Source organism: Panthera leo, chromosome B1, assembly GCF_018350215.1.
Source record: "Panthera leo isolate Ple1 chromosome B1, P.leo_Ple1_pat1.1, whole genome shotgun sequence".
Taxonomy (NCBI): Eukaryota; Metazoa; Chordata; class Mammalia; order Carnivora; family Felidae; genus Panthera; species Panthera leo.
The window spans coordinates 14,937,648-15,181,440 of record NC_056682.1 but is presented as its reverse complement, the minus strand read 5'-3'; the positions used below and the strand labels follow the sequence as shown (position 1 = coordinate 15,181,440).

The following is a 243,793-nucleotide window of genomic DNA, read 5'->3' as shown; positions in this document are numbered from 1 at the left end:
CAGTACTCTAGAGAGTGAGACTGGGCGTCCACCACAGTAGCTATGAGTCTGGGACTCTGTCCGAAGGCTGATAGTGGTTCCCGCTCGGTGACTGCTAACAGGAGTAAAGAGAGGGTCCCTGATCCTCACCTTGAAACAGCAGGTTGTGCCAAAGCATGAGCTGAGGACTCAGACTAATAGTTTCTAGATATTCCACTCATATTCTTGCTTAGTTATCTGCCTTTTGTAGAGGGAGTATGTTCCTGGAGACCTTTTGCATTTAAAAAGTGGACAAAGACTACTTTTCTGGTAGGAACAAATAGAATATTGTTGTATGCACTTTCTTTAATACCACCTTTGACTCCTTTTCACCTTTAACGGTCATACTTTCCAGAATGCTCTCTGTCTCTCTCTCTCTGATTCAAAACACATATATATTACAAAATGATTACCACAGTAAGGTTAGTTAACACCTCTATCACCTTACATAATTACCCTTGTGTGTGTGTGTGATGATAACATTGAAGATGTACATTCTCAACAGCTTTCAAATATACAAGTAATTATAGTCACCGTATTCGTACATTAGATCCTGGAACTTACTCATCTCTTCTCATAACTGGAAATCTGTACCCTCGGACCAACATCTCACCGTTTCCCCGACCCGCCAGCCCCCAGCAACCATCACTCTACTGTTTCTATGATTTTGGGTTTTTTTAGATTCCACATACAAGTGAGAATGTACAGTTGTTTGTCTTTCTCTGTCTGACTTATTTTGCTTAGCATGATGTCCTCAAGGTCCATCCATGTTGGACGGTTGCAAATGGCAAGATTTCCTTCTTTCTCATGGCTGAATAATATTCTATTGTATATGTATATATTATGTGTACATACCATGTCTTCTTTATCCTTTCATCCATCGATGGACACTTCCATATCTCGGCTATTGTAAATAATACTGCAGTGAGCGTGAGGGTACAGCTGTCTCTTTGAGACAGTGATTTTATCTCCTCCCCCACATCCTCACCCACACTTGTTATTTTTCATCTTTTCGATGCTAGCCACTCTAACAGGTGTGAGGTGATATCTCCCTGTGGTTTTGATTTGCATGCCCCTGATGATTAGTGATCATTGAGCATCTTTTAATGTGCCTGTTAGCCATCTGTTTGTCCTCTTTGGAAAAATGTCTATTCAGATCCTTAGCTGGAAAGGACCTTAAAGTTTTTGTCCCTTTTCAGAGGAGAAAACTAAAGCATGGAAAGGCCAGCTCCCCCAGAATCACACAATTGCTTCATGCCAGAATCCAGGCCACGGAATCATGTCTTCCTTCTGAAAGCCTCGGTCTCTTTTCTTCCATATCACCTGTCTCTCTCCATGGAGGTGAGGCACCAGAGTACTGACAGATCTGGGCAGCATACTCCTGAGAACTCATGCATGTCACTAGCAACTACACAAAGCTTTCAACACAAAGGTGGTTCTAAATTCTAGAGGAGATTTTTCATTTTTCTGTATTGTCTGTGTTGTGGACGATGACCATACAGCCTTGTCAATCTTTGAAAAACAAGTACCAAGCAGTTCTGTTAAGTATTAGGTGTTGATAGACACCTTCAGTAATCTCATCCAGATAACAGACATGTAAGACTTTGGACCATAAGACTTTGGGCAGTTAATATTAACCACACTTTCTCATCTATTGCCTTTTTACCTTTTATTTCCAACCTTTTCCAGACCAGAACGTAGAAGACTAGGAGGAGTCCTACTGTAGGCAATGCTGGGATTTCCTTAGTTTGAATTCCATCCCATGTGTTTGTTTCTTTCTTCCTATGTGGGTATGTTTATTTAAGATACTTATTTCCAATAAATTATTGACCTAGAACTTTAGAGAAACTGTCTAAACATTATCGTAAAGCAATAAGATCATCGTAAAACAATATAGGGCACATCAGCAGTGTCCCCGCCCAGATACCTCACAGCACTGTCCGTGGAGCCTTGGGAACCTCCGGGGATCTGTGAACACTCAGGGAGCCATATTTTGGGTTGTGTCTCTTAATGGCGGCCCAGGAATGCGGATGCCCCATTTATATTTATCTTGACAATTTGGAGTCCTTAACCTTTCCCCAAGTGAGCCCCGGGGCCACCCCAAGGCAAATCACATGGGCTGACACTACTACATCCCCCCCCCCCCCCCCCCCCCCCCCCCCCCGCCGCAGTCCACAACCCTGGAACTGCTCAGGAACTGACAGCGCATCTAACTGTGTCTGCTGCTTCCTTGGACCCTTGGACCCTTGGACCCTTGGACCCTTGGACCCTTGGACCCTTGGACAGGAGGAAAGTCTCTTTAATGTGTGTCATCACTGCCTGCACAGACCATCAGCTCATCAGTACCTTTCCCCTTTCTTTTCTCTCTCCTTCCTTTTTTCCCCCCTCTCTTCTGTCTTTCCTGCCTGCCCACCTTCCCTCCCTCCTCCATCTCCTTTCTCTCTTTATTTCCCTTCCCTTCCCTTCCCTTCCCTTCCCTTCCCTTCCCTTCCCTACCCTTCCCTACCCTTCCCTACCCTTCCCTTCCCTTCCCTTCTTCTTTGTTCTGTTTAGAATAACAGTAATAACCCACAGCTCAAAGAAATAAGAATAACATTATGTTTTCAAACTAACAAACATTAAGAAAAATCTCCCCTGGTGTTCTTATTTTTTTTAATTGTAAAAATCACTGCTTTTGTTGGAAAAATGAAGTCGGAGCTTTGTCTAAGTCAGCTGAAGCGGGAATGGTAATTGGGCCGATGTGTTTCCTCTTTTGCTGCGCAGTTTAGAAATGATCTCGTGACTCTACACGCAGTAGTACAGGAGAAGAGAAGGCACAGGCCGAGGGCAGGGGTGGGGGAGGCGTTTTAGAACTGACCGAGATCCGAGATCCGGGTGGCTGGTGGCTGGCTACCGTAGGTCCCTGTAAAGCTTTGCCCTGGGCCTTGCAGCGGAATCTGAGCAGTGTTGTAATGCTAATAAGAGCTAGCATTTGTTAAGCTCTTGCTATGGGCTACACACATTTAATAAGCCTTTCCACTTAATTTTCTGCCGAGTGAAAGACCCACCCTGGGGAACCCCTGCAATCTGGATGGAGGCCTAGCCCACCTGTGCCTTGCAGCCCTTCCCTGACCTCCTGGCCAGCCTCCGAGTCCCTCCTCTGCCCAGTCCTCCTTGTCATGAAGCCCACGTGGTTATATCTGCTTCTCCATCTCGGACTCTGGTCCTCCTGCTCTCTGTCTCATGGCTGCTGTCTTGGGGCAGGGCTACCTCGGACCCATGTGATAGTAGCGACACCCTGTTGTTCAACTCTGGAACTTTTTCTCTAGTTCCACAGCTCTGCTGAGCGCCACCTCCTCCTGCATATGGGTTTGAACACCAACAACTTGAAGAATACAACAATAAGCACTTTTTTATAGATGCATAGGAAAAAGGTGGCTGAGACATTGACAAGTAATTTGTTTCTAAATGCTTGCGTGACAGAGGCACTGCTGAAAAGTTCACAGATATGCCCACCTAATTTTATCATCTCTTGTTTATATACCGAATTAGGAGGTTCGTGTTCCTAAATTGTAAGCGAAAAGGGCAGTAGGAGAGTTTAAGTGGGGCAGAGACGTGGGATAGCAGCAAATTAAAAGATTGTTCTTCTCCTTGGTTCCACCCTTTGGTTAGCCCAACTGCAAAGTTAGTGTTGACTTCTGTCATCTTCTAAAATTCTACCTATCTGTGGGTGCTTGTATTTCTGGAACACTCACCCAAAATAATAATGTTGCCTTCTCTTCCCCGGTGTTTATTCTGGGTTGTTTGGAGACCCAAAGGAGTTAGTCTCTGGTCTTTCTAGTAAAGGGTGAGCATAGATGTTTTTTAAAGGGGGTGCTGTACCTTTAAATTCTGAAAGTGAACTTGGCTCAGGAAGGCCAGCAGTCAAGGTCCAGCCCCTAGAAGAGAGAATAGCTACAGATTCTCCATCCTCAGTCTTTGCAAGGGGACGGCTGTGCCAGCCGAGCGGGCAGGCTCCTGGCAGCATGGCAGCGAAGCTCGGGGCCCTCCTGCTGGTCCTCGCGCTCAGCCTGGTGCGGCCAGCCTCGGCTGGCCGGAAGCTCCTGGTGTTTCTGCTGGATGGTTTTCGCTCGGACTACATCAGTGATGAGGCCCTGGAGTCTTTGCCCGGTTTCAAAGAGATTGTGAGCAGGGGAGTGAAAGTGGATTACTTGACCCCAGACTTTCCCAGTCTCTCTTACCCCAATTACTACACCCTAATGACTGGTGAGTACTGTGTCCTCTTCTGGCTGGTGGAGCTCGGGGGGTGGGGGGGGGGGGCAGGGAGCTGGAGTCCAACAGGGAACGGTTAGCTCCTGGCATTAATGTCTTATTTAAATGTTCAGGTTTCCCTGGTCTTTTGGGACACCAAAGTTCTTGGCTGAGACTTTTTTTTTTTGTTTCCACAGTAGTGTGGTTCTCCAAAAGTTATCCCAAGGACCTGTTTTGGATTCTCCATGTGGAGAACAGAGAACCACATGAATAGAGGATGTTAAAAGTAGTTGTTTGTTTTACAAACAAAAATTCTGGTTAACTCCGTACTTTCTAAGTTCAGGCTAAAAAGTCAACAGGTCCTTGTGTGTTTGTACCAAATTCCTTCTGTCCCTTTGCTCTGCAGTCATCTGTCATCCTGGAGGTATTTTAGCTTGTTTGTCATTGTGCTAGACTCTGAAAACTATACGTGGCGTTCCAGGATTACTGGGAGAGAATTTTTAGGTTGTACATTGAAGTATTACTTAGCAATGCCGCTGGCCCCTCTTTTGTCTTCTTGGACCAGGTAAAATGACGTGGGGAAGAAAAAAAATGTTACTTAGTTGAGATTCCCACCTTTAACTTTTAGTATGTGTTAAAACAAAACAAAAGAAAACAACCCTAGTCAACCCAGAGTGCGCTTGGGTTTGGGAAAGCTGGTTTTTGCCTAATTGGTCTTCATCTGGGACAGCCAGAACGCCCAATGTGATTCCACAAACTTGATCCTCTATGAGTGCAGTGGAACATACTTTCTGTTCACACAGTTGGATTCCCAGCCTCCAGTTTGTTTTTTAGCTAATCTTTGTAAGGGCCAGCGAGAGGCTCTCAGAAAGAATTTAGCAAACTGTCCAGGGAGGCTGTTAAGAATGCACTGTGATTGCTGCTTATGCAGGATTTAGCTATATGCTCTGAGCACAGGGAGAACTCTATAAATCATGTTCATGGGAAGGGGATGAGAACTCTTGTATCTCACTATGGATCTCCATGCAGCGGCAAACCCAAAGGAGTCTGGAAGACAAACTGATATCTCTGACTTCATGCGCGGGTCCTGGATGCATGTGTATATAAAAATGCCATAAAATTAAGGTGGGAAGATACTTTGGAGAGTTAGAAATGAAAGCATGGGGAGAAAAAAAAACCCAGATGACACACAAGCAAGGAATTTATTTGCTTATTTTTAATCCCCCCCCTGCCCCGCCCCCGCCACAAACAACCAGCAAGTGTAAGATAAAAAGGATGAACAGAAGTCCTCTCGTCCTTGCTTGGCATGTGTCTCCCCTCGCAGGGAGTAGGTCCGCAGGCTGCTGGGTCACACATAGATGTTATTGTGTGCCACAGCCCGACCTCAGTTCTGTGCAGGGAGGCTCCCGCATGCAGGCCACCCCCACTCCCGTTGTCCTTCAGAGACTTGCTGGGAGGCCCAATTCATAAACTGCCACGTGCAGTTTTCTCAATCTGAGTGGAAAATGAACAAAATCCATTTGAGAAAGCCAGCCTCCAGTGAGTAAAAGGGGACCGTTACAGCCTCCCCAGAGAAACCAAGCCAAGGACATGGCCTTTTGTTTGTCAGACCCACAGTCCTGATATTGGCACGGGGAATAATGGTCGCGGGGCCTCAGTCACGCAGAGGCGAACCTTCTTTTCAAGCTCGGGGTGTTTCCACTTGTCCAGTCATGACAGAAGAGCCCTTCCCGTGGTGGGATGGGCAGTGCCCATTGGCGTTTGGCAAAATTCTCACCTTCAGTCTCCCCCGAGGAAGCCACAAGGGCTCCATACACATTACGCTTACAAAGTTTTAGATGTTGAATGCATTATTTCATTTGAAAGCCTACTCGATGCTTACACTGGCTTTCCCACTTTTATAGAAGTGATATCGTACACAGAACGTGTCTAGCAAGGCCCATGTTCACATGCACATGTCTCTGGGTTTGATTTGTCTTGTACCTACCGGGTGAACGTGAATGCCTTAGAGAAGGCACCTCTGGGAGGTGCCAGGCCATGAAGCTGGTATCATCTCCAGCGCCCTGGAAGCGACTCGTGGCTACATTTAGATTACTCCTCCCAATATCATGCTTATTGTCCCACCTGATGTTGAAAAATTCCTCTCTTTTCATTTAAGGAAGGATATATCCATTGGGAGTTATACTTAAACATATGGTTTGAGCATTTGAGCATTTTATGAATCAACAAAAGAAGTATGCTGGATCCTTTTGGTACTAAAAGATATGCTGTTATAAGGTTCATCAGCATTCATAAGAGAGACTATGATCTCACTTCATTACATAAATTACTGCCCATAAGACATAAAGCCCTTGGTGTTCTTATTTTTGCATAATGAGGAATATTAGGGTATTGGCCTTGGAGCTGGAAAAAGTTGGATGGAGTCCTCTTGGGGCAACTTCAGGCAACCCACTGCACTGCCCTGAGCCTGTTTCCTCGGCTTCCAGGTCCGAGTCAGGTCAGGATCTCAGGGACTGCCAGATGCAGACATGCATAGGGAATTAGCCAAAGTTAAGACTGGCACCTCTTGGGAGGTCTGACTGTAAGAAATTAAGCAAATGACTAAAACTCTGTAGAGAGGAGAATTTTTTGTGAAGCCACACGGATGGTGATGGGGCATGAACAGTCATGGGATTTGTAAGCAATCTGGGAAATCATCTAGCCCAGTCACTGACACGAAGCTGCCATGGCTGATTTTTTTCTCCTTCAAAATATATCTGCATCAGGACAAATGTGAACAACATTCAATAGTATCAGGAAGACCCATCAAGCCATTGATTGCAGGAGATACACAGAATCTTAAAACAGGGCCTTTCATCCAGGGAGCCTGCAGTCAGGTTGAGGAGAGACACATCAGGTACCTACTAATATTCCAAGATGCATGCAAAGGGCTTAACTGTTTCCCTCCAGAATTTATGTGTTGAAGTCCAATCCCTGGTAGCTCAGAATGTAAAGTATGTAAAGATATGGTCTTTGAAGAGGCGATTAAGTCGAAATGAGGCTGTTAGAGTGGGGCCCTATCCCATCTGACTGATGCCCTCTGAAAAGAGGAAGAGAAACCAGGAATAAATGTACACAGAGAAAAGGCCATGTGAGGACACAATGAGAAGGCTGCCATCCGCAAGCCAAGGAGAGAGGCCTCACCAGAAACCAAACCTGCTGACACCTTGATCTTGGATTTCCAGCCTCTAGAACTGTTGTTTGGCTGCCCAGTCTGTGATGTTTTGTTATGCAGCCCTAGCAGACGAATACACAAAGGACCAGTGGGTGCTTTTCCTACTATGCGACAGAAGGCCAGAGGGGAGGAGAATTTTCTTTCAGTTGGAGTAGGATGTGAAGCATTTTGAAAGAGGTGGGCTCTGAGCTGGAATAAACAGCCACAAGCACGGCACACATATCATTATATCTTACTCTATGCGTAAGCTCTCTTTCCAAAGAGCTGTGTCTGAATCAACTTAATCTTGGTTAAGACACAACCACAGTGTAACTATTCTGCTTTCTGTTTTAATCTCTCTTACTGTGGATCTTTTTGGAAAGCTCTTCTCTGTGAGGCAAATCCACATTGAAGTGAAGTTTAACATAAAATCCATGGAAGAAAAGCAGTGATTTGGTCAATCCAGACCATGGGTAAGAGAAAATGCTGGGTAGTCTTAAGGCAGCATAACTTAGCATCATTTTGTCAAGGCCAATGGCAACATTTGTTTGTAATTCTTGAACACTCCTGATTAAGCACTTGGGGAAAGTAGTCCAGAAATGCTCTGAGTAGCAGGGAAACTGGTCTAGAATTTAATCTTCACTGAACATAATCTACCAAGAGACAAACATATGCTGAAATTAATTTGCTCTGCAATCTGTTATTATCAGTTCAGCATTTAAAAACTAGTAAATAAAGTACAGGGAGGTTGGGCACTTCACTCCAGACACCAAAGATTGTCAGTAGCGGGACCGAGATCAGAGAACAGGCATCAGGGACCAAGATTCTCACACAGCAATTAGCAGGGCCCTGACCCCAGTCCTGGAGTTCCCAGGAAGTTGTGCATAGGACCTGGGACCCAGGGACTGAAGTCTCCTCAAGAGCAGTCCAGGAGGCAATAAGAGCCTCAGTAAATGTGCTTTATTGATCTACTGGGACCAAAGCCAAACCAAGGATGTTAACCATTAGCATTGATATTTGTGTCAACATATTTCCTATTGCACTCCTAGAAATTACACAGAAGCAAATTCTCCCCAGATATCAAGGATCCAACATTCTGGAGGAGGAGATGGCAGGTTAAAGCATGCTTTTCCCTGCCTTTGCGAAAATAGCTGATTTAAATCAAAACCGGCCGTCATTTGGACCAACGGAAATTAACGCAGAAAGTACTTGAGAAATCATGTTTTGAGAAAAGCCCACCTCCTCAGTCTTCTGGAGAATTCAGGTTTTACTTGTTGGGCTGCCTGCAGACCCCTGCACACCCACAGCATAAGCAGCGTGGACACGGCCTCCAGGGCTCCCTCTCCTCCCCTTCTCTGAAGATCGGCATCTGCTCAGGGACAGTCACCCCAGCATGTTAGCTTCCCCAGACTGAGATGCTCCTGGAATGCATGATGTCTGGTATGCCCTCGACTTCTCCTCTCATTCTCTCCTGCTCAAAACCCAATCCCACTATTGTTTTCACCAAGGGCCTCCTTGTGGTCAAGGGTCAATCCTCAGGCTTTGATTTCTGGCCCAGGAACAGTGCTTAGCTGGACCATGCTCCTCCTCTGGACGGCTTTCTTGGGTTCCTCTTGTTTTACCCACGGCTCCTTATCCCCTCCGTTGTCCCCTTGGTCCCCTCTGTTGTTCCTCCACCTCTTCCCCACCTCCCTTTCTGCCTCAGCCCGAGTAGGCTGTACTTTCAGAAAGTTGGATGGCAAAGCCTGTCCTCCTCTACCTCCATCCCTGGAGTCTGCACCCTCTGCTGCCCAGAGCTCCCCAACAGCCCCTGCTCCCTCCAACCTCTCTGCCCTACCTTCTGCCTGTCTCCACAGACGACCAGAGTAGTCCTTCTACAGCATGTATCCGATCGTGTCTCTCCTCCATTCAGACTCTCCAGGAGACTCTGCTTCCACACTAAGTAAAATCTGAAGTTCTCTGAGAACCCATGTGGCCACCCCGACCCTTTCCAGCCTCGTTCCTGACTCTCTTCTCCACCTGTTCTGGGTACATGGCCACCTCAGGACACTTCAACTTGCCATTTCTTCTGGCTGGAATGCTTTTAACCAGAAAGACCCAAGGTTTGCTCCACTGGTTTTTTTCAGATTTCTTTCCTGAAGTCACTGTAGTGGATCTGCCTTTCTTGCCCTCTAACTGAAGAGCCCACATGATGCCGTCATTCTCTCCTTAATTTTCCATCTCTGCACCATGGTTTATTTATCCTGGCTTCTTCAAATAAAATTTATTATTGTGAAGCAGCATTATAATAATGGTTAAGGGGCACCTGGGTGGCTCAGTTGGTTAAGCGTCAGACCTTGGCTCAGGTCACGATCTCACGGTTCATTAGTTCGAGCTCCGCCTGGTGTCTGTGCTGACAGCTCAGAACCTGGAGCCTGCTTTGGATTCTGTGTCTTCCTCTCTCTCTGCCCCTCCCCCTCCCGTGCTCTTTTTCTCTCTCAAAAATAAACATTTAAAAATTATTTAAAAAATGATTAAAACATTCAGAGTTTCAGGGAACTTGTTGATTATTCTTTTGGTTCCAGATACTCCTAAACCAATAAGGAGGAGAAAATACTGAAATTATGCTTTGCTTTAGGAAAGTAATTAACAGCCATTTAGGTGAACTGATTACTATTTGTTTCTAATAGTCTTAGGTATCTCAAAATATGTCTATCCATTCTGTTTTGAATTTTGACTGTAAGGTTGGGGCAGCAAGAGGGTTGAAAGGAGAGTCAGCCATGAAGAGGGGGCTGTGCCGAAGTAGGGAATCCAAGGCCTGGGGTGTTGAGAGGAGATTTAACCAGAACACTAGCCATCAGGAAAGCCCAAGGGAGAATCTAATTCTCGCCAAGATTGCTGAAGCCAAGAAAGCAGAGGCAACAGTGAAGCCTGAACAAGGCAAACGGTTCAGAACCACTAGAACATCTGTAAGAGGACTGGGAAGACCAAATGTCATGTGGTCCTGGCTGTCAGACCCTGGGACGGGTCTGGCAGGGCCATCCTTATGTTCTGAGCCCCCCATCCCAGATTGCTTAAGGAGCCAGGCTGTGAACACAGGCATCATGAGTCTCCTTAGATATCTGAAAACAGGAGATAGCACTGTGGGCTGAATTCCACAAATGTGTGTGTTGAAATCCTTACCCCCAATGCCTCATTTGGAGACGAGTGTCTTTAAAAAAGTAATTAAGTTAAAATGAGGTCATTCGGGTGGGCTCTAACCACTATGACTGATGTCCTTGCAAGAAGAGATCAGGACACAGGCAGGCACAGAGGGAAGGCTATGTGAAGACACAGGGAGAAGACGGCCATCTAAAAGACAAGGAGAGGGGCGCCTGCATGGCTCAGTCGGTTAAGTGTCCGACTCCTGATCTCAGCTCGGATCATGATCTCACGGTTTGTGGGTTCGAGCCCTGCATTGGTCTCTGCACTAATGACGCAGAGCCTGCTTGGGATTCTGTCTGTTCTTCTCTCTGCCCCGCCCTAGCTTGTGCGCTCCCTCTTCTCCCCCCGCCCCTGCCCCCCCCAAAATAAATGAATAAACTTAAAAAAAAAAAAGCAGAAGAGAGAAGCCCTTAGGAGAGACCAACTCTGACAATGCCTTGATTTCAGATTTCTGGCCTCCAGAATTGTGAAAAATAAATTTCCGTTTTCTAAGCTACCTAGCATGTGGTGCTGTGTGATGACAGCTCTTGGAAATAAATACAGATGGGATGGTGACACCAGGCTGCTGACCAGAAGAATGAAGTTATCCTTAGACAGACTTTTTCTATCCCCCACGTGCAGAGAGTTTCCGGTGGGTTCTGCCCCAAAATCGAGGTGGCCATGGTGTGCTGGTGTCCAAGGGCTGCTGTATGGGTTACAACAAACAGGGTGGCTTAAAGCAACAGTTTATTCCTTCACAACCCCGGAGGCTGGTAATCTGAAAGGAAGGTGTTGGCGAGCCTGCGCTCTCCCTAAGGGCTTTAGGGGACAGTCTCTTCCGTGCTTTTCTCTGAGCTTCTGGTGTTTCTAGCAATCCTTGGTGCTCCCTGGCTTGCATATGCATTGATGTGTCACTCTAGTCTCTGCTTCAGTCATCACATATTGCTCTCCCTGTGTGCCTCTACGTGTGCCTCTTCTCTTCTTCCAAGGACACCGGTTATATTGGATGGGGGCCCACCCTCAGGACCTCATCTTAACTTGAGTACATCTGTTTCCAGATAAGGTCACACTCGCAGGTACCAAGGGATAGGATGTTTTGGGGGAACACAGTTCAACCCGTAAATGCATCATGGGGTGGAAAGAGCTGTCAGTTTGCTGCAGAAGACCTAGTTTCCTCTAGTCTGTCCCCTTTTAACTTTCAGAATTGGAACAGGTTCTTCTGTGTTTTAATATTATCTATCGGTAGAATGAAGAAAGTAAAACTAAGCCAGTAGGCTTGTTGGAGGACAGAAGGAGACACCTAGTGTAAAGCCACCATTACAAAAACTGTACCTATTACACACTTTAGAACTAAGATTAAGCTAAATTATGTTGTAGTAACAAGCTGTATCAGAGGCTTACAACTAAGGTTTATCTCTCACTCATGAACATGGAGTTTAAGGATTAACTCTGCCCCACTTTCCTCTTCATTTTGAGACTCAGACAGAAAAAGCAACTTCTAGATGAGATGTGCTGTTCGTGTGGCTAAGGGAAAACGGCAGAATGACGTGGTGGTGCTTAAGACCTCTGCTCAAGGTGGCACATGTCACATCCCTCATCCCGTTGGCCAAAGCAAATTATATTGCCAGTAGGTCAAGGGTGCATAATCCTCTGACAGTGGGGGCGGGAATTATCTCGAACACTGATGCAGTGTATTCCACACACTGAATGGATACTAGTTGGATTTTATAAGAAGCTTGTGGGTCTTACTGAAAAGGAAGGGCATAGAAATAAGTGTCTGCAACTCAGGGGAGGGAAGTATTATTGGCAGTTACAATGGACTTGAACATTTCCAGGGAGAAGGTGGATCTAGAACTAAACATTGAGAGATGAGTGGAAAGATTTTTAGTAGGAGGTGAATCTTGAGCCAGATCTGAAGGAAGAAAAGAAGAAATCTATGAAGACTGTGAGATGTGAGGGCCATAGGCACAAGCAAATCAGAGAAGCACAACCAGGCAGGTGAAGAGGGGCTGAACCCATTCACCACTTGGTTGTGGGTGGAAGGACTAGACAGAGATGATTTGTTAAAAAAAAAAAAAAAAACAAACAAACACATGCAGTTGATGGAAAATAATTGGAAGAACCAGTAAACTCCTCCTTTCTTCCTTTTCCACTTCAAATGTTCAAGCATCTCTTCTTCGTGATGGGCTGTTAAGTGAGGAGTTGAATTTGAAGAGCATCCTGGTGGCAAGACTTGCTGGCTGGGCGATGAGAAGGCATGGGGGAACTAAAAGGAAGGGAGCCTGAATCAGCTCCACAGGCAGGAGGTATTCGGAGTCTGGGTCTCCTGTGTGCAGACATCGGGGAAAGTTTGGAGGGCTGTCTATTTGGGGAAGTAAATTTTCACCAGAATAGAGTAGGATTGGAGTAGGATATTCACTTGGAGTTGGCCCTTCAGGGGATCAGAGAAAGTGTCTTAAAGGAGAGTTCCAGAAACGTGAAGAATAACCATGGGGGTAAAAGGGAGAAATTGCTCCTGTGGATCCCAGTGGACCCACAGTAAATGGACTTCGTATCTCTCTGCCTTCCCCAAGGCTGGGGAGGATATCTCTGACAGATGCACAGTTAAATCTGTCTTCCCAGCTGCATGAGCTTTGTCTACATCTCATCACTTGCTTCCCGGGGACACTTAACCACATCTTCCCACGTTTCAACTTAAAGCTATGGTATGAGGGTGCTTGGGTGGCTCAGTCGGTTGAGGTCTGACTCGTGATTTCAGCTCAGGTCGTGATCTCACTGTTTGTGGGATTGAGCCCCATGTTGGGCTCTGTGCTGACAGTGCAGAGCCTGCTTGCAATTCTCTCTCTCCCTCTCTCTGTGTCCCCCTCCCTCTCAAAAGAAATAAATTAACTTAAAAACAACCTACAGTCTGTATAAGGTGTCCTGATTACGCCGCCTGAAGACGCAGGCTGGCTAGGTAAAGTAGAGGGCAACAGAAGTGTGCAGAGGACTATTCGGCTCATGCTCACAGAAAAAAGTGTGTTCCAGGAATTCATAAAAATAATCTCTCCTGGCACGTCATTATTTAAGCTCCCATCAGCAGAGCTCTCTGCACCAAAGTGCCACTTTTCAAAAAGTATGTTTCTCTTGGCTTCCATGGTGATGAGAGGGAGTTCTTGTTATATGGCATTCAGCTGCTGGAACGTCACCCCCTGAAAGAAGGGAATGGTTAGGGTAGTGGGTAAAGCTTAAAAATGTGGTGAAAGCTTTTGATTATAATAACAGCAAACCCTTTTCCAGAAGGTTCACCCACACTGAGCCACTGCGGTCTTCAAACCATGGCTGGCCTCCCCCTCCCCTCCCCCGACCCCAGTGTTGATTGATAGGACCATATGCCTCCTGCCAAGGCTTCTGGGAGTCTGGCTGAACCATGCTGCTCTCAATACCTGCTTCATCATGAATGATATGCCAAAAATGGGTTAGAGGACATTTAAAATTATTTCGGAGGGAGCCTGAGTCAGCATGTTAACATTTATTTCAAAGACACTTTAAACATACTCAAGTTTCAGAGTCCCCTTCCATGAATAGGGCCGTTGTGTCCACCATTTCCCAGGCGAGGACCTGGGGCAAGTCTGGGGCTCCTCTGGATCCCGTGTGTAGCATTTGGCTCTTGTTGGATATTGTGCTTCATCATAACCGACTCCTACCTTCAGCCATTTCCACAGCAGGAAAAAAGGGTCTGGCAGACAGGTCACGGAACCATGTGGCCCAGGACTCATTTGGACAAAGGGCTGCTCGGGCTGAGATCACAAACAGACTTTTGGTCGGGGATACTACAGATATTTTACTCTTGATGAAGTCACTTCCCCGGGGGGCCTGGCTTTAAGGGCGAGAGCTTCTGTGGCTGCCAGCTGTATAGCAGGGAGATGAGTGGGGTCACCGTGAGACTGCATGTAAGTGTCTGCAGCAAGGTGTCCCAACCTGGGTGCTGTGGGCCATGAATGTGTTGTGGCTATGCCAGGAGACCAGGTTCCCTGCCCAGTCACCGGGTACAAGCAGCCTTGTGTATTCCTCCCACGTTGCCCAGCGAAAATGCCTGATGTGAAGCAGGTTGGATGGAGAGCACTGGGAGACCAGACAGAGCTCAGAAGGGAGTCAGGGTGGCATATTTCTTCTCCTGAGTGTGCCATGGCCCGCCGGGATGTTGGATAAGTCGTATCACCTTCCTAGTCCTGAGTTCCCACAGCTTTAAGACGACAGACCTGGGGAGAGAGGAGCCCTGGGGTCAGCTGGGCACTTAATGAGCACTGGGTATGTGCTGGGAATGTTCTAAGTGCTGTGTTCTAGGTGCTGGCAATAGTCATGAGGCTCAGAGGAGATTCTCAGGGGCCACGGTGGGGTGGAGGGAAAGGGTGACCTGAGGGGGGTCTCGATGGCATTCTGCATTCTTCCCCTGTTATGGTCACAGTGAGTCCACTTTGACCTCTTTTCACATTTGAGAAAAGTAGTCTGCAGTTCATTCACCCCTTGAGCTGCTGATGGCCCCTCACAAGGACCCTGACCTGATGGAGGTGGGAGGCAGCAGACGGAGGTCCCCACATCTATGGGTGTAGTGGGTAAGCCACCCACGGAGTTTGCCTGAGGGGTCCCTCGGCCTTGGCTCTTCTTCCGTATTCCGCACACAAGTCTAATATGTTAGCCCACTGGCTCTGCAGCATGTCTAGTCTTCCCTGAGAAATTATATGTCTGTATAAGGATTGGCTTTCTCAGGTGGGCTTGGGAAAACATTCTGCCTTAATGGTTGAGGGCAGAAACCTTAAACAAACCATGGGTGTTTGGGAGAAAACCTCAAATATGGGGCTTCTAGTCATTCAGTAGCAGACCATAGGCCCAGCCTAGAAAATGCTTCCCATGCCCTCCAGCCCCTGCCCCTGTAGGGGGTAAAGGTAATGGGAACCTACTCAAGGGTAGCATGTCTGGTCCACCCTCATTGGCCATGCGAATTCCATTTCTAGACTTTGGTATGTTCTCATTTGTAATGGGGGTGGGCCCTCTCTAGGGTATACCCCTGGCCTGCAAAACAACCCACCAAGAGTCCACCAAAGAGGGAAGATGTGAGGCTAGGCCACGTCAGGCCACGAGGGCACTTCAGAGAGGTCACCAGGGTCTACACTCCTGAAAAAGGCCCCTAAGTCACTCACCCTGAGATGTTACCAGAGGCCAGGCCATGTACTGTGTGTGAGTGGTCAGTTATTTTATTTTTAAAGTTTATTTATGTATTTTGGCGGGGGGGAGGGGAGAGAGAGAGAGAGGGAGAGAAAGAGAATGAGAGAATTCTAAGCAGGCTCTGTAGTGAGGCTCTGATGCGGGGCTCAAACTCACAAAGTGTAAGATCACCACCTGAGCCAAAGTTGGACGCTTAACCCACTGAGCCACCTATGTGCCCCCAAGGGGTCAGTTTTTTTTAAAAAAACTCTTCACACATGTCCTCCCAGTCTCTGGTCACAGGCACTCCAAGGTGTAAAGGCAACCTCTCTCCCACCCTCTATCCAGCCAGGCTCCACCAGGAGGCAGGAGACAACAAGAAGCCTCTGATGGGAGACAGCACCATTCACTGTCATTAGGGCCCAGCCAAGGACTTTTGCCAGTTAGGGGAAAAACAGGTCTTTAAAGACACATAAGAAAATAGAACCATGGTTCCCTATTAGAGATAGATGAGAGAGAGAGACAAAGATGGGAGAGAGATGTCTTGTTGCCTTTTTGAACAATATGATTTCTCTATTAAAAATATTAAATTAAAAATATATCCATATCCAGTGGAGCTTTCTCATCTCTGGTTGAGTAATCAGACATTTTAATTTAACACTAAGCTCCCTGTTTGACTCCAGTCTGCTATAGTAAAGAACCATAGGTTGGGTAGCTTACAAGCAACAGGAATTTATTTCATGGCGTTCTGGGGGCTGGAAGTCTATGATCAGCATGGCAGCCTGGTCTGATTCTGGAGAAGGTACTCTTTGGGTTGCAAATGACCATTTTCTCATCGTACCCTCACATGGCAGAAAGAAAGAAGGTGAGAGAGTTAGCTGGAGTCTGTTTAATAAGGGCTCTAATCCCATTCATGAGGGCTCCGTCCTCATGACCTAAATCACCTCCCAAAGTCCCAGCCTCCTAATGACATCACAGTGGACATCAGACTGCAGTGTAGGAATTTCTCAGGGAGACTAGCATTTGGCCCATTGCACTGCCCTTGTGATTTAGAGAAATGTATTCACATTAAGAGAGTTTTTAAAAAGATGTCTTGCAGCCTAGTGGGCATAAAGCAGTGTTGTGTGGTTTGGTCTGGTTTTCCCAGTCTGTATTGCAGGCTTACAACCACCAGCCGGGGCTCAGGGGACCCATAGTCAAGGCCACTGTCGTCATCCTTGTTTGAACACTGTTGCTGCATGGGAACTGCCATGCATCTCTGAGAACCAGGACTGAGGGCAGTCTGTCAGGCCCCACCTGTGTCTGAAGTCTTTCCATTCCCCAGGTGGGTCCCTCGAGCTGCCCCTGTAGACAAAGCCAGTCCACCTGCCTCTGGGCCCAGTGCTTGCTCAGAAGAGACACCCGATTCATGTTTGTTGGACCTCGCTGGTTCGGCCGGTACCTGGACTTCTGTCTGACCCCACTGCAGAAGCCTTATGTTATCTATCTTTTTGGTAGACCCTAGAGTTTCGTTGCTGAACCTCACATACTAAGGTTCCACTGTCGTCTAACAAACCACCGGCACATTCCTAGGCCTGCCTTGATCTCGCTGGATTCTGGACTCCTTCTGGCCGCTCTCCATAGGCTTCTCCATTCCCTCCTTTGCCTTCACACTGGATGTGCTTCTCCTCCCCGGGGCCCGGAGCAACACCACTGCCACTGTCAGCCTGTCGTCCCGCACTCCCCAGCACCTGGGGCGCCTTTTCGCTGGGCTCTGTGGGTGCATCTGATTCCGCGTTCCCGTTACTCCCAGTCTAGCCCCCTCCCCTGCAGCTTGGCCAGCTGGCCTCGTCCCAGACCAGGACACCCCTCCCTGTACATTCACAGTCCATTTTAGCATGCATTTGTCAGTGTAAAATATAGCATGAAAACTATGTGGAATGAGCTGGGGAATATGTAACAAAACCCACTGTATCCCAATCCAAAATTTCCTCCAGAGGCATTCAGCATTACAAAATGTAAAAAGCAGAAGCAGCCGTAGAAATGCTAGTGCATTTATCGCCTCACTGCGCAGAACAGGAGACTGAGGCCTAAGCCTCAGACCCAGCTAGAAGAAGAACCTCACCAAGCACAGGTGTCCGAGGCCAGCCTCCCTCAAATTCCCAGGGACAGAAGCCCAGGCGTCCTTTGCACCCCTTCCTGCCAGCTGTCAGTCCCGTTGACCTCCCTGCCTGCATTCCCAGCTTTGCTCTGGGCCTGCCACTCACTCACCACGGGGCTTCCCTGCCTGGGGGACTTTCCCTTTTCTTCCCTCCTTGTTCACATCTCCCAGGAGGTTTCGGCGGAAATGGAAGGAGATTCAGAGAAGATTCGAATCTGTGTAGATTTCATCAAGGATCTGATCAAGGAGGAGGTGGAACCGCCTGGAAGATGGGAGGTGGTGGTGTTCGGACTCCTCCCCACCATCCTCCCTACTTCCCGGTGCCACGGATGATCGTGGAAGTCTGGCTCCTATTCTTTAAGCTCCTTAAATAATCTCACCAAGTTCTCATGGAACAGATAAGAGAATCACGTTCCAAAGAAATCACTTAGACTGCATCAGCATGTATTGCAACATCTAGCTACAAGCTAAAATAATCAGATAAAAACAAAAATGACTCTATTTACCCAATCCCGACTGCCTGTTTGTTCTTTTGCGATGAGTCGCCAGCTGTGTGGGTGTCTTGAAAATTCACCTCAGGGGTTTCCCTCAGTGGACATCGGACTAGTTCCTACCCTTCAAACACAGGGGATGGTCAGGGGCCTGTTGGCCAGTTGTGAAACCCCTGTTGGAATGGAATTCTGGAGAATGATCTCTTCACCTCTCCCTTGTCACCTCCCTGTTTTTATTGGAGGCCTCCCTGGGAACTGCTAGTCCTTCCCTTTGCTTATACTGCTTATTACTTCTGGAAGGGCTCTTTCATCCTCCCTGGAACCCCCAGGCCTCTGCTCCAGCCCACGTGCCAGCTTCCTTCTCATCTTTCTCTCTCCCGAGCCAAAAGATGTCTCTCTTCTTTTTTATTATTATTATTTTTTAATTGTTTAAGTTATTTATTTATTTATTTATTTATTTATCTATCTATTTATTTATTTATTTATTTTGAGAGAGAGAGAGAGAGAGAATGAGCGGGGAGGGGCAGAGAGAGAGAGGGACAGAGGATCCGAAGCAGTCTCCATACTGACAGCAGAGAGCCTGATGTGGGGCTCGAACTCATGAACGGCGAGGTCATGCCCTGAGCCGAAGCCAAATACTTAACTGACTGAACCACCCAAGCGCCCCAAGATGTCTCCCTTCTTAAAGGCCTTGACCCAGAGATAGTAACCATTCAGAGCTGAATGATGCCTTGAGAACTTATTTTCATTCATATGCTACTCCTCTACCACTTACTATCTGAACCACAGAATTTGCTAACTGCAACAGCTTTATATGAATATAATCTATGCAAGAATATATCGAACATTTACGATTTTAAATAAGCCACGGTTCTAAATTTCTTTAAAAAAATTTGTTTTAAATGTTTATTCATTTTTGAGAGAGAGAGAGAGAGAGCACGTGCGCACAAGTGGGGGAGGGGCAGAGAGAGAAGGAGACACAGAATCTGAAGCAGTATCCAGGCTCTGAGTTGTCAGCACAGAGCCCGACGCGGGGCTCAAACTCACGAACTATGAGACCATGACCTGGCCGAAGTTGGACGCTGAACTAACCGAGTCAGCCAGGCACCGTAGTAAGCTGCTGTTCTAAAGATGGCCGGGACACGGCCTCTGTCTTGGATGAGCATCCAGTTAACTGGAGCAACCAAATATATGTTGAAATAAGTATAATCACAGGACAGAATAGAACAGGCACAGGGGATACAGAGGCCATTTCTGGAAGTGTGTAGTGAAGAGGAAAGGCTCGCTGGGGTGCTGATATTTAAGTAAAGCCTGAAGGTTTTGGACAGGTTGAAACCTGGAGGAAGGGCCTTGAAGATGGACATTATCACACAAGTCAAGGGACAGACGTGGAAATGAGGGGGAGCATGTGGAGAGCAGGACGGGGCTTTGGGATGGTTACTCTGACATTACTGAGCAGTATGAGTCTGGGGGAGGCCATCCAGGTCTGGGGTGAGAATGAGGGGGCCTGGGAGTAAGGTCCGCAGTGCCGGAAGGAACCTGGGTTCGAGGATTTGAGAGGCTCTGTGGAGAGAGAATGGGCAAGACTGGTTGCATGTGGAGGACCAGAGAGAAAAAAAGTCTCAGTATCAGACAAGAATTCAAGCTAGTCTTATGGTAACAATGAATTCATCTGTGTATAAGGTGCATCCAAGTTCACAATCATGAATGTACAAGAAATAGTGCATTTCTTTATTTTCTTTAAAAAAAATCTAAATCTATGGGTGAATCTGAATACATAATAAGTCAAGTAAGCCATAAACAAAACGACAAATGGGATGTGATTCCACTTACATGAGGTGCCTAGGTAGTCAAATTCATGAGGCAGGAAGTAGAATGGTGGTTGCAAGGGGCTGGGAAGGATGGGAAGTTAGTGTTTAATGGGAAAGAGTTTTGGTTTGGGATGAGAAAAAGTTCTGGAGGTGGATGGTGGGGATGGTCGCACAAAAGTGAATGTACTTAATGCTGAGCTATACATTTAAAAATGATTAAAATGGTGAACTTTATATTATGTGTATTTAACCACAATTAAAAGAAAAAAAACTAATTCTGACTCTGACTCCCGTCCCACTGAGCTCAGTGGATTTTCAGTCTCAGTCACTACTGGGTGGTGGGTTGTGAGATGACTTTTCTTCCTCGTCTAGGGTTATGGGCCATGGTCCTGGGCCATATGTGGTCCTAAGGCATTGGGACAGCAGCTCTTGTCATTGGTCTACCCTGGTTCCCACCACTTGCCCACATGTCAATCCATGTGGCTCCAGAGACCAGGCTCTGCTGCTTTGAGCTAGAAAACCTTGTGCCTTGACTCTAGCCTCCCCTGTTGTGCGTCTCTTGGATGTCAGTGGTCTCCATGGAGTTCTGCCACCAAGCAGTACATCATTTTCTGTTCTCACTGGACCAGCAAATCCTTCTTATCTCTCCCTGGTCTGCAGGAAACATTTCCACCAGGACTAGTTTCATGGGTATGTGACCTATAAAGTCACACTGGGCCCCATGCTTATAGGGACCTTGTGCTTGCTTTCATGCTCTACTGTCACCATGTTGAAATTCTTAACAATTTATGGACACAGGATCCCACATTGTCATGTTGTACTAGGTCCTGCAAATTAGGTAGCCCATCCTGTCTTCCTTGCTTCCCTGAAAGGCATGTATACCTTCCTTCCTCCTCTCCCCTTCAGAGACATGTACACAGTGTGTTCAAAGGAACTCAGTTTGAGATGATAAAAAGCCCCAGAGGAAGGAGTGTGTCCAGCAAGCAGTATCAGCTATTGTTCCAGAAACACAGACCAACTCCAAGGACAAAAGGGGCCGGATGCCTGCTTGAAACACAATGGAGGGGAATATATAGGAGGAGAACAGGCTAGTTAATATTTCAGTAAATATCTCAGTGCAGTATCTAAGTCAGTTGTTTATATTCTCATACGTTGGGCACTTGCAAGATCATCTATCTGGGTGGCGATTTCTTTACTAGTCATGATGGTTTAGAGATAAAGATTTCAGAGTTGTCCTCAGAGAGGTGGGGAATTATGCAAGCATACCAGGCCCCTTGGGAAGATTATGGCAAGAGAAGGAAAAGAGGTCAATTTGAAACCCTTGAGGGACCTTACTTACATTTGGGGAGCATGATGTAGACAAAGAAACACCAAAGAAAACAAGGAAGAAGTACAGACCATTCTAGCAAAGACTCAAAATGAAAATCAGGAGTCAAAGAGGGTCAAAGTAATCAAGGAAAAACTAATTTTTTCAATAGGAGGCAGTCAGTACCATCAAGCAGAAGAATTAAGAAACAAAAGTCATTGTCTTGGGATGCCTTGTACATGGCAGTAGGGTTTGGAGACCACTGGGGAGATGGAGAGGAGGGACAGTGCTTTGTAGGTGAATTCTGCACGGAGGATTTGGGGGCTGACATTTGCCTGTGTCGCTGGGAATGTGGAAGATCTAACTCAGTCTGCATATGCTGACTTACGGATCTGTCTATCTATCTAGATGTGATCTCAGTTGATCTTTTAAAATTATTACTGATGGTTTTGCTGAGGTATACTTTACATACCATAAAATCCATGCATTTATAGCGTACAGTTGAATGATTTTGGTATCTTTACAGGGATGCGCAACTATCACCACCATATAATCTTCGAGTGTTTCCATCACCCCCCAAAAAAACCTCGTACCCTGTGGTTGCTCCTCACTGCCACCTCCAGCAACCACATTAGGCAACCACTGATCTACCTTCTTTCTCTAAAGATTTGCTTTGATCTGGACATTCTATATAAATGGAACCATAGGGTGTGTGTGTGTGTGTGTGTGTGTGTGTGTGTGTGTGTGTGTGTGGCTTCTTTCACTAAGCATAATAATGATTTTGAGGTTCATCCGTGTTGTATCAGCACATCATTCCTTTTTACTGGCAAGAAGTATTCTGTTATACAGATAGACCACATTTTGTTTATCCATTCACCAGCTGATGAGCATTTGGGTTGTTTCCACTTGTTGGCTGTTGTGAGTAATGGCGCTGTAGACATTCACGTACAAAGTCTTTGTGTAGACATATGTTGTCATTTCTTCTGAGCAGGTACTTAGGGGTAGGATTGCTGAGTCATATTGTAATTCTATGTGTGACTTTTGGAGAAACGGCCAAACTGTTTTCCAAAGCGGCTGCCTCATTTTCCATTCCCACCAGCAGTGTATGAGGGTTCCCATTTCTCTACATCCTCAGTAACACTTGTCACTGTCTTTTTTCATCGAGGCCATTCTAGTGGGTGTCAAGTGGTATCTCACTGTGGTTTTGATTTGCATTTCCATAATGACTAATTAGTGGCTATTTGATAACTTCTTGGGAAGAATGTCTGTTCAAATTCCATTAGCCATTTTTAAAAACTGGGTTATCTATTATTAGTTGTAGGAGTTCTTTATACATTTTGGCTGTATGTGTCTTAGAGGATATACGATTTGCAAATATTTTTCTCTTAGGAGTTGGACTGTTTTTCCACTTTCTTCTTTTAATGTTTATTTACTTACTTTGAGAGAGAGAGAGAGAGAGAAAGAGCGAGCGAGCGAGCATGCTTGGAAGGGGCGGAGAAAGAAGGAGAGAGAATCACAAGCAGGTTCTGCATTGTAAGCCCAGAGCCCAACGTGGGGCTCGATCCCACCAACCGTAAGATCATCACCTGATCTGAAATCAAGAGTCAGGTGCTTAACTGACTGAGCCATCCAGGTGCCCCTTTTCACTTTCTTAATGGAGTGGCTGCAAGTGTAAGAGCATTTAATGAAGTCCTATTCATTGATTTTTTTTAATCACTTGTATTGTGTCATATGTAAGAAGTAATTGCTTAAGCCAACATCATGAAGATTACTCCTGTGTTTTGTTCTGTTTTAAAAAAATTTTTTTCAAGTTTATTAGTTTTAAGAGAGAGAGAGAGAGTGAATGGGACAGGGACAGAGAGGGAGGGGAACAGGAGTTCTGAAGCCGGCTCTGTGTTGACAGCAGAGAGCCCAACATGGGGCTTGAACTCACAAACCATGAGATCATGACCTGAGCCGAAGGCAGAAACTTAACTGACTGAGACACCCAGGCACCCAACCTGTGTTTTCTTGTAAGAATTTTGTACTTTTAGCCCTTACATTTAGGTTTGTGATCCATCTTGAGTTAATTTTTATGTATAGTGTGAGGTAGTCAGCTCTCTGTTGAGGAGTATTCCTTTCCCACTGAATTTTCCTGACACTTTTGTTGAAAAGCAACTGACCATAAGTGTTAGAGTTTATTCCTGGGCTCTCTGTTTTATTCCATATGTCCTTCCTTAAACCAGGACCATACTGTCATGATTACTTAGCTTCGTAGTAAGTTTTGAAATCGGGATGTGTTTTTCTCCTCCACTTTGTGTTTGTTTTTGAAGATCGTTTGGGCTATTTTCAGTCACTTGTATTTCCAAATGAATTTGGGGATGAGCTTAACAACTTCTGAAAAAAGAAAAAAAAAAAAAGAAAAGAAAAATAAATCCAGCTAGTACTTTGTTAGGGATTGTTTTGACTTCTAGAACAATTTAGGAAGCGTATCTACCTGAGCAATACATCTTCCAATTCGTAAACATGGGAGGTCTGTCCAGTTATTCGGGTTCCAAACTCTTTCAGTACTATTTTAGAGTTTTCAGTGTCTAAGTCTTGTACTTCTTTTGTTAGCTATTTCTAAGCCCTTTATTCTTTTTGATATTGTTGTGAATAGAGTTATTTTCTTAATTTCATTTTTGTGGTGTATGAAAACATGGTTGGTTTGGGGGTGTTGATCTTGCATTAATTTGTTTCATGCAACTCTGCTGAATTTGTTTATTAGTTCTAATAGTATTTGGAGATTCCATTGTATTCTATGCATACAAGAATATACAATACCATGTTTATTGCAAACAAAGACAGTTACTCTTTCTTCCTAATCTTGACGCCTTGGATTGATCTTTATAATCACCTTGCACATTTTTGCCCAGGAGAGAACTTCAGGGTAGAGAGGGTAAGCAGCTTGTCTGAAGTCACCTAGCCAAGGAAGTGAGTAATCAGGACCAGAACAGAGGACTTCTGCCCTCCATCCGTCACTCAGCATTTTCACCACTCCGCTTCTGGTTGGTAGAGAAGACAATGGATGGCCTCTATCTCTACAGCACTCCCATTGTCTTCCAGATTCAGTCAAGCAGGGAGCAGAATGTACATTTCCCAGATGTCTGCAGTATTTGTGTGTCTGTATACCCTGTAGCACTCAGTGCTAGGTGCTTTCCAATACTAAGTCAGTCAATCCTCATAAAACCCTGTACGGTAGGCATAGTTACCCCCATTTTACAGATGAGGAAACCAAGACTGTGAGGTAGTAAAACACTTGCCCAAGATCACAAAGCCCATAAAGAGTAGAACCATTAGTACAAAGTCCTGTGCTCTCCCGTGACATCCTGCTACCTCTCCTTTCCTGCTCTCAAAGAAGTGGCTCTTAGGGCAGCTCCGTCCTGTGTGGCCATTTAAGTGTCCGTCCCTCAGACGGGGATCTCGTAGTTGTGTTATGCGCATGGCGTATGCCTGCACACACAGACACCCATAGCGCATGAGTCACTGCCCTTCCAGGCTTCCTCCAGACTAAGCAACCTCATGGGCAACTATGTTTTTAAATCCTCCTTTGTGAGTCTCAATGGACAATGTGAACAATAAACGCTTCTGGGGTTGAGTATAAAAGAGAGGATTCAGCCTCAGACACTTAGCTACTTATCTCAAATGGCCGAGGCCGAACAGTTGTGAGGGATGGTTTAAACAGACCTCTTTTGATAAGACACATCTGGCATCCTGACCCAGACCACCAAGATGTATCTCTGGACTATTGCTTCTAATCACACTTGGTTCTGGGGGCCCGGGAGGCCGTGGCAGCTCCTCAGCGGGGAGGGAGGCCGTGTTGCCCCACATCCCGCTCACGCTCTCCGACACTCGGTAGGAACTCAGTAAATGCCCCTTTGTATCTGTTTTAAAGTTACTTGGAATCCGCTTTATCTTAAACACTGGGCCAGTTTCTCTCTTCCCCATCCCACCCCCGCTCCCAACAGAAAGGGAGGCCCTGTGGCCAGGCTGTCAAGAGGGGCGTTTTCAGTCTCACAGCAGATGAAATACCCCAACAGAAGTGGCAAAGATCACCTCGGACAGGGCTCTACGGTTCCCTTTGCCCTCTTCTCCCCTTGGCCAGTTCACACCCAACCCAGGACAGGCCCTAGAAATACAAAGCAGAAATGCGTATCATGAAGTATCTTGCAAACTCAAATATTTTCAGAGGCGAGCAGACACCCAACTTAAAACTCTTATGGTTTGCCTTTTCAGTGAATTCCAAGTGGGTGAGTAAGGCAGTGCTGTGGTGATTTAAAACGACTGCTTTTGTATTCCCCAGAGGTCTCAGGTTTGGGAGTTTAAGCCATTTATAACAGAGAATCTGGAAAAGTTCTCAGAAACAGCAGTTCCCTCAGGCGACACGGTGTGAGGTAGAAGGTATCGTGCTTTAGCCCCGCGTCGACTTCCAGGTGGTTTTGTGGTCAGCAGGAGAATAAGAATTTGTTAATAACATGAAATAAAAAGGCAATGCTTGTGCCAAAATAGGATTGCCTTGTATTTTGCTTAGCCATATTTAATATTTTTTCAGTTCATTGCCAGATCCAACCACTTCTCCCCTCACATGAGTCCCTTCCTGTCCGCATTAATAGCCCGGTGCTGGGCGTTGGCCTAGTCACTTCTCTGTCTCTTGGAGAGATCTGTGTGGAGGGAGCCATGGGCGGGAAGCAAGGTCCTAGTCCGGGCCATGGCACTATCTTGACTTTGTGGCCTCAAAGCCTTTGTGGGTTCAAGTTTTTGTTTTGTTTTGTTTCTAAAGAGAGAGAGAGAGAGAGAGAGAGAGAGAGAGAGGGAAGGAGAGACTTGAGGGCTCTAAGGAAGTGAATCTCAATGCCCCAGCAAGGTGCTCTTTCTTATCTGTTGTCGGGATCACTTCCGGTGGGCTTCTCCCTAAACTTTCCAACCCTGGCTCCTGCCAAAGGAAAGGTGGTGCTCTTTGACCTTGTGTTCTCTCTTCACTGCCGTCGCTACTGAACCAATCCAGAACTGCAGCTTTGGTTAGTATTTGAAGCCATGTGTCCCTACATTTACTTTCCAAGGCATGAATTTCGTTTTTACACACACCATTCACCCTGTTAAGATTCGGCGTTACGATTTTAAGAAAAGGGAAAATGGCCTGGCTTGAGGTAGGATTTGGGGGATTAGAAACCCAGGCCAGAAATTTCTAGTTAAAATCACATCCTTCACTAGCAATTTCCCAGAGGAATGAAGTTTAATTCTTTTTGGGGAAACATCTAATGGACTCTATCCCCTTCTGATTTCACTGGAATAATCCCAAAGTCGAGTCATGGCGGTGAAAAGAGGGCAGCCAAGGGAAGAAATCCCCCGTGTGACCGCGAGGAACTACTCATTCTCTCAGCCCCCACGTACTTCCCCAGCGCAGTGTGCAGGCTGGCTCGGCACGCAGTGCTGCTGGGTTCCAAGCCTCAGCCCCCGAGACAGCCTGAAAGGCTGAGTGGCCACCCTGGTGGGTCACAGATGGAAAATCCAGGAAATTGAGTTTTGAAAGAATGGCAAATACATTTGTCTGCTGGATCACCTTATCTGTCCTTTTGATTCCTATCAATCTTTCTAGATTGATTTGGTTTCAAGTCCAAGTGATAATAAGGCCAGAGGTTGACTTCTGCATGGCGATCAGTACCTCTTCTATCACAGAAGGGAAAACATGAAATGCTAAAATGGCTTTATCAGTGGGCCCAGGGGATTAAGAGTGAATCTTGTGTTTGCGGTTTGATGGTTTTATTTTATTTTTATTTTTTTATAAATTTTTTTTTTTTTAACGTTTATTTATTTTTGAGACAGAGAGAAACAGAGCATGAACGGGGGAGGGTCAGAGAGAGGGAGACACAGAATCGGAAACAGGCTCCAGGCTCTGAGCCACCAGCCCAGAGCCCGACGCGGGGCTCGAACTCACGGACCGCGAGATCGTGACCTGAGCCGAAGTCGGACGCTTAACCGACTGAGCCACCCAGGCGCCCCTGATGGTTTTATTTTAAAACGTCTCCACCATTTAATTGGCAGTGTATTCTGAATCTTTTCTCATCATAATCGCTACTCCTCGGTGCCACATTGTTCATAAGTTTTCAGAGCTCTGGAGCTACGTGGCCTCAGTTTTCACATGTGGCTTCTTTTGAACTCTTTTGCATCTTCCATGAGACGTCTGTCTGGGGTCCATTGTAGAGGATGCCTAGCGACCAGCAGCAAACACAGAGTGGCAAGACCAAGCTGAAGCTTGTATGGAAGGTTCTCGTCACGTACCTACTAACGACACCAGTAGAGCATGGGTTCCCACCTCTTTAGATAATATCGGGAAGAGCGAAAATGGCTGTGAATAAATGACCTTTTTCACTTGGGGCAAAAACCTCAGACAGTGTTTGATTTTGTTGAATAGAATTGGGTTGGTATTTTAAGAAAATGTTTGCTTTGTAAATCTCGGAATTTAGCTCACAGAAGCCAAGCTCAGTTAACGTTTTCATAAGGAGACACCACTGGGAAAGGCTTCAGGCACAAGGTAAACCAGTGCTTGACTTCTAGAATTAAAATATAAACTCCCGGATAAAAACAAAGACCGCTGGGCTTGTTCAACCCACGGGCCATGTTACATTCTTTCCTGGGATAGTCTCCTATAAAAGCATGTTCCTTTAAATTTTTTTTTTTTTTTTACATTTATTTATTTTTGAGAGACAGAGAGAGACAGAGCACAAGCGGAGGAGGGGCAGAGAGAGAGGGAGGCGCAGAATCCGAAGCAGGCTCCAGGCTCCAAGCTGTCAGCATAGAGCCTGACGTGGGGCTCGAACCCACAAACCGTGAGATCGTGACCCAAGCTGAAGTCAGCCGCTTAACCGACTGAGCCACCCAGGCACCCCTAAAAGCATGTTCCTTTAAAGTTAGCCTAAAGGAATTTATGACAAGATACCTCTGCTTTGCAAATGATCTATTAGGCTCTAGTATGCAGTCATCAATCTTTTATTTTTATTAAAGAATGTATGCTCCACGACATCAGGGACTTTGTCTTGTTCAGCGCTGTATCCCCACCTCCTGGAAAGTGCCCAACTCATTCATTCATTAATAAATATTCTCAGAGCACTTGCTACATAGACATAAGAGGTGTTCATCATGCCCTTATCGTTCATTCAGAAAATATCCAGTGCCTTCCATGAGCCCGGAGATACACTCTTCTGAGCACTGGGGACACCCATGAACAAAGCAGGGTGAAGTTTCCACCCTCATGAAACATCTGTCCCTGTGAAGTGCCACAAATAAACCAACAACTAGGTTATAAATAATGCCAGGTGGCAGCGAATCCTCTGGAAAAAGTTAAAGAAGGTTAAGGGCACTGAGAATGATGACGGTGCCATTTTTTACACAGAGTGGTCTGGAAATGCCTGCCTGATAAGACGGAATTTGAGCAGAGACCTACAGAAAGTAAGAGCGCTGGCCACGTAGATATCTGAGGGCAAAGCATTGCAGGCAGAGTGAGTAGCAAGGACAGAAGCTCTGAGGCAGGCACACCCTGGGGATATTGGAGGCAAGTGACGGGGAGAGTGCCAGATGAGGTCTGAAAAGTAACAAATGGTGCGGCAGCCTGCTCAGATTGCCAGATTTTATAGTTAACCCCCAGGCCACCACTGTGTTGGTGCCACAGGTCCACTTCTCACAGGCCAATCCTGACCAGTGACTGAGCAAGGCAGGGGTCAGAGGGCAGGCCCATTCTGCTGCTGCTGACTTTGGCTGAAGGCCCCCTCATCAGCCTGGCTCAAATTTCTTAGAATTGTGAGGGCCGTTCTACCCAACCCTTTCCTTGTCCATCTCCGTTCACAAATGTCAGTCCTTCCCAAATAAAGGAGTTTCCTGCCTACTCCCATGTCTTCCCGTATGTCTGTCACAGATGCCTCCCCCGGTATGTTTTATGTGTGTCTAACCTTGGCTCACTGTCCTTCTCAAAGGATCTGAACTGATCTGAGGCCATGTCAGGTCCCTGTGGGTCATGGTGCCTGCACACTTTGGATCTTATCCCGAGGACAGGGAATACCTGTGGATGGTTTTGAGTAGAGGAACTTTAATTTTAGAAATAATGGAGATTAGGAATCCACTAGGGTCAGAGTAGAAGCAGGGACACTGTTCGGAGGCCTCCACTCAGACCAGGGTTGGGCAAGTAGATGAATGTGGATGTCTGCTCTTCCTAAGTTCACCCAAGACCTTCTAATAGCAAGATCCAGCGACATCTTTCAGCATCTCTGTGGTCTTTTACTTTTTGACCTTGCCCACTTTTTAGAGATTGTCTCTGTTGGCTTCTGAGTTTCCTCTCTCCTCTCAATCTCACCTTCTAGTAACTTCCACTGACCTCTTTTTTGTCAGTTCCTTCACACCGGGGCTCCTCAGAGTATTACTTGTTCCTCTTGTCCTCTCTTCTCATCTCGGTGGTCCGATCCCTCACGCACGTTTGTTGTTCACTCCCATTTGTCACTCCCCCTGCCCCAGACACCCACTAATCTACTTTATGACTTTTTAACTTTGCTTTTTATGGATGTTTCGCATAAATGGAGTCATTCAATATATGGTCTCTTGGGTCCTGCTGCTTTTACTGAGCTGAATAATTTCGAAGTTCATTCACATTGTAGCATGTTTCATGGTTTATTCCTGTTTTTTGTATTGCTGAATAGAATTCCATCCTATGGATAGTTCTCAGATTTTTATAATAAAAAATCTTAAAGCCGAAGAAATACAGAGAGTATTATGGAGTTGGGGAGTATTCATGTGCCTTCATTTGGTTCTCTGTTCACGTTTAGAACGTTTGCTTCATTCTCACTTGAGAAATACCAGTTTCTGTTTTGTTTTGTTTTGTTTTTGAACCAGTTGGAAGTAAATTGCCAACATCGTGACACTTCACCCCTAAATAATTCAGCGTGTATAGAATCTTCTCCTATGTAACCGTGATTATTTTCACATTTTCTCAATTGCCCCCAAAATATCCTTTATGACTTTTTTGAAATAAAAATTCTAATCAAGATTCAAACAGTACCTTTTGTTGCCATGATTTTTGCTCTCTATAAGACTATTATCCTTGCCTTTTCATCTTGTTTTGCTTGAATTCTCATAATGTTAACGTTCTTGAGAAGCCCAGCCAGTTATCTTATAAGCTGGCTGCATTTTGAATTTGTCTTATTTTTTTTCATGGTTAGATTCAAGTTAAACCTTTTTTGGGGAAGAATACTATTTTTTTTTTTTAAATCCCAAATCAGGGCAAGGTATCATGTAAGTTGGGAGAGGGCAATGTGTTTAAAAGGGTCTGAAGGTGTTGGTATTATTCTAGAAGAAGGTCACAAGTTTTCTCCCTGTGCTGCCCAACACACATGCTGGACCATGTGGCTGTTTGTAGCATTGGTTGGGTTGTTCCCAAAGGCTTCAACCTTGAGGTCCACGGGATACTTTGTCACTTAGTTTTGCTATAGATGCTATTTGCTTTTATGGGGGGATTGGGTGACATTCAGAATCTATGCAATCAGGATACTTTTGAGAATGAAAAAGGAGCTAAGAATCATTATTTTGGAACCATGGGCATAAACCATGATGATCTGGGGTAAAACTCTACCAGTGACCAATAATTCTACTCCCAGGTATATACTTTGAAGAGAGGGGTGTTCTGCATTCTCACTATGGTTTGTTTTGATATGAATTTTGGTATTAAAATTTAACCTGCTTTTTTTTATATGCTGTGATTACCTGAATAAATATTCATGTATTTCATCAGTTGGAAAATTATCAGCCATTATCTCTTATAATATTGATCTTTCTCCAGCCTCTCTATTCTTCCTTCTGGGTCTCTTATTAGATGTAAATTAGAACCTCTCATTCTGTTCTTATCTCTTAGTCCTTGTATTGGTTTCCTAAGGTGGCCATTAAAATATTACCACAAACTAGGTGGCTTTAGCCAACAGAAATTTATTCTCTCACAGCTCTGGAGGCCAGCGTCTAAATCAAGATGTAAGCAGGGTTGGTTCCTTCTAGATGCTTCTGTGGGAAAGTCTGCCTGTGATTCGCTCCTAGCTTCTCATGCTGCCGGAATCCCTGGGCTTGTAGATTCATCACTGATCCCTGCCATCATCTTCACTTGGACTTCTCATTTGCATGTGTCTGTGTCTTCTTCTCTTTTTAAAAAAATTTTTTTTTATGTCTGTTCACTTTTGACAGAGAGACAGAGCAGGAGTGGGGGAGGGACAGAGAGAGAGGGAGACACAGAATCCCAAGCAGGCTCGAGGCTCCCAGCTGTCAGCATAGAGCCTGATGCGGGGCTCCAACCCACAGACCGTGAGATCATGGCCTGAGCCGAAGTCAGATGCTCAACCGACTGAGCCAAATAGGCGCCCCTCTCCTCTTCTTATGAAGACCTGTGGGTTACCTAGGACGATCTTCTCTCAAGATCCTTAACTTAATTACACGTGTAAAGATCCTTTTCCCAAAAAAGGTCACATCCGCAGGTTCTGGGCAGACATATCTTTTGAGGAGCCACCATTCAAACCCTCTACAGCCTTTCTGTCATATTTTAATCTCTCTTCCTTATATGCTGACTTCTGGGTCATTCAGTTATATCTTCCAATTCACTGTCTTTTCAGCTGTGTTTATTCTGCTAGTAGCTGATCACTAAAATTTTAACTTAAATGGTTCTATTTTTAATGTCCCCAATTCCTGCCTGGTTACTTTTGATAGTCTTTTGTTCCTTGACAGTTTTGATTTTCTTACATTAAACATGTCACACATCTCATTTTATATGCTAGATATGGTAATCCCAAACTTTGAAGCTCCTGGTGCTAGATTTGAGTTTACTGTTTTTGCGGACTCTCACAAACTGATTAGTTAGTTAAGGTCAGACTAACTGCTGCCCACTTAAACTCCAAAACCTCAGTGGTTTAACATTCTAGATCCTTTTGTTCTTACTTACATCATGTCAAGTTGGTGGACTGAGGTGGGACTTTGTTCTACACAGTCATTAAGGGACCCTGACTGAGGAAGGCTATGCCACATTTGACATGTGACCTCCAAAATCACCCTGGGCATGAACATCCCACTAATGGATAGGGAGAGACTGCAGAGAATCACAGGGGTAGTGTCTGTGGACCAGGCCTAGAAGTTTTTACCACTTCTGCCTTCTTCCTGTTGGCCAAAGTGCATTCGTGGCTCCATCTAAACGTAAGGGTGGCTGGAAACTGTCATTGTTGGCTGGGCATTTGCTTCCCAGCAAGAGATACTGGTTGACTGGGGCGCCTAGGTGGCTCAGTCGGTTAAGCGTCCGACTTCAGCTCAGGTCACGATCTCGCGGTCCGTGAGTTCGAGCCCCGCGTCAGGCTCTGGGCTGATGGCTCGGAGCCTGGAGCCTGCTTCCGATTCTGTGTCTCCCTCTCTCTCTGCCCCTCCCCCGTTCATGCTCTGTCTCTCTTTGTCTCAAAAATAAATAAATGTTAAAAAAAAAAAATTAAAAAAAAAAAAAAAAGATACTGGTTGAGAACTACCTTCCTGTGCCACATGATTTATTTCTCTGTGTTTGGTCTTTTTTTTTTTTTTTTAAGCTCATATTTGATTGAACTTAGTCTGTAGGAAATCTGAGGACTTAAATTGGAACTTTCCTTGAGAGAAGATGTTCAGTTGCTTCTTCAGGAAAGGAGACATACTACTGATCTGGGACCATCTGTGAGCTTAGCAAAATTTTAAACACTGTGTGTGTGTGTGTGTGTGTGTGTGTGTGTGTGTGTTTGGTATATCTTATCTAGCATCTGGTAATATTGTATACTGTAGTTCTATTGTAGAGGGAGAGCCCTTCAGAGTATCTAACCTGCCCAACTTCCTATAGGTTTTTCCTCATATGCCTGTCAACAGTGGAAAGTATCTGTGCTCATAATACTCATGTTTAATGTCCTTCATTGGCTGTGCGATAGCTGGCAATCTAAAATTAAAAGCTATTCACTTATTTCTACATACTCAATATCTGCCTAATAAAATTGTCTATTCTGGTTACATTCCATTAGTCTGACAATCTAGTCAGTCTAGCGCTAGGAGGAAGCATACCTCTCTCCGTGTGATAATATATATGAGCTTAACACACACATTGTACACACAAATATCACATCATGTTTCTCTAACACCTTTCTTTCATAGAGCTGTCAAATATCTTCGTATTTATTAACTCGTGCATCCTTAGGATTTCTTAACTTGCTGTTCTCATATGGTTCTCATTGGTGCAAAGGGGTGAGATTCTTTTAGTCCCATTTTAGAGAGGAGAAAGCTGAGCCTCAGGATATAGCTGAAGACTGAGTCTCTCAGGGCCAGATTCTATCCTCTTGCCCACATTTCCCCCACAGGTGACCATCAGGACCTGGGCGGCAAAAATGGTGTGCAGACAGTATGTTTTGAGGTTTTCATAGTCTCTATGTTAATTCTCATCACGAAATTTTCTTAACTGAGTCACTTTGAAAAAGGTTCAGTAAACTCTAACAGGTTTTTCTTTAGGCCCCAGCAGCCGGAGAGTACCCAAGGTAACAACATTCATCACTCACAGATCACACGTCCGTACAGTTGGTACGTAGAGCTCTGATCCTTAGCAGAGTCCTTCCCCTCCTGCCATTCCAGGCACAAGGAGATGTGCTCCCTGTGGCCCATGGAAAGGCAGCATGGACACCGCTCAGGAGCCATAACCCAAGTGAGATGGCCTCTGTGCATGCTTAGATCCGTCCCTAGTCACCTTGAGTGGGCCACTTTACTTCTCTGGGTTTCCATCTGTTCACCTAGATAAAAAGAAGATGATGATCCATCTACTTCACAGGGTTGGGGTGAGGATTAAAAACATAATACTGGGAATGCACGTTGTATCCTATTTGACATAGACTCCGTTTTTGGTGCCTGTTAGCTGGGATGGTGAGGATGACAGTTGGCACAGCCTTGCTCGGTTGGCCCCGGGGGCTGGCTCTGGAGTCAGACTCCTAGAGTTGGATTCGAGCTCTGCCATTTAACAACCACCCAACCTTGGGGTATTGACTCAACCTTTCCTCGTCTGTTCTTGGAGCTTCCCATTTCAGAGCTGGCTTTGATTTTCCCAGTGGTGTGAGAAAATGCCCTCCTCTGCAGCGGTAGCCCCAGATGAAGGGCTTTTCTGCCATTTGCCTTTGGCATCAACTCAGTAGTGGTGTTGAAGGGAAGAGAGCAGGGCTATCATGAAACTAATAGCCGCCTTTAATTCGGTGACTGTTATGCAATTCATTTACATGTATCTCTGTCATCCCCTGTGAGAGGAAAAAGGTAACATGTGATTTATAGTCCTCCACTGATTTTGAGGGGGGTGTAGATCCTGGTTTACTCAAGCGGAGACAGGTGTGGGTTTGCAGGTTTGGAAACTGGGACTCGTAAAGAGCTGAAGGCCTCTGCCCAATGTTAAAGAGAGAATAAGAGGCCTGGGGAGCAAGGGGACGTATCTGGGTGGGAGGGAGTCAGGAACCCAAACTGAGCAGTATGGTGTCAGGGATGGGAGAGAGACGGGTCCTGGGAGGTGCCAGGTGAGAAGAGAGACTGAGAAGAGAGATTAGAGTGGTACATCTGTATCTCCTGGGGGTTTTGCATAAGTGCTGTGCACAGTGTATTGTTAGGAAATCTTCAGTAAAGGGCACATTGTTTCTTAATGCTTCTGTGGGAGTGGATTATTTCCAGTGAGTGCACAGAAGTGCAAAGTTAGCGGGGTGGGGTGCATGGACTACATTACCTTCATTTCAAAGATGAAGAAACTGGGAGGCCCCCAAGGTGACCAGCCTGGATGATTGGTGGAACTAGACTGCCGCGTGGGGCTCCGTGGACTTCAGGGCCTGTGCGGTCACATGCTAAGTGTCACCACCTTTTCCCCTTCATGCCCCCTGGGAAATTCCCATGGTACCTGAGGACAGGAGCAGTAAACTCAAGGGCATGTACTCCATTACAAAATAATATTTTTAAATACTCTTGGGTGCAAATTAAATCTAGATTGGTTCCCATCCTGGCAGGGGAACTTACACAACTTACTTAACTGTCTGAGCCACAGTTCTCCCATCTGTAAACTATCTGCTCTATAAGGCTAATGTGCAGCTGCGATGAGATAATTCTGGAACTCTCTGAGCACTGTGCTTGGCACACAGTAAAAGCTTCTGTTCTCATATGGTTCTCATTGGTTGTTACTAGGTATGTTGCAGGCATATAATATCTTGTATATTTCATTAGGTTGGCATAGGATTAAAGCATTAAGATCTCATATTATTTTGCAATCGATAGGCTGATCGACTGATACCTTTTTTTTTTTAAGTATTTAAGGCCTCTTCTAAGAGCTTCCTCTTTCACCATCCAGTAGAGGGGTTCTTTATATCTTGCCCTTTCCTCCTAATTTGTCCTAATTTCGAACTCAATTGTAATTGCACTAGAGTCTGAGTCTCTGTCATCTCCTTTCTTCAGAGTTAAAAGAATTATAAACTGCAGTGTCCCTCAGACTTGACCAACCAATTGTGTCCCTGGGCGGATCTCCAATACTGGGATCGTGTCCTACTGTTCTAGTATTCACAGCACCTAACATTGTGTCTTGAAAACAAATACTCCAGAAATGGGTATTTAAACCAGGATGTCTCTAAGACATTCTGTGTATTCCCTCTTTGTGAACCTAGATGGACCTTAGCGATAGCTTTGACCAACAGAGCACGACAGAAATGGTGCTGTGTGACTTCTGGGTCCAGGTCATAAAGATACCAGCTATTTCCACTTTGCTGTTTCGGGTTTCTCACTCTTGGAACCAGCAGCCACACTTTTGAAGAAGCCAAGCAGCGATGTGGAAGGGCCACACATGGCGTGGCAGCTGACAGGCCCAGCTCAGGTCACAGCCGACATCAATTGCCTTCAAGTATTTCCAGCCCCCAGGTGTCAGTCACCCCCAACCTTTGAACTGCCGCTGCTCATGCCGCATAGAGCAGAGGATTTTCCTTTAGAAACCCTACCCAGACTGCAGATTTGTGAGCTGAATAAATCATTGTTGTTTTTAATCACTTAAGGTTTGAGGTCATTTGTTACACAGCAATTGATAACTGATACATCCACCCACTTGATCAGAAGGGATATGCAGGCCAAACAGAAATTCCAAAAATAACCTGTTTCCAAAAAATTGTTTCACTTAGGAAGGGAAGGATTTTGCAACCTTTTTAAAAGGAATGGGTGTAGGTGATAATCATCAGTGATTGTTGCTAAAATCAGTAGATGAAGGTTGGTGGGAAACTTGATAGTAAATGGATTAGGCTGACACCATCCAAACCCACAGATCCAGCTTATTGAAGAGTTAGATAACCAGACACTATGAGTACACAATGTGAAGTAAGAGCAAATGCCAGTCCCATCTATGTCTTGCCTTAAAAAAACCTGAACCTGAATCTAATCAGACCTCTAGATTGAAATACTAGTTTTCAAGAAATACAGGAGATAAAGGAACATGTTAATAACACCACAAGGATGTGATAGGCAAGATCTGTAATATGTGACATTTTTGGGACAAAACACCCTGTTTTCTCAATTAAAAAAAAAAGAATAAATAATAAATAAAATAGAGGAGAACTCTTGTAGGTTAAAGGAGACTAAAAGCCAAAACCAAAAAATGATACGTGGTTTTGTGTGGACCCCGATTCAAAGAAATCAACTGCACAGGCATTTTTTGAAATAATTGGGGAAAATTGAACATGGGCTGGGTTACAGATGATATTGAAGAATTATCATTTATTTTACTGGGTGTGAAACAATAATGTCATTTTTTAAAAAGTTCTTAACATAGGGGTGCCTGGGTGACCCAGACTTTTGAGTGTCCGGCTCTTGATTTTGGCTCAGGTCATGATCCCAGGGTCATGGGATTGCCCCACATCAGGCTCTGTGCTGACAGTGCAGAGCCTGCTTAGGATCCTCTCTGTCCTTCTCTCTCTGCCCCTCCATTGCTTCTCTGTCTCTCTCTCTCAAAATAAATTAATTAACATTAAAAAAATTTCTTCAGTATAAGAAATAGGATACAAGTATTTGAGTTAAGATACGATGTCTGGGATTTCCTTTAAAAATATTCCAGTGGGAGAGGGAAACATAAAACCAAGGCAGAATGTTCTTTGTTGTTGTTCATCCTACTGTTTTTGTACATTTGAAAATTTCCATAGAAGAGAGCTTTTAAATTTTATCTAAGGTCTTCAGAAGAGATAAACTTATATTTGGCCCATGAACACTTTTTATTTTTTAAATATAATTTATTGTCAAATTAGTTAACATACAGTGTGCTCTTGGTTTTGGGGTTAGATTCCCATGATTCATTGCTTACATACAACACCCAGTGCTCATCCCAACAAGTGCCCTCCTCAGTGCCCATCACCCATTTTCCCCTCCCTCAGGCCCCCCCTGCCATCAACCCTCAGTTTGTTCTCTGTATTTAAGAGTCTTTTATGGGTTTGCCTCCCTGTCTGAAACTGTTTTCCCCTTCCCTTCCCCCATGTTCTTCTATTAAGTTTCTCAAATTCCACATATGCGTGAGTGAGCACTTTTTTAGAAAAATTTTTAATGTTATTTATTTTTGAGAGAGAGAGAGCGAGCAGGGGAGGGTCAGAGAGAGAGGGAGACACAGAATCTGAGGCGGGCTCCAGGCTCTGAGCTGTCAGCACAGAGCCCAATGCAGGGCTCGAACTCACAAACCACGAGATCATGACCTGTGCCGAAGTCAGACGCTCAACCGACTGAGCCACCCAGGTGCTCCGAGTGAGCACTTTAAAATTTTTTTTTTTTTTAACGTTTATTTATTTTTGAGACAGAGAGAGACAGAGCATGAACGGGGGAGGGGCAGAGAGAGAGGGAGACACAGAATCGGAGGCAGGCTCCAGGCTCTGAGCCATCAGCCCAGAGCCCGACGCGGGGCTCAAACTCACGGACTCACGGACCGCGAGATCTTGACCTGAGCTGAAGTCGGACGCTTAACCGACTGAGCCACCCAGGTGCCCCCCGAGTGAGCACTTTTAACGCAAACTCGACTGTGAGATTGGCCGTGGGTAAGCGGGCTTGGGGGAAGGGGCTAAGCAGCCCTGCTGGGGCCTGGTGCTCAGAGCCCGGCACCACCCAGGTCCAGGGTCTCACTCTAAAGCATCCTGAGGTGGGGCCCTCAATGGCCAGGGCCGGGGCCAGGCGCTGTGGGTTCAGAGTGAGGAGGGCCAAGTGGCCAGAAATGCACACAGAGCCTGTGTGACGACTTCAGGGAGACGATACCTGGAAATGGAAAAGGACCCAGGTGGTGGCAGTCCAAGTCTGCTGCTGTAGACACAGAGAAGGCTCTGGTGGCTCCCCCTGCCCAAAGGCACATGGCAGTGGGGCCGGGAGCAGAGCTAAGGACGAAACCCTGCCAGGATTGATGTCCGCCTCCGCTGCTCCCCTCCCGTGGCCCAAACTTGCCTCTATTGCAGCCTGAGTTTCTCCTCCCAAGGAACACGTCTTTACACTGGGAACACTTCTTCCCGGCCTGGCCACCAAAAGGAATGGGTTCTCCTGCATGGGAGTGCAAGGGCAGGTGTCTGATCTGCCCAGCTTGGACCTTGGAGCACCTGTCGCTGCAGTCAGGAGTGGGGTGCTCTAGCCCAGCTTGGGATAGGCGGCCACTCACTGTAGTCGCACATGTCTGGCCATATAAGCTCCTGCGAGGACCGCGTGTTGTGGGGAGGCGTTTCCCAAGGGCCAGGGGTAGCTGCTCCTGGCAGGACAAAGGGGTGCTGGAGAAGTTAAATGCCCACTGCAGTGACTGTTGCAAATTGGGGTTAAAAACTCCTGACCTGAATTCACCCAAAGAGAAAGGAAGAGGAGGGTGATAAAGGGTAGGATAATAAAATACAGAGTAGAAGCAAAATTCTAAAAAGCAAAGCAAAGCAAAACAAGGAGGATGGGAGGCAGGGTGGGTGAGGACATGGAAGCACAACATGAGAACTAAAATGAGTAATGTTCAGACAGCGCGAACTCTCCCGGTTCTGCAGGTTCGATTTTGCTGTGCCGGCAACTGAAAGGGCTCCCCTGGGTGCATGGCCCCCGCGCCTCTGGCCTCGCTTCCTGCCTTGGCCCAGATTCTTAACATGTTCAGCATCTTCACAAGCAGCTTTAAGAATTCTGGGGTGCCTTCACATCGTGACCTGCAAAACCAAAATGAGAGGCTGGCGCAGGCACGAGGCTCTTAGCATCACCCTGGTGTAGCTGTGGGTGGTGGAGTGTTTCATAACCGCCAGCAGAGGGCAGTGTTGGGCCAGGCATTCCCCCGCCCCCCGCCCCGCACAGGGAAGGTGTTATCTCAGCCGTCATGAGCCCCATGGTTAGTTTCTGAATGTGAGATTCACCCCTTCCAAACTTTGCAGAGCAAGGCATCTATATGGCAGTGCCTCTTTTCTATTTCTTCTGCCTCAGACCGTGATGTGTATAAGACGAAGTAAGACTCTTCTCTGCCCAGACTCTTCTCCCTAGAAGCCATTGATAACTGCATGCTGTTTGATAGCATTGCCCTTTATTTTTGTTTACTTTTTTAAATGTTTACTTATTTTTGAGACACAGAGAGACAGAGTATGAGCAGGGGAGGAGCAGAGGGAGAGTCAGACACAGAATTGGAAGCAGGCTCCAGGTTCTGAGCTGTCAGCACAGAGACTAGGCAGGGCTTGAACTCACGAACTGCCAGATCAGGACCTGAGCGGAAGTCAGACGCTTAACCGACTGAGCCACCCAGGCGCCCCTAGATAGCATTGCCCTTTAAAGGGGGATTTAGGTGGTGTCGTGCATCTACCAAATGCCTACTATGTGCCTACTGGGTGCTAATGTTCTACCTACCCAAATTATTTAACCCTACTAGAAAGTGTGATTATCTGCATTTTTCAGATGAGGAAATGAAGGCTCATTAAAGTTAAGTGACTTGTGGGAGCTCCCCTGGCAGGGGTAAGATCCCAGCTTTGATCTGCTGGGTTCCAGAACGCTTTCCCCTAGGCCACATGCTTCCCATAGGTCCTCAGTTCCTGCCAGTTCTCATCCTGAATGAGCTTCTGTTTTTAACTCACAAAGCTCCTCTGTTCCAGGGGTATCTACTCCTTGACCTGGGACACTATCAGTACATCAAAAAGATACTGCTCACACTTAGCCGAGGGATGAACCGCTCATGTGAGTTACTCTTTCATCAGTAAGGCAAACTCTTTCAACACATTTTATGTATGCTAGGAGCACCTGAGGAAAGTTATATACACAAATCATTAGGTGAGGCATCCAAAGCCTCCCATTTACATGCTGACTGCTAGTGCTCATTGATCAGAGCAGATAAACTATGGCTACAGCGATGATCTAAACTGTTTTTCCTCCCGTGACTTGGGAAGTCGGTCTCACTTCTCTATGGCCATACCTGGCCCAGGGTAGTGAACTTGGACAGACCAACATCATACCTCACACAGTCCAGCAATGACAAACAAAGCTAACCATGTTGACAAAAATGAGTTTTCTTCCAGCTGCTTTCTACCAAAAAAAAAAAAAAAAAAAAAAAAAAAAAGGCAATGGCGGGGTGGGACGGGTTTATTTTTATAGATGGGTTGGTCCACACAAGATTGAGCCATTGACACTGCTGGTTACCTCACACCCCTGAACAGCTGAATTTGATATTCTTTACCAGTTTCTGGAATTAATGGTCGATCCAATAATATTTTGATATCTGGTCCTTGGCATCAGAGGTCACCCATTGGTCATCCCGGATTCTACACCAGTTGAAAAGCTGGATTGGAGGATGTGGGCTAGATCCAAGAACTAAATGTACCTTTGTTGTTGTTTTGTTTTGTTTTGGTTTTGTTTTTGTCTTTACTGAGTTGAACTCTCCTTCCTTACCCCCCACCCCCGCCCCATTCACCCCCGCCCCAACTGAAGAGCTGGAGAAACCTGATGCCCTGGCAAGAACTCCTGTCCCGGGTAAGAGGAGGGAATGCAAACAGGGGCCTCACGCTGCCTGTAGGCAGACAGTGTGAGAGGGGACTCGAGCCTGTCTTATGCCAGAGTAACCACCCCATTAGATGCAACCGATCTAATGTCACCGGGTGGGGAGACACGGAGGGCTTTATCACTAGAGAGAGGGTGGCTTCAGGATAGAGGCATTGGCTGAATTTCACTCACACATGGAAGAGTACGAGCCAGGAATGAGAAGTTTCTCCCTCCAAACACCTGCCATCTTTAGAAGTCCCTGCAAGTACTCACTAAAATGGGAATGTACCTCAAAAGAGGTTCCGTCTTAATGCGGTAATTAATTCAGGCTTATTTCCAGCTTCGCACGGAGGTGAGGATAGATTTAATTGTTTGGAAATTTCTTTGAGCTTTGATAAAAAAATAGGTTTCCAAAAATTAAAAAAAAAAATGTTTAAAATAAAGGCTCCAAAACGTACATTTTTGTCCTTACACAGGAAAAAAAAATTTCTTTTCCTGTATTCTAGTTGTTAAATAATTGCACCAAGCTAGTATGTGCCAGAAAAACAAAACTGCGTTGTTGTTTTTTTTTTGAGTCCAGTGACCTCAAAACTATGAGTGTGAATGTCTCTAATAAAAACTATCTCTCCTTTTTAACGTTTGGGGTTATTTTTGTTGCAATCCCTACATTTCACACCATAATCAAATCAAAGCCTGTTATCTTGGTCTTGCAATATCTGTGACTCAGACTCTAATCATGACTGTGTCTAGCACATATATCAGTAGATACATTTAAAAAATGTGCAAATGTTGAGCTCTTCTTTTAACTTGATCTTGCATATTTCATTTGAAGCCCCTTCTTTAACATACCAAATTCTGTCTTAGAACAAGTTAAGAAAATAAGATGTATTTCCCAACGGAAGTTATCCTTAAAACAAGTTTCAACTTGTAAGGTGCTTTGAGGAATACATTGTTAATTCTTTCAAGTTTCTTGGGTATCAGGTAGTTTTTTGAAAGTTCACCCATCTAAATAGGGTCTAAACTATTCTCTAGAGCCTCCAAATGCGTAAGGAGAGGTGCTAGGAGGTGCCTAATCATGGAAAAGTCTGCATCATAACATTCTCAGGCTGCCTGGTTCTGAGTCAGGTATATAGTTACTTCTTGGAGCCACATCAATTTGAGGTGATGTATATACATTCAGTCTTTAAAATGTACCCATTAACTTGAGACCCCCAGATTTCAGACCTTTGGGAGCCTCTCTTTTCACAGCTGGACTTTTTCCAGAGGGGGAGGGAATGCATGATCCCTCTCTGCTTTGTGAGTATCTGTTGTCGGGCAGCATTCCCTTCTTTAGAGATATTTATGATAATGTTTATGCATGATAGTCGATTATAAAAGACAGCAGCGTCTGGCCTTCTGGAGATCCGTGCACCTCCATGTGGCTACCTTGGTGAGACTCTCAGAAGCCGGCCTGGATTATGAGGCAATTTCTGTTAAAACAACCAAGTCCTGGTAGGCTGGTAAGCAACCTCGTGGCTGGAGGGGAGCGGCTGCTGGGAAGCATGAGGGCACTGAATCAGCGGGGCCTGGCTTTGAACTGGGGCTCTGCCCTCTCACCAGCTGTGTTCCTACTTTGAGCCTTAGTTCTCCACCTGCGAATGAGGATAATAGTAGCCATCCCTTAGAGCTATGTGGGAGACCAAGATGAAAACATAAAGCACCTCATTCCAGATACACAGGAGGTGGCCCAGAACTGGCAACTAGTCTCATTACTAAGCTGATCAGTCTTATTGCTGCATTTATTACCTGTCAAATGTTCAGACCTTTGGCCTTCAGGTGCTGAGCGCTCCTGAGTCTAACTTGGCCTCTAGCCCACCCATGCATTGCCCCCATTAAAGTGTTTCCTGAATAGGCTGACCCCTGCAGCCTTATACCTGGACCGACTGGGGCCCCTGAAGCCATCCTGTGTTTGAGGGTGGAAGCTTCCCAGATTGCATAGTAGCAAGCACAGCAGCAGCAGAAGCACCCTTCTCATGGACTTATTAAGTGCTGCGGATCCTACCGAGTGCTAGTTCATACGCTGGTGAACTAGCGTTAGTAGATTGTACTGATTAAGGGCGAGGACTCTGGGTCCAGGCTTCCTGAGTTGAATCTTGGCTCCACTACACTTGCTGGTGAGAGACTTCAGGAAAATTACCTCCCTGGGCCTCAGTGAATTCACCTATCAAGTGGGGTAACAATAGTACTTATCGCCTAAGTTACTGCCAGGATTAAAGGCTGTATAAGTTTCCTAGAGTGCTATAACAAAGCACCACACTCTGGGTGCCTTAGAGGAGCGTGAATTGGAAATTGGCAGGGCCACACTCGCTCTAAAAGCTCCAAGGGAAGATTCTTCCTTGCCTCTTCTAGCTTCTGGTAGCTCTTGGTGCTCCTTGGCTTGTAGACAGCCATCTTCTCCCCGTGTGTTCACAGCATCTTCTGTCTGTGTGTGTCTGAGTCCAAACTTCCCCTTAGGCCAACCCAATGACTTCATTAAAAAAAATTTTTTTAGGGGCGCCTGGGTGGCTCAGTCGGTTGAGCATCCGACTTCAGCTCAGGTCACGATCTCGCGGTCCGTGAGTTCGAGCCCCGCGTCAGGCTCTGGGCTGATGGCTCAGAGCCTGGAGCCTGCTTCCGATTCTGTGTCTCCCTCTCTCTCTGCCCCTCCCCTGTTAATGCTCTGTCTCTCTCTGTCTCAAAACATAAATAAATGTTAAAAAAAATTAAAAAAAATTTTTTTTAGTGTTTATTTTTGAGAGAGAGAGAGACAGAGAGAGGGGAGGGGTAGAGAGAGAGAGAGGGAGACACAGAATCGGAAGCAGGCTCCAGGCTCTGAGCTGTCAGCACAGGTGCCCCTGACTTCATTTTAATTAGATGATTCTCTATAAAGACCCTATTTCCAAATAAGGTCACATTTTGAGGTATTAGGGGTCAGAACTTGAGCATATCTTTTGTGGGAGGACACAGTTCAACCCATAACATATGAACTTAGAACAATACTTGGAACATAGCAAGCATTGTATATGTGTTGACAGTTTTTATCTTTAATACCACAATCCAGCCAGGGAAGTACTGTTTTTCCCATTTTAGAGATGGAAGAATGAGGCTCTAGGAAGTTACGGATTAGCCTCAACTTCCACAGCTAGAAAGGGGGAAGACCCCTTAACCCAGACTCTGGTCTGTGTGAGTGACCACACGCTTGTCATCTTTCTGCTGTACCCATCATTTCCCAGAGGCGGACAGACTTCCCACAGCCGGGTTCAGTGTGCCTCTCATACACGGTTGTGACACAGACTTCCAGTGGGTGGCCCCAGAGGACTGCCCGCAACTCTGGACTCAGCCTCACGAGTGCTGCCTCTGGGTGAAAATGTGTATGTTTTAAAACAATCATTTCCCAGATCTGTATTAGTATTTCTCAGATCTGTATTAGTATTTTGTAATCTGTATTTATATCTCCACGTTTCAACTAAATTGATGTGCCTAAAATGTAACTTCATTTTTCATTTTTCAATGAGCTGTGTTTTTTAAAAACATTTTTAACATTTATTTATTTATTTTCGAGAGAGTGAGAGAGAGACAAAGCACAAGCAGGGGAGGGGCAGAGAGAGGAGGGAGACACAGAACCCGAAGCTGACTCCAGGCTCTGAGCTGTCAGAACAGAGCCCGATGTGCGGCTCGAACCCATGAACCATGAGATCATGGCCTGAGCTGAAGTCGAACACTCAACCAGCTGAGCCATTCAGGTGCCCCGAGCTCGGTTTTTTTTAATGTTTATTTATTTTTGAGAGAGAGAGAGAGAGCAGCAGCAGCAGAGGGGTAGAGAGAAGGGGGAACAGAGGATCCAAAGCGGGCTCTGTGCTGTCTGTGCTGACAGCAGAAAGCCTGATGCAGGGCTCGAACTCACGAACCATGAGGTCATGACCTGAGCCAGAGTCAGACACTTACCCTAAGACTGAGCCACCCAGGCGCCCCTCAGTGAGCTGTTTGAACATTGATTAGACATGGCCACACTCGTCTAATGAAAACACACATGGACCCCAGAAAAGTACAATGAATGACTTTAGAAATTCAAGATTAATATCACTTTATAAAGATGATTATACATCAGAATTAAGAAAGCTTTTGTATAATAGAGAAATTCCTCTTTTGGTTCTTCATTGGCTGTGGAACCTGTGTGTTTTGTAAAGTAATAGGCTATATGGTTGTTTTCTGCATTGTATTTATAGACATAAGCAAATGGTTAAAAAAAACACAAAAAAACCAAGAGGTCCCCCTCCTGAAATCAGCATAAATGTATGTTCCAGAATACAAATATGACCACTAACTCTATTGTAGTCATGAAGAGTGAAGAGCAAAGAACATTCTATTGACAGACAGGTAATCAGAGTTCAAGTTGCTTTTGTTCCCTTTGCGCCTACACCCATGCACCACTTATTAGCACTGTGACCTTGAGCAAAATATTCACCCCTTACACACCTAATGCATACATAACACAGAGAGTTATTCCTTTCCTCTGAATTTGCAGGTAGAGGATTAGATCAAGAGGCCACCTGTGACCATATGGTCCCTTTTCTAAGCTATACGTGGGACCATAAGCACTCACAAGGCCCTGTGGTGATAACATCAGACTCAGGTGGTCCCTAATATTTAGTTAAGGGCCTACTCGAGTGGTCAATGTGATTTTCTTTTCTTTATTTTTCATTTTATTTTAAGATTTATTCTTATTTTTTAAAATTTAAATTCAAGTTAGTTAACATACTGTGTAGTCTTGGCTTCAGGAGTAGAACCCAGTGATTCATCTCTTAACATGTAACATCCAGTGCTCATCCTGAAAAGTGCCCTCCCTAATGCCATCGCCCATTTAGCCCCCCCGCCATCCAACACTTCTCCAGCAACCCTCAATTTATTTTCTGTATGTAAGAGTCGCTTATGGTTTGTCTCCCTTTCTGTTTTTTATCTTATATTTCCTTCCCTTCCCCTATGTTCACCTGTCAGTCAGAGAAAGATAACAATGTGATTTTTTACCAAAAAAAAAAATCTGTCTCATGGTTTCCCTTGGCTGCTGTGCTGGGTCTTCTCTGTTTGTGTTTTTGTCTGACTCTACCTCCTCTAGTGCTCCTGGGACCCCAGGAGGCTGAACTTCTGGATGGCCTCAGCTGGACAGAGGGAGGAGATTGAAGTCACGAGAGTGGTCCTGATGCCCCTGCTCAGTGCTGGCCTCACTCCTCTCCTCCTTGCTCAAGCCTGGGTGGGGGTGGGGGTGGGGGTGCTGGCTCCCCGCTACAGTAATCTTGGGTTGCTTCACCGTCTCCGGTTGGTTCTCCCGAACCCTGGCCACCCCTTTGTAAATAGTCCCTCTTCGGGGGCCTGTACCATCTGTTCATTGTGCCGGGACCTTGACTGAGTCAAGCCATGACTACCTTGAGTTGTACCAGCACATCGTGTGATTAAGAGCATCTCGCCCTGTGAGGAAAGTGAACACAGAGTGATAGAAAGTGAAATTCTGCATCTGACCTAAGAAGTATCCCCTCTCATCTCTGCATCATTTTGTGCTTGCCATCACCTCGGTGTGCATGAAAAGTCCTCCCTAGCTTTCAAATCCCAGCTCCTCTAGAAGCTTGCCCTGGCTCCTCCAGGCCGACTTGGCCTGCCCTCATCCCTCCATTCCTGCTGGGCTCCACGGGCACCTCCTTTCGCGCTTCTCAGGCTTCACTGTTACTGCGAAACAGCAACAAAGAAAGGACGCCTCAGCGTGACGGTTGAGGGTTGCCAGGTAAAATATAGCATACAGGGGCGCCTGGGTGGCGCAGCCGGTTAAGCGACCGACTTCAGCCAGGTCACGATCTCACGATCTCGCGGTCCGTGAGTTCGAGCCCCGCGTCAGGCTCTGGGCTGATGGCTCGGAGCCTGGAGCTTGTTTCCGATTCTGTGTCTCCCTCTCTCTCTGCCCCTCCCCCGTTCATGCTCTGTCTCTCTCTGTCCCAAAAATAAATAAAAAACGTTGAAAAAAAAAAAATTTAAAAATATAGCATACATACGCAGTTACATTTGAATTTGAGGTAAACAACAAATAATGCTTTAGCACAAGTCTGTTCCACGGAGTTTTGGGGACGTACTTACAGTAAAAAAAAAAATCATTGTTGTGTGAAATTCAAATTTAACCGGGAGCCTTCCGTCTTTGTCTTTTTTTTCTTTTTTTCCCCTAAAATAAACCTGGCAACTCTAACTACAATGGCCTTCTAAAGTGGGTGTCTCCTGTTTAAAGAAACTTTTCTTTTTTCTTTTCTTTTCTTTTCTTTTCTTTTCTTTTCTTTTCTTTTCTTTTCTTTTCTTTTCTTTTCTTTTCTTTCTTTTCCTTCCTTCCTTCCAGCGTTCTATGAGGTAATGAGCCTGCAAATTTGGGAGTTGAGCAGGAGCTCTGGAGGGCTGAATTGCTTTTGAGAAAACTGAAGTCTGGAGAGAAATGTGGCCGGTAGGTGCTGTGGAGCAGAGGGTGGAGAAGAGGCGAATCAATGAGGTGGACAAGGCTGGGACCTTTATAGTGAGGGGACCGAGGAGGAAGCCTGGGTGGGGGAGCTGAGCGGGCTTAGGAGAACTTTGTGTCTGATGCTCAATTTGAAGTTCTGCACATTGTTCTCCAGCCCCCACCCCCACTCCCCTGAATCCCCAGTAAAGTTCACCCCCTTGTGAATATTTTGTGTGTGGGGTTTCTTTGTAGAAATGTAACACAATGCACTAAAAGGCTGAGCTCCATTTCTGGGGTGTTACGTGTTATGGAAGCAGGCGTCTCGAGGTCGAGGTGCCTGCCGTTATGTGGGGCTCCTGGGAATTTGCAAGAATCTTGGTGGAAATAGGGTTGGAACAAACCATGTGGAGAGCTCAAGAGAAAGGAGGTTCCAGCTGATCTCTAGATTACATTTGATTCTCTACCCTAATAATAACAACATAAGTTCATGTTAACAGCGCTTACTGTGCTCTGTGTGTGTGTGTGTGTGTGTATATATGTATGTGTGTGTACATATGTCCATGTATACACAAACACACCCCTCGCTTTGTTCAGTTTGAGTAAACACAAAACTCCAGTTTCCACAGTTTAGTTAAATAATACCAGCCTCCCAGAAAGAGGATTCTAACTTGAGTTGCCCCCTATATTAACTAAAATAAATATGGCAACCTTAACTGTAGCTCTCGTAACATAAAGTGTAATTCACTCTTGGCTCCTCGGTCCACAAATCACTACGTAAATAACAAATGTGCACCATGATCAGTGACCAATCGTATCACCTCTTTCAAAGTCTGTTGGTAATTGGTTGTTGGACATGTTGCTTAGTTCGTGCACAGACAGCAAAACATATCACTATTTTGCCTCCTCGCCTGCCGGTATAATTATAAACCCACATAATTTGACTTTAAATTAAATGCGACAGGTCACCCTGGTTCTCTTCCACCCTTGAATGAAGATGTGAACATTTCCTTTTGACTACAAAAACATTTTCAATAATCCAGCAAATCGATCAAGGAGCCATTTCAACTTTTAAAAACCTATTTTCTTAGACAAAGCTTTTGACCAGCCTATTGATGCTACAGTGGGAGATCATGAAGTTTCTTTAGCTAAGCTTTGGAAGAAATATGACCTAAAACATGCAGCTGAAAGCATCCAAGCACGATGGAAGCAAGTAACGTGAGTGCAACGTGGCAGGAATGTCCTGAATTGTGCAAATGACTCTGCAGGATCTGAATCAAAAGTCGTTGGAGTCCTAGAGGAAATAGTTGATCGCGGGGATATTGACACCAGCATCACTGGGACCTGTCGCTGTGCAGCCAGAGGAACTTACTGAAGGTGAACTTACTGCCATAAATGAAGAAAGCAGTTGTAATGAAGAGGTTGAAGCTGTCCTGACGTGACACCAGCAAAAATTTTCCCATTAAAAGAATTCTCAGAGATATTTCATAACATGGAAACTCAAAGGATAAAATGTTTGAAGCCGATCCAAACTGAAAGGGTAGGACAGGGGCGCATGGGTGGCTCAGTCGGGTAAGCGTCTGACTCTTGATTTTGGCTCAGGTCATGATCACAGTTTATGAGTTCGAGCCCTACATCGGACTCTGCGCTGGCAGTGTAGAACCTGCTTGGGATTCTTTCTCTCCCTCTCTCTCTGCTCCACACTCTCTCAAAACAAATAAATAAACTTAAAAAAAAAGGGTAGGACAATTTGCTAAGGCAAGGAAAATATGCTCACTTGTATTGTGTTATATCTTGGGAAGAAGCAGCCAAACAGTGTTCAAAACATTCTGATAAGTTTTTTGTATTTACAAAGACATAAGACTCTTTGGCTGTCGATATTTCTAATGTTTTAAATTGCAATGTGCTAGGAAGTATTAATTTTACCATTTTCTTCATTTCCCTATCGTTATTACTTACAGTAATAGTTTTTAATATTTTAAAAAAATTGTAACATTTAAATACATTAAATTTAAAAATTTTTAAATATTTTAAAAATAAATATTTAAATATTTTTAAAAAATTTAAAGGCCATGGAACAATTATAATTTTTCCCACTGATTATTAGGATAGTTTTGCATGGTTTAAGCTTGCATAGTCATTTTTAAGAATTTTAATTCCAGTTAATTAACATGCAGTGTTCTATTAGTCTCGGGTGTACGATATAGTGACTCAACAATTCTATACATTATTCAGTGCCCATCATGCTAAGTGTTTTTTTAATCCCCTTCACCTATTTCATCCCCACCCCTGTAACCATATGTTTATTAAGAGTGGTTTTTTGTTTGTGTCTTTTTTTCTTTGTTCATTTGCTTGTTTCTTAAATTCCACATATGAGTGAAATCATATGGCTTTTGTCTTTCTCTGATTGACTTATTTTGGTTAGCATTATTATACCCTCCACATCTGTCCATGTTGTTGCAAATGGCAAGATTTCATTCTTTTTATGGCTGAGTAATATTCCATTGTATACATATCCCACTTCTTCTTTATCTATTCATCAATTGATAGACATTTGGGCTGCTTCCATAGTTTGGCCTTTGTAAATAATGCTGCAATAAACATAGGGGTGCAAGTATTTCTTTGAATTAGTGTTTTCATATTCTTTGGGTAAATACCCAGTAGTGGAGTTACTGGATCATATAGTAATTCTATTTTTAATATTTTGAGGAACCTCTATACTGTTTTCCACAGTGGCTGCATCCGTTTGCATTCCCATCAACAATGCACAAGTGTTCCTTTTTCTCCACATCCTCACCAGCAATTGTTGTTTCTTGTCTTTGATTTTAGCCTTTCTGACAGATGTGAGGTGATATCTCATTGTGGTTTTGGTTTGCATTTCCTTGGCAACGAGTGATGTTAAACATCTTTTCATGTGTGTGTTGGCCATCTGTCTTTTTCTTTGGAGAAATGTCTATTCATGTCTTCTGCTCATTTTTAATTGGATTATTTGTGTTTTTGGTATTGAGTTGTAGAAGCTCTTTATATATTTTGAATATTAACCCTTTATTGGATATGTCATTTGCAAATATCTTCTCCCATTCAGTACATTGTCTTTTAGATTGTTGATTGTTTCCTTCACTGTGCAGAAGCTTTTAATTTTGATGTAGTCCCAATAGTTTAATTTTGCTTTTGTTTCCTTTGCCTCAGGAGACATATCTAGAAAAATGTTGCTATGGGTGATGTCAAAGAAATTACTGCCTGTGTTCTCTTCTAGGATTTTTATGGTTTCAGGTCTCACATTTAGGTCCATAATCTATTTTGATTTTATTTTATGTGTGGTGTAAGAAAGTGCTCCAGTTTCATTCTTTTGCATGTAGCTGTACGGTTTTCCCACGCCATTTGTGGAAGACATTGTCTTTCTCCCATTGCATATTCTTTCCTCCTTTGTTGAAGATTAATTGATCATATAATTAGGGGTATATTTCTAGGCTCTTTATTCTGTTCCTTTGAACTGTGCGTCTGTTTTTGTGTCCGTACCGTACTGTTTTGATTATTCAGCTTTGTCGTACATCTTGAAATCTGGGAATGTGATACCTCCAGTTTTGGTTTTCTTTTTCAAGATTGCCTTGGCTGTTCAGAGTTTTTCTGTAGTTCCATACAAATTTTAGGATTGTTTGTGCTAGTTCTGTAAAAAATGCTGTTGGTATTTTGATAGGGATTGCATTAAATGTTTAGATTGCTTTGGGTAGTATGGACATTTTAACAATATCTGCTCTTCCAATCCATGAGCATGGGATATCTTTCCATTTGTTTGTGTTGTCTTCCATTTCTTTCATCACTGTTTTATAGTTCTCAGACCTCCTTGGTTAAGTTTATTCCTGGGTATTTTACTCTTTTTTGTGCAATTATAAATGGGATTATTTTCTTAATTTCTCTTTCTGCTACTTCATTATTAGTATATAGAAATACAATGGATTCCTGTATATTAATTTTGTGTCCTGCAACCTTACTGAATTCATTTATCAGTTCTCATAGCATTTTGGTGGAGTCTTTAGGGTCTTCTATATATAGTATCCTGTCATCTGCAAATAGTAGAAGTTTTACTTTTTCCTTACCAGTTTGGATGCTTTTTATTTATTTTTGTTGCCTGATGGCTGTGGCTAGGATTTCCAGTATTATGTTGAATAAAAGTGGGGAGAGTGGACAGCCTTGTCTTGTTCCTGACCTTAGGGGAAAAACTCTCAGTGTTTTACCATTGAGTGTGATGTTAGCTGTGGCTCTTTCATATGTGGCCTTTATTATGTTGAGGTATGTTCCCTCTAAACCTACTTTGATGAGGCTTTTTATCATGTTTGGATGTTGTACTTTGTCAAATGCTTTTTCTGCATCTATTGAAATGCTCATAAGGTTCTTATCCTTTCTTTTATTAATGTTATGTATCACATGGACTGATTTGCAAATATTGAACCACCCTTGTATCCTCGGAATAAATCCCACTTGATAGTGGTGAATAATTTTTTTAATAAATTGTTGAGTTCGGTTTACTAATATTTTGTTGAGGATTTTGCATCTATGTTCATCAGAGATATTGGTCTGTAGTTCTCTTTTTTTGTAGTATCTTTATCTAGTTTGGGTATTGAAGAATGAATATAGAATGATTATGGAAGTGTTTCTTCCATTTCTATTTTTTGGAATAGTTTGAGAATAATAGGTATTAACTCTTCTTAAATATTTGGTAGAATTAATCTGTGAAGCTAGCTGGTCCAGGACTTTTGTTTGTTGGGAGTTTTTTGATTACTGATTGCTGGTAATTTGTTCAAATTTTCTGTTTCTTCCTGATTCAGTTTTGGGAGGTTATATGTTTCAAGAAATTTATCCCTTTCTTTTAGGTTGTCCAATTTGTTGATTTATAGTTTTTATAATATTCTTTTATAATCCTTTGTATTTCTGTGGTGTGGGTTATTCCTCCTCTTTCATTTCTGATTTTGTTTATTTGATTCCCCCCTCCCTTTTTTGATGAGTCTTGCTTAAGGCTTATCAATTTTGTTGGTCTTTTTAAAGAACCAGCTCCTGGTTTCATTAATCTCTTCTACTGATTATTTTATTTTCTATTTCATCTATTTCTGCTCTAATCATTATTGTTTTCTTCCTTCTACTGGTTTTGGGTTTTGTTTGGTCTTCTTTTTCTAGCTCCTTTAGATATAAATTAGGTTGTTTATTTGAGATTTTTCTTACTTCTTAAGGTAGACCTGTATTGCTATAAACTTCCCTCTTAGAACAGCTTTTGCTGCATTCCAAAGATTTTGGATCATTGTGTTTTCATTTCCATTTGTCTTTTTTTTATTTTTTTATTTTCTTTTTGATTTCTTGGTTGACCCATTCATTTGTTTAGTAGAATGTTATTTAACCTCCCTGCATTTGTGTTCTTTCCAGAGTTTTTCTTGTGGTTGATTTCTAGTTTCATAGCATCGTGATTCAATCTTTCTGAATTTGTTGAAACTTGTTTTGTGGCCTAATCTGTGATCTGTTCTGGAGAATGTTCTATGTGCACTGGAAAAAAAAAATATGTAGGGGCACCTGGGTGGCTCAGTTGGTTAAACGTCCAACTTCAGCTCAGGTCATGATCTCACAGTTCGTGAGTTCAAGCCCCACATTGGGCTCTGCACTGACAGCTCAGAGCCTGGAGCCTGCTTCGGATTCTGTGTCTCCCTCTCTCTCTGCTCCTCCCCTGCTTGCACTCTGTCACTGTCTCAAAACTGAATAAACATTAAAAAAATTTTTTTAAATGTGTATTCTTCTGTTTTAGGATGAAATGTTCTGAATATATTTGTTAGATCCATCTGATCCAATGTGTCATTCAAAGCCACTGTTTCCTTGTTGATTTTCTATTTGGATGGTCCATCCATTGATGTAAGTGGGGTGTTGAAGTCCACTATTATTATTGTATTACTGTCAATTACTTTCTTTATGTTTATTATTAGCACTTTATATATTTGGGTCCTGCATTGTTGGGTGCATAAATATTTATAATTGTTATATGTTTTTGTTGGATTTTTTCCCTTCATGATTATATAGTGTCCTTCTTTGTTTCTTGTTGCAGTTTTTGTTTTAAAGTCCATTTTGACCAATATAAGCATTGCTACCTCAGCTCTTTTCACTTCCATTTCCTTGATAAATGCTTTTCCATCCCTTAACATTCAATCTGCATATGCCTTCAGGTCTTAAATGGATCTCTTGTAGGCAGAAAATAGATGGGTCTTGCATTTTTATCCATTTTGTCACCCCATGTCTTTTGATTGGAGCACTTAGTACATTTACATTCAAAGTAATATTGATAGGTATGTACTTTATTGCCATTTTGTTACTTGTCTTATGGTTGTTTCCATAGTTCTTCTCTGTTCCTTTCTTCTCTTGCTCTCTTCTCTCACAGTTTGTTGACTTTCTTTAGTGATATGCTTGAATTCATTTCTCTTTGTTTTTGTGCATGGTCATTTTTATGGTCCTGCACTACCTTGCAAAGGGAGAATTACATATCTATATGTATCTATCACCATAATTATTATCATGCCCATTAGATAAGAAAATTGATAAGAAAATTGATGCCTCAGAGAGTCAAAGCTACTTGTCCAAAGTCATACAGATAGTAAATAGTAGAGTTTGAATTTACACCTATGCAATCTGCCTCCAAGACTTACCCCCTTAACCATTATGCCACACTGTTGCCCCCACCAAGCTATGAGCCCTTCAAATACAGAGGCCATAATTTGTGATCTTTAAATGCCTGGCATGTAAACATTTGATGTGGCGTGAATGAAAAAAAATGAAATAAGAAACTATAAAAGGAATTAACATTTACTGTTTGAAAATAATGAGAAAACATTAAGACTGCTTGAAGATGAAGTCGTAGCAACAACCTTATAGATGTCCTTCAGTTATAGATAAAATGGACAGATCCACAGCTATCTCATTTGATGTGAAGGCCAGCCATTTCTGGGATGTCTGGGAACATATAACAGGTGCAGAGGATTATTCGGGTATTTGCCAAGAAACTTCTGGTGATGGTCATTATGTCAGAACACACTTGACTGAGACTTTGAGGAATAAAAAATGAAGGTTTCCTATCCTGCTCCTTTCATACAACAGTTCTAGGTGTGGAAACTGTTCCACGAGTATCCTCTGAGACAGGCAGGCAGTAGCCCCCATGTTTGCCACTGGCCTGAGTAGCCACTAGCTGCTCCCAGTTAAATGCAGCAGCTCTTAAACTGAGGTGACATCTATGGATGGGCTTCAAGAGTTCACAAGTCCTTCAGGTAGCAGGTTGATTGCCACATTTTGTGTTAATAAGTTTATAAACTTTTGGGTCTTAGGGATAAAGGAGGAGAAAAGAGAAAAACATTCAACTGTATTTGGAAATTTTTCTACCAGGAGCTGCCCTCATTTTCACAGTGAGTAATACACCTTCTGGAACAAATTTTAGAGCCCTACTTAGCTGTCACTTGGGATGAGCAGAAGTAGACCTTCTTTACACCATACCCAAAAACCACCTGAGATTTGAGATTTGTGGTTTGTGTCCATGTCAGGAAAGTTTCTGTTGAAGTCTTGAGGAAAGGGTCCAAATAATGAAACTATAGCAAAGCTCTGTTTGGAAAGCCCAAACCAGAGGAAAACCAAGGAGAGTTGCAGATGTATAAAAATAGATGTGGGTCAGACAGAAATATGGAGATGAGAGCTGTGGGCTGCAGAAGCCAGTACATTGTGTTTTGTTCTGTTCTGTTTTTATAGCCACCACATTTGCCCAGGCAATAAAAACAAAAGAGCGAGAGAGAGACAGGGTAGGTAAGGAAACCAGCTTGAGTAAGAGCGGACTCATACTGTTACAAGCACAGACTGCCAGCCTTAATATATTCATGGGAAGAAAATCAGCTCATCTGGGAGAGAAGATTCAGAGCAGACATGAGATGGGAACATACAGCCTCCTGCTGACTTCCCAGAACAAAGGGATGCCCCTGGGGACTAGCACAGCATCTATGATTGAGCCTTTGAAGAATACACCTTCTCGTTTTAACTCAAGGCCCTAAATCCACCCAAAGAATAAAACCTACTTTCTAAACAGAGGTCCGAGGATAACCTCCTTGTTGAAAGATCTCCACTGTTAACAGAAACCCATTAACTCACGTAGGGAGAACTGCTGGTCCCCGGATCTTCCTTAGGTGCCCTTCACTCATAGGAAGTGAGCAAACACCTCTGTTCCAGCACATCACTCCCAGCCTTTGGAAAAATGTTGACTTCCATGGGTCCAAGTTTCCTTTAGAATGGATGAACCACTCTGGGCCAGCCTAGACCAACCAGTGTGCTAGATGGGAGCAGGAACCAAAGGCATCCTTGGGGTCCTTGTCTTAAAGATGCCTCCCTAAAGAATGCTTTAATTATAAAGTTATTGGAGCTCCCTTGAATGAGTGGGCACCACTGATTCGACTGGTGTGTAAAAGGAGTACCAAGGCTAATGCTACATCCCACATAATGGGGAGGAGAGAATATCCAACATGAAAAAAGCTAAAGGACTCAGATAACCACAGGAAACAAGATATCATCATTTGAAAATTTAAAATATGCCAGAACTGTGTTACCTGCACACATAGATTCTGTCTCTCCTCAGTGAGGCGCTATACATGTTTCCAAAGAAACGTGTGTAAGAGGTAGAGAATTTAATGTAACAGACATTCTCTAGAAGAATGTTCTCTCTCTGTCTCTCCATCTCTGTGTCTCTCCTGCACAGACACCTTCCACCATCCAGTCACATGGCAGCTCTATAATTCACAGAAGGCTCCTTATAAATTTTTACCGGAAAGCAAAAGAAGGCAAGAGAGTTTCCACCCTTTATGGTCTAGACGGTTGAATGAGAGTGTTAAAAAAAAAGAAAAATATTTTACCAAATGATATTGTGGCATTTCTGAGATATACGATAGAGGTTATAAGTACTTTTAAACATTATTTTTTTGTTGCTTCATCCTTCTCTGCAAGTAACACCTAGTGGAAACTGAATCACATGAGGCCCCTGCTTAGATTCGGGTTTCAGGCATTTCTTCTAAAATAGTCAAAACAGTTCCAAACAAAAGCAGAGATTCCTACACCCCTCCCACTTGGTACCTGTCCCCATTATTCCCATACCTGATATCCCTAGCTTTCGCAGCCCTTTCCTGTGATTCATCTAGAAACTTCTCTTGGTTTACTGACTTCAGTAACACTTTCGACACCCCTTTCCAATTTTGCACCCTTGCTCAGTGTCTGTGACACCAGCTCCAGATGAGATACCCCTGCCCTTAGGAGGGCATTAGAGGACATCTACAGGGGAAGACCAGAAAGGACACATTTCCCAATGAATATTGTCACGATTATCTTGCCTTGTGAAAAGGATAAGTGGGCATTAGTAGGATAATAAAAAATATTTTAGGTACAGGATGCAAGTTTTGGGTAAAGAAAGCAGGTAAGAAATTATACTCGTGAGAGGGTTTCTCTTGATATTATTAAACTTTGATACACTAAAAACAAAAAAAGTAACGTGGTTAAACCGATCATGCTCCTACTTTTAATGAGTTAGAACATACTAGGAATTATCCTCAGCAAAAGAGTGGGTGAGAATCCTTACGAGTCTTAAGTTGGCAGCTTGGTCCCCTTCTTAGTCCGGGCCCAAGGAAGCCTGTCTCTTTTATGCAAAAGGACCTCTGTTGAGTATTACATACAAGGCATTGGAGGATGGGGACCACATGAATTTATTTTGAATGTCTAAGCTTATCACAATGCAGAGCCCATAGGAACCCTGACTAAATGTTAGTTGAAGGAATAACTAACCATTGGAGAAATTGCTTAACCACTGGAGAAATCTTAACCATTGGAGAAGTTGCTCAAAGTTTTTTACTTTATTTTTTAATTTTATCAGTCCACATGTGAAAGTTTTGGTCAGGGTCAAAAATCTAACTCTGTAGCCTTGGGTAAAAACCATTTTGTCTGGATCTCTGGGCTTTAAATTCAAAGCATGATTTGTAGAAGGCCTGGGTTTCTGTGATGAAATAAAAGGTTTTCCTTTATAATATTTTGGGTCTCCAAATTTTCAAAATTGTATTTTATGGTTGCTCCTTGCTTTCATTCAAAAACAAAGTGTGTGTGTGTGTGTGTGTGTGTGTGTGTGTGTGTGTGTGTATGTATGTGTGTGTGTGTGTGTGTGTTGGGGTGGGGTGGGGTGGGGTAGGGGTGCTCGGGAAGAAAGAACAACAGCAAACAAACAAAAAAATCCACTTGGATTAAGCGTAGTTAGTGAGCTCGGTGAAGCATATTTCATCGTGATGCCAAATGACGCTCACTGAAATTGCAGCAGTTTCTGATGCACTTGCCAATGTTTGTGTTATTTTTACTTTAAAGATGTAGCAGATTGCTCCAAAATAAATAATTTAAGCCTAACGTTTCAAAAGAGTCCAAGCGCTTGCGTCTTTCACTTCTGGCTTCTCTTCTGGGACTAAGCTGTGCCCAACAGAAGCAATCCTCATTTCTATATAACACTCCATTTGGAGGGTTGTTTTCTTGCTTTGTTTTCCAAAGTTGAATCTATTTTTCACCATTCTGTTCCAAATGTCGTAGATCCTATCAGTGCTCTGTGCTGAAGCGATAACTCCTCTTATCCAGGGAAACAAGGGAATAAACCCCCCAGCATCTAGATCCGTGACTGTGTGGGAGCAGAGCTTCGGAGGGGTGCTCTGGGGTGAAAAGCTAATCCAAGCCCTATGGGAATCTACAATTTTCATACTGATTCATATTTAGATTTCAAGCTGTGAACAATGGGTCAATTTGTGCACACAATGTCCTCAGTGTAATTTAAAATAGCTTGGCAAGTTAACTTCACAAAAAATGAACCCATCCTCAATTATTAGACTACTCATTGGATTGTCCTTGTGGTACAGTCTAAGAGAGAAGAAATATCTATGATGAAAAAATCAAAAGAAAATCTTCATGCTGTTCTGTACTTAACTAAATGTGCATGAATGGCTTTTATAAACAGAAAAGAGAAAATGGCTTTTATAAAAAGACCAGAACAATAAACTGACAGCCTTGTGTTCTCATTTACATAGGCCGCCATTGTGAGGTCCATCAGATGATTGGAAACTACATGTGGGACCCCAACACCAACAAGTCATTTGACATTGGTGTCAACAGAGACAGCCTGATGCCTCTCTGGTGGAATGGATCAGAACCTCTGTGGGTCACTCTGACCAAGGCCAAAAGGAAGGTCTACATGTACTACTGGCCAGGTGAGTGTGTTGGCCTCCAGGCCCCTCTAGCCTTCCAAATCTCAAACACCATGGAGTCTCTGAAGACAAACGACGTAATTGTCATGTTCTAAGACCAAGCCAAGGTTTGGAAAGTGGGAACACTACAAGAAATATGTTTTATGGGCATGGTTTTTAAACTTTTGTTTTGAGCTGTCTAGCATTGGACCAGACACCACGCCATTTCCTGATTTCCTTGGTTCAGCAGTACTGCTGCAGTATATCCTGCTTTTTCATGTGCAAAATTGTGGATATACAAAAGAGATAAATTAGGTGTTGCTTCTCTGCTTTACAAAAGAATCTGGCATACTGTTTCTATGGATTTTGAGCTCCCCTACAATGCTGAAAACAGGACTCAAAGCTCTTCCAACTTTTGGGTACTATAGTAAATGAAGTCTCTCTGCATTTATATTCCTCCTGTACATAGTAGATCAATGAGAAACTAAATTACTTTACTTACTGCAGTGAGGTTAAGTCATTGTGCAAACTACCCTGACTCCTGTGAGAAGTCTTCAGAATACTCTTGTCTTGGCAGTCAAAACCCTTTCACTACGGATGAGGGGATTCAGTGATAATAAAATAATCAACTTACAGGTGTCTTCCCATTGGTGGGATTCGTTCTTTAGGTGAGTGGGCAAATTGACCTTCCTATGTATGTGGCTGTAGATGCTTTTTTTTCCCGAATTCTTAATGATGTTACACTGCTGATTGCCATCATGGAAGAAGATATCAGGGGAGGCCTGGAAGAAATAAAGGGATTAATGGGGAGAGACAGCTAGGGGAGCTCACTGGCAGCAGCCTGATAAAATTGTGAGAGCACGGTGGGTTGTGGGAGACCATGGCAGGTGGAGGTGGGGGAGGACGGAGAGAAGGATGAGTAAGCCGAGGCTGAACCGCAGATGGCCCACATTGAGGGCGTGGGCCTTCAGCAGGAGTTTGGAGAACGCTGGTTGGAGGTGGTCACGTGGAGAGCTGCTCAGGGCACTCAAGACTGTGCCAACTCTTAGAGGAGCATAGCACACAGACAGATGGAGACTGTGGAAAGTAGACCCACAGCCGAGCTGGGGTAAGCGCCCGGAAAGCTGCCACAGAGCAGAGACTAGCATCCGTAGGTGAGCCCGTGAAGGCCAGAGCAGACCGCATGAATCCAAACTGGGCATGAGAACCAGTATACACAGGATGGCTCTGCTGGCAGATGGAATTTCAGGGGAGTACTGGAGTTTCTTCAGAAGACACCTGGGATTCTGCCCATAGCGGCTACTCAGCTGACACGAGAAGAAGCTTTCAAGCAAGGGAAGGGTTTACGAGGACTTTATTACCTTAAATGGAGACCCAGCTTTTCTCAGAGTTGGACATGAGATGAAGGAAAGAAGTCAGTGCCTCAGCCAAGCTAATCAGAGTTGCTAGAGGATCCAAGCTCACGGGTCAGTCCAATGTGATGAGGTCTCAAGCCAGAAGACGCACTTTGAGGTCATTCTTGGAAATAATTATCAACAAATAAAAGGGCCCACATGCATAGGCCTAGGAGAGGGAACAGACTGGGCATGCGGCCTTAGGGGCCACCTTCCACAATCTAAGGACAAGCAAGATACATGTCGTGCCACTGCCGGAAGGGCCATCTTCCATGGTACCTGGTTAATTTAACTTCCTATGTCTTGGAACTTGAGCTTTTCATATGCTCTGAAGAGCACATCCCGCATAATCTCTCCCCAGCCCCTCCACACGGTGGCCTTTCAGGTAGCCGTGTCTGGCAATGCACACGAATTGGGGACATGTCCTAAAGGGAGACAGAACCTCTCTCTGCAGCCTTGAAGAGCATTATTCTCATCCTGGGGAATCTGGCCCCTTCATGCTAATAAACAACTTGAAGTTGTATATCCCTGAATATAAAAAAAAAAAAAAAAAAAAAAATCTCAAAGCTAACTTGCACGTAAAACGTCGTGTTGCTCCTTCAAAACAGCTCCTTAAGGGCAAGAAAGGGCCAATCACTTCCTTTGATTCATGGTTCAACAGCTAATATGATGTGACAAATATGCCTTAAGATCAGTTTATAGTGTTAACTATTAGGAGGAAAGAAGCTAAAAAGAAAGGCTCCTAGAATTTTCTCAGCAACCCAAATGAAGATTAGCCAAAGATATAGCCGTGTCGAAGCCTTGACAGAAATTGGATGTACAGTCTCTTGTTTTTCAGACACTGTCCGGTCCTTCTAAGCCAGAAACCCAAATAAAGGCTCTCTGAGAGCTAGGTGTTTCTGAAGGGCTCTTTCTCGCACCCTCCATTCTTCCCGGCCGACCGCCGAGGGATTAATGGTCGCTGCCATCATTTCTCCCTCCACCTTGGTCCTCTCCAGCCCCTCCACAGCTAATAGCCCCATGAGTGTTCATTTGTCTCTGCGAGATTAAGTGAAGTGCAATGGCGTTTCTTCTGAACGTGACTTGATTTTATTTTTCTTCTCAAATCCTCCTCTTCCTTCTCCACTTCCCACAGGACATCGTACAGACCTCTGGATGAGGCCTGGAAAATCTTCATGCCTCCAGTGAGCTGTGTTATGACACTTTGAGTCTCGCCATGAAGTCAATATTTAGAAGAGCAATTTAGAAATGGCAGCAGTTCAAGCTTTCCTGTCAGGTAGATAAAGCAGCAGACGGAAAAATTCATCAGTGGTGAAGAGTCCGAAATAGCCCACCTCAAGTCTCAAAGGAATTTAATATTGTAAACAGACCCTTTATTGCCCCACCCAGTGATGCCATTGAGTTGTGCAGGGAGAAGTGCACCATGGGAAATGATCCCGGGCCCTAAATCAAACATCTCTTTGGGAAGCCCAAAGAGATCATCCAGGAACTGCATAGCTGGGGCCTAGTAATGTTCTGGAAAGGACAGGAGCTGAGCATGTGTCGTTCACTAACTGTATCCCCTACTCCATCCCTCTAGTTTGAGATCAAAGAAATTTTACTGGGGGAAAAGGAAGAGGCTCCAATAGTCACTTCATATTAAGGGGAACCCAAAGCAGAGAAGGATTGAGGAGGAGGAGAAATGAGGTGAAAATGGCAGGATAAGTAAGATACCGTATGGAAACTGAGTTTGAGCTCCTTGGACAGTCAGTGCTGCCATACGTAGTGGCAGTGGTTTTGAAGTTTGTTCTTATGGCTCTCATGAAATACAAAAAAGGAACAAAAATTAGCAACTTTTTAGGAGTCCATGGCTAAAACTCTTTGGAGTGTTTGAAGACTCTAAGCTCTACGTCATTTATCATGCGTTTTGCAGTGTTAACTCCCTACGGCCAAGCACTCATGGGGACTTGAGAGCAATCATTCATATGGCCCTGGGCAGTGTTGGGTGTAGGTCTGGGCTCTTCCTGTCCTGTACAGGTGTTCAGATAAACAGAGTACCTTCTGTGTGGGGAAGGACACATTTCCACCTGGCCTTCCCTTCCCTACTTGCCAAAGGTGGGCTGCGTGGGGGCTTTATGGGTGGGTATCTGACTCAGCTCCTGTTGACTTTCAGTTGTTACAAGCAAGGTGATTTCATCTGCAGGGGTAAAGAGACCCGTATCGACTATGGATGGAGGATTGGGGATTATTCACAGCATCTTTCCCTTTCCTGTTGGGCTGAACTTAGATACGTACATGGCACAGGGAAAATTAGGGGCCCAGCATCAATTCTACAAATGTGTGAGTTAACATTATATATGGCTCAGTTCTTTGACTCTATGAACAGGACTCCAAATTACTGGATAAAAACTGAATTTTTTTTTCAGAAAATACTTGACATTTAAATGCAAGGGATTCAGAGTCTCACTAAATTTTCCAATAATATCACCAATTTGGCATTACACTTTAAGATGTATGTAAGTTTGGAACCCAGAGAGGCCTTAGTATGTAGTTTGCTGATTCCTACACTTGTAAATCAAGACCACATTAGGAAAATGACCAAAACTATGGATCCCCTTTGCAGAAAAACACACCCGTGCATACCACACTGATAATTTTGTGCTCATGCAACCCAAGTGACAATGATGAGGACTGGTAAGTGGTCTTTGACATAGCAACACGTGCACATCTAATCTATATCTAATTGATTTGATTTTTTTCATGTGATAGAAACATATGTTAAACATTACCACAGTACCAAGTGAAATCTGGGGCCCTGTAATTAATCTTGTCTGGCCAGGGCGGGCTTGGGTCACAATCCCGTAAGGCTCTTCGGGTTGAATTCACCTTGAGTCATTTCCTTTGTCTGTCGTAACTTTGGTAAGGTCTGCATCACTGATGTTTCTGTCTGTGTCAGCAAGAAAAAGATTACGAATTCTCATTTCAAGTCGGAGGTTGTCTTAAGAAGTGATCTTCAAAAGCATCCTGCAGGGTTCCTAGGCATCAACCACTTCTGCTGCAGAGAAACTGAAGAGGTGGTGTCTCTCTGGACCGCTGCCCGCAGGAGCAATTCCTCCAGTTCTCATAGCTGTCCAGCCACATCCAGTCTCCTTCTGCAGGCTGGCGTCTCAGCCAAAAGGGCTCGTAGTTTCTCAGCAGCATCCATTATGGTAATTAGAGAGCCTGAAAGAGACATCCAGGGATGAACTTCTATTCATCACAAGTCGTGGCAAATCTGCTTCTTCATAAAACATCTTAAAAGGGTGTGACTCCAGGCCCTGGAATCAGCTCTTAGGAGACAACTATGAGGAAAACCAGATACAGGCTGTCCTTACTCCATCCTCCCCTCCCTCCAAGAACTCACCGTCCCGTGGAGGAGACAGATGATAATCTTATACTTGGCCAAGTAAATGCGTATAAAAACCCACTTGTTAAAAGCGTAATAGTGAAGAGTGTATTGCACTGTGACATCACCTAATAAGAGAGGGTGACACCTTGGGTAAGTTGGGGGATCGATGGGAAGGAGCATGCAGGCTGCGGGAGCAGCAGTGTGAAGGTCTAGAAGGGACGGGAGAAGCGTGGCAGGCCCAAGAAATGGACAGGGAGGATGGGTGTGCCGTGGGTGAGGTGGAGAGAAGGCTAGGCCAGGCCAGGTTCTATGGGCCAGGCTGGAGAATTTATTCCCACCCTGAGAGGAATAAGAAGGCACTGGAAGGCTTTAAGGAGGAAGGCAGCAGTGTCATCCTTGCATTCTGGCAAGACCACTCTGCCTGCTACGTGGAGAATGGAATGTGGCACCCAGAGTGGATGGAATAGTCTGGAAGCTATTGTGTGGACCTCGGAAGGAGGTGAGAATACCTTGGACTAGCGTTACAGAGGTGGTGAGAAATGGGATGCCTGGGGACACATTTAGGAATTAAAATCACCAGGACCCAGTGATGAATTGGACTCGGGATTGAGCAGTGACAGGCATGACCCCTGCTTCTGGCTAACAGAACTGTAGGGATGGCAAGTCTTCACTTCAACGGGGGAAACTGAAAGAGCAGTGATTTGGGGGCAGAGGCCTTGGGTTGACGCTGAGACATGTGCAGTGGGCACATCTAGAGCTCAGGGAAGAGAAGCTGGAGGCACAGAGGTGTGGTTCGGGGCGGAGGCATCAGGGGTCATTGACGCTGTGGGCCTTCTGGAAGCTTACCCAGGGAGAGAGCAGGGTGAGGAGAGGAGAGGGTCCCAGACACAGCCTTGAGGAAGTTAATGATAAAATGGAGGTGGGCCTGAAAAATAAACAAAGGAGTAGCTTGAGAAGCAAGAGAAAAAACAGGAGTTGTGAAATGTCTAATAAAGAACAGTGAGGGGGCCCGGTCAGGCATCGGACTTTGGCTCAGGTCATGATCTCGTGGTTCGTGAGTTCGAGTTCCTCATTGGCCTCGCTGCTGTCAGCACAGAGCCCACTTCGGATCCTCTGTCCCCCTCTGTCTGCCCCTTCCCCCTTGCACACTCTCTCTCAAAAAGAAATCTTAAAAAAAAAAAAAGAAAGAAAAAGAAGGTGATATTACTTTTAAAAGGTGCCTAATAAGGGACTTGATCTCATCTGAGAAGGCAGGGAAAGGTGTCACTGAGCGAGTGACTCCAGCTGAAATCTGTTGGCACATGGAATACAATGGCTTCGAGATGGGAATGGCCATCGTCGGTGCTCACTTTGGAGGCATGATAAGTGGCCTGCAAAGAGAGCATCCAGGTTTATTATCGGGGATGTCCCTGGCAAGCTCTGAACTCTGAAGAGTTTAATCTCCTTTAATATTTTCTGATTTAGACTAATAATAATTATTAATAATGCAAGGTGTTCTTTAATTTCAGGAAGTCGGTAGTTACCATACACCAGGGATGTTGGGATTATAATAGACGTAGGGTATTGAATGATCACGTAGGCCAGATCTCTAGGAGCATTTGAGGCAGAGGAAAGGATTGCATGCTGTGGTTCAAAGGCAAAGCAAGCAAGGGCATGTCTTCCTTGCAGATCTGCAGAGCAGAACAAGGTTGCAGCTGATTGACTAAGGTGGGCGTGAAGAGATAGAAAACCAGCACTGGCCAGATCTTTAAGTACCTTATATGCTATGTAAGGCAATTTGAGTCTAAGGGACTATTAATAAGTTAGGATCAATGGCAGACAGATAAGCCCCCAAGTGTCAGTGGCTTAACCCAGTAGTTTACTCTTTGCCCACAGAAAGTCCACAATGAGTGTTCCTGATCAGCCATTGACTCACCAAATAACCATGCAGACACTGCCGGGGACTGAAATATGACACCCCCCCCCCATTTTGTATCTTGGATACAATCCCCAGTGTGATGGTATTTGGGGGTGGGACCTTGGGGAGGCAATTAGGTTTAGCTGAAGTCATGAGGATAGGGCTTCCGTGCTGGGGTTTGTGCCCTTACAGGAAGAAGAAGAGACCAGGGCCTCTCTCAGCCACACAGTAAGAAGGTGACCATGTACAAACCAGGAGGAGGTGCCTCACCAGACACCAAATCTCCTAACACCTCGATCTTGAATTTCCCATCTCCAGGAACTATGAGAAAACGTTTGTTGGCTAAACCACCCAGTCAATGGTATTTTGTTACATCAGCCCAAATGCACTAAAGCAGAAAGGAAGAGGGAAGATGAAAAAGACGATCAGGAAGAAAAGAAACATGAGAGACAGACATTACCCCAACATTTGTTAGACCAAGTGAGGAGGCAAACAGGCCAGAAGGCAAGCCTTCGGATTAACTGCAAATCAGAACAAGGGCGAGGGATTTTCAGGGCTCCCGTTGCTGCCGTCATTGGGACTTGTGAAGTGCGGGCGCTCATCCTCAGAGCACTTACCCTCCTTCTCCCGGGGGCTCAGGGCTGCCCGCCATACTCCACCTGGCCTGGCCTCCCAAGCGACACACCAGCCTCAAGGCTCCCTAAGCCTTCTCTGACTCACCCTGTGTCCCACCTGTCAGTGTCCCTGCTGCCAGCTGATCCCATCCAGAGATTTCAACGAAGGCTAATGATGGGGCATCTCAGGGCAGACAGCGTTTTATTCTAACATCCCCCGGTGCCTTGCTAATTTGAAGCAATGACTAATATGGGAATTGTAGCCTACAGGCTAGGAGCCAGTGAGGAAGAAAGTTTTGTTCTGTGGGATCAGAATTGCTGACCTCTCTCCGGGCTGATTTTGGCATTCTGCCAGCTCCAGAGCTTGTTCAGGGTCAAGGTTAATTCCCACTGAGAGCTCCTTCTGGCCCAGAGCTGATGCTGGCACATCAGGAGGCTCAGAAGCTCTGCAGGGCCTCACCACCTCCGTTTGCTTTCTGTATTAGTCTGGGCGCCGAACTCCCATCTCAGGCTGTCTGGGCAGGCTTGGCCTCCCTGGGGGTGGGGGGGTGGGGTGGGGAGAGCCTTCTTCCTGCCACGGTCTCATTAGAGAACTTGAGGGGAAAAGCTGCCTCCCCTCCCATTCAGGGCAATGTCTGGGTCCAGGTTCTTTCCACATTTAGTTCTTTCCACGCTCACCCGAAATACCAGCACCAGTGACCCTCTCTGCTCCCTGTTTGCATCCTCCTTTCCTGCACGTTAAGAGGCAAATTTATTGTTTTTAAGTTTATTTATGTATATTGAGAACGAGAGCAAGCGTGTACAAGTAGAAGAGGGGCAGAGGAAGAGAGAGAATCCCAAGGAGGCTCCGTGCTCAGTTTAGAGCCCACAAAGAGCTGGATCCCATGGCTCTGGGATCATGACCTGAGCCAAAATCAAGAGTTGGATGCTTAACTGAGTGAGCCATCCAGTTCCCCAGAGGTAAATTTATTTTGTAAGTTTCTGTCCTTGTTTCTCCCTCCTTAGGAGAGATTCTTCCCTCTGGATACAGGTAAGAATCACATGAGGCTATTATAAAACACCAGTGCCCGGGCTGCCCTCTCACGGGTTCCAGCATAACTGGTTTGGGGTGAGGGCCCTGCATCAGTGTTCTTGCGAGTTACCCCCCACCCCATTGGTTCTGCTGTGCAGCTGGGTGAGAACTGCAGCCCAAACATACTTGGCCACTTGCCTGGTGCCTGTGACCCAATGTGTCATCTCTGGCCCCTGTCACAGCCCTGAGGCTAGTTAAACTGTTGTGGGAATGCTCTTTCTCTGCCCCGGTCACTGCTGGGGAACCCCCAGGGCCACTCTCCTCCGGCACGTTTGAAACCAAGGCACCTTAGCCTTCTCTGATGCCGACAAGGAAAAGAAACATGTGGGCCGGACACCTAAAGTGAAGTCGGCACGTCACACACATACTTTTATTTAACTGTCGGAACAATCGTGAGAAGTTACTCCTCTTATGCCCACTGTACAATGGAGGAGAGCTGGCTCAGTCGGTTGAGTGTCTGACTTCAGCTCAGGTCATGGTCTCGTAGTTCACGGGTTCTCATCGGGCTGTGTGCTGACAGCTCAGAGCCTGGAGCCTGCTTCGGATTCTGTCTCCTTCTCTCTGCCCCTGCCCCGCTTTCTCTCTCTTTCTTTCTCTCTCTCTCTCTCTTTCTCTCTCAAAAATAAGTAAGCATTAAAAAAATTAAAAATAAAATAAATAAAAAGGGATCTTCAGTTTGGACCCATTTTAATTCACCTGGAGGAAGCCCTCAGATCTAGGTCATTCTTAGCCCAAAATCAAGCTGCAAGGTCACATCAAGAATTCAAACATACATTTGCAGCAAACACCATGGAGTGAAACACAAGCCCTATTTTGAATCACTAAGAGAATTCTGGGACAGGTTGTCAGGTCAGTAAGGAACAGGAGGGGAGTGTTTTCAGGAAAGGGGTAGATAGAGGGGGCTGACCACTGGGTCATCAGAGAAAGGGCGGACAGAGCCCGACTGTTTGGTGCTTCAGGGCTGGAGGCAGAAACCAGGGACAGGGTTAGCCATACACAGGACCACGTGCAGAGAAAGAGGCTAACACTGGGCCGTGTGGCCACTGGATTGGCCCCAGGCTGTTGGCCCAAGGATTGCCGAGAAGTGGTTTTGCAGAGCCCACACACACAGCACTCAGTCCTGGTCCCAGATGCTCCTAGGAGTGGCTCAGAACCACCTCAGAGGTTGGGGAGACCCATGTTCCTCCAGATACATGGGGAGAAAGGGTGGTTTGTAAGACTTGAAGATCACAGCTTGGATTTGGGGGTCGGAGGGATGAGGGGTCCCCGGATAGGTGCTAGAGTTCTAGCAAACTCGCGGACAGGGCTGAGCTGTGCAGTAAAGGGCTTGTCAGCATCTTGCATCCTAAGTAGGTCCAGTCTGCTGCGATCTAAATGCCAGGAAAGTGCCTGTTCAGAGGAGGAGACTTTGTTTGGGAATACCATGTGCTGCAGAAGTCAGATGGCTTCCTTTGGGGGGATCGTGATGTCACTGTAGTCATGTAATCATTGCAATATTTAGATCATCTTGAAGCCTGTGTCCCAGACCCAGAGCTGATAGTTTATATGAGGGGGTCCCAGGGGTGTCGTTCCAGTAGTGGTCATTCATTCCTCACCTGATCCCACTTGGGAGGAGTGCAGTCCTTGACCCTGGGCCAGAGATTTTCCCCATCTAAAGCTAAGTAACAGATGCAGAGATTAAAGCTCCACCTCTGGCTTCATTATGCCTTGCTGTGGTTTCACCACCGCCTTCCTAACACGCAGACTCAGCTTGGGTTAGGCATACATTCCTTCTCACCTTGGTTTCCCATTAGTCACTTTTTATGCCCAGTGAGTCATTTTCAGTTGAGTTTTTGGAATCTTCTCTAATGGATGAGTTGTTTCTCATCTCATTTGTCTCCTGGGCTTGCTCTCTACCCCTGCACACAAAACCAGCCCACCGTCCTCTCCCTACATCAGAAGAGAATGGCCACCAGAGGTCTCCTAGCTCTGTGGGCCAGGCCAACTCTGGGCACAGGGTCTCTGAGATCAAAGGCCATGCTTTCCCTAAGGACTTGTTCCCACAAGTTCCTGTGCCTCAGATGTATTTTCCTGGAAAAGGTTACATGTTTCTAAGAGAGTTAATTGGCTTAGCTGTTTTAATAAGCTCTCTTGAGACATGTATTCAACAGTTGTACACCTGCCTCCTATCACATAAAATGCAGCTCACAAGGGTTATTGTTACAGTATGTGTCAAAGTTGGCAAAAGGAGCTGCACTTAGAAGGCGAGACCCACGCTCTTGGAAGTTGGAGAAATGTGATTTTTTTTATGGGCTCAACTTGGTGGTCCTCGGAGAGAGTTGCCAGGAAGCAAGGATCATTCTGGAAAGCAGTGTGTGTTGTAGAAATGTACCACGGCCAGGAGAGATGATTACTAGCTGGCAGGGAGGCCCTGGGACATTCACTTCTCCCATCTGAGGCCCTTGTTTTCTTTGTAAAATTAAAGGGGTTTGAAGTACGCCTGCCACGGACGGCTCTGAAAGCCCTGAGCTGTGCTAGGATGCCACATCCGGGGGACATCGCTCACATTCTAGACATCGTGACTTGCATATTAATTTGACAATGTTTTGGGCCATGGCAGTCAAGTGTGATCGTGACAAAACAGGTATATTCAAATAAGTTGCTGTTGGATGGCAGTTAAGTGTTTTTAAAAAGAAATGCCTTTTTAAAGAAATCAAGCATGGGGTTAGTGGTGGCCCTCTTTGCCCTTTAAGTTCCCTTCAACTCTCTATTTTCTACTCAGGATGTTTTTATTAGGTTGTAGAAGGAGATTCTCACCCAGCCTGAGGTGGGAATATCCAGCAGGAAGGTGGAGTCTAGGCAGAGATAAGATGAAGTCCTAGAAAATGAACCCTAATTAAGGGCAATTCCTTTCAAAGGTCCCTGGGAACAGGGAGGAAACAAGATGGAGTAAAGCCAAAACATGCCCTCAGAGCATTTGTGAAACCAAAATCTTACTCCATAGCTCCCGGTTGATCTTTCAGACTGTGAGATCCAGGCCATTGCCTTTGTTTCCCTGCATCCCAATGCAGAGATCCAGAAATCCTGCTTTCCTCAGTCACGCTGAGGCGACCTGCAGTGACTTCGGTTGCCCAGATTCCATGCTCCCCCCGAAGCCATGGAAGTGGACTGGAGGAAGCAGACTCAGAGCTGGAGCAAAGTACCCACTTTCACAAATTGAGCACGTGATCGATCCGGAAAGGGCCCATAGACTCCTGATCAGAGAACCATCTCGTGGGATCCACACAGCACCCCCCACCACCAGTCTGCTGATTTCCATCCGATAAAGACTAACGAAAACAAAACAAAGTACCTACACTACTTCACCTAGGAATAATGAGCCTTGCTCTCCTGAAACCTACAAGCGTCACCAATTTCACGTTACATACACTGCATTGTGGCTGTCCTTTCTTGCTAGCGGTTTCCTTTGCCAGTCGTTTATTCATTCTGGGTTATGAGATTAGAAGTAGGGTGAATGTGTCTGCCTTTTGAGATCTCACCAAGAAGAGACCATTCTGGATGGAGAGGGCAGAAGGATTACACTTGTCCCTGTTTCTGTCCACCTGGGTGCTAGTTTAATCCCTTCTCAGGGGCACATGAAGGTACATAGCTTCTATCGAAATGTACTGTGTTTGCAGGACTTGGATTCAGGGTATCTCTGATGGGTTGAGCTATGATCCTTTCACCCCATCATTTGGCTCTCTCATTACCTGAACAGATAGCAAATTGTAATGCCCCATTTGCTCTGCTTATGACAGTTCTTCCTCTCCCTCGGCTCACAGAGCTTCAGTTGTGGGGCAACCCAAAAGAGAATAAATTATACAACCGTCAGTCATACTCCCCACACCGCTTTATGCCCAGCTGCTTTCAGAACATTACAGTTTCCTTAGAGCAGAGCTACTGCTGCTTGGTTTCCTAGTTCAGGGTTCTTCACGTCGGGTTCCTAGGGGTTTACAAGGACAAGGTTGCTTTTAAGGAAATCAGTTCTAAGATCCTAAACTTCCAAGTGCATTGAAAATACTGGCTTGATGAAAAACATGCCCTTTCCATACTTTACCTAAGAAAGGAATATCCCTCAGCCATCCAGAACCTTACTAAGGTGCATTGCTCTGGCACATGAAAACCTCCAGGTACCAGATAAAGGGACAGTTCAAAATATGGGTGTCGGTGTTGAGAAAGTGAATACATCTAGTGATAAAACAATAAAACTTAAAAAAAATCAAGTATTTTCCTCTGCGTGCTTTAAAATTATTTAGGAAAAACTTAATTGAGTTGTCAGATGAGACATTATTTCAAAATTCATGATGGTAGGTCACTATGTGAAGGTTGGCATTCAAGCAAGGCAGCAGTTCAAAGAATTAAATGACATGGGTACAACAAACTATGTCTATTTCCATCTACTTATTTACGTGAACAAGTCTCTTAGTACTTCGACTTAACAAATGAGAATAGAATGGATTCTGAACTTGTCTTATTCTAGAGATCAGTCATATTCATCCATGGATATATAAATTGATTTTTAAAAGCATCCCTATTCCTGTCATTGTGAGGTGCATTTCTAATAAAATGGAACTTTTTATGTTTAAAAATTATTTATTGAAATTTGGTGTTTCACTTGGCACGATGACAGGCTGAGTTGCATTTGAAATAACTCTTATCTCCAGCAGTGATTAGAAAAGCCACTGGACTGTGGGTGTATGTGTACGTGCATAATGTATCAGACACATATCAAGACCTAGAGAAGGAGGTATATCTGGCAATTGGTACCATGTCTCCTCTCTAGTGAAATACTGATCTCAAAAGCAGTTGAGAGGCTAGTAAACGGAACTGAGCTTTTGACAGATTCACAGGATGAGGGATGTGACAAAAATTGGAGTTCATAGCCCACCAAGGAGAAGAGACATAGTAAATGTCCCAGAACTTTAGTTGGACGATAAAAGGCAACAGTTCAGCAATAAGAATGAGCTAGACATGGGCAAGGGTGTAGACTTTTTGAGGACTGAAGCTTTCATAAAGACAGAGGTGAGGTTTGAATCATCTTTACCCACTGTGGATTGAAATGGTCTGCCCATAGCCTAGGTGGCCATCACAAGCAAAGCATTTACTCTCTAGAAGAAGATGACAACATATGGAGGGTCAAGTAAATTAATAATAGTAATAATAATAATGATAATAACAACATTTGGATTAAAAATCCATAGAGAATTAAAATATATGACAACAAAAAAACACAGAAGGCGGGAGAAATGTAAATTCAAAGTATTCAAATGTCTTTGTATTTTCTGGGAAGTTACAGAAGTACAAATTTGTATTAGACTTCAATAAATCAATATTCCCATTTTTTGGTCATATTTAGGGCCCTATGCCAGGAAGAGATTAATTAAAATGTATAAATAGTGGGGCACCTGAGTGGCTCAGTCAGTTAAGTGTCTGACTCTAGATTTTGACTCAGGTCATGATCTCATAGTTTGTGAGAAAAAGCCCCACATCAGGCTCTGCACTGACAGCAGAGTCTGCTTGGGATTCTCTCTCTCCCTCTCTCTGTGTTCTTCCCCCACTCACCCTCTCACTCTCAAAATAAATAAACTTTATATATATATATATATATATATATATATATATATATATATATATATATATATATATATAGCAAGCTAATAAAGGCAGAGAAATCAAACAACGATAATCCATACTTAGTCGAAAAGAAATCAAGAAAGGGGAGAAAAACTATCAAATGTATAGTGAATACATGACAGTTAGTTAGATGGCTGATTGAAACACAAAGATATCAGTAAATACATTACATGTAAAAGTTTACTTTTTTACTAATATTTTACAATTCCAATTACTCTGAGTTTTTCTGGTTACATAAAGTTCAAAAGCAGGTGAAACTAAGCCACAATGTTAGAATAGTGTTTACACTTGGGAGAATAAGGACAAGAAGGTGCCGGTGTGTGATAGTAATGTTCTGTCTCCTGGTCTGTGTGCTGGTTACACAGCTGCATTCACTTCATAGGAATTCATTGACCTGTATAATTATGATTTTTTTCATTTTTTGTCTATGTGAAACTTTAGATATTTACATTAAAAAAACTACCATCAGACAAGACAAAAACCAAAACTGATATATGCTGCTTATAAAAGACCTACATTAAATGTAAGTATGTGGAAGAGTTTAAAGTAATAGCATTTTTATTTTTATTTTTATTTTTTTATTTTTTTTTATTTTTTAATATATGAAATTTACTGTCAAATTGGTTTCCATACAACACCCAGTGCTCATCCCAAAAGGTGCCCTCCTCAATACCCATCACCCACCCTGCCCTCCCTAAAGTAATAGCATTTTTAAAAGATGAGTTTAAAAAACTAACCAAGAGAGAGCTGGTGCATCTATACTACTATGAGTCAACGTAGACTAAAAACCTAGACTATCTTTATTTTATTTTAATGTTCATTTATTTTTGAGAGAGAGAGAGAGAGACAGAGTGTAAGCAGGGGAGGGGCAGAGAGAGGGAGACCCAGAATCCGAAGCAGGCTCCAGGCCTTAAGCTGTCCCCACAGAGCCTGATGCAAGACTTGAACTCATGAACCATGAGATCATGACCTGAGCTAAAGCCGGATGCTTAACTGACTGAGCCACCCAGGCTCCTCTAGACTATTTTTTTTTTTATTTTTATTTTTTTAACGATTATTTATTTTTGAGACAGAGAGAGACAGAGCATGAATGGGGGAGGGGCAGAGAGAGAGGGAGACACAGAATCTGAAACAGGCTCCAGGCTCTGAGCTGTCAGCCCAGAGCCCGACGCGGGGCTCGAACTCACGGACCGTGAGATCATGACCTGAGCCGAAGTCGGACGCTTAACCGACCAAGCCACCCAGGCACCCCTAGACTATTTTTTAAATAAAGAACACGTCAGGGGACCCCTGCGTGGCTCAGTCAGTTAAGCGTCCGACTTCAGCTCAGGTCATGATCTCAGTTTGTGAGTTTGAGCCCTGTGTCGGGCTCTGTGCTGAGAACTCAGAGCCTGGAGCCTGCTTCGGGTTCTGTGTCTCCCTCTCTCTCTGCCCCTCCCTCACTCGTGCTCTGTCTCTCTGTCTCTCAAAAAATGGATAAACATTAAAAAAAAAAAAAACTAAAAAAAAATAAAGGACACTTCATGTTGATATAAGGCTCAATCCACCAGGAAACTGTAACAGTTCTAAATTGTAATGCTACTAATTGTACAGTCTCAAAATAAATATAGCAAAAATTGACAGAACCAAAGGAGAATTGGTAAATTCATGATATTAAAAGATTTTAAGACCTCTTTTTCAGTAACTGATAAAATAAGAGAACAAAAAATTAGAAGGGTATAGAAAATTTATACAACAAATTGACATATTTACCTACTTGATATATTACCAGAACACTGCACCCGACAACTGATGAATACACATTATTCTCAAGTGCACATGGAACATTTGTAAAAAATGACCATATGTTAGTCATAAAGCATTTCTCAACAAATCGGAAAAGTGTGAAATCATACAGAATGTGTTCTCTAACTACAGTATAATTAAAGTATAGTCAATAACAGAAAGAAAATTTTAAATCTTCATATATTTGGAAAACAATCAGAGACTTCTAAATAATTCATGATTCGGAGAAGAAGGTACTGTGGAAATATATAGGAAATACCTTGAATGGAAGGTTAGTGAAAATACTGCATATAATGTAGCAGGATAAATGGAATGCAACTAAACTCATGCCTTAAAGGAAATTAATACTCATATATGCATGTATTAGATAAAAATATTGCCTGAAAATCAATAGTCTAAGTTTCCATCTCAAAGAAAATTAAATTCCATCACATGGAGAAAAAGAAATAAGAGCAGGAGTGAAGTAGAAACCAAACATACAAGAGAGAGAATTGATAAAGCCACATTTGTTCTTATAAGAAAAACCTAATAATACCCTCCAGTTCCATTATGCTAAGTGAAATTAGTCAGAGAAAGACAAAAATCATATGACTTCACTCATATGAGGACTTTAAGAGGCAAAACAGATGAACATAAGGGAAGGGAAACAAAAACAGTATAAAAACAGGGATGGGGACAAAACAGAAGAGACTCATAAATATGAAGAAAAAACTGAGGGTTACTGGAGGGGTTGTGGGAGGGGGGATGGGCTAAATGGGTAAGGGGCACTAAGGAATCTACTCCTGAAATCATTGTTGCACTATATGCTAACTAATTGGGATGTAAATTAAAAAAATGTTTTTAATTAAATTAAAAACTAATAAAATGTATGAAATCTTGACAAGGCTTATCAAGAAATAAAAAGAGGAGACAAAATAACCAGTAATAAAATGGAAAAGGGGGCATCAACTTAGAACCTACAGACATTAAAAAGCCAGTAAAATAATGTTATGAAAAATGTTATGCCGATGTATTTGAAAATGTAAATGAAATAGACAGATTGCTGGAGAAAAATTACCAAAACTGACAAAAAGAAATTGAAAGTTGGAATACTTCTATATCTATTTTTAAGTTAAATCTTTAAAAACCTTCCTTAGCAGAATGCCCCAGTATTAGATGCTTCCACTAGTGAAGTTTTCAAACATGTAAGGGAAAAGTAACACCAATCTTACACAAACTCTTTCAGAGAATATATAATGATAAATCACATCCATAACAAAGTCAGCATAAGCTTGATACTAAAATGTGGCAAGGATATTAAAAGAAAGTCAAGGGGCGCCTGAGTGACTCAATTAGTTAAGAGTCTGACACTTGATTTTGGCTCAGGTCATGAGTTAATGGTTCATGAGATCAGGCCCCATGACCAGCTCATGCTGACAACATGGAACCTGTTTAGGATTCTCTCCCCCCCCCCCCAAAATAAATAAACTTAAAAAAAATTTTTAAGTCAAATTACAGGATAACCTTTTTCAGGAACATAGATATAAAAATTCTAAACAAGAAATTTATACACTGAATCAATCAATACATAAATAGAATAATACATGTCAAGCAAATTGGGTTTATTACAGGAATAACAGATAGGTTTAATATTTTAAAATCTCTCAATGTTATTCACAGCAGCAACAGAATAAAAGTAAAAAAACACATTTGATCATCTCAGTAGATAAATAAAAACTATTTGATAAATATCAACAATTCATAAAAAATTCTTAGTAAACTGAACTGGAATTTACTAGAATAAACCTGGGAAACTAGTAAAATACCTCCTTAATCTGATCAAGACTATCTACCAAAAACCTTATAGCAAAGATCATAGTTGCTGGTAAATGAGTTCAGTAATGAGATAAGGATGCCTTCTACCATGACTTCTATTCAAAATTATATTTAGAGGCCCAATCCAGTTAGGAGATGTGGTGGGGAGGTCAGGGGTAAAAGTTTTAAAACAAAAAGAAAAAGAAATTGTAATTATTCACAGATGACTGCTGCTGCAAAAATCCAAAAGCACTCACTTTTAGAGTTAATGAGATAAGTCTTTTGATATAAGGTCAATATTTAAAAATTATTGTATTTATATATGTTAGGAAAAAAAATTACAAAATGCCATTTAAAAGCCAATATCATTTCCAATAGAATCAAAAACACAAAAAATAAAGGAATGAATCTAACAAAAATGGCTTGAGAACTTTACATAGAAAATTATTTAGAAAAATATAAAAAGACCTTAAAAAGTGGAGGAATATGTTATGTAAATGAATTGGAAGCCTTAATATGATATCAGTTTTCCCAAAGTTGATCTATAGATTCAGTGTAGTTGCCATCAAAATTCTAACAGTTTGTGTGTATGCATTTGTGTGAATTGACAGGTCAATTCTGAAATTTATATGGAAATGCAGAATCAGGAATAGCAAAAACAATCTTAAGTCAGATGAACAAAACTGGAGGATTTACTCCATTAAATATAGACATTTAAAACTATAAAAATGAACACAAAATGGTATTTACACGAGTAGACAAATAGACTAAAGGTTAGATATTCTTGAAACAGCCCCACAAATATACAGTCAATACCTGATTTATGACAAGGGAGACACTTTAGAGAAGTAACAAAAAATGATCTTTTCAACAAATTTTGAAAGATCTATTGAATATGTACATATATATTCATATACATATATATATATTCATATATATATATATACATATATATATATTCATATACATATATATCCAGACTCCTATCTAACACTATCCATTAAATTAATTCTAGGTAATTCCAGGTGGATTGTAGATCTAACTGTAAAATGTAAAACATAAAGCTTCTAGAAGAAAACATAGGTGAATATCCTCATGGTCTTGGGTAAGAAAAGTATTCCTTAAACAGGAAAAAAATAGCATAACAGGGTATTCCAGTGGTCACTAAACATAGGTAAAGTTACTCAACATCATTGTTTTTTAGAAAAATGCAAAATAAAACTGCAACGAGATAACTCTGCGTAACTGCCAAAATGGAAAATGGTTAATTAAAAAAACCTGACAAATCCAAGTGGTGACACGGATGGGGCAACCGGAAGTCTCATAATGAGCTGATGGGAGCCAACTAATAAAAGAGCTTTGAAAAACTCTTTGGCATTCATACCCCAAATCTAGCAATTCTACTCATACACATATTCCAACAGAAATGCAGGCCTAAGTGCATCAAAGAACATGCACATGAATGTTTATAATTTTTTAAAACTGGATAGGGAGACAATAGAATTTTTGTGTCCTAATCTGTATATTAGAAGGACTGTATATATATAGTCCTGATCTTTAAATTAGAAGTTATCAGTAAAAAATTCATTGTTTGGTTTCCTGTTACAAAAAAATAACATATTTATTTTAATAAACTTGGTTCAATTCAGTAAACAATAGTAATTTAATGTCAACCACAATCCTTCTGAATGAGTCAGGAATTGTCTGCTGTAAGTAATAGAAAATCTAGCTAACTGAACAATGGACACACACATGGGAATTCATTTGTATCATGTTACAAGAAATACTTTGTGTGGTTCATCTGCTTAACCTCATTTTAATTATTTATTTTAATGTTTATTTGTTTTGAGAGAGAGAGAGAGAGAGAGAATGCATGCAAGTGGGGGAGGGGCAGAGAGCTAGGGAAAGAGAATCCTAAGCAGGCTCTGCACTGTCAGCCCAGAACCCAACTTGGGGCTTGAACTCATGAACTATGAGATCATGACCCAAGCTGAAATCAAGAGTCAGATGCTTAACCGACTAAGCTACCGAGGCACCCCAACAACCTCATTTAAAAAACCCAGGATTGTTATATCCTTTGGCTACATTTTCGCATATTTACTTTTTAACGAAATACATGTTGCCTCATAGTTTCAAGATGGCTTCTGTGACCCAAAGATTGTGTCATCACAACCTGCATTCCAAACTGGAAAAAACAGAAAGAGGCAGTGCCAGCAAAGCACTTTATCTTTCATCTGGAAGCAAAGCTTCCCACCCTCAGCTCCTCAGCAGATCTCAGTTTTCTGAGATACTGGTCACATGACCATTCCTAGCCACAAAGGGCTCTGGGGAAATAAGAAGGCTTTCCTCCTTCTACAGTGAAGTGATGGAAAGCGAGAAAGGAGTTCAGAATGACTTCAATTAGCCCACAAAAGTCTACCAAACCAGCCACCAAATTTACCTTTTCTTATACTCAATTTATTTTCTTATTTTAATTTCCCACATTCATATTACATTCATTGCCTCTCTTTTTTTGGACACAAATATGCTTTAAATATTTTCAAAAATGAGATCATCCATTTACATACTATTTACTAGCCTTTCACCTAAAATATTATGCTAGTAAATACAAATGACATAATGATTTTAATGCCTGCATGGTACTTCATTATATGGATATACCATAATTTGACCACATCTCTACTTTCAAACATTTAAATTGCTTTATTTATTTTTAATTTTTTTTTTTTTACATTTATTTATTTTTGAGAGACAGAGACCACGAGTGGGGGGAGGGACAGAGAGAGAGAGAAGGAGACACAGAATCTGAAGCAGGCTCCAGGCTCCGAGCTGTCAGCACAGACCCTGACGCGGGGCTCGAACTCACAAACTGTGAGATCATGACCTGAGCCGAAGTCAGACACTTAACCGACAGAGCCACCCAGGCGCCCCTAAATTGCTTTTTAACTTATATTATAAATAACAGCATAATATAGACGCTTATATATACAACTTTCTTAGAATATATTCCTAGAAGTGGTTTGGTAGGCGAAGCATGCATACAATAAATATTGTGTGAATATTGCCTAACAAACTTCTTCTCAAAGGACAGGAGGGATTCAGGAATACTCAGGTACATGGCTCATATCTTGTGTTTTCCAAACACAAGTCTTGATCCATAGTGGACAGTAAAATCAATTTATGGATTGCTAATCAGTATTAAAAAAAAAAAACACCTAGAATAGAATAGAACAAGAAAGTATTAGTGTGCATTGTTCATAGTTGGGTGAAACTTCTGTTTCTGCCGTGAGTCTGTTTTTTGTACTGTATCATGAAGAAATATGAGTATTTTGCCACGAGTTGCAAACAAAAAGTTTTAAAAATGTTCCCATAGATGAACCCTTCACGCATGCCTTCTGATTTGTAGTACTCCTTATTTATTTCTATTTCTTGTTAATTGCCTTGCTAAGAAGTTTTCTAACAGTAATAAATTGCAGCGGTGACGGCAACATTCCTGATCTGCTTCTGACCTAAATGAAAACGCATCCCATGAAGCTTTGAAATGTAGAATTTTCACTGTGGTTAATATCTAGCGTGAAGGTTCAGTGAAGGTTTCATTTCCTCTTTATGTCAAGTTACATAAGGCTTTTCTTTTTCATTCACAAGGAGTTGGATTTATTTTTAGTTAACTGTTATGATTAATTCCTAATTTCATTACCTCTGGTCAGATAATATGCATGGTGGCCTATAAAATTTCTGCTGTTTGGAAATTATTGAGGTTTTCTTTGCGGACCAAAATACAGTCAGTTTTTCTGTTAGGTTTGATAATAATGAATATTCTACAACAAGAAGATAAAATTTTCATTGTCTGTTGAATCCAGCTTATTGATATTAACATTCAAATCTTCTATGTCTTTATATAGCTATATCTTAGATATCATTTATTCTTTCTTTCTTGAGCTGTCATTGAAATCTTCAACCAAGATTTCAATTTTGCACTTTATTTTCCCAAGACTAGTTACTGTGTGTGTGTTGTGTATATTAATGATATATAAACAATCATGCCCATTCTTTTTTATGTTTATTTATTTTTTATTGAGATATCATTGACATGTAAAATTTCGAGTTTCAGGTATACAACAGAATGATTTGATACATATATAGTGAAATGATTATCACAATCAGTCTAGCTAACATCCATCACCACACATAGTTACAAATTATATTTTTCTTATGGGAACTTTTATGATCTCCCCTCTTAACAAACATACATTCTTTTTTTTTTTTTTTAAGTTTGTTTATTTTGAGAGAGAGAGAGTGAGAGAGCTTGTACCTGTGAGCTGGGGAAGGGCACACAGAGAAAGGAAGATAACCGCTTGAGCCATCCAGGGGCCCCAAGCATACACATTCTTAACTGTTAATGAAGATTTGTAGCTATTTCAGGGTTTTGAGACCTACCTTTGGGGTGTTAATTTTTGGGTTGGGGGTTGGGTTTTGTTCACTCTTTTATATCTAACCTTTCTGTGCCATTTTATTTCAAGTGTAAATTTTTAAGTAGTTTATAGTTGGATTTTGTTTCTTGCTTCAATCTTCACAATCTTTCAGAGTTTAATCTATTCGGGGCACCTGGGTGGCTCAGTCAGTTAAACTTTCGACTTCAGCTCGGGTCATGATCTCATGGTTCGTGGGTTCGGGCCCCACATTGGGCTCTGCCCTGACAAGTTGGAGCCTGGAGTCTGCTTCAGATTCTGTGTCTCCCTCTCTCTGACCCTTCCCTGCTTGCACTCTCTCTCTCTCAAAAATAAATAAACATTACAAAAATTTTTTAAAAAGTGTTTATCCATTCACATTTATTTTGAAGCTAATATATTTGTTTTTCTCTTTTATTATGCTTTCTGTATTAGTGCTTCCTGGATATTTCCTTTTTTAAATCTTTTTCATGTTTCATCTATTTTGATATTAGATTATTTTTATATGCTTCTTTTTTATTCCTTTAGTGATTTGGAAGTTATGCACATACAACTTCCAACCTTTTTTTTAAATGTTTTATTTATTTTTGAGAGAGAGAGGAGAGAGAGAGGAGGGGCAGAGAGAGAGGGAAACACAGAATCCGAAGAAGGCTCCACGCTCTGAGCTGTCAGCACAGAGCCCAAAGTGGGGTTTGAACTCATAAACCACGATATTATGACCTGAGCCAAAGTTGGATGCTTCACAAACTGAGCCACCCAGGTGCCCCCAGCTTCCAAGCTTTATATTCCAATCTTTAGATCAGTGTCTAGAATGAAACATTATAAATTGCCCGTCCCTTTCTTCCAACAACAATGAAAATGCTTTGCCTTCCTTCCCTGGAACTCTCCCCCAATTTTTGTTGACATAATTTAGAACTTTAGATCCAGATTATTACATTAACTTAAAAAAATATGCACTTCCTTTTCCAATAAAATATTTTCACATAGCTACATTAGTAAATATTTATTACTTAGATTTAACTGTATTTTGCCATTTCATTGTTTGCTGCTATTTATTTTAAAACCACATCTTCATTCTTGAAGAATTTCATTCTATTGAAATTTAAACTGTACGTGGTCCCTTCAAGCAGAAAGGGATCAAATGTGACTCAGGGTGTTATGTTAGCCTAAAATTTACAACATTATGAAGTATTAAAATATAAATGTTTATTTATTTATTTATTTTGACTTATTTCTCAGTAAGCGTCAGTAAATCTTAATAATAAGGAAAGCATGGAACCACAAAAGATCCTGAATAGCCAAAGTAATTTTGAAGAAGACCAAAGCAGGAGGCATCACAATCCCAGACTTTAGCCTCTACTACAAAGCTGTAATCATCAAGACAGCATGGTATTGGCACAAAAACAGACACATAGACCAATGGAATAGAACAGAGACTCCAGAATTGGACGCACAGAAGTATGGCCAACTAATCTTTGACAAAGCAGGAAAGAATATCCAGTGGAAAAAAGTCTCTTTAACAAATGGTGCTGGGAGAACTGGACAGCAACATGCAGAAGAGTGAAACTAGACCACTTTCTTATACCATTCACAAAAATAAACTCAAAATGGATAAAGGACCTGAGTGTGAGACAGGAAACCATCAAAACCCTAGAAGAGAAAGCAGGAAAAAACCTCAGTGACCTTAGCTGCAGCAATTTCTTACTTGATAAAATAAGTACTTTACTTAATAAAAATTCCCTTCCCAAAGGCGAAGGAATTAAAAGCCAAAATGAACTATTGGGACCTCATGAAGATAAAAACCTTCTGCACTGCAAAGGAAACAATCAACAAAACTAAAAGGCAACCAACGGAATGAGAAAAGATCTTTGTAAATGACATATCAGACAAAGGGCTAGTATCCAAAATCTATAAAGAACTCACCAAACTCCACACCCAAAAAACAAATAATCCAGTGAAGAAATGGGCAGAAAACATGAATAGACAGTTTTCTAAAGAAGGCATCTAGATGGGCCAACAGGCACATGAAAAGATGCTCAACGTCGCTCCTCATCAGGGAAATACAAATCAAAATCACACTGAAATACCACCTCACACCAGTCAGAGTGGCTAAAATAAACAAAGCAGAGACTATAGATGCTGGAGATGATGTGGAACCCTCTTGCACTATTGGTGGGAATGCAAACTGGTGCAGCTGCTCTGGAAAACAGTGTGGAGGTTCCTCAAAAAATTAAAAATAGATCTACTCTATGACCCAGCAATAGCACTGCTAGGAATTGACCCAAGGGATACAGGAGTGCTGATGCATAGGGGCACTTGTACCCCAATGTTTACAGCAGCACTTTCAACAATAGCCAAATTATGGAAAGGGCCTAAATGTCCATCAACTGATGAATGGATAAAGAAATTGTGGTTTATATACACAATGGAGTAGTACTACGTGGCAATGAGAAAGAATGAAATATGGCCCTTTGTAGCAACGTGGATGGAAATGGAGAGTGTAATGCTAAGTGAAATAAGTCATACAGAGAATGACTTATGTTTTCACTCTTACGTGGATCCCGAGAAACTTAACAGAAGACCATGGGGGAGGGGAAGGAAAAAAAAAGTTAGAGAGGGAGGGAGCCAAAACATAAGAGACTCTTAAAAACTGAGAGCGAACTGAGGGTTGATGGGGGGTGGGAGGGAGGGGAGGGTGAGTGATGGGTATTGAGGAGGGCACCTGTTGGGATGAGCACTGGGTGTTGTATGGAAACCAATTTGACAATAAATTTCTCATTTAAAAAAAAATAAATAAATAAAATAAATTTTTTTTTATTTTTTTTAATTTTTTTTTCAACGTTTTTTATTTATTTTTGGGACAGAGAGAGACAGAGCATGAACGGGGGAGGGGCAGAGAAAGAGGGAGACACAGAATCGGAAACAGGCTCCAGGCTCTGAGCCATCAGCCCAGAGCCTGACGCGGGGCTCGAACTCACGGACCGTGAGATCGTGACCTGGCTGAAGTCGGACGCTTAACCGACTGTGCCACACAGGCGCCCCATAAATAAAATAAATTTTAAAAAACAATAAGGAAAGCATAATTTCTGTCCTTGTATGTGTGAAATTGCCAGATACCATTTTAAACTAATACCTAAAGCTTCGGAGTCATATAAAACTAGATTCAAATGTTAGCTCTCTCTCACACTTGCCCTGTGCCAGCGGGCAACTCTCTTTACTTTTCTGACTCAGTTCCTTGTGTGTAAACTGGAGGCCCTATCAGCTTACAGGGTTCGTAAGGTTTACACCAACTAAAGTACGTTAACACTGGTACATAGCAGCCAGTCCATAATAGATTTTTATTATTATTAATCTTTGTCCAATACCATCTTTATTCAGCACTGTTCACATCTCAATATAATATTATGCACAATAAAGTTACTCCATTAAGATGTATCATTACTTTAATTTTTTAGATATAACTTACATACAATAAAATAGGCAGATCATAAAAGTACAGTTTGGTGCACTTTCAAACTTGCGTGCCTGTGTAACGACCACCCAAATCAAGATAAAAAAATGTTTCCATAGTCATTCCTCCTTCTAGCCAACCACTCCCCATCCCCAGAAGCAAATGTTTCCTGATTTGTATTGTCATAGATTTGTTTTGTCTGTTCTCAGGCTTCATGTAAGTGGAATCACACCATACATACTCTTTCGTGTCTGCCTTCTTTCATTCATTGTAAGATTTTTGAGTTACACTCCCTGTGTGGCATGTATCAGTGGTGTATTGCTTTTCACTGTTGAGTAGTATTTCGTAGCAGAAATATATCAAAAAGTGTTTTCCATTCTCCTGTTATGTATATTTGGGTTATTTCCAGTTTGGAGTTATTATAACTAATGCTACTATGAACATTTTCATACAATTTTTTTTAATATTTATTTTTGAGAGACAGAGACAGAGAGAGAGAGAGAGAGGGAGGGGTAGGGACAAGAGAGAGAGGGAAACAGCGGATTCAAAGTGGTCTCTGTGCTGACAGCAGACAGCCCAATGTGGGGCTCAAACTCACTAATGGTGAGATCATGACCTAAACCAAAGTTGGATGCTTAACCGACTGAGCCACCAGGCGCCCCTATACAAGTCGTTTTGTGGACATATGTTTTCATTCCTCTTATGTAAATTCCTAGGGGGCGAAATTGCTGGTTCATTGGGTAATGTATATTTGACTTTATAGGAAACTGGTGAACAAGTGTATAAAGTGGCTGTATCATTTTACTCTCCCAGCAGAAAATTATAAAACTTCCAGTTGCTCATCTCCAGTTGATATTTTATAAACATTTATTTTGATGTATAACTGTATCAGCTGCTTATACTTATTGTTGCATGGTATAAATTTTTTCCAGCCCTTTCTTTTTACCCAGTGTATTTATATTTAAATTTTTTTTCTCTTACAGATTGTATATATTTGGGTCTTAATTTTTAATCCGGTCTGACCATCTCTGCCTTTTAAACAAAGTGTTTAATTCAATTACATTTGATGTGATTATTGATACGGTTGGGTTTAAGCCTACCATGTTTGCATTATTTTTAATTTGTCTTAACTGTTTTTATTCCTGTTGTTCATTTCCTGTATTCTTTTCCATTAATTGAATACTTATAGAATTTTATTGTATTTTCTCTATTGATTCCAGATTTCATTGTTTTTTTTTTCTAATGGTTACTCTACCAACATGCATCCTTAACTTATTCATGTTCTACCTTGAAATACTATTGTGTTACTTTACAATGAAAATAGAGTTGTTGTTTTTTTTAATTTTTTTTTAACGTTTATTTATTTTTGAGACAGAGAGAGAGACAGAGTATGAACGGGGGAGGGTCAGAGAGAGAGGGAGACACAGAATCTGAAACAGGCTCCAGGCTCTGAGCTGTCAGCACAGAGTCCAACGCGAGGCTCGAACTCACTGGCCGCGAGATCATCACCTGAGCCGAAGTCGGACACTCAACCAACTGAGCCACTCAGGCGCCCCGAAAATAGGGTTTTTAAATTTTATAATGCCATTGGTCCACTTATACACTCTTTATATTCTTATTGTCATCTATTTTACTTAAACATATTGTAAACCCTGTAATATATTGTTTTTAATTTTGCTTTATATAGTCAATAGTCTCTTAAAGAAATTTCTTTTATGTTTATCCTTTCTGGCCAACATTTTTGACATCTATAGATCTGGTTCTGTTGAATATTTTTCTCTTAATTATGACGCACATTTTACTGCTTCTTAGTACATCTCATGCTTTTTTTATTACATGCCAAGCATTGTGTGAGAAAGAACAATAGCAAATGATATTTTCCCTGAAAAAGTTCATGCCTCTTCCTATGTCAGGCCTTTAGAGTGGAGGCTAAGTCATTCTAATCTGTAGTTGAGCTGGATCTGGGCGTTTTTGAAGCTTTAGATTTAATTTGCCACTAGTTACAAGTGTCATGAGGGAAGATAAGGATTATCTCTTTAGCAGGCTTTGGAATTTGTCCAGTATATAGCTCTCTGTTCTTTACATAGAAAGTTTATGTTGCCTACTTTTTTTTTTTTTTTAACATTTCTTTATTTATTTCTGAGAGAGCGAGCACAAGCAGGGGAGGAGCAGAGAGAGAAAGAGAGCATAAGTGGGGGAGGGGCAGAGAAGGAGACAGAATCGGAAGCAGGCTCCAGGCTCTGAGCCATCAGCAAAGAGCCCCACGCGGGGCTCAAACACACGAACTATGAGATCATGACCTGAGCCGAAGTTGGGCACTTAACTGACTGAGCCACCCAGTGTCCCAATGCTGCCTACTTTTTGAATCACTGAGTTCTTTTTCTCTCCAGCATTGTCCTCAGCTTTCTGCAGCTTGGAGCTCTCTCCACCCCGATGTTCTGTCTTTAGCCTTTGATGAGCTGTTCTTTGCACTTGATGGAGGGTTTGTGTACTTGGAGGGAGTTTCTCTCAGGTCTCCTGTCCTACCCTTGGCCTTTGGTAGATGCTGCTATGGTTCTGGACTAAGTTAAAATTCATTGTAATTTTTAAGAATAAAAAATAAAATTAAAAAGCAGACCTACTTTTCCATATATTCTATCTTTACTATAGAATTCTACATGTAACTAATCAATAAAAAGTTGTGTGTATCCTCCTTTAACTTAAAGCAAGTGTCAGTTTCTCAGGTGAACTATAATACTACACCAATGTCGAGTCTAGATTCATTTTAATCCAATAAAATGATTGATAATATTAACAAACATAATTCTTATTGATTATACAAAAATGCTTATTGTTTAATATTAATGTGTGAACACAAAAACGTGTGCAGTTTTTTATCTGCCAAAACCATGATCAAGATTCCATTACTTGCAAACTCATAACACCCATGTATTAGATGTGCCAGAAGCAGGTACCTGACCACACTGTATAAGGCTGTTACAGCTTTGAAGGGTAGGTGGTATCTAATTTGCTTCTGAGTGCTGACACTGAGCACATAGCAGGTACAAACAATGGCCCTCGCACATTGTTGAATAAACAGCTTTGAGAGAACAATAGACACTAACAAATAGCCTTCAACAGATGAAACACAGATATCTGAAGGGCTATGACCAGTTAAGATCCCACTGGCATTTCTTTCTTGAACTTTTTTCAAGAACCCATGGACAGGATTTACTCTTGTAAATCCAGGAGTTAGCTTATTCACCTTACTCAACAATGAAGGGGAGCTGTAACCAACCATCAGATATACCCAGGAGTGGGGTTATTTCCTGACAGAGACAGTCCTTTCCCCAACACTCCCAACTTGTCCCACTTTTACTTACCTCTACCTTGAAAATCATTTTCCCTGGGCTACAAGAATGTTCACCATCTTGTCTCTGGACACCCCTTGTCTGGAACTTTCTTTTGCATACAGGTCTCCACGCACACCTTACTGTTATTCATCTCTGAACTTTTGCCTCTGCTACTCTCTTTGCTTGGGATGTCCCTTTCTTCCCTACCTCCATCCCCGGACACACTGGCCAAATGGGACCGAGCCCAACCTGGAGATTCAAGGAAGGCTTCCAGGAAGAAATAATCCCTGAAGTAAATGCCCTGCACCAGCAAGTGTATGTCATTTTAGACTTCACAAATTACGCTGTTTTCCTGTATGCCTCCTCCCGCTAGACTCTGGGATGCTCCAGGATGGAGACGCTGACTGACCCATTTTTGTTTCTGCTATGTGTTTCTGAACACAGTGACCAGTTCAGAGTAGGTACCCAATAGAACTCCACTAAAACTGAGGCTGGCTCATCCTTCTCCTGCCCTGTATTTTGATAATAAGATTCATGTCTCTCTCTCAGAGCAACTACTTCTATTTGTCCCAGGGACCGGGGTTAATGAAGCTAAGGCCATCGCAGCTTCCAACGTCTGAATGCCCTTAATCCTTTTACTTCATTTTGGAAGAGGCAAGGTCATGTCTCAGAATCCTTGCTTTGACCTACTGATTTTTAGGCCTTGCTAATTTAGTGCAGTATCTATCTCTAAGTCCAGTTGGACTAGTGAAGTATTTATTTTATTATTCCTGGACTAATCAGATACTACCTACAACTTGACTCTAGAATGGACAAAGACACGCTAGAAGGCTTAGTAGTTATGAAAAACCTATAGAAAATTTTAATTAAGACCTTTCTGTGTACTAATTAACTTTTTGTTTCAAGTTGGGAAAGACAAACAATGAAATTTTACTAGTCCTTGTCATGGGACACGAGTGTTGGGAATGCATTTTGACACCCTCTGCTCCAGTTAAACAAAATTTAACTATAATTTTATAATTTTATATATATATACATATATACATATATATATATGTATGTATATATATATATGTATATATGTATATATATATGTGTGTGTGTGTGTGTGTGTGTGTGTATATATATATATACATATATATATATATATACACCAACTGTCAACAATAGTTTCTTCTATTTCATGAAAATGAACAAAATTTATATTTTGACTAATGGTGTTTGCTTCCTGAAATAGGCTCATAACCCTACCTTAATTATTGAAGAAGGTAACCATTTGCCATCTTTTTCCTTCTTAGGCTGTGAGGTTGAGATTCTTGGTGTCAGACCTACTTACTGCCTAGAATATAAAAATGTCCCAACGGATATCAATTTTGCCAATGCAGTGAGCGATGCTCTTGACTCCTTCAAGTAAGTGTCCCAAAGTCTTAGTCATACCATTGTTCTTCATGGTTTTCAGGACTGGTAATGAATGCTAAAGTGAATTAAGAAGGTTTGGCATGGGTGGAATAATGTCTTAGAAACGTGGTGAGCCTCTTGCATGGTGAGTGTTAATTACTACCAGAGAATAATTGTGAGTGAGTCATTTTAGGTAGGGGCACTCCATGTAAATGTTGAATTGGGAGCAAGAAAGTCCCCGAGGGTTTGGGACTTTCTTTTTTATGTTGATGGACAAGAGAGAAGCAAAATGAATGTCAACATCTCTCTAATTAAGATTTAAGGGAATACTTGTATTTCAGAAAATATCAATAATTATTTGGCCAAAAGGAAGGATCTGTGGTGAAATAAATTTGGAAAAATTGCCTACTCTACCCTCTTCTTGGTAATGTACGAAACACATTAGCATATTAGCACATAGAACCTTTTCTTCCGCTCCCACATGGAACAATGACACAGAACTTTAAAAGTGTAGAAATAAGTAATGTTGTCCTGAATAGCACATAAGAGTCCATCAGAGAAACCGTTCAACAAGAAGGGGCACCTGGGTGGCTCAATGGGTTAAGCATCCTACTCTTGATTTCAGCTCAGGTCATGATCTCATGACTCGTGAGTTTGAGCCCTGCGTTGAACTCTGCGCTGACAGCACGGAGCCTGCTTGGGATTCTCTCTCTCCCTTTCTCTGCCCCTCCCCTGCTCAGGCTCTCTCTCTCTCTCACTCTCTCTCTCTCTCAAAAATAAATAAATAAACTTAAAAAAAAAAGAAAAGAAACTGATCAACAGGAAAGGTCAGGAGAAAGCTTCAAGTCAGTCTCAGAAGCTACTAGAAGTGAAAGTCAAGATGGGAGACCGGGTGGGGTCTACTTGAGAAATCAGCAACCCAGAGGCTAAAGATGCTGGGGGCTCTCGGACTTCTAGGGCTGGATTTGAGATCCCCTTGGCTGTTGAATGAGTCTCCTGGGTGGGATCAAGGCAGAGGGCCCGTAGTAATCAGCGTGGAGACCAGGGAGGGACGTTTATTCTCCCAGGAGGAAGAGCCAGGTTCCAAGCTTGCAGACCCCGCGAGCCAGCATATCCTAGGTGCTGTGTACAGCTCACTGGCACTAACTCCATGAATTGGCCCAGAGCTGAGATTGCCCAGGTGTAGAGTTGACCGATCAGGAATCCCATTCTTGCCATCACCACCTAACCATGGCAGAGAGGAGCAGTCACCCCCACGGAACTACACGGGGAGAAAACAACACCCCTGCCTTCGTTGCTTCTTTGAATAATTCCACGTCCGTGAAACCCATCAAGACGGTCTTTTGAGGCACAGGAAGTTTCAAGCTCTGACAGGTTGGAGAGGAAATAGGTTTGAAATACTTTAAAACTGAGATGTAACAAGTTTAAAAGTTTAGATTTTTTTTCTGGAGGGAAGAGGGAAAGGGCAGGGTCTGGGAACTTTAAATAAATATTATGAAATATTAAATAAATATTCTTCAACATATGGTTTATAAATCATATGTGTTATATGATTCTGCCTCCTACCTACTCTGCTTTCTTTCCCTTGCCCACAAGGGCTGGAAACCACACACATGATGAACTGGAATATCGAGTTGCAACCCAGTTTGTGCAAAGCCGAACAGCACCACCTGCCCAGCGGCTGAGCAGAGCTAGAACTCTGGAACAGCTCTGTGTCTACACCGTGCTATTTCCAACACATCCGAAATGCTAGCCACGCCCCACCCACCCCCCACAGCCTGTCGCTGTGCTGAATGTGAACACGCGAAGACCTCCAAATAACCCAACACTCTATACGGGAGCGTAATCTTTTACACATTCGTTTTGCTTTGACAGCTGAATGGTCCCAACTGCATACAACCCAGTGACTCACAGGTAGAGAGTCGCACAGTCACGAGAGACTCAGATTAGCCCAGGCCTGCAAGCTGGCCCCTCAAGCAAAGTGTCTTGTCCCGAGGCACACCAGAATGCAGGACGAGTCAGTCCTGCACTCTGTTTCCCAGAGAAGTTTCTGTTCCTGTTTGTTTCTAGAGAAGTTTTTCTTTTCTTCTTTTCAGGCAACATGACAAAGCCATGGAATGCTGGGGAGTAACATCATTACCTTAGAGCACAGCATTTAGAGAGGGGAAAGATGGGGGTGGGGGTGGTTGTGTGTGTGTGTGTGTGTTTAGCAAAGGCACTGGGCTCCCCTAGAGACAAGAGGCTGCAAAGAACTGGAGTCTAGGAAAGTGGCCCCAGGCTCAGCCTCTACCTGGTGTAACCTGCTACCACATTGCTCATCTTGGCACCACTCACACCGTAGTCCGCGTAAATGGCCTTGAGCTGCAGGGGGTGGCATTCGCATAGTCTATAATGTGAAGGGTGCTTCTGGAGTTGGGCAGTGGAGGCCCGGGCAGGATGGACTCAGGCCAGTGCGGTTTTCTTGTGGGTTCTTCACACTGCCAAAGTTAACAGGGCCACCAGAAACCCTCCTGGGAATAGTGGTTGGAAAGGTGGAGATCCACAACTTCTAAAACTAGTCAGGGCTTGAAATGAGAGGGGGCGGGAAGAGAAGAAAAATAATATTCCAGACGTTGCTTATTGCCTGTGGAAGGCAGTGAGATGATTTAGGCTCTCTTGCAAAGAAAAAGAAGGTGCCTCCTTCAGCCAACCTGTGCGTTTTGAGAACGTGTCTCGTTACTTTCTTACAAAGTAGACTAAAGGAGTGACATTTGTGGACCAGTAGTCGTCCAGCCTGGAACAGTCTGGAACAGTTAAGACCATCTTGCGTGTAGCAGCTTATTCATAGAAGAGTGTGACTCAAAGGAATTATGAGTTTCTCATGGTCTGTGTGTTTAGGCAAAGATGTATTATTATTTACCTTTCCATCAGCCCCCAGGGAAGGAGTAGGTTTAGGCTCCCTAGCTCACCTCTTGGTTTCTGCTCAGTTCTATCTCAAATTCCTAGCTATAATTGGAAGAGTACTTAGAGTTCTCACACGTAAGTGTGCAAACACAGGCACACACGTTTCTCCTGATCAGCACTGCTGGTAGAGTGCCTTCGTCTTCTCTGCTGTTTAGTCTGAGAAGCAGAAAGAAAGGGATACAAGATAGATAGGCTTTCACAGAAGGCGGTTAATTAAGATGGACCCAGGGACAGCATTTCAGCAAAGGGTCCCGCTCAGCCAAGAAGCTGCATGTTTCTGTAGGAAGGGCTAATCCAACTTCCGTGCTTGACCTGGGCGTTGCCATCCAGTGCTCATGAGGCTCTAGGGATCCAAGTCGTATCCGTGGGAGACGCCACCTTAGCACCTGGAGAACTTCCAGTGTGGAGGAAAAGAGAAGAAGAGGATTATTTGTCCTCAACAGCCAACTGCTAGCACTGTGTCAAAGGGCTCATTGCCATCGGCCCATTTTGCCACCTCTACTGTGTTACGTAGATGTCGTTCTCCCCCCGCCCCCCCCCCTTAAGAGGAGGCCAGTGACTCTCCCAGAGTTACGCACCTCGCCCCGGGGTCGCACACAGCTAGCAGGTGGTGGAGCCCCAGCCCAGTTCTTGATGAGAAGTGCCTGAACGCTTCGGAGTCGACTTCACAGCTGTCCTCCTGGTCTACACCCTTACCTGCAAGGTGCACTGAAACCGCATCAGATGGAGAGGATGTAGGGGGTGGTCCCCTTGCAAGCCACCCCTGCGTGGCTGCGCCGGGCCTGGGGCTCACGAAGGCCTGAGGCGGGATGGCGGCCTCGGCCTTCTGTTCGCCATGTGACACGTTCAGCAGCACGCAGCCCCCATCACGAGGGACTGCTGCACCACGCACCGCACCTGGGGCCTGCGAGGCCGCACCCCTGCCCTGCAGCCACCACAGGAAGCGGTTTGTGACCGCATCACTGAATCCATGGCGGAAGCTCTCATGGCGGCACAGGCACGCTCCCGCGGACAGAAAAGAGGGTCGTGAAGAGCTCGTCCAGGGGGCAGGGGGCAGGGCAGCACCGTGTGAGCCCTGGCAGCCGGAGGCGGCCTTGACGGCTCCCGGGCTGGTCCCGGCAGACTGCCTGATGCGGCCTCTCCGAAGGGCTGGTCAAGCGACAACCGGGCCGTGGGAGCGGTGCACGCGGCTGCCGTCCGTTGTCAAGCTCCAGGCTGTGCAAGACAGCTCCAAGGGAATCCTTTTGGGATCCCGGGACCTCAGTGCCTGCTGGTGCCTAGAAAGGAGCGGACGGATGACCAGATGTTCTTTCCACAGGCCACCAGGCGGCTGGTCCAAATGTCCCGGCCTTCGGCCCTCCTCCTCGTGGACTCTGAGGGAAGGGGCTCAGCACACAGGGAAAAGCCATCCGGGGGCATCTGGAAGGAAGAGAGGCATTTCTCTCCCTTTGGCCAGGCGTCAAGCACTTTACAAACCTCAGCTCATTTAAAACTCGGTGCAGCCCTTTGTGGAGGTTTTTCACATGGCAAACTGAAGCTTGCAGATGCTTTTGCTTTTCTTCTGAGACCTCCAGGTTAGCGAGGTTCACATCTTTGAACCTAGATTTGTCTAATTCCAATTCCCTATCAAAGTATAATTTTCAAACCTAAGCCTCTGTCATGTGCTCAGTACATACGAATGCGAGAATTATGCCAGAGTTCAAATTACTTTATTGCTGAGGGAATCAGGAGATGACAGGGCTGGTTAACTGCAGAATATGAGAAACGCACACACTCGAAGAAAATGAATGATGGAGGGTGATGGGATGTGATTATCGTTAGATGCAGAAATGCTTAATAACTTAGAGGACAGTCCAACCATGATCTTTGGGACTGTTTTCTCCATCAGGCAAATGGAACCTTCATCTTGCTGCTTTCCTACAGGTTAACAGCTAAGTTTACACAGTCCGGGCTCTAGTTGGTCATAAAGTCTGGTGACCTGTAAGCAAGTTTACTAGACCCCATTCTTGTAGGACACAGGAAAGACAGGTAGCTGGCTTGGGGGGCCTAATTTCTAAGTTTTGGATCATTTTTCTTAACTGTTGATAACTCCAACCATTCCTTTGAATTGCCCCCCCCCCCCCACCCCTGTTTCTGTCTCCCTGATTCTTCTCTTTCCAACTCACTTCAGTAAGGAAAATGGATGTGAGATTATGAACTTTTACACGGAGGAGAGATCTGGACAGCATCCTGAGATGATAGGGGATCTGAGTGTCCCTGAAACTCCAAGGCTGGGAGCCCCTTGCAGTTCTCAAGTACTGGGCTGACAGCCACATGTCCTTTTGGCTCCGTTCCTGGACCCCTGAGCTGTAAATTATAAATGGCCAACAACAGGTCTGCAGGCATTTCCAACCATCACTCCTCACCCAACTGCTCCGTTACAAATGAGCCGACCTGTGATGGAGACCAGATCCATGTGGAAAACAGCTGGCGACCAAGAATTTGTCCGCTAAACTCCAAACAGGCGAGAGCTCTCAGCCCTTGAAGACCCAGGACCCTAATGAATTGATGAAACTCCAACCTAGAAATCTTTCCCAAAGGCACATTTATAATCCCTGAATTGCCAGCATCCCAAATCCGGTGTTCCTGGCACCTGGGGTTGACAGCTCCCTGACACAAAGCCATCAGCTAAATCTGTGATACTTACCGGCTTTCTGGTCACATACTGATTTGTGAATCCGGTGAAAAGCCTGAAAGAAACAAGCCAAGTAGCTGCGGTATTAAGGGAGAGATCCAAAATGCAGTGACCTAAAAGCATTCCGTTGAACTTTAATGCAACGGTCAACCTTGTTTGTGAAATTTCCCCCACCACGCAAGCCACACCTTGGAAGTGTGTCCACTTGAACACAGGATATACGGCATGAATCTGCACATTTGGGAAGCTACAGATGCAAGAGCATAAAGCAGCTAAAGGCTGAGGCTCAGCTGAGGGAATGACTTTATGGAAGTTTCCATTCTGTTCATTATTTCATCAGTATAACGAACACAGGCCTCAAACAAGTTTAGGGATGTGTATGAAAATGCCATTACCTAGTGAGAACTTACACCCACTGCCCACACACTTATGGGACCCTGAAGTGACTTTAAAAAAAATGTTTTTTTTTTTTTTAATGTTTACTTACTTTTGAGAGAGAGAGAGAGACAAAGCACAAGCCGGGGAGGGGCAGAGAGAGAGGGACACAGAATCTGAAACAGGTTCCAGGCTCTGAGCAGTCAGCACAGAGCCCGACGCAGGGCTTGAACCCACGAACCACTAGATCATGACCTGAGCCGAGGTCAGACGTTTAAGTTATTGAGCCACCTAGGCGCCCCCGAAGTGAGTTTCTGTTCTCTGCTGTCTATAGATGGATTAGTCGTTCACACATTAGCGAGTCTGAATAATGATAATATCACTTGTGAAAAACACCTAACCCAATCCCCATTGTGGAGGAGCATGGTAATGGTATTTGTTAAAGAAGGTCCAGTTTGCTTTGTTCTAAAAAGAGAAAACAACACTTAACTAACAATTTCGCTTAACTTGAAACCAATTTGCCCTCAAAATCATAAATGAAATGCTCCTGAGGGCACGTAGTAGCCCGGGACGGCATCATTAAAGAGTGTGCCCTCTTGGCAAGTATGACCATAATGAAGGAAGACGCCAGGCAGAGCATCCTCTGAAAACTGCCCCCCAGGGCGGCGAACGGAGGAGATGCAGACTTCCAAAAGGCCAGGCTGGTAGAATGTTCTGTCCTTGGAGGCGGAAGGCTCACATTTCCATTACTAGCTATGTCTCTGTGAGGCCTTGAGTAAGTTCTAGAATCCTTCCTGGCCTATCTCCTCATCTGCAAAATGTGCAAAGACTTTTCTGTAGGGACGTTCTGCACAGAATTCAGGGGCACACCAACCCACAGGCGCGCAGGGCCGTAGCTCAAGAAGGGACTCGGTTTCACAGTGCTGCCTCACACTCGGCTGTCCTGGGGTTGGCGAGATTCTTACACGAGAATAAGGACCATTTCCACAAGAAGTCTGAGCAGCACTCTGCCCCATTGGCACAGGCTGTCGAAGTCTTCCAGAGTCCTCGGTGGTTGTGGTCAGGGTCTTGGAGTCAGCCCGGTGTGGGTTCGAGTCCTGGCCCCGTCTTCCACTGGCTGTGTGATGCAGGCGACTGTATGGAGCCCTCTGTTCGGCGTATTCCTCTCCGAAGGGTTGCTGTGAGGGTTAACTAACACAATGCAGGAAAAGCCTTGAACGTAGTGCCGCAGAGCAACTGCCATTTCTTGAGCACCTACTGTTCGTAGACATCCAGCTGGCAGTTACAGAGCGCCTCCTGAATGCCAGAGACAGTAGGCTAGAACTGAGCCACGGGGCGGGATGACTGGCCACCCCCCTGAAAGAACTTCACAGCTCAGAAAGGGAGAAGGAACATCGACATATAGCACAGCATGGAACAGCCTCCCCAGGAGATGAGCCCGGAGCGCTACGGGAGCACCTGGAGGGCCGCCCAGCTGAGCCTGGGGCATCGGAGCCAGCTTCCCGGAAGGGACGACATCTCGTCCGAGGCCTGGCAGGTGGGCAGAAGCCGTGTAACTCCGGTGGTGCAGACCATGCTCTCCAACTTCCGACGGGATTTTCCCTCCTCCGTGGATTGCAAGACCCGCGACACGGCTGGCTCTGAGGACACACCTTCTCCCGCTCATGTTTCCAAGTGTTGGGGCAGCCACATCAGGAGGCACCGTGCCAGCTCATTTGTGCGGGTGCATTTAAAGTACGGTTTTTTCAACAGACACAAGGCAACCCACCAAGAGTATTATCAGCCCCTGTAAGGTCTAAGGAAAAGAATTCGCTTTAATTTCTTTCGCATTTGCTTCCACTTTTGCCAGTTTCGATTACCGCCCACCGCCACCACCATCATCATCATCATTGGCAACGAAGATTGTTGTTCTGTTCAGCTGCTTCGGGGCACTTGTAGGCAAAGCCCGAGCTGGGGAGGGAGAGGTGGCAGAAGGCACTGGGTGGAGGAGGGAGTGCATTCCCTGGCATTTTCTCTCCTCCCTGACTCCATAGGCCTCCAACTCCAATTTGGATCACTAGTTCCTGGTCATTCTTAGCCCAGCATCAAGGGCTCGGATAATTGGTACTCTGTCGTTATTACTATTATCAGCACTCTGGCCAAGACGGTTTTTCCAGAACCAGCATCTTCCTGGGACCCACACAAGTGTGGTCACTGTTAGAATTCACTCTATATCCACACTGGAGCTGACCCTTCATAGGGTAAATGTCCCTACAGGGTAAGTGGCTACCGATGTCAGGCCCTGAACACTAACCTGTTTGCATCCCACAGGGTTGCCCTATAAACCTTGTTCTTATTCTTGCCAGTCAGTTAAACACACAGTCTGGTGTTATATGCAGACATTTCCCTAAAGTCTAGCAATAATCGAACAGTCATTATTTATTTATTTATTTATTTATTTATTTATTTATTTATTTTTAAATGTTTGTTTTGAGAGAGAGAGAGAGCGCGCGCACGTGAGCTGGGGGGTGGGAGGCAGAGAGAGAGGGAGAGAAAGAATCCTAAGCAGGCTCCACACTCAGACAGAGCCCCATGCGGGGCTGAGATCAGGACCTGAGCTGAGAGTTGAACACCCAGGCTCCCCTGGAAGGAACAGTCATTGTTTAAATGATTGCCTCTAGTTGTTCTGATCTTCCAATGGCAGCAGGTGGTGGGGCGGAGCTATGAGAACTGTCCCCTTCCTGTTACCACACCTTCCAGCTCCTGGGGCGTGGTGAGCAATGCCACAGCAGCCCGGAGGGGAGACAACCCACAGACGTGCTCTCTGACTGTTGCGCTGAGGTGCTCAGGACTGGCCTGTGTGTTTTGTTTTGTTTTTTAACGTTTATTCATTTTTGAGAGGCAGAGAGAGAGCACGAATGGGGGAGGGGCAGAGACAGAAGGAGACAGAATCCGAAGCGGGCTCCAGGCTCCGAGCTGTCAGCACAGAGCCCGACGCGGGGCTCGAACGCACAAACCGTGAGATCATGACCTGAGCTGAAGTCGGACACTTAACCGACTGAGCCACCCAGGCGCCCCATGGCATGTCTCGATGCAGTAACTGTGTCTCTCCCTTGGAGATCACCTCGTTCATTCTAAGGTGTCGGCTTTGCCGGGCCCACAGGTCAGGGTTTGGGGGATACACCAGTGTCGCCGCTGCTGGGCGAAGGGGGAGGAAGCTGGTGGGCGTCCCCCTTGACTTCACCTCTCTCCCCCTGCTCCCTCCAGGAGTGGCCGGGCCGACCTGGCAGCCATCTATTATGAGCGCATCGATGTGGAAGGCCACCACTACGGCCCCTCCTCACCGCAGAGGAAAGATGCCCTGAAGGCCGTAGACAGCATCCTGAGGCACATGACCAAGTGGATCCAGGTAAGCCCGAACCGGGCCCACTAGGCCGGTCTTCCCTCTCGTCACTTTCTTTCTGTTTGCTTGGCTGTCATAGCCCTCAGCATCTTCCTTCTTACTGTTGTTAGCTGGCGAGGCCGGCACAAGGCTGAGACGCGTCTCTTTTCTTCACACGACCCCTCTTCAGACACCAAGAGATCCCTTGTTTCGCCGCCAGGCCCGCAGGACTGGAACGACCAGATTTGCATTATTACCTGGAGCTGGCGAGATGGCCCAGTCCTTTATCAGACCTAACAGGCCTGGTAACCGGGTTCAAGTGGGCATGGAAAACAGACCTGGGTTCTGTGCCTGATTCTGCCACCCCCTTGCTGGATGACTTTAAGCAAGGTATTATTTGTTAAAACCTTCTGAGCTTTATTTTCCACATTTGTAAAAATGGGTAAGTGACAGTCCCCACAGTACCACACAAGCTTGTTGAAAGAGCCAAAAGGAAATGAAAACAGAAAGGGTACCTGGAGAGGCAAAAGCCCAGTAGGAGTGGGGAGCGTGCTCTCACAGTCCCCCTCCTCAAAGTGCTTCTGTGGTGATTCTGAACTGCCCTCATCAGGGCAGACAAGCACACGATTCAGTTTACAACTGAGGACCTCTCCTTTCCCCTGTAACTTACAGTTTAGAACACTTCTTTAGGGGCGGCCTGGGTGGCTCAGTCGGTTAAGCATCTGACTCTTGATCTCGTATCAGGTCTGGATCTCAAGTTCATGGGCTCATGGGATCGAAACCCCGTGTCAGGCTCTGTGCTTGGGATTCTCTCTCCCGCCCTCTCCCCCCCCCCCCCAATAAATAAATAAACTTTAAAAATCCCACTTCTTTACACGATTTCCGGAGTGAGAGCGTCCTCGGCCTTTCCGTGGGCCGAGGCCGCTGTCCTGACGGCCTTTGTCCGCCCACAGGAGCTGGAGCTGCGGGACAACCTGGACGTTATCATCTTCTCGGACCACGGGATGACTGACATTTTCTGGATGGACAGAGTGATCGAGCTGGACAAGTACGTGAGCCTGAGCGACCTGCAGCGAGTGAAGGACCGAGGGCCCGTCGTGAGCCTCTGGCCAGCCCCCGGGAAGCACTCCGAGGCAAGGAAGCGCCGGCCGTGGGCGGAAGGCGGGGGGGCGGGGGAGGGGGGGAGGGGGGGAGGGGGGGAAGGGGGCGGGGGGGGGGGCCGTGGGCGGAAGGACGGGCGGGTCCCACGAGGGGAAGGGAGAGCTCCACGCCCTTCTTCACCGTCGCTCTGGGCCCCACCTTCGCCCCGTGGCCCTCGTGCTGAGGTAGAGCCGAGCCAGGAGCTGGGCCTCCGGTGGCCGTGCCACTCACTTGACCTCTGCCCAGTGGCTCGCCCTCCTGCGTCTGCCTTCTCTGAAGCGGGCACGATGGCACGTGCCGCACGCCACGTCGGTGGAAATTCAAGGAGGCGAGGGGGGTGTGCAGTGCTTAGCGCGTTAAGCCCTCCGCCCTCCGCCGGGGCTGTTTTATGACCGGCCAAGACGCAGCACTTCCCAGGCCACCCTGGGGGACAGCGGATGCGTGCAGAGAACGCTCTTTCTCTGGAACAAAGCTGCCAGTCTGATCTGTTTTCACCAGGGACGTGGACATAAGGATGTGATGACTGAGCAGAGGCCTAGGCCCTGTGTGCCACGGGTCAGCTCCTTATCCAAGGAGCCACACCGCTTGGGTGCAAATCCCAGCCCTGGCGCGGACTGCTGTCCCGCGGCCCCCCTGACCTGGCCCCGCTGCTGCCTCTGTGCCCGGGCCCATGGTGGTGTCGTCACAGCCGCCTCCCGGGCTGCTGCGAAACACACGGAAGCAGGCTGCACCCACCCCAGGGACGACGTACATGTCCCTTGTTACGGCGATCACCATCGCGAGGGGTCGTTCTCAGGGGGGCGTGTTGAGGCCCCACAGCGTGCTCCCCACAGGCACCGCCCTCCAGGAGCTCAGCACCCAGAGAGGACTGGACCTCTCCTTACCCTGCTCCGCAGTCATTATCTGGCAGTTCTTGCTAAATCACGACGAGAAAGTGAGGAGCAAGCGGAACCGTTGGCCGACCGCTTCGCCCCACGTCGCCCTAGTCCCCTTATGTGTACGCGTTGGGGCTTCTGCCTGCTCCCAGGGAGAACTTCCTGCTCTGGACCCGGCAGCGGATCTCCTCCTCCGGGGAGGCTGGGGCCGCTGCCGGTGGAGGTGCCAGAACAGGCATTGGGTGGCCCGGTGCCTCCGCCCACGGCAGGGACCTACTCGGCGATGGACGGTTGTCGGTATCGATGGAGCACTTCGCACAGCGGGCCGGGGTCTCTCCGCTGGGCCCCGTGGCCCCCTGCCACATACACGCCCACGATCTGTCTGTCTGGAGGTTGCCAACACCGTCCCCAACAACGCCACCCCCCCCTCCAGCCTTGTCCCGTTTCCTAGGTGGACGCCCCGTTTTGTCAAGTTCCGTGCGCAGGGGGCGGAGGTGCCGAGCCGGTTTGCCGTGTCCGCACGAGCTCCCTCGGTCTGAAGCTGTGACGCGTGCTCCACACACTGGCAGGTCCCACAGTAAACGGCTTCTTGCGAGGAAGTTCTGCTTTCTTGGCAAGGAAGAGCATCCGTAGCTCCCATCTGGCGCCCAGGGACGCGCCGCCCCCAGAACGCTTGCGCGCCGGCAGCTTGCGGGCCGGGAACAGCTTCTTCCAGCGCGGCGTTCGAGCCAGGCGGTGCGAGCCGCCTGAAGCAGTTGGTGGGTCGTTTGCGAGTGGGGGCTGTGTTTGGGTGACGGCTTGTCACGTGACGGACACAACAGTTTGCGAGTTCTGCTGTATGTCATCAGATTTTTCGCTTATCCCAAATCTGTGTGCAAACGCATCCGCTTTCCTTAAGAACCGTGGCTTTTCTCCCGTAGGAAGTCAAGTGGGGTCATCAGAAACCCTCTGCTAAATAGCCTGAAGGCTAATTATACTCCAGATTTGCGTTGCTAAACTCAATTCTATGTTCAGTTCTGCCCAGGAATATATGCCCGACTTGGCAAAGGGCCAACAAGTCCGGCTCAACCAGTTGATTTGGATGTTGGCCATAAGCGTTTCAGCTGCTGCTAAATATTGGAAATAAGTACAGAGTTTACACCCTCATCATGAAATGAGTAGCGTAGTGAATGGCAGACAATCACTAGAACTTTCAAGATTCAGGTGGAGGTAAGACGTGCTCTAGGTCAAGTCAAAGAACAAATCCTCTTTCTTTGATCTTAGTGGTATTTAACATCAAGCAGACCAACTCCTCACTTGCCTTTTAATTTTACTATAGAGTTTTGGACATACACAAGTTTTGTAATTTGTGTATTAACTATTGAGTAGACAAATTATTATAAAATTATTGTAAAATATCAAAGTATAAAGGGGCATCTTATGTTCACATGACCACTGCTCATGGTATCTCCTGTATGTCTTCCCAAACCCCATCACCCTTTTTTTGCCCCCTCGGAGGAAACTACTCTCTTAAATTATAAGGTATCATTTCCTTAATTCTCTTTATGGTTTTACCATAGATGTCTTTAGTTTTATAGTTATTCGGAGCTCAGGTAATAATAACAGTCCTGTCTGTATTCGTCTGCAGCTTGCTTTCTTTTCTCAAACCGAGATCCCCGAGACGTCTCCAGGTGTTCTATGTAGCTACAATCCATCCATCTTCGTTGCTGTATAGTATTCCACTGCAGACCCCCACCTCCATTCATTTTCTCCCTTCTGCTGCCGCTGGGCATTTGGGCCGTTCCAGTCTGCAGCATAAATCCCTCTTCCTGTCTACAGGTGCACAATTATGAAGCGTTGTCACTAGATCTCTAGAGCTAACTTGGCAGGTCGGGGGTATGTGATCTTCAGCCTTACTAAATAAAGTCACCTTGTTTTCTGAGACGGACAGAAGTTTCTCATTTTTATGCAGTCAGACCTGTCAGGTGTTTTGGTAGTTTCTTTCTCCGGTCTATAAAGTTCTCCCTCTCCCCCAGGTCCAGTAAATACTCACATGGAGTTAAGAGAGAGAATGCAAAACTGGCCATTCTTGTTATCTTTGCAGGTATATAACAAGCTGAGAGCAGTGGAACACATGACCGTCTACGAGAAAGAAGCCATACCCAGCAGGTTCTATTACAAGAAAGGGAAATTCGTCTCTCCTTTGACCTTAGTGGCTGATGAAGGGTGGTTCATAACTGAGGTAATTATAAAATTATGGCACTATGTTCACTAGACAAATTCTATCAAACAGCTGACGGTAAATAATTACTCAGCTTTTGCACTTAAAATGTTTTGTTTTCACTTAAGTGTCCTTCATGGCATTACTTTAGAGACTCCAAAGTCTTGGTCAGGTGACTTTGTGGACACAAACCGTAGACTTGGCCCCAGAGGCACATTTAGACTTCCTGGCTCCAGACTTGCTATATTTTAACAAACTAGCCTTAACTCAATTACCCAGGCTTGCACTGTAACCTATTCGGTTTAAAGCAGAACGATTACCGTGAACCAAAGCAATCGCTTTAGGGCGATGAAGACCAAGGAGGGGCTCAGCTTTGCTTTCTCCTTGAAGGGAAATGTTCGGCAAACAAAACTCCACAGATCCAGGTCCCCAGTTGGCCCACTTGATTTTACCGAGGAGCTGACCTTGCCTTTGGGGTCCAAACTCTGATTGCCTCGTGCACGAATGACGTCAGCAGTTCCTGCTCGCTGGCCTGGACTGCAAGCTCTCCAGGCTCTGGGATCAGCTTCTGATCTCGGGCCAGTGTGGGAAGGCTCTGGCCTTCAGGGAAACCAAGGTCAAGACGTGTCTAGAATCGGTTCGTGAAGAGGGTGTGCGTGGGTTACCACAGACATTGAGTTTGAGGATGGCTGGCAGACAGCCCAGACTGCAGGGCAAAAGAGAATGGCAGGTGTTGGCACATGGGAGCCGTTGGTCGACATCAGGGAAGTATGAGGACGCACGACTAGAGTTATCTGCCGGAGAGAGGGCAGGCGGTGATCAGCAGAAACACCGGTCAGGCAAATGGGTGGAGGTCTAGGGACCTAGGTGTGGGAAAATGGGGGTTCCCTGGCATGAAAATCGGTGACTCAGGAGGACTGAGTCATTCCTGTGTGCTCTCAGAGAGAAGCATCTGGTCACCGAGGAAACAAAACAGACCCAGTTAGAGATGTCAGTCTGCACGGTCCCGAGGCCAAGCTGGGCTGTCTAATCACACTTTGGCTTCCACACCATGTGATTGTAGAAGTTTCCAACAAGGTCCCTCTACCTCCTCCTGCTCCCCTCCTCTGGGAACCAAAATGCTTCTTTCTTCACTTTATCACGCCGTTTGACATTTACCTGGAGCGCGATTCTTCTAGGCTCCTGGCATTTTCATTTGTAATGATTTTCTCGCAGCTTTGCATTGAACACACATGCAGCCAATTGGGTCAGCTGGGTGGGTGCCTGCACGACTTTATTCCGTAAAGCCAACTTGGCAAGCCACTCACAAGAGCTTACAGTTTGAAACTCTCTCAATTTAGGAAATTCTGGTGGAATTGCTGAGTTTCTCAAACAAAGAGATGACGACGGTCCATCTGGTTATCTGTCACACGTGTCTTTGCATGATTATTTGCATCTGTTGTTTACCTTCTCATAGTTAGCTGAAGGCAAGGGCACTGAGAAGCTGGCTCATGGTAGGGAGGGATTACCGAGGTGATCTGGAGTAATTTACGGGAAGACAGTCTTAGTGGGAAGAGTGGGGAAGCCGGAGACACTGCCCAACTGCCGAGGTACCATCTCAGTTCCAATGGGGGAGGCCCTGAGCCCCTCCAGTAGGGTAGGATGGGCAACAGTGAAGCTGCTCTAGCTGTAAGTGCTTTCTAGAAGGTGCGCATCGTGGCAGTAGCACATCCAGCAGGGAGATGCACGTTGCTTCAGTGAGTGACTAAAACATAGCGATGGGGGGACCTTGAGGTATCGGCACGATGCTCTTGGTTATAAGCCACAGACCGCTTGAATAACTGTGCCTTAACTAGTAAAGACTTCCTACCTCACATAACGGGAAGTCTGGAGGTAGGCGGTTCTAGGGTTGGCTCATCCAGCAGCTCAATCACGTCCATCATATCAAGGCCCCGAGTCAGCTCTTCTGTGGTTCTTTTGGCTTTCCCTTCAGGGTCACAAGACGGCTGCCACAGCCCCGAGCATCACATCCCTGCAGGTTCTCCCAAAGCAGGAAAGAAGGGGTGTAGCTTCTCGTATGTCTCCTACTTTTATTACGGAGAAAAAATACATCCCAGAATCAGAGGCAGATACTGGTTTCATGGGACTGTCACAGTTATAAAATTGGGGGGGTGGTGTCTCTCTTTAAGAAAAGAATACATAATTATAAATATAAAATTAGGTGTAGGGACTTGGAAGAAACCCACAAGAGTGAGAAGCCTTGATGCATAAGCTTCTTTAACTGCACTGTACATCCGCTTCTGCCCAGACCCCACTAGCAAGCCTCCCCCGGGTCTCATCCATCAACTCAGCAGCGTGGCTAGAAAATTCCTGCCTTGAGTCCTCTTTGGTCCTGAGATCTAACATATGCTGCAGCGTGGACCAAGGCACCACAGTCGCAAGACAGAAGTGATACAGAGGCTCTGGAATGAGGCGCACGAGTCCCTGAAACTTAGATCACAAGGAAGAGGAAGTGAGAGGAGAATGAGGACAAACTTGGTGACTAGTTGGCGGTGGCCCGCTCACAAAGCCCGGTGACAAATCTGATGCGGCCTCATCACCGCCTCCCCGACCTCCCAACACCCCTCCCCTCTGCACTGAGGGTCCAGGTATCTGCTCTTCTGCAGGAAGCCAGTCAAATCACGTGTCTTCTGAGGGCGAGCCACATGGTAATTATGCACCATATTGCATACTGTGTTACATTATGTTATATTTTGTACATATCACATGATTACACACATACGCATACATATGTTTGTGTAAATCAGAACTAAATCAGTTAACAGGGGCCGCCCAGTGTTTCACTGTATGCTTTTAAGAAGTGGGGGAAGAAGCCACAAGAACAGAAAGGAAGAATGTTTAACGATGGACAATCGCTTGAAAACCTTTTTGAAAAATATAGAATTATTTCCAAAAGGAAATTTGAGATGATTTTTTAAATATTTTGAAGCAGAGAGTTTTTTTGTTTTGTTTTGTTTTTTAAGAATGAAATCAGAAGTAAGATAAACAGGATGTGAAAAAATAAGATTCTGGAAAGATTAGTGTTGATCCACCAAATACAGGGACCATCACTGTTAACTCACCCAGCTTTAATTAGTACTGACCGGTGCTATTAAAAGGAATCGACGTTGACCACGCCTGGTTCACTAGAAACTTTACAACGACTCCTCCCCCACAGTTTCAAGGACACGAATACAGTCATTGCACCTTTTGCAGGTAATAAACCCACGAAGAAACATTTCTTCTTAAAATTTTGGTCAACAACAATAATAACAGTTATCCTGAATGAAGTACCTCCTGGCTACTGCGTCTGTCCCTCCCGATGAGTCTGCGTAGAGGATATGGTTAGTCCTGAAAGTAACGCACCACAACGTAACGTGGGACGCTAACGTCACTCTAGCTTCCTAGCAGCCAGCTCAGAGATGGTGGCACACTCAGTTACCTTAGTGTGACTTACAGTGTCTGTGAGTAACATAAAACCATGAAATGTTTCCCTGGCAAATCATGGTCGTCCCTGAGTCCTGAAAGAAATTAGGTGTCTTTCAGCGACTCCTTTTTGTACCTCAGTTTCCTAGATTGAATGAATGCCTTCATTTTACTCCCCTCCTTGAATTTATGGATTTTTGTCCCAAGACTCACAGGTGAAAATTAGAATTTCTGATTCTCCCTTGATAGAACATAGGGTTTTATCTCTTTGTTTTCTGAAAAACCCTAAAGACGCATGTCCATCCGTTTCCCTGCTGTCTTAGACGTTCTTCTGTTACACCTTTCTGTTGTTCGTTGTACTTCCTTGACTGCAGAGAATCGAAAAACTCCATTCTGTATCTTTGCTCCTGCTCAGAGCTGGGCTGTCGCTCTCCCCACGTGGTAAAAGAACGTTGTGTTTTGCTCCGTCACCTGCACGGCAGTGCGGGGCACAGGTGATGACGTTTCTGAGCTAAACCCCACTTGGCGTCTGCAGCAGGACCAGCTTCTCAGCCCGGAAAGCCGTCTCCCTGGCTCTGGGTGTGGATAGCAGAGGAGTCTTTTTTCTGGTTTCGACACGATTAGAAAAACAGCTGAGTCAGGATGATTTGGTGCTGGTTGGGGCCAATAAAATAGAGCCGCATCTCCCCATCCTGCCTGTCTTTGGCCGCCATGCCACAACATGCAAGATTTGGCTTCCCTGGCGACACTGCCCCTCCCATGTAAACACCAACTTTTTGCTACCGATGTAAGCCTTGCAGACTCTAAGGCAGCTGCTCTAACGGGAAGACTTAACTGAGCTCATTTTTTTAACGGTCACTTAGAGAGCTGTCACTGAAAAAGATAAAGACGGGGAAACAGATTTAATTTGTCACCTAGAATTGCACAATTACCCAGTGTGACTGCTGTTGCTGCCGCCGAAAAAGCAAGCTCCCTGGCCAGTGGCTCCCCGCAGCTTGCTTCTGCTCCTGCATTCTTCAATATCTGGACTGGATTTCCGACTACAGCCAGTCCTTTCCCCGGCTCTCCTCCTGCAAGGGCGGCAGAGGACTAAACACGAAGAGGAGAAAAATCCAGGCCGCCTGCCGAGGTCCAGCCCTGGGCTGTCACACCTGCCAGGCTCCTTTCTTCAAGAGCTTCCTAACTGATGTCCCCACCCCCTCTGCTCCCTAAGACCTGGTCACTGTCCCCTGGAAACCTCTTGGCTTGTGCTTGCCAGGGGTCAAAGGCCATAACCCTTCAGGAACCCCCCCCACTGTCCAGTCCCCAGGTTTCACTTACCCATGCTCCACCCCCCTCTGTCCTCCAGGGGGCGCCCGCACGCAACGGATTTGGTCAGACAGGGTCGTCCCACTGCCTTCAGGAGGCAGGTCCAGTGATGCTGCATGTCCTTGGCATATGGGAACGTCAGGAACAACACGGGAAAAGGCAAAGCGGGGAGGTACTGAGGGTAGTTTCCGCCGAACTCAAGTGCATCCTTCCACCCTCCGCGTCCGTTCCTCCGTCCACATGCAGCTTTGCCCCGCTATCCGGAAGCGGAGCGTTCCTGTGACAGCTTCCGTAAGCAGAAACGGCGCAAAGCAAAGAAGCAATTACCATTAATTTATTTGGAAAAACTTATGAGCTTTCCCAGGCCCCCCCAAAATGACCTCTCTCAGGCTTTTCTGATACCTTAGGTCACCTCTTGCTAATGGACGCACAAAGCAAATCGACACGAAGCCCAGATGCTCACAGGAGGGGTTCAAAGCTCTGGTGGTTTCCAGGGAAGGAGCTGTTCAGGTACGCGCTGCCTCTGTAAAGGCTTACTGCAAAACCGATGCTGAACACTGTGTTCACTTTCCGTCTTTTTTTTTTTTTCTTCCCAAAACAAATCCTCCTTGAATATCTTTCAGTCAGCAAAAGCAGGTTATTAATGCAGCGCTTTTCGTAAAAGCAAAGTTGTGTAACTCGAACTTACAAAAAGCAGGGGATACCTGTACCTAAAGGATCAGCCTGTGCTCAGCAGGCCCCGGTAGCATCAGTCAGAGCCCCTGGGGTGCCCTCTCCTCCTTGACTCCCACCTGTCCGTAAGCTCAGACACCGGCTGTCCCGTGAAACACCCGGCTCCCCCCTAACTTCCTCCAGCGTGGAATTCTCATAAAAGCCGGACTCTCTCCCCTGCCTGCTACATTCATTTGTCTGCTTTCGGACTCTTCCTTCCTGGAGTATAAGCTCCTCGCAGGCAGGCCTGTGGCATCCTCACCTCCCTTTTCCTCCTTGGAACCCGGTACATGACAGAGGCTCAGTACGTGTTTGTGGAATATGGATTGACAGATGAATTACTAAATACGAAGACCGTTGATTCCGGGCTGCTTATCAACAGGCTGTTCACTTCGTAGGTAACCAAGTAAGCAGAGAGGAAGGCTGAGTCAGGAAAGCCTTTCCTTTTCGCTCTTCATTAGCTGCCCCAGGAGAGACTTCAACAGGGAAAGGGCGTTTAAACCAGTGATGGCTGTTCTGCTGGCTTCAGCTAGCCCACAGCTGGAGCCCAAGTGTGGGACACAGCAGCTCTCGCCAACCCCTCCCCTTCAGGGCTAAGTCCTGTGGCCTGTCCTGGACAGCGTCCACCTCATGCCATGGTGCTCAGAAAGGGGGGGCGGCCCCAGCCTGGTGAGGGACCGTAAAACATGGCACTTCGTTGCCGATCTTCTGGACTCACTCCTGTCCGCGTGGAGAGAAATACAGGTAATCCGGGCCCGAGTGTCTAAGGGAGGCCAAGATTTGTCTCCAGAGGAAAGATTTATTTTGAAAACTGGCAAAGGATGTGAAATGCCAGGTTCAATTCTAAGGTCTTCGGTCGAATGGCAGTTAGGCACGGCCCCAGAATATGTTGGGAAATCAAGACAATCTGGAAAACGTGGTTTCTGAGTTTTAGTGGCAGCTAAGAGTGGTGTTGTCCAGGCCCGACTAATTGGGCTTCAGGAAGTCGGCTGTCGAGCGCCGGGAGCTGCTTACTTTCTGGTGGGGATTCGGGTCGTCTGGGGGCACACGCACACCCTCCTCACCCTTGGCACACTTCAGTAAACACGGCCCTGGGGGGAAAGGAAAGGAAAAAAGGAGCCCGATCCGCTCTGTGCTGTCCACCCCTTCCCTGTCCTGCAGGGAATTCTGCTTCTCTTGATCCCTGCTGGTTTTGCTCCCTGACATTTTCTGTTCAAAGGATTAGGCTGGGTGTGGCAACAGGGCTTCCCAGGGTCAGAGCAGGGCCCGGGGCCTGAGCAATTAAATTCTGTTTTAGGAAGAGGCAGCCTCCTAAGATGCAGGGAGAGAAACTGGTAGGGAGACCTCTTTGCACTGCTGTGTTCCCGACCTCCACTCCCACAGGCCTCCAAGGAGTCAGGCCAACAGGAAGCCTCTTGGGAGAGCCACGGGGGAAACCCAAGAAACGGGTCCATAGTGGAAACCGTCGCTCAGAGTTAACCCTAGCAACGAAACCACCCGAGCCAGCCAACCTGCTGTCGCTGCCACGAGAGTTTTAAGTGAAGCCGCCCCTGACTTGGACGCCATCGGGTGCCTCTTTCAGCCTGAGATGATGTCAGAAGTTTCTAGTCTTTTCTGGCACATGGGAGGTTCCTCTTACAATTGGATAATAAACATAAAGTAGATTTATGTTTATGAAGCCATTCACACACTTTGGATAGGTGTTCACATTTTACTTATTTTCATCTGACCAGATTTCAGTTGTGTTCCCCCAGAGCCCCGGAGATTCAGTGAGGTGCCTCATCGGGGAGAAACTTGGGTGTCCAACCCCGCTTCACTGGAAGAATTACACTTTTAGCGGTTGAGAGGAGGGGTGGTAGTCAAAAAGTTTAACCACCGGTACCCCACAGGCCCCGACCAATGAGACTGGATGCCAGATGAAATCAGCCGGTAAGGCCCCACTGGTTCCTGCAGTCCTCTGTGAGCAGATTGCGTGACTGATTCTTTTCGCCCTGAGACCCTGCATTCCCTCCAGGAGGGGGGCCCTAGGCTGCTAGGCTCAGAGGGCCTGAGACACAGACTCGGACCTCAGCATGGTAATCCAGTATAAACAAGAAGTGTCCTTAGAAAGGAACGGGTAATTTAACGTAGCACAAGACAGGTGCCGGGAGAATGGGTTTCCAGATCTGACTATGTGTCCCAACCACGTGGGGAGAGATTATTAAATAGAGATATTCCCTGCCTCACCCTGACCTACTGAATGCAAATACCCCAAAGTAGGTCCCCACAGAAGCTCAGGGCGGTCTCTGCAGAGCCAGGCTTGGGATCCAGCAGTGTAGACAGTGAGCGCTCCCAAGTTTCAAGGTAGGAGGGTCCACTGTGGCCTCCAGTGGGGGAAGACTGGACAGGAAGTCAAACAGAGCAGGAGGAGCCGACAAGGCCCTCAAATGGTCCCCTGGCCTTGGGGGAAATCTTCTGCGTCCTCTGCCTCCCCACACAGTCATTTTGGGGTGCATGGCAAGAGCTAGGGCCCAGATGCTGTCCCAGCAGCTGGTGGCCCTCCTGCCTCCTTAGGAGTATTTTTCTGTGTGGTTTAGCAACCATTTTCTGGTCTATACCGAGGGGAAGTCGGAAGGAAGAGGTGAGAGGTATACACGCTAACGTATTCCGAAAATGCAACGATAAAACACGAGTAAATGCCTTGAGATTTTGCCAAAGCAAGTACCTTGGCCATGTGCAAACAGAAGCTAATGATACAGATTGTCCAGGCTGCTCCTTGCTTCTTCTTGTCCTTCTATCCCTCCTTCTACCTTCACCCTCATTCCCAACCCTACCCCCATTTCTGATTGTGCTCCCTGTACCTCCCAGCTCAGCACCATAAAGGACTGAACTCGCCATGAAATGGCAAATTCAGAGATGCCTCCGGGCATGTGTTGAACAAATTTCATTAACTGGTTTGCTGATTTGGGAGTAAACAGTGCACATTACTTTTTTTTTTTTTCTTTTTTAATTCTAAGGATGATTGAGACAAAGATGTAGTCTAGAGACTATAACTCTTATCTCATAAACACTCCCCTGGCTTCCCGAATTCAAGCAAGCTGATGACAGGCATTTTCACGGTGAGCCGGCAGCAGAGTGCAGGCGCCCAAATAAAAGAATACAAGTTTGCAAACATAATAACCATTTCTCCCGGTGTTTCCCCATGTGGGGCTACTTCTGGTGCCTTCCTGTTAGAAATGATTAACTAGTTTAATGGCTCATCAAAGAGGGTCCCCTCCCTGCTACCTACCCATGTATAGAGGAGGGGTCCCGTAAAGCTCTGGAATGTTCTGAACAAATCACACATAGTGAAGATTTTATTTAAATTTCCAAGATAGTGTTCACTGTAGAATGGCCAGCATATGTCGGTTTGCCGAGGACCGTCCTGGTTTTAAAACTGAAAGTCTTGGGGTGTCTGGGTGGCTCCGTCGGTGAAGCATCAGACTCTTGGTTTTGGCTCAGGTCACGATCTCACGGTTCACGGGTTCGAATGCCCTGTCTCCGTGTGGACAGTGGGGAGCCTACTTGGGATTCTCTCTCCCTCGTTCTCTGCCCCTCCCCTGCTTGCACGCTCTCTCTCTCCAGATAAATACATTAAAAAGTAAATAAGTAAAATGAAAGTCTGGCAGCCCTGGTGCTGGGCGAACCGCAATGACTGGCACAAGCTGTCAGCACTGAGAGCAGAGAACTCCGGGTCCTCTCTCCTCCTCGCTCCTGCCAACACTTCTCCCGTGGCCGCTTCCCTCTCCTGCTCCTCCCATCACAGGCTGTCTGAGCTCTCCCAGCCGGCGACCACGGCCTTCCCCGCTCCCGGAGCTCCTGGGGGGGGACGGGACGGGGCGGGGGGGCGTGTGGCCGTGCTCCCGCGGGAACCCCGCGCCCACACTGTCAGAGCCACCCGTGGCCGTCACCGAGGCTCCTCTGCTACACGCACCCCGCGCCCCCACGGACAGGAGTCCCAGGGCGGGCTCCTCCTGCCTCCGCTCAGGCCAAAGGCGCCCCGGGGCCGGATCCGCCTCACCGCCTGTCCCTGTAGGCGTGGGCATGGGGACAGAAGCCGTAGCCCCTCTCCTTTCCTCGCTGAAGACGAGCTCCTTCAGGCGAAGGAAGGCGTTTCACCCAAAAGCCTAGCAGGGTGGCCGGAGCTCCCCGCCCGTCCGTCGAATTGCAGGATGGAACGAACAGCCTCTTAAGTCACTGCCTTCTCCCACGTGCGTGGGGACAGGGACGTGCCCACCCTTCCCTGCGGCTGCCCTCGCCAACAGTACCCTGTTCCTCCGTGGCCTTCGTAGAGCGGATTCCCTCCCTCACCTGCTCATTAGGGGGAACTACCCTGTCCGGGCAGGTGCCTTATTTGGGCCCTCCCGCCACCCGCTGCCGCAGGACCGGTGTTCCCCGCAGCCCTGGGAATGGGCTGCCCACCCTGCCCTGGGCCCAGCTCCCTTAGTGACCCACACTTAGCAGTGCTCCCCTCCTCCTTCCACACGGGGACACACACACACACACACACACACACACACACACACCACTCCTCTACTCCTGTCTCAGCTTTGACCAGGTCTGGAGGGCCTGGGCACCTCCCCAGGACGTCACTAGGTGGTACTATGTGGCAGTCCCTGGGCCTGGTAGAATCAGGATGAGGTCAGCTCTCCTCAAGCAGGACCTTGAGGACGTGCAGCCTGGGGGTTTCTGCTCTGGAGGCACAGAGGCCCGTGACACGCATTTGTCAGCGTGACCTCATATGTATGCCTCTAGGATGAGGAAGTGGAACAGAGACAGGGAACAGAGACAGGGAAAGCCACCAGGGAAGGGAAGGGAGAAGATCATCCACATGCCATTTTGAAGTCAAGGCCGCGTGCGGAGCGTAATCCGTCCCGTCACTTAGGGGACATGGTCAGCTTCTCTCATAAGCTGCCAGTTTGTTCTTACTTTTTCAAATCGGTAAGAAGAGGTGTTCCACTGGACAACTTTGTCACTTTAATAAAAAAGAACGCACTCAACCTGTGATCAGACAGAGCCCCGGTGACCTTCAGGCCAAGGCTTTCGCGGCTGTAAGTTTGTACTTGTGCAATTTGGACTGGAATATTCTGAAGTCAGGTGATGGGTCTGCATCTCCCTTTCATCGGTCCCTTGGTCATGGGGCACACATGTCCTGCGGGGGTCATCAACCGTGACGTCCTTAGTAACGAAATGTGCCACCCGGGGCTGCAGGAATCACTGCCTGGTAGCCTGACGGGGAAGCGACACCTCACTCACGTCAGCTGACGGAGCTACGCTGGACGTGCTGCGGTCGTCGCTGCAGACCAAGAACAAACAGCACAACAGCTTAGAAGTGCACAAGTGAATAAAAACATTCCCATGGAAAAATACAAGCTACAGCTGGAGAAGGAGGCGGAGGGGTGATGGAAATTCAGGAAACGGAGAGTCAGTGATCTAGTGTGATTTGGAAAGCGGTCATGCCAGGGAGCGATTGATGGGGTGAGACTGGATGTGTGCGCAGGGCGGTATGACAGCTAAATAGGCAGAGGGGACTTCGGGGCTCGCAGCCATCACTGTCCGGCCGCACAGGACCAGAGCGCCTCGCCCCGCAGCCAGCGACATCTGGCGACCATCCTGCGGCTACTTACTGAGCATCTATTATGTGTCAGGCATGTGGCACAGTCATGACCTCCTCCCAGAACTCTGTGAGGCAGGTATTATCACATCCAGCAGGGAGCCTGAAGCTGAGAAAAGTAGCTCGCCCAGGGTCACGGAGGCAGAACGTTGGCAAACTGGAATCCCCTCTTAAAACCTCTTTTCTATACTTTGGCCACTACTCGGTGAAGAGGCAAGGGACAGGGCCACCTCCTTGTCAGTGGCGGCAGGAGCACCGCCGTGGTCTCTGGCTGTGGGGTGGTGGGAGAGGCACAAGGACCAGGAGACAGATGACCTGGGTTTGATCCCAGCCCTGCCTCTCAACAGCTGTGTGACTTTAAGAGTGACCCTTACCCTCTCTGTGCCTTAGTTCCTCCAACTCTACGGTGGGGAAAATGACATCATCCAACACCGGGATGTGGCGACAATGAAGTGAATGTCACTTGATTAAGTAAACAGATGGTACTGTTACAGGTCTTTAATTTTTTTTTAATGTTTATTTCTGGGAGAGGGTGCGGAGCAGGGGAGGGGCAGAGAGAGAGGGAGACACAGAATCCGGGGCAGGCTCCAGGCTCCGAGCTGTCCGCACAGAGCCCGATGCGGGGCTCAAGCCCATAAACCTCAAGATCACGACCTGAACTGAAGTCAGATGCTCAACCAACTGAGCCACGCAGGCGCCCCCAAGAGGGTACTATCACCAGTCTGACGCACCAACCTATAAATTGCTGGTACCGTTGGGTCCAAGCGTCCTTCGTGACCAGTCGGTCTACTTCCTGCATTTGCAATGTCTGTGGTATCGAACCCTGTTCCACGGAAGGCGACTGGAATATCAGGAAAGAATGTTTAGTCTGCAGTGGAGGGCTAGGGTTCTGTCCCGCTGGCCGCAGCCTCCTCAGGCCCCACGGAACCTTCTTTAAGCCGTTGTCTCACAAGTAAGCGTCTGTGGTCCAAGAAAATTTGAGTTCTGAAGGGAAGAAGGGTGACAGACAAGTGATGGCTCTGGAGCCCATCCCAGATGAAGACTGTTGGAGGAAACGTAAGAGCCCTGGCTAAGAGGAATAGAGGTGTCATCTTCAAGTGTTTGAGGGGAGGGGGTGAATTTATCCCAAGTTGCTCCCAAGGGTGGAGCTAGAAAAACAGAAAGATGGGGGTGGTGTGTGGGGTGGAAAGGCCTCTGGGTTTTGTCAGGTTTGCTAGAGAAATGAGGTGATTAGATTAGACTCTGTATTTTCCAGCAATTCTCTGACAGCAGTCGGATGTCCTGCAATTCAGCCCAGTCCTGACACTGACTGTCTGGGGTTGGAGCGGCCCCCTGCACCAGGGGGCTCAGTCCCACCGGGCCGCCCCCTCTTCGCACCCCACACGCCCCCCGGGGCCCTGGGTCCCCGGGCCACCATACTTACGTGCGATTGGCAGGTTCTCACAGCCCTTTTCAGGTTTGATAATTGAGTGGAATGAATCACAGAGCTCAGAAATGTGCTCTGTTTATGATTAGTTTCAGTACAGAGGATACAACTCAGGAACAGCCAATCGGAAGAGAGGCATGGGGCCGAGTCTGGGGGGGGTGAGGCATGAGGCCTCCATGCTCTCTTTGGGGTCACTGCCCTCCCAGCACATCAATTTGTTCAATTACCCAGAAGCCCCCTAGGCCACAGCCCTCCAGGGTTTTTACACAGGTTTCTCGGCACAGGCACGTGTGACCATCGTTGGCCACAAGCCTGAATGCAGCCTTAGCGCGCAGGGGACGGGCTGAAATTTTTAACCCCCCCATCACGTGGTTGGTTCCTCCAGTGACCTCCTGAAGCTGCCCAGCCCCCCACCGCAGTGAGCCATCCCATTACTATGTACTCGGCTATAGGAGAAAGGGACTCATTATGAATTCCTGTCACTCGGGACATGCCCAGGGTTTTGGGAGTTCTGGGTCAGGAACATGGGACCAAAGCCAAATATACCTTTTACTATACCACAGATACACTTTAACATCCCTTCCGTCTCTAACATGATATATTTAGTGGCTCTAAAACTGATCACAAGGTACAGTTCAGCTCCGTGTAAGAAAATACTTTTATAACTAGAGCTCTCTGGCAATTTACCGGCGTGCCTCCAATGGTCTGAGCTACCTGGAGAAGGAAGTGATCCAGCTGAGGCTGGATGACCCCAGTGGAGAATGTTGAGAAGGAAATCCCCACACTGGGTGGTAGTCTGGGCCAGATGCTCACTCATCGTGATGGTTGGGACAAAGGGTAATGTAACTGCTTTGCTTGGTTTCAGAATCGAGAGTCACTTCCATTTTGGATGAACAGCACTGGCAGGAGAGAAGGCTGGCAGCATGGGTGGCATGGCTATGACAATGAACTCATGGACATGAGGGGCATCTTCCTGGCCTTTGGACCCGGTAGGCAAGAGCTGACCAAATTCTTTTAGTCCTCCGTTCCCAAGGAAGTGTCTCCAGTAGGGGCTGATAGAACAGTAAAGGCTGAAGCGATTTCTTTATGGACCCTCTTTATGAGCAAAGCTGAGCAAACCCAGCTGGTCTCCATGAAACATCTTTTGCTGGCTTGCTTTCAAATGCTTCTTAGGTTTGGCAAATGTGGCCAAATACTTTTCCTTGTAAATTTTAAATCTTGAGTGCAGTGAAGAAAATGTATTCCACATGTTTGTCATTCGTTTTTTACTTAATTCATCAAAACGTTATTTCACAGTTATCTGATGTCCAGGAAAGCTTATCAGACACCAGGTTGCTGACAGCTGTTGAGTCTCAGAGTTGATGTGATCACTTCACAGGGTCTGAGCCTTCCAGGGTTCCTCCCTGTCTAGAGCACCCACCCCTGTGGGGGTCATTCGGTTTAGGGCCCAACCAGAAGCTGGGATGTGCTCAAGGCCAGGCTAGGAAATGACCTTGAGACTGACTTTGAGAATGAGCCAGAATGACTTTCTCTTCCTTGATGTCTCTTCCTTGACCAGATAAATTCCTAGGGCTGGAAGAGAGGGGAGATGGAGAGGGTCTATTTGGTCATTTGCTTTAACTGACAGAGGACTGTAAATTCACATTTGGGGAAAGTTTATCACACACTCTGGAGATCATACTACGACCCAAACATCCCCTTTTTTCTTAAAACAAAACAAAACAAAACAAAACAAAACAAAACAAAAAGCAGAGGGAGAGAAGCATTCTACAGCCATCAGCCATCAGTTGACTGGCTCATAAGCTAGTCTTTCTTACTACTGTCCACTTTCCTTATTAAATATAATAAACCTACCCTGGTATCATATTCCAAATGCTGTTTTCTAGATATAGATCAGAATGTTTCAGCCCATGAAAGTCCACGCTTCCCTTTCAAATTATAGGTTAGAGGTGTTGCCTAGAAGGTCTGCTCTTCTTCTTGTAGCAAGACGAAGATGTTATGCCAACCCAACTCATTTCATCTGCCTTGGGCCACTCTACTTACCACAAAAGAGAACGATGAGACATCAGTTTCTACATCCGTCACAGGAGCCCCTGGCCTCCTGACCTTAGGGAACACATCGGTCCAGATCCTTTCCCACATGTGACCCAAGTTCCCACATCCTGAAGCATCAGAACTAGGAGCAGCAAACATTCATAGAGGGCCAACCGGGTTCACGACATTGGCCTAAAAGAGTTCAGAGCATGCCCATGCAGGTTGCCATCAACCAGTGGTAGCTGGTGGGTGTTCTGGTCGGCCAAGCCTCACGTCAGATGTAACCTCTTATACGAAATTCAACATTAATTCTCTAAAAAGCTTGAAAACATAGCAAATGAGGGATGGAGCCTTAAGGACTTGGTTGAGGTCAACTGTTAGATTAGGTTGGAGACATTCCAGGGTCATAGCCTTTATACAGGAGAACATTAAACATCAGGGCTTTCATTCAAAAGCATCTCCTTCTTCTTCCCTAGAAGACAGAAATAAGATCGGGAATGCAAAAGCAATTGTCACTTGAAGGAGTGTTTATAAGCAAGGGTCTCAGGCATATTTTAAAGCAGAAGCAAATCTAGCCTCAAACCAAAATTTTAAAACAAAGTACTCAAAGCTGCATTAGCTTAAAGTTAAATTCAGTGGGGAGAGTTTGTCCATCAACAAAGGCCTCCATCATATGCTCCTTTAAAACTAAAAGCCTAAGTCTTTTATAGACAGATAGATGACCCTGATGAAAATGGACTGGGCCAATTGCAAAAATGTTTCCAGGCAGATACAGCCTTGAGAGCCGCCCGCAAACCATCACGTTTCTGGCTCCAATTCTCATGAAAGATTGAACAGCTTTACACACTGTTTACTCAGAAGAAAATTTAAGAGTGAGGCCTTTAATAGCTATCTAGCTGCACATTGAGATAGAGGTACATCCCTCCTGATTAATTGTATGCGCTTCTCGCTTAGGGAGGAAGCTGGGCATCATTGCGGCTGCCCAGATTCAGCTTTAGAAGTCAGTAAGTCTGGTCCAGCAAAAAGAAAAGGAAATAATTCTGGAAGATAGCCTCTCTCTGGTTAATCCCAGTTTTCTAATTTGAACAACCTAATCTTGCCCCGGAGAGCTCCACGTTTCAAGATAAGACAGCAGGAGTGTGATTCAGTGAGCTGCCCGTGAGCTAGCAAGCCTCACCCGGAAAGCAGCCCCAAGGTGGCCAGGCGTGGCGTGGGCCTGCAGAACCTCTGTCTTCAGGAGAAACAGTTTTAGTATCAACAAAATTTAAATTCTTGGGACTACCTTGGATTCCCAATCCAGGTTCAAAGTGCCACCTTGAGTTAGTGGAGCTTGGCCCCCACGTCCTCCCCAGCTGGATCTGGTTTTGCTATTTCGGAATTTTCTAGAAGCTCTCATGCTAGCCTAGATCATCTCTTCATCGGGTCCAAAGTCCCAGCACTGCAGAATAGGAAGCCATGAACCAGATGGAATGGAAAAGAAAACCCAATACTCCTTCCTGCTTATGTGCATAGGATTTAATTTTGTACTTTTGATGTAAAAAGGTAATCTTTTCTAATATTTCTTTGTCAGTAGAGCTTGATCTCAGTTTTTCCTGCCACGTGTTAAAGATGCGGATGTTTGGAAAGGGAAGGCTAGGGAAAGAGAAGTTGGGTCTACTGATGTCTGCCACCCACACACGTGGAAAGGATACGGGTACCATGTGGTGGGGCAGTGTGGCCATCACATCCAGGCCCCTGGCAAGCCGGAAGGAGGGAGTTGTTTCCACATCACTGGGACAACCTTTCCATTGATTTCTCATACTTCAGCTGATTCTTCTCTGGGGACGTCTGACCAGACACCTACCTGTAATTGCCTTGATACTAAGAAGGGCTGGGATTCTGGGGCAGTCCTGATCCTGCCCTCCAGGGAGCCTCTGGATTTTAACTGGTTTTTTACCAGGAGGTGATGCTACCTTATCCCTTATCCTTTCTGCCCCCAAAGTAAAGTGAACTCTCCAAGTAATGTACTGGGTGCATATTTTCAATCCATAGCTTGCCCTTGCCGGGTGTTTACTCTACATGTTTACCAATAGTAACGACTACCATTTATTTAGCATACAGAACGTTCCTGGAACAATGGTTTACATACCATTTCCACACCCATTTCCAGAGCTTCTCCAGCTAGTAAGTGGCTATGGGCTGATTGTAGAGCCTATTAACCTTATATACCAAAGTCAACATTAATTCTCCCAAGTGAGCAAAAGCCATCACAGGGGAAGTTGCCCTGGCTCTAGCATACTCTGTGGCAGAGTTTTCTGAATAGAACTTCTTTCTGTATCTGTAATTTCAGGGTTAACATAAGAGCAGGATCTGCTGTTGGCACTTCTGGACTATGTTGCCATTGGTGTTTGTTCGCTTTTTAAATAAAGTATGTGGGATCCTTTTAGCACAGCAATTATAAAGAACTATTTTCTAAGGTAGCAAACTTGGCTTCACAGCCCCTGTACTACCCATTTCTTTTCCAAGTCTTGCGTGGTTTAAAAGCTCATGCAGAGAGGCCTTTACTGATGGATGAAATCTCCTTCTTGAATTCAACCTCAGTGTAGCTCTGGTTTGGGGCCCAAAAGGGAAACTGCTCTGTACATTACTGAACTCATACACTTACTGTTTGAACATTCAGCATCCTGTTTGCCTCCTGTGGAGGAGAAGGTGCACTCTCCACTGAAATCCCTCTGTACTTACCATGCTGCAAAGGGCCAGCCCTACCCTTCACATTCCCGTGTCCCTGCTGGAGTTTGATGCCGCCTCTGGGTGGAAGCACAATACTCTTCTCCATTAGTGCTCTCGGAGGCTTCGCGTGGGTCCCGAACCCCAATACCAGTTTGCTTGCTTTCCACTCAGCTAAGGTATTTTATCTGCCGGGGAAAGGCTCCCACGGAATGTTGAGTTGATCTTCCGAGCTTTTTAAGAAACCATTGCTTAAGAAACTGTTGCTTCTGAGTTAGCTAGCACAGAGGAAACCGTACAGTTTCACATTCCATTAAGCCCTGGGACCTCAGTGGGGCAGGAAAATGAGAAACAAAAATTCTTGAGTGGCTATGGGGCCCCCTGTCCAACCAGTCCCTGCTAGATAGATGTTCTGGAAGATAAGCATACCGTGTAATTGGGTTTGGGGAGCTCAGCAAGACAGTCAACCTTCTGCGACCACACCTGCTCTCCAGTGCTCTGCAGAAATGAGCAGCAAAAATGGAGATGCCCCGCTGCCCCCCCCAGGATGGCTCTTGTCAGAAAGGCACCACAGTTACGCACAAGGACAGTCTGCTGACTTGTCTTTTAAAGAAACTCATCTCCATGAGCCATAGGAAGCAGCATCCTCTTGTAAGCTCTACCCCTTCCACATCTCCTTCCAAGGTCACAGTGACTTGGCCACGCCCCATTGGCAGAGCTGATTTCCGGTCCCAAAGCTGCCTGGAGCCTGAGTGTCATTCCTCCGTATTGTGACTCAGCCCCTTTCTGCCCAGGGAGCGGCTGTGACAACCTGTTTGCTTGCCTTTCTCTTTCAGATTTCAAATCCAACTTCAGAGCCGCTCCAATCAGGTCCGTGGATGTCTACAACATCATGTGCAACGTGGCAGGCATTGCTCCCCTGCCCAACAATGGGTCCTGGTCCAGGGTGATGTGCATGCTGAAGGGAGAGGCTGACTCAGCTCCGTCTGTCCGGCCGAGCAGCTGTGTTCTGGTCTTGATTCTACTCCGACTGTTTGCATAGACGCTGCTATCGTTGTCCCCAAACACTCGGCCAAGTGTGCTCCACGGTGCAATGGTTTTCATTTTCTATTTGAATAACAGCTTCATTAACACAATCGAGGCCACAAAAATTGTAAATATACTGCTCTTGGATGATTCCATACATAAAAGTCCCTACTTCTTAAAAAAAAAATTTTTTTCTTTAATGTTAATTTTTGAGAGAGAGAGAGCGTGAGCAGGGGAGGGACAGAGAGAGGGAGACACAGAATCCAAAGCAGGTTTTGGCTGTCAGCACAGAGCCCGACACGGGGCTGGAACCCACAAACCGCGGGATACGACCTGAGCCGAAACAAAGAATTGGACGCTTAACTGAGCCACCTAGGTGCCCCAAAAGTCCCTACTTCCTTAAAAAAACCACCCAAAACCCCAAACTTTATTTCTTCTGGAGATAAGGAAAACCCCAGCTTTTCACTGGCTCAATGGTCTGTCCCTTTCTGCACTGTTCTCATGCAGCTACTCGGATGAAGTGAGCAGGAGCCTGCCCCCGCGGCAGACAGTGGATATTGCATGGAGTCTTGGACCTTCCTGCCTTGCACAAAGCAGGGCCTTGTCTGTGTCGTGTCCACACCCAGGAGCCATCCTTGGGGTCTATGGCCACAACCCTGTACTGCTTCTTCCATCCCAGAAAAAGGAAATCCCCATAAAATCAATAGCTGTCTTCTGTTTGTGACTCTTTTTCTTTCTATGCCAAGTCCCGGGGAGGGCATATCTTAGCTTGGATCGCCAATCAAAATTACTAAGGATTGAAGAACTCCTAGAACAAGGTGGAAGATGTGTGCCCTCCCAAGGTCTTGAGTGCACAAAAACGTCTCCCTCGCCTTGAGGAGGAAAGCCTGCTGTAGCCCTGGGCTTCTGTGAGATTTCTCCCAGTCTGTCACAACATGGAGCCTTGCACATGGCAGGCCCTGCATATGTGGGTGGCCTGATGGATCACCTGCCATGCTCTGGATCCCCAGAGCGTTGGCTGCAGCAGTACCTGACACATCATCACAGTCTGATACAGTCATTACGCATCTTGCTGAGGACATGTGGACATGTTTGCAGAAATCTCAGTTCACTACTTGGAATGGTAGCACATTAAGCATAAGTTCTATGCACAGTAGTTCTGGAGCAAGTCTGGTTGAGCACCAGCAAAGTGGACCCCGAGTGACCCAGAATCCTGAGGAAAATCCCAAGCTGGGGTAGGGACCCAAGCTGGGACCAAATCCCAGTCACTAACCAATTAGCCATTTAATTAGGAAACAGTTTGGTCAAAGTGCCACCTCAGGGGCCTACGTTCTTCGGAAACTCCTAAGAAGAGCCACTGGGCCTGAGTTGAAATGTTCTTAGTCTTCTAGATTTGCTGTAGGAAATCTTGTGAGACAAAGGATCAATGCGCTTTCAAATGACTGGAGTCACGTGCACATATGATTGCATTAACAGTGAGTTGGGGCACATCTACAAAAGAGACTTCTGTCCGGGAGAGACCGCACATCGAGTCTCAGGATGATGAAGCCCTTATATATATATAGTGTTTGCCTTGAGAAGTGAGTGTCAACACTCACTGTGATTCGAGAAGGCTGGCAGCATCTCTGTGCCTGGAACCACCAGAGCAAAAGATCACTACTTACCATCACAAAAGATGTCTGAGGATTGACGTAATGTGTTTTAAAAGTGCCAGCAAGCCATCGAATCAATTAGAAAGAAGGCAAATCGGCCTTTGTTATATGGCTGAAAGTAAATTGGTGCTTTCAGAACATTGGCAGTGGCTGTTGAAACAGGCATCCGTTGTTCAAAAGTTTCCTTTCTCCTGAAAGGATGGCGATCTAATGAACTGAGTGACGCCCACCTTCCTGAAGGAGGGATCCCTAAAAGATAGATATGCCTAGAAGATTAAGTTAAAAGTGGGTCATCAAAATCAAGAGAGTGAAAACATGTACACAGTCTTAACACTTGCCTTTCCTGCTCTACCATTATTCCCCTCACTTATCCTTAAATTCTTCAAGTTGCAGAATAAAACTTCAGTTATTTGCCTGACAAAGTGTAGTTAATAAATAATCTTGAATAGATGAATGAGAGTAAGATACTTTTGGAGTCGTGAGTGTTGGTGAATAATAAAGAAATTTCACTAAATGGAGAAAAAAACTTTTCCCCAAAATAATGCATACATTTTAGTGGCTTAATTATTTGGCTACAATTTTTTCCCTTTGATTTTTCTTTTAAAGTTACATTATTTTCCCCAGGAAAATTCTTTCTCAAAATGTGTTTTGTACCATCAGAGTAAAATCTGAGTACATATAGACACTTTTCTCCTGGATTATGTTGCTACTTCACTGCTCATTCCAGGGGGAAGATAAGTGGATGGACGTGAAAATACCGAAGGTAAATGAAAGGAAGGGTCCTTACATTAAAGAGGAGATGAATGGCTACTTTCCCTGCCCAATTTCTAATCTGCAGAACCCAATTCAATTAAGTTCTGAAGAACTAAGCATAAATTAGAACAGGCTCAGGGAATTCTTTCTAGCCGCGAAGAGTCCTGATCATAGAGCCCCAACTCTTTTTACTTTTAAAGAGAATTTGGTAATCCACATGGCATCATGGCCATTTGCAAACTTCCCGGGGTTGTAAGCATCATCTGGCCTACTTCCAGAGATGCAGGTTCAGGGGATCCGGGTGGGGCCTCAGCACTTAGAGGTCACACTGACCTAAGGTCTGGATCGACTTACGGAGAGCTGGGTTCTGTTTTGACCTTGGTAGACCTGAGACTCCTGACAGCAATTTCAGAATCCGCCAGTTTCTCCAGAGGCCATCGGACTGGCATCGGCTACCGGTCCCAGCTGGGTCAAGCTTCCAGCTGTCTCTAAACCACAGCAATTCTGCAAGTCCCTGGGGAGAGAGGCACCCCAGGGGGCAAATTTGGCTTCTCCACACCCCATTCCGGTGACTCTAAGATTCCCAAGAGTGCTGTCAAACAAACTCACTGTTCAAGACGTGGCGATTTCGTGAATTTTCTAAGAAAGTTTTTGCATTTCTGTAAATATCAAGAGATGTCCAAATGTGACTGTGTTTAATCTTTTTAAGCAATTTGTGATAGACCAAAGTCAGCTCTTGTAAACTACTTGCTAGAAAGGAGGGAGTTGTAGCCTTGGCAGACTGGTTATTATAAAACATGGGAAACTTGGTCTCAGGTGCATGCTATGAAAAATACGCTCATGTGCGTGTTGTTTTGAAATCGTAAAATATCACCTAGTACAGTTCTCAAATGTTTAATAAATGTTCCATAAATACGTTTTGAATGAAAAAAAGAATAAATCTCATTAAAGAGACTTGCTTACACCTCAGATATTCTTTGTCTGTAGTTCCACAGATTAAAACAATGTTTCATTTTTGGTTTGCTATCATTTCTTATCACCCAACTGAAAATATAATTATACTTCATTCCATGGATTAAACATATTCCATCTCAGGTGTATGAATTTGGTGATGGACAGAAGGAAGGAAGGAAGGAAGAAAGGAAGGAAGGAAAGATGGGAGGAAGGGAGGGAGAGGAAGGAAGCAGGGAGATTAGATTTTGAATGTATCAAACATATTTACTTTTAGAATAATAGCTTTATCAAGATTTAATTTATATACCATATAATCTATCCACTTAAAGTGTACAATTCAATGGCTTTAGTCACAGTTGTGCAACCATCACCCCAATCAATTTGAGGACATTTTTAAAACCCCAAAAGAACTCCATATCCACAAGTGCACCAGCGGTCAGTCCCCATTTCCTGCCCTCACCCTGCCTCAGGCAACCGCTGAATTACATTCTGTCTCAGCCGATTTGCCTATTCCAGATAATTCATTAAAATGGAATAGCAATATGTTGTCTTTTGCGGCTGGCTTCTTTCACTCAACAAAGTGTTTTCAGCATTCTAGCATGAAGCAGTCCTTCGTTCTTTTTATTTCCAGATAATACTCCATTGTATGGAGTGGCTACATTTTATCCATTTAGTTGATGGACGTTTGTTTTTTCTCACTTTTGGGATAGTATGAATATGGGTGCTCTGAACATTCATGTACGAGTTATTGTGGACCTTGCATTTATTTGGGGAAGATACCTGGAGTAGAATTGCAGGGCCATACGGTAACCTTATATTAAACTTTTGAGGAATTACCAGACCATTTTCCAAGTTGGCTGTGCCATTTTGCATTCCCACCAGCAGTGTGTGAGGGTTTCTCCACACCCTCACCAACACCTGTGATCATGTCTTTTTTTCATTATAGCCATCCTAGCACACATGAGATCTCATTGTGGTTTTGATTTGCATTCTCTAATGATGAATAATGTTGGGAATCTTTTCATGCTCCCATTGGCCATTTACCTATCCTCGTGAATAAGTGTTTGTTCAAATCCTTTGCCTCCTTTTTAAACTGGATTTTTGCCTTTTAGTATTAAGTTGTGAGAATTTTTTATATATTCTGGATGCAATCCCTTATCCGATATATGTTTGGCAAAAACCGTTTTGTTTTTTTTTTTTTTTTTCCCATCCCCTGGGTGTCCTTTTCAGTTTTTGATAGTATCCTTTGTGGCACAAGTTTTTCATTTTGACAAAGTCTGATCAATTTTTTTCTGTCAGTCGTGCTTTTGTGTCATTAGAAGGCTTTGCCTAACTCAAGATTATGAAGATTTACTCCTCCAATATATCCCAAGAGTGTTACAGTTTTAACTTACACTTAGGTTCTATGACCCACTTTGGGTTAATTTTTTGTGTATGGTGTGAGGACGTGATGCTATCACATTCTTTTGCCCGTGGATTTCCAGTTGTCCCCGAATTGTTTGTTGCAAAGCATGCTGATTTTTCAGAGAAATGTGAAAATGATTCTGTTGGACATAAACACCTAAAACAATAACACTCCAGAAACGTGAATTTTTTTGTACTTCAGATTACACAACACCGGACGTGTAACACAGTGCTGTTTCCTCACCCTCCCCTTGACCAGGTTAGGCCCCTGCTCTATATGCTCCCTCCACACTAGCTACACGTAACCCCCCTGTGGTTCTGTCATATACTAACAAAAATTCTAATCACATAAATAAAGTTATTGTTTAATACTGTTTTTCTCACTGGAATTTCCACTGAGAAAGGTGGTGACAGTGTCTCTTATCCACCTAGCAAAATGCCTGGCACGCAATAGGTCTTCGATGGATATCTGCTGAATGCACAAATGACTTGGCCTTTTATTGCGTTTTCTTCTCATTTTCATAACTGCCCCCACCACTCCTCTCTTCCCCCCCCCCCCCCAAATCACAAATACCTGTTAAAGTTCCTGCTTCACCATTTTAATCTCACCTCCGGTCTTCTTATCTAACCCCATTTTTCCTAAGTAATTACTTACCTTGGTTTTCCTTTAGTACTGAGAAATGTACCTCACGATTATCTTTATTTCTATTTCCTTGAATTCATACATCTTCTATTCTGCATTTTTTTTGCAAGCTAAATATGGGAACAATTACATTTTTCTCTGTCTCATTATAGTTTTCTTAGAAGCAGAGAGCTTCCCTCTCTTCCTCCTGTCCTTTGGAATGTAAGGATTTGAGGGGACCCTAATCATTGGCATCCCTGCCTTCTAATTAATTTTGTATCCAATTGAAGTGGACCCGGGTTTGGTAGACGGAGAGTGAAGCGTCACCTTTATTACAATAAAGCTCATAGGGGCGCCCGGCTGGCCCAGTCGGCAGAGAATACGACTCTTGATCTCGGGGTGGGGAGTTCAGGCCCCACGTTGGCCATAGAGTTCACTTAAAAAGCAAAAGCCCGCAGCCCCCACAACGAAGCTGATGGGTATGGACAACGTGGCTTATGACGCCACCCCTCCGAGTCGCACACATGGGCCCACCGACGCCCCGTACCCGTGAGTGCCCTGCAGCCTGCAGGGAGGGACGCAAGTGGTGTGTCAAGTCTGAAGGCGCAAAGACTGATGGACGGCAGCGCCGGAGGTAATTCCCTGAGCGCTAAATACGGTTTCCTCTCTGCGCCGTCCAGCGCTCACTGGCCCACAACTAGCTCTTAGGGGGCATCGCTGCGGCGGTTCCAAAGGTCACCGAAGAGATTCAGGAGGCCTCGGTGTGGCCTGACTCCTGCGGAGGCCACATGTAAATGCCTGTAACTTGGCCCTCAGCCCTCAGAAAGGAGCTCCAGGCAGCTCACTGCACTCTGCCTCCGCCTGAGCCCCCTGGCCTCGTGGCCTGGCCCGGCAGCCCACTGTGCTCGGACTTGGGGCACCTCAAGTGGGGTTCACATTTTTGCCGGGAGCCCTTGTAGATAAGGTGTAGTTCTATGAAATAACATTCTCCCAGTTGTGAGTCTTAACTCTTGGCAAAAGAATGATTAATTTTCATTCCAAAAAAAAAAAACCAAAACTTTTTAGTCCCGTAATTGCCAACGGAGTTCGTTACCCCCTTGGCAAGTTTAAAACACAAATAATTTCATCAGGGCAGAGCCCAGGCCTGGCTTATTCCCCTCTGCATATCTCGATCCTGGAACAGGGTCAGGCGCATAGTAGGTTCCCAAACATTTGAAGAATGGATGAGTCTAATTTTTTTAAAAGAGCATGCCGACTATGTGGTACAATTATTTGACGTTCTAGAGCTGCCCTGGGGACAACCTGCCGGTGTAGAAGGAGTCCCTCGAGAGAAGGTTCAAGCTGCTAGAGAGAACAATCGCACACACCACATCCTTTGTTATGCATGAATTGCCCGCTCCCTGCCAAAAAAAAAAAAAAAAAAAAAAAATGTCCAAGCCCTAATCCCTGGCACCTATGAACACGACCTTACTTGGAAATAATTTTATGAATGTGATCAAGAAAGGTGAGGTCACACTGGACTATGGTAGGTGCTACTCCAATGACTGGTGTCCTTATAGGAGAGAAATTTAGATCCAGAGACACGGGGAAGAAGGCCACATGGCAGTGGAGACAGAGGCCAGGGTGACGCATGTACCAGCCACGCATCACCAAGCACTTCTGGCAACCGCTAGAAGCCAGAAGAGGCAAGGAAGCAGCCTCCTCTAGAGCCTTCAGACGGAATGTGGCCTTGCTGCCACCCTGATTTCAGATCACCAGCCTCCACAACCGTGACACTGCATTTCTGTTGTTTGAAGCTACCTAATTTATGTTAATGGGTTGCAGCAGTCACAGGAAACTAATACACCTTTCATATTGCCTTTGGGGTGAGTCTAGCTCAACTAAGATTTCTTGAGCCCCTCTTTCACACCAGTACTGTGAACATTTTGGGGACACGTAGAAGGAAAAATACTGTTACCGTCCTCATTGAACTTACACCATAGTCATTTCATTCCTTCCATTTTTGAGCAGAGTTGAATTCTCGGTTCTGTGGAACAAAATGTTTCGGTTGCTACAGGCAATGCGTGGAGAGGGTCTCAGAGAAAACAGGAGTAACACCGCGAAAGAAAGCATCTGCTCTAGAGCAGCAGAGCTGGGGACAGGAAGCTCACTCGTGCTCCTCATGGAACTTCGTCCATTGCCTCCTTTGGTTGGGACCTCGCTCTTGGCCACTGGATGCCCCCTCCGATCTGCTCTTTGCCTTCTGTGTGTAAGTATCCCTCGGCAATAGCAAGGCTGATCACGTTACTCATCTGGTGACAAACCACCCTTGTGTCCTTCATTCCTATAGACTTAAATTCCAAATTCGGCTTCCAAACCACTTCTAGGGTTTGACTTCCCCCCACATCTATGTTCCATATCAGAGCTCAGCTGATCACCGTGACCGTGCCATTCTCAACTCTCTGACATGGGCCCCATGTCTGGCACGCACCTTCATGCTCTCTGTCTAGTGAACTTATACTTACCCTTCATGGCCTGGATTCTGTGTGAGGCCTTCATACTTTCATATTCCTTTATCGCTTCTTTTATTACAAAGCAAGTCACACTACAGTGTAACAATTTCTTTGCAAGTGTTCTCCGACCAGGGTATAAGCTAAGCAGAGTGGCAGGGTTGGGTTGTCTCATTTTTTGGAGTCTTCCCACAAAGTCTGGAGCAGTGACGAAGTCAACCACAAGACAGTTGATAAGTGGTGAATGAATGAAAGAGAATGAATGAATGAAGTGAAGAGGTTAGGACACTCTAGTCAGAAGATCTCTGAGTTCGGACAGAACTTCTCAAAGCAGGGAGGGATTGGAAAAGCCAGGTGCAGGAACGTTTTGTGGAAAGGAACAGGGTTTGACAAATGACTAGCTGTGTGACACGGGACCCAGAGGGCAGGAGTTTCTCTTTCAGCATTTCAGCAGGCCCCCTCTTTAGCCATGAGCAAGAGAAGTGGAACAGATGGGAAGAAAGAAAGAAGATAAATTAGCTCTGTCTTCACCACGTTTGATTTGACTTTTCAACAAGACTACCACACTCTTGTACTGTCATTTCCCGAAGCTTGGAGGAGACAACAGAAGGGAGTTTAGAGCCTCAGACGTCCAAGATGTAGCATATGGAGGGAGAGGAAGAATCGCAATCACCGTGTCCTCCTTCCCACGCCTTCTGAATCCTGTCCGCCTTTGCTCTGAGAAATGGGCAGTGGGTGGCAGGGGGAGGTGGGGAAGAGCTTTCTGAGGGAGGAAGAGTGGTGTTTAGGAAATCCCCTTCCTGGGACAACCCTGTTTACACTTCTCTCTCCTGTCTTTCTGCTGCTTAGGATAAGGGCAGTCTGGCCTCAGAGTGACATCAGGGGGACAAGGAGGAGCTGAGCTTCTGCCACATCCCAGAACAAGCTGGTTCCCAGAAGCCACCTCCACTTGCACAGTTGGTGACAAGGGCCAGAGGGACAGGGCTGGGGTGGGGAGGGGAGGGGAAAGGGTAGGAAAAGGAGACAAGGAAGCCATTTTGCCTGCTCTCTTTTTTTAAATGTTTGTTTTTGAGAGAGAGAGAGAGAGAGAAAGAGAGAGAGAGAGAAAGCTTATGTGTGAGCTGGGGAGGGGCAGAGAAAGGAAGACAGAAGATCTGAATCGGGCTCCATGACAGTTGACAGCAGAGAACCTGATATGTGGCTCGAACTCATGGACCATGAGATCATGACCTGAGCTAAAGTCGGATGATTCACTGAGCCACCCAGGCGCCCCCCACTTTGCCTGCTCTTAAATCAAAGGAGCAGAAGGGAATTCTGGAAGCTTATCAGAGTTCAGACCACGGTCCATTCCAACAAAGTAAGAGGTATTTGGGGGTCAAAGCCCCAGTGAGTAATAAACATTATTTCCCCGGACCATCCCTGGGGATCTGCATGAAGCTGTAGGTGGCTCGTGGAGGATTTGAGCATTCCAGGGTCCAGGCTGCTCTCTACGTCTGAAACCCTGAAACCGGCACCAGGGTGGTGCCTGGTATTACGACACGCATTTTACACACGCTATCTCTTGTCTATGGAGGCAACCGAAAAGCCTGGAGAGTGAGTGACTTTCCCGAGGTCACACAGCCAGGAAAGACAGATCCAGGTCAGCGGGGCTCTGGGGGAGGACGCTGGCTCAGCCTGCCCTAACCCCTCCGGTCTCCGTCAGCACTCTCTCAAGCCCCCACCCCAGAAGCACGCAAGCAGGGCAAAGCAGGGAGCCTGTCTTGCGAAGGGCTCAGACATTCTCTTAGGAACCCCCTCCCCCCGCCCCGCACAAGCTGACACCCCATCATCTCTCACACGGTCTCTAGAGCCGCCACCCACGACCCCAGAGCCCCCAGCACACGGCCTCTACAAGCTCCCGAGGAGGAATACTATGTTTATGTAGGTGCATCGTGTTGTAAGCTTGACAAATTCAAGTTTTTAATTTGGGGCACTGGTTCTCAATCCCGGCTAACCCAGAATTACCTGAGGAAATGATTTCAAAGTAGTCGCATTCTGATGCAAATGTATGGAGGGGGCCCAGGTGCTGGTATTCTGTCAAAATCTCACCAAGTGATTCTAACGTTGAACAAGGAATGAAAAATACCCAAGAGGAAGAAAAAAAATGTGATAAAAGAAGAAAAATGTGAGTAGAAATTAGGCCCTTTTAAGAATCCTAAGGGAGCATGGATGGCTTGCATAGTTTTACTGTTAGAGTTCGTCCAGATTAGGAAATTCATCGTATTCCGCCATGTTACAAAAAATACCTCTCAGCGCGCTGGCACTTCTTCAGTACTTTATAATAAAGATCAAAGTAAAAGAAAATAGAATCAGCGAGAAAATGGCTTCGGGTCTGACCCAGACCACGGCGAGGATGAGCACTGTGCCCTACAGAGGGCCAGAGTTCCTTTACAGCCTCCTAGGGGTTACTTGCAACTCAACTTCATCAGAAACACCCACCGGCCACACAGGAAACCGCCCCACTGCTGGAGCCCGGACACAGCATCTGCGAGAGTAGAGACAGACAAGCAAGAGGCCTTGTTTGGGGGCCCAAATACGGCGTGCTGTGGAGGCTGGACTTTAATCTGTCTTTGGTAGAAACTGTCTCACCTGGTTTACTCATCAGTTTGAACTAAGAAAATCAAATCTAGCGATTAAACGAACACGGATGGACTATAGTAAGTCCGGCAGGGACCAGGCATCTTAGCATTGGGAGACCCATTTAGGGTCCATAAAATGTTCTGTGCAAATACTCAGCGAAGGGATTTTGTATCTTGAAAGGTCAGACCCATTACTCTCTAGAAAAAGGCCATCTACTGGGTGCTCTCAGGCGCCAGCCCAGGGCCACTGGCGTCACGGAGCTGCTCTTGCCAGGAGTCCAGAGAGGACGGGAAGGGCCAACAGAGCCATGGAGAACACATCTGAGAGGCTTTGAAGGTCCCCGCATAAGCCACACGTGTGCCTGCTGTGACAGAACATAAGCATCCTCCGTGTGGGATGTCCCTGCTCCAGCCGAAGGCCACCACTCCCAGCAAGTATAGTAGTGAAATGTTAGTCCTCAAATCTTTGGACTCTGGTTGGGTGATGGGAGGGGGCGTCCCCTTCTGGCCCCTACTTTCCCCTCTGCCCCACCCCCCATCTACCCTTAGTTTGTTCTCAGTCCTTAAGAGTCTCTTATGGTTTGCCTCCCTCCCTCTCTGTAACTTTTTTTTTCCCCCTTCCCCTCCCCAATGGTCTTCTGTTAAGTTTCTCAAGATCCATATATGAATGAAAACATATGGTATCTGTCTTTCTCTGCCTGGCTTATTTCACTTAGCATAATACCCTCCAGTTCCATCCAGGTTGCTGCAAATGGCCCGATTTCTCATTGCCAAGTAGTATTCCATTGCATATATAAACCACATCTTCTTTATCCATTCCCATGGTTCCATTTTAAACGAGGTTTCCTTCTTCAGTTTCATAATATTGATCCTTAATTATTTCCCAGTGGTCTTTCCCATGTGTCATACTTGAACATGAGCAGCCATTTCTGTGACAACATGGTATCTGTTTTACCAAAAACTCCACATCCTGTAAAGCTGTGCCCTAAATGTCATAGGACTTATGGAAAAAGATGTTGAAGATGACTTCTTAAAACCTGTGCAACTTTTTTTTTTTTTTCAACTTTTTTTTTTTTTTTTTTTTTATTTTTGGGACAGAGAGAGACAGAGCATGAACGGGGGAGGGGCAGAGAGAGAGGGAGACACAGAATCGGAAACAGGCTCCAGGCTCCGAGCCATCAGCCCAGAGCCTGACGCGGGGCTCGAACTCACGGACCGCGAGATCGTGACCTGGCTGAAGTCGGACGCTTAACCGACTGCGCCACCCAGGCGCCCCAAACCTGTGCAACTTTATAATCAGAGCAGTAACAAAAGCAATAATTGGTACTTTCACTAAAAATCCAGGTAGGTGGCTCAATAAGGCTGGAAGCTGCTTAAAAGATGTGAAAAAGAAATGGTGGGCACTGGAGTTCTGAGCACATTTAATATTTTCCTTAAAGTTGAGAAGGATTCTGAGAAGATGACATGGCAGATGATGACAGTTTGCTTTTTAAAATCTTCCTGAATCCTTACTTTAACAGGTCAGGGCAGCTGGCCCGCAAAACCAGCAACCGTATGGCAACATTTACAACACAATGAGGTTACAAAATATCTTCAAAACCCCAAGATTCAAGTGGATGGGGACAAAGTACCAATGCCTCTGGGGCCTGCATCATGTCAGTGTTTGTGAGGGAAGAGGCAGAGAGAAGCAATGGAGCATCTGATGGACGTAAGAACAAGGTCAAAATAGTCAGTGTGTGTTCCTGAAAAGCAGAAAGTGTCAATTGGAAGTCAACAGCTGAAATTGAGTGAACTCTGGCCAATCCAACAGAAGGAGGGAGGGAGGGATGTGTATCTACTATGAACCCTCGAAGCTGATAAACAGGGCTCACTTCTAGGATAAGACCCCAAACTGAGGATCTGCTGGAAGTTCAATCAGAATCCAGCAAGAGAAGAGAGAGGAGGGAAAGAGAAGGTCTAGATAAGCAGGACAGGAAAAAAAGAGCCAGAAATTCCAAGAGAGCAAGCCTCCATAGTTTTGAACAAGAAGATACTGTATAAAATTTGAAAAACTATCCTGAACCACAGCTCCTTCTAAAGTGTAGAAAAACCAATTTCACATAAAAATGTGAGAAATACTGAAGTCAAATCCCATACTAGGTTACTATTTTTGAAGTGATAGCAGAAATTACAGTGCAACAATGAAAACATGCTAGAAAGGACTGATCACAAAACAGATCAAAACCATTACTTACTATTTCAAGATGAATTAAAATAGATGAAGAAAACAATGTAAGATATGGAAGAACAACATACATCAAATTATAAAAACTAAGAAAGGATTGAACTCAATAAAGAATAAGAGATAAAGAAAAAACATTTCAGAACTGAAATCTGAACTAGAGGGAACAAGAAGTTAATACAATAGGTAATATCTTAGGAGAAAGAGAAAGTTAAAAGGGGAACATTACAAAAATCAAAATTAAATTAAGAGATTAAAAGATTCAAGAGAAAGTGACAAATACTGAAGACAGGTAAAGAACATCTAATATACAGTAATAGGAATCAAAGGAGAAAATGAACGCAGAGGAATGGAACAAATATTAAAACTATAAAACAAATGAAGAAAAGAAAGTGAAGGAAAAACTGACACCAGACTGAAAGAACACTCTGCACACCTGAGAATATCAACCAGAACTGCTAATATCAAAACCGGAAATTACTGGATTTTAAGAACCCCCCCCCCCCCCCCAAAAATGCTTTGGGAATCTAAGCAAAATGAGGAAGTAATTTATGATGAAAAGACTTTTCAAACACAAAATCCATGGCAGAAGAAAACGGACTAACATGTTTATGACACGAACAGAAAGGACACATGAGCCAAAGGTTTTATATCCAGCACAACTGACTTTCAAGTATGAACGGTTCCAACTGTTATCAACATGAACAAATTTAGGCAGTATACTGAGCCCATGAGTCTTTCCTGATGAATCCATCAGAGAACATGCTTCAGACAACTGACAAGAAGCAGGGAAACTCAGGCCTGGGAACGAACACTGATAACAGTTACTATCCACCAGGGGAGAGAGTGAAGCATGCCGTGGTGATGTGGGTGATGTGCTTTGACAGTGTAGGCATGGAATAATGGTTTTCAAATAGGTAGATGGGGAGAGAATATGCTCCCAAATTAACTATTATCAACCATCTTGTTGGTGGTGGGAATATCTGGAATGCTATTCTGAGACTATTGTGTAAGTAATGGAGCTTTAAGGTACAAGAGTCAATATGGGATGTTCTAACTCTATCATTCCTGTATCACTGACAACCAGGATTCTCAGTGTGGAAGAATGGAGATGAGGATGTAACCTAGGGGAAGTTAAATAAAACCTCTATGCCCTGAATTCGAATTTGAATTATCAGTAACAAGTCTTAGGGAATTTATCTTTAACTATATTTTTTTCTAGCCCTGTCCACTAAAAAGACAGTAGCAATTACATATCCAGTACATTCTTAGTATCTAGGTTGTGGTTTCTAAAATACCACTTCCCACTAAATCAAACCAGTGTTTCTTCAAGAAAAAGCTGGTTTCATGTCATCTCAAATATGTACCAGAAAAAAAAGGTAAGGAAAAACCTAAAGAAAACACACCAAAATATTAGTGGTTGTTTCTGGGGGTTGTAGGTGATTTTAATTTTCTTCTTTATGCTTTCTGCATTTTAAAAGTTTTCTATGATGAACCTATGGTTGAAAAAAAAATTTGACCTCCAAAATAAAAAGACAGTGAACAAAATTATGTTATGAGAACATACATATAAAAATAAAATAAATATTATTAAAGTAGATGTTTTGAAAGAAGATCATCAGGCAGCCAAAGGACAGCCATTCAGAATCTTTTTTAAGGGAGCCCTTTCCTGAGGTAGTTATACACACATTTGTCTCTCTTGACACAAAGATTCCCTAAGTCTACTGGCAGAGATGGCCTGGGACCACGTTATGAAATGGGCAGGCCACGGATGCCCATGCGAGACTCCGCCCTCTCCCAGAGCCTGCTGCAACCCTGACTTACAACGTTCCGTCTGCTCTGTAGGGAGCAAGAGAATGTAGGCAAGGCAAGACATCAGCTTTCGTTCTAAGTGCTTATCACTTGGTTCCTGGGAATTGGGGTCTATAGATAATTTCCTTCCAGAAGACATAGAATTTTAAATAAATACGAAATGGAAGAATGCACCTCCAACCTGAAGTCTCCCAACATAGACATAAAATACTCCTACTGGGGCAGGAAGTTGGCACACAGTGTGTCTTTGGTAGAACCTTTTTATTAGATGTGTTTCCTAGTAGGTTTCAATGACCACAGCAGACATCAGTGGTCAGGGAAGCGAGGGCACAGGAACGGTTGCCAAAGAGAGAAGTGATTCAGTCATTTACTTTAGATCCCACTTTCTTGGCCAATCGGCTACCAGATGTCTCGACTTCCCTCCTGCAAAATGAAGGCCATCTGGCTTGTTATTCATTTTGCAGGGCTGCAGTGAAGGTTATGAGAAGGTGTCTATAAATACCTTCAAAGTCCTGGGTAAACTGGTTGTATAAGCATAAGGCATTGCACACGCACAGCTATCTCGGCCTGCACAAAAATAGAGGAAGTTCAAAAGGGGGGTTCAAGTCTTAAAAATACACCACAGTGCGGGTTCTCGGCTGTAGCAGGTGTTATTTAGGTCAGCGGATGCAACTGGCTGAGAGCACGGCAACGACAAAGTACAGGACAGAGACTGATCAGCAGCCTTCGGAGCAGCTCTGTTTTCCTGGGATGTGTATGCACGTGAGTTGTCCCATGGCCTGAAGGGAGGAAGCCAGAAGTTCCTGGAGAAGATGGCATATGCCATTCCAGGGGCTGTGCTCGTGTTCTCAACACTCAGGGTGTATGAGAATCACCTGGTGATTTTGAGAAATGGCAAACTCCCAAGTCTTACCTCTAGAAAGTTATCACAGGGTGGTCTGGAGATTGCTCAGGAATCTGCCCTTGAATACCCCAGCTCTAACGCATCCCAAACTTTGAGAATCACCGGTTCAAATTTTACAGTCTGAAGGTTTATAGGAAACGGACACATCACTGTCTGGAGGCAGAGGCGGGCCCGGCCTCTCCAAATTCTAACTTCCGTTCTAAATTTTGCTTCAGAGTGGACAGTGGAGAGAACAAGGGAAGTACTATTTTCTGGGGCAGACTCCACACCACTATTGAACACAGTCACTTGTGTACCCAGAGAGGCAAATGGCAGCTGGCTGAGGTGATGCAGTCAGTTGGGGCAGATAAATGTTGTACACTCATGCTGTCTGATATGGTGTCCACCAGCCATATATGTCTACTGAGCACTTAAAACGTGCCGAGATTTAAAGTAAGTATGCAAAAAGGAAAGAATATAAAATATTTAATTAATATCTTTCTGTTGATTATATGTTAAAATGATGTTTTGGAAATACTGTATTAAATAAAATGCTAAAGTAATTTCACTTGTTTCTTTTTCCTTTTCTAAATGAGATTACTAGAAGTTTTTAAATTATTTATGTGACCCCCATTATATTTCTGTTGGACAGTATTGTTTTAGGTGAGTACGGCACCTGGGTTTTAACTTATGGAATTCCTTGATCTTGGAGCGTGCTCCTTCTGGGTAGTACTGGTGAGCCGAGAGTCCCTTCGTCACTGCTATCTTAGCAAGGTGGCTAAATTGTAATGGCCCCTCAAGAGAAAAGAGGAGATGGGCCCGACCCAGCTCATTCACTAGTCCAAAAAGCCTGCCAGACATAAATACTCCCACAATATGGAGAATCAAAGGGTATAAGTCAATTAATAACTGAAAAGGTAATAGAAACCCCAACAATGTCCAAAACTTGTGATCACAGGGTGCTATAGAGTAACTCGTTCTCCTGGTGCCCTGCTCTTGCCCTATTCCCACAGGGAAGGGAAACAGAGATGGGGTGAGGAAGCTGGTACCTCAGTTCTAGAGAGGCAAGAACAAATGGGGGCCATCTCACTTTCTCCTTCAGTAGACCTTGTACCTGATACAAGCTTATCCAGTCCTATCTGCAGTGACTTGAGAATACACTTTGGAAGAGTACTTTTTAAATTTAAAGTGATTAAATTTAAATTTAAATTTAAATTTAAAATGATTAAAGCACTTCCAAATTCTTGTCAAATAACAGAACAAGCAGAGAGCAATTTGTAGGTTATTTGGGAGCACAACAAATTTTACACCTAGAGAAAAGTGTAAGAAAAAGAGATTCTCACCTTGTTAACTAAACTAGAACTGAAAATAAAGATTCAGATGTGTCCTGCCTTCCTGCCTTCCTGGCTGCTTTGGGTGCTATGTCGCCCAAAAATTCCAAAAAGATTCTAACAGCTTTCTGGTGAGCTCATTTGAACTCCTCTTACTGTGCCTTCTGTCCTAGAGGTTTGAGAGACACCGCCACCCCCTGACAAGGTCTCTGCTTGAATCACAAGATGCTGGGGGTCATCCAAACCTAAGTCTCAAGTCAGGGGCCCTGACGAATTCATCAAGTAACCCAGGACTGTGACTGGCAAGTTCAGTCATAGCGAACCACCACCACCACCACCACCAAAATAAAACACACACACACACACACACACACACACACACACACACACAAACAAAACCCTTAACTTTTCAAAATGCAAAGTTCATAGCGCCTTGTCAGGCCTTTGCTTCAGGTGTGACCTCATTCACCCAGCAGAAGGAACTGGCCCAGACTAGAAATGACAGTAAATCATGGAGAGGGAAACTGTACTTTCCCCCACTCAAGTCAGCTGGTTCACGGGACAGCATTCTGGGAGATCCATGGCATCTTAGTCTGCTTGCACTGAGTTCTCCTAAATTGAAGGTGGCGACCTGGTGTGAGCAGTGGTGTGTCAGAGGAGCCACAGACACGCTTCTTACTCACATACTCCAGGTGCTAACGGGTTATTCCTCAGCCGTGCAGGTCAGAGGCCAAAGGGTCTCCCAATTCCGCCATTTTTGTTTCACTTCTTGTGGATTTTCTGACAGGAAATGAGAATTTGGTTGATAATTACCAGGCACACAGATAAGGTTTCCTCATTAAAGTCTCATAAAACCATGCAAATAAATCATTGCAAGTGGAGAGAGAAAGAAAATCTTCTGTTTAGACTCTTCCATGACCATTTAGGCCAATTATTTTTCCTCTGCCAGCCTAGTGATTTGATTTTCAGCAAGCATAGGGCTTGATAATCAGAGGAAAGAATTTAGAGACCTCACAGAACTTTTCTGATTTCAAGTTAATGGCTTGGTATGTCAAGGCCAGGCCAGGCCTGGCAGAATAAATTATGGAAGCACAGCTGAAGAAACACAGCAGAGGAAACCCATGTAATACATGTCTGCAGATATGATATAAACATAAATAAATACTATAATCTCGAGGAAATCCAAGGGGTCCATTTTGCCTGTCCTGGAGATCAAAGCTGTTAGGGTCACAGGAGCAGTGACAGTCCCAAAGGAGACTCCACTAGAAATGGGAAGAGACCACCCTTCCCCACTCCCCTTGTGAGGGTATTTCTTCCTTCTCTGAGCTTTTCAGCCAGGACCTAGGGAGCCCCGTGTGGTTCAGTTTCTCCCAGGAGCTCCTCCTCGGGCATTTGCCGACTCAGCCACAAACCCGGGTCCTTTCTGATGTTTTTACTGCAATTTCTCTGGTCCCAAGTCCTGGCTTTGCAAATATTTTGCTTTCTCCAGAGTCAGTCTGATCAGCCGATCAGAACAACGGTGTTACTGGATCAATATAGGTTAGCAATGGCCTTCAAGGTTTAACCCAGGGTTCCTGAAAAGTATCTGGCCCCTTGGTATGTTAAGACTTCCCAGTGGAGCTGGTGCCTGCAGCCCGCTTCCTGATCAGAATGCCCTGGGAAGGGGGGGGGGGGGCACAAATGCGCTCTGAAGTCAGTTACTAATTTCAGACTAAATGACTCTAGATTATTCACAAACCAAGTTATTAAAATGAAGAGACACGGGGCAGGTAGCCAGGTGGCAGGGTGAACAACCGACGTGCTTTGTCCAGGACTTCCGGGTTTTGTGGAGCTCGGACTTTCAGTGCCCAAACCAGACAAGCCTGGACTAGCTGGTCATCCTCCTGAGTGGACCAGGGACATTAAGTGAAACCCCACACAGTGCTCATTTCATCCTAAGAGACTGGAGCATTTCTTAGCGATTGCCAAGTATCAACTATAAAGATTCTGACTGAAGTCTATGAGCCTACTTCCTCGCCTTCAGTGGAAGTATACCGTGTGCACGAAGCTCTGACTGAAAGGCCCATGTGCCTCCAAATGACTCCGTGACTACAAGTTATTGTCTTGTTCCACCCAGGCTGCCATAACAAGATGCCAGACTGGGTGGCTTAGACAACAGGCTGGGAAGTCCAAGATCAAGATGCTGGCCAATCTGGTTTCTGGTGAGGGCTCTCCTCCTGGCTGCAGATGGCAGCCTTCTCATGGTGTCCTCACATGACCTTTCCTCTGCGTGCGCAGAGAGACGGAAAGCAAGTTCTCTGGCGCCACTTCCCATAGAGACATTAACCCAATCAGATCTTCTTTGACCTCAAGTACTTCCTTAGAGCCTCCATTTCCAAACACAGCCACACGGGGGGAGGGGGCTTCAACATATAAGCTGGGGAGACGTGAGCATTTGGTCCCTAATAGTTATGTCACTCAAGTAGAGGAAGTGACCAATTTCAAATCCCCATTCTTAAAAATCCGCTGAGAAAATGCACATGACAGCTTTTGGGAGACCGGAATGCCCTGGACAAGCTGCTCATACTGTGATGGCTGGTGATGGTGATGGAGCACGAGGATGGGGTTTCCTATCTTCCACTGAAAACGCCCATGTCACCTTGTCCAAGTTTCTAAGTGTGCTTGCTGATCGACGCTTTTTGTATGCCGCTTGTCAGCCGCCACCTGTGCCTTCAGGTGACCCCCGGAGCAGCGTCCCCCAGACCCAAACCTGCCTCCACGTGTTCCACCCTCGCTCCCCTCTGCCTCCATGCTCGGGGCTGCAGCCAGAGAGTGGGTTGGTGGAGAGAGAAGACTCTGCAGTCAGGATCAGGACCGCGCTCCCCTTTTGCTACCCGGCGGCTCCTGCCAAGTGCAGCGTCCTGCACAGCTGACACTCCCAGCCCAGAAAGTCCGTTTCCATAGAACTGTGGAAAGCCTCCAGTGACCCAGCTAACTTTAATCAGTTCCCTCTCAGTCTCACTTGAGAGGGAGGTGATCCTATTTTCTTCCCTTTTCAGAAGTTCTAATGTGCTATGCCCAAGTGCTAGATGCAAGAAGCTTTTTTCACTGAAGGCCTCTGCAGGTGTCACCAAGTATAGTGAGAAGGACCATGGGCGTCATCTCTCCGTCATCTGGATCTGCCTTGTTACTTTTCATCTGTAGCTGAAAACATCCAGGCAAAAATATATTCCTAAATCTAAGCGTCAAGAGCCCAGAGTGAGTCCCTCACTTCCTTGAATTTTCATGCAAATGGCAGTGAGACGATCTTCATAGGCTTTGAAGCTATAGCTTTGGGGCTTCCGTTACCTGTCACATATTAAATAGATTCCCTCCCTTGGTCGAAGGTTGTGTGCAACACCGCAGAGGAACAATCTGTGATCACAAGGAGCTTAATTAGGCAGATGAAGGGCCCTTGAGGAATATGCTACCCATTGTAGGGAATGTGACGTGAATGACTACGTGAAGTCATCTATTGTCCTATTGACTGTACTACCTCCTCCTGCACTCCTGGTCTTGTTGATACTGGCTACGATTTCATGACTCGTGAAACTGGGAAGAGCTTTAAATAAGAATTCGAGCAGACAGAAACCGTTGGCTACCCATGGAAAGGGGTCTGGCATTCTGGCAGGAACTGAGGTCCTCTGTGAACGCGGGTCGTGCCCTAGGCACACCACTGCAGCGGCAGGAGATTTTTCAGCACACACGACCTTGGAATACGTTCGCCTATATCCCACCCACCACACCGCTGCACAGACAGTGAGGCCATTCAAACCTTCAAGGCTGGCTGTGTCTGCACAAAACATCCACTTGGTTACCTAAGCAGCACAGTTTAGTCATAGAACAAGAGTTTTGAAAACTTAAAAAAGTCAGGAAGGGGGACAAGAAGAGCAACCTTACAGTGGAGAAACCCAAGAAACGCTACTTTCGCCAGGCGACCAAGGTCAAGATCAACAGTCATATATTACGTTGAAATGTACCCTTAACATGATGTGATGAGAATAACACATATGTGGCCACCCTTTCAAAAGCCTACGACCTCAGTCTAATCACGAGAAAAACACCAAATTCCAATAATGGGACATCCTACAGTAGGCTTGACCCATACTCCTCAAAACTGTCAAGGTCATCAAAAACAAGGATAGTCTGAGAAACTGCCACAGTTGGTGGGCGGGGGGGGGGGGGGGGGGGGGGGGGGGGGGGGGCGGGGGGAGCCTAAGGAGACAAGACATCTAGATGTACAGCAGGATCCTAGATGCGATTCCAGAACAGAAAGTGGACATTAGGTAAAAACTCAGGAAATCTGAATAAACTATAAACTTCAGTTAATAACAAATAATTGATGTTGGTTCGTTGATTGTGATAAAGACATCATACCAATGTAAGACATTTTAATAAGGGAAACTGTGTGAAGGGCATGAGGGTAGCATATTCCTATATACTTTGTACTAACCATCTGTATTATCTGCTTAATCTTCCTGTAAATCCAAAACTGTTCTAAAAATAAAGTATAATAATAACAACAACAAAGCATATACAAGGCAGTGGTGCTAGTTTGCTAAGATGAAGGGATGCATTAAGAATAAATAAAATACTTATTTTTTTACTTACTGTACCCCAGTGGACCTTGAAGGCATTATGCTAAAAGAAAGAAATCAGATAGAAAAAGACAAGTACTATTATATAACCTCATTTACATGTGGAATCTAAAAAAGAAAAAAAAAACACAAGCAAACAAATTCACAGTTACAGAGAACAGATTCAATTGGTTGTTGCCAGAGGTGGGGAGTTGGGGGGAGGCAAGATGGGTGATGGGAGTCAAAGGGTACAGACTTCCAGTTAGGAGATAAATAAATCCTGGGGATGTAATGTACAACATGGTGGGGGGAAGAAAAGAATAAATAAAATACCACCACACCCTCAATATAGAAGTTGACTAAGGAGTGGCCCCTTAATAATCTTACTAAGTTTAATGTTTCTCACTTGACTTAATGTGCAAAACAGTGCTTTAAAATAATTAACAAAGTCAGACACAAAGGTTTCATGTTATCTGATTCCATTCACCCCTAATTTCCAAAGCAGGGAAGTCGGCAGATAAAAGAAGCAGACCAGTGGTTGCCAGGGGCCAAGGGGACGGAGGAATGGGGACTGACTGCTGCCAGGCGTGGGCTTCCTTTTAAGGTGATGAAGATGAAAATGTTCCGGAACAGGCTAGCGGTGATGGCTGCACAACACTGTGAGTGTACTAAATGCCACTGAATTGTTCACTTTAAAATCATCCATTTTATGTTTAAGCGAATTTTAACTCAATCAAAAATAATTAATGATAACAAAAAATGTATTAATTTTAAAATAAAAAATTTTAAAGAAAATTAGTATGATAATAGAACAGTGAGATACAAATACTCTGCTTTTTATTTATATGCTACTTTTTTGTCAGAATTATGTTCATTTAGCATTACTGTAAAACTGTAAATAACCAGATAGAATGAAAGTCATTTTTATCTGGGAAAAAGAAGTCAGGAAGCACTTATAAGTCAAAAAGGGGGTCTGAGAGGCACCTGGGTGGCTCAGTTGGTTGAGCATCTGACTCTTGATTTCAGCTCAGGTCACGATCCCAGGGTGGTGGGATCAAGCTCCGTGAGCCTGCTTCAAGACTCTCTCTCTCCCTCTCCCTCTGTCCCTCCCCTGCTTGCGTGTACACACACACTCTCTCGAAATATAAAATTAAAAATTAAAAAAAAGGCAGGGGGCACCTGGGTGGCTCAGTCGGTTGAGCGTCCAACTTCGGCTCAGGTCATGATCTCAGTTTGTGGGTTCCAGCCCCGCATCGGGCTCTGTGCCGATGGCTTGGAGCCTGGAGCCTGCCTCGGATTCCATCTCCCTCTGTCTCTCTGCCCCTCCCCTGCTTGTGCTCTCTTTCTCTCAAAAATAAATATTTAAAACATTTTTAAAAAGGAGGGGTGGTGGATTCTGAGCATAGGGCAAGGTTTCTGTCTGGATGCTGTCAGCCCGAGGATGGGCCAGAATTCCCAGACGCGGCACTGTCATTCAGTGATGGGGGGGGTCTTCAGCAATGACATGAAGGTTCATAGTTCTCACCATCTCTGTTTATAAACTGAGTAAAGAGAGCCAAGGTGAACATGAATACACTCTGCCAGGAAGAAAATCCAAGTGTTCTCAAGCAAAATGTGAGATCGCCGTCGTGTGTGAGTGTCGGCAGGGGTGGCAGAGAGGAGCCGCGTAGCCGGTTGCGGTGGTGATGGCCTCCTGCACGCCCGGCAGGGATGGTTCTGCGTCCAGCAGGGCTCGTGCGTGTCTCCAGGGGCTCAGGCTGTGACAGCCAGGCCGGGGGCGGGGGGGGGGGGGGGGGGGGGGGCGGCAGTCCTCAGAAGGACAAGCCAGGATCAAATGTAATCTTAGGTCTGGTCTCTGGGGTTCCCCTTCCCTTTCCAGCGGCCCCTCCAGACCTGTAGGCTGCAGAGGAAGGCGTGTGCGGCCCGCTCGGGACAACTAAGGACCGCAGTGTGTGCGAGGCTTAGGGTACAGAGCTGGGTGCTCAAGAGACTGCAATTTCACCCCTCCCTGCTCCTCAGCGCCCTGTGCTGGCCAGCTGATGCTGGAAGGACCCCACGGGGAAGGTCACTTGATCCCCACCGGCCTGCCGCCAGCATGTGGCAGGAGGGAGTTCTCCTTCCTCACACAGGTGCTCGTTGCCCCCCTTCCCGGCCCCCCACAGGACCGTTCTAGGGGGACGTGCCAAACACCCCCCAGATTCTCTTCCATTGTAGAGAGTTACTATCCCATCTGTCATTGAGGTCTAAAGCACCGCCACGCCCCCCGACTAATGGCCTCTATTACCTGACTCAGAGCTCCCCCTTCTGTCACTCCATCTAAGCACCAGCACTGCAACTGGGAAAGGTTCAGGTCAAGAAATGTAAAATCTTCAGCACCCTCAGCAGTGATGAGATAACAGAAAGCATGGCAGAAACTGAGTCTGGCACCTATTTACAAAACTGAGCAAGGAGTATTTATAACCCACCTTCTGAAATGTGCCGCAGATACAATGGAAGTAAGAAAATACGCTACCCCCATGTCTTCACACAATTTCCCTTGTTATTAAGTCTTGGAAAATGTAAGAAAACATAAGTAAGAAAACGTTGGCCCTTTAAAGTAACTATAATAAAAATAAATCTCAAACATATAATATGCCTTTCTTGCAATGCAAGAGAGCGTAACAGGGTGGCATCTTCTAAATGTGGCCACTCAGACATTTGTTCGTTCATTTATTCAACGAACGTGTGTCAAAGGTTTAAGTTGTGCAGGATTAAGGAAGTAGTGGGAATCCGAGGTCAGGGTCTCCCTGCGTCCCTGGAGCGACTTAACCAGGGAACACAAGAAGCAAAGAACTAGAGCAGACCACAAATGACCCGTGACGACGTGTACTCACAATGCTGTGAGATCACGGAAGAGAAGGATCGAGTCCTCCCATGGGGGTAAAGGAATGTTCCTGGGAGAAGGGACCCCACAGCTGAGCCCAGAGGAATCTAATCAGGCCCAAGGGGGGAGGTCAATGCAACACCCAGGCCGTGGGAACAGGCAATACCAGCAGCAAACGAAGACCTGAGCAGAGCCAGTTCCAAGGGACCTCAGGCGGCTCTGTCCGGTGGCCCTGCAGATCTGTCTTCAGTGTCCAGAGAGGAGTGTGGCGCTCATATGGCAGAGTGAGACTTGGTTCAGACCCCAACCCTGCCACTGCTCTGCCCTCCCCATTCCCACACCCCCCAGCCTCTCCCTGCACACACGTCTTGGTGTAACCGCTGTACCTCTTCGAATCAAGAGGTCTCAGCAGCACACCAAGGTCCCAAAGCCAGCAGTCAGCAAAGAAGGCAGCTTCCCAGGGTTCGGCTGACGTCTCAGAGGAAAACTCCACCCCCTCCTTCTGGGTCTTCAAGCTTCACCCGGGGAACTTCCTGTGCACTTTTTAACCCCTGCTCCTTAGGTCACTACCTTTCCTTGGCAGTGTGCTTACTGGGAAAACCCGAAGTGAGAAAAACAGGGACAGTGTAGAGAGGCCCCTTTTTTACGAAGCTGAATAGATTCGGTTTAAAAATCTGCCCTCAATTCTGACAGCACAGGCTTCCCCTTCTGGGAGGAGGTATGCAGCGTTACGCGTCCCTTATTACATAAAATGACTGTAGGACGAGAGTTTTTAAATGCCTTTTCATGACAAAATCATAATTTGGCAGCTTCTGCCAAGTTTTCAGTTTTTACTTTGGACTCTTATTAGCTGGTGAAGTCTCAGAGTCTGGGGATCACTGCACTGGTCCCCTGGAACTACAGTCACGCGCTGTTCTTCACTTTTCTCCCTTTCCTTGGGCAAAAGCAGACTAGGCCTCCGAGTATGTCGTGAGGTTCTAGAGATGCACTCGCATGGAGGTTTGCCGGGACAGCAAAGGTGACACTACAGTAACGAAGTAAGCCTAAAACCTCAAAGGCTTAATGCAAAAACAGGCTTACTCTTACCTCTTCCTCACGTTACACGCCCAACGTGGGTCGGCGGAGGGCCCGACCCTGCGTGATCACTCAGGGACCCAGGCTGGAGCTGCACCTCTGAAGACAACAAGAAACGTGAAGAGAAGCCTGGGCGGCCTGCCGGGGGCTGTGGCAGCCGTGCCTAGAAGTGATGAACCTCCCTTCTACCCAAAGCTCTTTAGTCAGGCACATAGCCCCAGTCTAACAACAGGAGAGGATTTTCAGTATCCACTAAATGTTTCTGCCAAACCGGGACTGTACTGGGGAAAACAGGCTGATCAAGCAAATAAGGACAAGACTGCAAAGCGTTCCGGTTCCCAGGTGAAGGTGTTAGTACCCTACCCTACAGGCACCAAAGAGGCACAAGGGAAAGACTAATACTTAAAAAAAAATTTTTTTAATGTTTATTTTTGAAAGAGAGAGAGGGACGGAGCATGAGGGGGGGAGGGGCAGAGAGAGAGGGAGACACAGAATCCAAAACAGGCTCCAGGCTCTGAGCTGTCAACACAGAGCCTGACGCAGGGCTGAAACCCATGAACCGTGAGATCATGACCCAAGTGGGACGCCTAACTGACTGAGCCACCCAAATGCCCCCGGAAAGACCAATATTTAAAGTGTTGCTGTAGAGAATTTAAGCCAATCCCAGCAGTAAAGATGGATTTTGAGAAGGCACAGAGTGAGGAGGACCAGTTTAGAGGCTGCTGTAACAGTCTTGGCATTTGGGAATAAGAGCTGTGTTAGTGTCGTAGAAGGGGAGTGAAAAGTAGAGACAAATATCACATTTTCTGAAGAAGATGAATTACACGGAATGTCGGGATTGGAAATCCAGATTCTGGAGTCAAGAAGTGATGTGTGAAACCATGAGAGCCTGCCAAGGGAGAGGGGAGAGGGGTCCAGGCACAGTTTCCCTGCCCCTCGGCAAGCAAGCAGGGGTGACGGAGAGCAGGAGGCGCGCTCTGAGAAGGCAAGATTTAGATCTGGGCATTCTCTTTTTTAGAAATTCCATATAAATCTAAGGATGAAAAATAAGGAGACTGAAAATTAAAGGCAAGATTTTTATTTCTGTATAAATTTGGGGCTTTCCGTATTTTCGAACTTAACCTGAAACGAAAATATGTTACCTTTATAATAAGGTTAGAAAGTCCTGGTGTTAGTTTTTACAAAGAAGAAAAAAAAAGTCAAGTTAAAGACAAGTTTCCGTCTCCATCAATTGTAAAACCAGTCATTCTTCCCTGAAAAATCACACATATTTTAGTCCTGTAACTCCCATCCTGGCACACATCTCCCACCCATGGGAACTGGATATGATGGGTTTGCACGAGTGAATGCATCATAACAGACACACACAGAGACATAAACACACACAGCATTGTTATGGGAAATTCAATGATTCTGTCAGTCTTTATCAAATCACTCTCTGACCCATAAAGTGAATTAGATTTACTATTTAGAACAGAAAGCATCGCATCCACTGTACGGTCAGAGAAATTTTCCTTATCTAGTCCTTCCAAACTCTCTCCTCAGGCCACCCACCTCTGATCTTTATTTCATGAAGCTACTCTCTAAATGCCAAGTGCAAAATATGAGCTATGAGGCACAAGACAAGTGTAACCCATTCAGAATATAAATGAACAAGCAAAATTCTCTTACTGCCATTAAAAAAAAAAAAAAGCTCAAAGTATGTACTATACTGGTATAGTTAAGAGCCCTGTCTTCATATACGAAGGATGACACCCTATTAAAAACAGTGTTTTGCTTCATGTTTGACATTCTCAATCCATGGATCACTTTGGTAGTCTCTGATATCAACACCTAGGATAACCATAAGTGATTTAAAAAAAAATCCTAGAGCAACCTGGCAGAGTGGTGAAAAATACTGACTTTGGATATAATTGGATCAGAACGTAAAACCTGCTTCTGTCACTCAGTCATGAGTGACTTTGGGCAAGTCACTGAGTTCTCTGGGTCTCTGTTGCCTAACCTGTGAAATGTCAACAATGACTCCCACTGCATAGGACTCCTGCAACTATTGAAAAGAGATAAGCATGTTAAGTGCTTAGACCCATGCCTCTCACAGAGTGAGCCCTCCAAGGATGAGGGGTCCTCCTCAAACTTTCCTTATACATGAGAAAATGAAGCCCCAAAGTTTCAGTGACAGGATAGGGCTCAGCACAGGCAAAGCTACCCCCGTAGGACCCTGATCCCTGAAGCTCCTGATGTGTGCTGGGAGATGCCCGCTGCTAAAAAGCAGAACATACTCAGGTTCTGTCAGTCTTGGACATCTGGGGTGAGGATGCACAGTGAGCCTGCAGAGACCAGGGCACCACGAGTAGCACACGGCCAAGAGCTCAGCCAGCTCTGGCAGAGAAGCCAAAGAGGAAGACAGCTGTGGAGATGCCCCCAGTAGTCCCCTCGGTGGGATTCGCCCATTGCTCCGGGCACTAGGGCTCTATCACACCGGGCTTCGGCCATTCCAAGGCCAAGGCTGAATAGCCAACTCTTCTTCCTGCCTCGACTTAGCCAAGGCTTCCACTGCCTAGGGCTTTGCTCACTGCCTTTGTTCTACTTCTCTAAACTTCCCAGGGGCTAGAGAATTGGCATGCACCAAAGGCATCTTATACGTATCTAAAGCATACTCATTATCTGAGAATTGCAATATGTCTCTTTTTTCATGGTGGAGGAGGTGCAGGGCCATGGCCAAAATGTTTCTGAAGCAACTGACCTTCAATGAAAGTCTGAAATATTCAGATCCACACCACAGAAGTACAAAGGAAACTACTATAAGCAGTTACATACCAACAAACTAGACAACCTGGAAGAAATGGATAAATTCCTAGAAACATACAATCTACCAAGACTCATACCAAGAATCATAAAGAAACAGAAACTCAGAACAGGCCAATTACTAGTAAGGAGATTAAATCAGGAATCAAAAACCTCCAGGGGCACCTGGGTGGCTCAGTCAGTTAAACATCCGACCCTCGAACTTAGCTCAGGTCGTGATGTCAGGGTCGTGAGATCAAGCCCTACATCAGGCTCCATGCTGGGTGTGGAGCCCGCTTAAGATTCTCTCTCTGCCCCTCCCTTGCATGCTCTCTCTCTCTCGTTCTCTCTCTCCCAAAACAAGCAAACAAACAAACCCTCCCAACAGACAAAAAAGTCTAGTACCAGATGGCTTCACTGGTGAATTCTCCCCAACAGTTACAGAAAAATTAGCACCAATCCTTCTCAAATTCTTCCAAAATATAGAAGAGGAAGGAATACTTCCAAACTCATTTTACAAGGCATTACCCTAACACAAAAACCAGACAAGGACACTATTGCAGGCCATATGCCTGATGAACACAGATGCAAAATTTCTCAACAAAGTATTTTCAAACTGAACTCAACAATACCTTAAAATGATCATACACTATAATCAAGTGGGATTTATTTCAGGGATGCCAGAATGCATCAACATCCCCAAATCAATCAACGTGATAAACCACATTAACAAAATGAAAGATCAAAATCATATGATCATCTCAATAGATACAGAAAAAGCATGTGACAAAATTCAACATCCTTTCATGATAAAAACTCTCAATAAAGTGGGTACAGGCATACCTCAGCATAATAAAGGTCATGTAAAACAAGCCCGTAGTTAACATCTTACTCAGCGACCAAACACTGAAAACTTTTCCTGTAAGATCAAAAACAAGACATGGGTGCCCACTCTCACCACTTTTATTCAACACAGAACTGGAAGTTCTAGCCAGGGTAATTAGGCAAGAAAAAGAAATAAAAGTCAAGAGGTAAACTGTCTCTCTTTACAGATGACATAATATTGCATACAGAAAAATCTAAAGGCTCCATGAAAAAAACTGTTAGAACTAACAAATGATTTCAGTAAAGTTGCAGGACACAAAAATCAGTTGCATATCTATATACCAACAATGAACTATCAGGAAGACAAATTAAGAAAACAATCTCAGGGGCACTTGAGTGGCTCAGTCACTTAAGTACTGACACTTGGGGCATCTGGGTGGCTCAGTCGGTTGGGCGACTGACTTCGGCTCAGGTCATGATCTTGCAGTCTGTGAGTTCAAGCCCCACATCGGGCTCTGTGCTGACAGCTCAGAGCCTGGAGCCTGTTTCAGATTCTGTGTCTCCCTCTCTCTCTGACCCTCCCCTGTTCATGCCCTCTCTCTGTCTCAAAAATAAATAAACGTAAAAAAAAAAATTTAAAAAAAAAGTACTGACTCTTGATTTTGGCTCAGGTCATGATCTCACGGTTCATGAGTTCAAGCCCTGCATCGGGCTCTGCACTAACAGTGCAGAGCCTGCTTGGGATTCTCTCTCCTCCTCTCTGCCCCTCCCCTGTTCATGCTCTCTTTCTCTCAAAATGAATCAAGAAACATTAAAAAAAAAGTTTAAGAAATAGAAAAAATAAAACAATCTCATTTACAATAGAATCAAAAAGAATAAAATACTTGGGAGTAAATGTAACTAAGGTGGTGAAAGATGTATATACACTGAAAACTACAAGACACTGATGAGACACGAAAAGAAACACAAATAAATGGAAAAATATTCTGTGTTCATGGATTAGAAAACGTAATACTGTTAAAATGTTCATACTTCCCAAAGCAATCTATGGGTCCGGTGCAATCCCTATCAAAATTCTAATGGCATTTTTCATAGCAATTTTTTTTAAAAATCCTAAAATTTGTATGGAATCACAGAAAACCCCAAATAACCAAAGCAATCTTATGAAGGAACAAAGCTAGAGACATCACATTTCCTGATCTCAAACTGTATTACAAAGCCATGGTAATCAAATCACTGTAGTATTGGCATAAAAACAGATATATCAATTAATGGAACAATACAGAGACCTCAGAAATAAACCCATGAATATATTGTCAATTCATTTTCGACAAAAGAGCCATGAATATACAATTGGGAAAAGATGGTCTCTTCAGTAAAGGGACAGTCACATGCAAAAGAATGAAACTGGACCCCTATCTTACGCCATACACAAAAAGGATTAAAGACTTTAACATAAGACCAGAAACCATAAAATTCCTAAAAGAAAAAAGAGAGTAAGCTCCTTGACATTGGTCTTGGCAATGATTTTTTGTTTGTTTGTTTTGAAACGAAAAGCAAAGTCAACAAAAGCAACAATAAACAACTGGGACTACATCAAACGAAAAAGCTTCAGCACAACCAAGGAAACCATTAACAAAATGTAAAGGCAGCCTATGGAAAGGGAGGAAATATTTGCAAATCATATATATGATAAAGGGTTAATATCCAAAGTATACAAGGAAGCCATACAACTCAATAGCAAAAAAAAAAAAAAAAAAGCAACCCAATTTAAAAATGGGAAGCAAACCTAAATAGACATTTACTCGAAGACATACAAATGGCCAACAAATACATGTAAAGGTGCTACCACCACCACCTCAGGGGAATGCAAATCAAAACCAGGAAATGCAAATCACACCTGTTAGGATGTCTATTATCAAAAAGACAAAAGAGAATAAATGCTGGCGAGGATAGAGGGAAAAGGGAACCCTTGTACACTGTTGGTGAGAATGTAAATTGGTACAGTCACCTGAAGGGTTCTCAAGAAATTCAAAACAGAACTGCCATGTCAGCAGCAACCCCACTTCTGGACCGTCCAAAGGAAAGGCAAACAGCATCTCGAAGAGACACCTGTCCTCCTATGTTCACGACAGCATTATTTACAATATCTAAGAAATGGAAACAACCTAAGTGTACATGGACAGATGAACAGATAAAGAAAATAGACACACACACCACAGAATATTATTCAGCCTTAAAAAAGAAGGAAATCCTGTAATTTGCAAAAACATGGGATGACCATGGTGGATGTTAATGAAATCAGCCAGAGAGAGAAAGACAATTACCACACGACATCACTTATAAGTGGAATTTGGAAGGAAGGAAGGAAGGAAGGAAGGAAGGAAGGAAGGAAGGAAGGATTAACTTGTGGAAACAGAGTAGAAAAGTGGTTTCCAAGGGCTGGGTGTGGGGGAAACAGGGAGAGGCTGGTAAAACGGTACTAACTTTCAGTAGTTAGATGAATAGGATATGAGGGTCTAATGTATGATATGGTGACTACAGTTGCTAACATTACATTATATAATTGAAATTCGCTAAGAGAGAACTTAAGTGTTCTCACCAAAAAAAAAGTGAGGTGATGGATACATTCATGAACTCAGTGGCGGGGGGTGGGGTGGAATCCTCTCACAACATACACAGATGTCAAATCTTTACATGGTACACTTCCTCTTACAATTTTATTTGTCAATTATACCTGAATAAACTTGGAAAAATTTTCAGATCCTTATTTATTCCTCTATTTGAGAACATTAATTTGGACTATTCTGAAGTTGGCCACTGATTTCTCTGATCTGGTAACAAACAACTGTATATGCAGGTGATCAGAAAAAGAGCAACTCCTCTATTTCAAATTCTGTCTAAAATAAACCACCCACTGATTTTTTTTTTTTTCAGTAGGAAACGTGATGGACTGGAAATTTCTCTAACATAAAATAATAGTAATTATATGATTCCAGGAAGCGAGCAATACCACTTGGGAATTTTGAAACAGTTTTCCATTCTACCAGTCCTCACTGATTTCCTTTGACTATCTCCAAAGACATTTGATTTTTTCAGTTTCAAGTATATTCCATGTAAACTTATATGCAAAAAACTGAGTCAGAGAGGATCTGTAATCCAATGAAAATCCGTATGGGCAATCGCAAAAGGCAGGAATCGGGATGTGACTTAACAGGGGAACGTGGAATCGGTGGAGAAAGACTGCACACTAAAGTTGGACAGGCAGGCGCTCAATGAATATTCCACGAATACGGCTGGGACACGCACAGTCCAGAACTCAGGAAAAAAGGTAAGACCAAGTCACCAGGGACTGGAAAGCTTGATGGGGCACAAGGCACATAGTGAGACAGAGAATGGGGGGCAGAGATCCAGTCAGAAGAGGTACGCAGGCAGCTCCCTGCAGGCCCGGGCTCCGGGTGTCCCTCCCTCACCCAGACACAACCTCTCCTAAACCATTCACTTGCCCTGCCTCTCAGTTCTTTGCCCACCAAGCAACCTGCTGGCGGTTTAGTTAAATTCTCAGGTCAAATTCCAACCACAAAGGAAATAGGGGCAGCATAAGCATTCTGATCCCCAGAAAAAAAGAAGTATTTGGGAAGCGCTGAAAAATGTTAACTGTGAAACAACTTTAGAATCAGTACTGAGAAATCTCTATCTCCTCCATGTTGTTTCTTCTCATACTCCATCCAAAATGCCTATTGATTTCAAAAGTAGCTATGAGCTTCGGGAAACAATTTGTAGGAAGACTCATGACAACAAAATATCTGAGTCTCGACTCCAAAAACTGCTCTCCTTTTAAACACTTGGTGCATCTGATTTCCTCCATGACATAATCTCTCTTAATCCCATTTAAAATCACAGTTCTGTTTGCTTTTCAAGAACTGGGTAAAATAAACATTTCAGAAGACATGACTGTATATCAGCTTTGGCTACCCTGCTTCTTGACAGAATTGCTTCACTGCCTAGCATGGTATGGCCTTCTAACCACAGAATCCTCTGTAGCAGCACATTAGACACACAGGAAGTAAGACATGCATCACAGTCCATATATGTGAAGTGTAACATTTAGAAAGTCACTGCTCCGGCCCTGAACAATGTTAATTACCTTGCTCCTGGCATGGAAAATACTAAAATGACCCGCACAATGAGGATGTCAAACTGTCTTTCTTAATCCAACACCTGCACTGGAAATGCTAGGAATCCATGACACTTACAATTAAATACCTAAGATTACCAAACACAAGTTCAGGCAGGGCTAATTTAGAAATTATTGTCAAGACTCACTGAGAACAGTCATAATTTAGAAGGGAAAGAAAAGTTTAAAAGAGAAAAAAATCTCACAGAGGGACTATGTCCATGGTTTCCCCATTTGGAAACTGAACTGAAAGCAGAGACATTTCCTCTATTTAGACTAAGACTCAAAAAGGTTAAAAGACACTGTGATTAAGAAGCATCTGTGGTACTGAGCCATTTCCAGAGAAGACTGCCATTTCTATGAAGGAGGAGGAGGAAAATCTAAATACTTGATCTCCTTTCTTTCCTATGTCTTGGCAAAGAACAAAGAGTTCACCTCTAACATCTTGCGTCAAAGTGGAGTTTTTGCTTGACTCGTGTTGACTTTCTCCCCCCACGTGGAATAGAATCAAGGCAGGAAGTAGTAAAAGATGAAAGTGAGGGAACCAAGATCTGTTCTGAGACATACTCAGACTCGAGAAGCCTCGAGTATATCCAAAGTCATCCTTTATAAGAGAAAAAAAGAAAAGAAAAGAAAAGAAAGGAAAGAAAAAAAAACTCACGCTTTTTATCTCTTATAGAAGACACTTTTTCTTCAATCCCTTACCTGGCTACGTGAAAATTCTGTGACCTGTTTCAGGAGATTGTCTATAGGAAATATTAATAATCAGAATATGGGCAAGTAAGGGAGTTTTGAACAAGATATGACTGATGTAAGCCAAAGTACGGCAGCAAAAGGGAAGATTAATTTAAGAACATTGCATGCAGCATAATGACAAACTAAAACCTGGCCAAGATCAGATAAATTTTCTTAGGAGAGGAAAAAAAAACCAAACAAACCCGTGTATGAAATCATAAAGTTGAGTTTTCAGTTCAGTAGCTCATGTTTGGACAGTGGCAAGTTCAGGCTCATTACAAAGGTGGGTGTGGTGCTGAAGTGAGGTGGGTGAAGGGGGATTAGAACATGAAACCACTTGGCATCTGTTAACCAATGACAGTTCCATAAAGGTCTAGGAAAACAAACAGGCTGAGGGAGGCATGACAGGTGTGAGAGGCCAGCCTTGTTTCTGAGAGTTTTACACGCAAAATCCCAACAAGGAAACACAAAACTGGACCCACCTGCTCTCCTTAGAGGCCTTCTTCACCGAAGAGGCGACCGGACTTGCAACACACGAAGGTTGGGGTCCTGGCAGCCAAGCAGCTACCTCCCCACGATAAACCATTAAAATGTAGTTGCTACTTGTTTCTGACATTCCTGTGACCACTTTAAAGACACAATCTCTTGGTTTTGCTCCTCAGATTACCAGCTCAAATATCATAAACGCAGAGCGTACCTGGGTGGCACCGCAGAGCGCAGGGTTAGTTTCTTGGGCGGCCCCAGCTGTCTCTACTGGAGCTGCCTTCATGACGTTTCCTTCCTCTCTGCCTCCAAACGTGTCGGGGATCTGCATACGACACCCGCAATGGAGGTGACACGGTCATAGTGTGTGCACGGGATCTTGTGTGGGCCCCGGGCCCCTCTCTGCAGGTGCAGGGGGAGCGCTCCTCTGGAGGAGTCATTCTGGGGGGTCAGTCATCAGGGGAGGGAGCCCATCTTCCAACTCCGAAGCTGGAATTTGGAGAGACAGCCTCAGGTCGGACAGAGAAAGGGGCCCCGGTTCTCTGGGCCAGGGGTCTTGGGGATGAGCATGCTCTCTGAAAACAAGCCAAGAGCTGGACCTCAAGAACCCGGGCAAGGCGGGTTGTGCCAGGTCTTTGGAGCTGGAAAGTAATCAGGTCAGCCTTTGAAACGAGGGCTGTTCTAATGCTCACATGTACTTTGCTTTCTTTTCCATCGGCTTCACTTTTTGACAGTGTTTGAAGGGCCCCAGCCTGCTGTGGCTGTATTAGAAGGGACACAGAGAAGGCAATGGTGTCCAGGCTCGGACAAGGACTTTTAAGTATGCACAACACGGCTCCGGGGCCAGGCACGGCAGCAGAGCTCAGTGAGATAAGAGAACTCCAGCAGAAGTTAAATCCTTTGCGAAGGAGGCCCAGCTATCCCTCTCTGCACTGAGGTTCTCCTTCTGGGACCAGAAGCCTTGATTCTGGATTTGGGATTCTGATTCTTGGTTCTGGATTTTGTTTTATGAGGGAAGTGGTGATCTTCCGTTTCAGGCTCTTTCCCTGACCTCCTAACAAAACCTGCTCCTAAGGGGGGAAAAATCAGAACTATTTATTGAGCAAACACGTATTTAAGGCTTACTGGGTACCAGGCTCCGGGTAACATTCTGGAGGCTACAACACAGTGGTACTTCATTCCTGCCCTCAGGGAGCTGAGACTCTCACCGGTGAGTGCTACCTCCCCAAGCTAGTTCTAGTCTAAGACTTATCTCTGATTGTAAATGAAAACATTTTATCCTTCCTTATGGGAATAACTGATATCAGCAGCAGTTTGGGGCCAGTTTTCTGGACCTTTAGGTCTTTGCAAGGCCAATTTTGGGTGCAGATCCTAGCTGACCATATTCTTGTTCACTGCTCTGCAACCTTGATCAAATGACAGTGTTTAGCACATTACTAGGTGACTTGATCTGTTTACCTGTGAGTAATTAACAGGCAGAAACTTGCTGCACCCCACCTGCCAAGCTCTTAACTGTACCAAGTTTAAATCTCCTAACAACTGTAACAATATCTTGCTCACTAACAAATTTAAATTAACACAGCGTACACAACAGATTGGGGTAATAAATTACATTACATTACAACGACTTTCCTAGCCTATGGTAAGATAAATATGCCAGGAAAGTCTTATTCTGAAAGACTAAGCTAAAAAGTAATGGTTTCCCTCCAGCACTCCCTCTGAAAGGCAACACACAGACTGGAAGAAAAAGAAGAACTTGAAAATAAAACACAAAGGTATCATCACTATAGATACACATGGAAAACCGGGAAATCCCATCCTCCTATGGGGAGGAAGTCTAAACTTCCACGTCTTCTGTGAAAGCCTTCCTATCTTTCTTACAACACCAGGGCTCTTTTGGCCTCAGGCTCAATGCCCAAGCCACAGATGTTTCAGTGCTTACAAAATACTGTAAAGTTAAAAGAAAAATTAACTGCCCTAAAAATACAAAAATAAGGCCACATAACTGAAATTAATTCAGGCTCAACTATATATCTATTAATGCTAGTTGCTAATACAATACAAAGTACCAGACGGGGGTGGGGGGCAGGCGGGGGACTTGAACAACAGAAGTGCATCTCCTTGCAGTTCTGGAGGTGGGAAGTCTGAGACTGAGGGGTCAGTAGGGTGTTTCTCCTGAGGCCTCTCTCCTTAGCTTACAGATGGTCGTCTTCTCTTTGTGTCCCCACCACCATTTTCTCTGTGTGTCTTTGTGTCCTGATCTTTCCTTTTCCTAAGGACACCAGTCACGTTGAGTTATGACCCAACCATATGACCTCATTTTACCTTAATTACCTCTTTAAAGGCCCTGCCTCCAAAGACAGTCACATACTGAGGTCCTGGGGTTTGGAGCTTCAACATATGAACCTTGAGGATACATGCTTCAGTCCGTGATATTTATAAAATACATTATGTCCATATGATTATGAAATCTAGAATTCACCAATGTTTTTATTTACTTGAAAAAGTTTGTAGGCTAAAAGTTCTTAGTTCATAAGAATTCAAGAATTCTTGGGTGTTCCCAATGATTCCTTAAAAATTATGCCCAACTTGGGGTACCTGGGTGGCTCAGTCGGTTAAGCTTCTGACTTTGGCTCAGGTCACGATCTCACTGCTTGTGAGTTCGAGCCCCGCCTAGGGCTCTGTGCTGACACCTCCGAGCCTGGAGCCTGCTTCAGATTCCGTGTCTCCCTCTCTCTCTGCCCCTCCCCAACTCATGTTTGTGCACGCGCGTACGCATGCTCTCCCTCTCTCTCTCAAAAATAAATAAACATTAAAAATTATTCTCAACCATAAATTAGATAAATTACTTGCAGGTAAACGTTCACGGAAGTGATGACTGCTTCGGTCTCCCAGCAGTCTCTCTACTCGTACCCTTGACCCTCTATGGTCTATTCTCAACACAGCAGACAGAGGAGTCCATGTAAATATAAGTAAGGCCATGTGAAAGCCCAGAATGCTTTCCACTCCCTCCGTAGAAGCCGAGGCCCCAAACCGAGCAACCCAGCCTGTAATGTTCTGGCTTCCTGCTCCCTTTCAAGAGCATCTGTAGCCTGAGCGCCCCCTCGTCCCCTGGCCCTGTCACGTGGACCTCCTCGCAGTTCTTCTGTTTTGGGGTGCTCTTGCCTTGACAATTCCCAGCCCCTAGATGGAACACACTGGACTCCCTGACCCCCTTCCAGTCTTGGCTCAGCTCTAACCTTCACTAAAAGGCTCATCTCCACCAGCACGCGGAGACTGTCTGCATCCCCTCCTTGCACGTTCCAGATCTCCCTACCCCAATCTGCTCTTCCTTCCTCTTCCCACCTCTACCATGCCATCTGCTTATTTTGCCCATCAGCAGTGCTGCTCCCACCCACCCAGTGCCCGCTCAACGGAGGCCCCATGTTTTCCTAACCAGTGTATCCCGCTTACCTGGACTCCGGTCTGCCACGCGGTCGGCGCTTAAGAAGTATCTGTTGAATGAATGAGTAGATCAGTGAATGAAAAGCACCAAATTCTTTTCAACAATACATCAGAAAGTGGTGTTTAACGTAGGATATGGAGGTTTTATGTTTTTTTTTTAAAATAAAACTTTTACGAATCCTAACAAGCCAGTGTATCATTTTCTGATCTCTAAGACAACCAATCCTTTTCCTCCATCTTAATAACTCCAGGGTTCATGTCTTTCCCTTAGGACCTGGTTATTTTCTGGACAATTTCTAAAAGAAAACAACTTTCCACAAAAATCCCCTTCTGGAGCCGGACAGCCTGGATTTGTACCCTGGCTTCGTTTTCCTCATGTGCACGATGTAACAGTAGCTCTCCCATGTGGCCACGTGAGGATTAAAGGAATTAATTAATGCCAAGTCCCTAGAACAGTGCCAGGCATAAATAAGAACTATCTAAGTCTTAGCTACTTTTCTTCTCAATATTATTGAATCACACAGAAACTGGTTTGTGAAATATACACTGTATTACCTTAACTTGGTTTTAAATTGTATTGACCAATTTAACCAAGAAATAAAGCAAAAACAGAAATAAAAGTTCTGTCTATGTGTATCACACAAACTAATTGAACAGGTTTTCAGCAAATGTGAAATGATCTGACTTAAATATAGCCTCCGTGGCATGGTAAAAATTCGCTTTGGAAAAACGCCAAAGGAAACTTCAAAACGACAGGCAGTCTTTGTCCAGACCAGCAGAGACCCAGCGTAACAAAAGTCGCCTTGAACTGAAAATTAAGAGAGACGTGCTACAAATATTAAGATGCCACTGACAGAGAAAATCGGACACATTTTGAACCTAAGCCTTAAACTGCAAACCGCAAGGGCAAACACTCCTAAGTGTGGACGCTGAGTTCCTTTCTAGCTACTTTTCACGTGAGTAACTCCACGCAGGCTGATTCAGGTGAGAGAGAACGACCTGTTCAATAATGGCTAGTGTTCCCACAAAGCAACTCCGGGGAGATCATGTAGCAGGTAAAAGTAAATCAGTCCCTTTGGCAGGGGAAAAAAGTGAAATTATTCATTCAACGTGAAGTCTGAGGAGACTTAAGGAAAATTGGTGAAGCACGGGCTTTTGGGATATGAGGTGAACTCACAAGTAGGGGAGAGATTTATAACAGAATTTTAAAATTATAAGTGACTTTAAAGATGATTATTTTGCAGTTGAGAAAAATTAAGAAATGGAGAGGTTAAGTCCATAGCAAAAAGAAAAAAAAAATCTCTCTTGAGAGACCCTATAATGTAAGGATGATAAAAGATTAAAAACATATTAACCTATGATGTCAAAGTGAGTAGCAAGGGGCTATCTGCAGATAAGTGATTTCAACACAATTCTGCGAGGTGTAAGCCTGTGGAAAAGTGGTAAAGGGAGCAGGTGAGGTGGAGGGAGGCTCAGTGGAGCTGGTGCTCCCTCAGGGGCAGGCGCAGTGGAGCTGGTGCTCCCTGGGGGGGGGGGGCACGGTGTAGCTGGTGCTCCCTTGGGGGGGGGGGGGCGCAGTGGAGCTGGTGCTCCCTCAGGGGCAGGCGCAGTGGAGCTGGTACTCCCTGGGGGGGGGGGCACGGTGTAGCTGGTGCTCCCTTGGGGGGGGGGGGCGCAGTGGAGCTGGTGCTCCCTGGGGGGGGGGTGCAGTGGAGCTGGTACTCCCTGGGGGGGGGAGGCACGGTGTAGCTGGTGCTCCCTTGGGGGGGGGGGCGCAGTGGAGCTGGTGCTCCCTCAGGGGCAGGCGCAGTGGAGCTGGTACTCCCTGGGGGGGGGGGGCACGGTGTAGCTGGTGCTCCCTTGGGGGGGGGGCGCAGTGGAGCTGGTGCTCCCTGGGGGGGGGGCACGGTGTAGCTGGTGCTCCCTTGGGGGGGGGGGGCGCAGTGGAGCTGGTGCTCCCTGGGGGGGGGGCACGGTGTAGCTGGTGCTCCCTTGGGGGGGGGGGCGCAGTGGAGCTGGTGCTCCCTGGGGGGGGGGGCACGGTGTAGCTGGTGCTCCCTTGGGGGGGGCGCAGTGGAGCTGGTGCTCCCTGGGGGGGGGGGCACGGTGTAGCTGGTGCTCCCTTGGGGGGGGGGCGCAGTGGAGCTGGTGCTCCCTGGGGGGGGGGGCACGGTGTAGCTGGTGCTCCCTTGGGGGGGGGGGCGCAGTGGAGCTGGTGCTCCCTGGGGGGGGGAGGCACGGTGTAGCTGGTGCTCCCTTGGGGGGGGGGCGCAGTGGAGCTGGTGCTCCCTTAGGGGGAGGGGGAGTGGATCTCAATGCTCCCTCAGGGGCAGGCACAGTGGAGCTGGTGCTCCCTCAGGGGCAGGTGCCTCAAACAGAGAGGCTGCTTGCCCCGCAGAACTCCTCAGAAGCTTAGGGCTTGGAGACTCCAGTGCGGCAAAAGCAGGAGTGAAACTTGAAGCTGAGAACAAGTGGATTCTTTAAAGATAAGTAAATTAAGCAATCACCGTCCCTAGCCTCTCACACAGAATGCTATTGCCGAAGCATTCCAAAGCTGACAGATGAGGTTCCTTTTTTAGAAAAGCAAGTGGCCACCTCCACATTCTGGCTTTGGTGGACTCCCAGGACGACAGCTGCCTCCTTGCCTGATGGCCCGAAAACAAAACCTTACCCAAATATACAAAGCTCCCAAGCTACATTTAGAATCTTACTCTTAAATATTAATGGTCAACCTGGGAGCAATAAAAAAGTTTGAAAAAGAGAGTTTATGATAAGCAGACAGAAAACATGATCCCCAAAGGAAGGGATAATGTGGGGAGTAGGAAAGAACTAAATAAACACAAAAACTCTGGCATTCTCCAAGAAATTGAAGAATTATATCACATCTATAAAATGAAAGCAGGATGTTTTGATAAAGGGATGGGTATGAAACAAGATAAAAATTCTTACAAATTAAAAATACAAGACCCAAGAGGAAATAAATCAATAGGGTAATTGGAAGAAGGATTAAGAAAATCTCCTAAAAAATAAAACTGATTGACAAAGAGATGGTATGAGAAAAATAGTAAGAAACTAAGAGAAATAATACATGATATCCTGTGTCTAACAAATAGGGGTTTGGGGAGGAAAGACTACCAAAAATGGAGGGGTGAAAATCAGCAAAGATATAATACAGGAAAATTTATGAGTTGAAAAATAAAAGTCTCCATGTTTAAAAAGCGTACTTTAATAAATGAACAAACGAAGAAATGCAAAAAGAGTTGCGTCTGGCACATAATGAAATTTCAGAATGCTATGAGAATAATGAAAAGGATCTAACAACTCTTGAGAGAAAAATCAAGTAATGTACAAAATATGAAACATCAGAAGCAACATTGCAGGCGAGGGTTAAGTATATTTAATCTGGATTTAGGCAAATAATCAGTTTTCAGGTTGAATCATAGACACTTTCAGACACAACAATCTGGCGTTACTTGGAGGTATGCTAAAGTTAAACAGAGAACTGAAAAAGAAAAGGCAAGGGGAAACAGAGGTTGAGTCAAGGTGCAGAGGGAGGTAGGTTAAGGAAATGTCCATGTAGTAGAGAAATTAACCTAGCTGGGACCAGGAGTATCAGAGCTGTGAAGGAAAAGGTTTTTTTTGGAGAACATGGGGCACAACAGAACACTTAACATTTGAGAGCATTTGAAAACCTTGAGAACATAATAAAGGCATGCAATGCAAAATAATAACGAGAAACTCAAGGGTAAACAAAAGGTCATATACAAAAAGAAATCTCACATGCGACTTTGTGACTATAAAAATTGTAGTAAAATGCACATAACATAAAATTCATCATTTTAACCATAAAACACTGGAATTTGGTATATTCACAAAGTGTACAAGGCATCACCTGAACCTACAGCTGATCCTTGAACAACCCAGGTTTAAATTGTGTGGGTTCACTTACCTGTGGATTCTTTTCAACAAATACAGTACAGTACTGTAAATGTATTTTCTCTCATGATTTTCTTAACAACATTTTCTTTTCTCTAGTTGACTTTATTATAAGGATACAGTAGAAATACATAGAACATGTAAAACATGTGTTAATCTACTGTTAATGTTATCCATAAGGCTTCTGGTCAACAGAGACTATTAGTAGTTAAGTTTTGGGGGAGTCAAAAGTTATACACTAATTTCCAACTGTGCAGGGGATCAGAATCCCTAACCCCTGCATTGTTCAAGGGTCAATTGTAGGTCCAGAATTTTTTCAGCACCCTAACAGAAAACCCCATTCTCATTAAGTAATCACCCCCAGCTCCCTTCCTCCCAGTCCCTGGCAACCACTTTTCTGCTTTCTGTCTCTATGGATTTGCCTATTCTTGGTATTTCACATAAATTGAATCATACAATATATGGCTTTTTATGTATGACTTCCTTCACTTAGCATAATGCTTTTTTTTACTTTTATTTTTTTAATATGAAATTTATTGTCAAATCAGTTTCCATACAACACCCAGTGCTCATCCCAACAGGTGCCCTCCTCAGTGCCCATCACCCACTTTCCCCTCCCTCCCCCCCCCCCCCCCCCCCCCCCGCCCAGTCAACCCTGAGTTTATTCTCAGTTTTTAAGAGTCTCTTATGGTTTGCCTCCTTCCCTCTCTGTAACTTTTTTTCTTCCCTTTCCCTCCCCCATGGTCTTCTGTTAAGTTCGTCAGGATCCACATAAGAGTGAAAACATATGGTATCTGTCTTTCTCTGTAGGACTTATTTCACTTAGCATCACACTCTCCAGTTCCATCCTCCATGTTGCTACAAAAGGCCATAGTATTTCATTTCATTCTTTCAAAGTTCATCCACTTTGTGTTGATGCCTTGGTACTTCATTTCTTTTTCTGGCTCAATAGTATTCCATTGTATGGAAACACTGTATCTGTTTAAACCTGAGGGCCATTTGGGTTGTTTCCACTGTTTGGCTACTGTGAAGACTCCTACTATGTACAAGTTTCTGTTCGAGTCCCTGCTTTCAATTCTGTGGGGGTATATACCCAGGAATGCAATTGCTAGATCATAATGGTAATTCTATGTTTAACTTTTTTGAGTATCTGCCAGGACATTTTTCAAAGTGGTTACACAATTTTCCATTCCCACTTACGAAGGACAAGGGTTCCGATTTCTTCACATCTTTGTCAACACTTGCTATTTTCCATTTTTAAAATAATAGTCACCCTAATGAATTTCAAGTAATTTCTCATTGTGGTTTTGATTTTCATTTCCCTAATGACAAGTGATGTTGAGTGTCTTTTTCATGTACTTATTGGCCATTTGTACATCTTCTTTGGAAAAATGTCTATTCTAGTTGTCTATCCATCTTTGAACTGGGTTGTTTGGATTTTTGTTGTTGTTGAGTTGTAAGAGTTCTTTATATATTATGCACATTAATTTTTATCATATATATGATTTGCAAATATTTTCTCCAATTCTGTGGGCTATCTTATTCTATTAATACAGTTCTTTAGTGCACAATTGTTTTTAATGTTGATAAAGTCCAATTTACCTATTTTTTCTTTTGTTACTTGTTATTTTGCTGTCGTATCTAAGAAAGCATTGCCAAATCCAGTGTGCTGAAGATTTCCCGATTTCTTCTAAGAATTCTATAGTTTTAGTTCTTACATTTGGGTCTTTGATCCATTTTGAGTTAATTTTTGTACAAGGTGTTAGGTAAGGGTCCAATTTCATTCTTTTGCATATGGATACACATTTGTTGAAAAGACTATTCCTTCCTCCATTAAATAGTGATGGTGCCTTGTCAAAAATCAACTGACTATAGATGTATGGATTTATTTCCAGGATCTCAATTCTGTTCTATTGATGTCTATTCTTATGCCGACACCAAACTTTTCTGATTACTGTAGCTCTGTAGTAAATTTTGAAGTCAGACTGTTTGAGTTCCCTAACTTTGTTCTTTTTCTATATTGTTTTTTCTATTCAGGACCCATTGTCATGTTATATAAATTTTAGGATCAGCTTTTCCACTTCTGAAAAAGGGGGGGGGGGTACATTGTGATTTTGATAGGGATTGTTCTGAATCTTTCCATAAGAAAGTATATGTTGCTGTGGCTGGGTGGAGTGTTCTGTGTATGTCTGTTAGGTCAGTTGGCTTATAGTGTTGCTCAAGTGACTCTGTGACTTTGTATGAACAATAATTACATATTCATAACAATGAAAACACCTGCACAGGTACACTCCAGCCTGGCCTGTAGCCTGAGCCTGTTGATCAATCCTCCTGAGAAATTCTACAAGGGACAAGTGGCAAGGGTAGGCACACAGCTGACCACAGATGAGTGAAGCAAAGTTAGAGCAAAAGATTAAATAACAGACAACAGAAATTGAGTTGGGAGTTGTATACATCAAAACCCCCTCCAGCAACAGTCACTGAAAGAACATTAAGTAGAACAGAGAGAAACCCACTCATCCAAAACTCAAAATTACATAGCTTACTCTCTGTTTGAGGATGAATAAACAGAAAATAACCAACATAGTTTCTATGGAAAATAAATGTGGAACACTAGGGACAGAATGTGATTTTTAATGATACTGGAGAAAAAGAATTTATTACAGGAACCAGAAAAACAGCGGGCCCTTCGAATGGAATTAGAAGAGTAAACAGGATGAATTAGAACAACAAAAGAAAGACCTGACGACAAGATAAGCTGCAAGAACAAGCTGAAAATAAAGTGGAAATGAATAGATACAAGCCATAACTTCAAAATTATAATTACAATTGTAGAGTTAAAATCTGAATTGGAGTCAGTAAAGAGAAATGTTTTACTAACACCGCCTATCTTCTCTTAACCTGTTTCCCATTTCCTCCTTGGCACACAGGGACATTTCCTGTCCCGTCCTGTTCCCCCCCCCCCCCCCCCCCCCCGCCCGTAGACATGGCCTTGTGACTGAGTTCCGGCCGGGAAAACATGGACTGAAGAGATACTCACTACTTCCGGGTCAGGCCCATAGAGACTTCCTCCATACTCTCTCTTTCTCTATTTGCCAATCAGATGCTGAGGATCTAGCAAAGAACTCTTGAGATCCTAGCGGTCCCGCGCCTCTGAGATGAATGGAGGCTGAACTCCCTAAAGCACTACTTGTGAAAAACTTTCCCTCTATTCAGAAACAGGTATTTTTTTTTTTTTACTTTAGTTGAGTGAAACATAAACATCACTTTTTTTGTTTTTTGCTTAAATAAGTTGACTTAAAAAAAATAAACATCTATTATGCTAAACTGCTGAGATCTGGGTAGCATTACACTAATTAACACAAAATGGTATTGTGGAAAACCAAAGCATTGATACGGAGGACAAAGGTAAGGCATTCTCTCAGACTGCAGAGAAAAAGAAAAAAGAGGTAGTATATATAAAAGATGATGGATAGTCAGGACAAAAAACAAAGATCCCAGCATTTGTATATTAGAAAGAATATTCTTTTTTATAAGTTTTGATTTATTTTGAGAGATAAATAGAGTATTTTTCAAAAGGCTGAATCAAATAATCAGTTATCAAAGATATAATTAAATAAAAATTTCTGGAGTAAAAATTAAGCTGGGCGTAGAATTTGAAAAAGGCCACTATATTTCAAGCATAACTAATAAGAAGATACTGACACCAGGGAGCCTGGGCGGGGGGGGGGGGGGGGGGGGGGGGGGGTGCTCAGCCCGTTGGGCATCTAACTCTTGGTTTGGGCCTCAGGCCATGATCTGCACGGACATCGCAGAGCCTGCTTGGGATTCGCTTCCTCCTCTCCCCTCTGCCCCTATCCTCCTCGCTCGCTCTCTCTCTTAAAATAAATAAATAAACATTTTGGGGCGCCTGGGTGGCTCAGTCGGTTGAGCATCCGACTTCGGCTCAGGTCACGATCTCGCGGTCTGTGAGTTCAAGCCCCGAGTTGGGCTCTGTGCTGACAGCTCAGAGCCTGGAGCCTGTTTCAGATTCTGTGTCTCCCTCTCTCTCTGCCCCTCCCCCGTTCATGCTCTGTCTCTCTCTATCTCAAAAATAAATAAACGTTAAAAAAAAATTTAAAAATAAATAAATAAATAAACAAACAAACATTTTAAAAAACATTTTTTAAGAGACCCCTGGGTGGCTCAGTCGATTAAGCGCCTGACTTAGGCTCCGGTCACGATCTAGCGGTTAGTGAATTCGAGCCCCGCCTCCGGCTCTGTGCTGACAGCTGGGAGCCCGAGCCTGCTTCGAATTCTGTGTCTCCCTCTCTCTCTCTGCCCCTCCCCCGCTCACAGTCTGTCTCTCTCTCTCTCTCTCTCAGAAATAAACATGAAAAAATTAAACACTGTTTAATTAAAAAAAAGATACTGACGTCTATGAAGAGATGTATGTTTGAGAAAAATCGCAATCAGTCAGTTCCAAGTCTCCCCCCTACACTCTTCCCGGAAAAAAAGAAAAAAATCAACAGGAAAAGTACTGCAAAGGGAAAACACATGCTAAAAAGGGCATTATTAGATCACCTGACGAAACTGGACTATGGACGCTTATGATAGATTAAAAAATGCTTACAGTGTTAAGTTACTGAAGTTGAAAATAGAGTCTCCCTCGTCTTAGGCGATTTGATGAAGTAGTTCGGGGTAAAAGGCATATAACTCACCCACGAGCGCTTCGGGGAAAAGGTGCGCGCGCGCGCCTATGCGTGTCTGCGCACATGCTTGCACGTGTGCGTCTGTGCGCGTCTGTGCGTGCGTGCTGCGTGCGTCTGCGCGCCTGCGTGTGCGCGTTATGCGGAAAGAGATTGAGAACAAAGAGAGATGGGACCAAACGTCAGTGAGGGGTGAATCTGCCCTAAAGGTATTTCGGTGTTCTTTTTACTAATCTTATTCTTGCAGCTTTTTTCTGAGTCTGAAATACTAAAAAAAAAAAAAAAAAAAAAGAAAGAAAGAAAAAAACAGTATGTGTAAGAGCGGTCCAACAAAACAATTCTAAACCTATTTGGGTATAAGAGAGACAATCCTTCAAAAGAGATCAAAACTCAAACTGGACTAGCAAACTGGATTGAGATTTTGGGGGGTTACATTAGGTATCAGAAGAAATGAAGTAAGAATTATAAATACATTATATAAATTATATAAATAAGAATTTATGTAAATTATATAAAAGAATTATATAAATTAAATAAATATAATTGTATAAATTATATTGTACTTGTGGCATAAGATTTTTATCCTTTGTCAAGAAGTTATTTTTCTTTGGTGAAGGCATCAGAAAAACTGTCTTGTACACTCAGGAACTCAGAAAACATGTCATCTATGTGTCCAAATTATATTGTACTTGTGGCATAAGATTTTTATCCTTTGTCAAGAAGTTATTTTTCTTTGGTGAAGGCATCAGAAAAACTGTCTTGTACACTCAGGAAGTCAGAATTCTAACATGTCATCTATGTGTCCTTCTTAAAAACTTATCTGATGATGCATTACAGTAGGCTCAAAGATCATTATAATTCCAGTTCTAGCGCCAGTGAGATCTGAATAAAAAGAACTGGCCGTTGGTCGTTAAAACCAATGAATGATATTCAACAATATTCAGTATTCAAAAAATCATTGTAATTAAGTAACTGTAAATGAATTTAGGCATTTCAGAGTTAAGACTATACACGGTGTAAAACAATGTCAGAAGCCACAAGCTGGATTTTTATTAACAGAATCTGGAGAATTGGTGAGGGAGAATATGGTAGGAGGGGAAATATGGGCTAATTTGCTCATTTTATATTTGGGGCAATCAGGAAAATGCATAATGTTGGTTAATGTTCGGTGATTGGTGGAAAGTAAGTTGAGCAACAGAAACACTGAACTGTACGTGTGACAGCAAATCACACAGTTCTGGTGACATGAGCGGTTGCTAGCCTTGAGCGGGATCAGAGCCAGGAAAAGCCCTTATGCTAGTCAGGGTACAGAGAAGTGGGTACTGTTGCTAGAACCTTCTGGTTCCAGAGACACGGGCGCAGCAAGAGGTTGTTGGGGCCATATTGCAGGTTTCCGTGGGAGCATCAGAAGGGAAGCACTTTTAAGATTTATGAGCAAAGCCAGGTCTCCAACAAATAATTCTTCTCTTTTTGAGAGTAGCAACCCCCGGCTTGTCACTGGGCTCTGGAGGAGACAACTGACCATGGGACACCAGGTGACCGGATACCGGATACGTGCCATTCGTGAACTGGGTGTTATCTGACCCACTGGGCCATAAAATTGGAAATTCCAACAAGTGCGCAACTATTACAGAAAAATGATTTATTGGTCTACACGGGCCCCTACCGAACAGTTCCTGAAGGCACAAATAAAGCCCACCGGCCAAGTCACTTGTGCCCAGCATGTGTACCTTGGCAACCTCACCTGTACCCAGTGCTTCATGGCAGATTCCCCATGACCGCCTGACTAAATTCAGGCCGGATTTAGATGGCCCTGAACCATATCCCCACGATGGACTATCGCAGTGATTATGGTCCTCTTTAGGGGTAGCCCTGAACACTGGGGAAAGGAAACCATCCCAGCGGGCAGCACTTGGCCTATAAGAAGAACTGGCCTGGAGTAAGGCCCCACATCGATCCATGGAGGGGCTGACGGTGGCCATATGGTCAGAGATAATCCCAAGGTTAAAAACAAACAAAACAAACAAACCCACAACTGTGTATAGTTTTAGGCTGATTTCACTAAATATGATTATATGCAGTGGTAAAATTAAAACTATGGGGGCGCCTGGGTGGCGCAGTCGGTTAAGCGTCCGACTTCAGCCAGGTCACGATCTCGCGGTCTGTGAGTTCGAGCCCCGCGTCAGGCTCTGAGCTGATGGCTCGGAGCCTGGAGCCTGTTTCCAATTCTGTGTCTCCATCTCTCTCTGCACCTCCCCCGTTCATGCTCTGTCTCTCTCTGTCCCAAAAAAAAATAAAAATAAAAAATGTTGATAAAACTATGTATATCATAATGTTAATTTTATGGGTGGTTTTTATTTTCTTCCGTATATTTTCCTAGGTATTTTTCAATGAGTATGTGTTATTTTTATAAACGGGCAAAAAAGTAAATATCGTTTTAAAAAGAAGCTTTCTTGGGGTGCCTGGCTTGGTTGGTTAAGCATCTGACTTTGGCTCAGGTCATGATCTCATGGTTCATGGGTTCGAGCCCTGCCTCAGGCTGTGTGCTGATAGGTCCGAGCCTGGAGCCTGCTTCGGGTTCTATATCTCCTTCTCTCTCTGCCCCTCCCCTGCTCACACTCTATCTCTCCCTCTCTCAAAGATACGTAAGCATTAAAAAAAATTTTTTTTTTTTTAAAAACTTTCTTAGGGCTTGGCTTCGTAGACATTCAGCATGGTTTGTATTATTTTGCTCTGGAGTCTGTCTTCCGTAAGAAACACTGTGGTTAGTCTGTGACCACGTTCCATTTTGCCCCTTTGTGAATCTGCTTTGGCATGCTATGTACCAAAGACAGTGGAATCGTGATCTTTATAACTGATTCAGTCATATAAATAGAATTCAGAGTGAGCAGCTTTCTGTTGATCTAAAAGTACGTGAAACAGTGTGGCATCACTGAGAGATCAAGGCTTTGGGGTAAGACTGGCTGACATTTGATTCCCAACCCTTGCTGTTTATTAGCCATATGACTTTGGACAATACAAGTGACCTCCAAGTACAGATTTCCTCTTCTTGAAAAGGAGAGGATGCCAACCACCTTATTCTATCCCCATAGAGTGATCAAAATAATTGCAAGTGGCAAGTTACGTAAGCTGTCTATCTACCAGTACTGAGCTCAGGCTCTTCATACTTTCTGTGCATGCAGGTGCGGTAAGGGAGCGTGGGTGGGGGGAATGGAACAAGGAACAGGGCTCAATTTTTCCACGCTCCGAAATGCTGCTTACTTTCATCAGCAAGAAAGGGAGTGGAAAGTCTCAATTTACCTTCTGCCCAACTGCCTATGATGAAGTTGTGAGCACAGGTGGGCCAGCTGAAAGGGAGGGACGAGGAGAATCCTGATATGTCCCCCACTTCTCCCTCAGAGCATGACTCCTCCAAATACGAGTGTGAATGGGTCTCCAGTCACCATCGACTCCCACGGTTAGATGGGAAACCGCAAAAGAGGCACGTTGCGTTGTGTGTATAGATTTATAAGATTGTGAGGCAAGTCTACTCCAGCGGGAGCAACCGGGAGGCACTCTAGCAAGGGATTTGCTTTCCCCTCTGTTCTCTATCTAGTTTGGGAAATGCCTCGAGAAAGATCAATTCCAGCACATCCCAGGTGGCTGAAGCTTAAGAGCAATAAAAGAGACAGCTTTGCAGTTAGATAGAAAAGAATTTTCTAAACTCTGTAGCCACAAGAAGGTCCTCTAGTTCATCTCTAATCCCGTCCATGTTCTCCCATGAGGCCTGTGGAATCCGATATATAATCCGATATATATACCACATCTTTATCCATTCATCCATCGATGGTCATTTGGGCTCTTTCCATACTTTGGCTGTTGTCAATAGTGCTGCTATAAACATTGGGGTGCATGTGCCCCTTCGAAACAGAATACTTGTATCCCTTGGATAAATACCTAATAGTGCAATTGCTGGGTCACAGGGTAGTTCTATTTTTAATTTTTTTAAGAAGCTAGGGAGGTTCGATTATTATTAAGTTCACTTTCCCAGGGCACCTGGGTGGCTCAGTCGGTTGAGCATCAGTTCCTGAATTTGAGCTCTGCATTGGGCTGGCTGATGTCAGTGCAGAGCCTTCTTCCAATCCTCTGGGTCCCTCTCTCTCTGCCCCTCCCCCGCTCTCTCTCAAAAATAATCATTTGAAAAAAAAAAAAAAAAACAGGAAAGAAAAAAAAGTTTACTTTCCCTAAGGCAGCTGATGACTTTCTGGAATTTTGTGAGGAGCTCTGTTAGCTGTCCCTATGATTTTAAGGCAACAAGGGATAAAGCAAATAGGAAGGGATCAACCACAACTCTTAGCACCAAAATAGAATTGCAGGAGTCTCCGCCTTGAGGAAAGCTACAAAATGGCCAAAGGACCATTGCCCCAAGATGTTGTTCATCCCACGGTCCACTCCACACTTGTACATAATGTCCGAGTTTGCCACATCTAGAGTATCTCCAACTAACCAACATCTGGAGCCCTCAGTGCCAGGTATGGTGACTGCAATATGGGGCAATTTATTCTGTAAAGTGAGGTCATTAGTCAACGCTCAAACCTTCTGAATCCCTTAGAAAAGAAAGAAAAAGATGAGTGTGTATGAGAGGGGTGGGGGGAGAGAAAGAAGAAGAAAGAGAGAAGGAGAAGGGAGGGAGGGAGGGAGGAAAGCGAGAAAGGAAGGAAGGAGGAAAAAAGAGCAAAAGAGAAAGAACCAGAAAGTACATAGGTCTTTCTTGTTGGTTTCCCTGATGTAATCTATTATGTCTGGGAATGACAGTCCTGCAGAAACATCTGGGACTCATCATCTGCCTTCTGCTGCACCAGAGAAGAGATGATTTCTGGATAGTAATCTAACATGGGGGCACTCTAGAAGCCTACCAAAGGGAACAGCAGGCTTTTCTATATTTATTGTGCCAAATGAGAGAATTTAGAGATTTGAGGGAAAGTTTTCATTGCAATGTCAAGGTGGGAGTCCTTAAGACTCTCCCACCCAGATAAGCACAAGCTCCATCTGTTCCAGGGAAGATGCAGACCGTGGAAAACAAGCTCGCATTCTTTGTTTTGCACATACACTGGAAAGAATAGATACAATTTCAAGGACTTTTGAGACATCAGTCAGCTGGGCGAAGAACAAAGTCTCATTTTCTACACTTAGTGGAGCCGTTTATAACTGAGATTCTCTTCTGCAGATATTGATAATTACTAATAGTTTTAAAAGCATCACCTACAGGAAAGACAAACATTCAGTTAACCTCTAGCGGAAACCATTTGGTTCAAGTAGAAAACCGTAGTCCGGAACTGACAATGGCTTTCCTAGCATGGTTCGTTTGGAGTTCACATCCACTCAACAGGTCTTGGGAAGATTCTGAAATTATTTCTGTGATGCCTCAATTTCCTTTTACAAGGAAGAAAGCTGCAAGAGAACGGTCAATGTATAAACAGATGATTAATAACCAGGAAAGACATCAGCATAATTACTAGGAACAATCACATTTGCTCCCTGCATGGATAGAAAAGATGGTTTTAAGTTGAGAGGCAGCTAAAAGAAGCTAGTCTTTTCTTTTGACTGATGTTAAAAAATGAAATACAGAATTTTTTAAAAAGCAGTCATTTGCTTATCGCCAAGAAATTCATGTGATGCTTATTTTATTTTATTCTTGAGAGAGAGAGAGACAGACGGACAAAGCACAAGCAGGAGAGGAGCAGAGAGAGAGAGAGGGAGACACAGAATCTGAAGAAGGCTCCAGGCTCCGAGCTGTCAGCACAGAGCCCGACGCGGAGCTCGAACTCACGAACCATGAGATCATGACCTGAGCCAAAGTCGGACGCTTAACCGACTGAGCCACCCAGGCGCCCCATGTGACGATTATTTTAAATTAGGAAGAAAAAGGTTTCCAGGTTTTAGTTAAAAACTGTAACTGTTTATTGGGGGCACAGGACCACAGGTCTCCTTTTACTGAAACTTATGACATATACCCAGCTATTTAACCTTTAACAGTGAAAAACAGAACACTCCTTCTGAGTTCTAGAATTCAATGGGAATCTAAACATTTCCCCCCAATATTCTTTTATTACAGACAATTTCTGGTTCAGTGAAAGTGCACTGCGTTACAAGACAACCTTTGAAACACCAGGGAGAAATATTTTTTAAAGTATTTATCATCCTATGGGGTTTTAATTTTCTGCTGACTGTTACAAGTTGAGAATAGAGGGCCTCACTCCAGTGGGGAGAAAGCTATTTATGAATAGTTTGTGATTTGGAGCAGCTGCTCTCCACTCTATATCATCCTTTTTTTGATAACCGCATTTTCCCAAAAAGCTACCACTAATAAGCAGGTGCATACTAAAACCAACTGCAGCAAAGCTGTTACCTTGAAAGAAAGATGTCAAATAAAAAGCTCCTCCACGTTTAAGGATCCTTGAGTTTCTTCATTATAGGAGAATAATAAATCTGGAAACCTGTTGCATCTTGGGAATCTAATGTTACTCAGAGAGAATACTGTCAAGAGGTTTCTATGCAGCTTTCACTCTGGGCTAAAATGAAAAACATCTTATGCGAGAGGTTGCATCCTCGTGGGAATTAGAAATGCTTTCATTCCACCCATACAAATAGGATGAAAATATCTGGGTTGTATTGTAAATGTTTCCCTACCTAGCTGAGACGGAATCTCACTGGCATTGTGCTTGGGTGCTTGAGAACGGGAACGTGGAAACAATTATGAATTTGAATATACTGTTCCTGGCCGTCCAGATGAAAGAGATATATAAGCAAAATAGTTTCTCTCAAAATATTTATGATGAGAAATGACTAATCCCCTTTCCATGGTATACTTGTGGAGTTGAAAAGGTCACAATATCCTTTCTCATCATACTGTTTTATTAAAACTTAATTAGGAGATGTGTGATACCCTTAGCTGCTAAAGACTCCATCAATAGGCAGGATAATTTCCCAGATTACACCCTGGAACCCAGCCCTTGAATGCGAGTAGTAGAGGAATGGATACAGTTGCAAAGGTACCAAATGAAAGTGACCTTTAAATGTGTTAGGGAATAAATTCTATGGTAACCGCAGGCGGGAGTATAAATGGGCATGGCAAATAGTGAAGGGAAATTCGACAATATATTTTAAAAGCCTTAAGCATACATAACAGCTTTTGACCTAGGTATTTTAATTCCAGGAAACATTCAGATTTCTTCACGGATATTCGCTGCAGCCTAAAAATTCAACATCAGGAAAGTGTTTAAAGAAATGTCCAACAATGAGGAACAGAAGGAAAATGATTCAAGGAAAGAACCATCACGTAGACATTCGGAGCGACGTGGAAGAAGAAAATGGGAGTCGTGACAAACCTTCACGATGACTGTGGGAAAAAGGCAAGTTACAAAGGAGTTTGGATTGTACAGTTCCCATTTTGCTTTTTAAAAAAAAAAATATATAAAATGTTAAAAGGAAATGCAGTATATAAAAATAATACTTGTGATCATCTTTGGGTGATATGCTGCTTAACTTTTTTTTTGAGAAACAGAGTACGTACAAGCAAGTGGGGGAGGGGAGAGAGAGAGAGAGAGAGAGAGAGAGAGATTGAGAATCTTAAGCAGGCTCCACGCTGAGCATGGAGCTCAGGATGGGGCTTGATTCCATGACCCTGAGATCATGACCTGAGCTGAAGTTAAGAGTTGGACGCTTAACCCATTGACCCACCCAGGTGCCCCAATGCTTGATTCTTCTTTGCTTCTTTTTCTGCTCTCCTGTAATTTTCAGGATAACAAACATATATTAGCCTTTAATCAAAAAAAATAAGAATAAATGTTAATATCAACGAGGCATAACAAACAGACCAGACATTCCAAGTGTTTATCTATTCCCCACGTACGAATAGCTCCCCAGTTCTTCGCGCATTTGGTCTAACACTGCACCTGTATTTACTGCATGTACGTGTGAGTGCACATATGTGTGATGGGGCCTCTCAGCCACGTACAATACAGCAGCAAGATGGTACAGGGGTCTGTAGTTCAATGGCAGGACTAGAGATGGTTCTGGATAGATTTGTGGTATAAGCCTAATTCTAATTTTACTCAAGTTATTTTTTAAAGATACAAATATGTTCTATCCAAATCCTTTTTCAAATTTCAGTTGTTTAAAAAATTACTGATAACTGTGCCCCCCCCCCAAAGAATGTATCAATACCAAGCTCTAAGATTTCGCTTAGAAGCTTCTTGAAAGAATGAACCTCTATTTCATAGGCTCTTCATTTAGCTATTTAAGGTTTGAATCAAAACAACAACTGAGTGCCAGGTGACCATGATGGATATGAGACTTTGTCAAGGTCATGCAAATGCTTACATCCCCCCTACTACTCCTAGGCATGCATTCGCTTGTTCGTTCATTCACTCATTCATTCATAAACATGCGTCTGCTTCAGCACAGAAATTGCAAAGAGGACTAAGAGACAGAGCTCCCACCCCCTTCTACTCCCCACCAGTAAGAAGCTCCTTACAGACTGATGGGGCAGAAAGACACATAAGCAGGCTATTGTGAGATTACATAGAAGGTCGTGATCACCAGCATCCTCCCATTGTACTTTCTTTTATAATATAAATGCTTTTGGAAAGGAGAAGTTTTCTAGATAGGTATTGGCTTTCTTCCTGAGTATGAGAGACAAGGCTGTAAGACACTGATGGACAGGAAACAGAAAAGTGGCTTAAGACAAATTCACCTGCTTCCTATGTTGCCAAGGGGCAGGCTTGGGAATGGCTTTCTCCTCTAAAGAGGCATTCATAATGGTGAATGTGACACTGAATCCAGAAGCAGTGGCTCCAGGGGATCTGTGTTGGTGGAGAGGATGTGCCATGGGCTGGCATGTTATTTGTATGTAGTGGAAATCTTTGTATCTCCAGAGAGTCCTTGGAAGACCCAAGGATGAGGCTTTCAGTTTAAATAGGATTCTTGTAATTGTAAGAAGGAATTTTTTCAATCATATTTTATGTCTTTGGAAAATGTTAGTTATATAAGGTATCTCAATAGAATGCTCTTCAGCTTGGCAGTGATGTAACTTCATGTTTGGCTTTTTAGAACTATGTCTGAGGGGAAGAAGGTAGAAAAAAAATTCCCTGATTCCTAATGGCCATTTTTAGAAGTTACCACAAAACTTGAAGACTTCTTTTTGGGGGGCTGGGGAAGGGCAGGTTACAAGGGAAACAGACTCAGTCTTAGGGAGTTTTTTCAAAATACCCATACCTGGGCACCACGCTGGACTTGAGTGAATCACAATCCTGAGTGGATAGGGTCTCCTTGGGGGCCCAGCAGGGATCCTTTGAGAGAGTTTCTCCAGGAACCTAATTGATGCCACCCATTCACTGCTGAGAACAGTTGCTCTGGACGTTCTGGATGGTGACTGATAGTCCACAGGAAATAAGCTGTCGATTGGAAAGAAAATGTTACACTCAAAGACCAGGAGCAGAACATTTGGTCAAGTGGAAGATGAGGACCTCGTGACGAGCAGCTCGTTGATTTATCTGACACATATTCACGGAGGACTGAGTATGGGCCAGGCGCCGTGTTAGACTCTCTGTGCAGGTGCAAGGAAGACCAAGAGAGCCTCAGTCCTGGTCGTCCCAGAGCTCACTATCACAGGAAGAGTGACGCCAGGAGGTGGAGTGGCTGCTGTGCTGTGCCTCCTGCTCGCCCTGCGAACGAGGGACTCTGCTGCCGGGGCGGTGCTGTCACTCAGGCCACAGATGGGCTCTCCTCCAGAATTGCCTGAGCTGGAAAGCCCACTCCGCCCCGGCACCCTGCCCTCCCGGGGCGGCCTGCCTCCAGTGGCCGACAGCCGTGGGAGCGTCAGGAGACCAGACCACTCTGCAGGGTCACCCAGGTTGGGAGCTTCCTCGGGGGTCCGCCCAGGGACTGGCTGGAACCGTGTCACAGCTGCGAAAGGAGAAAAGACCAGGCATTCATAACCGGAGCCGGCCCGGCGCTCACAGCTGGGCCACGTTATTCTCCTGTTGGAAATAAACAACTTCACAGAATAAAATCGAACAAGATGATGCAAGCCCTCTCCAGAGTTTCACTTAAGCATAAAGATGGTCACTGTGCCACTCAAACAGTAACAGATTTTCCCGTCACCCCTTCTTGGCCGGAATGAGTGGCTGCTACTCGATTACCAGTTACAACCTTGTCCTCATCCTACTCTTCCCTCGCCAGGGGTAAGATTTATGGAGACACCCATCACAGACAGGCTGCCATTTTGTTTTCTAGATTGCACTGGCAGCGTCCAATCTAGAGAGGACCTTCGGTCTTCTCCCACCCCACCTACCTGAAGCCCAAATGCTACCTGAGCTTCTTTCTAACACTCGTACTGAGGGGCCCGTGGTTCCCCACAGTGTGCGTCTCGCTCTCTGCAGTGAGTGATGGACTCGATCTGTGGAACTTCAGGTATGTTCCTGGTGGACTTCAGCTGAAGAGAATTGACACAGCCCAACCTCTCGTTGGCCAGCTCGTTTCTCTCCCTTCTTTTCTCATGGGGCCTGAGCCCAAGGGCATTCCCTCCAATACAGATCTTCATCTCAGAGTCTCCATCACAGGAAAACCTACCCAGGGACAAGAAATAACCCCTGACCCTGAGAAGGAAGTGTCGGAGCCAGGGGGACCCATAGAAGAGTGCCAGGGTCTGCAAGGCAGGCAAGCTTCTTGCAGTCCAGATCAGTGAAACCTGAAGATTGAGTAGTGAGTGGGTGCCATGATGGGGTGGTGGGGGCAGAAGAGGCTCAGAAATGATCTGGAGGCCGCAAGGAGCCCAACGAAAGGTTCTGGCTGGGACACTGGCAGGTGGGAATGGGAGGGAAAGGTGGGGACCAGGTCAGGAGGCACCTCACAAGCCCTAGGAAAGAGTTGGATCTGATTCAACTAATTTTGGCCAACGGAAGGACTGAAGTAGGGGAGTAACAGACTTGTATTCTGGGTTCAGAACAGAATTTGGTATTGAACCATTTCACATCAAACAAAAGATCATGGCATCTTTACATTAAGGACTAGGATAATGGTAACTCAGCACAAAATGACGGGTTCTTCAGAAGTCTTAAAAATACATTTGACTTTTTCTCTACCCGAGCGCAAGTGTATTATTTGTGAATGATACTTTGAAACCTACCAATAGATCTGCAAGTGGGTTTGACCGTCAGAAGCAGTGACCACGTCGGCACTGAGGAGGAGGAATGGTCTTTTGGCATCACACCATTGCACCGGCACAGACACGCCATCCTGCCAGGCTCTGGGAGGTGGCATGATCAAAAGACCTTCCCAACTTCAGGGCCATTATAATCCAGCTGGGGGCACACAGTGTGTACATGGGAAAGGGAAGAAAAGCAAAGAACGCAAGAGTGTTCAAATGACTGGAGGGGCCAAGACAGGGCTTCCTGTGCAAAGGTAGACTTGAGACCATAATTGGAAGCAAAGATATGTGGTGGCCCCATCTGTAAACACAGGCATAAAGAATAGCACATGACAAACGTCCACTGTGGCACCTTCCCGTGATGGGTTTTAATGTTCTGTAGCCAAATCATGTTTGAAAATTTATATGTAATGTTAGTTCCCCTTCCCCCACATACACTCATAGCATTCATGATAATAAACATGAAGTCTAAAGGCAGATGAATTACATATACTGTCTTGCAAATGTATCTTTGCCACTCCTGCTTTTAACATGCCTTGAATACTCTTCAGGCCACTCTGTCCTTACATTCATTAAAGGTCCAGCTTAAATCCTGATTGTGAGAATCCGTCTGCCAGGGTTACCTGGGTGGCTCAGTTGGTTAGGCATCCATCTTTTGACTTTGGCTTGGGTCATGATCTCATGGTTCATGGGTTCGAGCCCCACATTGGGCTCCTCGAACCTGCTTGGGATTCTCCTTCTCTCCCTTTCTCTCTACCCTACCCCTGCTTGTGCTCTCTCCCTCCCTCTCTCTTTCCTTCTCTCTCTCTCTCTCTCTCTCTCTCTCCCAAAATAAACAAACTTGAAAACAAAAATAAGAACCTGTCTGCCAGAATAGTACAACAGCAGGGCGCAGTCTCCTCTGAACCTGCATGATAACACGGCACTGGGTTTGTTCCTTGTCCACTGTGTGTGGTTTTCCTGGGTCTCATGGAATCGTAATCCTCACAGACGCCATTGTGAGGGGAGAAGGCAGAATCTGTCCCCATTTTTCTAGCAGACCATAATGCTGGACCTCAGAGGTCAGATGAGTGAAGCCGGCTGCCGAACCCCACAGCTGGTGAGCAGGAGGGGTGGTTCTGGAACCCGGAGCTGCTCCGGGTGGGTATGCTCTCTCATGCTATTGCGAACATCGTGCAACCTGGTTGCATTGCTGCTTCTCCAGGTGTAAGGGTGACCTTGGGTTCTGAACCTCCTAGAAGACGATGATCATGTCTTTCACTTTGTGCTTCTAGAACCCCCTGGGATGCCGCGCCGCCAAGATGAAAGCAATGAACATTTGCTGCTTGAAATACCTGCTGTATCAAAATTGACATTCAAATGATATTACAGTACATGCAGGTGTATTTGTGTTTAACCTTTCTTCTGAGTTAGGTTCCTTCCTCAAACGGTGTGTTACTAATTTCTGAATTTAGAGAAGCAGTATTCAGGGCACTACTAAATTTAAACTTCATTCATTCAGCTAGCTTTGCAAAACCCAGTCTATCACAACAAAACAAAAATAGTCTACAACAATGGGCCCTAAATTTGAGAATGCATCCCCTTTAATGGACAGCCTTCGGTGGGGGGTAGTATTTTTTAAAGTCTATGACTTACATAGATTTACTACAAATTATGATACAGCTTAATCAAGCAGTACACACATTGACAGTCACTGGATTTCCAGGCACAGTAAGAACGATCTCAAGATTCCCACTTAGGTTCTGAGGAAGAATGAGTTCATTGTGACAAATCATTTGGGAAGAACGTTTAAGTTCTAAAGTAACGAGTAAGGAGAGCAAACCGAGCCTCCAGCTTATAATGGCTACGCAGGGTTCCTTTGTCTCCCCTTCAGTATGGCTTCTACTCGGTGCCCAAACAACCCTTCCCTTTAATCCTAGTTTTTTCCCCTCTTAACTTTACCTTGTAATGGAGAAATTTTGGATTGCACTTTAGTGAGACCAGGAGAACATTTTTGCTCTGGAAAGCGAGAAGCACATCGAGCTGCAGCTTGAAAAATTAACAAGCCTTCTTATAAAGAGAAATCTGCAGTTTAGCACCCGTCCAAGGTGAGGTGGCCAGGAAGGAAGTATTAACACAGATGAGGCCTGCCCTTTACTATATTCTTAAACATTGTTCTGACCTTCAAATAATTTGTGCTTATTGAAGGAAAACTGGAACATACAGAGAACTAAAGGGTGTATATTCCTAGAGGCAAGACCTTCAAGCGTGGATCTGGAAGATACTACACAACACCATGTCTCCCCAAAGTGAGAACTTGACTTTGTGGTCATTCGGTTCACCCTGACCCAAACCACACCCCAGGACAGGGCTCCAGTCCTGGTTTCTGAACCCTGGCGCCCAGAGGAAAACATTGCAAACACTTCTGCTGCAGACACCATCCCCAACACTGCAGGTAAACTAGAGCTTGGGAGACTTTTAGTGTTATGTCAAGCCAGGACAAGACTTTTTTTTTTTTTCCAGCTAACCTGAGTATCTGGAAGTAATAGCAAGTAGTTTGTTAGTAGAACTCCCTGGTCAAGCTTTTAAACTACCCACAGTACAGCTACTAAATGAGTTAGCCATAGCTAGGGACACCGTTGTGGGAAGATAAGGAAAAGGTTATCAAGAAAGCAAAACCAAGGACTTGTTTTAAAAGCGTGTGAGGGGGAAAGGGGAGAGAAATGAGAACATTAAAATGAAAAATTAGCTGTAGTCAAAATCTCACAGATGGCAGAAAGGGAAGGAGCAGGAGATCGGGGGAAGAAATGATAAGAAACAGAAAGAAAAACGTGGCTAAGATCAGGAAAAAACTCACAATCAAGACAGAGGAAATAAATTTTTCGTTAGACTTCTATGGAAAGTTCGCATAAACAATAGCTGTCTTTAGATTGAAGATACGGCTAAAAGGAAACATATTGTGGACGATGGTCATAAATACTCCCACCGCTTTGTGCAGAAACACAGCCTTAGAGCCACGGAGACACGAGCAGACTACACGCTCACAGAGCAAGGTCTGTCCTTTCACACACACCAGTGGCTTCCTCTGCCCCGCAGATTCAGTGGCTCTTGACCACCTCTCGTAACTCCTCTCCCTTCTTTGCAGGCACCAAGTAGGAACACCACAGCCCTGAGGTCACAGCCCTGGACCGGAGGGGCGGGCTCCCACAGCGTATTCGATCACCAGAAGGGACAAAAGCCATCCACTCGGCTTTTCATCTCTTCACAGCTTTTTGACATTTCCAAAGCCACCCCTTACTTGCTGGTTTTCTTTTGTGAGAGAGAAGACACACAGGCTGAGCACCACAGCCAGAGAGCACGTTTCCAGAAGGCTGCCTAGGTTCGAGGCAGGCGGGAGCAAAGTGCTCAACGTTTCTGAAATCCCTCTGGGCGTGTCACGTGGAGCCCACTGCTGGCACAGCCGAGCCTGCTGAAGCTCTCAGAGCTCTTCAGGGCCACTGAGGAAAAAAATGACCAGAGGAGGTAGCATAAAAGCGGCATAAATTGTTCAGCTGAGGTCATGGTCGTGGGCAGGAGTCTGAGGTCCTGACGTTAAGACAAAAATTGAGAACACACGGTTGGGAATGATGAATGTCGTACTTACTGTAAGGAAGGGAAAGAAGCCATATTTTGTCAGGGCCTGGGAGTGGAAAGGGGTGTTCAGAGGAGCACTTGTGAGAGAGAAGGTATTTGATCTGCACCTTGAGATGTGGTTACGATTTAGATATGCAGAGACCGGAAATGGAGAGAAGGAAGCAGGGGCCTACAAACACGTGGCCTGCCACCACTGAGCCAGCATACCACTTTCCCTCCAAGTATTGACCATGTGATACGAGCAGAAATACACATTAAATATTATTAGTATTGGCTTCTTCCCCCGTGCACCTTAAAATTTTTATAACAGTCCCATCAGACCAAATAAGACCGGTAAGTTTGTGATCGTCCCTGTTCTGTCACATTAAGTAAGCCACTTACCTAGGATAAGTGGAGAGAACTTTCCACCTTTTTTTTTTTTTTTTTTTTTTTTACTTCCATGTTCATCATCCACAATTACCTAATCAGTTTTGTAAAATTCAGTAGATGAAGTGCTCTCCATGTATACTGCAGTTGAACAATTGAGTAAATAATGTGTTGGGAGCGAGGTTTCTCACTGCTGGAGTAGGGGGTTACAGATAAGCAGGAGGCTACAGTGATCCAGCTAGTAACGGATTAGAGTTGGATACATCAATAGGAACCCACATTTAGCTTACCAGAGATACAGATGGTTGCAGATGGAAATATTTCTAGACACCCATATACACAGGTTAGCACACACACTTATATCTCCATACTCTGTCAGCTGAGAGGTCCTGGAAATAATGGTTCCCCCGCAGCAATGGGAATGCCTACTACTAGATCTTGGTTTCTAATACCATCCAGTAAAAGAAACCAGAGCTCCCCGGAGAAGTGGCTGATTCCAAGTCTGGGGCAGTACATACAGAATAAGCCTAGAGCCTTACAGTGCCAGAAAGTTAGGAAGTGCCAGAAAGTTAGAAAGTTAGGAAACCAAGTAAACGATCAACGGCAATAATGGGGGTATGTCAAATGAGCCCCCGAAACAGCAATCAGTAGCATATGGTGGACACATTTGAGTAATAACATAAAGTAGTAATGGAGGGGAGCCCAAAGTATAAAGTAAATATCCATGCATCCATACTGATGGCAGTAGATGATTGAAGAAGTAAATTGGGGAAGAAGAGACAAATCTGTACGGAAGAGTCCCAAGCAATCTATTTAGATACTCTGCCCTCAGAGATGGAGTATTTAAGTCCTTGTTCCTTAAGTGTGAGCTGAGTATACTGACTTTCTTCCCAAGAGTACAGTGTGGAAGCTGAAAAGAATAACTTCGCATTGCAGACACCTGATGAACATCACCTCGAGCGAGGTGATCGATGTTAACGTCAACAGTGATAAGTCACATTGATGGTATTTACTCTTGATCCGGTATGAGGAGAATGGCACTTTCCCTCTGTGACCCCCTCATCCCAATCACACACAACTCCATCCTGACCGTGAGAAAAGCAGAGGACATACCCGAAGTGAGGGACCTTGTGCAAAATTCCTGATCCACACCCTTCACAACTGTCCAGGTCATCAAAAACAGAGGAAGTCTCAGAAACTCAGACCAGAGGAGACTAAAGACACACAGTGACTACATGTAATGTGGTATCCTGGTTGGGCTCCTGGAGCAGAAAAATGACTGTAGGGACAAACTGAGGGAATCTGAATCAAGTACTGCTTTAGTTAACAATAACATCAATATCGGTTCGTTAATTGCAAGCACTGTACCATATAATGTAAGATGTTAATGGTACGGGACACTGGGTACAGGGTACACAGGAACTCTTTGTATCACTGTCATAGTAATTCTGTAATTCTAAAGCTGTTCTAAAATGTTTGCGTTAAAAACACAGTGGAAGTGTTTTGCTCTCAGTAGGCTCTCTACAAAATATTCTGGCTGCTGAAATCTTTAGGGAAGCGAAAGCATTAGTAGATCTCCCAATTAATTGGCTAGAGCAAAAGTCAATTGTAAAAGATAATGTCTATCATACCCATTTGCCTGACTTCTGAGGCCAGCTGGTAGCCCCTACTCCACCCAATTTGGTCCCTTTTAAAGACTGAAGGAGACATGGGAGGACACTAACTGTAGAAATGGAATCTTCTGTTTCCAAGGCCATCGCTCTATCCCTGGGAATCCCGGTACCTTCTGCATCTGAATACTGATCTCTTGACATTCAACACAGAAGTCTTACAAACTGCTATCAAATAACATAGGAAGGGAAAAAGGAAAAAAACACAAAACCCTGTCATCTCCAATCCGTTTAGTATTTGTTAACCTGTCGCATGTCTTGTCAACAGTAACAGACAACAGGAAGCCACACTGGGCAGGACAGACCACTGATACCTTCACAATCTGACTGGATGGCGAGTGGGGATGTTACCTTAATGGAAGATAACTGAGACTGAGGTTTTCCATACTAGAAACCACTGACCTATTATTAATTTTTTAAAGTATTTATTTATTATTTATTATTGAGACAGAGTAAGACAGAGCATGAGCATGGGAAGGGCAGACAGAGGAGGAGAAACAGAACCCGAAGCAGGCTCCAGGCTCTGAGCGGTCAGCACAGAGCCCGACGCGGGGCTAGAACCCACCAACTGGGAGATCATGACCTGAGCCGAAGTCGGACGCCCAACCGACCAAGCCACCCTGGTGCCCCTGACCTATTATTAATTTTAAAGGAAGTGATTTTCAGGGGGGTTCCACCCTCCCCAATATAGGGTATAGTAAAGAATGGCAGGCGCTGGCTTGAAGCATAGCTGTCAAAATAAGATAATTTCCCAAGATAATAAATTCTCAACACACATCATTAAAAGGGAGTCACACAGAAGTCAAACTATATCCTCTTGCATGACATCTTTTTTTTTTCATTGCCATTTATAGACTATACAGAGATCTTTGGTCTAATGCATTATCATCTATCTATCTATCTATCTATCTATCTATCAATCATCTATCTCTCATATCCGGAAGTTGCCAGTGATTTAGCAGACCTTTGATGAATCAGCTGGTGGCAGATTTCTATCCAAGTGTTGGAGAACCAAAAGCTTTTAGTGCAAAGGTGTGTGGAAGTGAGGTTGAGGGATGACAGAGGCCTGTGGATCCAAGGAGGGTAGGGCAATATAAATACGAAATTTAACATACTAGTTATCAATTGTCACTACATGCAGATTATGTATGTAACATTATATATTATATACTATAATGCATACATCTTGTATCTATAGTATATTTAGTAGATATTATGTAAATATATATAATTAATATATAGCAAAATTTCAAAATATAAAAATAATTATATACTTTCATATAAATAATTGAGACCAGGAAGGAGTCCAAACATTAGACAAGAAAGCCTAACTACAAACAAGCAAACAAATAAAAACTCTTGGTTAAGCATAGAGAAAAGAGTAACAAAGTAAAATAAACCCAAGGAAACAGGAAAGAAAAACAATGCACGGAGCTTCACAACAAAGGAAGAGAAACAGGGAGACATGGAAGATTGACCTCAGAGGAACGTGCTGGGTGGAATTGGGGGCGGCCTAAGAAACCATCCAAAGGGTCACCTGGATAGGCCAAGGCTGGTTTGAAGTCCAGCCTTCACTCCCCGTGAGCCACAGACACCAGCCCCAAAGTCCTGGATCTGAGGAGGGAAGAATTTGCTCTTCATTGAACATCAGCAGTTACTGTTCTTTCCTTGTAATTCCACATTAGCATCTCTGACCTGACCTCTCTCATCTAATGCATTGTATCTGCCTCTTGCTCTTGACATGGCACTTCTAATGCCATTCTTTTAACAAGGTTCACCAGAAAAGCCCGCTCAGCCTATCTGGAGTGCAGGTGCCTTGATTTTTCTTGGAATTGCTGTCTGGTGCTATGTGGCCTCTAAATATTCATCACACACACTTATTCCATGTGTTACATGATTAACTATTTGCTTTACAGGAGAAGTCTGGAGCCACTGGGACCAAACAGGGGGAATATCATGAAATCCAAGTATCCCCACAGTAGGGATATGATTTCACAGTTAAATAAATTATTAAAGTCAGGTGAATACCTTCTTTTTATGATTCAGTGGCTCTCGATTTCACAGCTGTAACAGGGCAGGAGGCACGTATTAAGTACCCTGCTTGGCTTTTCTTTATGGAGGGAAAAAAAAAATCCCACCACTCTAAACACTTAAAAATAAGTTAAAGCCATACCATTTCCTTTGGAAAGAAAAGATTTTTATGAACTGTGACCATTCTCTCAAAGGAGTCAGAATCCTGCCTTCCATCTTCTGAAGTCACATTTCCTCCATGTGTCTGGTTCACTGGATCGCTCTGAAGGGAACACGCCATCACCTTTATTGTTCCGGTATCGTAAGCTCGTGCTAACTTCGTGCTTGAAGAAGGGGGTGTCTGAATAGAGACAGTTCAAACTATTCGCAAACTAAAACAGGACCTGTTCTTCAAAGTGGTCACCTTGGGTTCCCCACACTTACCCAAATGACTCTATCATCGGAGGTCTGCTTTGGGTAATTAATTGCCTTTACAAGAAAATCAGGTTCAACGTTATAGCTTCCGATTGTTTTTGACTAACGCTGCTGTTGCCGAACTTCATCGTTTGCTTGAGGGAGGATTACTTTTGGTTTGAAAAAAGGGAGTCCTTTCTCCAAGGACAAAGATTTACCACTGTGGACAGCCAAAAGACTGGTAGGTTCTGGAGGAGTTCCAAACTTGTACAAGCACCTTCCAGGAATATGTGAATAGACGCTGGGTGCCCACGGGGGAGGGGATCACGTTTATTTGGGGACAGAAGTTGTGATTTGAGGGCCGACAAAACAAGCCAACCACACCGCTTTCTGATTTCACAGAGGACGTAATCCTTTGTGTCTCTAAGCCTAACTCTTACATTTGAATAGCTGGCCAAAAATGTGTCTTTTTCAACATTCCTGGAAAAAGATTCTGATTAGATATTTCTGTGTTCAGTTGTTTTCATTCAAAAGCTCTAATCACTAAGACTGTGCAATAAAAAGTTTGCTACGAACTCCTGTTAATTGAGAGCAATAAATTGGTCTCACCTATTTTCGCTCAAGTACCAAAAAAAATCCACTTAGACATATAACCAAATGTTATTTAATATCTTAAAAAGTAACACAATCCAAAATGGATATTTCACACAACACTACATAAACAACATGAACACAATATTACCATATGGAGGGACTTTCAAATATAGACTTACAAAAATCCCTGTGCTTTTTTTTCCTTTTAAGTTATTATACTAAGCATGACAAGTCAATCATCATTTACAATATGGCACACCGGCACGATAAAAACCATGTTACAAATGTGCTGTCATAAATCAGTAACATTAGGGAAGACATTTCATGAACTGTAATTATTTCATATGAAATACTATACAATATAAACAGAACATCCATCTTGGATGACCTTTACAGCAACCAGAGACCAAGTAATTTAAAGTTTTTTTTTTTTTTTTTCAGTGCAAACACATTTTATTCAAGGCAGTCTTGGCTGCAAAACTCCTTTCTAACATACAGTAAATCCCACTTGCACTTCTTAATTCATTTACCCTAATGCAATAGTCACATTCAGTCACTCAGAGAAAGATACCTGCAGAATTATGATCCCTTTAAACTTAATGCTGAAATTTAATTCTCTTCTAGAAAGTAGTATCTATGTCAACTACTCTAAGGACCTTAATTTGTAGCTGTCAATACTTACATGAAGGTGACCCTAGGGCAGCTCTAGTCCTAACCCATCACGTGTGCACAGTACCACACGCTGTTTTGCGCTTCCGGTGTGGAAACCGTGGCGGTGTATCGGTATCTAGGAGGGGGAACGGGAAGGAGGCAGGGAGGCAGGACCTCCGAGGAAAGGCAGGCAAGCAGCTGCGGAGTGTGGACTTCATGGATTTTCCGTAACTGCAGAGGACTGACCCTGGAGGAGTTCTCAGATCTCAGATTTGGTACCTCTTTTTGGTGGGAGCAAGGAATGGGGTGCCAAGGTCAGCCTTTGGACAGGGAGGCGTAGGCACTGTACGTGGACAGGCCAAGCCTCTAGCCTTACGTTTGCTTCCAGGGTCACTGCTGCCTCACTCGTGAAACTCCCCCTTCCCTCGTTGGCAGGGTGCGTGTGCGTGTGTGCGTATGTGTGTTCACTTCTGCAGCCAACAATGAGCAATGAAAGCCCTATAACTGATAATATACAATCATAAGAAAGTTTAGTCCCCCATGAGCCTCGTAGAATTCTCTACCTTGCAAATCAGCAACTGTAAGTCATAGAACAACTGTGAAAACACAGGCTTATGTGTGGGAGGAGCAATCACTGGGGACTCTCTCTCTGGGATGCTGCTAAAAAAGACGCAGAGATTAACTCAGTCAGGGACAGGCCAATGCCTATTTCCAACACACTGGGAAATTTAACCGTGAAATTTTTCGCATATATAATTTATGAAATGTCTCCTAAATAAAAATCTATGGGAAAATATTAGATGTATCAATACTGTAGAACCTTCTGGGAGAATGACGGAGTGACAGCCGATTGTTTTATCTTACTTGGCAAAGATCAGACTGATCGTAATCTCCTCCCTGCCCATATTTTATTAACCCAAAGCAAAACAGTGGTTTCCTTGCTTTTGCATTCGTCCTTCCTGTGTCTTGGCTTCCCTGAGCCTAAACACGTGCAGAAGCATGTCTCGAGAACAGAAGAGAAAGAAGAGAATGGGCAGGACAGTCCTGGGCGGGGTGGGGGAGGAGGGCGGGGAGGGACAGGAAAAGACGGGATCACTTCTGCTTGGGGTCTGCTGTCGCCTGACAGCATGCTTCCGGCTGGTTCTGTGCCTGGCCCGTGGCAATGGAGAAGGTCCCCAGCAAGGATCTGGTATCTCCTAGTTTGAGAAAACACTTAGAACTAGATCAGCTCCCTCAGAAATCCAGATTCTTACAGGTAGGACTCAATACGTTGTACTGAATTTCTGTTGTGCTAAAAGTAGCACTGTGAAGAGTACTTGATAAAGTTTTAAATTACGATTTCTGTTTCAGCACCTTCCACTGCCAGGAGCACATGTTCCTGAAAGATGGTATTTTAGCACAGGAATCAAAGAAGCCCAAGATGAAACTGTAAACTAGGGTGTATGTCTGGGATCTGCCTCTGACCACAATGGCATTGGGTGGATTTTGTAAAATTCCAAACACCCTGAACTTTTTGAATGAAAATGGACAAAAGTGTACAGTTGTATTTGTTTTCTTTGACTTTATTAGCACACATCAGAAAAAATAGCATTATATTTAGTGATTTCTCATGATGGTCTATCAGACAGTTAGAAAATAGGTCACTGGTAGCTGCCACTGAGTTTCTGGGTAATCTTAAGTCACTCCTTCTGTTTGTCCATTTCAAGTATGGGTGTTACAGACAGGACCTGCTTTGTTAATTGAATGCTTTGGAAGCACTTTGAGATCCCAAAATGAACGGGCAAAGTCATGATAGTTTGTTGTTGGCTTTTAATCAAGCTCCAAATGCTGCCCATGTTATAAATGGGGAGACTTTTCAAAATAGGTTCACTATTGTATAGTGAGCAAGACGCCTATAATTTAAGTTAAAAACTTTATTTTCAAGTACACTTGGTGGCAATACGTGGTTTGTCCTGGGTAGGGTTTTACAGAGCTGTGCCAACCTAAAAAAAAAAACAAAAAAAAAACACAAAAAACGCACAATGCTTTTCTTTTCATCAAACAGGGTTTTTTCTTCCCCATGGCGATTGCGATATAATTTAAATTTACATCTTCGAACCACTGGCTGGGCTCTAAGAAAGGGAGACTTGGGAACAGCTGGTGTTCAGATCATCGTTACTTCAGCTTAACTTTCAATTTATGCTTCCTGAACTTGAGCTTCACAACATCAGAGAAGCAGTAATTTGGTATTTTTATCCTGCTTGGTCCCCATTCAGCTCTTCTGTTAGTTTTCTCTATTTGATGGCACCCCCCTTTTCATATGCTCATTAAGGTCCCCTGAGATGTGCAAAATATAGAAAATGGAATACAAATTATTTAGCACACGTGGTGAGTACACAGCACTGCTCTTTTAATTAAAATGAAGTTTGGGCTCGATATGGTAGCGTGTGCGTGAAGGCAGCGAGGCCCAAAGTACTTCAAAGCCGGCACGGTCCACATATCTGGTGTGACTTCTACTGAAAACCTAGAATTCAAATTGGATTCTTTCAGGAGTAGAGAGCTGGCTAAATTATGTGTACCAATCGGCTCTTTGCCAGAGAGAACTCTTGGCAGGAATGGGGTGGGTGGGGTAGGGTGGGGTGGGGTGGAAAGACAAGAAATTTCAACTTCGTTTCGTTCCTAACAAAATCGAGTGTGCTTTTGTGGGATAGAGAGGAGAGACAGGTTTACATCTGAAAGCGAAATAATGCCGTAAAACAAAACCACGGCCATGAAAAAGTCACGAGCCCACACGGGCAGCCACTGACACACACACAGAACGCCATGGCCGAATGTTCACGAAAGTTTTCAACTTTGCTTTTCTAACAATACACTTGAACACACTGCTGCCGCTTCATCAAATTTATGGAGGTAGTTCTATGTAAAAATAAAAATTACCATAAAGTAATATGCTGTATCATAATAATACATACGTGTGCAAAATGCCGACAGATGGGTTGACCCTTGAAAGTTGAACGCTACGCAGAGATTCAACCAGATTCAGTTTTGTAAACCTTCCAGCTAAGAAACTCTAAGCGAAGACTGGATAAGCAGCCATGTAACACAAAGCTATCAGCGCAGGGGAGGAAACGGGTGCTGGCAACGTTGGTGCGGGCCGAGCGTTTGGTCACTGAGAAGCTCGCCGTTGACCATCTCGGGTCACATCTGTAACATGCTTCCTGCCGCCTCACTCCTCCCCCATCCAAGAATCCTGATTAGATTCAGACAGGGATATTTCCACACGGAATGTCTGCTTCCATCGTACGGTCTTTAAAGCCCATCTTTTCTACGCTAATGGCTCCAGGTCTAAGGGAGTTTCTGGTTGTTTTTAAAATCATGTACCCCGTAGCATCAGGCTAATGGTATACACGTTTTTATTTGAATAACATCTTCTGTAAACCTATTTCTTGTGAACTATTGATAAAGTCATATTTTAAAGCTTCTCTTAAAGGGTAATGCTTTCCTTTCCTGTCCACACAGCATTTGATTATAATAATGGCCATTTTCAGAGGATCAACTAGAGGCTGATGTATTGTTTCAATGGTTACGTTATTTATGAACTGATGGTATGATTCAGCGCTTGAGAGCAGGTTTTTTGGGGGAAAAAAAAACCCAAAACGAATTTAGACAGAAGAATTTAGTATCCGTATGGTATACACCTCCCCAAGGAAGTAGACTCTGTGTATAGTCTATTAGATACATTATCATTCCTTCCGGACATATTTAAGCCATGAGACAAATAGTTCATTTCTGGGCAATCAGGACATGCCTTGGAAGAAATAAGGCATGAGATTCAAAGCCAACTGACCTAAGCATTTTAGTGGTATAGGGGCTTACCAAGAAACGTGCTGACGTTTCACTATAGGCATAAAAAAAAGGAATCTAAGCTTGATGAGTCCAGTTTGACTCAATGCAACTTGCAAATATCTGAAAACGCATAAGGGAGTATCCATATGTTTCAAGAATCAGTCCAACTATGTCTAGGACTGCGTTCCTTAAACAGATCCCTAGGGATTGAACCTAATACTGAAGCAGAAATGTGTCACACATTTTTATGCCAATTACTGAAGTCCGAGGCGGAAAGACTTTAGATTTATTTTTGGGTATGTATTTTACGGTCTGTGGCTCCAAACATCACGTGCCACTAAACTAAATAAAACGTTTTGCCAGACTTTACTTGTGTCATATGTAACCCTTCTGCAAATACCTGTTCAGTATCTACCATGGTTCTCAATAAAATGGGGGAACTTGGAAGTGTCTCTTCTCCATAAAGTGGAAGCCCGATTATTTGTATTCCTTTGCTGCTTAGAGTCTTCTCCGTATTCAACATGACATTGTAAACCAAAGCAAAACGTTAACAAACCACTCTGAAATAAGTTGGGCTAATAACTATACATCCGCCTAAAAACACCTCCTGAAATTGGTTACAAAGTATCTGTAAACATCACTCTGGCATAGTTCATGTATGCATAATTGTCATTCTGATAGATTTTTGGGGGGAGTACAAGTTCGGATTATACCATACTTGCAGAATGAGCACATCCTGTTGGTAAGTACATGGGCACATGTATAGTTCTAATCAAAAATTACTTTTTAAAGTTTTCTCTATAGATATCTTTCCAGGAATAAAAGGCCTGAAGTTCAACTCTCCCTAAATTTGCTCTTTCCTATAACCACTAAAAATGATCTCCCATAGCCTAATTTAGGCATTCTATTTAAAACTACATAAAATAGATTAATGTCCTTCCATTAGAAAGAATAACATCCCCAGGCCATACTCTTCATTTGTATCACAAAGAACATTTTGCTTTTAAACAAACTAATTATCGTTATCTATTATAGTAAGATAGGATCATCATAAGTATCACAAGGAGGAAATTATCTTCCTTAAATATTTGATTAACACCAGTTAAGAGTCCACATTTCCCTCTTCCATCACTCAGTGCTGTGCCCCAGCCAGGCTGGGGATCCCCTTCCTTCGTCCACTTCAGAATCAAAGGCCTATATTCCTGTTTGTGATTATGGAAGGTTAAAAACTCAGACAAGCATCTGTTACACTTAAAAACAAAATCCTGAAAACAGACACTCCCAGAATTTCGATCACGACCCCTTCTGACACACTTCCACGGGCTCCTGCAAAATCATGTCACGAAAACTCACAGTGAGAAATGACTGGTGCATGAACAATTCACACACAAGGGGCTGGGGTCCCTTCTGGTCAGTCTGACCTTGATCTCCCTCAAGGCGGACCCTCGCATTTGACGTTTTGTGGTGGCTTACGCTTTTTTTGTTTTTGTTTTTGTTTTTGTTTTTGGAAGTGTCAAGGATCAGTTCCGTGGCACCCTCTGACCACAGACTGGGAGCAACACGCATCTGTGGCATTTAAAAATGGAATTGGCAACTTCATGACATTGGAATGCATATCACACTTACAGTGTCTAGACTTTCCTATGTGTGCTCAGTTACAAGTAGTGAAGCAAAAGTATACGTATCACCCCTACTACTGCTATTCGGTTGCTACAGAGCCATCCACGTGAAAAGCAATACTCCGAAATAAAGATTTTTGTTTTTTGCCCTAGCCTACTCAGCGGCACAGTTTAAGTAAACACAAAAACTGCGGTCGAGATGCTCGTCTTTCCCAAGATGTAAACATCAGTCCCAGTGTCGTAAACTTGGCTGTGTCAGAGGAGCCAGGAGATCTGAGGCAGAACGACAGTCACACGCTGGTAACAGAAGCCTGCAAGCAGTTGGAAGGTTTCTGTAATTTCTCAGCTTCGTTCGTCGCGGGGTCCGTACTTGCTCGGAAGCTGAAAGCCGGACCAGCCCCACCGTGCACCGGGCTCAAGGTAACGTTCTGACGACGGTTACTTTCAACAATGCTTGACGTGTTGGAAGCCAGGCTCTCCCGAGTGCTAAAAGAGTAAAAAGGGTTTGTTTTGTTTTGTTTTACACATAAATAATTACCTCTTGAGCCCCAGAGGAAGCGCAAATGATGTAGTTAATGGATTTCCTGTCGGTTCATGACGTCACATATGCCCCATCTCACGCTGATTAGTCACATATGCTCTTTCAGCGTGGGCTCCAGAAGCTTTCACACACGTCTTATAGTAAACGGCACCCTGAATGACAGCTTTCCACCCAGCTAAACGCATCTTCAATGTTTTCCCCTTCCCTTCCCATTCAGGGAAACCACTTCCAAATTTGATGTGATGGATGGCTATCACACATTCATCTGAGAAAAGAATCCTCTTAAATACACATACGTAGTGATTTCATTTCAGGCTGGAAATTCATTGAGAAAAGTGCTCTTGAATAAACTCAGTTTTGTCCCTAATGATGCTGTTTTCATTCCCGATTAGCAGATTTTGACTCTGGCTGGACTTCAGGCATGCCATTAGCTAATCTGCCACACTGATGGGAATAAAATTCTTCTTAAAGCACTTGGTACCTCTGTTTCCAATCTTAACACTTTCGTGGAAATACATTATATTTTCAGAAAAGGACTCAAATTTTCCCCATTAATTTGTGAAGCTTACATGCCCTCCCCCTGCTTTGGTAGAAATATTTTATTTTTCAGAGTAGAGGTGATTTAAAGGCTTTAGCATTTCTATTTCTCTTTCAGTTTTTCTTTTTCTTTTTTTTTAATGTTTATTTATTTTTGAGAGAGACACAGACAGAATGTGAGTGGGTTAGGGGCAGAAAGAGAGGGGGACACAGAATCCAAAGTAGGCTCCAGGCTCTGAGCTGTCAGCACAGAGCTCGACGCGGGGCTCGAACTCATGAGCCGTGAGATCATGACCTGAGCTGAAGTCGGACGTTCCACTGACTGAGCCACCCAGGCGCCCCTCTCTTTCAGTTTTTCTAAGTCAGAAACCTGTGAGTTTGTTTTATTGTTCCAAGAGATTCAGAACATTAACCTTTTAAATGTGTAGGGCAATAGCATTAGAAATAAGATTACTTAGGGGCGCCTGGGTGACTCAGTCGGTTGAGCATCCGACTTCGGCTCAGGTCATGATCTCACGGTTTGTGGGTTCGAGCCCCGCGTCAGGCTATGTGCTGACAGCTCGGAGCCTGGAGCCTGCTTTGGATTCTGTGTCTCCCTCTCTCTCTGCCCCTCCCCTGTTCATGCTCTGTCTCTGTCTCAAGAATAAATAAACACCAAAAAAAAAAAAAAAATTACTTGGCCTGATTGGTAGGAACTGAACAGGTTCCAGGTTCAAAGTCCTCAAAATGGTAATAAGAAGCTTGGTTTACAAAGAGATTGAAGACACCACAAGGACGCTCAAAATATCCATCCACCCTACCAGACAGATTCAAAGTTTAGAAAATATTCTCTGAAAGTTGGCCCCCATCCCTGATGTAAGCCTGCTGGAACCAGTCAACAGGTCAAACTACTGAAGTGGACAGCCTCACCACCGCTCTTTCATTCCCATCGGAATGGACAGCAATGCTGTCTGAACCCTACGCAGGTTTTCCCACCATCTGACAGTAGGATGTTCCCATGAAACCTTCCAGAGGCCGAAATGGTTAAAAAGTAGATACACCTGCTTTCCTAATGTTCGCAATGACACTTCTTCACTTTTACGAAAGGCCCAAGTTAGTACCTGTTTCTGCGATCTGAAAGAAATCTGAAGATTTTTGCTTTCAAAGGAAGAAAGCCGTTAATGAGTAGGGTCTCTCGTCAAAGCGAAGGGCTGTGAACGCAAACTTTGGGAAGGCAGGGCCTGCCTATACTTTGGCAGTAGTGCCTAGAGAATGGATTATTTCATCCTAACCCCTTGTGGCCTTGAGTTTGCTTCTCGTCCGGGAGCCAGGTAAACAGGTAACTGTTTAAAAGGAAGTTTGTTCACTGACCACCACAAAGACAACTGGACTTTTCTTGACTGCAAAGTGCACGCCCAGAAGGTTAATATGTTCACAGAAGTAAATCAAGTTCTTTCATTGTGCTTACAGTAGATCTGAGCATACCTAAAGAATACCCCAAAACATCAGCACTGAAGGGATGGAAAGTGCTAGACTCACCTACTTACCTGCCTTACACCTTCCCTAAGAAAATTCATCCGTGGCTTGCTAGCACCACAGCTGAGGCACGGGGTGAGGCGGAGGAAGGAAAAAGGGCAATCAACATGGAGAACCCCAAAGATTTCCGGACCTATTCCTTCAGTTTCATTCTTAAATCGTGATAGCAACCTTTTATAGTATTTGATCTCCTCATCTCTAAAATGGGGAGAGTTATGGGATTCACCTACTCACAGGGTGATTGTGAAGAAATACTCATCAAGGAACCTGTACATTAAAAAGCTAGATACATATTATTTCGGTTGTACATCTGGCATCTAATGAATTAAGTAGCTCCGATGAGTTGGTTTCAGAATCCATACATGACTAAAGGGCAAAATGCACTTTAAAGTCCAAAGGACCTTAAACCAGCTTAAACTTTTTCAACCAGCTTTTAAGGCATGCCAGACACCATAAACACACATCACTGCAAGAGATCATCTAAGTTGGGAGCTGTAGGTGCTCTGAGATGCCTCTGGCCACGTTTGGCCTGAGTCATTAATAGTGATAAATATATATAGTACTCCAGTTTCCCCAAAGGATATATTTCATTATTGCCGTAATAATGAGTAGGGTGAGCAGCATTCATAATGAGGGTTCTGGGCATGATCTTGAAAAAGCTGATGGAGGTAGAGCATTAACAGTAAAAATATTCCTCACACTTAAAAGTTCTTACTTTCTGGAAAAAGAAAGCTATAGTGGAGTGCAACCTTAGAAATAAGATTTCGGGATTTGATAAGCAGAAGAGGTGAACCAAGATGCTGGTTGCTCAGTGCCCTGGCTGAGCGTGCCTCCGCTGGCCTGGCGCTCCGACAGGCGCGTGCTCCCGCAGTACACAAAGCAGACACCTCCCGGGAAGCTGTGCTACCTCTGATTTTCACACTGTGTTTTCAAGCAGTTTTTGGCTTCAGATTTGGAATAGCAGGCCTCTGAGGTCAAGATTTTTCATGTTCAATATGAGATCTCCCAGCACAGTTGAAGCTTCTACCTTCCCTCCCCAATCCCCCCTTTTCAAAACCCTTTAGTCCCCAACGAAAGGGACTAAAGAATTTTGGAAATATGGCTGAACATGACTTGTGAGCCAGCACTTAAAGCTGGGAGTGTGGACATCACCTTGCTTGGTTTTTTTTTTGTTTGTTTGTTTTGTTTTTTTGTTATTGTTGTTGGATCTTAGTTGCTCAGCGAATTAAGTACTGGAAGATTCGAATAAATGGCCCACTTAAGACTTCTGTATCTCACGGCAGTGGAGAGGTAGTCTGATAATGCTCTGTGGCTAAAATATTCCTCATGCCGTAGAATAAAACTCCCTATAACTCAACCATTCTCCTTCACAGACCTTCCTCATGCATCAGAAAACAACGTAATCAATTGAGGTGCACAGAAAATACAGTTTAAAAACAGGTATAGTAAGTAAGTTTTGACATAACTTCTAACCAAAGGATATTAAATACGAAAGGGGCAAAATTAGGAACTGTTCTGTAGATTATCTAACCGCGGGAAATTTATGGGCAGTCTGCATATTCCAGTAGAGAAAATCTCCCTCATAGTAGTGGACAGACACATCCCTAAATGTGAGAAGGCTGTCTCCTCAGAGAGATCTTACCTCCTACCAGGACAAAGCGTTTAACCTTAAGTATGTTATTAAAGAAATGAAAATAAAGCCTAGGTCAAGAAATAATCCCATTCATAAGTTCTATATTCTGCATTTCAAATTTAGAGATAAAACAATACATTCTATGGCGAGACTGGTTCAACGATTTCGTGAATATATGCATTTATCTGCCCCCAAGCCAAAAACCTTCCTTTCACTATTATGTAGTGGGAGATTTTTGAGTTAGAATCCATTAAGCTATCCTCAATATCTTCTTAGCAATGATCTCTAGAGCACCACAGCCTTCCCTCTGTGGAGGTGCAGGGGCCAAGCGGGCACTATGCAAGGTTGAAAGCTGGTGTTCAAAGCATTGGTCAGGTAGTGTCTATATGGTTAAGAAACAGTCGAACATAAGGTACAGGCAAAATAAACCACACCTTCCATAAGCAATGGTCTTGAACATCTACCGTCAACTACAAACCTTCAATGTGCCTCTCCTGCACCCACTATTAGAAACTCAAGAGGAAAAAAAAGCAGAAGATAGAAATAGAAAGAAAAGGATATATACATTTGATTTGATTTGATTTGGGACTTAAAAAATATTTAGTAGCAGTCGTATTTTAGAAAAGTCATTAATAGGTAGACCAGTGGTTTTCACACTGAGTGCCATGGCCCCCTGAGGTCAGTTAGGGCTCCTGGAGGGACAGGCAGAGGAGATGTGGGGCTCCTGGCCTCACACCCTCTTCCGCCGGAGCACCGTCTCTGTGCTTTGTTTAGACATTAGACTTCCACACACGTGTTAACTTGGAAAAAAAGGTTACATGGCAAAAATCATCATCATCATAATCAAGAACTAGCCCTTTAAGGAATAATAAAGGTCTAATATGGGACCGACAGATTAACGATTCCCAATTTGGATTTGGGAATGCTCCGTCCCCAAATTATCCAGAGTAAAGTGAAATCACAACAGAACTACATTTAATTCTTAATAATTAAAATAATATATGAAGCATATAATCGTATCTGGGTACTTGTTAAAATTCTAAAATATATTGTAGAATCTTGGGAATCACAACTCATGAGAAATGTCAACCTCTCAGTAGTATTTCTGCATCTCAGAGTCACCAATCTGGAGTAGAATTTAGAAGAATTGGGTCCCCAGTTGCCCTTTGAGGAGAAGGAAGAGTTAAGGAGAAAAAAAAGGAAGTTGCACAGACGCTCTTTGGCTTTCTTATCCCCTGAACCACTTTAGTGCTCTGGACGTGCCAGTCAGGCATTACATGCTCTCTGCTGTCAACCCTTTGCTGAATTACCAGCTACGATCAGAGTGCCTAAATGGGTTGTGTTAATTCTGCAGGAGGAGACATAAAAGTGTGGGCACACGTTTTGATCTAATGGAGCAAGGGCCCCTCATCTTCCTGTGAGAGACACAAGGTTCCATTTCTCTGTGGATCTGAAATGTATGAGCAAAGGGGGGAAAGGGGGCGCACAGAGTCAGGACTGCAGTGGCAGCAAGCATCTGGATGCCCCAGGGGGTTGAGATCTGTCATTCCCACTAGAGGGACCCTGTCTTTGAGTCAATTAATTTATACCCAACCCCCAACTGACTACTGACCACTCATTCTACCCAAAAAGTTATTATTTTTGAGGACCTAAAAAAAAAACAAACAAACTTCTTTTACCAGCATGGGGGCAATATACGCATAGAAGAAAAATACTGGAAAATGTTGGTCCTAGTTAGATTGGCCTGATGCAAGTTTGAGGGAGGGAGCCAACCCACCAGTCCAGATTGGTGATCTCTACAGCTGCAGAAACATTTGTTTCAATTCCTGAAAAAGAAGTCAGAAACAGGTTGTTAACAATACAGCTCACACAACCCTTAACCCGCATTCACAGAATTAAAACTGTGAAATCAAAAAACGTTTCAAGTTATTTGCATAAAGCCCCAAGCCCTGGTAGGTGTATGTGTGTGTGTGCCCGTGTGCAGAGATGCCTCTCCCTACCGTGGGGAGTTGAATCCACTGTCCACAGTGATGCTGCTGCTGTCCATGCTGTCGAGGCGTGCCGAATGCGTGGCTCTCTGGTTGCTGCTGCTGTCGGTTTCTTTTGGGGCAAGGAGGGTGAGGTTCTTCTCAAATTTCCTCTGTAAGTCTCTTTCCTTCTCCCTCTCAAGGAGCCACTGCATGGTGCCTACATCATCTCTGTTTTTTTCCTCCTCTGTGTTTTTGTTTGCCCCTTCCTCAGAGTCGTCGTCATCAGAGACATTGTAATAGTCAAAAGAGGCTTCCTGGTTCCCCCCGGACTCCTGCTGACGCTGGGAACCAGGAATGGCTGGTGCCACCGAGGTCCCCAGGGACGGCTCCAGTTTCTCGCATCGGCCTGGCAGTGTGTCGGCAGGTGTCTTCGGGAGAGATTTGAGGAGGGACAGGCTCGATTTGTGATAGCTGTTTACAGACAAGGTGCTGTGAAGAGGTTTGAACAGTGTGTCTTTGCTGAATATCTCTTTCCTCTTGTCCAGGCTGCTGGGCTCGGCGCTGTGGTGCTGGACGAGGCGTCCATTGGCGATCCCTTCTGCCACTGCGCCCGAAACAGCTGGGCCCCCACCTGGCCCTTTCGGTGACTCCTCCTTGTGCCCCACAGGCTCCCTGGAAGAATGTGGGGCCTGCCTATCAGACAGAGGCAGCTTTTTCACCCCTTCCGCCAGAGTCAGAGTGTCATGATCCTCTTTATTCTTTCCCAGAGGTGATGGTGCCGTGAGGACCGTCTCACTAGAGGTGTTGCACTGGAAATAGTCATCTGTAGCTGTTTTTGTTGGACAAGAGTTGAGTTCCCCGTAAGATGGCAAACTCTCAGGTGGTTTTCCTGGCTCCAAGAGGCTACAAGCACTGGAAGGCTCCTTGCTGCCACTGACTATTTCTGGAATACACACCTCTTTATAGCTCGTGGATGACACATGAGCCCTTTGATGGCCAATTGCTTGTGCGGGCCTTAATGTACTGTCGTCAATGTAGGACTGGCTGGGGGTTTGGTCGTCTTGGCTACAGCCTTCAGCCAGGTCTTCAGGGGTCCCTAGAGAAGAAGCACCCAGAGGGCCCTTTGAGTTATCCATCGATCTGGATCTCTCCTTGGCTTTGTTGGATCTCTCATTCCTGGACCTTCGGTCCTGGGTATGGCTGTGGCTTCGGTGCACTTTTGAGTGGGAGCTTCCCCTGGAAGGTTCAGGAAAAGGCATCTCAGTTCTCCTTTTGGCCAATTCCCCAGACACATCCCATTCTGGTGTCATGGGGAAATGAGACTCAATCACGTTCGTGTTACTATGCATGATGAAGTTATCTCCTTTGTGTTCAATGATGAAGCAGCCCTCCCTGGGTGCCCTGGTAAGAGGATCACAAAAGTCATACTCTCTGTCACCTGGGATATCCAGATGAGAACCGTCTGAAGGGTCTCCTTTAGACACTCGTGTCTTGCTGTGGGACCGAGACTTCCCATGGGACTTTCGATGAGTCCTACTCTTTTTACTTCTTCCGCTGTGATGGGCAGAGGACCCAGCTTTACTCCGATGTGCTTTCTCTTCTTCAAGTTTCTTCATCAGTGCAGTGTGTCTCATGACATTTTCCACGGTCAAGTCCGGGTTAATACGCCTAATGATTTCCATTTCCACCTCCCTAGGGATAGTGGTTGGCGTGTCTTCATCTCGCAGGGGCCACTCCTCGGGAGGAAACTGGGCAGAAAAATTGGCTAGCTGTTTGGTCTTATCTTTTTTAAAACTTAGCCGGAATAACTTGAGCCCAAATTTTTTGGACTGCTTTTCACTATCTTTCGGTTTTGAGAGAGTTTCTGTCTTATACGAAAAGTTGACAGTACTTTTGCTCTTGTCAGTGGGTGGCACCTGGCAGAGTGAAGGAGGGCAATAGGGGTCTTTGCAGTCCTTGGCAGGTTTCCTCTGCAGAGTCGAGGCGTGCATGCTATGCACGTCTTCTCGGCAGCAGTGGCAAGAGTCGCAGTGGTTTCTGGGCAATGTTCTTTCCCTGACGCAGCCTGAGGCAGAGGGCGTTATGGTTCCGGGTTGCGGAGAGGTACACTGAGACCTGTCAGGTATCCTCTCATCCAAATGGTACCATTTACTGTTAGTTCTTATGAGAGAAGGAGTAATGAAGTAAGTCTGCGGGGTCACGATGAAATAGCCATCCGGAGTTGGGTAGATCTTCCTCTCCCGCACCAGCGTGTTGAGCGTGTGCCGTAGAATCTCTTGGCTTGGGGTGGGAACACCTAAAACCAAAGGAACACACTCATGAGAATGTAGAGGGAACTTGTCGTTGGTTCCCGATTTTTCAGGATCTGCTATGGACTGAACGTTTGTATCCCCCCAAACACTCACATGTGCAAATCCTAATCTCTGGTGCGAGGATGGGGCCCTCGTGATGTGCCCTCGTAAGAAGAGGAAGAGACAAGCCACCCCCCCTCCCTATGCCATGCGAGGATATGGCCAGTTTCACGCCAGGAAGAGGGCCCTCACCAGACACCAAATCTACAGGTGCCTTGATCTCAGAGCTCCCAGATTCCAGGATCGTGGGAAATAAATGTTTGGTGCTTAAGCCACCAGTCTATGGGAATTTTTTACAGCAGCCCAAACTAAGACAAAATCGTATGAATTTGGCAAGCTTCAATGTATCATCCACATGGCAAGCCAGCAGGATTCAAAGGCGTTCGGGAAGAGAGACAGAAGTTAAGGGCAGTGAGATTGCTACGGTTGTCACAAGGTCTTTCCTGAACTGAGCCATGAAAAGGCAGAGTATTTTTAAAGGATGGAAAAATGAAAAATATTTTACATGATATAATATATGTTTACAGAAAAGCCTTTCTCAATACAAAAAAAACCTAAGGAAACTGGGTTGAAATAGCTATCTTGATCATCAGAAACCAATAGAACATATACAGAGGCCACCATACACACTTGAAGCTACTCCATACACTCACTTTTCAAGATTAAGCTTCCTTAATAAACTTAACTTTGTAAGTTACCTAAAAGGGCAATCAGACCCGACCATTGTTCAAGAGGTACCCTCCAGGTCTGAAATCATTACCTTCAGTTTTGAAAGTGACTACGTTACTGATGAAGTTTGGGTGACCATGTTCTCCTTCTTGGACTAAGTCAGCAGGATGGAGGTAGTTTTTCTAACTCGTAACCAGAGAGCCCTAATAAATACATTTGTGAAAACTTTTAGAAGCTTCTCCATCTGTCTGGTCACTGAGTCCGAAAATGCCATAGTCCTTAGAATAGAAATTCCAGAAGAAAATGACAAGACTTCCTGGTACCGTGGCCGATACTGTGTTCAAAGGGTTCTGTGTGCATGTTTATGCCTTGTCTTTCTTAAGAGACAGAATTACAAGTATAAATTCTTAAGAGAGAGTAAACTCTCCGGGTTAGAGGACATTTACTTATTTCTTGGATATTGTCCGTTCCTCAGTGCCAGGCACACTGAGGGCGACAGTCCTGACTAGTTTGATCTGGATGATATAATTTGGAAATAGGTCAGGTTGAATCATACTGCCAACATTCAACCGTGTCTGACCCACAAAAATGTAATTTCGTGGGATTCAACCTGATACAGTTAAGGTAGTGTAACGTGGAAACTGAAAGCCTGGAGCCCAGGGCCACACTGCTGGACTCAAACCCCAGCTCCATCACTGTTACCTGGTGGCAGTGGCTGCATTATGCAGAACCCCACCCACCACACCATTCCTCCATTCAGACCTAATCCCCTAAACCTAAGCATGTGACCTGGTTTGGAGACAGGGTCTTTACAGAGGTAAACAAGTCAAAATGAGGTCATCAGGGTAGACTCTACTCCAACACGACCAATGTTCTTCTAAAAAGGGGCAAGTGGGCACAGAGACGTGCACAGAGAGAAGACCATGTGAAGAAACACTGGTAGAAATGTTCTGAACTGACAGACCTCCGAAGGAACCAACCAACTCTGCTGATCCCTTGATTTTGCGCTTTCCTGAACTGTAAGAAAATACATTTCTGTTGTTTAAGCCACCTGTACTTGGTTAGGGTTATGCTAGAAAATGAGTATTGCTGGTTATCACCTTAGGTAACTTACCTAACCTCTCTGAGCCTCTGTCCATGGTCATCGGGATGTGGATAATATCCCCATGTACCCTCGTAGGGTAGTCGTGAGTTTAAATGAGCTTAAGGCAGGGGTGCCTGGGGTGGCTCGGTCAGTTAAACGTCCGACTCTTGGCTTCGGCTCAGGTCATGATCTCCCAGTTTGTGGGCTCCAGCCCCGAGTCGGGCTCTGTGCCAACAGTGCAGAGCCTGCTTGGGACTCTGTATCTCCCTCTCTCCCTCTCTCTCTCTCTCTCTCTGCCCCTCTGCCACTCACTATCTCTTTCAAAATAAATGAATAAACTTAAAATTTCTAAAAATGAGCTTAAGATATGTAAAGCAGTGCCTGACATATACTGGGGGCTCCATGAACATGAACCATATAGTTTCAACTTTGGGGCAGGATCCATGGAAACCCAGATTACCTCCTAAGAACATTCTGTAGCAACCTAAAACAGCAGGTAAACTAAGTTTAGGCTCCCCCAATCCTTCCAAAACTACAAAAGTGGGATATGAAAGCATTAGTAACGGCCTGGGAGAGAGTCGATGAATGCGATGTAACATACACGTCCGTCTGTGTTACCATATTCAGAAGGCATCCGTAGTGGCGAGGTGGGAAAGGCAACATTGCTTATGAATAATGTATTGTTTAGTATAATTATTTAATGTTTGAGCTGCATAGTTTCCCTTTAGTCTAGGGCTCTGCTCTTGAGAGAAGTACTCTGGTTTTTATGCAAATGGCTTCAAGGCTGGTATAATAACAATTTTTAAAATTTTTATGATAGTTTCTGCACAAAATGAACTTCATATGAATTAGCGATAGAACCCAAACCATATATATGAAATTTTTGAGTGCCGTCATGAAATAAAAAATGCTTGCATATAAGAGAAGCAACTTAAAAGAGCTTCTACACCCCACTAACAACCAGGGCCTCCTGCTGGACAGGTCTGGGGGCACCATTCATACTGACACAGACTAAAACTCCCCAGATGAGACCGTATTCACACTGTGGGCACAAATGATGCCCACTTGGGTTGTGGGGCATAGCAATCTGGATATCAAACCCATACTGAAATCTGTGTCTTACATAGTAGCTTGCTTGCAGTCAACACTGGAACAGAAACAAGTTTTTCCAGAACACAGCAAGCCTTGTTTATACGAGTTCACGACTGCCCAGGTTACTATGCTGTCATTATAAAGGAAAGCTGAGGCGTAATCCAGAAGAACAGCTGTTACTACAAACCAAAACTGTGACGGTATTACAGAATGAAGTCTTCGTGTCTTGGATCCTCACGTGTATCGGTCAAGGGATGTCTAATTTGAAAACACAAGCTGGAAACATGCCCTGTCCAATCAACCTTCCACACTTCTACCTGTGAGTCTTCAAGGCTTTAACTGAAAGTCACTGATATTTATGATGCTTATTTTATTTTATTTTTTTTTTTTTTTTTTCAACGTTTTTTATTTATTTTTGGGACAGAGAGAGACAGAGCATGAACGGGGGAGGGGCAGAGAGAGAGGGAGACACAGAATCGGAAACAGGCTCCAGGCTCCGAGCCATCAGCCCAGAGCCTGACGCGGGGCTCGAACTCACGGACCGCGAGATCGTGACCTGGCTGAAGTCGGATGCTTAACCAACTGCGCCACCCAGGCGCCCCTATGATGCTTATTTTATTATGAAGCCCCAGTATAATGACTGCATCTTCAGTTGTCTGTGAAATCCAGACTTCCATGAGAGGTCTGCAGGGCTTCCCTGGGACAGAGAGATGGCCGTGACGGGTACTTTTCGAAGTTTGCGCATTCAACCACTTCCAGATTCTGTTCCCAAAGTTCATCATGAACTTGGATTTTGAGGGCTTAAAGAACAAAAAGATAAACTCTGTATCCACATAAGGCTGACACCCGACTTCTCTCCTTTTCCACACTTTTACATCTTCCAAAGCAAAAACAGAGATCTAATAACACTGCATGACAACGCGAGGTTACTTAGACTTACATATCCCTTTAATGCCACAAATCCGAAAATCGCTGGAATGGAGTGCTTATGTATACCTTCTGTATGTTAAGCATTTTAGATGGAAACTTTCAATGGGCTTCTCTGGATTATTTCTTCTCATTTGTGAAGAACACTGGCTGAGGGAGAATTTAGCAAGAACCAGTGTAAGGGGATGAGATGGGAGACAGAATATTATATATATATATGTATATATGTGTATATATGTACATATACATATATAATAATATACACATACATGTATGTTAAATGTATATATAATATATATTATATATGTACATATATACATATACACATATACATACATATGCATATATATACACATACATATGTTAATATTCTCTAGCAAATTCACAAGCAAACTTCAACCCCATTAGCAGCCTATAGGTCTCTTTCTCTGAGAGTCAGCTTTCCTCCCAGGAAGATCCAATCATGAACAACCCAACAAGTACTAGTCAATTTAAGTGATCCTTCTGGATGGGTGGGTGATGAGTCCTTAGCTGAGAAGCATTTATTCTTTTTATACCTCAAGAAAAATTCTTGTTTCTATAATGGAAATTCCAAAATTCAACCAATATAGAAAGGTGATAAAAGGGTTTACATTTCAGTATGTCAGGCATTTTTACTAGGAGACTTTTCACTAAAAACTTTCTTTAGAATATGGGTGTCTAGGGGCACCTGGGTGGCTCAGTTGGTCGCGTGTCTGATCTCAGCTCAGGTTATGATCTCGCGGTTCGTGGGTTTCAGCCCTGGTGTTGGGGCTCTGTGCTGACAGCTTAGAGTCTAGAGCCTGCTTTGGATTCTGTGTCTCCCTCTCTTTCTCTGCCCCTCCCCTGCTCATGCTCTCTCTGTCTCTCAAAAATAAACACTAAAAAAAAAAAAAAGAAAAAAAGAATATGGATTTACATATTCTTTTATTACAAAACAGTAATGGAGGCCCAAATCTAGACTATTCTTTTTACGTATAACATATGCATTAAATATGAGAGTTCAAATGTTTTAATGACATTAAGTTAAGTATTAAGTTAAAGTCAAAACTTTATTTTCAGGCAGTAAGCTATATAAAAGTAAACAGTCATGGGGCACCTGGGTGGCTCAGTCGATTGTGCGTCTGACTTCAGCTCAGGTCATGATCTCACGGTTTGGGAGTTCGAGCCCCGCATCACGCTCTGGGCTCACAGCTTGGAGCCTGGAACCTGCTTCAGATTCCGTGTCTCCCTCTCGCTCTCTGCCCCTCCCCCACTCACCTCTGCCTTTCTCTCTCTCAAAAATAAATAAACATCATAAAGTAAAATAAAATATGGAACTACTGCTGAACAAAGTTTTAAATCATTACTACCACGCCCTAAACCAGTGGTCAGCAAACTTTTTCTCTAAAGAGGTAGAATGTAATTATATTACTTTGTGAGGCCTCTGATCTCCCAGCTGCAACTACTCAATTCTGTAACTGCCGCATAAGCAGCTAAAGACAATACATAAACAAATAGGCAAGGCTGTGTTCTAACAAAGTTCCAAATAAAACTTTATTTACAAGCGTAAGTGGTGGGCCACACTTAGCTTGCTTGCACCCATGGTTTGCCAACCCCTGCCCCAGACTCAGATTTGTACAGCGCCCCTGCAACGTGGGGTTGACCCGTTAGTCATCAGTGTCACAAAGCTGAAAAAGGTGAAGTTCGCTCCCCTCGGCCCATCTGATGACAAGGCATTGAGATCTAAATTCACATGCCATAAAAGCTAGCAAAGCAGTCGTTCTTTTAAGTACAGGTGACCTATGGATTTCTCTACGAAAGTATTCCAACTTAGTGATATTGTAATCAACTGCTTGGCAATTTACTACTTTATTTTGCTCTTTTTCACAATTTACTCTTACATACCGGCTCTGTGTTCTTTCCATTCTCTATTTCATAGCCCAGTAATGGGAGAGATGTAACCAATTTTGGAAAAGCTAGGTGATCTCTCACGAAGCTACATAAAAACAGATTTCAAAAGCTGTGGGGAAGTTTGATGTCAGAAGAGGCCAACCAGGTACAAGGCCACCAAGAAGGGTCTTTCTTCACAAGAGCATTACATCTGTGAACCACATCTGTCCCCTTAGATTGCTCTCACCTGGCACTCTGTTTATCTTGCTACTGAAAGGAAAAGGGTTTGCCTGAAAATTAACAAAGAAAGACGATCAGACAGTGAAGAGTATTCAGAGATAATGTTAGAAAATTTAAGGTAATTTATAGGTTGCAAAAGGTCGGTCGGTCTGTGTTAGAGTTCTTAAACAGCACACATAATTTCCAAACATGTTAATTAGAAAACTGAAGAAGGAGGAAATAAATCATGAGTTGACAACATGGGATTCTCTCTCCCCCTCTCTTTCTCTGCTCCTCCCCAACTCACATGTGGGTGCTTTTAAACAGCACACATAATTTCCAAACATGTTAATTAGAAAACTAAAGAAGGAGGAAATAAATCACTGGGACAGCTCAGCTCCCGTGTATTGCCCCCCCCCCCCAAAAAATCACTGGGATTTGTCCTTCGGGGCAAAAGGAAAAGTGGGGAGTCTCAGTCAGTTAGGCGACCAGCTCTTGATCTCCACTCAGGTCAGGATCTCACGGTTTGTGAGTTCAACCCCTGCTTCAGGGACTGTGCTGACAACATGGGATTCTCTCTCCCCCTCTCTTTCTCTGCTCCTCCCCAACTCACATGTGGGTGCTTTCTCTCAAAATACATAAATAAACATTAAAAAAAAAAAAAAACAGAAGTATTCCTCTTGCCCTCTGCCATGGGTGGGGTGCATTTTCTTACACCTCGACCTTGAGTTCGGCCAGGTTTGCTTTGGCCAATGAAATGTCAGTGGGTGTGGTGTGACCGAAGGGCTGAAGAGCCTCTGTATAACCAGACTTGTTCTCTTGGGGCCTCTCTCGTCCTCGTTAGCAGAACTTGCCACTGCTTGTCCCCTTTTCCAAAGAGGATGCGGTACAGGTGGAGCAGGGCCACCTGGGCAGGTCCAGTCTGGATCCGCTGACTCCCGGAGAACCCCCAGACACATGAGCTGAATAAACGTTCACTGCCGTATGCCATCCATGACCTGTGATTGTTACCCGGCATTTTGGTGGCAAAAGGGAACTGATACAGTCCACAGCTTCTGTTTCACCAAGGTCCCTTCTAGGTTGGATGAAAACTATGTCGAGAGTTCACTTTTTGGGTAAGCTCTATTTCCATCTAGGTACATGTCGAGTCCAAGCTGCCAAACTGGTGGCCCGATAATGTGCTTTATTTGACTTGCAAGTCATGGGCACCCGTGTGTTAAAATGTACACACACACCCAACACACACGTAACTGCCAACAGCTAAGGAAATCTACAGATGTCACAGATTCTACAGAGTTTCCAGAGTCTCTTGAAAGAGCAGTAGATTTGAAGCTCTGGCAGGGTTTGACGTTTTTTTTGGGGGGGGGCAATACACGGGAGCTGAGGACCGGGCTGCCCCCCTTGAGACAGGTCACGCTGTCTTTAGCTTATCACTATTCCTAACGTCTTCTGGTGCCAGAGGCACCAAATGCCATTGGTAGGGCAGCTGGACTATTGTCTTCTTATTGTAATATTTAAGAGACAAGGAAACATTTTATTTTTTTCCTTTAAAATGAGATCTTAACTAATTTATCAAATATCCTATTATTAAAACTCATCAGGCCATGACACAAGCATGCAAGATTATGTTTTTGTTTGTTTGTCCTTACTATCGCTCTAGTGTAATCCCTTGGGACTAAACTTTTCCGACACCCTCCCATGCGTCACGGGTGGCTCAGTCGGTTAAGCGTCCGACTTTGGCTCAGGTCATGATCTCACGGTACATGAGTTTGAGCCCCGCATCCAGCTCTGTGCTGACAGTTCGGAGGCCGGAGCCTGCTTCTTCGAATTCTGGGTCTCCCTCTTCCTCTGCCCCTCCCCTGCTCATGCTCTGTCTCTCTCTCTCTCTCAAAAATAAATAAACACTAAAATTTTTTTTAAAAATAAAGGTTATGTTGAAGTTGACTAGAACCTTGGTGGGTTTTGCCAGAATTCTTCACGCATCCTGACTGTATTTCTTCTTCTCAGTGCCCCTTAAAAAGAGCATTACACTATCACCTGGAGACGGCACGTTAGTTTTGAAGTAACAGAGATGATTTGATTTCTAATTACAGCCCTAAGGAACGTTTCTGGCCAGTTTTGGCAAAACATTCTTTTTTCTATTACATTTCAATGAGAGGCACCACGGTCCACATGAGGTCCCAGAGCGACCAGCACACATGTCTGTTTGGAAAGTGCTACATTCTCTTCCCATTACCTGGGAAACACGTGGTCAGATGCTCCATCAGTGCTTCCTGGGTGACAGGTTTTCTCGCGGAGTTCATTGCTGAGATGGCCAAGCAAAGGATTTCCCCGAGTGGAATGAACTGAGATTGACTGATGGGAGACATGCTGATTGGTGACACATCACCTGCAGAAAGACAATTTGCAAGGAAGCAGTTCATTAAAAGACCCAGCCTTTTGTCACATGCACGCGCGCGCACACACACACATACACACGCGCACACCATGACCCTTCCTGGTTCCCTGTATCATGAGGACGATCAGCTCCGAACGCTGAAGCTTGTTACGGCCACACAGCGGATGCCCCTCAGGTGGAAGGATGCCCCCCGAGCAGTGCAAGCTCCAATGGCCTCGGCAAACAGAACCTGCCTCTAAAACCTGAGATCTCCTTTCAACAGACTTACAGCTGAAGGGCGTACGACACGAGGCTGAAAAATGAGCTCTGTTTTTATTAACTCGGAGCCGGTTTATTTAAGAACTGCCCTTCCCATCTCGACAAATGCACTTGGGGAAACGTGAGGATTCATTCATTCAAATGTTGAGTGGCTCTTCACGTGTCAGCCATCTGCTGGGGGCTTGGGATTTCCTTGGGAGAGGGAGTGAGCTCCCCTCCCCAGATCATCTCTGCTCTCAAGGAGTAAGGGGAGGAGACAGGCGACTAGACCCAAGTCCACCGTTCTCCACAGAAGGCTGAATGACAGACTCTGGGACAGAGGGGACAGGGCGGTGGTGCAGCAGCACCGGAGGCGGGGGTGGGGGGTGAGGGGAGGGGGTGCTTAGAAGCTGGAAGTGAGAGGTTTCCCCGAGGATGTGCAGCCTGAATCAGGTGCTGAAGCGGGAGTGTGCCTGGGGACTGGGAGGTGTGGGGGGAAGGACTTGTAAGCAGCCACTTTCCAGGGAGGAGTGGGGAAGGGCACGGGGCCACCACGCGGGGACAGCTGAGCACGCGAGGCCTTCACCCTGTGAGGGAGGGTGAGCCACGGAAGGAATTTCGGGAACGACAAAGTCAGATGTGACTTTCAGAAGCCGGATGGACTGGAGGGAGCAGGAGAACGCAGATCACCATCCGCAAGGGACCCTGTGGCCTCCTGCCCGTGTCTGCAACAGGAAGAATCGGTGGCGGAGGACAGGCTGAAGACCCAGCCGCGAGGGGCTGACGACGGTTCGTGAAGCGCATCAACGTGCACCGTGAGGCTCTGTCTTCACTTCTGCGGTCTTTGTGTCGCAGTGTGGTGCGTTTCAAGTTATGTTCCGAGGATTCCTAGCATTCCCCGGCAAGATCTCTGGGGTGGGGCTGGGGCCCCAGCGGAGGGAGAGGCTGGAAGAGCAGGAAAGCCTGAAGGTGCCACCTGGGTGCCACCTGGGGCTCGGTAGGGTGTCGCGTGCAAAAGGGCCCCACAGAAAGAGGGTAAAGTTAGCAGCAGAGGATCTGGGAGCTTCTGAGCTGACTTCCCACACGTATTTACATAATCTCTCCTTTTTTGTTTCCTGGGCCTGATTTCCCCCATGTAATAAACTCCCAGATGCTGGCCAGAACCCAGGCTCGGGTCAGCCTGTGGCACTGGGCAGTGCCCTCCTGGGAGCGTGTCAGGACCCTCTGGGGTGGGCCAGCTCCTCACTGTCGGGCACTCAAAGCTGTGCCCAGCCGCGATTCCTGGTTTGCTGGGAACCCAGAGGCCCTTCGAGAAAGAACCTGAACGTGCTTGGATGGACTAGATGGGAAGAGGGTTGATGGATGGAACCAGGCAACGGGGCCCGGGAATGAAAACCCCCAGAGGGGGGTTAAGCCTAACAGGTGCAGGGATGAGGCAGCGGGAAGCCGGAGTCAAAGCCTGGAGGCCCCACCCCTCCCACCAAGCCCAGCTCAGTTCGGGGCTCCAGTCAGTTCTGCCGTGGCTCCGTGCTCTCCAAGACAGGGCGGAGAAGAGTGGTCGAAGGGAGTGGGGAATACCCAGGCCCAGAAGGAGAGAACAGCAGAAGGCAGAACTGACCAGAATACATGAGCTTTGGGGGCCAATGGAACAGAAAGAGAAGAATCACGAAGACAGGCCTCCTGCAAACATTCGGTGGGGTAGCAGTGGGTGGAAGTGAGAACGTGGAATTTTGGCTGCCACTGGGGGTATGAGCATCACTTGCTGGCTGCTAAAGCTCAACTCATACTGGTGGCTCAAAAATGAGGGCTGGGACCATCTCAGTAGGCAAGTGTGCGACTGCCTAGAACAGCGCATATATTTTTAAGTTTATTTTGAGGGGGGAGGGGGAGAGAGAGGAAGAGAAAAAGAGAGAGAGACAGAGAGAGAGAATCCCAAGCAGGCTCCGCACTGTCAGCACAGAGCCCGACGCAGGGCTCGAACTCACGAACCTTGAGATCGTGACCTGAGCTGAAACCAAGAGTCTGACACTTAACTGACTGAGCCACCCAGGCACCGTCAGTATGTATCTTCTTAAAACCTATTATACCCTCAGTTCAAACCAAATTAATTCTAAAGGCTCAGGCGTAATAGGTGAACCGGTGGTAGTGGTGAGGTGCAGGGGAGGTGGGAGTCTGGAGCTCTTCCCGTTCAAATCCCCCCTCCCCACAGCGGCCCCTGTAGCTCAGCCACAGCCTCCGGAAAGATCTCTTCTGGAAGTCCTTCTCTCTCCCTCAGCCTCCTGCAGGAGAGGCTGGGGCACTGAGGCTAGGTTCTTGCTCAGTTGGCTAAGGCATCTGGGGTCAGCGGGCCACGGGGGAGATCAGTACAGATTCCGGCACCTTCCGACCCGGGATCCATTTGGGAGCTGAACACCTTCTGAACCTTGCCTATCACGATTAAGGGCTTCTCAGAAGACCAGGGGTACAAAACCACTAAATATGATCTTTGGTTTTTGAATGCAGGTCTCCCTTCTAGTCTTGTAGAGGATACAGGGAACTTGAAGTCTCCAGAGAAAAGATAGGGCTGTTAGCAAACGGACCGCTTGAGTTCAGGCCACTCTTGTCCTTATGCTTTTAGCTAAAATGATTTGTTTAGTTGAACTGCTATCTTCTAAGTTAATTTCTTTTCATTCTTCGTCGCCAACTACAAGGGCCAGCATGCTTCAAGTGCGTCTGAATTGCATTTGCTTCGAAAAAGCTCAGTGTTGCGACAATATTGAATATATGCGCCATAACTTTTCACTCCGGGTACAGAACGGAATGGAATCTGGAGGCTCTAAGTGACTATCTCGTCACCTCATTTTTTATACTGCACTAAGATAAATTATTTTCCACTCCCCTCAGGTCCCCAAGCCCATAGGCAATCCTTGTCTACCCCGGGGCCCAGGTGCTCCCTAGATGGGCTCCTCTGCTCTACGTCCAGTGCTACCTGTCCTCCAAAGCACCATGCTCTCCCCTGACCCATTGGGATGGCTTGGATGACTGTCACTTTTCCCTCTGACCTGACACTGCTTTCCTCACAGGACAGCCAGGTCTGAGAAAAACAGAAAACATGCCCCCGCCCTGCAGAACGTCCTACAGTGACTGCGCACAGCGCCCCAGAGAGGGATCGCTTCACCAGGCCTGCAGTGGCAGGGTCAGGGTCTGGGCCTGTCCACCCACCTCTGGGACGGTCACCCTCCCAGTTCCCCACCCTCTCCCTCTGCCACGCTCACAACCTCCTCTGTTCTCTGATCACGACAAGCTTTTTCTGCACTGGGGCCTCTGCGTGTGTTGAGCTTCTGGGATGCTCCCTGCACAGGCCTTTGCTGGACTGGCTTCTCCTCCTTTGGGTCTCAGCTTAAGGCGGGACCTCCTCAGGGAGCCCTGTCCTGACCACCCGATGCACTGCTGTCCCAACGCTACAAGAGAGACTCTCTCCTGTTACCCGAGTCTGATATGTGATTTAGAGTAAATGCATATTTGGTCTTTATCCCCATTTCTTGCACAGAGCTCCTAAAACCAGGGGGAATTTCCTAGGTGAGGAGAGAGATAAGGTGTCTTTTGTTATGTTAATCAGGTGGCTTTTTGACCTGAAACTAGGGACAGACCGGCGGGAAGGGGGAGGGGAGGAGCTGGTGGCCGGGAGACTAACTGTGACTAGAGATGGAACTTGCAGTCCTACTGCCAGCCTCCAGGGAGGGGAGAGGGGCTGCAGGTTGAATCAGTGGCCAATGGCCAATGATTTAATTACGTTTCCGTAACGAAGCCTCCATTGAAAACCCAAAGGATGGGGTCCAGAGAACTTCCACGCTGGTGAACACGTGGATATTTGGGGAAGAGGGGTGTGCTCAGGGAGGGTCATGGAAGGTCCGAGACCCTTCCCTGCACTTCGTCCCATCAGCTCTTCTGAGTTGTATCCTTGGATAATAAACCAGCACTCTAATAAATAAAGTGTTTCCCTGAGTTCTATGAGCAAGTTAACCGAATCCAAGGAGGACTCATGGAAACCAATTTATAGCCGGTCAGTCAGAAGCACAGGTGACAATTTGGGCTTTTGGTTGGCTTGGAAGGGGGGCAATCTTACAGGAGTGAGCAAACTCACAGCTACTTTGTGGGCGAACACATTGTTTCTGAGCCGCCATAATTCATATTGTTCTAAAACGAAGGGGTAAACAGGTTTTACTCCGGCTTTATTTTCTTACAAACATCCATTTAAACATAGTCCTCAGGGAACATCTGCCAAATCCCAAAGAATTCAGGTAAAACCTGTGGGATCTGATGCTATCTCCAGGAAGATGATATCAGAAATCAGCTGAACTGTAGGACAGTCCGCTTGTGTTGGAGAACTGCTTGGTGATGTGGAAAACCCACACGCACACCTGAACTGGTACCAGAATCTCAGCAAGCTACTCTCTTCACTGTCTGGGTGTGTGTGCGTTGTGTCTGTGTGTTCACTGTCTGTCTCGCCCACTTGACTAAGAGCTCCGTAAAAGAACAACATCTGAATGCTACGTTCCTACTAGATTTCCGATGCCTAGAATAATGCAGAGAATACATCACACACCCAGTAAGTGTTTGTTGAATGAATGAATGAATGAATGAATAAATGGCCATTGATAACACTGTAATCCTAGGAATTTCTCAGGGTATTTAAAGGATTGCGACTTCCCTCTTGTATCTTGCTAAATAATTTCAAACAAAATAACAAGAGACCGAATAATACTTAACCGTGCAATTTCTAAGACTCCCTTTATTAATTTCATCAACAACAGAGCACCCAAACACAGCAGTTACCACAGGAAAGTAATTATATATTAAGTGAGGTTTAGGACACACATTTAAGATCTGTATTAAAGGAATCATAGGTATCAATACAACACATCATTCAAGTTTACCATGATTTTCTATGGCTCTTTTATATAAAGACCTGCTTAATGAGCCAGCTAATCACTCTTAATTAAAATACTAGAAAATTCTTCCAACAACTGGACCACATTTACAGTCAAAGAAGAAAACAAGGGAACGTAAATACTGCCAAAATCTTGTGGGTCACCATAATCTACAGAAACTACCACGCTGTGTATAAACTATGAATTGTTACTTGCCTATAATTTATGGGATGGATTTTTCTATTGTCAGAATTAGTTCTGTACGCATTCAATAAAGACAACTCATGGCTCCTTTGCAGACTAGCAAATTCTTTCTGGACCACAATTCTGTCCTGTTGTTCCAAAAAGAAGGGGTAAGTAGGTTTCACTTCAGCTTTTACCTTCTTACAAACATCCATTTAAGTACAATCCTCAGGGGACATTTGTCAAATCCAAAATAATTCGGATAAGACCAAGCACGGTGCCTTGGACAGAGGAAGCATTCCGTAAGTTCCTGGTAAATAAACTGCAACTCCGAGAAGACATGAAAATATTCCCATTGTAAGCAAACCTCTTTGCTTTTAAGAGCATTCGACATTAAAGCTCGATGCCTCAGCGAACATTTGGACGCCGCTTTCATTTAAGGTACTGGTCAGCTGAGAAGCATGAGGACAGAGGAGACCGCCCGCCCAGGGTCACGGGGAGAAGGTGGGGAGCCCGGCAGAGGCGGGATAGCAGGTGTGGGGCAACACCCCCTTTCCCCGGGGAGCGGGGCACACCTGGGCACAGCTGGAGCAGGCTAGCAAGAAAAACAGGAGCCAGGTCCTGCCTGACCAGAGGCTTCGGTCCAATTCTTGATGCTGATGGGGAACCTCTGCGTGTGTTTATACGGAGGAATCACGTGACATGCTGGTGTCAGAAAATCAGTTCTGTGCCACCGTGGGAAACAAACCGGCAACTGGAACAACTGCCCAGGCAGTTGACAAGGGGCATCCGGCACGACAGGTAGAAATCACGCCCGTGCTGACTTTCTTCGTCCCTCAGTATCTACAGCTAGTTATTTCCACCTCAGTGATATCTGTACCCCAAGAGTGCGATTTTACTGTTGAAACCCCCCTCTCTATTTTCCCTTCCAACTTCTGGCCAGATCCTTTAGCTGGAATTATTTAAAAAAAAAAAAAAAATGCTCGCTCACATAATTCATCCTTTCAAGAAATATATTTGAGAGCCTGTTATATATTCAATACCTTTAGGCACTCGCCTTGCAAAGTGGTTCCTATCTTGGTTCTATTTGTGTGCCAAAAAAAAAAAAAAAAAAAAAAAGTACTGTAATAAAGCTCTGTTCTTTATAAATGCCTTTTTTTTTTTTCAGTCATTAATCTGGGTTCTCCGGACTCCTCAGTCTCTGCATATGAGGGAGGGCAACAAAGAGCCTAGGAAGACACGACTTGCATGACAATTTATACCCATCTCTTCCCAGATGATAACTGCAGCTTTCCAAAAGATACCTAACTAGAAGAGCAAGCATACCATTTCCTTCCATCTTAAAGTCCCCATCTTCACACGACCGTAAGAAAAGGACAGCCATAGGGGCGCCTGGGTGGCTCAGTCGGTTGAGCGACCGACTTCGGCTCAGGTCATGATCTCACAGTTCGTGAGTTCAAGCCCCGTGCTGGGCTCTGTGCTGACAGCTCAGAGCCCGGAGCCTGTTTCAGATTCTGTGTCTCCCTCTCTCTCTGCCCCTCCCCCCCCCTCAAAAATAAATACACGTTAAACAAACAAACAAACAAACAACAGACAGCCATAGTTCTTCCAGGTGAACTACATGATAATAAACTACAACACTGAAAATACCCTGAAGCCCATCTTCTATCTTAACCTTCTTCAAATAACCCATTTTTTTCAAGCACCAGCATTATGTTTAAATTACCCTGTTTTCCTGTTTATTTTTAAACACAACTCTTCCTTGTAAATGCCAATTTAATCTGTACTCTGGATTGAAGAGTTACCTTCGACTCCAATCAAGTTCATGAGTCAAAGCAGCCTACTTCCAAGCGCGGTTCTGCGACTGTACTAATTTCTAATCGGCAAATTCCCCACATACAAAGGCATTCAGGAGGTATTTTGCTAAGCGCCCAGTCTCTCCCAACAGAACACAATTACCACTCTGCGCTGTTTCCTCATCTGAGAAGGGAAATGACGTCAAAGATTCCTTCAGGCTCTCAATGATTCTGTGATTCTATGTCAATGCAGCAGGATTCTGGCATAAAAGCAGAATATAGTACTCATGTGTAGGTCTGTTTCCATCTTGCCGGGGAAACTATTTTAATAATCAATCCAATCTGGAAAAAAAGTAGGCTTTAATTTTAAAAAGAATAGCAAAATATATTGGCTATTAATCTTTTCCCTTGTAATAAAGGCTTCATCATTTACTCTTTCTCATTCAAAGTCTTGCTCAGCTTTGCTCCTCGGGATGAAAGCGTGCCTGTTTTTGTTCTCTGTGTTGCCAAAATTAACACTAAAGTTAAAATTATAGATGCCAATAAAATTACCACATGCGGTAGATACCGTGACTCATAAAAATGGTCAAACATGCCTATAAAATGTGCAGTGGGCACAGCGGCAGGACGACTCTATTCCTTCCAATGAGCTATTCACGGAACTCCTGACAAGCCAAGTTTTACCTGAACACACCCTTGAGCCTGGGGAAGTCATAAGCTCTCGGAGGTTAAGTGAACAACGTCTCTGATGCAGGGCATCAGACGGACCTTGTGTTTTACAATGAGTTCAATTTATGAACCCCAATTTTATGTATAAATATTGTTTGGTTCTTGGAACAGACGGTCTACTATGATATATTTTTTTAAAAAGTTGCTCTAGAGGAACACGTATTCCCTTCCCATACCCTCTCGAGCAGACAGCGACCCCTGCAGGAGGGCAGAGCATTACAGCTGCGTTATTTTAAACAGCTTTCCCTTGGAACCAAATTACCATACTTGACTTTCAAATGTTTGCATTTGAAATCTAAAAGGAAACTGGCAGTGAAAAAGCCCCCTTTACCAGTTTACTATATGTTTGGTTTAAATGCCACTGTTTTCAGAAATTTAAGGCTGGGCCTTCCCTGCAATAGTCGATGGCAGTAAAGATGACATTTTTTTCTTTAAAAAAAAAAACAAACGAATTTTAGAACATTTAGAAATTCTACGATAGCTTTTCTAAAGTCACCCGGTGCTTTATGTCAACACATGATGAGTGTCTTAAAGAAGGTTCAATTCCTAAGCTACCATTTGAATGAACGAACTGTCTTAATCCCAAAGAGAAATGTAAATAAGGGGTTCCCATTAATAATAGTAAAGTTAATGGTGTCCATTCCCCGTGACTTTCGTAAGAAACTTCTGATGAGAGTGAACGAGCAATCACGGTGGCATATGGTGCACACACGTGCACACACGTGCACACACGCACACACAAATGGGTTAATGCCACCGCGTCTCCTGAATCTTTCTGCTTAGCAGTCTGTCTAATGCACAGACATGCAGCTAGGTGTGATGACAAATCAATCGGTTCAGAAACCCATTATCTTCCTCCGTCGACGAGCTTTCATTAGTTATATTAGCTATCACTCTTGTTAGCTGAGATTTGACTACTGATACAAAACTGCCACAGGATAAGCAGAGATGGGCAAGCCAGAAAGGGTGGAGGATGAGGTAGAGAAGGGCAACCCATGGGCAGTGATGGGTGAAAACCCCCTGCTGGGGGGCCCTTGTCACCGTCAGCAGGAATGCTTCAGACATCTCTCTAATCAGGATCAGATAACACCGCTGGACCATTTTGCTCTTGTGCTAGATGTGTAGCTGAAAAGTTAGGATGGCAATATGAGCCATCGGGCCAATTAAATGCTTCAGTAATTCAAACCTTTGCTCGGGCTCCACATTAGCACGTGTGTATGGACTAAAACCTGGCGGAGTGCTATTCACAAGCAGGCACTCAAATGCTTGTTGAATACCTAGGGACGGCACATACATGGACAAGGCAAGGTGAGACCCTGCTAACTGCCAGACGTTTCCATCACCAGCTGCCTCCTTCTCTTTAGACCCTCATCCGGGGCTAAGTTACAGCCATTTACCCCCAGGGATAAAATCATGACGAAATACCAGTCCTAGTTGAACAATTAATTTCTCAGGTGTTACACACCAGTAGGGCACCTGGCCAACGGAAGTCCTTTGTAAGACAGTGTCCTCCTTCTCTTCAATTTAAGTGCATCGTGTGAGACCGGACCCACGTGCCTAAGTTAATCCATCCCGCACCAGAACCCAGCCTCACACCAGAGACGGATCAGATGCTCCAACTTGCACCGATGAGATTTCTCAAGGACAGTTTAATACGTGAGTTTAACACCTCCAGGGTCATTCTCTCCCACCATTTACAAGGTAGAATCACCACAGCTGTTCCTCAGTCTCTGTACTCCCGGATTCACTAGCTTATTGCCGGTATTGCAACCATACTGTGACTGATTTCTCTAAAATGCGATTATACCAGGACGAGAAGGCCTAATTAAATGACAGTTCCCAAATTACAGCACAATTATACTGAATGACTGCTACCAACTCCCCAACAACTGAATGCTCTAACCACCCCTTCCAACAGTCATGGAGGCTGTCATGAAAGAACCACATAAGAGTCTACTGGAATGAGGTACAGAGGCCAGAAGAGAGACACAGAGAAAACGCCCAACTCACTGTACCAAGAAGGAACTTTACTCTCCCAAGTCTGGCATCACAAGACGGATAGAGGCCATGGACTCTGCAGCCAAAACTGTAGGTTCAGAGCCCAGTTCTGCTCTTCACTGGCTGTGGGATTTGGGGCAAATTAGTTAATTTCGGGGGTTGCAGTTTCTTCTCGGGCAAAGTACACAAAGTGATGTTCACCTTACAGAGTTGAGGGGATTAAAGAAGATAAGGGATATTGGGTGCTTATGCTGCCCCTGAGACCTAAAAACTATTTGACAAATGCAGGAGTATTATAATTACCTTCCCTGAGCCCATTTAAATTTATTCCATTTATTCTTTGGTGGTGTTTGAATATCTACAGATAGCAATTCAATAGAACAATCACTCTGTCCTAAAAAGGAACTTTTTTGTTTGTAAACAAAACTGAGACATCTGCAAAAAGAATAAGAGAGTAACAGTCTTTGTTACACTAGTATGAATTTGTTTAATCGGACCACTCACCTCTTAAATGTGAGCATAAGCACTGAGTGAATGGAATAGTTTGACTGGGAAGCAGAAAAGCTAAGATATATACGTATATAATTTTATATACGTATATATACGTATTAGATGTGTATATATGTATTATATATGTATGTGCATATGCATATATATGTATTATATGTGCGTACATATATATGTATAAAATATACACATATATTATATACAAGAATTCTACACATATATTATACACATTAATATATACACATATATTATACACATATCATATATACTTTATATGTATATATACCTATATATGCATACAATATATGTGTGTGCGTGTGCGTGTGTGTGTTGTGTGTAAACATACAACATTTGACATGTATTACTGGGCTGGGGGAGAATGGTGTGAAAGCAAAGGGGAAGAGAGAAGGGCACCAGAAGATGAGAAATTGTATGGATAGAGAGTTACAAGGACACCAAACAAAGCTGGCCTCTTTGGAAATTTTGGCTGGGCCACTCTCTTACCTGAGAAAGGAAACTCCGCCTTTGAGGAGGTACCCTTAGGACCAAAAACCAGTGACATTAGGAGCTACATAATCTCTGACAGAACCTGAGGTACAAAGAGCCATGATGGTTACCCCTTCTAAGGAAAACATCCTGTGGGATTCAAGGGAGTCACTTACGCACAAAATCTCGGAGTTTTGCACACTCCTTGCCTACGGATGGCTTGTCCGGTAATATGCCTCCTAATCAAGTAAATCATAACCAATGTCCCCATTGAAGGGTCGCATCTTCACACCTGTTCTTAACAGTAACAACCCTCTACGAGCAGCGTACGACTCTGTCCGGAACCGTATCTCAAGGTAAGAACAATCATCATGGCTAGAATTTGAACTCCTGACGTCCATCCTGCAGTAATCTACCTTGTGAAGACTCTTAAAATGAACAAAACAGACCATTCTCGCCCTCTGTGACAAACGAATGCTTTTTAAACTGCCTCTCTTCTGAATCCACTATTTAAGGAGGATTCCCGTGTACAGGGAACTACTAGGAGATGGGAACTGTAGACACGGACATAAATCTCGATCCTTGCCTTCAATGAGCTTATGGTTTGGGTGGGGAAACATGAAATAAATGCATGAAAATGCAAGCAGCTAGAACATACTTAAATCACTGTTTACAACATCCTTAGAAGAGATACAAGAAAATACATGAATGGCTAGCAAATTAACTCAATAATAGGAATTTACTCATATATAATTACATTCATCTATCCACAGACAGAAGTAGGAATTCTATAATAGCATTAAGAAATGACCTTCTGTTGGAGAAATGAGGGAAGGCTTTACTCAAGAGGGAGGCTTTGAATAGGGTCTTTAAGGATGAATCGAAATGATGGGTGTGGGGACCTTATATAATTACTGTATATTCTCAATATACTACGGTGTCACCAAGCACCTTTGTTTTTTTTTTTAACTTTTTTTTTTTTTTACGTTTATTTTTGAGACAGAGAGAGACAGAGCATGAACGGGGGAGGGGCAGAGAGAGAGGGAGACACAGAATTGGAAGCAGGCTCCAGGCTCTGAGCCATCAGCCCAGAGCCCGACGCGGGGCTCGAACTCACGGACCGCGAGGTCGTGACCTGAGCTGAAGTCGGACGCTTAACCGACTGAGCCACCCAGGCGCCCCCCAAGCATCTTTTAATACTGACTCAACATGATCGACTTTGCTTTGAAGATGCACAGCACTGTGCACAAAGAAGAGACATCTTTAACCGTGTAGAAAGGAAGCATGCTTTCTGCCCCTCCATGGAAGAGTGAGCGAGGGCGATGGATATGAAAGCAAAGAGAAGAAGAGGGGTTCAAGGAGCCTACCCAATGCAGAGTTTGCATTTTAAAATGTTCTCATTATGAGTACAAACGACATCAGGGATTTGGCGCTCTCGAAACATCTTTAATAAAAAAGAGTGCTAAACCTATGAATCCGACGAGATAGTTAAAGCCACGCTTTCGGATTTGCCAAGTTTCACTTTGGAAACGTAGCATGTAATGGACTTCTGAGGACCACATTTTGCCATCTCACTATTTAAAGAAAAAAAAAAGCTTCTGTGTGAAAAGCCCATGGATGTCGTAAGAAAACAGCTATGTAATCATTTGAATCCTAAAGCAGACGAGGAAGAAACATGCTTGCTTCCTTAGTGGTTAATAGCAACCTCAATCTGATGTTAGTGTTGGAAACAGTCCCTGAGCGTATAAATCAGGCTCTCTTGGATTTCAGTGCGCTACATGTAGGTTAACAGGCCAAATAACACGCCAAATTTCGGGGACTATATTAATGGAGAAGAAGACATTTCAAACAGTATTTGTAGAATGCCCCCACCGGAAGAGTAGAAGAGATACTACAGCGGATGGAAATCTGAAGCGGTTTAATTATCTCCTGTTCGCGAATCCTACAGCTGTCTGACTTTTCAGCTCTGATGTGACTTAGGATGAATCATGCTGCTGAGGTGGCATCAGCCTACCACGGGGCATGTCTGCTGCCTAAGACTGAGGCGAGACCGCCTTTCAGGGGACAGTGTACTCTTCTCAAAGTGGGCGTCGACATCTTACCATATGGCTTCGCACACAACACGTCTTGAAAGAAAAGCAGGGAAAACGTACCTGACCCTTTCTGGACTGGCTCCATGCCCCAGGTAGCTTTGACGCTAAAGCCTGGTGCATGCTAGGGGACTGCATCCAGGCACAACAAGGAGGAGCCAGTGACAGAAACGGACGTCCTAGAATCTGGAATAAGAAGAAAGAGTAAACCTTCGAGTAATAATATCCTAAATATGAGCATTTCAGATTGGCTACTGAGGGCACGTGGAACATAACAGGAATCTGGTACTTTACCTTCGGAGGTCTACTTTTAAAAACTGAGTTTTCCAGAACTCTCAGCTCTTCTTACAATTCGGGGCTCGACACACTGGTTCAAGTTCGGTTCAAAAGCTGGCAAGAAGCACCTTTAAAAAGGCTCTGTGAATGTACTTTGCTGGTAACGATTTTAGAAGAAAAAACCAACAAACAAACAGATCCTCTTTACCAGTCTTTCCTCCTATTTGCATGGGACAGCTGGGGTCTGTCCCGTGCCTATCTCATACATCACAGCCACTCGCACCGAGCCAGTATCGCACTGCAGTGCCTCGGGAATCTGCAGTATCACTCCTCTTCTGCCTTGTTCTCTGCAAAGTGAAGTCATAGGGACGGATCAGCCAACCTGACTTCTCACTACCCTGCCCAGAATCCTTTGTGAACCGAAATGAGTCATCGCTCCAAGAAAAGCTACAGCCTCCTCTGGTTGTCTGCGCTGGCTCCTTTGTCTGTGCAGCGCGGAGACTCTGGGCTGGGAACGCACCCCGGGCCTGGGGCTGCGAGGGGGTGCGTCCTCCTTCCAAGGGACCCGGGTCCCCTCCCACGCGTTAGCGCCAACTCAGATCTTTGCATCATTAAAACAGCAAAAAAGGGCACGTACCTCCGGATGCTTGAAGAACGAACACACACACACACACACACACACACACACACACGCACACACATTGAAATTGATCTAGCGTCATATACTCACCAGTCTGTAATTATAAACCTGACACATTCCCTCTCCCTCTCCCTCTCCCTCTCCCTCTCCCTCCCTCTCTCTCTCTCTCTCTCTCTCTCTCTAAGGCTGGCTTTTCATTGTGATGCAGGACGGATCTCCCTCCTGTGTGTAACAGGCGGCTCGACTGTAACACTGGATCAAAGTTTAGCTGCAGTGAGCTATTTGTCATAAATTCCAGGCGCCGCACAAGCCCTCGCACGCCTGGGTCTCCTCGTTGCCGGCACAGCCCACAGGCTTGTGGCACCCGCGGCCACAGCTCCCGCAGCCCCCGCCGCCGCCCCGGAGAGGCGGTGTTGGGAATGAGGTCACTATGTCAGGAACTCATTCCAGCGTGAGCTTCTCCTGGGCTCGCCACACAGCTGAAACTGCACAGAGCGCTAGGATTCACAGGGTGGTTGGTGGTGGTGGTGGTTTTTACATCGTGGCTTCCTCTGCTTTTTCTTTTCTTTTCTTTTTTTTTTTTTTTAATTTTCTGTGTCTCAGACCGGTAAGACCAAAAAAAAAAAAATCAATTACATAGTTGTGTGAAAACGTCTTTTTCGCTGCACTGTGTGTGAGCCCTGCACCAACTAACTCATGCATATGCACGTGTACGTGGTTGTATTTATAGACACACATACACAGCACGGGGCCCTATTTCATCAGAGCCAGAGAGGAAACGCTTCATCTCTATTTAGAGTACACGAAACAACATATAAACATCTCGAGAGGGAAAGGGGGTGGAGTTGGGGAGGAAGAAAGGAAGATAGGGACATCAGCAGTCAGCGCTAAAACCGCAGAGAAATGGAGCCTGCGAGGAAAAGAATAATTAGGGAAGAAGTGAATTCTGTGCTCCTAGGAAGGATGCCGTCCAAACTGCCCCAAAAGGAAGGACACCAAAGCAGGCACCTCTCACTCTCTGCACTCAAGAACCAGGTATCAGTAAATCATCCGATACAAGAAACCAAAGAGATTTGGGTAGCAGGGGATGCATGTACAGTATGTTCCCCACATCCTCACAAATACAGCAACTAGCCTTCCCTGAATATAAATTACAGGGCACAACCAGAGCTGGGAGAACAAACATGCACTGAATCTCTCAGTGAGACTATGCCAGATTGCTGAGTTCGGACGGTCCCTCGGCTACAATCCTGCCAGAATCCTTTCTTCTTGTAACTTCTGTGATGTAGCCTGTCTCCCGCGACCTCCTCCCCCCGCCAGGAGCCGGGGTCTCATCCCAGCCTGGGCATAGCCCCCTGGGGAAGGCCCTCCCTCCAGGAACTGAGTCCTATGACCCCACGGAGGGATTCCCATCCTGCCCTCGGAAAATAAAAAACTTATAACCCTCTTCTGCCTGACCAGTCACTCGGTATCTACGAATAAAAATCCCATCCCTACATTCCAAATGATCTCTTCTCTAGTCGCCTACAGTTTGGGACACTTCGTAACCACACACACTACATGCTCATTGATTGACTGACTGATACATGGTCTTGACATTATTAAATAGTTTCTTCAGATCCCTCAACCATCTGACACTTTCCAAATCCTCTGCTCTCGTGGTTTCCCTCCTTTGCTTCCGCTCTGGCGTATCAACTTCCCTCTTGAAATGTTGTACAAAGAACCAGGATGCCTGGGTGGCTCAGTGGGTTAAGCACCTGGCTCTCGGTTTCAGTTCCTGTCACGATCTCACGGTTTCGTGAACTCAAGCCCTGTGTTAGGCTCTGCACTGACAGCACAGCGGCTGCTTGGGATTCTCTCTCTCTCCCTCTCTCTCTGCCTCTCCCCCCGCCGCCCCGGCTTGAATGCTCTTTTGCTCTCTCTCTCAAAATAAATAGATAAACTTAACAAAAAGCGTACAAAGAACCAAATACACTCTAGCTGTGTTCTCACCGTTACCTCCCTTGTTCTGGACTCTGTATTCACGTGGCCTGAGACGATACAGTAGGCTTTTGGCTGAGTCAGATGGTCAACCCCCAGAGGACTTCTTCACATTAACTGCTATTAAATCAGGTCTCATTTATACACTTGAAAAAAACCCTCATCCACGATGCCCTATGCATTTTCATCAGAAATGGTTTAGTTTCGATTTTCCTTCCTGATGTATTACTTCCTCTCATTAAAAAAATTTTTTTTAACGTTTATTTATTTTTGAGAGAGAGAGAGAGAGAGACAGAGTGCAAGTGGGGGAGGGGCAGAGAGAGGGAGACACAGAATCCGAAGCAGGCTCCAGGCTCTGAGCCGTCAGCCCAGGGCCCGACGCGGGGCTCGAACTCACGGACCGTGAGATCAGGACCTGAGCTGAAGTCGGACGCTTAACCCACTGAGCCACCCAGGCGCCCCTGCTTCCTCTCATTTAGAATGCCACCTAGACTCTCCTCTGTGACACAGACTGAGACTGTGGCCCGGCACCGGGGCCTCCTGCCAGGACGGCTCACCTTGACTTGACTCCCTCTGGGTGTGGTTGTGTCGTTAGTTATAAATCCGCCAAATCTGCCTTCTCCAGCTCGTTCCTGTCAGGCACAGTCTGATCACTACAAGGTTAAAAAGTATGCCTCGTAAAGCACTGCACTGTAAGCGTGCAGTGATGTAGCTATAGAATAAATGTATGAAAAATGAAGCTCTAAATAGAGTACCTTTAGCTCTGGCAATGTAAGAGCCTCTGAGGAAGCTCTGGGTCACTGGACCAACCTCCTGATAGCTAAAAATTCAGATTTCCTCTATGATATAGAAAAGGTTGAATAAACGGATAAAGAAAAAAAAAATACCCAAAGAAAAAGGATGGAAAATTACAAATCAAAAGGTATTCGAAATTTCTAACATCTGAATATGTATGTTTCCACCTATACATGGGCCTCCAATGACCATATTAGAAACTCACCTAAGCTTTCCAAGGACCCAGTATTAGAAACTCACCTAAGCTTTCCAAGGACCCAGCTTTCCACTTTACCCAGTAAAGTAAGTACTATTATCGTCCCCATTTTTTAAAGTTTATTTATTTATTTTAACAGAGAGAGAGAGCACGAGTGGGGTGGGGGCAGAGAGAGGGAGAGAGAATTCCAAGTAGGCCCCATGCTGTAAGCACAGAGCCCAATGTGGGGCTTGAACTCATGAACTGTGAGATCACGACCTGAGCAGAGATGGAGAGAGAGTTGATGCTTAAACGATTGAGCCACCCAGGCTTCCCATTATTATCCCCGTTTTAAAAAGAGATTCACTCTTTCTCAAGTTCCCACAGTTGCTAAGCGGCAGAAGCAGGATTTGAACCTGCAGAACAAGCCCCAGAGCCCGTGCGTTATATCACCCTGGCACGCTTGGGTGGCTCAGTCGGTTGAGTATCCGACTTCGGCTCAGGTCATGACCTCACAGTTTGTGAGTTCTAGCCCCGCATCCTCTCTGCTGTCGGCGTGGAGCCCGCTTCGGATTCTCTGCCTCCCTCCCCCACCCCCTCTGCCTATCTGCCCCTCCCCCGCTGTGCCCTCTGTTTCAAAAATAAATAAACAATAAAAAAAACACCACATATAAGGCCCCTCAACTATTATAATAAAATAACCATTGGTAACCAAATTCTTTAAAAACCCATGCCTGAATTTTTACATTTAAACTGATGGCAATTCACTTCATTAGCACATGAGGCCAGTGGGGGCCTCAGGGGGGGTCCCCTTCCTAGCAGTTGCCTTGACCAGTTCTGCACCCCCTGATGGGCTGCTTCCAGCCTTGGCCTCTGCTGGCAGACGGTTCCTAAATGATCATGCAAAGGAGGGTGACTGATCACCTTAAGCTCATTTTGCCATCCTACTAATAGCACGGTGAGTTTTATGATGGACAACCATTAGCGTTAACTCAGAAATAAAGGCGAGAAAGGCACTCTGATGGTTTAGGTACCAGTCTCTGATGGGGAGAGAAACTCAAGAGAAGCGTTATGAGCAGTCCTCGTCCTCCTCCCCGCCCCCCCTCCCCCCCCCCCCGCCGCTGCCTCTTGCTGCTTTTAATAACAGCTTTGGTGTTACGGTAAAGATTTACAAACATCACACAGACTGTCGCAGAGGTGATTTGATCAGTTGATGAGGCGTGGGCAGAGGTTGTGCCTGGCACTTGACTGGTTCCTTGGCAAAAGAGGACATCGTAGCACCACCCAGTGACACAGTCACGCAGGATTTTACAGCCTTAGAGCTGCTGTACTTGATAAAGGACAGCAGTAAGTATCTTAAATCGGTTAAAAATATTTATTGGGTACTGAGCTGCAAAGTCTATGGTAAGGATGGAGATTTGAGCATGTGTGAATAGTGTACGTAATGTAGGATATACACAGTGGTACACACACCTTTTTATGAACAGGTGACATGGTTTCTACTCACAAGAAGCCTATAAAACACTTGAAGAGATAAGACATCCACACAGAAGAAGTGCAAAAAATACAAGACAGTGTCTGTCCAAGAGGAGGAACGGGTGACAGGTGCCTCTGAGAACTCTGGAGTAAAGTAGCTGGCCGAAGCAGTCAGGGATGGCTCGAAGGCCAAGGCAAGTTTGTCCTAAAATCCGGACGGGTGGGAGACAGAGAAAGGGGATACCACGTTTTAGAACATGAGCTCCTTGGAGGGAGGGGCTTTTGCATGCCTTATGTTTACAGATGTATTCCTGAAAAAGTGCCCAGCCAATGGAAGGCACGAAATAAATAGGTGCTGAATGAATGAACGGATGAATGAATGAATGAATGAATGGCCTGGAGAGAGGAAGTATGAGCCCAGGTGTGGAGGTGCTGATGGGGGGAGGTGGGAAGCATGAGGTGGGGCACGGGGTTCCTACTGCAACACAGACGAAGAGGAAGCAAAACGGGTGGCTCAAGGTCAGATTAAGAATAGACTCTAAAGGATTAGAAAATGACCCACCTTATATTTGCAATGAATTCCCCTTGGCATCTGTTATAGCAATTAGTAAGTCTCCTCCCAAGAAGCACACCCTTGCATGAACTCATCCTCCAAAAACAAGTATTTATACGCTTATGGCAGTCCATTAGAGGGATGACATGTTGACAGTATGGCCAGATGCTGCTTCCCCTGGGGGGTTTCTCTGGCCCCCGACGCCACCCAGAAGTCTGTGATGCCAACACTCTCTCTGGTTTGCAAGAATGTACCAACAGGGGAGATAAAAATCCTCGTCTGCAGCAATATTATACCAAACCTACCCTAATTCAGTGTCATTCAAGTCAACAGACGTTTATTAAATGCAACATGTAAGACACAGCTTGTTGCTGAGGTCAGAATAAACGTGAAGAAGTTACAGCATCTCTCCTCACGGTTTTGTGCCAACATCTGGGATGTTCAAGGCAAAGAGAGGAAGAGTATTGTGAGACCAAATAAAGATGGCAATTTCTGATGTAAGGGACAGGTGGTAAGGAAGCGTGGTGGGAACAGGGTAGTGCTTCAGGAAGGAAGCAGTTGAGGTGGGCCCCGAAGTTGGGTAAGCAAAACGGGAAGAAGAAACATGGCGGGGATGTCTTTCCAGGCAGCAAAGCCGGGTGCTTACAGACCACGTGGGTTGGACAGTACAAGCTGTCTCAGAGAGTGACTGGTGGCCGACCTTGCTTGGCTAGCATGGCAGGATACATGAAGGAGATGGGTAGAGATAAAACCAGAGCAGTCAAGCTGAGATAAGATTTTGAAGAGCAGGAAAGTGTAGGAGAAAGGCATTACAGGTTCTCACAGGGGGTGATGCTATTTATGCTGAAGGTTTATGTTACTGTGGCAACAGGGTATAGGATGCATCCAAAGAGAGAAGATAATGAATTACTGACACAAGGAAAGAGCCTATTGTGTGAGCCCCAACAAGATGCAAAGAGTGCCTGAACAAGGGACAGAGACAAGCGCAGAGATGTGAGATGCTTTTCTGTTTCACAAAGGGACTGTTCAAAATGTCCAGCATGAAATACTAGAGTACTATCCGCAATGCATTTCTAGAAGCATCATGTACACCTAATACGACTTGCCGAGAAACTGTCCAAAAGCCTGCACTCTGGTGATAGTCTGACATCTGGAGTAATGCCCAGGGTGGAATATTAGTTCAAATTGAGAAATAAAGGGAAGAGGAGAAATCCTCTAAAGAAAAATCCTTGGGCACCAATAACAGACCAGGCTTTCCTAGTTGCACAAAAGCTGATCAAAGCTACAAATTTAAAATTCAATGGTGGTTTCAGAAAGAGAAAGTTCCAAAGTTTTCAAGGGGCTTTACAGCCCAGGGTTGACCAAGGTAAGTTCATTATTGTTATGGTGGAAGAAACCATTGCAATTATGGTTGGACTCAATGCAGCAAGGTATAGGCAAGGAAACTAAATATTTAAAGAACAAATACTTGGTATCCCTACAAGCATTAGAGAGCACCAAAAAGACCACAGAGCCAAGAATAAGGTTATTCTATGTTACTTACTGAAATCCTCTAAAGTCTTTGGATTAGATCATCCTTCGTGGGATTAGGAAAACAGAATAATGACATTTTAGAGCCGGGCAAGGCACTGAAACTCATCTGAGGATAATCCTAGGTTCCAAATGGGAGAAATGACTTCCCCAAGGTTAAAGAGAGTTAGTCACAAAGCCACAACTAGCCCCCACAGACGTCCTGATTCTCAGTGCAGACATCTCCTCACAACTCTGCAACACCCTGTAAAACTTATTAAAAGAATATTAAACCGTAAGACCTTTCTGGATGCATTTTCAGTACCATACTATAAATTAAGTAGACAGATGTCCAATTTTCCATACTTTATTGTGGTATGCATTATTTTTCTGCCCTCACTTCTTCTAATCGATGTCCAAAGAAGACAAGGAAGGAAAAGATAAAAGTGAGGTGAGAAAAACGGAGAGCTGGTGAGTTTATAGGTAAAAGACAGATTTTAAATTTGATGTTTTGATATTAAATGTCAAGAAAACTACGGGAAAACATGGGGAAATGAGGTGATATATTTTATTACTAAGCATCTGGATTTGTGGACTATTCATTTCCAAACCACTGGGCAAAAATTCACCTGACTACACCTCAGACAGCGGTGCTCAGTATTTTCTTCTCTCTTTTTTTTCTTTTTTCTTTTTCTTTCTTTCTTTTTTTTTCCTTTTTCTTTTTTTTTTTTTTGGTACTCTGTATCTTCATCTGCAGACGACAGGAATGGTGTGCCCAAAGAAGTCCGCAGTCTGCCAGGAAAAAGATTGTGTTTGGAAGTCTCCCTGAAATTCATGCGAGCCATATAATACACTCTGTAATATATCACTTTTTGCCTTAATAGTAAAAGCTTAAAAAAAAATGTTTCCACTGAAGATCACTCAACATTGCTTTCCAAAATCCACGAGGGAACCAGCTCCAGGAAGCCCATCCACGTTTGTCCTGAGGTTGTATAAACCTGCAGTGTAGGCCTCAGTCCCTGGAGGCAAACACGCCCCCAATTTGAGAAGCAACAACTACATCTGAAAATACACCAGAAAGTGGTACTTCCCAATTCGTTTTCAAAGTTATCATCAGTCCCTCTGCAGCTTTAAAGACATACTGTTGGAGAGCCCGAGAGCTCTTTTAGCTGGAGTTAGTTAGAAGGTCAAAGAGCTGAGAAACTGAATTACTTGATCACTGGCTTATTTCATTATGGCCAAGTTATTCTTTCTGTGGGTTGCATTCCTTCTAAGATGGAATCAGGAGAAAAAGAGAGAGAGAGAGACAGAGAGAGAGAGAGACAGAAAATGTTGCAAAGGCTGCCATATTTTTTAAAAGGAGACATATCTATAGAACTAACCTCTGACCTCAAGGTGCTTCCAATTAACGAAAGAATGAAAAGTAAACACACATGAAAAGGAGGTATCACACTACGTCCCCAAGAAAACGATGAATAAGAGGGGGAAAAATTACTGCAAACTAAGTCCAGACGGAGTGTAAAGAAACACCGGCCAAACTTTTCCATCACAGAGCTGAACTCAGCAGGCCTGGGTTGGGTTCCTACTTCTTACAGGTTCCAACAGAACCCTGTTGGAAGGGGGAAGCCGCTAATCTAACACACACTTCAGGGGAACGGCAGTCCCTTCAATGTGCTGCTTTCCCGACACTTGCATAAACCCTGGACTGACTCTAATGTCTACACCGTTCCAACTAACTAGGGTGAAAACAGGATTTGGACTGTGTTTTCAGTACTCACGACAGGGGTTGCAAACAGTGTTTTCAGCACCTGACACAGGCACTGGTTATTGGCAGAAAGACAACAACATTATTTGGGCTTGGGCTTCCTGTATGTATTCATTATCACACACTTGAACTTATCTACTAACTTCTTTGGCTGACGTGAGTCCAAACCTCAGTGTCATCCTCTATGAGTCATCTCGCAGAAGTCACAGTCTACCTTTTTGTTAACAAATAAAGAATTTACGGAACTAGGGGGACAAAATCAGAAAATCCTGGAGTCAAGAAATACAAACCAGTCATATTGTCTTTTATCCCTCTCTAATGGATGGATAAAAATAATTAGGATTTCTTTGCTGTCTGGGATCACGGTGATTATATAACCATCTATATTCGCTCTGTCCAATATAGTAGCTACTAGCCATGTGTGGGTTTTTTTTTTAAGTTAATTTGAATGAAATAAATTGACATTTTAGCTCGATTTCAAGTGCTCATTAGCTAACAGGGGGGCTGGTGTTCACCACATTGCGCACAGCATAAATAGAACACTTCCATCATCTCAGAACGTTCTACTGGACAATAGGGATCTCATCTAGTTTATCAATGAGCAATCACAAGAATATCGGGTACCATTCACTTTTACCATGAAAACTGGTAACTTCTTAGATGCAATTTTTTCTAATTAACATACCAAAATCAAGGAGTTTCTTAATATGTTCAAGATCTATGGGTTTTAACACATATGTAGATTTGGGTAATCATCACGATGAGTCAGACACAGAGCAATTCCATCACCCCCTCAAAAAAACTTTCATCCTGATCCTTATATACTCCTAACGCCTGGAAACAACTGATATGTCCATATTGTTGCATGAAGGAGGAATGGGATGGCGGGTCACATGGTAAGAGTGTGTTTACCTTTATAAGAAACTGCTAGACTACTTCCCAGATTGGTTATGCAGTTTTGCAATCCAATGAACAACGTAGCCTGGGAGCCTTTTCATAGATTTCTTGAGATGTTTCTACATGGTCAAGCATGTTGTCTGCAAATAAGAATGGTTTTATTACAACTTGTAAGCCTTTTAGTTTCTTTTTCCTTAGGAATTTTTTTTTAGGAATTCTAGCATGATGTTGAATAGGAACAGTGAGAATGGACATCCTAGTCTTAGCCCCAGTGTTAAGGGGAAAGTGTTCAGTCCTTCTCTATTAAATAAGATGCCAGCAGCACAGTTTTGTAGATGTTCTGTGTCAGGTTAAGGAAGTTGCCTTCTATTCCCAGATGAAGAGCTTTTTATCACGAATGTATGTTGAATTTTGACAATTGCTTTTTCTGAATCAATTGACATTATGATGTGATTCTTTTCTTCGTTGGCTTGTTAATATGGTGGATTACAGTGACTGATTTTCAAATGCTGAATTAGCACTGCATTCCAGGTCTAATCCCCACTTGGAAATGGTTTATTATTCTTCCTATATATTACTACATTCAATTTGCTAATATCTGGGGAGGATTTCTGCATCTATGTTTATGAGGTACATTGGCCTGTAATTTTATTATAATGTGTCTGGTTTTGGCAGCAGGATAATGCTGGTTTCATAAAGTGAGTTGGGAAGTCCTGCCCCCTCTTCTATTTTCATGTGAAATTAGTGGCATTTCTTCCCTAAGTGTTTGGTAGAAAACTATCTGGACCTGGCGATTTGGGTTTTGGGTTTTGGGCAGTGAAATTTTAACTATGAGTTTAAAAATGTGTTTAAAGGAGACAGAACGGTTCAGGTAATCTACTTCTTGAGTGAGTCCTGATAGGATGTTTTTTCTAGAATTTGGTCCATTTCCTCTAAATTGTTGAATTTATGTACACAGACTTGTTTGTGGTATTCACCTACTTTTTAATGTCTGTGAGATCTGTAGTGATTTGGCTTCTTTCACTCCTAATATTGACAATTTGCATCTTATTTCCTGGTCAATTTGGCTAGAGATTTATCAGTTTCATTGCTTTTTTTTTTTGAAACACCAGTTTCTGACTTCATTGGCTCTATTAATTTTGTTTTGAAATTCCTTGACATCTACACTTTATTGTTTTTCTTTCCTTCTGCTTGCTTTGGATTTATTTGGCTCTCCTCTTTCTAGCTCCTTCAGGTGAAAGCTTAGATTGTTCATTACAGATCTTTTCTTCTTTTCTAACCTAAGCACTTAATCTATATATTTCCCTCTAAGCCCCGCTTTGTCTGCTTCATATGAATTGTGGTATGTTGTATTTTCATTTTTGCTCACCTCAAAATACTTTCTACTTTTCCTGAGACTTCCTCTTTGATCCATGGATTACTTAGAAGCAGTTCTTTAATTTCCTAGCATTTGGGGATTTATCAGTTACCTGTCTGTTGTTGATTTCTAGCTAAATTCCATTACGATAAAATAACACACTTTGAACTATTTCAACTCTTTTAACTGCTTTTAGATATGTTTTATGTTTCAGGATATCATCTATCTTTGTGAATGATCTCTAAGGATTTCAAAGGAACGTCTATTCTGCTATTTTGAGGAGGAATGCTTTATAAATGTCATTTGGATCTAGTTGGTTAATGGTATTGTTCAGTTTTCCTACATTCTTACTGGGTTTCCACTTACTTATTCTATCAATTACCGCAAGAGCCATGCTGAAGTCCCCAACCAACTATAATCACCCATTTCTCTTTTCGGTTCTATTTTGTCTCATGTACTTTGAAGCTCCGTTGTTAGGTACATACACTGTTAATATACTCTTTTTAGGAGACAATTTTTTTTTTGGTGAGAATATTTACCATGAGATCTATCTTCTTAACACAGATTTTTAAGCGTACAATGCGGTTTTGTTATCCAGAGGCACAATGTTGTCCATCAGATCTCTAGAACTTACTCATCTTGCAAAACTAAAATTTCATACATTTCATTGATTAGCAACTCCCCATTTTCTCCTGTCCCCCGAGTCCCTGGCAGACATCATTCTATTTTTTTGCCCTTATGAATTTGCCTGTTTTAGATATAGTAAGTAGAATCCTGCAGTATTCATCCTTCTATGACTAGCTTATTTGACTTAGCATAGTGTCCTCAAGGCTCATCCACGTTGTTGCTTATTGTAGGACAGCTTGCTTTTTTAAGGCTGAATAATATTCTATTATATGTATATACCACATTTTATCCATTCGTCTGTCGATGGACATTTGGGTTGTTTCACCTCTTGCCTATAGTGAATAGTGTTGCAAGGAACATGAGAGTGCTCATACTTCCTCAAGATCCTGCTTTCAGTTCTTTTGAATAAATAAGAAGTGGGATTTCTGGATCATATGGTAGTTCTATTTTGAATTTTTTGAGGAAATTTTACATCGTTTTCAATAGTGGCTGCACCATTTTTCATCCCCACCTACAGAGTACAAGATTTCCAATTTCTCTACATCCTCACCAGCACTGGTTTCTTTCTTCTTTTTCTTTCTTCTCTTTTTTCTTTCTTCTTTTTCTCTTTCTTCCTTTCTTCTTTCTTTCTTTCTTTCTTTCTTTCTTTCTTTCTTTCTTTCTCCTTCCTTCCTCTCTCTCTCTCTCTCTCTCTCTCATGATTAATCATGTTGAGCATCTTTTCATATACCTGTTGGCCACTCGTATATCTTCTTTGGAGAAATGTCTATTCAAGTCCTTAGCCCATTTTCAATTCAGGTTATTAGTTGTTTGTTTTTGTTACTGAGTTATAGGAGTTCCTTATGTATTTTAGAAATTAACCTGTTCTTGAATATATGGTTTATAAATATTTTCTCCCATTCCAGAAGTTGCCCTTTTACTTGACTGTTTTTTCTTGCTGTGCAGAAGTATTTTAGTTTGATGTAGTCCAACCTACCTAATTTTGCTTTTGTTGCCTGTGCTTCTGGTGTCATATCCAATGACAATCACTGAAGTCATTGAAATCATTCAGTGATAATCATTAAAATAACTGCCAAGACTAATGTCATGAAGTTTCCCCTGTTTTCTTCCAAAAGTGCTACAGTTTTGGGTCTTACATTTAAATCTTTATTCCATTTTGAGTTGATTTTTGTGTATGGTAGAAGAGGTACATACACTTTTTATGTCATCTTGGTGAACTTACGCAATTCTTTTTGTGTAACGATCCTCGTTATCCCCAGTAATTTTCCTTGCTCTGAAGTCTGTTTTTTTCTGACATTGATATGGCAAGTCCAGTTTTCTTTCGATTAGTGGTTACGTAGTAAGTCTTTTAACCTCTTACATTCAACCTACTCATCTCATTATATGTAAATTGTATTATTTGTAGACAACTATCCCTTGGTCATTTTTTTAAAGTCCATTCTGACAATATCTGTTATTTATTTGGTATGTTAAACCATTTATTTTTTTTTTGATGTTTATTTATTTTTGAGACAGAGAGAGACAGAGCCTGAATGGGGGGAGGGTCAGAGAGAGAGGGAGACACAGAATCCGAAGCAGGCTCCAGGCTCTAGCTGTCGGCACAGAGCCTGACGCGGGGCTCAAACTCACGGACCAATGAGATCATGACCTGAGCTGAAGTCGGACGCTTAACCGACTGAGCCACCCAGGCGCCCCTGTTAAACCATTTATATTGAATGTAGTTTGTTTGAATGTTGCAATTTAGATATACCACTTTTCATGCTTCTACCCACATTTTGTTCCTGTTTTTCTTTCTTATTTTCTTTGGATTATTTGAATATTTTTTACTATTCTATTTTAATTTATCTATTGAGTTTTTATTAATTTCTATGTATAGTGTTTTTGGTTGTTACTCTAAACATTTCAGTATATACACCTAGCTTTTCACAGTCTGTTTTAGAATTAATATTTTACTACATCAAGTGAGAAATCTTACCATGATATTGGTTCCTTGACCTTCCTCTTTTATGTTATAGTTGTTATATATATTACAGCTATACATACTGAGAAGTTCATTAGTGTTACATTTGTTTTGTCATTACACATAGTTCACAGAACTTGAGAGAAAAATAGTTAATTATATTTAACCAGATATTTATCATCATTGTTTTTCTTTCATTCCTGATGTTCCAAAATTTCCTCTGGCATTTTCTGTCCATCAGCATTTCTTTTAGAGCAGGTTTCTGGCAGCGAATTTTTTTGTTTTCTTTTATCTGAAAATGTCATTATTCCATCTTCATATCTGAAGGATATGTTCACTGGGTATTTTAAAAATAAGTATCATTCTGGCCTTGGTGGCTTCTAATGAAGAATCTGCAGTCATTCAACTTGTTATTTTATAATATGTTATGTATCATTTTTTCTTTAGTTGCTTTCAAGATTTTTTTCCTCTTTAATCTTCAGCAGCTTATGATGTATCCAGGAATGGATTTTTTTGAGTTTATCCTATTTAGTAGGATTTGCTGGTCTTCTTGAATATGAAAGTTTATGTCTTACCAAATTTAGGAAGTTTTCAACCATTATTTCTTCAAATATTTCTTTTCAAATCACACCAGACCTCTGATGACAAAAATGTCAGACATTTTTAGTACTGCCCTATATAACCTGAGACTGTTTATTTTTTCTTTCAATCTTTTATTCCCTGTTGTTGAGACTTCCATTGATCTATCTTTAAATCCACTGACTTTTCAATTATCTCCTTTCTGGACTGAGCTCATCCATAAATTCTTAACTTTGGTTATTATATATTTCAATTCTAAAATATTTGATTATACATTATATCCTCTATCTCTTTACACTCTATTCTTTTTTTTTTAAGAGAGAGAGAGAGAGAGAGAGAGCGCATGCGCGCACACACACACACGTGAGTAGGGAAGGGCCAGAGAGAGAGGGAGAGAGAGAATCTTAAGCAAGCCTATGCAGGGCTTGATCCCATGACTGTGATATGATGACCTGAGCTGAAATCAAGAGTTGGATGCTCAGCCAACAGAGCCGCCCCCTTTCTATTCTTTTCAAGAGTGTTTATCCATACTTTTTGAACCATTAATTATAATAGATGATTTAAAGTCTCTGTCTACTAATTGCAACACGTGACACTTTAGCACTGGCAACTGCCGACTGTCCCTTACCATACAAATTGAGATTATCCTAGTTCTTCATATACGCTGAGTAATTCTGAGTAATGTTGGTTATTATGTTATGAGACTCTGAGTCTTTAAATCCTTAGGAAAAAGCTGATTTTCCTTTTAAGGGAGGTGATCAACATGGTAAGTTCAGGCTGTAATTTCCAAAGCACCTCTGTTAGCTGTGATTTGAACGTCCGCGTTCTCAAAGCTTTTGCAATGCTATCTGCATCTGTCCACTGTGTGTTCCATTCAGTGGAATCATCCAGTCCGTATGGCAGACATCAAAGTGTTCAGAATGCTGCTTAGGGTCCGGATCCACACTTGCACAGCTTGGAAGTGAACCCACGAGTTCATACAGGATTTTATGTGCTATCTCTCTTGAGCTCCCTCCTCTAGGTGATCTGTTCAACACTTCCAAGTTCCTTGGGATCCTTCTTCCAGAAGGCTGGGGCTTTAGTTTCCCTGCTCAAGCATCTACTTCTGGCTACTCTCTCAATCAGTCTGGTGCCGAATTACAGGAGTACAATTGGAGGGAGAAAAAGTAATGGGAATTCACCTCCATACTCGTGGGACCATGCTTCCCCTCATTGGAGAGGATTTCTCCGTCTTTACAGTTTGAGATGACTGCCCGAACCCGACGGCTGCTCTCTCCCTGAAGGATGATGAGAAGTTGGACAGGAGAGAAAGAAGAAGAAACAAAACAGTGACTTCCCTCACTCATCTGAATGTAGGAGTCCACTTTTCTCCTCATCAGGCCAGAAAGCGAGGACTTCCTTTGAAGATCGTCCTGTCCACACCAGTGTGCTCTACTGGGTTTTGGGCCACCTTCGGGTCTATGCCATGTGATACCAGGGAAGACAAAAAAAAAAAAAGGAAACTCAACCAATTCGGTGGTACCTCAAATTCTAGTCTCCTTCCCCAATCTGCCTGATCCCGTTTCTTGTTAGAGTCCTCAGTCTTCTTTGCAAACTTCACAGCTACATATGGTAGGAAAGACAGGGCGGAGTATGCTTATCCGTCTTACAAGTGGAATCTTCTTTTTATTGTAATTCCTTTTTTTCGTTTACATAAACATAATAAATAAATAAGCGCCGTTGGTAACAGAAGCAAACGTTAACTTGGCTCTTTGTTTTCCTTTTATACAAATGTCCTTTTATTTTAAGATGTATTTAAGTAGTTTTTTTTTTTGTTTTTTTTTTTTTTTTAAATTTTAGCTGCCCAACGATTCTCCTTCAGCTTATCCATTTCTCACACACTAAGCCCTTCCCCCTTTCCCACCTTGGGGATAGTGGTATAGGCAGACACGGTTAACTAAGATCCATTTCCTTTTTTGAGGCCCCGGTCTCTTGGCACAATATTTGCTTCGGAGTCACTACAGAGAAGCTAATGTGATTGACATGAGCGCCATTGTCCCATTCTCTGCGTCCAGCCTCGGGCACAAGGACTAATGAGCTTTGTCGTCAGTGTTAGATGGATCGGGAGCAATGAGGCACCCACACTCCCCACGAGCCAGATCATTAGCATCAAATGTCATCATTGCCTTCTTTGCTCCCCTTCTGACCCGCTCTCTTCTATCCACACCACACACAGAGCGGTAACAGGTGCTTCAAAGACTCCCTCCTTAGCGGTGACCGAGGCCGTCACGACTGAGAGGAGAAACCAGTGTGGCCTGAGACTTCTACTCAGGTAAGTTCGCTCCTCCTGCTTTCCCTTCAGACGGCTGGCGTCTGTGGTCCCCAATTTGTTCAGGTCACCCAATTTGTCTGTGGTCCCCAATTTGTTCTGGTCACCCAATTTGTTCAGGACGTGGGCATGATGAGCCTCTGTCCTCTACTGACGCAAAGCCTTCCGAGGAGAGCAGAACCCTCAAACGTGGCATCACGGCCACGCGCTCCCATCCCTAAGTCACTCTACCCCCGGATTCCAGTGGCCTTCTCCCTGGAGGGTATTTACAAGGGCTCTGCGAAGACGATGTTCGTGCCAACGTATCGCTCAGCGTGCCGCAGCTGGGCCAGTCCAGGGCTGACAGGCCAGCGAATGCCCGGGGAGCGGGAATCGTCGGTGGGCAGCACGGGGAGTGGGCGAGGGATATTTATCCTTCTACGCCGCGCGAAGCATCCGCTACAAGTCGTATCTGCAGCCTGAGCGCATCTGCGAGAAGAGGTTTACGTGTAATGGGCAAACTTTCCTACACAGCCCAAATGAGGATTTCAATCCGGCTACAGGCAGCAGCGCTGCGGTGGGGGAGCGGCCACTCCTCGGTCACACTGCCACGTGGGGCTGCCCCCTTGCTGTCGGTGGGGAGCCACCGGTTGTCCTCCAGCTACGAGGTGACTGCCCTTCCTTCTGCGTGACGCCGCCTCCGTGACACGTGAAGGGTACACGTAAGCCAGGGTCTGGTGGGGAGCGGTGATGTGACCTGGGTCAGGGAACGAGGCCCAGGGGTCCCCCCCCCCGCCCGCCCACAGCGTGACAAGCCGTGCTGGTGCCTTCCGCACATTGCGGGGGCCCTGTGGGGCTTCCCCGCCCAGCTGAGAAAGCACCGCTTTCTTGTCCACCACTTAAGCTGAGCTACCAGTGTGGACACCTGTGACAGGTACTCACACAGCAAACGCCCCTGGAGATGTCAGAAATACTACACTCAATACCAGTGTTCGGGGGTGCCTGGGTGGCTCAGTCGGTTAAGCGTCCCACTTCCGCTCAGGTCATGATCTCACGGTTCGTGGGTTCGAGCCCCGCATTGGGCTCTGTGCCGACAGCTGGGAGCCTGGAGCCTGCTTCGGATTCTGTGTCTCTGCCCGCCCCCGGCCCCCCTCGTGTGCGCGCAAGCACTCTCGCTTTCAAAAATAGATAAATTTAAAAAATTTAAAAAAAATTACCAATGTTTCTTGAAATAATGACAAATTGAGAAGTGAGTAAAATCTGGGGCGCCTGGGTGGCTCCGTGGGTTGAGCACCTGACTCTTGGTTTCAGATCAGGTCATGATCTCACGGGTTTGGGAGTTCGGCCCACCTATCAGGCTCTGTGCTGGGGTTCCCTCTCTCCCTCTTTCTCTGCCCCTCTCCCATTTGTGCTGTCTCTGCCTCTCTCAAAATAAATAAATAAACTTAAAAATAAATTTAAAATAAACTCATAAATTTAAAAAAGTGAGTAAAATCTGATTTCTAACTCAGGCAAAAAATTCAGCTGAACCTTCGCCCCCAAAGGATTATAGAGAACAAGAGAACTGACAAGGCATAGAGTGTTGTTGCACAGTCTACCTGGAGAGGAGAAGGTGACTGATCAGCTCCCTTATACTCGGGTTTGCTTAGAGGTCTGGACCCAAATCAATAGTTTCCACAGCAGCAGACAATACGTTTACCATCTAAAAACTATAAACCCTGCAAATGATAAAGCCAGCATTCATTCACCAGAAGTACAAATCAAACGAATTGACAAAGTAAATGTCTCTGAATATTAAGCTGTTAATATAAAATAATTCTAAAGTGACTTCGGCTCGGGTCAAGATCTCAAGGCTTCGTGAGTTCGAGCCCTGCATCAGGCTCTCTGCTGTCAGCACAGAACCTGCTTTGGATCCTCTGTCCCCCTCTCTCTTTGCCCCTCCCCCGCTTGCGTTCTCTCTCTCTCTCAAAGAAAAAATAAACATTAAAAAAAAAAAAGTATCATGGTACGTTTTTGCTTCCACATTTTACCTTTTATTCTCTTTTCTTGCTGATAAATAATTGCCAATTCAAGTTTTTTAAATTTTATTATCTTTTCGGTTGTTTGTTTGTTTTTCTGGAAGTAACGCATACAGTGATGAAAGAGGCTATACTCTTAATGATGTGTTCAGATTAGGAAAAATTTTCTGTTAACTTTAAAAAAAATCAGCATGTCTACCACATTCATATTTTGAAGTGATACAGAGTCGCGGTCTCATAGGAATAGCAAAACCATCCTGTTTAAAGTTCCACACCCTATAAAATCCCTTTTTGAGACCAAATGACTGAGAAAGAAATTATTTCCATTGTGATACTATGTAATACTCCTTTATGCTAAAATATAACCTATTTTTGCCTATATATCTTAAAGTCATACTATTTACTCATTGTAAGTATTTAAATTTTCACCTTCTTGTGTTACATTATTTACCTTTTTTTTTTTTTTTGAGAGAGAGCACAAGTGGAGGAGGGGGACAGAGGATCCAAAGCGGGCTCTGTGCTGACAGCAGTAAGCCCAATGAAGGACTCAAACCCACGAACTGTGAGATCATGACCTGAGCCGAGGTCGGACGCTCAACTGGCTCAGTTGACTGAGCCATCCAGGCACGCCACCCCCCCTCCTTGTTTTAGTTCCTTTTATCCCTTCTAGCCTCATCCCCTCCCCAGTCCAACCTAGCCTCAAGAAAGAAAAAAAGATCCCCCGGCAACAAAGATCCTTTTGGTAAACTGGCTTGGGGACACAAAGTGGTCTGGGAAAAGTGTTTGTCTTTTCAGCACTTGGTTTAAGAGGCAGGATCTCTGTCTCCCAAGCTGTGCAGGCTGATGGTTCCCTGGGAGCCAGAAAATGACAGTGGGACCAGTACTTTCCAAATTCTGGACCTATTATTTCATCAGTCCCCAATGAAAGGAAGGAAAAATTAGGACAACACAGAATTTTCACCAAGATGACTCTACTTGATTAAAAACCTGTCTTTGACCATGATAACGTTTGATGCTTTTTTAAAAGCACTTCCTGGCTGGAACTGAAAGGTGGTAATCTTATTTTGGTCCACACAGACTTTATTGAAATGCTTTTGGTCTGTGAAGTCCTTTTTGGTCCTGAGACCCCTTGGATTAGATTTCAGATGGGAGGGAGGGAGGAAGGCACAGGTATCTATAATCCTGACACATCCTGAAACCATTCCAACTCATGGGTGATCCCCGGGATTTGGAAACCAAAGTGTTACTGACCTTGATATCTTTGGGATAAAGGAGGTATTGTTTTTAGCTATATAATCAATGTGTGCTAATGAATTTTTTTAAGTGGACCGCCTCACTGTTTTTTCCTTAAGCTTTGTCTTCTTCATTCTGTTTTTCTCCTACTTTTTAAAAAACAGGGTTTTCAGGGCACCGAGGTGGCACAGTTGGTGAAGTGTCAGACTCTTGATTTCAGCTCAGGTCATGATCTACAGTTTGAGAGTTCGAGCCTC

At 44.5% G+C, this 243,793-nt stretch overlaps 2 protein-coding genes and 5 long non-coding RNA genes across 20 annotated transcripts in view; 2 read left to right on the top strand and 5 right to left on the bottom strand.

The window, feature by feature from the left end:
- The first annotated feature begins 3,992 nt into the window (after window positions 1–3,992).
- ENPP6 (ectonucleotide pyrophosphatase/phosphodiesterase 6) lies at window positions 3,993–121,371 on the top strand. Its single transcript, XM_042934268.1, has 8 exons — window positions 3,993–4,263; window positions 59,141–59,320; window positions 89,401–89,512; window positions 98,739–98,880; window positions 99,807–99,986; window positions 102,952–103,089; window positions 116,455–116,578; window positions 121,166–121,371. The coding sequence occupies exons 1-8, from the start codon at window positions 4,023–4,025 to the stop codon at window positions 121,369–121,371; spliced, it is 1,323 nt and encodes a 440-aa protein (XP_042790202.1). The 5' UTR covers window positions 3,993–4,022.
- On the bottom strand, window positions 54,855–56,611 carry LOC122217373. Its single transcript, XR_006201440.1, has 2 exons — window positions 56,196–56,611; window positions 54,855–55,019 (listed from the first exon to the last, which is right to left on the bottom strand). It is a non-coding gene; the product is annotated as an uncharacterized LOC122217373 (long non-coding RNA).
- On the bottom strand, window positions 92,633–93,745 carry LOC122217371. The gene is made up of 2 exons (XR_006201437.1): window positions 93,022–93,745; window positions 92,633–92,837 (listed from the first exon to the last, which is right to left on the bottom strand). It is a non-coding gene; the product is annotated as an uncharacterized LOC122217371 (long non-coding RNA).
- LOC122217372 lies at window positions 114,806–121,171 on the bottom strand. Of its 2 annotated transcripts, none has more exons than XR_006201438.1 (4): window positions 120,345–121,171; window positions 117,633–118,095; window positions 116,277–117,161; window positions 114,806–115,147 (listed from the first exon to the last, which is right to left on the bottom strand). It is a non-coding gene; the product is annotated as an uncharacterized LOC122217372 (long non-coding RNA). The 2 variants fall into 2 exon arrangements; XR_006201439.1 differs by having other exon boundaries at window positions 120,759–121,171.
- A 34,041-nt stretch (window positions 121,372–155,412) lies between the features above and the next one.
- On the bottom strand, window positions 155,413–167,731 carry LOC122217369. The gene is made up of 3 exons (XR_006201436.1): window positions 167,623–167,731; window positions 159,084–159,124; window positions 155,413–156,700 (listed from the first exon to the last, which is right to left on the bottom strand). It is a non-coding gene; the product is annotated as an uncharacterized LOC122217369 (long non-coding RNA).
- A 12,954-nt stretch (window positions 167,732–180,685) lies between these two features.
- LOC122217368 lies at window positions 180,686–182,768 on the top strand. The gene is made up of 3 exons (XR_006201435.1): window positions 180,686–180,973; window positions 181,074–181,320; window positions 182,011–182,768. It is a non-coding gene; the product is annotated as an uncharacterized LOC122217368 (long non-coding RNA).
- An 11,000-nt stretch (window positions 182,769–193,768) lies between these two features.
- The window catches only part of STOX2 (storkhead box 2), a 113,995-nt gene continuing 63,970 nt past the window's right edge, over window positions 193,769–243,793 (bottom strand). For 6 of the 13 annotated variants that reach the window (XM_042934265.1, XM_042934255.1, XM_042934257.1 and 3 more), the window contains 3 exons: window positions 210,312–210,464; window positions 199,874–202,139; window positions 193,769–194,133 (listed from right to left, as the gene is read on the bottom strand). In XM_042934265.1, the coding sequence (XP_042790199.1) occupies window positions 193,938–194,133; window positions 199,874–202,139; window positions 210,312–210,444 (2,595 nt within the window). In that variant the 5' untranslated portion in view covers window positions 210,445–210,464 and the 3' untranslated portion in view covers window positions 193,769–193,937. Of the gene's footprint in view, window positions 194,134–199,650; window positions 199,700–199,869; window positions 202,140–210,311; window positions 210,465–217,762; window positions 217,917–223,472; window positions 223,597–223,703; window positions 224,033–226,862; window positions 226,959–243,793 lie in introns of those variants that run through there. The other 7 variants (XM_042934258.1, XM_042934259.1, XM_042934264.1 and 4 more) reach the window with 7 other exon arrangements.

Coding starts and splice junctions, on each gene's coding strand:
- ENPP6 (XM_042934268.1), top strand. CDS start 4,023: ATGGCAGCGAAGCTCGGGGCCCTCCTGCTGGTCCTCGCGCTCAGCCTG. Junction 89,513..98,738: donor GATGCTCTTGACTCCTTCAA/GTAAGTGTCCCA, acceptor TGCTCCCTCCAG/GAGTGGCCGGGCCGACCTGG. Junction 99,987..102,951: donor CCCCCGGGAAGCACTCCGAG/GCAAGGAAGCGC, acceptor TTATCTTTGCAG/GTATATAACAAGCTGAGAGC.